General features: G+C 42.8%; 9 protein-coding genes and 1 pseudogene across 13 annotated transcripts; 5 read left to right on the top strand and 5 right to left on the bottom strand.

Moving 5' to 3' along the window:
- Positions 1-1,598: 1,598 nt before the first annotated feature.
- Positions 1,599-4,812, top strand: LOC139388328 (14-3-3 protein eta-like). Its single transcript, XM_071134936.1, has 2 exons — positions 1,599-1,994; positions 3,311-4,812. The coding sequence occupies exons 1-2, from the start codon at positions 1,908-1,910 to the stop codon at positions 3,962-3,964; spliced, it is 741 nt and encodes a 246-aa protein (XP_070991037.1). The 5' UTR covers positions 1,599-1,907; the 3' UTR covers positions 3,965-4,812.
- A 7,483-nt stretch (positions 4,813-12,295) lies between these two features.
- Positions 12,296-28,565, top strand: LOC139387920 (sodium/glucose cotransporter 1-like). The gene is made up of 14 exons (XM_071134300.1): positions 12,296-12,533; positions 15,468-15,539; positions 16,074-16,178; positions 16,466-16,525; positions 16,626-16,730; positions 16,892-16,997; positions 19,151-19,231; positions 19,432-19,643; positions 23,939-24,182; positions 24,660-24,810; positions 24,951-25,119; positions 25,381-25,596; positions 25,737-25,842; positions 27,498-28,565. The coding sequence occupies exons 1-14, from the start codon at positions 12,402-12,404 to the stop codon at positions 27,710-27,712; spliced, it is 1,974 nt and encodes a 657-aa protein (XP_070990401.1). The 5' UTR covers positions 12,296-12,401; the 3' UTR covers positions 27,713-28,565.
- A 9,098-nt stretch (positions 28,566-37,663) lies between these two features.
- LOC139388317 (RING finger protein 208-like) lies at positions 37,664-46,381 on the top strand. The gene is made up of 2 exons (XM_071134920.1): positions 37,664-38,496; positions 44,170-46,381. Exon 2 carries the CDS (start codon positions 45,285-45,287, stop codon positions 46,101-46,103), a length of 819 nt encoding a protein of 272 aa, XP_070991021.1. The 5' UTR covers positions 37,664-38,496; positions 44,170-45,284; the 3' UTR covers positions 46,104-46,381.
- A 14,663-nt stretch (positions 46,382-61,044) lies between these two features.
- On the top strand, positions 61,045-64,952 carry LOC139387809 (ciliary microtubule inner protein 2B-like). The gene is made up of 6 exons (XM_071134045.1): positions 61,045-61,393; positions 61,992-62,215; positions 62,310-62,455; positions 62,993-63,125; positions 63,256-63,468; positions 63,621-64,952. Exons 1-6 carry the CDS (start codon positions 61,320-61,322, stop codon positions 63,716-63,718), a joined length of 888 nt encoding a protein of 295 aa, XP_070990146.1. The 5' UTR covers positions 61,045-61,319; the 3' UTR covers positions 63,719-64,952.
- On the bottom strand, positions 64,923-74,003 carry LOC139387807 (AP-4 complex accessory subunit RUSC2-like). Its single transcript, XM_071134042.1, has 10 exons — positions 73,879-74,003; positions 70,535-71,881; positions 70,093-70,408; positions 68,959-69,966; positions 66,854-66,930; positions 66,522-66,681; positions 66,288-66,393; positions 66,118-66,164; positions 65,284-66,004; positions 64,923-65,194 (listed from the first exon to the last, which is right to left on the bottom strand). Exons 2-10 carry the CDS (start codon positions 71,819-71,821, stop codon positions 65,095-65,097), a joined length of 3,822 nt encoding a protein of 1,273 aa, XP_070990143.1. The 5' UTR covers positions 71,822-71,881; positions 73,879-74,003; the 3' UTR covers positions 64,923-65,094.
- Positions 74,004-74,184: 181 nt separating this feature from the next.
- LOC139387808 (phospholipid-transporting ATPase ID-like) lies at positions 74,185-94,849 on the bottom strand. Of its 2 annotated transcripts, XM_071134044.1 has the most exons (28): positions 94,501-94,849; positions 90,023-90,104; positions 89,760-89,818; positions 89,531-89,644; positions 87,854-87,952; positions 87,675-87,736; positions 87,399-87,471; positions 87,134-87,204; positions 86,920-87,002; positions 86,653-86,811; positions 86,471-86,559; positions 86,198-86,391; positions 84,061-84,269; positions 83,537-83,580; positions 83,236-83,401; positions 82,879-83,067; positions 82,578-82,693; positions 82,253-82,417; positions 82,039-82,150; positions 81,856-81,961; positions 81,612-81,762; positions 81,129-81,312; positions 80,688-80,911; positions 80,411-80,494; positions 79,045-79,290; positions 77,002-77,140; positions 76,705-76,835; positions 74,185-76,607 (listed from the first exon to the last, which is right to left on the bottom strand). In XM_071134044.1, the coding sequence occupies exons 2-28, from the start codon at positions 90,075-90,077 to the stop codon at positions 76,344-76,346; spliced, it is 3,588 nt and encodes a 1,195-aa protein (XP_070990145.1). In that variant the 5' UTR covers positions 90,078-90,104; positions 94,501-94,849; the 3' UTR covers positions 74,185-76,343. The 2 variants fall into 2 exon arrangements, with proteins under 2 accessions (XP_070990145.1, XP_070990144.1); XM_071134043.1 differs by having other exon boundaries at positions 86,653-87,002; positions 94,501-94,731.
- A 1,020-nt stretch (positions 94,850-95,869) lies between these two features.
- Positions 95,870-222,698, bottom strand: LOC139387818 (protein unc-13 homolog B-like). 3 transcript variants are annotated; one of them, XM_071134059.1, is made up of 39 exons: positions 222,470-222,693; positions 202,044-202,073; positions 191,130-191,229; positions 184,878-184,995; positions 184,524-184,647; positions 182,602-182,675; positions 182,000-182,045; positions 178,560-178,773; positions 165,682-165,981; positions 165,480-165,528; positions 147,032-147,078; positions 146,827-146,905; positions 145,741-145,815; positions 145,405-145,624; positions 144,686-144,913; positions 144,413-144,554; positions 143,298-143,467; positions 132,647-132,762; positions 132,345-132,508; positions 131,521-131,671; positions 131,252-131,320; positions 131,054-131,143; positions 130,491-130,628; positions 129,118-129,248; positions 128,931-129,016; positions 118,740-118,866; positions 118,557-118,653; positions 117,587-117,730; positions 114,943-115,020; positions 114,767-114,844; positions 110,577-110,665; positions 110,257-110,403; positions 109,978-110,101; positions 100,111-100,242; positions 99,790-99,937; positions 99,398-99,454; positions 99,038-99,130; positions 98,768-98,927; positions 95,870-98,647 (listed from the first exon to the last, which is right to left on the bottom strand). In XM_071134059.1, the coding sequence occupies exons 1-39, from the start codon at positions 222,489-222,491 to the stop codon at positions 98,362-98,364; spliced, it is 4,743 nt and encodes a 1,580-aa protein (XP_070990160.1). In that variant the 5' UTR covers positions 222,492-222,693; the 3' UTR covers positions 95,870-98,361. The 3 variants fall into 3 exon arrangements, with proteins under 3 accessions (XP_070990160.1, XP_070990162.1, XP_070990161.1); XM_071134061.1 differs by lacking the exon at positions 99,398-99,454 and having other exon boundaries at positions 181,591-182,045; positions 222,470-222,698; XM_071134060.1 differs by lacking the exon at positions 99,398-99,454.
- A 3,863-nt stretch (positions 222,699-226,561) lies between these two features.
- On the bottom strand, positions 226,562-236,832 carry LOC139388522 (stomatin-like protein 2, mitochondrial). The gene is made up of 10 exons (XM_071135225.1): positions 236,659-236,832; positions 233,613-233,774; positions 231,716-231,815; positions 231,560-231,618; positions 231,362-231,463; positions 231,144-231,278; positions 230,312-230,456; positions 228,045-228,124; positions 227,813-227,941; positions 226,562-227,669 (listed from the first exon to the last, which is right to left on the bottom strand). Exons 1-10 carry the CDS (start codon positions 236,698-236,700, stop codon positions 227,550-227,552), a joined length of 1,074 nt encoding a protein of 357 aa, XP_070991326.1. The 5' UTR covers positions 236,701-236,832; the 3' UTR covers positions 226,562-227,549.
- A 325-nt stretch (positions 236,833-237,157) lies between these two features.
- Positions 237,158-245,629, top strand: LOC139388180 (GPI ethanolamine phosphate transferase 3-like; annotated as a pseudogene).
- Positions 245,630-264,397: 18,768 nt separating this feature from the next.
- On the bottom strand, positions 264,398-285,938 carry LOC139388472 (PHD finger protein 24-like). 2 transcript variants are annotated; one of them, XM_071135153.1, is made up of 9 exons: positions 285,401-285,885; positions 280,313-280,755; positions 273,343-273,528; positions 270,567-270,645; positions 268,319-268,521; positions 267,999-268,165; positions 266,934-266,966; positions 265,993-266,070; positions 264,398-265,847 (listed from the first exon to the last, which is right to left on the bottom strand). In XM_071135153.1, the coding sequence occupies exons 2-9, from the start codon at positions 280,751-280,753 to the stop codon at positions 265,751-265,753; spliced, it is 1,284 nt and encodes a 427-aa protein (XP_070991254.1). In that variant the 5' UTR covers positions 280,754-280,755; positions 285,401-285,885; the 3' UTR covers positions 264,398-265,750. The 2 variants fall into 2 exon arrangements, with proteins under 2 accessions (XP_070991254.1, XP_070991255.1); XM_071135154.1 differs by lacking the exon at positions 266,934-266,966 and having other exon boundaries at positions 285,401-285,938.
- Positions 285,939-288,358: the final 2,420 nt, after the last annotated feature.

The raw sequence follows: 288,358 nt of genomic DNA, 5'->3' as shown, positions 1-288,358 counted from the left end.
ATTTGCTACCCATATGTATGTGACAAATAACATTTGATTTTATTTGAAGTTCTGGTGGACCCGCTTCCTGCTACTGCCGGCCGGGGGGGCAAGACGTGTGGTGGACGGGAAGGAGCACTGGGACATCTACAGGGAGGGAGCGGGCAGAGAGGGCACCAGGTTAAGGTGAAAGGTCAAGTGCTGTTGATATGAAGGCTATGGAAAGATTTAAATTGCATACTCCTCGTCTCGTTCATAACACACATTGGACACACGTCAGAGGGGAAGAACCTCTGGCTTTCTCATCCAATGAGTTTTGAGAAGGAAATGAGGAGAGAAGATGCGAGTAGTATGCAAGTCATGTCTTTCCCATGCCTGAAGAGCAGAGACCCTAATGAGCTGCTACTCTTTTTTCAAGTCAAGTGAATAATAAAGAATAACTTTAAAAAACAACAACTTATTTCACCAGGTAAGCTAGTTGAGAACAAGTTTTCATTTACAACTGCGACCTGGCCAAGATAAAGCAAAGCAGTGTGACACAAACAACAACACAGGAATAAACAGTGTGTGCAAATGAGGTAAGGCAACAAATAGGCCATAGTAGCTGGGGTTTGAACTTGCAACCTTCCGGTTACTAGTCCACCACTCTTACCACTAGGCTACCCTGCCACCCCAGTATTCATGCATTCTTTTGTTGCAGAAATGAATACAAAATAGATATCAATCAATTATTAGGTGGTCTGTTCAGGATGTCTAATTGCATGAGGATAAGGTAATGCCAGTTTCCCTTCTCTGTGACTGGTAGCTAGACCTTCTGCTACATAAAAAATATATATATATATATATATATAACAGACCTGATAATATACAGAAGTGTGTCATACACCTCTTGTCCAGTATCCTTCTACTCATCTGCTTGCCATAGGGCCCAGTTACAGCGTCATGTCTCTGGCATACAGCTTTTGTCTAATTGACGTCAAAAGTTGATTAATTAACTGTAGCTAACCCTAGGCTTAGCAGAGTTGCCAACAACCGGAAGTATCTGTTTTTTAGGGATAAGGCTAATTCAACCTAGCTTCATAAATTATCCTAACCAGCTACGTCAATTTAGACAAAAGCTGTATCCCTTCTAGACTAAACCAAGTAACAGGGAAGAGAGGATGGAATGTGAAGTGTTTTCCTTTTAGGGATGGATGAAGGAGGGAACGCTTCTGAGCACCATGGAGGTCTTTTGCACCTTTCAATTACGTTTATACATTACAATGGTTGGCATAAGTGCCATCATAGCTACCATTATTCCCCTATCATGGCTTTGGGACTGGGCAGATGTGAGTGAAGGCACTGCTTTTGTCCTCCATGTTCTCCTCGCCATCCTATTTTTGTAAGCTTTCCTTCCATGTCCATACTACATGTAAGGACTGGATAAGTTACTCTACCTAGCACCACCAATGATATACAGTATACACATAATTGGCGCCAACCCTACACGCACGCGCCCTCAGTTGCTGCAACAGCTCGAGGATGCAGTACGTCGCACTGCGCATGCACGCTTGCAGCGCACGTTTCTATTTTTAGAAAGTGACGTCATCATGAAATATCAGCGGCAGCCTTCGGCCCCCACACCGGATAGACTGGACGCTTGCAGTAGCACCACAGGCCGCAGTAGCCATCAGTTAGAGATAGAGAGGGTTTGGAGCTGTTTACTGATTGTCTCCCTTCTAATTTGCGCCTCAGACATTAGCATTAACAGAATTGCTTCACCATTGTTTTAGCTAGGTCTTATGTAAGCGGGTATTTCAGAGAAAATCCGCAGTTACGTTTGATATCAGCAGGAAAATACACATCCGTCTATTCGAAAGCAATTGTCGATAGCCTGCTTCCTGTATCGTGGAACTGACTGCCCGACCTTCGGCACATCAACAGCGACAATGGCAGATAGAGAGCAACTGATCCAGAGAGCCCGTATGGCTGAGCAGGCGGAACGGTACGATGACATGGCCTCGGCGATGAAACAGGTACTAGAGACGTCATCGTTCTGCACAATGCATCTCACATTAAATAATTACATAATGTGACAATCATTGATATCAGTTTGTAACAAAGGTCATCAGATGACATCATTCAATGGTCATACAATGTAGTATCTTGCTAACTACGGTAGCTAGTTAGCTGGGTTTGTCTTTCATTATGGAAATTATTTATAAAGTATCTGCATAATCAAATCAATGTGAAACCTGGTGCACACAACATCAAGGTTATTTTGCTTCTGTTACTGTTATTTTGTCATATCGTTTTGAGAAGTGAATGTAGTAACTAACGACCTAGTTATCTATATCTAGTTAAGAATGAAACTGGTGGTGGTCTGGCTTCGTGGCTAGCAACGGTTGGTCGTTGCAGTAGCACCAGTTAAAATGAACATAGGCAAATATTGGGTGCGTTCGTTCACAAGTTACAGCACTTCGGGCTAGTGAATAAAACTAGCTAGCTAGTCCAAGCTTGAAAGCTGGTTTTACATGACCTGTAATAGCTTAACGAAGATAGTCATGGTGAACTTTATGCCAGACAGAGAAAAATGTTCTTAAATAACTAGAAAATATGATGGTGGAAATGTATGAAGGACCAGATTTCGCGCCTTTGCGAATGCACCCACACATATCCTGTCTGCAAGAGGGTCGTCACTTGTTACCACAGCCACAAATGGCTAAACCCTGTCTAGTTCTACAATTGATCTTCTTAAAATCTGATTTTAAACCTTAAGTACACTGCCCACCCTATGCCTAATCCTAACCTTAAATTAAGACAAAAAGCACATTTTTGTTTTCATCAATGTATGATATAGCCCATTTTGACTGGTAACCAGTGACAACCCTGCAAGGTCCGCTGTATTGATGCTGGTGGATACATTTTCAGCTATTGACTTAAATGCTTCCGGTTGCTCAAAAGGCATAGAAGTATCTTTATATAATAAAACAAAAAGTCTGGTTCAATCAAGCACAGCTTCATTCCCAAACACAGCATACTGTACATCTCCACCTAGATATGGATGCACCCTGCAACTTCACACCTTTGTCATGGTGAATGTGTAGGTCCTACCAATTTTAGGCCAATTTCTTAGATTTATAAAAAGTATATGATATGGTAGCATTTTCACATCCTGTCAACAATTTAAAAATATATGCCATTTAGCAAACACTTTTATCCAAAGTGACTTCCATACATGTGTGGATACATTTTAAGTATGGGTGGTCCCTGGAATGGAACCCATTATCCTGGTGTTGCAAGAGCCATGCTTTACCAGCTGAGCTATTTAACACTTCTATGTCCTCACCAGGTGACTGAGCTGAGCGAGCCTCTGAGTAACGACGACCGCAACCTACTCTCTGTGGCCTACAAGAACGTGGTGGGGGCCCGGCGGTCCTCCTGGCGCGTCACCTCCAGCATCGAGCAGAGGGCCATGGCCGACGGCAACGACAAGAAGCTGGAGCTGGTAAAGGCCTACCGGGAGACCATCGAGAAGGAGCTGGAGACGGTGTGCCAGGACGTGCTCAACCTGCTCGACCAGTTCCTCATCAAGAGCTGCGGAGAAGACCAGCTGGAGAGCAAGGTGTTCTACCTGAAGATGAAGGGCGACTACTACCGCTATTTGGCCGAGGTGGCCACAGCCGAGAAGAAGACCTCCGCTGTGGAGTCCTCAGAGGGAGCCTACAAGGAAGCCTATGAGATCAGCAAGAGCATGGCGGCCACCCACCCCATCCGGCTAGGCCTGGCCCTCAACTTCTCTGTGTTCTACTACGAGATCCAGAATGCTCCAGAGGAGGCTTGCAGGCTGGCCAAGGAGGCCTTTGACGAGGCCATTGGACACCTGGACAATCTGAACGAGGACTCCTATAAGGACTCCACCCTCATCATGCAGCTGCTGCGGGACAACCTGACCCTGTGGACCAGTGACCAGCAGGACAGCGAGGGGGGAGAGGCCCAACCCTGAGACCTCCTCCTACCCCCAGATAGTCTTTAGCTAGAGTTAGACACTCCCCTTCCCCTTGTTCTCTACTATTTTCTGACCTTTTCTTCTCTATTCCCTCTATTTTCTTCTCTTCCTAATCGCTCACCTCTTTCTCTTTGTGCCATTATAATGCTCAATTAAGGCCTCATCAGGAAGAATCTGTTCTCTAGTGGCCTGTCGTTTTGTCCTACATTCTCACCTCTTCCCCTGCTGCTGCATTCACCTTCTCATACTGTCCTGCTCAACTCTCTCCTTCTTCTGTCCTCCCAAGGCTTTCTGTCTCTGGCCCACTTTCTGTGCACTAGTGCTATTTTGTTTTTTATTATAGTCATTCCATCCCATTTTTGATAGTTGCTGATGATGAACTGAATGGTTGGTATTCAAGTGGCATTTCCACAGGATGTTCTTGTGAGGACAATCTATCATCATGATGATGTCTGTAATGCTAATTAGGGAAATGTTTCATTATTTTGCACAGCATAGTGCAAATGTCACTATTTACCAGAATGTTGTTGTGCTCTCCTCCTTGACTTGTACCGCTTCTATGCCCCCCCCCCCCCTGTCACTGTAAGATGTCTGTCTGTTGTTTCTCTCTATTTCTTGCCCTTTCCACTTTGCCCTCTGACCTCTGTGTGCACTGTTAGCCCCTGTGAACGTATTCCAGCCATCTTCCGTCTTGAAATGTCCGTCTATGAATGTTGATGGGACAGTGTCTGGAGTTTTCAGTTGTGCAAGTACATTTGTTTATTATTATGAATCATGCGTGGTCATTAAAGAATTCCATTAAAACATAACCTACCATGGGAACTTGTGTGGGTTCATGCCCTGTGCTTCAGAGTAATTTATCATTTCAACAAATGGCCTTGATTTCTGTCTTTGGTGTGCTGTTTTATAGTGTGTTTGTGTGGGCATGTGTACATGCTTTGTGGGCAGACATGCGTGTGTAGCCTATTCTGTGGGAATTCTTGGATGAACAGCATGATTGTGCGCGTTAGTCGCTGAGTGAATCTGGCCCTGCAGTCATGAGCAATTTGGTCATGTGTGTTTCTTTTCTCATTCAGGTATTACACACAGACACACACTGATTTTGTTCACTGTGTAGGATTTTGTGTTTTTGGTGAGGATGTTGCTCTCATGGTATTCCTCCCCCTGATGGACAAAGTCAGAATGGGTATCTTGGTGCAGTATACATTTCCAATTAATTATCGACACACCTTTTATATTTAACTAACTTAACCATTTGTTTTAAAAAAGGGCTAGTAATAAGTCTAATACTACCCATTTTTGTTTTATGTTGCAAATGCTTTGCTTTCATGTGCCCAACTGAACAGAACCCTGGCTGGTTTCACCACCCTTTTTTGAGCCTTGCGGGCTCTTTTTTTGTCCTCTGCATTTAACCATCTTCAGCTCAACTCAATAGCAGCACCTATTGATGGTTTTTGGTACTTGTACTCAACTACAGGGTTTATAGTGTAACAGCTCAAGTAAAGTAATATGCCCTACCGTTCAAATGTTTGGGGTCACTTGTTTTTGAAAGAAAAACATTTTTTTTTGTCCATTAAAATAATATCAAATTGATTGGAAATACAGTGAAGACAATGTTGTAAATGACTATTGTAGCTGGAAATGGCTGATATTTAATGGAATATCTACATAGGTGTATAGAGGCCCATTGTCAGCAACCATCACTCCTGTGTTCCAATGGCATGTTGTGTTAGCTAATCCAAGTTGATCATTAGAAAACCCTTTTGCAATTATGTTAGCACAGCTGAAAACTGTTGTCCTGATTAAAGAAGCAGTAAAACTGGCCTTCTTTACACTAGTTGAGTATCTGGAGCACCAGCATTTGTGGGTTTGATTACAGGCTCAAAATGGCCAGAAACAATGAACCTTCTTCTGAAACTCGTCAAGTCTATTCTTGTTCTGAGAAATGAATGCAATTCCATGCGAGAAATTGCCAAGAAACTAATGATTTCGTACAACGCTGTGTACTACTCCCTTCACAGAACAGCGTAAACTGTCTCTAAACAGAATAGAAAGAGGAGTGGGAGGCCCCGGTGCACAACTGAGCAAGAGGTCAAGTACGTTAGTGTCTAGTTTGAGAAACAGACGCCTCACAAGTTCTCAACTGGAAGCTTCATTAAATAGTACCTGCAAAACACCAGTCTCCAAGTCAACAGAGAAGAGGCGACTCTGGGAAGCTGGCCTTCTAGGAGATAGTTCAGGCTTTGAAATAGCTGAGATAAAAGCACAGTGTCGGGATTGAAGCATCATGCGATACCAAGATAGGAGCAATACAAGGGTATTGTAAGATCATACTGTGATATTACAAATGTTATATATTGTAGACACTGATGCAACTTTGTGAACAAGATTGTTTGTAGCTGTGATTGAGATGTGACAGATAATTGTTTATGAAAGAGAAATACATATTTTTTGGATAACAGCACCTCACACACACTCAAGTCTTCACCAGCAACCTGATGAGGAATGACGGAAATACATATAATTCTATGGATAGCAGAACCTCATCACACACAGTCAAGGAGGAATGACGGAAGGACAGAGTAATAATTAACCCACTATCTGTGTGTGTGTTTACTCTGTGGGTGAGGTAGCGTTGTGGAGAAAGTACCTTTTTGGTTGACTGAACTTAGAATTAGTTAACTTGTTGAAATAAACCATCATATCGACAGAGGTCATGGACTAGGCTTTCAGTCAAACATACTATACTATAGCGATGTCCATTAACATACATCTAATGCTATTGTTATTATACTGAACAAAAATATCAACGAAACATGCAACAATTTCAAAGATTTTACTGAGTTACAATTCATAAACTCAGCAAAAAAAGAAACTGTCAACTGCGTTTATTTTCAGCAAACTTAACGTGTAAATATTTGTATGAACATAAGATTCAACAACTGAGACATAAACTGAACAAGTTCCACAGACATGTGACTAACAGAAATGGAATAATGTGTCCCTGAACAAAGGGGGGGTCAAAATCAAAAGTAAGTCAGTATCTGGTGTGGCCACCAGCTGTGTTAAGTACTGCAGTGCATCTCCTCATGGACTGCACCAGATTAGCCAGTTCTTTCTGTGAGATGTTACCCCACTCTTCCACCAAGACACCTGCAAGTTCCCAGACATTTCTGGGAGGGAATGGCCCTAGCCCTCACCCTCCAATCCAACAAGTCCCAGACGTGCTCAATGGGATTGAGATCCGGGCTCTTCGCTGGCCATGGCAGAACACTGACATTCCTGTCTTGCAGGAAATCACTCACAGAATGAGCAGTATGGCTGGTGGCATTGTCATGCTGGAGGGTCATGTCAGGATGAGCCTACAGGAAGGGTAGCACATGAGGGAGGAGGATTTATTCCCTGTAACGCACAGCGTTGAGATTGCCTGCAATGACAACAAGCTCAGTTAGATGATGCTGTGACACACCGGCCCAGACCATGACGGACCCTCCACCTCCAAATCGATCCCTCTCCAGAGTACAGGCCTCAGTGTAACGCTCATTCCTTCAACGATAAATGCGAATCAGACCATCACCCCTGGTGAGACAAAACCGCGACTCGTCAGTGAAGAGCACCTTTTGCCAGTCCTGTCTGGTCCAGCGACGGTGGGTTTGTGCCCATAGGCGACGTTGTTACCGGTGATGTCTGGTGAGGACCTGCCTTACAACAGGCCTACAAGCCCTCAGTCCAGCCTCTCTCAGCTTATTGCGGAAAGTCTGAGCACTGATGGAGGGATTGTGTGTTCCTGGTCAAAATGGCGCCGGAGGAAAGATTTTTTCTTCAACAAGCAAGACGCACAGGACATTCTCCAAACACCTGACAGGGCCAACATCCCCTTTATTTGCAAGAGGAAGTGACGCAGGTACAGAGGACAAAGAGCCGGATGCCTGGTCAGGACCCGGAAAGGCGCCAACGTGTAATCATTGGACAATAAACTAGACGAGGTACGGTCACGAATATCCTACCAATGGGACATCAAAAACTGTAATACCCTATGTTTCACGGAATCTTTGCTGAATGACGACATGGATATATTTTCGTGGCTGTTTATTTACCACCACAGACAGATGCTGGCACTAAGACCGCACTCAGTTAGCTGTATAAGGAAATAAGAAAACAGGAAACCACTCACCCAGAGGTGGCGCTCCTATTGGCCGGAGACTTTAATGCAGGGAAACTTAAATCAGTTCTACCAAATTTCCATCAACATGTTAAATGTGCAACCAGAGGGAAAACAATTCTAGATCACCTGTGCTCCACACACAGAGATGCGTACAAAGCTCTCCCTCGCCGTCCATTTGGTAAATCCGACCACAACTCTATCCTCCTGATTCCTGCTAACAAGCAAAAATTAAAGCAGGAAGCACCAGTGACTCGGTCTATAAAAAAGTGGTCAGATGAAGCAGATGCTAAACTACAGGACTGTTTTGCTATCACAGACTGGAACATGTTCCGGGATTCTTCCAATGGCATTGAGGAGTACACCACATCAGTCACTGGCTTTATCAATAAGTGCATCGAGGACGTCGTCCCCACAGTGACTGTACGTATATACCCCAACCAGAAGCCATGGATTACAGGCAACATTTGCACTGAGCTAAAGGGTAGAGCTGCCGCTTTCAAGGTGCAAGACAATTACCCGGAAGCTTACAAGAAATCCAGCTAAGCCCTGCGAAGAACCATCAAACAGGCAAAGCATCAATACAGAGCTAAGATTGAATCATACTACACCGGCTCTGATGCTCGTCTTATGTGGCAGGGCTTGCAAACTATTACAGTCTACAAAGGGAAGCACAGCTGCAAGCTGCCTAAATCACTTCTATGCTCGCTTCGAGGCAAGCAACACTGAGGCATGCATGAGAGCATCAGCTGTTTCAGACGACTGTGTGATCACGCTCTCCATAGCCGACGTCAGAACTTTTAACAGGGCAACATACACAAGGTTGCGGGGCCAGACGGATTACCAGGACTTATGCTCTGGGCATGTGTTGACCAACTGGCAGGTGTCTTCACTGACATTTTCAACATGTCCATGATTGAGTCTGTAATACCAACATGTTTCAAGCAGACCACCATAGTCCCTGTAACCAAGAACACAAAGACAACCTGCCTAAATGACTACAGACCCGTAGCACTCACATCCATAGCCATGAAGTGCTTTGAAAGGTTGGTAATGGCTCACATCAATACCATTATCCCAGAAACCCTAGACCCACTTCAATTTGCATACCGCCCCAACAGATCCACAGATGTTGAAATCTCTATTGCACTCCACACTGCCCTTTCCCACCTGGACAAAAGGAACACTTATGTGAGAATGCTTTTCATTGACTACAGCTCAGCGTTCAACACCATAGTACCCTCAAAGCTCATCACTAAGCTAAGGATCCTGGGACTAAACACCTCCCTCTGCAACTGGATCGTGGACTTCCTGATGGGCTGCCCCCAGGTGGTGAGGGTAGGTAGCAACACATCTGCCATGCTGATCCTCAACACTGGAGCTCCACAGGGGTGCGTGCTCAGTCCCCTCCTGTACTCCCTGTTCACCCACGACTGCATGGCCAGGCACGACTCCAACACCATCATTAAGTTTGCAGACGACACAACAGTGGTAGGCCTGATCACCGACAATGACGAGACAGCCTACAGGGAGGAAGTCAGAGACCTGGCCGGGTGGTGCCAGAATAACAACCTATCCCTCAACATAACCAAGACTAAGGAGATGATTGTGGACTACAGGAAAAGGAGGACCGAGCACGCCCCCATTCTCATCGACAGGGCTGTGGTGGAGCAAGTTGAGAGCTTCAAGTGCGTTGGTGTCCACATCAACAACAAACTTGAATGGTCCAAACACACCAAGACAGTCGTGAAGAGGGTACGACTAAGCCTATTCCCCCTCAGGAAACTAAAAAGATTTGGCATGGGTCCTGAGATCCTCAAAAGGTTCTACAGCTGCAACATAGAGAGCATCCTGACTGGTACGGCAATTCCTCGGCCTCTGACCGCAAGGCACAACAGAGTGTATTGCGTACGGCCCAGTACATCACTGGGGCTAAGCTGCCTGCCATCCAGGACCTCTCCACCAGGCGGTGTCAGAGGAAAGCCCTAAAAATTGTCAAAGACCCCAGCCACCCCAGTCATAGACTGTTCTCTCTACTACCGCATGGCAAGTGGTACCGGAGTGCCAAGTCTAGGACAAAAAGGCTTCTCAACAGTTTTTACCCTCAAGCCATAAGACTCCTGAACAGGTAATCAAATGGCTACCCGGACTATTTGCATTGTGTGCCACCCCCAACCCCTCTTTTTACACTGCTGCTACTCTCTGTTTATCATATATGCATAGTCACTTTAACTATACATTCATGCACATACTACCTCAATTGGGCTGACCAACCAGTGCTCCCGCACTTTGGCTAACTGGGCTATCTGCATTTTGTCCCACCCACCACCCGCCAACCCCTCTTTTACGCTACTGCTACTCTCTGTTCATCATATATGCATAGTCACTTTAACCATATCTACATGTACATACTACCTCAATCAGCCTGACTAACCAGTGTCTGTATGTAGCCTAGCTACTTTTATAGCCTCGCTACTGTATATAGCCTGTCTTTCACAGTTGTTTTATTTCTTTACTTACCCATTGTTCATTTCACTGTAAGGTCTACACCGGTTGTATTCGGTGCAGGTGACAATATACTTTGATTTGATTTGATCCTGTGCAGGTGTTGTTACACGTGGTCTGCCACCTCGAGGACGATCAGCTGTCCGTCCTGTCTCCCTGTAGCACTGTCTTAGGTCTCACAGTACAGACATTGCAATTTATTGCCCAGGCCCACATCTGCAGGCCTCATGCCTCCTTGCGGCATGCCTAAGGCACATTCACATAGATGAGCAGGGACCCTGGGCATCTTTCTTTTGTGGGTTTTCAGAGTCAGTAGAAAGGCCTCTTTAGTGTCCTACGTTTTCATAACTCTGACCTTAACTGCCTACCGTCTGTAAGCTGTTAGTGTCTTAACGACCGTTCCACTAGTGCATGTTCATTAATTGTTTATGGTTAATTGAACAAGCATGGGATGGAGATCTGTGGATTTTGGGATTTTTACGAATTATCTTTGAAAGACAGGGTCCTGAAAAAGGGACGTACATTTTTTTGCTGAGTTTGTAAGGAAAATCAGTCAATTTAAATGAATAAAGTAGGCCCTAATCTATGGATTTCACATGATAGGCCCACCAACTGGAGAGCTAGGCCAAGCAGAATTAGTTTTTCCCTACGAAAGGGCTTTATTACACACAGAAATACTCCTCAGTTTCATCAGCTGTCCAAGAGGCTGGTCTCAGACCATCCCGCAGATAAAAAAAAGCCGATGTGGATGTCCTGGGCTGACGTGGTTACACGTGGTCTGCGGTTGTGAGGCCACTTGGACGTACTGCCATTCAAATATCTGGCAATTGTTCTGGTGGACATTCCTGCAGTCAGCATGCCAATTGTACTCTCCCTCAAAACTTGAGAAATCTGTGGCATTGTGTTGTGTGACAAAACTGCACATTTTAGAGTGGCCTTTTATTGTCCCCAGCACAAGGTGCACTTGTGTAATGATACTGTTTAATCCATGTATTGATATGCCACACCTGTCAGGTGGATGGATTGTCTTGGCAAAGGAGAAATACTCACTAACATGGATGTCAACAAATTTGTGCACAAAATTTCATCAAAATAGTCTCTTTGTGCTTATGGAACATTTCTGGGATCTTTTATTTCAGCCCATGAAACATTGGGATCAACACTTTACATGTGGCGTTTTTATTTTGGTTCACTATATTATTATTACTACTACTATAGTTTCATATTAAACATATCCTACTAAAACAAATAAATCCTTCATAATTGTTTTTCTATCAGAAACCCACCATATGCTCTTTCTCCCAGGAGTCCTCAATTCAGCCGGTGCCACAGCACTGTCATAGTTTACTTATCTACCAAGAGTTTGATCAAACAGCCCTTTCCATTACGACTAGGGTTAGTGTAATTCTGATAGTGGAGTGATATGCTTCCCAAATTGTTTCTTTCCTCCAAGTATTTCCTGTTCAGTTGATCATTAGTTACCCTTTGTTTGCCATTAAACACATTCTTTGATTTCTGACACGTTTGTGAACAATTCAAACATTTATTAATTTACTGCAATGCACACACGCATTGGCAGGCAAGCTGACACACCTTTTCATGGCCTCTAACACAATATTAACCAGCAACACACACACACGCACGCACGCACACACACAAACACTTATACCTACCTTTGGGGTCAGTGGTACAGAAGCAACAGTAAAGGACAGAATCTTCATCAACACACCTGTCCTCTGGTCACCTCTGCAGCTCGAAGCAGACAAAATGACAAAGGATTATTCTGGGTTCCCCTTAGTTAGGAATGTGTTTAACAATGGCACGGTGGCACTCAACAACCCGGCCGATATCTCCGTCATTGTAATCTACTTTTTGGTTGTCTTGGCAGTCGGAGTATGGGTGAGTTTCTTAGTCTTTCCATTGACCAGTCTGCAAACTCTTAAACAAATCTGTGTCTATGAATAGTTAACCCCTCAGCAATGATAAAGAGATGCATGGCATGGTTTTCGTCTAATCTGAAGAAAAATTGGTTGTTTTCTCTATTCTGAATACGTTAAAGTCCAAGAAACCTTATTAAAAACCAGTGGAGGCATCTGGATAGTGTTTCCTTCTGAATGATAATATGACAAAGTCTTTTAGATGTACAAAAGTAAAATATGAATTATTATATATCATTGTTATATTGTTTCAGCTATGTGTGGAGAGTAGATGTGCACACATACATACAGTACTAACTACTAGGGCTGTCAAACGATTAACACATTTAATCGAGTTAAACGCAGCATTTGCTAGGATTAATCACGATTGATCAGAAATTCAGAATTTGCTCAATTTGAGCTGTAATTTAAGATTCTTTTATACAAAAAAACATTGCAAGAATACTGACGTCTTGATCTTGTCCAAAGTACCAGTTATTAAAATCAGGTAAATTGATAATACACACTTTCTTTCACTTCAATAGCAGTTTGTTTTGAATTGGCATTGTTGTTTTTAGCTGTAGGACTATATACACTACCATTCAAAAGTTTGGGGTCATTAAAATAACATCAAATTGATCAGAAATACAGTGTAGACATTGTTAATGTTGTAAATGACTATTGTAGCTGGAAACTGAAGATTGTTAATGGAATATCTACATAGGCGTACAGAGGCCCTTTATCAGCAACCGTCACTCCTGTGTTAATCCAAGTTGATCATTTTAAAAGGCTAATTGATCATTTAAAAATACTTTTGCAATTATGTTAGCACAGCCGAAAACTGTTGTGCTAATTAAAGAAGCAGTAAAAATGTCCTTCCTTAGACTAGTTGAGTATCTGGAGCATCAGCATTTGTGTGTTTGATTACAGTCTCAAAATGGCCAGAAACAAAGAACTGTCTTTTGAAACTTGTCAGTCTATTCTTGCTCTGAGAAATGAAGGCTATTAATTTCCGAAAATCTCGTACAATGCTGTATACTACTCCCTTCACAGAACAGCGCAAACCGTTTCCAACCAGAATAGAAAGAGGAGTGGGAGGCCCCGGTGCACAACTGAGCAAGAGGACAAGTACATTAGAGTGTCTAGTTTGAGAAACAGACGCCTCACAAGTTCTCAACTGGCAACTTCATTAAATAGTACCCGCAAAACACCCGTCTCAACATCAAAGGTGAAGAAGCAACTCCGGGATGCCTGCCTTCTAGGAAGAGTTCCTCTGTCCAGTGTCTGTGTTCTTTTGACAATCTTAATCTTTTCTTTTTATTGGCCAGTCTGAGATATGGCATTTTCTTTGCAACTCTAGAAGGCCAGCATCCCGGAGTCGCCTCTTCGCTGTTGACTGGTGTTTTGCGGTACTATTTAAAGAAACTGCCTGTTGGGGACTTGTGAGACGTCTTTAACTAGACACTCTAATGTACTTGTCCTCTTGCTCAGTTGTGCACCGGGGCCTCCCACTCCTCTTTTTATTCTGGTTCAGCTGTGCTAACATAATTCTGGTTCAGATATGCTAACATAATTGCAAAATAGTTTTCTAATGATCAATTAGCCTTTTAAATTTTTTTACTTGGATTATCTAACACAATGTGACATTGGAACATAGGGGTGCTGATAATGGGCCTCTGTACGCCTATGTAGATATTCCATAAACAATCTTCAGGTTCCAGCTACAATAGTCATTTACAACATTAACAATGTCTACACTGTATTTCTGATCAATTTGATGTGATTTTCTTTCAAAAGAAGGACATTTCTAAGTGACCCAAAACTTTAACAGTAGTGTATTATGTATTTTGGATGTTTGCAGTGTATTTGGAACACTTCCAGACAATGTGATTAATTAAAATGCCCACAAACCTCCCTGGTCTCTGTGGTTGAATCTGTGTTTGTAATTCACTCCTCGACTAAGGGACATTACAGATAAATGTATGTGTGGGGTACAGAGATTGTATCTGTGGTGTACAGAGTAGTCATTCCAAAATCATGTTAAACACTATTATTGCACACAGAGTGAGTCCATGCAACTTATTATGTGAGTTGTTAAGAAATGTTGTACTCCTGAACTTAGTTAGGCTTGCCATAATGAAGTGGTTGAATATTTATTGACTGAAGATATTTCAGCATTTAATTTCTATTAATTAGTAAACATTTCTAAAAACATAATTCATAAACATCTAAATTTAATACATTTTAAATTCAGGCTGTAACAATTATTTTAGGGAAAAGTCAAGGGGTGAGAATACTTTCAAGGGGTGTGAATGCTAATCTCCACTGTTGGAGGTTAGCATTGGTAATGGTGAGACATTGGCATGCTTTGGGTACATTATCTTTGTGCCTCTAACGTTCTCACTCATTATTTACGATTATCTGTAATCATGGTAGCATCCACATCAATGTAGAAGTGGTCACAAACATATTATATTATTTGTTTACAATAGAAGTGATGCAGTCATTGCGTGCTAGGAAAATGGGACCAAATACTAAACGTTTGACTACTTTACTACACTAATTTGTCCAAATACACGACACCTTCAAATGGAGGGACTCGATACATACTGTGCTTTCATTTCTAAACGGTAGAACAGATATGTATGAAAATACCCTCAAATAAAAAGTTATATTCTGTACTGTCCCCTCATATGAAACATTTCATCTCAAATCCAAAATGCTGTAGTATAGAGCCAAATTAAGTGTTTTAGCTCCATTGTCCAAATAAATAGAGGAGGGGGGGGTGTACCTCTCCAGTTATATATAACTGAAAGAGGTGCTAACTACTGTATTCATGTAACCACAAGGTTATTGATCCCTGGCACATGGATATAGTATCTCAAAACAACTCAATGATCCCGTCTAACCTTTGCAGGCTATGGTGAGCACAAACCGAGCCACAGTAGGGGGATTCTTCCTGGCAGGAAGAAGCATGGTGTGGTGGCCTGTGAGTAAAAGTCTTCTCTCAGGACAGTTTATTACATATTATCTCAATAATACATTATGACATTCGAATGCATCCGTCTCTCTCTACTTTGCTGGCCACTGTTTGTGACCCTGGCCCATATTTGGAAAGACACACCATGTTCTCCTGAACTATCCCAATACTTGCCTGCATTGGAAATGTCCAGCTCATATTTAAATCAGAAAAAAACATGTTTTTATGTTTTATCTTGTTGCATTGGAGGTCCACAAATACCATACCTTTCATTTTAGACTGATCGGTTCCCAACCACCCAATAATTTTACCATGACACATAGTGCCTAACTTAATTTCCTTCTATGGAACTATGGACTATGGACTTGGCAACCCTTATCCCTGTTATCCTACATGGCATGCCCTTTGCTGTTGTAAATGTTCTCTTATGAATGAAGTGCTCCTCAATGACCTTCCATATCCAAATACTGTGAAATAATATAACTACTTTCTGTATAAATTGATCATGAACATTCCTCTGTCCTTCTTCTATCCCCTTTCCAGATTGGGGCATCTCTCTTTGCCAGCAACATTGGCAGTGGGCATTTTGTCGGCATTGCAGGGACTGCGGCTGCAGCTGGAATTGCCATTGGTGGATTTGAATGGAATGTGAGTGGCAACGTCTAAAGTAAATACCATGATAACCTCTTATGCAAACATCATCATAAAGTCTGACATCTGATATTATCACTCATCTCCATCTTTATTGCACTTTAATTGTATAAAAGGTGATAAATAAATGATCTATACATTCTGGGTCCGATACGCCTGTAGGTTATTGTGTCGATCGATACTTGAGCACAGCAGTGGATAAAAGCAGTAGCACGTCTAGTAAAAAGGTTAATCTGTCATTTCATGAATTCCCCATCTGAGCCCTTAGAATATGTGTTTTTCAGGCCCTTGTGGTGGTGATCCTTCTTGGATGGCTCTTTGTGCCCATTTACATCAAAGCTGGGGTGAGGACAACCTTTTGTGTTATTAGAGGTGAATTACCATTTTACCAAGCCATTTCAAGTGCTATTCTAACGTGTAATCACGTATACTGGATGTGTTTAGGTCGTGACCATGCCAGAGTACTTGAAGAAGAGGTTCGGAGGGCAGCGCATCCGCATCTATCTCTCAGTGCTCTCACTCTTCCTCTATGTCTTCACTAAGATCTCAGTAAGTTCCTCATATCTCTGTTCATTGTATATCACTGATGTTCAGTCCGTAAAAAATGACTAGGCATGTACAATACCCCCATTTAGTCCATATAAACCCTTCCGTTGTCCCATTGATAAAAACTCTCTCCTCTTTCTTTTCATTCTCTCTCTCTCTGTCAGGCGGATATGTTCTCTGGAGCCATCTTTATTAACCAGGCTCTGGGGCTGAATATCTACCTAGCTGTGGTTCTCCTACTAAGTATCACTGCTCTATACACAGTCACAGGTATACAGTACTTATGTATATGCTCCACTTAGTGGTGGCTAGTGGCACTTTAAATGGGGAGGATGGGCTCATAGTAGCTGGAGTGGTACTCCCTCACCAGCCTCCTTTGTCACTTACTGTATATACTATATAACTGCATATATAACAGCAATATATAACTAATTCACTGAGAGGAGCCCTAGATCAACTGTGTCCCTGTAAACCAATATGGAGCTCATACCTGTAACGCTAACTGACCATGGCGTCCTATATGGCTGTATTTGAGTCTTTATAACAAGCCATGTCTGATGACACATATGGCCTCCTCCAAGGCTGTTTATCTCCTGTGCATCATGGGTAATTAGCCATACTCCCTGACATAACTTTTTGTTCTACACTGTAATGATGCATTAATGCCTGGAGTTCACTGGTAGGCCATCCCAGACTGTCTCTGTATAGCAGGGTTTCCCAAACTCGGTCCTGGGGCCTCCCATGGGTGTATGATTTGGTTTTTGCCCTAGCACGACACAGCTGATTCAAATAACCAACTCACCGGTACCTGAGTGGAGCAGCGGTCTAAGGCACTTCATCGCGATCTTGCGGCATCACTACAGCCTGAGGTTTGATCCCATCAGCCGTGACCGGGAGTCCTATAGGGCGGGGCACAATTGGCCCAGTGTCGTCCGGGTTAGGGGAGGGTTTGGCCGGGGGGGGGGGGGGGGGGGGGGGGCTTTTCTTGGCTCATCGCGCTCTAGTGACTCTTTTTAAAAATGATTTTAGCCCTTTTTTCCCCCAATTTCGTGGTATCCAATTGGTAGTAGTTACAGTCTTGTGTCATCGCTGCAACTCCAGTACGGACTCGGAAGAGGCGAAGGTCGAAAGCCATGCGTCCTCTGAAACACAACCCAACCAAGCCGCACTGCTTCTTGACACAATTCACATCCAGCCCGGAAGCTAGCCACACCAATGTGTCGGAGGAAACACCGTACACCTGGCGACCTGGTCAGCGTGCACTGTGCCTGGCCTGACACAGGAGTCGCTAGTGCGCGACGAGACAAGGATATCCCTGCCGGCCAAACGCTCCCCAACCAGGACAAATCTGGGCCAATTGTGCGCCGCCCCATGGGCCTCCCGGTCGCAGCCGGCTGCGACAGAGCCTGGGCTCTGCGATGCAGTGCCTTAGACCACTGCGCCACCCGGGTGGCCTTCTAGCGACTCCTTGTGGTGGGCCGGTGCCTGCAAGCTGACTTGGTTGTCAGTTGAACGGTGTTTACTCCAACACATTGGAGTGGGTGCTAAGAAGTGCGGCTTGGCGGGGCATGTTTCAGAGGATGCATGACTCGACCTTTGCCTCTCCCGAGCCCGTTGGGAAGTTGCAGCGATGAGAAAAGATCACAATTGGATGTCACGAAATTGGGGGTAAAATAAATAAATAAATAACCAACTCATCATCAAGCTTTGATTATTTGAATCAGCTGTATAGTGCTCGGGCAAAAACCAAAACGAGAACTGAGAGGGGGTCTGGGAAGTTTGGGAAACCCTGCTCTATAGGATTGGGTTTAGTAAACCCAATAGAGTGACTCACAACATCAAGTACTGTGATGCACACGTGACAAAGCAATCGTTTCGCACTAGAGTCAACAGTAAATGATGTGTGTACTATTATTCATTTTTAAGGGCCTCACTTTCAGTTTGCAAGGCAGCCCTAGCAAATGTATCTACTCTGTTATCATTGTGCTCATATGAATATCCTACTGTGTATTCATGTACAGCACTACTGAGGGGGAGTTATTACATTTTAGTCATCTAGAAAATTGCTCTGGATAAGAGCGTTAGTGTTAAGTGCCTTACCCAAGGGCCCATCGACCGATTTTTCACCTCAGTTCAGAGATTTGAACCAGCAAACTTTTCGTTACTGGCCCAACACTCTTAACTGCTAGGCTACCTGCCACCCATTGATTCTTTATGATACATAAACATCAAACAAGCAACTGGACCATTAAAATACGATCCCTTTTGACCATGGGCAATCATTACAGTTAAAAATAAAATATCACATTTATAGTGTAAACGAGTACTACAGGAGCTTTCCACAGCTTAATCATGTACAACCCTATATGAATAATGATTGGAATTGTATTGTGCTGTATCTCACTAAGTGTACTGTACCGCAGGTGGACTGGCTGCAGTGATCTACACAGACACTTTGCAGACCATCATCATGGTCGTGGGATCTTTCATCCTCATGGGTTATGGTAATGTCTCTTTATGCATCTATGTCCCTCATGCTGCCCGGTCCCTCTTTTCCAGTTCCAATAACGCCATCTCTCTTCCTCATTGTCGTCCCCCTGCTAATTATCTGGCCTCTCTCATTCCTCTTTCTACTTTTAGTTCATTGCTACTGCTAGTCCATCTGTGATCCCAGTTTCTAACCCTCTCCTGTTTGTCTCCTCAGCCTTCAATCAGGTGGGAGGTTATGAGAACTTCCAGGAGCGCTACATGATGGCCATGCCTACTCGGGCTGGGGTCAACATCAGTAAGAGATGCTACACCCCTAGGCCTGACTCCTTCCACATCTTCAGGGACGCGGTGACAGGGGACCTGCCTTGGCCAGGCCTGGTGCTTGGTCTCACTGTCCAGGCCACCTGGTATTGGTGCACTGATCAGGTAGCCTACTGCTCTGTAGGGAATTAATAAGTCTAACACCCTCTCTCCCTCCTTCATTCACAGGACAAGCACACACTCACGTTATGTATACACACACTATCTACCCCCACACACTAATTTGTGCATCATTATCATGGCCACTCTTTCCAAACAGCTCTAAGCTTGTCTTAACTTAAGTGACTACCTTATGAGGAGAGGAACACTTTTAGTTAGACACAAATGCGCTCCCACAGACTAAGATAAGATTAAAAGCCAGGCACACAGGTGACTATGAACAAAGAACAGGATGTTGATTCACTCAACCACTCACAAATGAGCACTCACTCACACACAGTAAATACACGAGTTGAAACAGCCTATTACATCAGCAGAACTCAAAGCTTCTCTTTTTTATTTTTTATTTTATTAAAACATACAATCTACCTGCAGTAAAGCTGCTCAACATTTACATAACATTCAGTCATCTAACACAGGTATTCCCAAACTGGGGTACGCGCAATGCTGTCGGGGGTACGCCAAATAAAAATGTGATTAACATACACACATATATGTATGTATATATATGTATATATATGTATATATATATATATATATATATATATATATACATGTATATATATGTATATATATGTATATATATATATATATATATATATATATATATATATATATATATATATATATATATATACACGTATATATATGTACATATATATATATATATATATATATATGTACATATATATATATATATATATATATATATATATATATATATATACACATATATATATATATATATATATATATATATATATGTGTGTATGTTATTATTATTTGGCGTACCCCCGACAGCATTGCGCGTACCCCATGCGCGTACATACATACATACATACATACATACATACATACATACATATACATTGGAAAATATAAATGTTATGACTGTTTGAAAAAGTGAAAAAAAAGACGTGTGTGTATGTATATGTATATACATATATATATATATATATATATATACATATATATACATATACATACACACACGTCTTTTTTTTCTTCACTTTCTTCACAACAGTCCATTTATATTTTCCAATGGGGCTATACATTTGGGTGAGGTTTTTTCTCTCGCCTAAGTAGACTCATTTCACTGCCAAAAATAAAATTAAACAATCTAGTGTTCAGCGAAATAACAACAAAATGTCAAATACAGGTAGCCGAGTCAAATAATTAATATCCAATCACATTAACCGTTACTCTCTCGCGGGAAACCTTCACTCTTGCGCAGACATTTAGAAATGAAACATGACCATTTGAAAGGAGTTTTTTGAGCAAGAATAAAGATGTGTTTCGAGTAGTAAGACGTGTATAAAAGCAACAGATACCATTAATAAGAAGGGTCTAGAAGCATTTTATATGGTGAGCTACCGAGTGGCTAGGACAGGCATACTATTGTGGAGGACTTAGTTCTTCCTGCTGTCGCGGATATGGCTGGGACAATGCTGGGGGAAAAGGCCCCCAAAAATATACAGACAATGTTTTCATCAAACAACACTGTTTCACAATGCATCAGTGACATGGCAAGAGATTTAACAATTACTGCTTCGCATACAAGCCAGTGAATTCTATGCGTTTCAGCTGGATAAGTCAACAGACGTGGCGGGCCTGGCACAGATCCTGGTATATGTTCATTACGTTTATGCGGGGTCAATTAAGGAAGACATCTTCTTCTGCAAACCAGTAGAAAAAGTACTGGACAGCTTTGTGACATCAAATGGACTTTGGTGGTCAATATGTGTTGGTGTCTGTACTGATGGTGCAAAAGCCATGACGGAGACATAGTGGAGTGTTAACACGCGTGCAAGCAGTTGCTCTCGACGCCACTTGGGTACACTGCAGCATCCACCGAGAGGCTCTTGCTGCCAAGGAGATGCCTGTCAGCTTGAAAGACGTTTTGGACACTACAGTGAAAAGCAAGACCCCTGAACTCTCGGGTATTTTCTGCACTATGCAATGACATGGGCAGTGACCATGTAACTCTTTTGCAACATACAGAAGTGCGTTGGTTATCAAGGGGCAAAGTACTGACATGTTTTTTTGAATTGAGAGACGAGCTTAAAGTTTTCTTTACCGACCATAATTTTCACTTGTCTGACAGCTTGCATGATGACGAGTTTCTCACACGACTGGCCTATCTGAGTGATGTTTTTTCTCACCTAGGATTACAGGGACTCTCCACAACTATATTCAATGTGCGGGACAAAATTGAGGCTATGATTAAGAAGTCTGAGCTCTTCTCTGTCTGCATTAACAAGGACAACACACAGATCTTTCCATCATTGTATGATTCTTTGTGTGCAAATGAACTCAAGCTTACGGACAATGTCAAATGTGGTATAGCGAAGAACCTGAGAGATTACTCAGTTACTTTCCCGAAACGGACAACACAAACAACTAGATTCGTCATCCCTTTCAATGTCCTGCCTCCAGTCCACTTTCTGATATCTGAACAAGAGAGCCTCATCGAAATTGCAAGAATTGGTTCTGTGAAAATTGAATTTAAATCAGAAGCCACTGCCAGATTTCTGGATAGGGCTGCGCTCAGAGTTTCTTGCCTTGGCAAATCACTCTGTTAAGACACTGATGCCCTTTGCAACCACATACCTATATAAGAGTGGATTCTCGGCCCTCACTAGCATGGAAACTAAGTACAGGCACAGACTGTGTGGGGAAAATGATTTAAGACAGACTCTCTCCAATACAACCCAACATTGCAGTTATGTGCATCCTTTTAAGCACACCCTTCTCATTTACCTGTGGTGAGTTATTCACAATTTTTGATTTACAAATAAGGTTTTAATACGTAAGATGGTTAAAATGATTGATTATTATTATATTATTTGTGCTCTAGTCCTATAAGAGCTCTTTGTCACTTCCCACGAGCCGGGTTGTGACAAAAACTCACACTCATTCTTATGTTTAATAAATGTATTGTACAGTGTGTGTGTGGCAGGCTTACAATGATGGCAAAAAACAGAATTTGAGAGTGCGCCAGGGTCAGTGACAAAGAGCTCTTATAGAGGGGGTACACAGCTGGAGGTTGAATTATTGAAGGGGTACGGGACTATAAAAAGTTGGGGAACCACTGATCTAACAGACTCCCATCCATAGCGACCCACAGAGGCAACCAGGGTCATCGTCCTGCCCAAGTCAAAACGGGGACCCAAACCAGCGACCTAAAGGCCACCGGCCCAAGCTCCCAACCGCCAGGCCACCAACATCCCTCCAGTTTCCAGAGAGGTGCCCATCAACCATCCGAGAGACCGTCCTTGTCAATCAAACATATGTTTTTGTTTTGTTTATTTTTACTTTTATCTTTGACCTTCATTCTATCCCCTGCACAGCAACTCCACTCCCACTTGTCCCAAGTTCCATATCCCAACCCTCAGCTTTCCTCAGCCCATCCCACCTATCTTTCAAATCTTATCTTAGTTTATGTTTGTCTAATTCCTATCTGATTCCCCCACTTGGCTGAGGCTCACATGCATTCTACTGTGCTCAGCAATTTTGGTCATGTTTGGAAAGGAAAACATTTAATTTGATGAATATTTCAACTAGAAAAGCTGCATAGTGGGCCTCTCGAGTGGCGCAGTGGTCTAAGGCACTTCACTGCAGTAGTAGAAGCGTTATTACAGACCAGAGTTCAATCCCAGGCTGTGTCGCAGCCGGCCGTGACTGGGAGACCCATGAGGCAGCGCACAATTGGCCCAGTGTTGTCTGGTCTAGGGAGGGTTTGGCCGGCCGGGATGTCCTTGTCCATTAGGCTCTAGCATCTTTAGTGGCAGGCTGGGCGCATGCACTCTGACTTTGGTCGGCAGTTGTATGATGTTTCCTCTGACACATTGGTGCAGCTGGCTTCTGGGTTAAGTGAGCAGTGCGGCTTGGCATGGCCGTGTTTTGGAGGACGCATGGCTCTTGACCTTTGTCTCTCCTGAGTCCATACGGGAGTTGCAGCGAAGGGACAAGACTAACTACCAATTGTGGAGAAAAAGGGGTAAAAAGTACAATAAAGAAGTTGCATAGTGCATACACATTTGTGCCTGTCAGTAGATCTGTGTTTGTATGGAAGTAAACCCGTTTTTTCCCTCTCTTGATATGGATTCTTGGCATATTCAAGCAATACAGCGGCACCATACTTACAGAGTTCTGTATGCTTTGACCATGAAAACTGAGCCTTGAAGATTCAATCCATCACCTCTAGTCACTGGAGGCCTTTTTTCTCCCCTGTCCTCTAGGTGATTGTCCAGCGCTGTCTATCTGCCAAAAGTCTGTCTCATGTCAAGGCTGGCTGCATCCTGTGTGGCTACCTGAAGCTGTTGCCTATGTTCGTCATGGTCTTCCCTGGCATGATCAGCCGAATCCTCTACCCAGACGAGGTGGCGTGTGTGGACCCAGATGAGTGCCAGACATACTGTGGTGCCAGCGTGGGCTGCACCAACATCGCCTATCCCAAACTAGTGGTAGACCTCATGCCAAATGGTGGATAACAGAAGACGCATGTACAGATGTAGAATCTTGATTTGAGTCAGTTTGCTACAGCAGGAAAAAAATGCTGCAGCAACAGGAAAATGTGAATTATTATGTAGGTTATAATTTGACATTTTTGTATGGGTTGATACATTTTTCAAAAGTCGAAATTACAAACTTCTGAAGCCTTTTTAAACCGCAAATACACTACAAATGTATAATATCCTATGTCTGTAGTAATAATGACAGTCCTGGCACCACTACCAACACCAATACTACTGCTACAAATAGTGTACTATTGTACTAAATACAGTACTAGTCCTTATACCAGGACAATAGTTGTCTTCTACAACCTACCATCACATTTGTTTGTCTCTTATTCTTTATCTTTTCTCTTTTCCACACCTATCCACCTTCCCTCCCACCCTGTTCAACTTCTCATTACCTCCTCCCTGCTCTCTCTTCTTGTCCTCCCCCTCTCACCTGCAGGTCTGCGAGGCCTGATGCTGTCGGTGATGATGGCGTCTCTGATGAGCTCCCTGACCTCCATCTTCAACAGTGCCAGCACCCTGTTCACCATGGACATCTACACCAAGATACGCAGCTCTGCCTCCGAGAAGGAAAACATGATCGCTGGGAGGTACAGTAACACACACCTCTGCGTGCTCAAGTTCTTTGGAGTTAAATTGCTTTAATGCATACGGCACTATGCTAGTGTTTGTGTATGTTCATATTTTAGATAGATGGGTAAGATTGATTGTATTATCGTTGTCTGTAAAGGGTATTTATCCTGGTTCTGATCGGGGTGAGTATAGCGTGGATCCCTGTGGTCCAGTCTGCTCAGAGCGGCCAGCTCTTTGACTACATCCAGTCCATCACCAGCTACCTGACCCCGCCCATCGCAGCCACCTTCATGCTCGCCATCTTCTGTAAGCGTGTCAACGAGCCGGTGAGTCTCCATCTAAACCAAACTCCCTGTGATATAAACTAGTTTACTTTAGCTACTTGTTGTTTGAACTGGTTAACTTAACCTGTGGTCTAATGTAGTGTAGTTTATCTGTACTCTGCCAGTTTGGCTCAAAGATCCCTGGTTACCACGTTCACCATTTACTGTCTTGTTCCTGATGAAGTTTTTTTGTGTAATAGGAAGTTAACCATGAGAAAGTGTTGAGTAACAGACTTCTCTTCACTCTCCTTTCCCCCCCTTCAGGGTGTGTTCTATGGGCTTATGATAGGCCTGGCCATTGGCCTATCCAGGATGATCGCTGAGTTTGCCTATGGGACGGGCAGCTGTGTGGCCCCTACTAACTGTCCTGAGATCATCTGTGGAGTCCACTACCTCTACTTCTCCATCATTCTGTTTTGCATTTCGTGCTTGGTGATACTCACCATCTCCCTCATGACCAAACCCATTGAAGACAAACATGTAAGTTACAAATACCATACTGATTTTGTTATTCTTCCATCCGTGAATGCTAATTGTATAAAAACTCAGTCATTCTGCTATTTCTAAATGAACTTCTCCCCATTTGTTTGTCCCATGCCTCTACCTCCCTCCAACTCCAGTTGTACCGGTTGTGCTGGAAGCTGAGGAACCACACAGAGGAGAGGTTGGATCTGGAGATAGATGATTGGACAGAAAACCAAGAATCAGACTATATGGATATTGAAGGTAAGAGAGGTCTCTCTCCCATCTTCATCTGTTATTCCGTGACATGCAGTGCCTTCGGAAAGAATTCAGACCCCTTGACTTTTTCCACATTTTGTTACGTTACATCCTTATTTTAAAATGAATTTTAAAAAATCCTCAGAAATCTACACACAATACCCCATAATGACAAAGCGAAAAAAGGTTTTTAGATTGTTTTCAAATGTATTAAAAATAAAAAACAGAAATACCTTATTGGCATAAGTATTCAGACCCTTTGCTATGAGACTCAAAAAATTGAGCTCAGGTGCATCCTGTTTCCATTGATCATTCTTGAGATGTTTCTACAACTTCGATTGAAGTCCACCTGTGGTAAATTAAATTGATAGGACATGATTTTGAAAGGCACACACCTGTATAAGATCCCACAGTTGACAGTGCATGTCAGAGCAAAAACCAAGAAATGAGGTCAAAGGAATTGTCTGTAGAGCTCTGAGACAGGATTGTGATGAGGCACAGATCTGGGGAAGGGTACGAAGAAATTTCTGCAGCATTGAATGTCCCCGTCATTCTTAAATGGAAGAAGTTTAGAACCACCAAGACTCTTCCTAGAGCTGGCCGCCCGGCCAATCTGAGCAATTGGGGGAAAAGGGCCTTGGTCAGGGAGGTGACCAAGAACCCGATGGTCACTCTGACAGAGGTCTAGAGTTCCCATGTGGAGATGGGAGAACCTTCCAGAAGGTCAACCATCTCTGCAGCACTCCACCAATCAGGCCTTTATGGTATAATGGCCAGAAGGAAGCCACTCCTCAGTAAAAGGCACATGACAGCCCACTTGGAGTTGGCCAAAAGGCATCTAAAGACTCTCAGACCATGAGAAACAAGATTCTCTGGTCTGATGAAACCAAGATTGAACTCTTTGGCCTGAATGCAAAGCATCATGTCTGGGGGAAACCTGGCACCATCCCTACAGTGAAGCATGGTCGTGGCAGCATCATGCTGTGGGGATGTTTTTCAGTGGCAGGGACAGGGAGACTAGTCAAGATTGAGGCAAAGATGAACAGAGCAAAGTACATAGCGATCATTGATGAAAACCTGCTCCAGAGCACTCAGGACCTCAGACTGGGGTGAAGGTTCACCCTAAGTACACAGCCAAGACAATGCAGGAGTGGCTTCAGGACAAGTCTGAGTGGCCCAGCCAGAGCCCGGATTTGAACCTGATCAAACATCACAAGAGAGACCTGAAAATAGCTGTGCAGTGGTGCTCTCCATCCAACCTGACTGCTTAAGAGGATCTGCAAGGAGAATGGGAGAAACTTCCCAAATACAGGTGTGCCAAGCTTGTCGCTCCATACCCAAGAAGACTTGCTGTAATTGCTGCCAAAGGTTCTTCAACAAAGTACTGAGTAAATGGTCTGAATACTTATGTAAATGTGATTTAAGTTTTATATTTGTAATAAATTTGCAAAAATGTCTAATAACCTGTTTTGCGTTGTCATTATGGGGTATTGTGCGTAGACAATTTAATCAATTTAAGAATAAGTCTGTAACATAACAAAATGTGGAATATGTCAAAGAGTCTGAAGACTCTCCAAAGGCACTGTACATAGAAATGTTTTTATCACATCTACACACACGCACACATCCCTACTCATCCCTGTGTTTGTGTGTCTCTGCAGATCCCACAGAGGAGCCAGGCTGTTGTAAGAAGGCAGTGTTGAACTTCTGTGGTTTGGAAAAGTCGAATGCTCCCGCGTTGAGTGCTGAGGAGCAGGCTGAGCTGCAGAGGAAACTCACAGACACATCAGAGAAACCCCTGTGGAGGAATGTGGTCAATGCCAATGGCATTATCCTCCTGTGTGTCTGTGTCTTCTTCCACGGTTTCTACGGTTAAACATCTCCTCATCCTGGACCTCCACTGCCCTAGAGTCTGGACTGCCTAACCATAAATTTGAGCAGTCTCGTCTTTCAACCCTGAAATCCCCCCCAGACTCACAGGCCCACGATGCACTGTACATGGCAACCTCTCTTACACACCCTCCCTCTATCCATCATCTGGGGGCCTGAACTGTTTTATCCAAAACCCCTGTAACGTGGTCAATGCTACGACCGCCTTGGCTTCAAGATACCCTGCTCCATACCTGTATGACTGTCCTAGACCCTATCTGGGAGTCACAAAACTCCTTTGTTAGGTGTTCTTTGCTTTGTGGACTTTTACATTTTGTGTATGTACGATGAATGTGTAATGATGATAGTAATGAGGATGATGATGTTGATGGAGGATTTGAATAGGACTTAGTGTCCAATGGTATCCAATGTTTCTTTCTGCCCTTCATGAAGTTACTGTAGTTTGGTATATTGCAACCACTAGGTGGAGCTGCAGTATGAATAAACTTAAGATTGAACAGTATCATTACCAAGGTAACACTGTACGGCCAGTGGATTTAATGGCAATGAGACATAAAATGTAATGTAATGAGAGGACACATACCATATGCATGAGCATGCATGACATGTACTAACTTTGTAATCTAATTAATAATGTATTCCATCTTAGTTAGAAAAAAGTTGAACACTAACATATTTTTCAGAGAGGAAGGTACGCACAAACTCACACATTCGATCTCCTACCTTGAATCAAGCCTGGTTTTTGTGACGTTCTATCAAAGACAACATTTTTTTGCCATATTTAATCTTTTCTCTAGCTGTCATTTTGTTTTGCTACGTGCTAATGAATGATATCTCAAGGATGGAAGGAGCAGGGAATCTTCTAATTATTACTGGAGTAATAATTCACTCAACACACACACACACACACACACACACACACACACACACACACACACACACACACGAGCCATGACCCCCTGCTTGTCACAACACTAAGTGCACCTGAAGGACCAACAATGTAAAATGCCACGGCCAAGGTTGGTTTACACTCTGTTAGTGTAAGTATACCTGTTGCAAGAAGTATACCCTAACCCTAGACTGGTATTAGAGTTGTTCCATGTAATTTCAGCAAACCATGACACCCACCATCTCTGTTTCTAACTAAAGAAATTGTTAATTTAGTTAGAAACAGATAAAAGCATTCCTGCAACTTTAAGTTGTTGAAAATGATTTGAACTCTAAAATTAAGTCTTGATTGCACAAAACTTGGGCATTTTAATTTATAGAATTCATGTAATATTAAATAAATACAGTACCCAACATCTGATTTGGACCAAACCTCTTCCTAACAATGATACAGACGCCAAATAAATGGTCAAAACCCAACCAGAGACAACCCAAACCCCACATCAAGCCAACCCCAACGGCCAGTGGGGTTCTACTAAGCTAATACAATGGAAGTCGGAAGTTTACATACACTTAGGTTGGAGTCATAAAAAAATCACTTTTCAACCACTCCACAAATTTCTTGTTAAGATAGGGGGCAGCATTTTCATGTTCGGATGAAAAGCGTGCCCAGAGTAAACTTCCTGCTACTCAAGCCCAGAAACTAATATATGCATATTATTAGTAGTATTGGATAGAAAACACTCTGAAGTTTCTAAAACTGTTTGAATTATGTATGTGAGTATAACAGAACTCACATGGTAGGCGAAAACCTGAGAAAAATCCAACAGGAAGTGGGAAATCTGATGTTTGTAGTTTTTCAACTCATTGCCAATCGAATGTACAGTGTCTATGGGGTCATATTGCACTTCCTAATGCTTCCACTAGATGTCAACAGTCTTTAGAACGTTGTTTGAGGCTTCTACTGTGAAATGGGGGCGAAGGAGAGCTGATTCAACCAGAGGCCTGCCAGAGTGCCATGAGCTGATCACACGTGAGAGCGACCTGCGTTCCATTGCTATTCTAAAGACAAAGGAATTCTCCGGTTGGAACATGATTGAAGATTCATGTTAAAAACATCCTAAAGATTGATTCTATACATCGTTTGACATGTTTCTACGAACTGTAATATCACTTTTTGAACTTTTCGTCTGAACTTTCACCTGGACTTGACACGCCTTGTGAGTTTGGATTTGTTTACCAAAAGCGCTAACAAAAGGAAGTATTTGGACTTTATCGAACAAAATAAACATTTATTGTGGAACTGGGATTCCTGGAAGTGCATTCTGTGAAGATCATCAAAGGTAAGTGAATATTTATAACGCTATTTCTGACTTTTACTGACCCCACAACATGGTGGGTATCTGCATGGCTTGTTTTTGTGTCTGAGCGCCGTACTCAGATTATTGCATAGTTCATAATAGTTGTATGTTTTATCAAAGTTTATTATGAGTATTGTCATGTCTTTGGCTATGCCGGATTAAGTGATATGACATGCTAGTCTATAAAATAATTTATCCGTAATTAATATTACCTGATTGAGATAATCATGTAAATGTAATTAACTAGAGAGTCGGGCACCACAAAATAATATTTATAGAGCTGTTATCTTCCGAATAAACTCTTAAAGACCTAGTAATATTTTACATCAATAGCAGTCAATATTAATCGTCATCTTAATTCAGTCTCATCTGAAAGTTGTAAATTCTTAGTTATCTGCACAAACCCTGGCTAACAAGTTGAATCAGCAATACAAAATTGGGTTTAATTATTTATTTACTAAATACCTAACTAATCACACAGAATTACACATACACATAATTAAATCATAACTTGATTACAAATGACGTCATAAAGGAAAACGTCCCTAGCGGACGGAACAGATATGACAGCTTGTTACACAAAAGAAAAGGGGCTGGGTTTGAGTGAAAGAGCGGGAAGACTGAGGAACAAAGGGAAGAAGCTGTGCTATCCTAAATACAGTATCTTATGCATTCTAAATTACTGCCCATTTGGAAAATATTTACTCTGAGTTGCGCTTCGGTAGGTTGGTAGTAGATGGGAGGCCGTGTTGCCCAACCGAGTACTGTGTCCTTTGAAGAATGTCTCTGCTGGTAAATTGAATACGTTGTAGTAACGTCGTTGTGTGATAGACGGGATACTCTGTCTATTCCTTCCTAACCCTTGTTTGCATCTGCTGTTGCTAACTCAACGGCTAGGAGGTATCACTTCTGTAGTGAATAAGAGTTCAAAGTTCATAGCATTCGCAACCAAAGCTCACACTTATGTTGGCTTCGTTCTGTAGTTATTATCTGAACCATTCTGACATAGGACCGTCGTCCTCACGTCCTCGGAACAGGAGGTTACATTGTCGTCAAGGGCTTAAATAGGAAGGGAGAGGAGGGCGTGTTTGAAAAGTTTTATAGCCCATGTCCCTTCACAGGGGCGGGTCACTGATTGAGCAGAGCCCTATCTTATGAAAACCCAAATCTCACATTTTAGAAGCTAAAATCACATTTCATCCCATCACAAATAATTTAATATTCAAACATTTAAATTGAACAACAATTCCATGTGAATCCGATAACTCTGATGTGTAGACTTCCACTGTAGAGTTCATGTCATCTTATCATAGATGAGAATGTCTCAGATGACAACCGAACTGACATAATATTCATTAAGTACCACCGCATATGTTCCATTGGTCAGATTACCAGAATATAGTTCATTTCCCCACACCTTCTGATGTTCCCAGAATCTCTATGTTAACCAAGGGTTTTGCAAATGTAACCTCAGTAGTGTAGAGAGAGGAAAAAGGGGGGAAGAGGTATTTATGACTGTCATAAACCTACCCCCCAGGCCAACGTCAAGACAGTATTTCTCTAAATTGATGTGGCTCTCTGAAAATTCGCTGGATGTTTTCCAGGCACAACATTACTGACCATAAAGCGCCAATGAAAACTGAGATTTTGGGATATAAATATCAACTGTATAGAACAAAACATACATGTATTATGTAACATGAAGTCCTATGAGTACCATCTGATGAAGATCATCAAAGGTTAGTGATTCATTTTATCTCTATTTCTGCTTTTTGTGACTCCTCTCTTTGGCTGGAAAATGGCTGTGTTTTTGTGACTAGGCTCTGACCTAACATAATCATTTGGTGTGGTTTCACTGTAAAGCCTTTTTGAAATCGGACATGATAAACAAGAAGTTTAAAAATATTTTTGAATTTTGCGCTCCGCCTTTTGAGCGGAATGTTGTCGAGGGGTTCCGCTAGCCGTATAGTTTTGGCAAGTCAGTTAGGACATCTACTTTTTGCATGACACAAGTAATTTTTCCAACAATTGTTTACAGACAGATTATTTCACTTATAATTCACTGCATCACAATTCCAATGGGTCAGAAGTTTACATACACTAAGTTGACTGTGCCTTTAAACAGCTTGGAAAATTCCAGAAAATGATGTCATGACTTTAGAAGCTTCCGATAGGCTAATTGACATAATTTGAGTCAATTGGAGGTGTACCTGTGGATGTATTTCAAGGCCTACCATCAAACTCAGTGCCTCTTTGCTTGACATCATGGGAAATTCAAAAGAAATCTGCCAAGACTTCAGAAAAAAATTATGAACCTCCACAAGTCTGGTTCATCCTTGGGAACAATTTCCAAATGCCTGAAGGTACCACGTTTATCTGTACAAACAATAGTACGCAAGTATTAACACCATGGGACCACGCAGCTGTCATACCACTCAGGAAGGAGAGGCGTTGTCTCCTAGAGATGTACTTTGGTACGAAAAGTGCAAATCCTTCCCAGAACAACAGCAAAGGACCCTGTGAAGATGCTGGAGGAAACAGGCACAAAATTATCTATATAAGGAAGAAGCCACTGCTCAAAAACCGCCATAAAAAAGCCAGACTACGGTTTGCAACTGCACATGGAGACAAAGATCGTACTTTTTGGAGAAATGTCCTCTGGTCTGCTGAAACAAAAAAATAACTGTTTGGCTCAATGACTATCATTATGTTTGGAGGTAAAAGGGGGATGCTTGCAAGCCGAAGAACACCATCCCAACCGTGAAGCACTGGGGTGGCAGCATCATGTTGTGGGGGTTCTTTGCTACAGGAGGGACTGGTGCACTTCACAAAATAGATGGCATTATGGGAGGGAAAATTACATGGATATATTGAAGCAATATCACAAGACATCAGTCAGGAACTTAAAGCTTGGTCGCAAATGGGTCTTCCAAATGGACAATGACCCCAAGCATACTTCTAAAGTTGTGGCAAAATGGCTTAAGGACAACAAAGTCAAGGTATTGGAGTGGCCATCACAAAGCCCTGACCTCATGTCTATAGAAAATGTGTTGGCAGAACTGAAAGAGTGTGTGCGATCAAGGAGGCCTACAAACCTGACTCAGTTACACCAGCTCTGTCAGGAGGAATGGGCCAAAATTCACCCAACTTATAGTGGGAAGCTTGTGGAAGCCTACCTGAAACATTTAACCTAAGTTAAACCATTTAAAGGCAATGCTACCAAGTACTAACTGAGTATGTATGTAAACTTCTGACCCACTGGGAATGTGATAAAAGACATAAAGCTGAAATAAATCATTCTCTCTACTATTATTCTGACAGTTCACATTCTTAAAATAAAGTGGTGATCCTAACTGACCTAAGACAGGGAATGTTAACTAGGATTAAATGTCAGGAATTGTGAAAAACTGAGTTTAAATGTATTTGGCTTAGGTGTATGTAAACTTCTGACTTCATCTGTATATAGAATTGTTTTAAGATGGTCATACCATGGATCATTTAGCTATTTGATTTAGAAATGTAGGACCTCTGTAGGTATTCCAATTTTCAGGATGTCTCCTGGTCTGACAAACAGTGCTGGAACTCTGCCACTTTTAAATACAGATGCAGACATAGGCGGATGTTGTGGATTGAGACGGAGCCATGCAAAGAAACAGATATCTCCAGCTGATGAATTTTGATGAGGATTTTTAAGGCCCACAACATCAAAGATCCACCACAATATTTTACAGTTGGTATGAGGTTATTTTCTGTATATGCATCCTTTTTTTGACACCAATCCCACTGCTGGTGTGTGTACCCAAATAGATATATTTTAATGTCATCCAACAAATGTAAATGCCTGGCGTTTGCTAAACAGTACTGGTAATTGGATTGGAACCGGTGCGATGGTCAGATGAAAATAGGGCTCTTTGGCCACGCACACCAGTGGTGGGTTTAGTGTCGTTACTCTAAAATATGATGGTGGATCTTTGATGTTTTGGGTTTATTTTGCTTCCTCTGAACCTGGGGCCATTGACAAGGTCAATGGCATCATACACTGACACAAATCACTGATGATTGGCTGAAATAAATTAATAATAATTAGATTGTGGGAGCTGTTTTGTAAGACTTCAGTGTAGCTTTCGACGTTGTCGATAATAGTCTGCTACTGTTATGGCTTTACATCCTCTGCCATATTTTGGGTTGGGAGTTACCTATCTAACAGAACACAGAGGGTCTTCTTTAATGGATGCCTCTCTAACGTAAACCAGGTCAAGTTTCACATACCTCAAGGTCTTGGCCCCTTGTTTTTTATATTTTTTACTAACAACCTAGCCTTGAGTAAAACCTGTATGCCAATGTACGCTGATGACTCAACATTACATACATACCCCACAAGACATGCCACCAGGGGTCTCTTCACAGTGGGAAACACACAGTACTTCATAGAGCCATGACTACATGGATCTCTCTATCACATCAAGTAACTCAAGTGAGCAGTAAAATCAGATTTTAAAAAACAGATAAAACACCACCTCACAACGCGGACTGTGAAGAGACATACACACATAACAAACACACACTCTATACACACATTATAATGTTGTATTTTTGTAATATTGTACATTTTATACTGTACATTTGTAGTAATGGAGAAATGTACATATGTATATTGCATTATGTCTAGTTGATGGACTGTTTTGTTTACGATGTAGGCTATTTTTTTACTATGATGTGTTTGTAACATTCTTGTTTGGATTCCAGGAATAGTAGCTGCTGCCTTGTCAGCAGCTAATGGCAATTCTCATAAATACTCAACTTTACCAAGTACCAGGACATTTTAACCCATAACCTGGTTGCCTCTGCTAGGAGGCTGAAACTTGGCCGCAAGACATTAACCCCAAGCACACATCAAAATCCACAAAGAAATTGTTAATGGACCTGTATGCTCTCGTTAGCTGATCCTTGTTTCATATTCGTCGCCAAACCCACTGGCTCCAGGTCACCTATAAGTCTTTGCTAGGTGAAGCCCCGCCTTATCTCAACTCACTGGTCACCATAGCAACACCCACCGTAGCACTCGCTCCAGCAGATATATTTCACTGGTCATCCCCAAAGCTAACACCTCCTTTGGCCGCCTTTCCTTCCAGTTCTCTGCTGCCAATGACTAACGAATTGCAAAAATCACTGAAGCTGAAGACTTATATCTCCCTCACTAACTTCAAGCATCAGCTGTCAGAGCAGCTTACCGATCACTGTACCTGTACACAGCCCATCACACCGAACTACCTCATCCACATATTGTATTTTTTTTCTTCTCTTTTGCACCTCAGTATCTCTACTTGCACATCATCATCTGCACATCTATCACTCCAGTGTTAATGCTAAATTGTAATTGTTTCGCCTCTATGGCCTATTTATTGCCTTACCTCCCTAATCGTACTACATTTGCACACACTGTACATAGATTTTTCTATTGTGTTATTGACTGTACGTTTGTTTATCCCATGTGTAACTCTGTGTTTTTGTCGCACTGCTTTGCTTAATCTTGGACTGGTCGCAGTTGTAAATGAGAACTTGTTCTCAACTGGCCTACCTGGTTAAATAAAGGTTAAATATAATTTTTTATTTGGCCACAACTTCAAGGGGGTGCTGGAGAACTAAAGACAAGGGTGCCAGTAATTTTGGCTCCTATCCTCTTGAGTACAAAAAAATATTACTTGTTAATAATGTAGGGGGCAGGATTTTGATGTTTGGATGAAAAATGTACCCAAATGAAACGGCCTATTTCTCAGGCCCAGAATCTAGAATATGCATGTATTTGTCAGATTATGATAGAAAACACTCTAAAGTTTCCAAAACTGTCAAAATATTGTCTGTGCGTATAACAGAACTGATATTGCAGGCGAAAACCTGAGGAAAATCCTACCCGGAGGTGCTGTTTTTCCTGAAAGCTCTCTGTTCCATTGCCTGCCTTCGCTCCATTTAAAGGGAAATAAACCAGATTACTTTTCCTATGGCTTCCCCATGGTGTGAACAGTCTTTAGACATAGTTTCAGGCTTTTATTTTGAAAAATGAGCGAGAAAGATCACATCGCGTCATTGTATGGCTGGGTGCCAGCAGCGTTTTGCATGCGCAACAGCTTGGAGTAGACATTTCTCTCTCTCTCCTATTGAAGAAGCTTTGGTTGAAATATTATCAATTATATATTGTAAAAACAACCTGAGGATTGATTATAATTTTTTTTTTTACATGTTTCTACAAACTTTACGGATACTATTTGGAATTTTCGTCTGCGATGTCGTGACCGCTCGAGCTTGTAGATTTCTGAACATAACGCGCCAACCAAATGGAGGTATTTTTGATATAAAAATAATCTTTATGGAACAAAAATAACATTTATTGTGTAACTGGGAGTCGCGTGAGTGCAAACATCCGAAGATCCTCAAAGGTAAGCGATTCATTTTATTGCTTTTCTGACTTTCGTGGCCAATCTACTTGGCTAGATAACATAAACGCTTGGATGCTTTCGCCGAAAAGCTTTTTTGAAATATGACACGCCAGGTGGATTACCAACAAGCTTAGCTGTGTTTTGCTATATTGCACTTGTGATTTCATGAAAATGAAATATTTTTAGTAATTTAATTTGGCGCTCTGCAATTCAGCAGATGTTGACGAAAATGATCCCGCTAACGGGATGGGTGCATCAAGAGGCTTTAAACAAAATATTATTCTTTAAGCAATTATATTAGTATAAAATAATAATGAATAAAAAATGAGCAGACAACAGAGATCAGTATGTGTTATTTATTTAATATAGTCTTCTTTGCTCCTCTTTATCAAGGTTGCCAATCAGTTTGACTACGTCATACATTATTATCTCAATTTCTCTACAGCTTATGTTGTGTCATAACTCTTTAGTTTTTTTTCATCATAACAACAAAATTATGGTATCTTAATGTTTGTGTAGAAAGACACATATAATCCTCTTTCACAGTATAAAGAATCAAGCAACTTTAATGACATGTTCTCTCAATGTGTACCTTATATGAAAGCACAATTATTCTTTATACTTCATGTGTGTTGTGTTAAATATGAGGGATTTGTTTTGTGCGATAGCTTACATAAGATATTCTACATTTGAATGAATTTGTTTTTCAATTTCAGATGTGCTGTACTCTGCAGATTAAATCTGTTTGTTAGCAGCTTCCTGTATTTCCTGTGTGCCTGTCCTGTGCCGGGGGATGTGTGGTGTGTGTGTGTGTGTTTGATGGATTAATATTGTATATGGAGTATGATTCATATGATATCTGCACATAGCCTTTGTCTTTCAGTAGGTTGTGTGGGTGAGTGAATGAGTGTGAGTGTGTGTGTGTGTGCAGGGGAGAAGGGGGTGGGTTTTGTCAGGGCCCACATTGGCTAAAATATTTTCACTGGCGACTAGAAAACGTGATCCGGCTTGCAGAGGCACTGCAGCGGAGACTGCAGAGAGAAAGGCAGAGAGGGAGGGGGAGAGAGAGAGAGAGAGAGAGAGAGAGAGAGAGAGAGAGAGAGAGAGAGAGAGAGAGAGAGAGAGAGAGAGAGAGCAAGAGCAAGAGCAAGAGCAAGAGGGGGAGGAGAAAGCATCAAGACATTTTCAGGTTGAGAGAGAGACATATAAGTTACATACGGTGAGAGAGACGTAAACAGAGTATCCGTGAGCCCGTGTGTGTGAGTGTATGCACAGAGGCACATTGACAGAAGCTGAGAAGGAGAACGGGAGCACAGACGGCACTGAGGGAAAGACAACAACAGAGGAGAATAAAAGAAGAAAGGAAGGAAGAAAGACAGCAGTAAATACCTGAAGACCCGAGGCTCCTATTGAGACCAAATAGGAAGATAGAAAGAGAGAAACAGAGAAGAGAGGAGGAGAGGAAGATACTCAGAGAGACATCACAGGAGCTCAAGTAATTACACAACCTCTTTGGCTGACTGACAGACCGAGAGAAAGGAGGAGGGATGAAGAGAGAGCCGTTAGCAACCGCTGGGCCACACCACAGAGGAAAGGGAGAGAGGGAGGGAGTGTGAAGGACGAAGGGAACAGAGGAGGAGAAGAAGAGGGCTCCACCACCAGCCTCTGTCCTCCATCATTGTTGCTGAAGGAAGGAGTGACGCACCCACCCTCTGACAGCTCAGGCTCCATCTTACCTTCCCTTCTTTCATCTTTACCTTCCTCCCTCCACCTCTATCATCTATCCTCTCAGGGTCTCAGACAGGAATGAGCACCTTGTCTCCTTTGCTCCTCTCCTCCTCCTCCTCTTTTTCTTCCTCCTCCTCCCTTATGGCAAAACATCCTCTGTTCTGCTTTCAGATGCATGGGCCATTACATGCACAGTGAAGCTCTACCCTGTAACAAGACTACTGTCATTTCACAACACAGGACAGACAGTATATCCAGGACAGTAATCTCCAAAATCAGCAACACACAGCAAGAAGCAGGCTTGGCAAGGTGGTTGGAGAACTGGGAGGACCATATGACACGACTGACCAGCAACACAGGTAAAAGGATTGATCTAGGATCCATCAATGTGTGAGTGTACACTGAGGGAGGTCTGTGCATGTGCGTTTTTATTGCGGTTTGTGCATTTCAGGTTGGTTGAGAGAGTCGTTGCATCACAAGGACACATGCACGGACTTAGACATACAAATACACACCCGCTATGCACACGCACACAACTGGTGTGTGTTGTGTGTTGACTGCAGGGGAAAGGGTATCTTTGGGGTATCTCAGATCTCTCTGGAGAGGGATGGGAGAGAGAGGGGAGTAAGGGGACCTGTCTGGAACTTCCTGTTGTGTAGCAGTCAGCAGCACTGAGGGATCTCCATATTGACCATGCACTGGGCTGGCGCTGCTGACTGCAGTCAGAGTGCTGAGCTGCGTACTGCTGCCATGCTGCGATTGCATAACTGCTGCTGGTGCACCACTCCCACACGCTGCTGCCGCGCCAAACCTGCTCCTTCCTTACTTACTAACTGAGCCACCAAACCAAGCTCCCCAGATACACAATGTAGCCTCCATCACTCAGCTCATACTCATCTCTGTTACTTGTCTCCCTCTCCATCCTTATCACAGCAACAGTGTCGGTCTGCATCTCCCTGAGCTGAGACAGAGCTGCCGCAAAACTCTATTTGCCCAATCAATATGGCCACTGGAATATTGATTGACCATATGTTGCTCTACACGTACCTCACAAATCCTTCATGCGGCTGTGTGTCAGGAGGGCATAGCCGCAGGAAGTTGGAGTGCTGCACCTGATAAATCAATATTTATACAGTGCCAGTCAAAAGTTTGGACACACCTACTCATTCAAGGGCTTTTCTTAATTTTTTACGATTTTCTTCATTGTAAAAAAAATAGTAAAGACATCAAAACAATGAAACAACACATGGAATCATGTAATAACCAAAAAAGTGTTAAACAAATCAAAATATATTTTATATTTGAGTTTCTTCAAAGTAGCCACCCATTGCCTTGATGACAACTTTGCACATTCTTGGCATTCTCTCAACCAGCTTTACCTGGAATGATTTTCCAACAGTCTTGAAGGAGTTCCCACATATGCTGAGCATTTGTTATCTGCTTTTCCTTCACTCTGCGGTCCAACTCATCCCAAATCATCTCAATTGGGATGAGGTCGGGTGATTGTGGAGGCCAGGTCATCTGATGCAGCACACTATCACTCTCCTTCTTGGTCAAATAGCCCTTACACAGCCTGGAGGTGGGTTTTGGGTCATTGTCCTGTTGAAAACCAATTGATAGTCCCACTCAGCGCTATTTCAGATGGGATGGCTCATCGCTGCAGAATGCTGTGGTAGCGATGCTGGTTAAGTGTACCTTGGATTCTAAATAAATCACGGACAGTGTCACCAGCAAAACACCCCACACCATCATACCTACTCCTCCATTCTTAACGGTGGGAACCACACATGCGGAGATCATCCGTTCACCTACTCTGCATCTCACAAAGACACAGCGGTTGGAACCAAAAATCTCAAATTTGGACTCTGGATTTCCACAGGTCTGATGTCCATTGCTCGTGTTTCTTGGTCCAAGCAAGTCTCTACTTCTTATTGGTGTCGCAGTTTCCTCTGAAAAGTTGATGTTGTAAAGCATTTTTTTTGGCCTGCAATTTCAAATTCAAATTAACTTATCCTCTGCAGCAGAGGTAACTCTGGGTCTTCCTTTCCTGTGGTGAATGACAGTTCCATCATAGCGCTTGATGGGTTTTGTGACTGCACTTGAAGAAACTTTCAAAGCTCCAGACTGACTGACCTTCATGTCTTAAAGTAATGATGGAATGTTGTTTCTCTTTGCTTATTTGAGCTGTTCTTGCAATAATATGGACTTGGTCTTTTACCAAATAGGAGTATCTTCTGTATACCACCCCTACCTTGTCACAACACAACTGATTGGCTCAAACACATTAAGATGGAAATAAATTCCAAAAATTAACAAGGCACACCTGTTAATTGAAATGCATTCCAGGTGACTACCTTGAAGCTGGTTGAGAGAATGCCAAGTGTGTGCAAAGCTGTCATCAAGGCAAAGGGTGGCTACTTTGAAGAATCTAAAATATATTTAGATTTTTCGGTTACGACATGATTCCATATGTGTTATTTTATAGTTTTGATGTCTTCACTATTATTCTACAATGTAGAAAATAGTAAAAATAAAGAAAAACCCTTGAAAGAACTAGCGTCCATCTTTTGAGTAGTATTATATATAATAATGTATATGTAATAATAGTAATGACCACCCCCCCTCCGTCGACAGCTCAAAACATCTTCCCGCGGCCATGCAGGAGGATCTATTATTGTTCTGCTGGAGTTGACACTGTCGAGCTCTGACAGACAGAGACAGAGACAGAGAGAGAGAGAGAGAGAGAGAGAGAGAGAGAGAGAGAGAGAGAGAGAGGTAGGGAGAGAGTTAGAGAGAGCAAATAGTTATCATCAACATGATATAGGCTTATACTAATCAACAACGGCATATGCAATAAAGCAGTGCTTTATGGAATTCACAGTCAATTTAAATGCAATATTTTACTCAGATGTGCATCAGTCAACAGGGATAAATCTGGGGATTTGTCCACAGCGAGCTCTAAGGTCATCATACCATTTACATAATCATAATACATCATAACCCCCACAGGGTAGAGCAGAGATATGCTGATGCCTTTATCAACAAGACAGACCTGTGGACACTAAACAGAACATAGCCAGCATTATCTGTGTAGTAGTGCTGTGTGTGTTATAGGGGAACAGGCACCGTTCAACCAGTTATTTGGCCCAGTCCAGTTCAGGTCACCTGGCTGAGGGTGAGGCGTGTGTTATGGAGATGCAGAGGTACAGTAGAGGATAGAGGCAGGGACAGCCAGCTGATAGTGTCTGACTCATTCTGAACATGGTACCCTTCTCCTGCTCTCTTCACCAGTGGAATACATCAAGGAGGTCGTGTGAGGGAGACAGCTGGACTGGGCAGTGCGTGTTTGTGTGTGGAGGCAAATGGAGGGAGGAGGAACGGGGGAGTGGAAGATGGTAGTAATGTTCAGGCTGTTTTGTTGTTGTTGTGGTAACGTGCGCATTAGATGTGAATAACACAGTGTATTTATAGTCCTGCATCTTTAATGCGTCCATGAAATATGAGACTAGAAGTAGTCTGGCTTATTAGCGTTTAATAGCATTTTTGCACGCATGTTTGTCTGTCAATTCAATGTGTGTATCCTGGAATATCATGGGTGGTGTTTGTGATGGGGGTGTACAGAATAAAGGTGAAAATGTTATTGGTGTTCTGTGTGTGTGTGGGTATGTGTACTTATGTAGGAATGTATGTGTTGTGCGTGTTGGTTGAAAGAGATGTGTGTTGTTTGCTGAGATGACCTGTCAGATCTCTCCTCTAGCTTGAGCTCTGCTATCTCCTTCTCTCCCTTGTTTGTTTTTGCTGACAGGAACAAATATGCAGCACATGATTTCATTAGTTTAATTCTTGGGTGGGCGGACTGACTAGCTGACTGTACTGGGCTGGGCTGGGCTGGCCCGGCCTGAGACAGCCAGCCAGCCAGACAGAGGGCCTTGGTATCTTAACAACATAGGCCTGACTGACTGATGTAGGGCTGGTACAGTTATAACCCTCCTCTATGCGTGTTAATACTGAGTCTGGTTCTGAGATGAGCCTCTTACATAATTCTATCCCAAGGTACTAACGTCGCACCTCAGCACAAGGGCCTCCTTCCTCATCAGCTTTCATTTATATATCACTGTCGCCAAATGAGATGTTAATTTTAGATTATTAATTTTCAAGGCTGTGATGCTGTGAGGATCCTTGGCCTGAATGTTTCTGGTCCATTACCTCAATCATAAGACAGCTCCCTCTGACTGACCTGTTATGAATAATATCAAAGTGACTTACAGTCATGCATACATTTTACATATGGACTCCCGAGTGGCGCAGGGGTCTAAAGCACTGCATCTCAGTGCTAGAGGCGTCACTACAGACCCTGGTTTGATTCCAGGACGTGTCACAACCGGCCGTGATTGGGAGCCCATAGGGCGGCACACAATTGGCAAAAAAAAAATATATATATATGGATGGTCTTAGGAGTTGAACCCACTACCATGGTGTTTCAATTACCAGGCTCTACCACCTGAGCTACAAAGGACCATAAGATTATACATACATACATCAGGTGTGTTGTTTGTGTCTGTAACCATGCGAGCAGGCTGGTGTGTGGGGGTATGGCTGGATGAATGGACACTGAAGGGAATTATTGAATACTATTCTACCTCAATTATAAAACATATGCCCTGAACACAAATTTACTTGAATTAGCTACATATCATAAAGTGATAATACGTGGTCGGGAAATGTGTTGTGTGGCACATATTGGCCTTGCCCTGGCAGATGCTAGTGTGAAATGGAGTGAGAGCATGCATGGCTGTGTACAGTGTGTGGGTTTGTGAACGAATGTGTGTGAGAGAGAAAGGGCGAGAAAGCTGTTATTTAAGAAGAAGAAGCATTGCGGCACTGCAGTGTCGGTGGAACGCATTGAGAGAAATTGTGAGTGACACTGGCTAACGGCCCTCTCTGTCACTGAATGGGGTCAGATACAAGAGCACAATCAGAGACAACATAATGTTTTCATCAGCGAGATACAGGAGAATTTACACATGCCTGCTCAGCATAGATGCTCTATTGGAACACAGTGGGGTAGTGTAGGTGATGTTTTAAGTGTCTGTATGGGAATGTGAATATAGGGAGAGAGAAAAGAGAGAGTGTGTTTGTGTGTTGGGGTTTGAGGGTTAATTCGCTAGGGTATTTCCGCCTGTAAAGGTATAGCTCTTTCACTCTGTGTGAACCTTCAGAGGAGGTTGGGGGCAGGAAACCACAGTGAAAGATAAAGACGCCATAAATAGAAACCTGGACCAATGTTGCACTCCCTTTTATTCTCTCTCACTCTCTCTCTCCTTCTCGCTCTTTCGCAGCATGTAGGTCAACTCCCTCGCTCTCCTTCCATCTTCATGCATCACGTCTACTGAGAGCCTTGTGTGGAAGAGAAAATATGTGTAATTTTCCTCCATTGTGGTGTTGACTTGGAAACAGACATAGTACTACAAACAATCGTACATTTACGCCACCTACATAATGCACATTACCACTCGAAATGAAACCTACTCACACACTGATGATTGCCAATTGTTTTGCTCATTTGCCTCTGACCAAACATGAATCTTTTTCATGTGTCATATAGTAGGATGATAATAAGGGTAGACAGGATGCTAGAGGCATGAGGAGACCAGAAACACAGACTCATAATTCTTTCAGAAAACTAGCGTTCTATAACCCCAGTATACTTTGACAAATAGAGCACCTTCCCTACAGTTAAGGATTTCAAAGGAGGGTGTTCTATTCTTAATAGTTCTTAAAATAGAGAGAGTATCCACATCTGTCCACATCCATCATACAGTATTGCAATAACGTACGTTAACAATTATAAATAGTCATAAGGTTTTGTCATATATTTAAAATGTATAATAGAATTCATTTTGCTGGACCCGAGGAAGAGTAGCTGCTACCTTGGCAGCAGCTAATGGGGATCCATAATAAACACAAATAGCAGATTAATGTGTGATTTACTTTGATGGATGGTGTTTAATAACTCTCCTCTCCTTCCTCAGGTAACTGAGCCAAAGAGGATAACAGTCACACCATCTGACAGTCTGAGGTCACTGCTGTCACTCTGAACCTCTGAGGGACAGACATACAGACCGTGACGAAGAAAGGACCTCCCTGGAGACCTTCATCTGCCGACTAGTGGGAGCACCCCTTCACTCCCTCCTTAGAGAAATTCAGGAGGGGTGTGTTTAAGGGCAGGGGAGTCATTCCAAGAGCCTTCCATTGTCTCTGATACACCTCCCAAAAAATAACTCTGCCTTATGAGACCCCAACCAAGGGGGCTAAAGGTCACAAAACCATATTCAACCAAAAGCACAGGCAGAGAGAGGAAGAGTGGAGGTTCTAGTCTGAGTGTATACAGGTCGTTCACACACACATTCACACACTAGGCTGTTCCACAGCCTCAGCTAGAAACAGGAACAAAGTGCTGGTTTCAGCAGCAACCACCTAGAAACAAGCCAGCCCCAAGCCCTGTTTGCGTCAGTTTCCCCTGACAAGCCACAGGATGCTGTGAGACAGTAGACTGAACTACTACTGAACAGCCCCTGCTGCTTGAGCTCTCCATTTTGAGAGAGTAGAATTCTTCACAACCCTGTAGTGTTATGTGAGCATCTATATATATGTACATATAAGATTATTTATTGGTGTTATCACTGAAAACATATCATTTGTGCTGATGTGTTGAGACCTGTCTGTTGTTCAGCTGCTATTGTGGTTGAATATTCAGTACATATCTTTATTGTATATCTAAGACTGCACAGAGTAGTTTTAAGCGGACTAACTACCAGGCACGGACTGTTATCCCTGTCTATCAGTAGTGTTATTAGAGGACAGTATTTCTGTCTAATAGGGACGTCTTCTTCACTGCTCCAGGTTTGAAGGCTCTGGCTTTAGTCCTCAGTCCTTCTGTCCCACATAAAGACTCAGGGTAACAGCACAACAGACGTGGGAAAAATGGACAGAATCATACGCCCCCACGTCCCCTCTAATGGCTGACTTTGACACACCCAGGTCACTTCAGAGCGCCGACCTACTCCCAGCCCAAGCCAGGGGCATCGCCCGCTAAACCAGCCATAGCACCCTCTCTTAAAAAAAGACAGACACCCAAATACGCTTAATGTCCATGTCCTGCCTCAGGCGACAGCCTGTGACCATCCCCATGGATACCGTCAAGATCATCCAGTCAGAGAAGTTCCCCCGAGAATGCCCGGTGCCTGTCACCCAACCCCGCTTTGCCCCTCCCCCACGGGTGGCATGGGACGGAGGGGGAGAGGGAGAGATCATAGTCAATCAGGCATGCAGTGACCTAGCCCTGGACATGACCTGCAGGGATCTTGCAATGGAGGTGACCTGCACTGACCTGGCCCCCACCAGACCCATGGTCTCATCTCCCCCAGCCCCCATGGGCCGCAAGGAGAGCTACCTGGCCCAGCGCAAAGCCAGCTCCGCAGAGATCTGCTACCACCAGTTTCACTACAAGATGGAGGATGTCATAGTCAACCAGTACGTGCTGCGTTCTTCTTCAACGTCCTCCTCCACCTCCTCTTCCTCCTCGGGTCCCGTGATGCCCTGTGAACCCCTAGACTGCCCCACCTGCGGCCACACCTACAACTTTACTGGCAAGCGTCCTCGCATCCTCTCCTGCCTACACTCGGTGTGTGAGGAGTGCCTGCAGATCCTCTACGAGTCCTGCCCCAAGTACAAGTTCATCTCGTGCCCCACATGCAGGCGTGAGACAGTGCTGTTCACAGACTATGGGTTGGCTGCCCTGGCCATTAACACCAGCATCCTGAGCCGGCTGCCCTCTGACCCCAACGGCCCGGTGCAGTGGGGAGGGGAGGCCGACCGGAGTTGCTACCAGACGGTGCGCCAGTACTGCCAGTCAGCCTGTACCTGCCAGATCGCCAACCCCCTGTCCTCCTGTGGCATCATGTAGAGACCTAGGCAGGGGCCAAACTGGCATGACTTAACCCTGCCTCTTCTCTTCCACCTACCCTCCTCCTCTCTATCTCACATACATACAACCCCACACAGATGTATCTCTAGATTTAATATTACAGATGGATGCTGTCTGGGTCAAATGGATCGTGAAGGACACCGCTTGCAGACGAAAGCAGGGAAATGGCAAATAAATGTATTTTATGTATGAACTGTGAATCTTATTCCCCCTCTCTTGTTCGGATGTGTTTGTGTTGACATCTCTTTACATGGGAATGCTATAGGGGAGGCCTATCCCCTCAACCTAGGTAAATAAAAAAATTAATTATAAAAATAAAAAAACACATTGCTGTTTGGTCTGAACTGGCTATGGATGTTCAGTCATTTATAGACAGGATGATAAAAAGTCAATGGTTGATGATTTAATATGTTTCTACATTTCTTTAAAGTCACACCATCTCTCTGCCTTGTGGTGCAGGGAGTAAAATCCCTATAGCTCAGTTCATCTGACTAACTCCTTTACATGGGATTAACAATGTACTGTTTACTGTCAACAATAAGCGGTACATTGTTAATCATCTGTATTTCTATTTGTATTTATTATGGATCCCCATTAGCTGCTGCCAAGACAGCAGATACTTTTCCTGTGTTCCAGCAAAATTAAGGCAGTTATACAGTTTTAAAAACATTACAATACATTCATTACAGAATTCACAACACACTAAGTGTGTGCCCTCAAGCCCATACTCCACTACCGCATATCTACAACACAAAATCCATGTGTTTGTGTGTCTAGTGCGTATGTATGCATGTGTCTGTGCCTATGTCTGTGTTGCTTCACAGTCCCTGCTGTTCCATAAGGTGTATTTTTATCTGTTATTTAAATCTGATTCTACTGCTGCATCAGTTACCTGATGTGGAATAGAGTTCCATGTAGTCGTGGCTCTATGTAGTAATGTGCACCTCCCATAGTCTGTTCTGGACTTTGGGACTGTGAAGAAACCTCTGGTGGCATGTCTTGTGAGGTATGCATGGGTGTCTGAGCTGTGTGCTAGTTGTTTAAACAAACACCTCGGTGCTTTCAACATGTCAAGTAGTGATATAGTCAATCTCTCCTCTACTATGATATTGTTATGCATATTATTGTTTGCTCTCGGTGTACATCCAAGGGCCAGCCGTGCAGCCCTGTTCTGAGCCAATTGCAATTTTCCTAAGCCCCTCTGAGGCACCTGACCACAGGTGCGACACAACTAGAGCCTGTAGGACCTGCCTTGTTGATAGTGCTGTTAAGAAGGTAGGGCAGCACTTTATTATGGACAGACTTCTCCCCATTTTAGCTACTGTTGAATCAATATGTTTGGACCATGACAGTTTACAATCCAGGGTTACTTCAAGCAGTTTAGTTACCTCAACTTGCTCAATTTCCACATTATTTATTACAATATTTAGTTGAGATTTAGCGTTTAGTGAATGATTTGTCCCAAATACAATACTTTTAGTTTTTGAATATTTAGGACTAACTTATTTCTTGCCACCCATTCTGAAACTAACTGCAGCCAGTGACATGTCTTTAGTAAAGATTGAAAAAAGTAAGGGTCCTAGACAGCTGCCCTGGGGAAAGGGAAAGAGGGATACCTAGTCAGTTGTACAACTGAATTCCTTCAACAAAAAACTCCTGATTCTACCTGTATTATGTTGGAGAGGCTTCCATTAAATAACACCCTCTGTGTTCTGTTAGACAGGTAACTATTTATCCACAATATAGCAGGGGGCGTAAAGCCATAACACATGCATTTTTCCAGCAGAAGATTATGATCGAAAAATGTCAAAAGCCGCACTGAAGTCTAACAAAACAGCTCCAACAGTCTTTTTATCATCAATTTCTCAGCCAATCATCAGTCATTTGTGAACTGTAAGTGCCGTGCATGTTGAATGCTCTTCCCTATAAGCGTGCTGAACATCTGTTGTCACTTTGTTTACTGTAAAAAAAGCATTTTATCTGGTCAAACACCATTTTTAACAAAACTTTACTAAGGGTTAGTAACAGGCTGATTGGGGGCTTTACTATTCTTAGGTAGCGGAATGACTTTCACTTCCCTCCAGGGCACACACGTTCTAGTAGGGTTAAATTGAAGACATGGCAAATAGGAATGTCAATATCGTCCGCTATTATCCTCAGTAATTTTCCATCAAAGTTGTCAGACCCCAGTGGCTTGTCATTGTTGATAGACAATATTTATTTCAACTCTTCCACACACTTTACGGATTTCAAAACTACAATTATTGTCTTTCATCATTTGGTCAGATATACTTGGATGTGTAGTGTCAACGTTTGTTGCTGTTATGTCATGCCTAAGTTTGCTAATCTTGCCAATGAAAAAAATCTAAGTAGTTTGCAATATCAGTCGGTTTTGTAATGAATGAGCCATCTGATTCAATGAATGATGGAGCCGAGTTTGCCTTTTTCACCACAACTTCATTGAAGGTGAACCAAAGCTTTTTACTATCATTCTTTGTCCTTTGTCTTTGTTTCATAGTGTAGTTTCATCTCTTTATTCAGTTTAGTCAAATTATCTCTCAATTTTCAGTACGTTCGCCAATCGGTTATGCAGCCAGACTTAATTACCGATCCATTGCCTTCATCCCTCTCAAACATACACATTTTCAACTCCTCATCAATCCATCAGCCTTGGGAACTTTGGTTTTCCTAGATATGACTACTATATCACCATATCAGATGGATCTGGATACTGCTTTCAAGCAGATTTCTGCAGCATTAGTAAAGATGTGATCAATACATGTGGATGATTTCATTCCTGTGCTGTTTGTAACTACCCTGGTAGGTTGACTGATAACCTGAACCAGGTTGCAGGCACTGGTTACAGTTTGAAGCTTTTTCTTGAGTGGGCAGCTTGATTAAAGCCAGACCATTTTTCATTCACCCAGAACATGTATGTCTATCTTGATATCACATACATTATCAGGCATTCCACACGTTATTCAGAAACTGACTGTTCACTCTTGGTTGTCTATAGCAGCTTCCCACAAGAATGGGCTTTAGGTGAGGCAGATGAACCTGTAGCCATATTCCTAAAAGCAGTATTTAACATGAGATCCTCTCTAATCTTAACAGGAATGGGGTTCTGAATATTAACAGAAACACCTCCACCACTGGCAGTTGTCTTTTCTGTAAATGTTATAACCTTGTATTGCTACCACTGTATCATCAAAGGTACTGTCTAAGTGAGTTTTAGAGATAGTCAGAATATGATTGTCATCTGTTACTAGCAAGTCATTAACTTCATGAACCTTATTTCTTAAGCTATATACAGTACCAGTCAAAAGTTTGGACACAGTCACTCATTCAATGGTTTTACTTTATTTTTACTATTTTCTACATTGTAGAATATTAATGAAGACATGAAAACTATTAAATAACACATATGGAATCATGTAGTAACCACAAAAGTGTAAACAAATCCAAAAATATTTTAGATTCTTCAAAGAAGCCACCCATTGCCTAGACAGCTTTGCACACTCTTGACAATCTCTTAACCAGCTTCCCCTGGCATGCTTTTCCAACAGTCTTGAAGGGTTCTCTCATATGCTGAGCACTTATACTGCTTTTCCTTCACTCTGCGGTCCAACTCATCCCAAACCATCTCAATTGGGTTGAGGTCGGGTGATTGTGGAGGCCAGGTCATCTGATGCAGCACTTCATCTTCTTGGTCAAATAGCCCTTACACAGCCTGGAGGTGTGTTGGGTCATTGTCCTGTTGAAAAACAAGTGATAGTCCCACTAAGTGCATACCAGATGGAGTGGCGTATCGCTGCAGAATGCTGTGGTAGCGATGCTGTTTAATTGTGCCTTGAATTCTAAATAAATCACTGACAGTGTCATCAGCAAAGCACCCCCACACTATCACATCTCCTCTATGCTTCACGGTGGGAACCACACATGGAGAGGTCATCCGTTCACCTACTCTGCATCTCACAAAGACACACGGTCGGAACCCAAAATCTCACATTTGGACTCATCAGACCAAAATACAGTTTTTCACCAGTCTAATGTCCATTGTTCATGTATCTGGGCGAAGCAAGTCTCTTCTTATTATTGGTGTCCTTTAGTTGTGGTTTCTTTGCAGAAATTCAACCATGAAGGCCTGATTCACACAGTCTCCTCTGAACAGTTGATGTTGAGAGGTGTTTGTTACTTGAACTCTGAAGCATTTATTTGGGCTGCAAATTCTGAGACTGGTAACTCTAATTAACTTATCCTCTGCAGGAGAGGTAACTCTGGGTCTTCCTTTTCTGTGGCTGTCCTCTTGAGAGCCAGTTTCATCATAGCGCTAAATTATTTTTGCGACTGCACTTGAAGAAACTTTCAAAGTTCCAGACTGACCTTCATGTCTTAAAGTAATGATGGACTATACTATTTCTTTGCTTATTTGAGCTGTTCTTGTCATAATATGGGCTTGGTCTTTTACCAAACAGGGCTATCTTCTGTATACCACCTCCACCTTGTCACAACACAACTGATTGGTTCAAATGCATGAAGGAAAGAAATTCCACAAATGAACTTTTAACAAGGCACACCTGTTAATTGAAATCAAATCAAATCAAATTTATTTATATAGCCCTTCAGCTGATATTTCAAAGTGCTGTACAGAAACCCAGCCTAAAACCCCAAACAGCAAGCAATGCAGGTGTAGAAGCACGGTGGCTAGGAAAAACTCCCTAGAAAGGCCAAAACCTAGGAAGAAACCTAGAGAGGAACCAGGCTATGTGGGGTGGCCAGTCCTCTTCTGGCTGTGCCGGGTGGAGATTATAACAAAACATGGTCAAGATGTTCAAATGTTCATAAATGACCAGCATGGTCGAATAATAATAAAGGCAGAACAGTTGAAACTGGAGCAGCAGCACAGTCAGGCGGACTGGGGACAGCAAGGAGTCATCATGTCAGGTATTCCTGGGGCATGGTCCTAGGGCTCAGGTCCTCCGAGAGAGAGAAAGAAAGAGAGAATTAGAGAGAGCATATGTGGGATGGCCAGTCCTCTTCTGGCTGTGCCGGGTGGAGATTATAACAGAACATGGCCAAGATGTTCAAATGTTCATAAATGACCAGCATGGTCGAATAATATTAAGGCAGAACAGTTGAAACTGGAGCAGCAGCACAGCCAGGTGGACTGGGGACAGCAAGGAGTCATCATGTCAGGTAGTCCTGGGGCATGGTCCTAGGGCTCAGGTCCTCCGAGAGAGAGAGAGAAGGAGAGAATTAGAGAACGCACACTTAGATTCACACAGGACACGAAATAGGACAGGAGAAGTACTCCAGATATAACAAACTGACCCTAGCCCCCCGACACATAAACTACTACTGCAGCATAAATACTGGAGGCTGAGACAGGAGGGGTCAATACATTCCAGGTGACTACCTCATGAAGCTGGTTGAGAGAATGCCAAGACTGTACTACATGATTTCATGTGTCATTTCATAGTTTTGAAAAAATTTAAAATAAAGAAAAACCCTTTAATGAGGAGGTGTGTCCAAACTATTGATTGGTACTGTATGTTCACATTAGGTGTTTTGAGCACTTTTCTGGGATGCTTGACTGTTTTCATTGCTCTACTGGGAAGCTTAGTAGAAGTAAATATTCTCATGTTAGTTATGTTAGATCAGGGTGAGCTGGACACAATGGACTTCCTACTAGGGCACACCACCTCGGTGCTAACAGCATAAATCTGGTTCATCAACATGATTGCTGCATACAATAGCTGTAGGATCAGCCGAGGCATTCAGGGCAGTTAGAGGGACACAAATTAGGTTACTTACATTGTGTCTTCCAACGCCCCTGGTATAATACATTTGCTAAAGCATTATGATAACTCAGCAACACATTGGTGTGGATTAACTGAGCTGGGTTTGGGTCATTGATAAGTCATTGTCTCAACGCAGCCTTATAGTGCTGTGAAAGGATCCAGGAACCCAAATTATTTGGGTGGATCCCATCCTCCTTATAAAATGTGTTTTGCTTCCAAAAGGTAACGAAATTGTCAACCAAATTTGTAGGAGTAATTGTTATGAACTGGTTATACATTTTCCCACACAGTTGTTTGGAGTGCAGATGACCTGTCTCAGTTACTGTAAATAAATTGGTCCTTTTCTTGTGGAAGAAAACCAGCTTTTCCTGGAAGACGGATAAAGTGCACAACAATTGGGGTAGTTATGGAGTGGAAATCCAATAAGAGGAGCGCAAATTCAATCATGGCTTCAATCAAGATTCTGTAAGGATGAAGAAATCTCTGTTATGGTTACATTCATAAATGGCTCATGAATCTAAAAAAAAATGGGTCTAGATATTGGTTGTTGCAGGGGCATAGGCATGGGTGGGCCTGGGTGGAAACAGGCCCACCCACTGGGGAGCCAGGCCCTGCTAGGCTCACCCAATCAGATTGAGCAAAAACAAATACATTTTTATTACAAAAATACTCCTCAGCAGGTAACTTTTAGATGACTTTCCCCTTGAAAGATAGGTGCAGGTTTAGTTGGCACAGTCACAAAATCAGATTTAAACCTAACCCCACTGCTAACTCTGATGCCTAACCTAACACATATTAAAAGTAAATGTTTTATTTTATACATTTAAACAAAATAGCACATTTGACTTTGATGCTGGCCCATCCAGAGGAAATCACTCAGTTCTGCCTAAATGACAAGACTCATCCCATTATATGTCAACCTGCAAATTAAGAGGCATTATAATAATACAAGAATGTACATTAACAATTTAATATCTATTGCAGGATAAATCATAGCTGGCCATAAATGGATGTTGCATTTTACTTTATGGGTTGGTTATGTGGGCTTCTTCTAACCCATTGCTTTCTACTACAGATAATAGTAATGATAATGAATAGCATAAGGCTATAATTTACTTGTTTTTATTGTACAGAGTCTGCCAAATTTCCAGTCATTCCAATTAATTGTACACCCCTTGATCTTCAAAAATAGGAATTGAAAATATGGAAATATATACTGAACAAAAACATGAACGTAACATGGAGATTTATGAACCATAAGATGAAATAAAAGATCCCAGAAATGTTCCATACACAGAAAAATTTTCATTTTCTAAAATGTTGTACACAAATTTCATTACATCCCTGTTGGTGAGTATTTATCCTTTGCCAAGATAATAAATCCATTTGACAGGTGTGACATATCAAGAAGCTGATTAAACAGCATGATCATTAGACAGGTGCACCTTGTGCAGTGGACCATTAAATGCCATAAAAAAATGGGCAGTTTTGTCACCAAACAAAATGGCACAGATGTCAAGTTTTGAAGAAGCGTGCAATTGGCATGCTGACAGCAGGAATGTCCACCAGAGCTGTTGCCAGAGAATTGAATGTTCATTTCTCTACCATCCCTCCAACATCATTTTAGAGAATTTGGCAGTACATCCAACTGGCCTCACAACCGCAGACCACGTGTAACCACACCAGCCCAGGACCTACATATCTGGCTTTTTCACTTGCAGGATCATCTGAGACCAGCCACCCAGACAGGTGATAAAACTGAGGACAGAATTTCTGTCTGTAATAAAGTCCTTTTGTGGGGAAAAACTCATGATTGGCTGGGCCTGGCTCCGAAGTAGGTGGGCTTATGCCCTCCCAGGCCCACCTATGACTGCACCCCTGCCCAGTCATGTGAAATCCATACATTAGGGTCTCATTAATTTATTTCAATTGACTGATTACCTTATATTAACTGTAACTCAGTAAAATAGTTGAAATTGTTGCATGTTGTGTTTATATTTTTGTTAAAATTGTTTTACCTGAGCATACACCAAGCACTAATTAACCTACTCTGTTGTTTATGATTTTGTTGTCATGGAGGACTGATTGGGCTCATTACTTCGAGTTGAAAAATAAATGCTGCTCTCAGAATGGCGTGCTTTGAGTTATTTGCATATAGTGCTGTACTTATATACACACACATACGTACATATACATACATACATACATACACATATACACATACACACACATATATATACACATATATATACATATACATATGTGTATATGTATGTGTATATATATATATATATATACACATATACAGTGCCTTGCGAAAGTATTCGGCCCCCTTGAACTTTGCGACCTTTTGCCACATTTCAGGCTTCAAACATAAAGATATAAAACTGTATTTTTTTGTGAAGAATCAACAACAAGTGGGACACAATCATGAAGTGGAACGACATTTATTGGATATTTCAAACTTTTTTAACAAATCAAAAACTGAAAAATTGGGCGTGCAAAATTATTCAGCCCCTTTACTTTCAGTGCAGCAAACTCTCTCCAGAAGTTCAGTGAGGATCTCTGAATGATCCAATGTTGACCTAAATGACTAATGATGATAAATACAATCCACCTGTGTGTAATCAAGTCTCCGTATAAATGCACCTGCACTGTGATAGTCTCAGAGGTCCGTTAAAAGCGCAGAGAGCATCATGAAGAACAAGGAACACACCAGGCAGGTCCGACATACTGTTGTGAAGAAGTTTAAAGCCGGATTTGGATACAAAAAGATTTCCCAAGCTTTAAACATCCCAAGGAGCACTGTGCAAGCGATAATATTGAAATGGAAGGAGTATCAGACCACTGCAAATCTACAAAGACCTGTCCCTCCCTCTAAACTTTCAGCTCATACAAGGAGAAGACTGATCAGAGATGCAGCCAAGAGGCCCATGATCACTCTGTATGAACTGCAGAGATCTACAGCTGAGGTGGGAGACTCTGTCCATAGGACAACAATCAGTCGTATATTGCACAAATCTGGCCTTTATGGAAGAGTGGCAAGAAGAAAGCCATTTCTTAAAGATATCCATAAAAAGTGGCGTTTAAAGTTTGCCACAAGCCACCTGGGAGACACACCAAACATGTGGAAGAAGGTGCTCTGGTCAGATGAAACCAAAATTGAACTTTTTGGCAACAATGCAAAACGTTATGCTTGGCGTAAAAGCAACACAGCTCATCACCCTGAACACACCATCCCCACTGTCAAATATGGTGGTGGCAGCATCATGGTTTGGGCCTGCTTTTCTTCAGCAGGGACAGGGAAGATGGTTAAAATTGATGGGAAGATGGATGGAGCCAAATACAGGACCATTCTGGAAGAAAACCTGATGGAGTCTGCAAAAGACCTGAGACTGGGACAGAGATTTGTCTTCCAACAAGACAATGATCCAAAACATTAAGCAAAATCTACAATGGAATGGTTCAAAAATAAACATATCCAGGTGTTAGAATGGCCAAGTCAAAGTCCAGACCTGAATCCAATTGAGAATCTGTGGAAAGAACTGAAAACTGCTGTTCACAAATGCTCTCCATCCAACCTCACTGAGCTCGAGCTGTTTTGCAAGGAGGAATGGGAAAAAATGTCAGTCTCTCGATGTGCAAAACTGATAGAGACATACCCCAAGCGACTTACAGCTGTAATCGCAGCAAAAGGTGGCGCTACAAAGTATTAACTTAAGGGGGGGCTGAATAATTTTGCACGCCCAATTTTTCAGTTTTTGATTTGTTAAACAAGTTTGAAATATCCAATAAATGTTGTTCCACTTCATGATTGTGTCCCACTTGTTGATTCTTCACAAAAAAAGACAGTTTTATATCTTTATGTTTGAAGCCTGAAATGTGGCAAAAGGTCGCAAAGTTCAAGGGGGCCGAATACTTTCGCAAGGCACTGTATATATATACACACACACATATACACACACATATATATATTTTCCTGAAAAGACTGTATAAACCAAAAGTGAAAAATAAATATCCTGTTGCAGACGTGGGGATACAGACAGACATGGACAAGTGATGAAATATATATACATTGCACTGGCTTTACTTATTTTAAAACATGATATGATCATATCCTATAGCTAATGTACTTGGACATCAACAAAACATAAAAACACATTGGTTATTGGCTGTATAAACTTGCAGTATAAAAATATATATGCTACCTGAGTATAAATAACTATACATGTAGCAGCAGACAAACACCAATATCCATACATTGAGATGACTAAATAGATTGGCGTCCTGTGAATCCACAGCTTTGTGGAAAAAGTGTTACAGTATGTGTCCTCATTCTCCAAGTCTTAACAGAGGAATGTTACTTAGAACCAATGACTGTAATGTTGGAATATTCTGCTCTTCTCATTCTGGCACAGTTTTCCTTCTCTTGAAAAGCTGTCTCAACCGACGCCCGCTCACCTTCTCCACGGATGAATGAATCGGTTTGCTTTATGTGGAAGAAAAATCATCCACCAGAACTATTAAAGATTGCATAGGATGGAATATGTAGCTCTTAAAACATAATTCCTCAATGCACAGTGAGTGATTGTAAACAGAGGCCATATGGGATGGTTCCAAGTGAATTTTCATGAACAGATGCCTAGGCTAAGTATGTGCACTTCCCAGCTCCTCTGAGCACACTGTGCATTATTTATGCAACAGTGAATCATTCCCATTTGGCTGCCACGTTAGAGCAGCCATGGATATTTTTTCATAAGAGCATCACATAGCATGACACCACACACACTTTCGTCCATGTGTCGCTGTCGTCTCACCTGGTTTTCTCTGTGGTCTCCTCCCTCCTCAGAGAGCCAATCTTCAGCTTCCAGGTCTTAATTTTACTTCCCTTCTCTTTCTTTCCTACCTCTTCTTTCTCCTGGAGAGACACATAGATAGTTGTCAATAGAGACATATATCCAGACTCATGCAAAAAACATTTACAGATAGGCACAAGCATACATTCACACAGACATACACTACACACACAAATACGAAAATACAGCTTAAATATTTGTGTCTATTTGAGTGTGTGTACAATTTGAGCTAGTGTGTGTGCAAGTGTGTCCATGCATACCTGCATGCTTGTGTGCGTGCACGCATGTGTGTGTGAGTTTAGTTTACATAATTTTACCTGCTTTTTGTCATCCTTGGGCTGTTCAAGCAGGTCCTCTATACTCAGGTACCGCCGTCCAGACTCTTCCTTCACCTTCCCTAAAACACACACAATTCACAACCCTCAGCTTCAACCCAAATAACCAGTGATGACTCCGTATTTCCCAGTTTACACTGTGGGAAGTAAAATTGGAGGATCACTCACTCAGATATCCCATCATGAGTCTTGTGTCCGATGCTGACCTCCGTCGAAAATGCTGATGCACGTTACTATTATTTTTAAATGATTGGCAGGGTAAGTCCTCAACATAATCTTTAGCATTAAGTCGTCTTTCATTGGCAGAGCGGCCACCATCCTCAGCAGCCTTGCAATCACACTGACTCTGTGTTGTGAATTCTATACGGATTGAAACAGCAGGTCAAATGTTGGTGAATTATTTCCTGTTATGCTGACTGTGTTAATTCTCACAGCAAATCAACTCAAATACTGACTTATTAGAAGCTTTATCCACATGATTCTCTATTTAGACGTGACCCAGAGATCAAATGTCAACATATCCCCTTACCCTGCTCTCCTGCTGCTCCCGGAGAGCCTCCATCTCCACCTGTAACCTCTGGTTATGCATCTGTAGCCTAGCAATCTCCTCCAGCATCCGGCACACATGCTCCAGGTACCCCAGCCCTGGGGTGAGCCCCTCATACGCTCTCTCACACACATCATTCTCCCAGATCTGTAAAGAAAGGTAACAGTGCACATGGGAAAGTACAGTAAATTAACTCTGGCGTATTACTTCACAAAACATGTATTGTTCTGAATGGAATAGAAATCTAACGTTATGACTTCTGGGGCAGCATACTTTATATTTTCATTGCTGATTAGTGACTAAATAAAATGCAGTCACTAGGAGCATGAAATACTGTATATTTCTTCCTCAAAGAGAGCTGAGCTAATGAGGTGGCCTTTAACTGGCTTTTGCCTGCCTGATGAACACACAGCACCCTGTCTGAGTCCTACAGAGAGCAAAGACCTCCAAGTACATTGACTAATATCCCCATTTGAGACATAATGTTCCTGTATTACCTAATTCATTTCACCAACCAGTGTCAACACTTTACATGACCTTTGGATAATAACATTACAAAAGAGGAATCCTTGGGGCGGAAGACTAACAATTTGTATAAGGATTCAAAATGATCTTGGCCAAAATCTTTAAAGGATTTATTGAAATAAAGGACCCAATGGGACTGCCCTCACTTCGCCATCTGACACAGAACTGTGACGGACAACACAGCAGACTGCTCAACACAACACCCTCATAATCCATCTGCCTAGGCAGCACTGCACCAGGTTGGCTCCATTCCACTCATGCTAGTGGCTGACTGCTCACCTGGACAGACTGGTTCACAGTATGACACACTACAATATGAACAATAACAACCCACAGGCATCAAAGGGATTCAGACAATGTAATTAAGTGTTTGTCTTCCTGTCTAGCTTTGTGTCTGTTTGTGTGTGTGTTGCAACTGTTAACTGTGATAAAGGGTAAAGGCTAATTTACACCTTCCTGACTTTCCTTCAGTCCACTGTAAAAACAGACATGGAACATGACAATTTATGGACGAAACACTGCTTGAAAATGACAATGGACTTCCGTCCGGCATAGTGCGTAATATTTTTTGCCGTACTAACATGTCGGAACAATCCGATTTGGATGTTTGTTCAATACATTTGGGAATAATATTTCAAATGAATACTGAAGATGTCCCATGTACAAAACATGAAGATGACAAAATTGCCAAACAATCAGCTGGTTGAGATTTGGGGGAAAAACTTGGCACTATAGATCACTCTGTCTCAAACTAGATTGATTTGAAGGAAAACAGTCAGAGAATCATAAGATTGAAGTAAACAACTCCTTTCAATATACACCCACCTCTGCCTCTGTCTGAGGAGGCAGAGTGTTGTGCTGTGAGGAGAGGCCTCCTCTGTGCTGCAGCAGCTCTGTTGAGGCCTGTTCATCCACAACTGACAGACTGACTGTCCTCCTCAGACCAGCACTCCCTGACCTGTGACCTGCCCTCTGGTTATGGGTCACTGAGTGCGTTGAGGGTAGTGAAGCCATGTGACACTGCCGTCGTGACATGGCGTCTCTGCCTCCATGCCTCAGGACCTGCCGCCTGCCACTTGTGTCTGTCCTCCGCAGTGCCTGCTCCACTTTTCGGTGCATGACCACAGCAAGCTCCCTGAGCCCTGGTCCTGAGGCAGAACGACAGGGAGGAAGAGGAGCAGAAGGATGGTGGAGAGAGGACAGGAGAGCATGGAGGAGAGGTAGAGGGGAGTCCATCCTCGTCCCTGATTGAAGTTGAGACAGGATCAATAGCTGTATTACACATGGACACAGACTGAGAGGAGGAAGGGAGAAAAGCCTCAGAGCTGGTTATCTCCACCCCAGAATCCTCTGTACCCACGTCAGATTTAGACATGGAAGTAGTCCCTGAAAGGGTGAGGGAATTTCCAGAATCACCCCATTCCCACTGGCCCTCCAAAGCTACCCCTTCCTGGGGGTCTGAGATGATGTTGGGGGGTCCACCCTCAGTCACCCAGATCTCCAGAAGATTGCTAAAGCTCATGTACAAATTCATCACAAAAACCCAAAACTTGTCCTCTCCTTTTCACTCTTCTTCTCCCCAAAATGGTAGCAGCACGAGGAGGACAAAGAAAAGTATCTGGCTTAGAGAAGCCCACACAGTCTGAAGTGAGTTTGTGAGATAGAATTTAAAACATCCCTGAAGTTTCGCCTATATCCTCATGACATGCCTCGTCATCTATCATCCATCCTGTCACAGCGGTGATGCTGCATGCAGTCTGAGTTTGGGAACTATGACTCCCTCTCACCTGAGACCACAACTCCTCCCACCAAACACCATCGAACTCAGGTATGACAGAAACAAGTCATGACAAAGCCAAAGTGACAGCAACACCATGTGTCAGTTAGCTGCTGATGAAACATCCATGTTTTTCCTGAAAAATAAGATGATACTTGTTATGACATTTACAATAATACCTTACACAAGAGGTTTGGCATGTACTGTTGGTGAGTGGGTAGGTGTGACATACTGTACACTGTAAAAAATAAAAAATCTAAAAACTTTTCAGTGTTACCTGAACTTTGCTCCAACATGAGAAAACGTAGACAAATTCAAAATTCAACTTAAAATAATGTTTTTGTCTCAAATGTTCATTCAACTAGAAATTATTATTTGGGCAACTTACCTAAGAAAATGCTGTGGAACTAGTTAAACACACAGTGCTTTTAACATTGAGTTTGTACATAGATTACAACTCCAGAGGCTGTGACCTATCTGAGCTTAAGCATGGTTTAAGCATAGCCTCTTTACTTATTTTAAATTAGGATTTTCACTATTTGTTTTGTGTCAGTGTACAGGCAGAATCAGTACCCGTAAACCATGATGTGAAATGGAATTTTCACTTTGGAATATGATGTTAAAAAAGAGGAGTACAAATGAGAAGTTTGACCTTTTAGCTATTACTATTTTATTATACACAAGGAAATATCCCAGCCAATGCTGCAATACTGCTGTAATTCACCAGGTGTCGCTATAGACCAGTATACTTTCATGCCACAAACTTGATAACCTTTCAGATATCTAATTTTATTTCAAAATGAATAACTAATTCATAATTTCATGTATTTATCTATTTTCCCATAGGCAAATTTAAGATCTGATAATTAAGTGGGTGAAACATGTGAGAAAAAACAAAACAAGGAGGGTTTGTGTAAGAAACAACAACACCTGGCTATAGTATCGAATAAGAGAAAAATAATAAAATAAGCCTATTGAATATGTGAAATAACATTTAGAAAGGATAGACTGGGTTGTTTATTCAAATGACACGTGACACCTGTTTGACCATAAGGTGCATGGGAATGTGTGAGGACGGTGCGTATTTGCCACTGCGGAATGAAGCAACAAGCTGTAGCCTACAGTACAGTACACAACAACAACAAGCTTTAAAATGTTGAGGGCAAAAGGCGAGCAGATAACCTTCACAATGGCAACAATGAAATGACGGAATAATGGATCCTTGACCTGGTCTGGACGTTGTCGACATATCTCTGCGCGCAGTCCACATCCTGACAACCATCCGCAAACACTACAAAGTGCGTTACTGTCAGCCCCCCGGCCCCAGATCTCGAGTCCGGTTCTGAGGTACAGAATGGTCAACATGGAGGAATTCCCCCCAAAATTCAGTAAGGTGCTGGTGACACCTGATCCGCACTACATACCGGGGTAGGTAATTCACACTGCTGCTTTGCTTTTGTATTTTAGCAAATCAATTAAATACTCTAATTAGATGTGTGCAATATTAAGCTTTATTTCTATTACATACATGGTGTGCTATGTATAGGGAAATTACTGCATTCTAGCCTTTTCAATTATGCATTAATGAGTAGGCTATTCGTGCGTAATTCCATAGATTTTATGCTTGCGCATACATTTTTACTTGATTATTTCGCCCTTTCTCTCATTACACATAACATACATTCGGCCTACTATAGGCCTAAGGAATTAACATACACATTTTCACAAACCTACACGAAATTTCCTTGAGGAAGAAAGAGCAAGTCAGTGCTCTAGGCCATCACCCATGGCAACGGTACCCAGGAAGGTTCAACTCAGAGGCTGAACTTGCTGACATGAAGGAACACAACACAGCTCAAACTAACTACCTGAGATCCATAGTCACCTTTCATTTCAATAAAGCCTGACTTTGATATGGACATGGTAATAGGTTTCAATTATTTATACTACTGTCAACATGACAGAGAATAAATCCAGAAAGCCTTGTTTAAAATCTAGTCAGAATCCTCACCACCTCTGTCCACAGGTATGCAGGGTACTGCCCCCAGCTGAAGTACCACCTGGGGAAGACCTACGGCCAGCTGACCGCCAAGTTGCTGTCCTCTCCAGAGGTGTCACGCTCGCGTCGCCTGGTCCTCCACACGGGCCGCTTCCCCTCCACAGAGACAGACACGGGCCCACGGGATGAGATCTGGAGGAGCCACCATGGAGAACGCAGGAATCTGGAGAGGATGATACCGGGCTACACTGGTAAACACACTGTTGCTCAGCTTTCATATATTAAGCAGAACTCCTCTTCTGTAAAGTATGTTTTGCATTGTGTTGAATCTGGTGTCTTTTACAGGCTTTGTTCCCAAAAGCCAGAACTACTTCTCCCGTACGTATGCAGAGACGTGTCGCGAGGCCCTGTTTGAGTTTGACCGGGACCAGCAGAGGGTTCGCCTGGCATCAGCAATACCGCTTGTCAGCAACACCATCTCAGAGTTTAAAGTAACAAGCTCTAATCTTTCGCTCACTTATGCATGCATGCATGCATGCTCGCCCCACCCACACACACAGGGTCATCCCTGTTTAATAATCCATGCTGAGATCCTGTGTCAGTGTCATGTATAACTTGTCTAAACGAGGCCAGGTGCACAACCTGGAGAGCACTCCAATCATAGACCACCCACAGATTCAGATCAGTCATGGGCTAGATTCAATCAGATTGACAATCATATAACGTTGTTTTGGTGGTGTCGGAGGTGGAACTGCGTTAGAGCTGTCAAATCCACAAGGGGCTCATTGCATTACTGTATCGCAGACACTGCCATTGGATGCAACGAAACCACACCAACTATAATCCAACATATCCCATGCACCCGCATTAGAAGTTGATTGAATGATAAAAAAATTCACAATACCATGGGAGAAAATCTCCTTTTATAATCAAAGGTCTATAGTCTGGGATAGGGCCTTGGGTAGGAGCCAGAAGCTCGAATAACTTCTCTGTCTCAACCATAGTGTCTGTCATTCTATCCCCTCCAGCCTCGGAGACTGAGCACCCCTCTGACGGCCATCTCTAAAGAGCCAGCCCCCTACAAGACCATGGACCCCTGGAAGCCCAAAGGCTCTCCGTACTTCATGGCAGACAGCAGTCCACACAAGTACTTCATCTCAGGTAGGTACAGTATGCCAGAGGTACCATTTGAAATACCTCATGTGATAGTGTTTGCTTTAGTGTGCAGCACAATCAACTGTATAGGAGTCCCTTTGTATTGACTAGATCTTCCATTTGGGCATGTATTCAGGTTTCACAGGGTACGTGCCCAAATCTCGCTTCTTGATTGGGACGGGCTACCCCATCACCACCAACAAGGCTCTGGTTCAGTTTGGGAAGGAGATGAGGAGGGACCCTACCTCCCTGCAACTCCCTGGGGAGGAATCAGGAGCCCTGCCCCCCATTACCACTGTCTACCCCTCCCACCGGGGACTTCTGCCCTCCTACACCGGCCATGTTCCAGGTGGGCCTTAACTTCTTCAAAACACTAGAGTACCAAGCCTCACACGCATCTCTGAAATCTCCATATCTACCATATTGATTATTATAATTGATCATATTATATTATCACATCAAGATCAAGTTTTAATCAAGTCACCTTCAATCTGCCCACAGGATACAAGTTCAGGTACGGCCAGACCTTTGAGAAGCTTACCCACAATGCCCTGGGCCTGAGCGGCACTCAGAGGAAGATTGAGGCCAGAGCCCAGTAATGGAGGAACAATTCACCAGACAATCACAAGGACCAGGGTTGAGAACTGAGTGAAGGAATCCTCGGACTTTGAAATAACAGCGTCTGTGAAACAGCAAAACTTTGGTCTGTGGACTATGTACATCCCAGGGTGATAAATAATAATGGCCCAATTTTTTTTGTATGAGCAGAACAACAAGTGAATGTGAAGTACAAGTCACAAGATAACTTATTATGTATCTTTATTTGCAAAGGTTGATTGTCACAGGGAACTTCCACTCAGAGGGTGCATTCTTCTAAGGTTGTAGGGTTAAGTACAGTTAGGTTGGGGAGGAGAAATGAGAGGGGTTTGATAAACTCATTTTCACATTATTGCAGAGGTTACAATAACCAAGTCATTCCTGTCACGCAATTTCAAACTTTATTTTACTCCTTAGCTTAGTACTACTGGCCTATCAAAACAGTGTACACCTGAAACACACCATGATAGCTTAATATTGTGAAAACAACACACTCGATTTGGAGACTAACGGTTCCACAATTCTAGAATTTGATTACCTAAATATTTACAAAACTCTACTTCTCTCTCATAAAAAAACAATATATTAGGATATTGATGTAGGTAGAAGAACCACACAAAGTAGTAGGATTAAATTAGCACCTAATGACTCCTTGAACGTACATATATAATTTTTTATACACATGCACAGAAATCTTACCTTGCTAGTCTGGATTACCTCACAAACATATATTGACTTTGTCTAGTTGAATATGAAGGCAACCTCATTTTGGAAGATAAGCCACTGTACAAGGCTGCTGAGTGGCATAATATTTGGCACTAGTTAACATGGCTAGTAAAGATTGCCTTTCTGCATTTTTTTTTGTTGACATTCCATTCGCACATAGAATAGACAGGGCATAGGGGTTGGAAGGTAGAGGACAGATGGATACTATTAGGAGAATAGGATGCTACTGTATGGTATGCATGCAGCTCCATTAAATACTAATTGGTTTCTTATGGAGAGTCTGGAATGGTCCACAAGGCTTTCAGATCCTAAGGCAAGACTGTAGCATAGGTGGAGCCTCTCATTGACCACAGTTTGATTGACAGGTGCACAGGGAGAATCTATTGCATGAATCCCAATTCATGACAGATGAACAGAAGCACTTGTAAATATAACTAAACATCGTAGAGTTGTTATTGCCTTAAAATGACATTTGGGTAAATGTATCACCCATGCTCAGACAGCAACAAATGGTCTACTGTGCTTTTCTGACCAGTGTGCGTGTGTTCTAGCTGAGGCGTCTGTGTGTAACACTTTGCACTATAAGACTGACTCAGGATCATGCAGTTGACATTTTTGGTAGTGTATCTTTTCTTCTCCTGGGGCACTAGGTCTATGTTTGGTGTTTCCGGTCAGGCTGTTTCCCTGACCATACTGTATGGGCCAATAGGCCCAGCTGAGAACTGTCCAACTGAAGCCACTGTGAAGGTCTCCTGTAAGACAAGAGAAATACAGTTATTAAGGAGCAACTGTAATAACAACATAGGAACAGGTTAGCCATAGTTCAGTCATAAATGTTGACCTTTTCTGGGTCTGTGTCCCATTGGGGTTTTGGGGTGCCCTCTGTGTCCTGGCAGGGTGGTCCCTTCCTGATCCAAAGAGCTTGGCCCAGCGTAGCCCCCCCTGGGAAGGGTTATCATCCTGGGGGTCTGCCGCCATCCTGGGGGTCTCTGGACCCCTTCCCTCCCTCCTGCCCTCCTGTGAAGTCACCTCTTCTCTCCTCCCCTCCATCCTCTGCTGAGGCTCAGGGTGGATGACATGCTTGTAAATCTGTCCACATTCCCCCCTCTCTGCGTGGGAAGGTTGTCTCTGCCAACACCCTGGAATAGCGGCTGACCACAGGCTCCTACTAGACTCACCTACAGGCCTCACCCTCTTCTCCTGACCCATGGCCTTTGAAACCTGCGAGGACCCCTGAAGATGCTGTACCAGCTGGTGTGGTTCACCTGTTGGCCTACTGTTTTCCCTGGGTCCATCCATAGAGCTATACGCCCCCTGTCTGTCTTCTCTGTCTCCTTTCAACAGGGGACAACTGGTCATGAGAAAAGTGGAGCATGGTGGAGATTGTTCCTCAGAGCAGAGCTGTCTGTTGTGTAGCAGGCGGGGCTCCAGCAGCAGGTTGAGATCAAAGGGTAACATGGAGAGAGGCTGCAGCAGGAGGAGGAGCTCCTGGAACAGAGGCTGACACTGCCCCTGCGACATGGCGAGGAAACCCCATGGATGGTAGTGATCTTTCACCACCTCTGGGGAGAGGAGAGTTTGAAAGCGTATGAGAGAGGTAAGTTTCAAGAACATCATTTTTTCTAATAACAATTTGGAGAAAATGAAAAAATAACCTGTCCTTTAATCTAAACACCTTTTTGGTTGTAGAGGTGATTCAGCCAGAATTCCAAGGTCCTCAGGCTAAAAGAGAGAATATAAGTTCTTCATTTTACAATCATAACATTTCAAAAATCAATACCCAACATTAGTACACAATGTGATATTCTACTAAAATAGACCGTCGGAGACTTGACAGGGACTCACTTGAGCAGGCCCATGATGAAGGCCCGTAGTTTCATACAGTGGCTGGTCAGCAGGGAGCACTGCCTCACCTTGGACAGCAAGCTGTGGAGCACCCGGGTGGTAGGGCCTGAGACAGGAATAGAGACCATCAAACTACAACCCCCATGTGCAACTATAGCCATACCATCATCAGCATCAAACCTACCATAACCCCCCACATAATCATTATCATCATCACCACCATGCAATTCTGACCTGTGTGAGTGGAGGCCTCCACCACGTTCCAGGCATGGTTGCGTCGCTGACCGATGATCAGGTCCAGTTTGTGGTCCCTGAGACCATCCTGCAGAATGTTCTGGATGGTGGGACACAGATGCTCCAGAACAAGACCACCAATGGTGGTACCTAGCCACATCTGGAGAGAGTGGTACATTATCATATCATGATCAATATTTACACCGTAATTCTAAAATAATAACATATCTTTGTGGGGGTTGATTCATCCTATCAGGACTACTGTCAGCTTTTGTGATTTGTCCGGTTATTCTAGTTCCTTTCAGATTGCTTTTAGCTCAGATGCACTGCACCTTTTCCCCAGGATCTCGACTGGTCCCAAAATGAGCCATGATCAAATCCACTGCCAAGCTCACAGATTTCAGCAGACCTGGAGAAACATGAAAAGGGAAGAAGCCCATCAAGAGTCTCATTTCCTATTCTGCACCATGCAGGCGGTTATCAACATACCTGAGGGGACTGACATAAAAGACTATCACATTTTGATTCATTAACCAGAAACATCACACTGAATAAAAAGGTGTGTGGCTATATGGAGAACCACCAGGAACTATATCAATGTGTTCAGGTTTTATTTGTCACACGCACAAGTACAGTTTAATGCTTAACTTACAAGACCTACCCAACAGTAGGGCTTGCAATTCAATATATTAAGAAAGTACAACTAATTTAAAAAAAACTGAAATACAAGAGGAAGTGTTTCCCAACCCTGGTCCTCCAGTACCCCAACCCTGGTCCTCCATTACCCTAACCCTGGTCCTCCAGTACCCCAACCCTGGTCCTCCAGTACCCCAACCCTGGTCCTCCAGTACCCCAACCCTGGTCCTCCAGTACCCCAACCCTGGTCCTCCAGTACCCCAACCCTGGTCCTCCAGTACCCCAACCCTGGTCCTCCAGTACCCCAACCCTGGTCCTCCAGTACCCCAACCCTGGTCCTCCAGTACCCCAACCCTGGTCCTCCATTACCCCAACCCTGGTCCTCCAGTACCCCAACCCTGGTCCTCCAGTACCCCAACCCTGGTCCTCCAGTACCCCAACCCTGGTCCTCCAGTACCCCAACCCTGGTCCTCCAGTACCCCAACCCTGGTCCTCCATTACCCCAACCCTGGTCCTCCAGTACCCCAACCCTGGTCCTCCAGTACCCCAACCCTGGTCCTCCAGTACCCCAACCCTGGTCCTCCATTACCCCAACCCTGGTCCTCCAGTACCCCAATCCTGGTCCTCCAGTACCCCAACCCTGGTCCTCCAGTACCCCCAACAGCACACATTTTCATTGTAGCCCTGATCAAACACACCTCATTCAACTCATTGAGGGCTTGATGATTAGTTGACAAGTTGAATCAGGTGTGCTTGTCCAGGGTTACAAAACAATGTGTAATGTTGGGGGTACTGGAGGACCGGAGTTGGGAAACACTGGTATACATGGTACAATTACAATGTGCAGGGATACTGGACATGATTCATGATTGTGAGGCAGTAAGGGTGGGTCTGGAGAGGACACCAGCAGGTCTGGATGATGGGTGTGACTACATGATTCATGATTGTGAGGCAGTAAGGGTGGGTCTGGAGAGGACACCAGCAGGTCTGGATGATGGGTGTGACTACAGGATTCATCCACCATGGTGAAAAAGGAGGAAGGGAGAGTAAGAGATAGAATGCTCAATTGCTATTCTCACCCATTCTCTCCTTTCCTCTCCCTTCCTCTCTCATTTTCTCTCCCTTCCTCCATCTTGTCTGGCTCTCTCTAAAATGTCAGGGTACAAATCTTCATGCATATTAAATCTGCCTACAGTGCTCTCCCCTGCCAAGCGGACAGTGCATCACTGTGCAAGCTTTGCTTTCACAAGACAATGTGCATACAAGCATGTGATTAACATTTACATTGTTTGGTTATAAAAATGTGTGTTTATTGTGGCACAAAAAATTAAACATAATTCTGTGAATCATATATCCAGGGTATCAACAACACTGCACCCACTGTAACACACTCACTGGAGCTTGCACACTCTCACACACTAGATGTCTCAGCCAATCCTGTGCAGGGAAAGATAAAAATAGGTCATGTTTGAAAGAAACCCCCTTCAGGGTATTGAAGGCACTGCTACAGCAAGCTCTGCAGAGTAACAGACAATGTAGGATTCCAGTTTCCCATAATGACTGTTCAGAAGAGTCTAACTACTCTTCATCTTCAGATTACTGACACTGGTCTGCCTACCACACACATCCTCTTCATACGTTGACATCACATCCCTCAATCCACATGAGATACTCTCAGCTCAAAACACCCTCAACCCCATACATGCTCACCTACATATACTACCTCACCAATCTACAGTATATATGAGATCTTCCATGCTCTATCCCCTATACACAGATCAGGCCCCTTCCTCCCCCTCACCTCTCCTCTGCAGATGGCTGATGGACAGAGACTCGTAGGAGGCTTCAGGTGACAGGCAGAACTCCACAGGTGGCCAACTGTCACTCAGGCTGAAGGAGTCGCAGTGCTGTTGTTGATGCTGCTTCACACTGGGCCCTGCTAACACCAGGGGCTGCAGGAGGGTGCTCAGAGAGGACATATGGGCCACTGAGGAGAGAGCAGCTGTCAGGCTATAGTGAGAAGCTGCAGACCCAGCCTTAGGTATTGAGGTTAGTGGGGTTCTCTTCTGGGGCGGTAAGGGTGTGTCTGGAGAGAAGGACACCAGCAGGTCTGGATGAGGGGTGTGACTGGCAGAGGGGGACATGGTTGCTACATGGGAGTCAATGGGGCAGTCAGGGCTGTGGGTCAGGAGGACTGGTCTGGGGCTCTGCTGCTCTGGAAACCGGCAAATGAGATCTTGGCAGATCTGAGCCATACCTTGGCTACGTTTGGTTGAATCTTTACATTGAGACTGGTTTGGGCTACTGTGGGCCTGACCTGGGCTGGGATAGCTTTGGTCTAGGTCTGCAAAGAGCTGGTCCTGGCATGAATGAACCTGGGTTAGTTCGGTATTAGATTGTATTGTGCTTATGTGAGCTTGTTTTGGACTGGTAAAAGTACAGCCATGGCTACTGTAGGGCCTGTAAGGACTGGAGTGTGTCCAGTTGCGTTTGGACTGGAAGTGTTCTGGACTGGGGGTGCAGGTGGAGCAGGTATCAGAGCTAGAGGGGCCCTCCAGGAGGATGGCTCCATAGCTGCCCAGCGGTGAAGGACGCTGGTGGGTCAGGAGTCTGTTGCCTTTGCACTTGAACCCTGGCTGGGAGCTGGGCTTGGTGTTCTTGTGGCTGATGTACTGGTCCAGCAGGGAGCCCAGGGGCTGGCTCTGAGGTTTACCTGCTGGGGGAAGCAGGTCAAAGGGCAGGATGGGCAGGGAGCTGGGCCTCTGAGCCTTACTGTACCGCACCACAGGAGTTGCCCATGAACACGCCCCTAAGAGTAGGAGGGGAAAGAGGGAAGACAGGGGATTGAACGTTTACATAATAGGAAAACACAAGGGTTAGCTTCAGCTTAATCACAATTACTCATGTAAAAATACAGACGGGCTTGTTTTCATACCCTCCTCCTCCGCCTCATGGTCTGGTGACACAGAAGAGTGGTTGGATACAGTGCTACTGCCTTGGTTGGGACTCAGGAGTAGGGTGGAGTGGCTGCTATTCTGGCCCAGGGAAACTGCCTCCTGGATGGGACACAGGTCCTGAGAGGTGTGGGAGTGGCTGGAGCTCTGACAGCTGTCTGTATGTCTCTTACAGTGTGCAATCTCAGCGAAGGAGGTGACATGTTGGGAGTCCCAGCTCATACAGCGAGGACGGTGCAATGGGGCAGCTCTCCCCCCTTCTTTGTCTGATCCTTCTTCCTCCTGGCCATGGAGAAACTGAGAAAACTTTGTTTAGGAAAGTCAACCGTTATGAAAGTAATTCTGCTCATCATACATCTTACAAATTAGTTAAAACACAAAGGACATTTTTAAACATACTGTACGTTATTGTGGTAAGCCTACCTGTTTGTTCCCCCGGCCCTGATCTCCCCGGGCCTTATTGAAGAGGACGTAGTGGCCCTCTGAAGTGACACTGGTGGTGCTGGACAAGGCCGGGCTAGGCGAGGCTGACTGGGATGAGAGGTCACAAGTCACCAGCTTGTAGTACTTCTGGGTGGTCCCTGTGGGCAGCAGCCTGGCCTGGCTCTGGAAACAGGAAGTGAGGTCAGAGACCTCCAGAGAGGACAGGAGGCTCTGGGCATCGGGAAGGTAGATGTTACAGTTGGAGTCCAGCGCCTGCGGTGACCAGCAGGGGGCAGAAGTCCCCCTGTCATGAGGAGAGGAGGTTGTTCGGCTCCCCTGACTGGGTCCAGCAGCCTGAGGCCCCTGGGACTCCTGGGAGAATGGGTGCAGGTTTAGGAAGACAGAGCCCTCTACTGGCTGGGAGGACTGCACTGCAGGGCAGCTGAGGTCATTTGGGGTGGCAGGGTTGTTACTCTTGTTGTAGATGGCGCTGAAGTTGACGAGAACCCCATCAGAGCTGTTGCAGGAGGAGTCTGTGACATACTCTAAATGACCCTCAGAGAAAGACTCAGGGAAACATTTTGGTTGGCCATTGCTGAAGCAGTAGCCCTCATTACCACATGAGAACATATTATCTTCAATATCCACTACTCTATTCCGCTCCCCACAGTCCAACAACACAGTACTACCCTTGTTGTCATTGTTCTGCTGACTGGCTGATTGGCTAGAAGGTTTGGAGAACCGCCTCCCAGCATTACTCAGGGCCCAGTTAGAGTTCCCATGCAGCTGCAGCACAAAAAAAGGGTCCTCGTGGTATCTGTGCAGGTTATCTCCATCACTATCCTCATCATCTTCTTCCACCCCTTCATTCGGGAGGAAGGAGTTGTGTGACCGTAAAGAACCTTTAACTATAGGGTGTTCTTTATGTCTTTGGGAGATGGTCATCTGTGACGCGTCCTCTGGTGAGGATCCAGAGTCACACCTCCCACTGCTATCGCTGCCCCCCTCCCCATCCCCCTCCTCCTCGCTCCGGTCCTCCTTGAGGCTCCAGTAGCTGGAGGAGATGTGCCTGAGGCTGCTGTGGAAGGGCTCTCTGTGGAGGTTGTCCTGCTCGGGGAGGGAGGCGGCACGGGTCAGACCTACGGAGCTGGAGCACAGCCGACCAGGCTGCTTGGTAGAGCCACTGCACAGAGCTGCCTGCACAGGAAGCTGCCAGGGGGGAAGCTGCACCAGGGGGAAGTGACACTCAATCAGGGTATCCCTTGATAGGCTAGCCGTCCTGTTCATTCTCTCAGCTCATGAGGTGATGTTATTACTGCAAGAGTCTCCATTCTCTGAAGAAAACACCTGAAACAGGAGGTGAGCATTAAATGGGCTATGATACTATGAAGCCTCGTGATAATTCTGGAGCCTATAGTCAGTCAAACTACAACTACATCCTCTGCCTCTGGGCTAGAGCTCCATGATTCACTCAGTCAGCTGTGGAGGAGAAAGCACACAGCAGACTATCACATACTGTTCACACATGAGCCCAACTCTCATCCCCTAAACCCTCAGCTAGCGCTTCCTCCCTGAAAAAGACAGAAGGCTGAGGCTCAGAACTATGACAACAGTGTCATGGATTACAGTGAGCAGGCTCACAGAGTCATTTTAAGAGATTTGAAGAGGGTGGGCTCTACTCTACTCCTGGCTCTTTTGGAGAATTTAAAACCCCTGTCATTTTCTGAATTATGTTAAATCATCCAAATAGTCTCATCTTGAGCTTTGAAGCTTATTTTCGTATTGAGGTCAAGTCACTATAAAAACTTTAAAGCGATTTTAAATGCAAAATGTTTGTTTGCTACATTTTGTTGGGGTACAGAGTGTTGTTTATGAGAGGTGTTATCCTACGCAGCCTACCGTTCACACCCCATCTGGGTGTAATCTGTAAATCCCAGCAACATCTGGTACCAGGGACCAGGGAAAGGCTGAAAAAAACATCCTCTTTATCCTCAAAAGGTTTTCGAACAAAAACATGTCAACAAATATCTCCACCATCAAAATCTATCCATTACCGAACTAATATCCATTACAGACACATTCATAAAAACCTCATATTTTAACTAGGCCTAAGTGTCTCTGTGTTTCAGTTCATCTGTTTACTATGGAAATACACATCACTTGTCAACAAGCTGTTCCTGATTTGGCATAGAAGAATAGTTGGAAGTTCCTCTCTAATCCCATACAGTAGGCATCGTATCCATGGGAACTGGCATTCATGCACTGACATTTCCTTGGAGCCTCTCATCTTTAAATAAGATCATTAAGTTTAATACCAGGAGAGAATTTCATGTGGAAAGTGGGCCATGCAGGCTGACAGGGTGTTGTTGCAGATGACTAACCACGGCACTGCATATTTGATATGCCCCCCCGCGTCCCAGTCAGCACCCTGCCTGCCTGGATGGCTACTTATCTGTGGTAGAGTGGAACACAGATCAAGACAACAAAATTGATGTTGTTTGTTTCTGTACTGTTTGTTTTCCTGTACTGAACAGTTAAAGGGTTGTACAAAAGACATCCTTATGCTGCTCAGATTAGTTTATCCTATATTCTGTGGAAATGATTGTTGTAAGCACGGGTAATACAGAATTGGCAAGGTCATTTTAAACAAACTACATTCAGTCATTTCAGCAGAAGATTTATCCCAACACAGTACATCAGACAGAGCTTGGTCTCCTTGGTCACCGCCTCCTCTGCTTAAAGGTTAAGGGTTAACAAACAGTGGAAGGAAAACTGTGGATGTGTGTGTCCAGTGCACTAGACTGAATAGTGAGTTAGTTACAATGTCTCAGAATGCCTTTGAGGTTGTCATTCTAGGTCGCACAGCACACCTGAAAGACATCACATGAGTTACAATGTGACATAGGGTCTGCATGAAAGATGGGGAGGGCGTGTGAAATGGGGCGAGTGTAAACAGCGCATCATGAGAGTATGCTACCAAAACACACACATGACCAACATTTGACAGTAGCACTACGATGTCCTGAAGACGTTTACATTAAACAAAATTCTAAACATACACACAATTCATCTGAGCATCATGGAATAGGCTATGCAGGCATCTCTTAACCTACATTTCTTTCTAACAGGGTCAAAACTTGCACTGTAATCCTCTCCCAATTTTACAATTGAAAGTTACAATAGATGCATAATATTCATATTATATAATTGAGAAGAGTAGGCCTAACGAAATATTTTTCCTTCAAAATCTTCAACATAATGCAGTTGAATGATTAATAAGACATGCGCCACTCGAATACTGATGTATTCAATTACGTAAAACAAACAACATTAAACATACATACGGTCGGTGTTGAGGGTAGTTTGAAGGCTTCGGTCGGTTATTATATTGTAAATTGTGACTGCCAATAGTCCCAACTGCTGCAGGTCGGTTCCTTCTTTCCAACTGTCCGTGCGTCGCGCTTCCAGTGCCGGTGAAACAGAGGCCAGACCAGGTCAGCGGTATATTTGCGTCACAACGTCTCTAGCCAATGCGCAGAGCGCAGGACATGTCACTCAAGCCGTTTCCAACAAAAGCGAATAGAAATGTAGGCCATGTACTTATAAAAAATGACCAACGATTACAAACAACTAAAACAACAAAAGGAATACAAAAATATCAAACATTTATTATGGCAGTACAATGCTCAAAAAGTAGGGTACATAATTAAAATCACATTAGAGAGTCTATGATTAGTGTTTCAATGATTGAGAGAAAAAAATATAACATCTTTATGTAGGTCCAACAAATATTACACAAATATGTCTACTAAGGTATACTAACATAAATCAGGCAAAGACATAACAGGCTATGACTGACATAATGCACTCAAATAATAATATATCATAACTCAATGCAACACCCTGAGTACAGACACTACAATGTATGTGGAACAATATGTAAAGAAGGTTTGTATAAAAGTTTCAAATTATGTTATTTAAGGCCCTTTTAGTCTCACTAAATTGTATAATAACACAGTAATAACTCAATAATAACTACAATTCATTAAAGCTATAATAAAACAGGGGATGACCATCCTCCTCAGTGAATTTCATTTAATTTTTTTGGGGTGAAACATTCAAAAAGTGATCATTTTTTTAGATAAAACTATACTAAATATACTAAATTAAAATGCACTGTTTTGCAACGAGGGTCTACAGTAGCCTCAACAACACACTCTGGGGTAGCACCATGTTGTAACCGGAGGACAGCTATTTTCCATCCTCGTCTGTTTACAATGACTTCAATACAAAACCTAGGAGGTTCATGGTTCTCACCCCCTACCAAAGACCTGCACAGTAATTATGATGACTTACGGAGGACGTCCTCCAACCAATCAGAGCTCTTGCAACATGAACTGACATGTTGCCCATCCAATCAATGGATCAGAGAATGAATCTAGTAGTGAAAACATAAGCTAGCCCTGTAGTGCATAAAATGTGGTGAGTAGTTGACTCAAAGAGAAAGACAATAGTTGCACAATTTTAAAAAAAAAAATCTTTAAAAAATAAGGAGAAGTAGCAGAGAGAGAGAGAGAGCTGCATTTTGTTCACTTTCTTAGCTAGATAATGCAGCTATTTAATTTAGCCTACTTAAACACCTGGCTCAAACAGAGAGGAATGTTACTTATGTTAGCTAGCTGGCTAAGGCTATCCAACACTGAAACTCTTCCAAGTCTAGGTAAGCTTTCGTTTTTTTTTATATTGTCACCGGGGCCCACCGGTGTAACTGCTAAACTGCTTGCTGTACACTGTACTGAGTGAGTGTAGCGGGTTTACTAACACGTTATTTCTAGTAGCTATGTTGACTATGATGTAAGCTAATATGGTGACAACGATGTAGGCTATGTGAAGCGGTTTAGTGGTTATGGTATGAAGCTTTGGCTTGGAAAGTTTGTTTTGACTGGTCACTGACAACTTGTGTTGTGCACTAAAGTCCACAAGCGAAGGGAAAAGGTGAGAGGAGGAGAGCGCATAGAAGCGAGAAAGATTTATACAACGAGCAAAGTGATGATGCTGTTTGTATGTGGCTGCTATGAAAGTGATCTGTGTGTGCGGGTGATCAGGGGTGTATTAATTCTGCTAATTATGTTGAAAAACTTATCTTAAAACAGAAGCAAACGGAACGGGAATAAACCTACCTGAATTTGTCCAATAGAAATTCTCGTTTGCAACGGTTTGAACTAATGATTACACCCTAGATCAGCTAGATGCAGGCACTGTCTGTCACCTTGATTACTCCCATTTGTATTTTGACATGTGCACCTAGGCTAGGTTGTAGCAGCCTCATGATGGGTATAGGGAAAATTAGAGTATGATGTAGCAGCCTAAACCTATAGATGTTACATTGAGCTGGGTTAATGGAATATGAATGACAGTCATCCAATATTATGCTGTAATAGAAATAAGGCCCCCCAAAAAATGATTCTCCCTAATCATAAACGGCACCAACCGCCACTGACCATTGTACCATAATGATCATTTTGGACTTATGCCGAGCATGATTTTGTTGCTGTACCACCAATACTTTTTCTTTACAGTTACGAGTACAGTACTTCCACATACATACATCTTGAAACTAAGCCTGGCTGAATTTAGGCTTGGGGTTGTCCTTGTACTTTTCATCCAGAAGAATATTACACATCCTCGCATCAGTGGAAGTGTTTCACAGAAACATGGCTGATTGACATTTGATATTTCTTTTAGGAATAGATTGAGGATTTTCAGACTGAATGGCCAGAACACTGTGTGCTCTGTTAGGTCATCACTCCTAGGGACTCAGTGGTGGCTCCCCCCCCTCATTGATGGTGCGGTAGAACTGAGGCTGGGTCTGGGCCAATGGGGAGTCTGTCTGGGAGAAAAGGGCTGGCCGGCTCTTCGGGGTCCACCGCAGGAATCTGCCTGAGGTCACAAGGTCACCGTAGCCCTGGGCGTGGGAGAAGGCGTAGCCTGACCGGCGGGTACTGGCGCGGCGGGCTTGGACACGGCGAGGGGCAGGGGGTAACACCTTGTCCTGTCTCACCTTGTACCTCACCTAGAGGGGGGAGGAGGAATGAGAGAGAGTGAGGGAGAAGTAATAATTTGTGAATCTTCAATGCCAATTACAAAGGAGTTAATCCTCGAAATCTGACCTTGTCGTTGACAGTGGGCCACAGCAGGATGCGGAGGAAGCGATATGCCACCACGGGAAGCACACAGAGGATGGAGGTGAGTAGCATAGTCAGCCACACATTGGGCTGGTTCAGGGAGTTCCTGGCTGTGCCTGTTACATAGAGTATAGCATCACAACATGTATTCAGATGATGATTGTTGTGAGACACTCACCTACATAGTCACAGATAGTGTCACTGACCAAATGTTCAGATAGAAAGACATGAATGATGAAGGGAGAGGAGGTGGATGGATGGGTGCTGAGTGGTACTACTCACCAATGAAGGGGAAGGAGGAGGTGAAGATGAGAAACATGCCATTGCTGTACATGGTGAATATGACAGCAAAGTACACACACAGACTGCCCCACAGGAAGAACTGGTTCACTGATGTCCAATAGTGGGTGTCCAGACCCAGCTTTAACAAAGACACATGCAGCTACCTCAGACTCTGTTACTGTGTGTGTGTGTTTAGAGAGATGCCTTCTACATTAGTCCAGAGTATGTATGTACAGTTAAAGTCGGAAGTTTACATACACCTTAGCCAGATACACTTAAAATCAGTTTTTCACATTCCTGACATTTAATCCTAGTAAGAATTAGGTCAGTTAGGATCACCACTTTATTTTAAGAAAGTAAAATGTCAGAATAATAGAAGTGAGAATTATTTATTTCAGCTTTTACAACTTTCATCACATTCCCAGTGGGTCAACATTTTACATACACTCAATTAGTATTTGGTAGCATTGCTTTTAAATAGTTTAACTTGGGTCAAATGTTTCTGACTTCAAAGAAAACAGATGTCAACACAACAAATTAGGACAGTAAAATTGATTTCTGGACATCACTCATTCTTAAAATACTTCCACAAACCTCCCACAATAAGTTGGATGAATTTTGGCCCATTCCTCCTTACAAAGCTGGTGTAACTGAGTCAGGTTTGTAGGCCTCCTTGCTCACACACGCGTTTTCAGTTCTGCCCACACATTTTCTATAGGATTGATGTCAGGGATTTGTGATGGCCACTCCAATACCTCGACTTTGTTGTCCTTATGCCATTTTTCCACAACTTTGGAAGTATGCTTGGGGACATTGTCCATTTGGAAGACCCATTTGCGACCAAGCTTTAACTTTTTGACTGATGTCTTGAGATGCTGCTTCAATATATCCACATAATTTTCTTTCCCATTGGTGCCATTTATTTTGTGAAGTGCACCAGTCCCTCCTGCAGTAAAGCACCCCCACAACATGATGCTGCCACTCCCGTGCTTCACGGTTGGGATGGTGTACTTCGGCTTGCAAGCCTCCCACTTTTTCCTTCAAACATAATGATGGTCATCATGGCCAAGCAGTTGGATTTTTGTTTCATCAGACCAGAGGTCAATTCTCCAAAAAGTATGATCTTTGTCCCCATGTGCAGTTGCAAACCGTAGTCTGGATTTTCTTTGGCGGTTTTGGAGCAGTGGTTTCTTTTTTGCTGAGTGGCCTTTCAGGTTATGTCGATATAGGACTCGTTTTACTGTCGATATAGATACTTTTGTACCCGTTTCCTCCAGCATCTTCACAAGGTCCTTTGCTGTTGTTCTGGGATAGATTTGCATTTCTCGCACCAAAGTTTGTTCATCTCTAGGAGACAGAACGCGTCTCCTTCCAGAGCGGTATGACGACTGCGTGGTCCCATGGTGTTTATACTTGCTTACTATTGTTTGTACATATGAACATGGTACCTTCAGGCATTTGGAAATTGCTCCCAAGGATGAACCAGACTTGTGGAGGTCTACATTTTTCTTTATGAGGTCTTGGCTGAGTTCTTTTGATTTTCCCATGATCTCATGCAAAGAGGCACTGAGTTTGATGGTAGGCCTTGAAATACATACACAGGTACACCTCCAATTGACTCAAATGACGTCAATTAGCCATCAGTAGCTTCTAAAGCCATCATTTTCTGGAATTTTCCAAGCTGTTTAAAGGCACAGTCAACTTAGTGTATGTAAACTTCTGACCCACTGGAATTGTGATACAGTGAATTATAAGTGAAATAATCTGTCTGTAAACAATTGTTGGAAAAATTACTTGTGTCATGCACAAAGTAGATGTCCTAACTGACTTGCCAAAACTATAGTTTGTTAACAAGAAATTTGTGGAGTGGTTGAAAAACAAGGTTTAATGACTCCAACCTAAGTGTATGTAAACTCCCGACTTCAACTGTATGTTTGAAAATATGGTTTAAGCCTCAGTTGAAACATTCATATACCACCACACATGCCCCAATTTGATAACTAAAGTACACATGTTATTTCCCTTCTTCTCCCTTCTCCTTACCTGTATACTGACGGCGATGAGCAGGCAGGTCTGGGCCAGCAGGGCGAAGGACTGATAGTCCACAATGTCTTTGCCGTCGTCTCGGACCGTGTCGTACATGGCTGCCCAGGGAATGAAGAAGAGGACCAGGGAGCTGTAGCCACTGTGTAACACTGTGTAGACAAAGGCCCTCTTACTGAAGTACTGGTTGAGCTGGCCTGGGGCGTAGAGCTTGGGGTACTGGAAACTCCACCGATCATTTACATCCTAAACACACAGATATACACTGAACAGTGGTGTAAAGTACTTAAGCAAAAATACTTTAAAGTACTATTTAAGTAGTTTGGTGTATCTGTACTTTACTATTTATATTTTTGCCAACTTTTACTTCACTACATTCCTGAAGAAAATAATATAATATTACTCCATACACTTTCCTTGATACCCAAAAGTACTTTTTACATTTTGACAGGAAAATTGTCAAATTCACACACATATCAAGAGAACATCCCAGGTCATCCCTACTGCCTCTGATCTGGCTGACTCACTAAACACAAATGTTTAGTTTGTAAATTATGTCTGGAATGTGCTCCTGGCTATCCATCAATAAAAAAAAAATACATTTGTGCCATCTGATTTGTTTAATATAAGGAATTTTAAATGGTTTATTCTTTCACTTTTGATACTTAAGTACATTTGAGCAATTCCATTTATTTTTGATACTTAAGTACTGTATTTTTAAAACCAAATACTTTTAGACTTTTACTGAAGTAGAAATTTACTAGAGTAGAATTTTACTAGGTGACTTTCAATTGAGTAATTTTCTATTAAGGTATCTTTACTTTTACTCAAGTATGACAATTTAGTAATTTTTCCACCACGGACACTGAATATACCAAACGTTAGGAACATCTTCCTAATATTGAGTTGCACTCCCCTCCCTTTGCCCTCAGAACAGACTCAATTCGTCAGGGTATGGATTATACAATGGTCGAAAGCGTTCCACAGGGATGCTGGCCCATGTTGACTCCAATGCTTCCCACAGTTGTGTGAAGTTGGCTGGACCATTCTTGATACACACAGGAAACTGTTCAGCATGAACAACCCAGTAGTGTTGCAGTTCTTGACACAAAATGCCAGGTTCACCTGAGAGATGCATCTTCTTTAACCAGTCTCCTCCCCTTCATCTACACTGATTGAAGTGGATTTAACAAGTGACATCAATAAGGGATCATAGCTTTCACCTGGATTCACCTGGTCAGTCTATGTCATGGAAAGAGAGTTCTTAATGTTTTGTATACTCAGTGTGTGATTACATACATACTACTTACTTGCATCAGCATACATAATTACATTACTGACATACTAACATAAGAGACCTGATTACCTGGTCAAAGAGACTCAACGCCAGCACAGGTAGAGCTGTGTAAACCAGGTTATACAGGGTGATGAACCACTCGTCATACACAGTCTGTTAGGGGGAACAACAAATAATACACATTAGATACATGACTGTTGCTTAGTCCATTAGAGCCCAGTATGTTTCCTGGTCAGGAACTACTTCTGCCACTAGTTATAAAGGGAATTAACATGTCATACACGAAACAAACTAAAGCATGACTTTTCTGCTCGTCTCTGTGCATGCACCTCTGTCTGTGTCTCACCTGTGCTGAGAAACCGCAGAAGAAGCCGTACCAGAAGTGGACGAAGGTGAAGGTGAAATTCTTGTAGAAGAAGTAACGCAGGAATTTGCACATCCTCAGGTAGGACCAGCGGCCGTGCACCAGCAGGAGGCGCTGCAGGTAGCGGAACTGAGCGAAGGAGAAGTCACTGGAGAGCACCGCCTGCATTCCCTCCTGACCTGATATACCTACTCCTATATGAGCAGCTAGAGGGGGGAGAGAGGAAGGGAGGGCAAGAGAGAGGGAGAGGTGGTGGGAGAGAGAGGGAGAGGGGTGGTGGGAGAGAGATGGATGTGTGTGTGTATGAGTTGATTAGAGGAATCATAACAGCAGTCAAACATTTAGCATCAAGAATCAGGATCCTTCAACACCTTCACAGTGATCAAGCAGCTCATAATCGGACCCTTGATCAAGCAGCCCTACCCTTGATCATGCTGACGTCGTTGGCGCCGTCACCGATGGCCAGAGTGATAGCCTGCTTGTACTTCTTCACCAGCTCCACCACCTGGGCTTTCTGCAGTGGAGTCACCCTGCAGCAGATCACCGTCTGACACATACACGCTGTCCGCAGCAGCTCCATCTCCATGTCCTTCTCCAGGGCAAAGGCCTGGGTGGAGAGGGAGGGAAGGGGAGATGGAGGGAGGGAGGGAGGAGAGGAGGAGGTAGGGGTGAGGGGAGGGAGAGGGAGGGAGGAGGGGGGGAGGTAGGGGTGAGTGGAGAGAGAGGGAGGGAGGAGAGGGGGAGTTAGGGGTGAGGGGAGAGGGAGTAGTGGAAAGAGAGATAAATGAATGAAACAGAGATTGGAACAGAGATTCTGAAAAGTGATTACAACATATGTCAAATCAGAATATAAGTTTTATGTTTCCAGTAACTTGGCCTGTGACCCACCAGAGTCCTTGTTCTTACCAGACTGTGTCCGTTAATCACCATAGCGTACTCTCCATCCACTGGTTCATCTGCCACCGTCTCTGTCTTTAAAAGACAAAACAGGCCACTTCTACTCTTCGTGACTGTAGGCTCCTCTGGTCCATCAGGTCTCATCTTCCTCCTTGCGGTCCTGGTCAGGGAGAGAGAGATACGTTTACATGTCCCCTTACTGTGGTGCGTCAAGCTACGAAAGTGATTGACAATAGTCTGTCTGTGGACTCACTGGAGCTCCTTTCTGACTTCCTCTGCTGTGTTTGCCGACACGATGAACACTTCGGTCATCTCCTCTCGCAACATGTTGCAGGAGTAGCCAATGTTCTCTGCCGTTTCTGTTCCGACAGAGAGAAAAGAGAATCAAGGTGTGCCAGAGAAAACTAGATAGTATATTCTAAGGAAGATAACCCACCTTGCTTGTCTCCAGTGAGCACCCAGATCTTGATGTCGGCTTTGGAGAGCTGCTCAATGGTCTGAGGCACTCCATCCTGTAGCTTATCCTCTACTGCAGTGGATCCTAACAGCTACACACACATACCGGTACAAACATGAAAGATTCAGTTGATATTGTGCTAGTGGATTGTCTTGTAGGACATTGTAATGATACTTTTGTCTGTAGTACCCACCAGCAGGCCTTTCTCGATCTCCTCATACAGCGCATCCAACTTCTCCTCCCTCTCGTCCATGGCAGTGCTGGCCTCATGGTGGCGCAGTTTCCACTCCTCCATATACTTTGGGTCTATGTCCTTGTAGGCCAGAGCCAGCGTACGCAGACCATCCCCAGCATACTCCTGTCAATGGAACAGTTACTTTAGAGTTAGGATCTAACACACGGGTACAGAGTTGGACATACAGGATGTAGTTCATCTTGTGTAAGATTTTACATATATTCGCACGCTCCACAAAAAATACAGAATTCTAAACACGGACACACAGAAGCTGGTTACTCACGTTGAGGTGTTCGGTGGTAACCTCCTTTAGTTTGCTGCAAGAAGGGTTCAGTCTCTCAAAGATGATGGTGTCTGCTCCCTTACAGTAAAGAGTCAGCTTGCCCTCCGGACTGCGGACTAGGGGCCACACAACACATAATCAGGTTTTGTTAACTTAAATCTCAATGTCAATCGGTTACAATAAAGCCATCAATGTTTGAACAAACTTCACATATCATTCAGATAATTCTAAATAGCTACAGTTCCAGAACATATTCCCCTATAATTCTAAAGGCGTAACGGTTTGTGTTTGTTGGACTCACCGATGACCGACATCCTCTTGCGGACGTTGTTGAAGTCCAGTACAGCCAGCAGCTCGTAGGTGACCAGCTCTCCCATCTCCACTACAGTGATGCTCTCTGGCGTACGAGAGCGGAACACAAAGCCAAAGTTTCTGGCTGCTGTGACCAGAGCTCCCTCGTCTGGTGACTGGGCCTGGTAGTACAATTCACCTAGAAGATCACAATAATTGGAAGATATTTACTAGTCGCCTTGTCTAGTTTATGGAGTAGGTAGAAGTTGTCCTCCCAACCACTGTGCAACTTCTACCTCAAGCCGCAGTCCAGAGTCACCCACATCAATGCAATAACATATGAATCCAGCAGGAGTCGCTTTCTCACCCTCCTTCTTCTCCTCGGGCATGACGGTGTGGCACAACGCAAGCAGGCGGAAGAAGGCCTGCACCTCGGGGTTGCCCTCCCTCACCACCTCCACTAGGCTGTGGTCATGGAAACAGAACTTTGGGTCGGCCAGGTTGTTCCAAGAGAAGTCCACCTTCTCGGTTTTCTACCAGAGAGTGAGTGAGGGTTAGGAATGTTAGTGCCACGGAATGTAAGGATTTATTGCCAAAGAAAGGGCCTTAGAGATTTTCTTTCATACATTTAAATCCATAAACCCAACACACCCTTTTCCTCCTCTCACCTCATTAATCTCCACTCTTTGTCCAGAAAAGTCCAACAACTCCCCTGGAGAACAGAAACACATTTAGTCAGTTATATGGTACAGTGAATGATTGCCACCTATGTGTATTAATGTATGCCTTACCGTGTGTGTAAACACATGATACGTGCTTATAGTGCTAGACTTGACCTTTTTCTTCATCTACCGCTATTACCATCCATCCCTGCACATTGATATGGCAATGGTACTCATGGTATATAGGTTCATTCTTGTGTGTTTTATTTCTCATGTGTTTATATATACAGTACCAGTCAAAAGTTTGGACATACCTGCTCATTGAAGGGTTTTTCTTTATTTCAATTTTTTTTTACATTGTAGAATAATAGTGACGACATTAAAACTATGAATATATATGAATAAATGTAAAAAAATATATACAGTATTTTTAACTTTTCACGGTAAGGTCTACACCGGTTTTATTCGGCACATGTTACAAATACAGTTTGATTTGATATAAGTGTGTGTATTTCAGCGCCAGGCCTCACCATAGGACTTCCCGTTGATGGAACACTTGTTGAAGGTCATGATGTTCTGTGTGAGTGTTCCAGTCTTGTCAGAGAAGATGTATTTGATCTGGCCCAGCTCCTCGTTGAGCGTGGTGGTCCTGGCCTCGGCAGGCGTGTCACTCTTGGGATAGTACATCTTCCTGTCCCAGTCTATGTAGAAACTGTTCCCCAGGCGAATGATCTCCACACTGCACCCAAAACACAGGAGAAATAGAAAGAGAGAGAGGGAGAGAGAAATGCAATTGTAGTGAAACGCAACATGGATCTCCCTCCTGCCCCCCCTCCCACTGCCACTACCCTATGTACCACCAGTACAGTTAGACATGAGCAGGTCTGATGAGCTACCAGAGTGGTCACAGTCACCAGGAGAGGGCGTCAGTCAACCACCCACCTCAACAACATGGTACCAGGAAGAATGGCCTCCACCATCTGACGCAGCTGCAGAATGGGAGAAACTGCTTGAAGCACTGCTAATAGAGTAAACGGCACCGCCTTAAGGGGAAGACCATATATGTACTGTCTTGCTGCGGTTAGAGGATGCCTATGAGGCACAGTAGTGCAGAAACCACAAGTGGGACTTGAGCGGTGATCAAAAGGTATATAAAGAGACATTTGCCATTACTTTGGCGTCTGACTTCTTGAATTCTGAATTCATTTAGACAACCATTTGACTTCGGGTAATTGCCACCTGACTCAAATTACTTAAAGATTCTAACTTGCTGGATACCAGGGTAAGAGTCCGTTTACCTATCGACCAGTTGACCCTGTGTGCAGCATACGTTTGGACCGAGTGTACCGTTGTGACAAAGTCTTAATTGACCGAGGAACACTGTAGCACCGGCCGGGTTGCTTGCCCCAGACACTGCGGTAGATCAACGGCAGAATTACCACCTGCTGAGAACGGTTGGAAAATTGGTCGAATCGACTCTGTCTCCGACTGACCCAGTGACACGTGTACTGTTGTAACACAGTGCCTTGCCCTGGAATCGGGGTTTCAGGTTATTTGACAATACTATCCAACCTGAGGGCAGGTTAGAGAACTCAGTCTAACTTGAATCTCGAAATTTAGTTGAACCAACGATTCCTCATAGGAGAGATCGATACATAAACTAAATTCTCAGCACTCTGACCAATTGAAACACCGCTCCTGATCTCATGGGTCTCCCTGTCATCTTTTAAAGGTAATTAAGTTGAAGTATTATATTTGATTAGAGATAAGTGTTATCATTGCACCAGGCATTTAGAGCATTAAGGCATTTGCATGTGTTTGATTAACGCTGTGTGTGACCAAGGAACAATTTGTGTATTTTGAAATGTGTTTGATTGTAAAAGACAAAAAACAGAGTGTTTCCAAAAATAAACGGTAGTCTTGCTTTGTCGTGAGTACACGCCCAAGACAGTTAACGGCAAGGGAGATAACAACTTTGACACTCCCCTCTACCGTGACACTGGAAACGGAGACCAATACTCTGTGATTGAGCGAGTTACCATGAAAAGACAAAGAGGAAGGTGTGTCCAGTAGTGATTCATTAATTGTCTTATCGATCGATCTAAGTTTTATTTTCCAAGCGATACATAGCCGACGGGCAGAGTAGTGAGACTAAGTTGACTAAAGGTCTTCACACTTTAAACTAGATACATCACAGAAGGGAAATACTCAACCACAGGGAAATCATATAGAGACTGGTACGACTAGTGCTTAATAACAACTCAAGGATCAATTAGTGGTGAAACAAAGAGTCTAGAGGATAAACGTGGGGTTCACACCTCCCAGCTAGAGCTAGACCGTTGAGAGTGACAAGGCAAAAGACCTCTCTACGCGGACAACGTATCGATATAGAAAGAGAGGCAGGGCTACGCGAGCGGTCCTGGTTATACCGAGATAACCTGAAGTATCTATAGTGCCCTGTCCAATCCAGGGAACGGGACGCTAACCACCTCTAGCACCCCGCTGCCGGCCAAGGGGCGGGGCTGAAGGTTTCGTATCGCGACACAATCAATTCACATTGATGATTCATGGTGATGTAGTCCTGTCAAAGGCACAGTAGAAGTAACACATTTGGACACAGAGATGCAATTGCAGTGAATGACTGGATAATATGTGAAGTGCACTGACCTGACATAGAGGGATATAGGCACCACAGTGTTGAGGATGATGACGTAGGACCAGAAGGTGAGGAAGGCTGAAAAGGGAGCGTTAACCCCCTCTTGCTTGGGTAGGAATGCAGCAAACTTAGAGCCCTCCTGGTACTCCCAGATTCCATTCCCAACAGCCAGGATTAAACACATAACCGCCAGGAAACCAAAGATCTGGAAGACCAAACACGACAGTTAAGAAGTGTGTGTGTGTGTGTGTGATGACTGTGTGTGTATGTATAGTCATACTCACACTCAGCACCAGAACATTCATGAGGCGATCAATGCTGGTCCGTTTCAATGTAGTCTTTCCACAGTTCTGCATCAGCTTGGTGTCTGGACCTGGAAGAGGAAATAGATTGATCATCAGTTGTGGATATATTTTTTTAAGTCTTAGGTAATTTCTCTGACATTATGTGGACCGGTGAGACTCACCTCCAAAGACGACCAGGCCGAAGCACCACTGGGTGTTCCTCAGAGTACAGCCTCTCAGCAGGACCTTCTCGTTGTCCAGGGAGTACATCTCTTCCTTCAGAGTCAGGGTGCCAGTGAACTTATCTAGGCGGTTGTTGGGTGGCTCACAGCGCACCTCGCCTACACAAGGACAGAGAGGTTCAGGGACTGTACAACAGTTAAGAATATTCTGATTCATAAGATCTAGACTTTTAAGCCATGATAATCTAAACGTTTTTCCAGTTTTACCGTTGAAGTTGGCCAGTTTCTCTATGCAATCCTCCAGTTCCCCTGTTACAGTCAGGGCCTGCTTCACCTTCAAGTTAGTTTCTCTAAAGGAGGAGGAGGGCAGGATGAGAAACACAGAGAAAGAGGAAGAGCTCATACAATTAAGAAAGGCAGTGAAATATCTTTGGTGTCAAAGGTAAACACAAACACATGCATGAACGCAACAGAGACACACCCATCTAGTTCAGCTGTTTCTATGTAGACGAGGTTGAGAGGCTCACTGCTGGACAGCAACAGGAGATCGGCCTGGAGAAAGAGAGTGATAAAGACAAGAGAGAGAGCTATAGAATGTTAATGTGAAACCCCATAAATTATTACTTACTTGAAATATAAATTAGTCCGATTTTCTATTCTGTAGAATGACTGGTGACCTACACTGGCTGATTGTATTTCTGTGGTACATCTGCCCTTTGACCCTCAGCAGACACCTCCAACCTTACCGTGACAAACTGATTATTCTCCAGCTTGATGATGTCCCCAACTTGAACATCCATCCACTTTTCACTCCTTAGTCTGAAAAGAGCAAGATCGTAATGATACTGCGCTAAAGCAAGCCTAGAGTGACATCTGGTGTTTGAGAATGCTAACACTGACTAACAAATCACCACCTGATGCATACACAACAAATATACAGACCTCTTGAGATCTAATCTGTGACATTCAAGCACTTTCCAAGCACTGAGAAACAAGCTAAGACAAAGGGAAGAGAGACTCACTCTCCATCGATGAGGACCTCCACCTTCCGGTTGTTCACCTGTCTGTCACATCTGTGTCTGTTCTACACAGGCGAAGGAGAGGGAATATTAGGATCTGGAGACCAGAAAAAAACAGGTCTATGTAGAAACCATGTTCTGTATCTGGTCTTAATACTGTAATTAGTAGACGTTGAGCTCACTATGTCGTCGCTGCCGTCCTTAGCCATGGTCATGGAGAGCACCAGGACCAGGGGGACCACGGTGGTGAACCAGGACAGGGATGATATCTCTGGGATGAGCTGAGAGTAGCCAGGAGAGACAAAACATCACCAGCAGGGACTCAACTTTCTGCTTTCAATTAGTACTGCTACTACCTACAATATAGTATAAGCCTACAGCCAGCTCCAGGCCATGAGGGAGCTTAAGTAGATACTATGAAGAAATATACATTTGCACTCAGATTCTACATTTTGGTATATTTACAGCTTCAAATCTTCTTGGGTATGAAGCTACAAGCTTGGTACACCAGTATTTGGGGGGTTTCTCCCATTATTCTCTGTGGATCCTCTCAAGCTCTGTCAGGTTTGGTGGGGAGTGTCGTTGCACAGCTATTTTCAGGTCGCTCCAGAGATGTTTGATCGGTTCAATCTGGGCTCTGGCTGGGAAACTCAAGAATATTCAGAGACTTGTCCCGAAGCCACTCCTGCGTTGTCTTGTCTGTGTGCTTAGTGTCGTTGTCCTGGTGGAAGGTAAACCCCAGTCTGAGATCCTGAGTGCTCTGGAGCAGCTTTTCATCAAGGATCTATCTGTACTTTACTCCATTCATCTTCCCTTGATCCCGACTAGTCTCCAAGTCCCTGCTGCTGAAAAACAACCCCACAGCATGATGCTGCCACCCCCATGCTTCAGCATAGGGACGGTGCCAGGTTTCTTCCAGACATGACACTTGGCATTCAGGCCAAAGAGTTCAATCTTGGTTTCGTCAGACCAGAGAATCATGTTCCTTTAGGTGCCTTTTGGCAAACTCCAAGCAGGAGTTTGTGCCTTTTACTGAGGAGTGGTTTCCGTCTGGCTACTGAGGAGTGGTTTCCGTCTCTACTATAAACACCTGATTGGTGGAATGCTGCAGAGATGGTTGTCCTTCTGGAAGGTTCTCCAATCTCCACCTAGGAAGTCTGGGGTTCTGTCTGAGTGACCATATGGTCCTTGGTAACCTCCCTGACCAAGGCCCTTCTCCCCTGATTGCTCAGTTTGGCTGGGAGGCCAGCTCTAGGAAGAGACTTAGTGGTTCCAAAGTTGTTCCATTTAAGAATGATGGAGGCCACTGTGTTCTTGGGGACCTTCAATGCTGCAGGCATTTTTTGTGCCTCGACACAATCCTGTCTCACTCTACGGACAATTTCTTCGACCTCATGGCTTGGTTTTTGCTCTGACATGCACTGTCAAATGTAGGACCTTATATAGACAGGTGTGCCTTTCCAAATCATGTCCAATCAATTGAATTTACCACAGGTGGACAATCAAGTCGTAGAAACATCTCAAGGATGATCAATGGAAACAGGATGCACCTGAGCTCAATTTCGAGTCTCATAGCAAAAGGTCTGAATATTTACGGTATCTGTTTTAAAATTTTAATACATTTGCAAATATTTCAAATCTGTTTTCGCTGTCATTATGGGGTAGTGTGTGTAGATTGATGAGGACCTTTATTTATTTATTTAATACATTTTAGAATAAGGCTGTAATGTAACAAAATGTGGAAAAAGTCAAGGGGTCTGAGTACTTTCCGAATACACTATATCTACAGGCATCAGCCCTGTGCAGCATTGACAGAATAAGGCTTAGAGTGGCTGCATTAAAGGCTGTGTAAAGGTTACCTGGAGACAGAGGAGGAAGAGGAAGTAGGCATTGGCCAGCCTTTGGAACTGCTCAAACAGATTGAGCGGGAGAAAGGTGAAGATATTGTATTTGGAGGTTTTAATGGCATTGTCCTGCATGGGAAGCAAGAGGGGAATGTGTTACTGTGACAAATACACATTAAAACATAACATGCAGACACATAATGTAAACAATGGCTTGGAATGAGTAATCGACAGCAGTACTTACAGCATACTCGTAAGACAAGTTGAATTCTCTGTCATTTGCTCGCAGGTGTCTTTCTTCCTCTGTAGGGGGAAACACAACATCAATTATATATCACAGGTGTGGCAATAAACTGCTCAACTCTTCCACAAGTAAATGTTGGCTTTAGCCCCTTAAGGGCTGGGACACAGATAGCCAGATCACAGGCGTGGCAGTAAAATAATAAACTCTGGGGATGCTCTCCACATCAGAGCTGGGGCTAGACTACAGCAGGTCAGTTAACTCACCTTTTACTTCCTTCCTCCCACACTCCAGACCCAATTGTGACAGTAGCGACCCCATGTTCAGCTCATCACTCCCATATCACACCTGGGAGAAGAAACAGATGGCTGATGTTGAATAATAGCTTGAATCATAATGGAATCACAAAGTGAAACTCATTATATAAAATGATGAGAAGCAAGGTTGGGAAACTTCCTGACCATGATGATTTCTCCATACTTGTGGTACAGCTACAGTATATTGTAACCGTGTTATGACAGAGCGAAGGGAGCGGAACGGTCTCATTTACAGCAGGTCTATACACTCTAACCAGTGTGTGGAACAGCAAGTGTGGAACAGCTATAATCATTTTATGACAAGTTCATGGTGAGCCTTGCAGGGTTGTACTAACGTAGGCCTATGTGTATTATCCTTGGCAACGACCACTTATCAGTTTTACACTGAGAGTGAGAATTCTTTAATCACTGGACCCGCCTCCACACATATCCGCATGCACACACAGACACACAAGCCTGTTCCCTACGCAAATGAGCTTCCTGATATCTAAATGAACACCAAGAATCATTAACTTTCAAGTGAACATTTTGTGAAAATGGCATTGATGTGATCTAATGAGCTTTATACAGAAATGATCGAATTGACTTTATAGGGATAATCTGTTGAGTTATGGACGTTGCACTGGTTTTTATGAACAGGTTTCGCAGACACAGGTTAAATTAGTCATGGAGTAGGCCTGATTTTAAAAAAAAATGAAATTTGAATTTCATAAATATAATTTATGTTTGGGTTTTATTCTTCTGGATTACTGTGGCTGGAGCTTTTTAAATGAAGATCAACCATAATCTGGGAATATTTTAGGCCATGTCCATGAAGATAAACTATGAATCCTCTTTATTACAGTGTAAATTGTTCCATGAGGAGGCTTTGAATTTAGTTTGAAATATAAAAAATACAGATCTGATCAAGGCAAGTCTGGGGTGGCAGGTAGCCTAGTGGTTAGAGTGTAGGGCCAGTAACCAAAAGGTGGATCAAATCCCCAACCGGATAAGGTAAAAATCTGTCGTTCTGCCCCTGAACAAGGCACTGTTCCTCGGTACAAATAATTTGTTCTTAACTGACTTACTTAGTTAAATAAAGATGATTTTAAAAATATATATTTTTTTACATTTATTTTAAGTCCAGTATAAAGAGGAGTCAAATGTATAGTTTCTGATATTAAGGATGAAGCTCTTGTAAAAGCTCATGTACATTAACCTGCTATGTCGTACATTTCCCCTCTATGCTCACTGGTAGAGTAAATGCCATGTTGAGATGTAGTAGAGCAACTCCTTATCAACCATTTGTACCAGAGCAAAATACACTTGATAATCCATACTCAGTCACTACACTTGAGATCGCTAATAACCCTGAACATTAGACCTGGTATTCCCCACATTATGTTTGCCTGCCTGAAGTCACAAAGTTCTCTTATCAGTCTCCTTATCAGTCTCCTTATCAGTCTTCTAGCTCCTCTGTGATGGCCGCCACCAGCTCAAAAACCTCATACACAGCTCACACACCTTATACATTCAAGTAAATATAAAGTCTTAGAAGTACAGAAACTATTATATATAAACTTGTCAGAGGAAGATACTATAAAGAATATACTATAAATATATATATTAATATTATCTTCCTCTGACAAGTTTTTCACCATGAAATTGTACAGTTCAATGACCATCTGTTTTGGCAGAAACTCACAAATAAACAGCCGAAATTCACTCCAAACCACAGGTCAAAAAATAATCTCACCCTCTCACGCCCACCACAACACCAAAAGCCAAAACTTCTCCCCAATTCCATGCTTTCCCACACCCATATTTCTTTCATTTTAGTTTAAACTTTCACATTGGGAATATTTACTCCCTGCATTGTACCAGAACACACACACTTTGATACAAAGTACCCACTGGGCACACACACTGGTTGAATCAACGTTGTTTCCACGTAGGGCTGTGGTGGTCACGAAATTTCATCAGCCAGTGATTGCCAAGCAAATAACTGTCGGTCTCACGGTAATTGACTGTTAATTAACATAAACACATTTAACATTTCCTGGCTTCCACACACAGCCTACAAGCAGACCTAAAAAGTCTAATAAATCCATGTAATACAGCCTACACCTTTACAATAAATCCCTTATTGTAAAGACAGGTCTATGATATGCAGAACATGTAGTCTATTTCAGAAGAACAGAATAGCATAATGAGTTGTCCTAATGTTAGGTCCTGATCTGGTTATGCCAAGTGGCTGTGGGCTACACTAGTTCTTTTAGCAGACAAGATTTGCATAGACTTCAGTGGCATTATTTTATAGTATGAAAAATATAATTGAACAAAGCTAAATAAAATAGAAAGAATATTATCTCCAAACGATTGGTGTGCGCACATGCAGCTATTCTGTGTTGAGCGGTTAACAAAGAAATATGAATATCTATATTTTTTATTTAGAGTTATTAATGTAACTTTAGTTGTTCTACAAACCTTGGGCTATATGTTTTGATTTTTAATACATTGTAAGGCTGCATGATGAGACTAATGATGATTTGAAAAAAAGTTGCTGGAAAGTTGCTTGAAAGGCATGAGCTCGGCTGTACACACTACATCAGTCTCTCATTCACAATTTGACAAGCACTTGATAATCAATTCCTAGAATTTCACCCCTTTGTGTGGCCGTATACACCCTAAAAAAATCCATGCCTTTTTTTGGGCCAGTAGCCGCTGTGCCCTTCTCCCTAGGTGCTGTGCACTCCATCACATGATCGGGTTTTTCTTACTGGCTACAAGTGAAGACAGTCACATCGGGGATGCAACTGCGTGGTTCCTTATCCAATTCCAAGCTGCATATTGAAGATATTGGAAGAACTGTCCACATTTACTTTTCATCAGCCAACAAGGTGAGTAGGCCTTATGAACAGCAAAATCACTAGCCTCTGTCAATCTATTCCAAACCTTGCCTGGGACAGTTGTGGGATGCGATAGATCCAAAATGAATACAACCACTACCATTAAAAGAAACCGTTTTACACAATGTGGCTGACACAGCAGATCAGAACGTTTAGCTTAAAATGTTAAACTATTAGGCTATTTCTTTACATTATAAGCGCAAAAATGTGCACATGGTAGTAAGCTGTAAGCGCAAATGTGCCATTAGCGTAAAATACCATTATCAAATTAAGCAATTATGCATGTAATGCTTCAATTTAAGAAGTTATTTGGCCACTTCAGTTGTGATACAAACTTAACAAAACATATAGGCCTATGGTTAGGCTACATGAGGTGTTAATTTTAATTCAACCTTCATTTAACTAAGCAAGTCAGTTAAGAACAAATTCTTATTTTCAATGACAGCCTAGGAACAGTGGGTTAACTGTCTTGTTCAGGGGCAGAACGACAGATTTTTACCTTGTCAGCCCAGCGATTCGATCTTGCAACCTTTTGGTTACTAGTCCAACTCTCTAACCACTAGGCTACCTGCTGCCCCAGTGTGCGACTGATTAGAAAAAGTTGCAAAAAATGCATTGTTTCTTGGGCTGGGCATGATTCACAAATGATAATATATAATTCACAAGTGATAGGCTAATATTGTCACCCATCAGACTTAATCTTGTCTTTACATATACTAAATAACATATGTGTGAAAGGTGATTTGATTTAGAATGGACCATTATCATGCACCTGTCTCGAAACAGGGACAGCTGGAAAAAATACATGTCATCTATGTACTTAAAAAGCGAATGAAGGACTCTTTTCCTGTGGTTCATTCATTTGCTATACTCCTGTTTTAAATATAAGCAATGTGCGTAACATTAGGAAAGTTGAAAAATAAATATAGTAGGCCTAGCCTATAGAAAGCTGATTCTCTTCTTTTTAGTAGAGGCCATCACTCTGTTTTCTCGCACAATTGCATAGCCGATTGAAATGTTGCACAACATGAGCTCCTGGGCTCTCATGAACTGTTTGATTAGATTTTCTAATACATTTGCATTGATGTCAGAGTGACTAGAAGGGCAATAGAGTGCCGAGTACCAGGCAGTTAGCAAGTTTGGTAGGCTACTAATGACCACCAGCAGCATCAGAGCTTGGAGCAGCCTAATTACCGTGACTAAACGGTCACGTGGAATTTGAATGTTTTCATGACCTGTGACCGCCGGTGTGGTGGTAATACGGTCACTGCAACAGGTCATTTAAATTAAATTATGTTAAACCAACGTTGATCAGACGTTGAATTGACATCTGTGCCCAGTGGTTTTATGTTCAAATTCATTAGGATGCTGTATGTCAGTTTGATTAACTGATCAGCTTTTCCTTATTAGCCAAATACTGTATCTCTGAAGTCTCTGAACTTGTCGACAGACCCGTTCTAGACAGACCCCAGGCACAGGTTCACTTAATTGTTAGCAGCAGTATCATTGGAGAAAAGCAAATAATGTCCAGTCACATACCTGTGAGAAGAATGATATCGGAGTCCCTCAGGAAAGTCAAGGTCCTTCAACAGAACACAGACAGGTACAACAAAGACGGGCAGGAAGTAGGCCTAAGGATGTCTCCAACGACACCCGCTTCTCTCACTCAACACACCCTTTCAGTTGAACTAGAGTAAATCCAGGAGACGGAACTGCGCTTCAGTCTGGGCAAACACACTTACACCAAGACGCAGACCCAGAGGGGCTCCTGAGACTCCTAGGTAGAAGGCAGGAGTGGAGCAGAGCAGGTGGAGTCCCAGAGGTGGGGTGTGAGGAGGTGGGGGAGGCAAAGTCATGGGCAGCTACAGGAAACAGAACGGGATCCCCCTAAGGGTAATGGCACAGAGCTAGAGTAAACACTGCAGCCAGCGATCTTTGGACCTGGATGTTGAGACACAAGCAGAGGCAGGTGCTGAGCAGCAGTAAAACTGAGGTGAGGGACAGACACTGGCCAATCAGAACAAACAATGGGGCAATGACCTGGAAGATCAGAGGATACCAGGCATGTCACACACACCCTGAGGTGGGGACGCATGCGCAGACACACTATTTTCCACTTCCTATATATGAATTCATATCAAAACAGTCATACTGCACGTTACAATATATTCTATATTTTGATTAAAGTCTACGAGTGTTACCCTTTAGAATGTGGCATTGCTCGTATGTGGACTAGAATTGTTAATACCATCGGAATTGTGATGATTGTTATGAAAGTGGGGGGAGGATGTTGAACAGAATCTCAGAGCTTCAGAGCCACAGGTGAAATCCAAAACCTGGACACGAGTACAAAAGGGTCCTCTGTAGTCCCCAGGACTTCATTATGAGCCAATGGGCAAATGGATGCACAGCCACAGAAGCACGGTCACACACACGAATACACACACGCACATGATACCAAGGAATGTTGAAGAGACACTGTCATTATTACTGAGTGCATGTCTTACCTTGTGGTGATAGACATCTTCATGACCCTTCTTCAAGGGCACAGTGGTCTTTTCAGGGCACGTGTTTATTATAAAACAAGGCTCTACCAAGCTCAACACCGGCAGCTTGGAGAGAAATGGCAAGGTACTCTCCAGACATTCACGAAATACCAAATGGAAAAGGATATTTGTGAACATCTAACATTCTTTAGTTTTATGCAATGGTTTGTATTTTACCACTTACAAATAACATAGCTGCAACATGAAATAATGCGGATTATCAAACAAAATATTAATGGCAAAAAACAGCAGGAAAAAAACACGTCATGTAAAAATTCATGAATAACTATCACATCTGGAGATGAGAATCATGTTTTTTGTAAAGGAAAACACACTAAATTTGCCAGACACATCAACAGATATTTCTTAAATACTTTATACAAAATTCATAAATTGGAATGTACACATTGTAAATGATCAATACCAAATGTTATCCAGTAGCAATAATACAAATACAACTTCACAATAGTACTTTGACTGATATACTATACGTGCTAACTATTGTAGTGATTTAATAGTAGTGCAAAAGTTCAAAGTTCACAAGTAAAAAAAAACAATGTATTAAAAACAGAATTAAATTATAAAAAGTGAACACTTGGGGACAGCTTGGCACAAGGAACATGTAATGTTAAGAGTGGCAGTGCCTTCCTTAAATGTAGACATTTTTCCCTAAATCAACAGCCCAAAAGATGTAGGACTTCACGTTGGTACAGTAGATACTGTATATAAAGCCCAGATATAACTTCTGCAGTGTGTGATTTTGCAGTGGTTTCCTATTCAACAAACAGACTATAATTGTATGGACAATGGCAGTGTTACTTGACAAATACAAATATATTTTCAGTATGAGTGTGATTTTTTTCTCCCCTCATTTCTATGAGGAAGTTGACTGGCATGCATCACACCTTAAGCGAATTGATACAGTACTGAACAGCTCCACCATCATTCCATGTTTCCAAAAAAGGTTTACACACATTTTCAATGTCAACTTTAAAAAAGACTAAAATAATAACTACAACTCAACAAATATTAAACAAATATAAATCCTTCAAAATGATTAAATACAGTTGATTTCGGGCAAATTGACCAATCCTCTATTGTTGTTCAACAAAATAAATACACAGAAAATAAGGGGTAAAACAGGTATTAAATAGACAGCTTCTATTATCATCACAGTAGCAAGGCCACTCAGAGATACAAGGAAACATAGCTGGAAAATAATTGTTTTTCCTCAACGGAGACAAAAAACTGTTTAAACTCCTCTGGTCCCAAAATATCCTCTAGGTCCAGGTAGTATCTGTAGGGTACTGCAGCACAAAGCCATTCAAAACAACCACTGCAAACAATACTCAAATGCTATCTAGTAGCCCTCTTTGTTTGCAATAGTAGACCCCATTCGTCATCTGGAATAAATACATTTAAAAAAACGATAAATAAAATGTGTGTCAGAGGGTTGGCAAGATTAGCCAAATGTTTGTAAAGCATGTTTTAAATGTCTTCGCCAGGGTTATTTCCTAGTGAATACAAAGTTTAAGAGAGGGCCCTCCATACACCACTGCACTTTGATGTACTGTAATAAGCGATTAAAAATGCTCACATCTCGATCTATCCTTAATGGAAGTTTCTCTCTCTATTGAAGGCAGCCCTTGGGTTGACAATGTTGATGTCAATTTATCTCCACCCAGCACAGCCAGAAGAGGACTGGCCACCCCTCATAGCTTCGTTCCTCTAGGTTTCTTCCTAGGTTCTGGCCTTTCTATGGAGTTTTTCCAAGCTACCGTGCTCCTACACCTGCATTGCTTGCTGTTTGGGGTTTTAGGCCGGGTTTCTGTACAGCACTTTGTGACATCAGCTGATGTAAGAAGGGCTTTATAAATCAATTTGATTGAATTTAGACTCAAAAGCATTTTAGAAAATACTAATTCAAAGTGCATTGTCAACACTGTACACTTACGGGATTAATGGGCCAGGAATGAGAGCCCAATTCCTGGCAGGGCACACATAACTTACAACCCCTTTACATTGAGTGCTGTTGGCATTACAGTACCTCAAGTCAGAAAACAGGTGGATGACTCAAATGTAAAATCACTTAAGAAACACCACAAGGCACCACTTTCAATACAAAAAAAAAAAAACACTTTCCTTTTCTACAGCAGAAACCAATGTATTTGTACACTATATTTAGGAGCAGGGTACTTGACATGTGGTAGAAGTCAAAAGGATAGAAACCAGGTGAATCTACCTTGACCGATGCACCAACATTAACAAGACATCCCGTGTTTGGACCCTTAAAGTAGCATCGATGAGACTTTAACACGGATCCTGAAGAACACTAAAGTGAGATTGAGGAAGATAAACAAACAGTTTTGTACTATAGGTTACAGTCTAAACTTCACACATTCACAGCTTCCAAAGTGTAAGGCATCAATCGTACGGCCACAGTTGGGGGGGTATTGCACATAACAAACATTTGTGGGATGAGGGGGAGACCCTGTACTGAAGTAAATACAGGCTGGCAGGGAGGTGACTGGCACATAATGCCCATGGCATGTCCATAGTGCAAGACTGGCAGACCCACAGGAAGTACAGTATTGTGTGAGTGTGTGTAATAACCACTTAGTGAGAGAGAAACTATGTGTGTGAATGATATAGTGAGTGAGAGATTCATAAGGTGAGTGTGATAAATAGTGACCGTATGTTGGTGAACCAGTGTCCATCAAACAGCCAGTAGCAGCCAGGAAACATTATTAGTTCAAAGTCGAGCGGCTTTCCTTCTGTGACAAAGGTTCTCCCATCCCTCTCCACTTGTCTTTACTAGAGGCCCTTCACACTCCTCCCCTCCTTTAGGGAGACCTCATCTGCCCTCCTCCGCAGAACGTATCTCAGACTTGAGTTTGACAAACTCCTTGGCCACCTCGTCGTTTGAACGCTGGGAGAGGATGCGCATGGCGGTGAGGCCTGTCTCATCCATGGTGACACTCTGGCCCAGAGGGCACCAGCACGCCACGCTGCCTTTCTCTGCCACGTCCCTCAGCTGCATCACAGCCATGCCCACCACCCGGTCAGCACGACCAAAGCAGTAGTCCTTCACACACATCTGAAGTTCGTAGCACTCAAAGCCATCCTCGTTGCCCAGGACACTGAGGAGACATTGAGGGGAGGGAGAGTTTTCTTTTTTACGATGAGCATTGGCTATTTCAAGGGGCTACTATTGGTTATTGTAGGTAACAGGCTGTACTATTGCTTGGCTCTGCACTCACAAGTGGAAGGTCTCGTTGAACTTGGGCGCCCAGCTGTTGTTCTTGGACTTGGTTTGGAACTTGCGCTTCTTGTCACTGAGGTGGGGTCCGATCATGGTGATCTCCACGAAGGGCCGGAACATCCCAGACGTCTGCCACTTCAGATCATTGGCTCCCACCACTGATACACAATGAGGAAGGAGATTGTTAGTTTGTTGGGACCGGGAGAGACAGAGATAATGGTTCATTATAGTCATGTTCCCTTAAACCTTTAGAAATCCCTATAAGAACCTTTGACAGTGACTTTGTGCTCCCCAGTCCCAGGATGGGTGAATAGATCAATCTGTATGGATATCTCTCCAACTGGCTTCTCCACTCCTGAGCCTAGCATACACACAGATAGAAACACAAGACATGATCTTCCAGTGGTGGTCAGTGGTTATAGATACCAGGAGTAGTATCCGTTAGGGAGGAGGAGGAGGAGAGGGCATGGGTAGTGTCATACAACCAGGAGGAGGAGCAGTCAGGGTTGATGTTTAGGGCAAACTCACCCACAGGGGCAGGGGCAGATGGGAAGGGGTTTATGTACAGTCACAGAGTAAAGGGGGGAGGGGTTGTTGGCACATGCTATCCATTGTTGGCACAACCTACCCCTGGAGGGTTGTATTTTTTCATTGGGAGTTAACCTAATACCCTTCCCATTGTGCACTGGTGAGGAGGCAGCAGAGGAGATAACAAGAGAGAAGACAAACAGCAAAAAAAACACGTAAAATGGCAGCAGAGTCATGTTAGACTTCAACTCACAGAACAGTCACACAGCCAGATAAAGTTAGTTAATAGGTAAGTAATAGAGACACACAATATTTAGCTGATAGATCAACTTCAAGCTCTTTACTGGACTATAACAGTACTCAAGACCCCTGGTGACCCCTGGTGGCAAGGCAGGGGAGAAACAAAAGTTATTTCAGGACTGTGTTGTGTACAGTATTTATTTAGAAACAATGGAACGCAGACTGATGCTATTGTGTGTGCGCGCGTCTTACCTTGTGCGTGTTGTGTTGTGACAAAGGTCTTGATGAGTGCGTCTGTGGTCTGTGTGTAGAGGGACAGAGCGTGGCGTAGTGAGGTCAACTCAGAACTCTTCTCCAGGAAAGCCTTCTTCAGACCGTTTCCTCCAGCATGGAAGTATTGCTGCAGAAGAAAGGGAAAAGATGGGAAAAGAGAGGGAGACTGAAGGATTGTTTTCCTCCTACGCAATGAATGAGGACGGTAATTAAATGCTCAGCAACCAAGTCATCTTCAGCAACTACTGTAAGTAGTAACTTTATCACAGGTGTCACTATGAACTTAAACATAACACAAACCTTGATCGTGTCCAGTGCTATATCGATGACAGCACACTGTTTAGGTGTCAGGCTTTTGGCCTCTCCTGCCATGTGATCCTTGAGCTTGGAGAGCTGTCCCAGTTCCTTGGCTGCAGACAGGATCTGAGCCCCCTGACCCACACAAAAAAATAGATATCTTTTTTATGTATTTGTAGAATTTTTCTTTTAGGATACATGTGAAATAGGTAGAAAAGGCCAAATAAAAAATATAATAATAATAATAATAATATATATTTAATGCAATTGAAATGCATTCCAACATATATCAAGGAATGTATTTCAAATGTCTATCACAATGAGCGCAGAAAACATTATAAACAACTGCTCTTTCCATGACAGACTGACCAGGTGAACCCAGGTGAAAAAACACTTGAAATAAGAGATGTGTTTCATGTAGGCTTACCCTGGTGTGACACTTTGAGAACCACGTAAATCTCTAGGACAGTGGTTCCCAAACTTTTTATAGTCCCGTACCCCTTCAAACATTCAACCTCCAGCTGCGTACCTCCTCTGGCGCCAGGGTCATCGCACTCTCAAATGTTGTTTCATTGTAAGCCACCAATCATTGTACCCCCCCACCCACCCACACACACACACTATACAATACATTTATTAAACATAAGAATGAGTGTGAGTTTTGTCACAACCCAGCTCATGGGAAGTGACAAATAACTCCTATAGGATCAGGGCACAAATAATAATATTATAATAATAAATCATTTTGCTCTTTATTTAACCATCTTACATATAAAACCTTATTAGGTTATCGAAAATTGTGAATAACTCACCACAGGTTACTGAGAAGGGTGTGCTTGAAAGGATGCACATATAGTTGAAGTCGGAAGTTTACATACACTGAGGTTGGAGTCATTTAAACTCATTTTTCAACCACTCCACACATATCTTGTTAACAAACTATAGTTTTGGCAAGTCTGTTAGGACATCTACTTTGTGCATGACAGGTAATTTTTCCAACAATTGTTTACAGACAGATTATTTCACTTATAATTCACTGTATCACAATTCCAGTGGGTCAGAAGTTTACATACACTAAGTTGACTGTGCCTTTAAACAGCTTGGAAAATTCCAGAAAATGATGTCATGGCTTTAGAAGCTTTTGATGGGCTAATTGACATCATTTGAGTCAATTGGAGGTGTACCTGTGGATTTATTTCAAGGCCTACATTCAAACTTAGTGCCTCTTTGCTTGACGATATGGGAAAAATCAAAAGAAATCAGCCAAGACTTCAGGTTAAAGAATTGGAGACCTCCACAAGTCTGGTTCATCCTTGGGAGAAATTTCCAAACACCTGAAGGTACCATGTTCATCTGTACAAACAATAGTACACAAGTATAAACACCATTGGACCACACAGCAGTCATACCACTCAGGAAGGAGACGCGTTCTGTCTCCTAGAGATGAACGTACTTTGGTGTGAAAAGTGCAAATAAATCACAGAACAGCAGCAAATGACCTTGTGAAGATGCTGGAGGAAACAGGTACAAAAGTATCTATATCCACAGTAAAATGAGTCCTATATCAACATATCCTGAAAGGCCGCTCAGCAAGGAAGAAGCCACTGCTCCAAAACTGCCATAAAAAAGCCAGATTACAGTTTGCAACTGCACATGGGGACAAAGATTGTTCTTTTTGGAGAAATGTCCTCTGGTCTGATGAAACAAAAAAAGAACTGTTTGGCCATATTGACCATCGTTATTTTTGGAGGAAAGAAGAACACCATCCCAACCGTGAAGCACGTGGGTGGCAGCATCATGTTGTGGGGGTGCTTTTCTGCAGGAGGGACTGGTGCACTTCACAAAATAGATGGCATCATCATGAAAGAAAATGTGGATATATTGAAGCAAAATCTCAAGACATCAGTCAGGAAGTTAAAGCTTGGTCACAAATGGGTCTTCCAAATGGACAATGGCCCCAAGCATACCTCCAAAGTTGTGGCAAAATGGATTAAGGACAACAAACTCAAGGAATTGGAGTGGCCATCACAAAGCCCTGACCTCAATCCTATTGAAATTTTGTGGGCAGAACTGAAAAAGCGTGTGCGAGCAAGGTCTACAAACCTGACTCAGTTACACCTGCTCTGTCAGGAGGAATGGGCCAAAATTCACCCAATTTATTGTTGGAAGCTTGTGAAAGGCTACCCGAAACGTTTGACCCAAGTTAAACAATTTAAAGGCAATGCTACCAAATACTAATTGAGTTTACGTAAACTTCTGACCCATTGGGAATGTGATGAAAGAAAGAAATGCTGAAATAAATCATTCTCTACTATTATTCTGACATTTCACCTTCTTAAAATAAAGTGGTGATCCTAACTGACCTAAGACAGGGAATTTTTACTAGGATTAAATGTCAGGAATTGTGAAAACTGAGTTTAAATGTATTTGGCTAAGGTGTATGTAAACTTCCGACTTCAACTGTAACTCTGCCATCTTGGGTTGTATTGGAGTGAGTCTCAGTCTTAAATTATTTTCCGCACACATTCTGAGCCTGTATTTAGTGCCCGAGAATCAACTCTCACATAGGTATGTGGTTGCAAAGGGCATCAGGGTCTTAAAAGTTAGATTTGCCAAGGCTGAGAGCAGCCAATCCAGATATCTGGCAGTGGCTTCTGATTTAAATTCAATTTTAACAGAAGCGCTTGCGGCAATTTCGATGAGGCTCTCTTGTTCAGATATCAGTAACTGGACTGGAGGCAGGGCATGAAAGGGATAACGAATCCAGTAGTTTGTGTCATCCATTTCAGGAAAGTACCTGTGTAATTGCTCACCCAACTCACTCAGGTGCTTTGCTATACCACATTTGACATTGTCCGTAAGCTTTAGCTCATTTTCAAACTAAAAAAATCATACAATGATGGAAAGATCTGTTTGTTGTCCTTGTTAATGCAGAAAGAGAAGAGCTCCAACTGCTTAGTCATAGCCTCAATTTTGACCCGCACATTGAATATAGTCGCAGAGTCCCTGTAATCCTAGATTCAGACCATTCAGACGAGAAAAAACTTCACCCAGACAGGCCGTGTGAGAAACTCATCATGCAAGCGGACAGACAAGTGAAAATGAAGGTCTGTAACGAAAACTTTAAGCACGTCTCTCAATTTAAAAAAACATGTCAATACTTTGCTCCCTGATAACCAGCGCATTTCTGTATTTTGTAAAAGCGTTACATGGTGGCTGCCATCATTGCATAGTGCAGATTATACACGAGAGTTCAGGGGCCTTCCTTAAACAAAGTTAATAGTTTTCACTGTAGTGTCCAAAACATCTTTCAAGCTGTCAGGCATTCCCTTGGCAGCAAGAGCCTCTCGGTGGATGCTGCAGTGTACCCAAGTGGCGTCGGGAGCAACTGCTTGCACGCGTGTTACCACTCCACTATGTCTCCGTCATGGCTTTTGCGCCATCAGTACAGACACCAACACATATTGACCACCAAAGTCCATTTGATGTCACAAAGCTTTCCAGTACTTAATATATGCATATTATTATTAGTATTGGATAGTAAACACTCTGAAGTTTCTAAAACTGTTTGAATGATGTCTGTGAGTATAACACAACTCACATGGCAGGCAACAACCTGAGAAAAAATCCAAACAGGAAGTGGGAAATCTGAGATTTGTAGTTTTTAAACTCAGCCCCTATTAAAGTTACAGTGGGATATTGGTTATGTTGCACTTCCTAAGTCTTCCACTAGATGTCAACCGTCTTTAGAAACTTGTTTGATGCTTCTACTATGAAGGGGGGCTGAATGAGAGGGGAATGAGTCAGAGGTCTGCCAGTAGTCACGAGCTCAGTCACGCGCATTCACGAGAGGTAGCTCTCGTTCCATTGCTTTTCTACAGACAATGGAATTCTCAATTTGGAACATTATTGAACATTTATGATAGTAAAAAAAACAGTAATATAACTTTTTGGAATTTTCGTCCGACCATTCCGCTGGAAGTTGCACGCGCGTTTCAATTTGTTTACCAAACGCCCTAACAAAAGGAGGTATATGGACATAAATGATGAACTTTATCGAACAAATCAAACATTTATTGTGGAACTGGGATTCCTGGGAGTGCATTCTGATGAAGATCATCAAAGGTAAGTGAATATTTAAAATGCTATTTCTGACTAATATTGACTGCGCAACATGGCGGATATTTATTTTGGCTGGTTTGGGCTCTGAGCTCCGTACTCAGATTATTGCATGGTATGCTTTTTCCGTGAAGTTTTTTGGAAATCTGATACAGAGGTAAAGGAGAAGATTATCTAAAGTTCCATGCATAACACTTGAATTTTCAAGTGATGTGGCTCTCTGCAAAATCACCGCATGTTTTGGAAGCAAAACATTACTGAACGTAACGTGCCAATGTAAAATTTGATTTTTGGATATGAATATGCACTTTATCGATCAAAACATACATGTATTGTGTAACATGAATTCCTATGAGTGTCCTGATGAAGATCATCAAAGGTTATTGATTAAATTTCTCTATTTGTGCTTTTTGTGATTCCTCTCTTTGGCTGAAAAAATGGCTGGGTTTTTCTGTGACTTGGTGGTGACCTAACATAATTGTTTGTGGAGCTTTCGCTGTTAAGCATTTTTTAAATAAGACACTGTGGCTGGATTAATGAGAATTGTATCTTTAAAATGGTGCCTAATACTTGTATGTTTGAGATTTGATTTATGAGATTTCTAGCTGAACCCCGTTCCCAGACAGGTTAATTGACCCCCCATAAACATAACAGACATTTACCAGGAGCTGTGCCAGGCCCGCCACGTCTGTTGACTCATCCAGCTGTAACACACATAATTCACTGGCTTGTACGCAAAGAAGTAATTGTTTCAAAACATCTTTTGCCATGTCACTGATGCGTTATGAAACAGTGCTGTTTGATGAAGCCATTGTCTGTAGTTATTTTGGCCTTTTCCTCCAGCATTGTCCCAGCCATATCCACGGCAGCAGGAATAATTAAGTCCTCCACAATAGTATGGGGCTTGCCTGTCCTAGCCACTCGGTAGCTCACCATATAAGACACTTCTAGACCCTTCTTATTAATGGTATCTCTTGCTTTTATACATGTCTTACTACTTGAAAGTTGTCTTAATTCTCGCTCAAAAAACTACCCTGGCTTCTTTTTCAAAATGCCCACTGGCTCCAGGTCATCTACAAGTCCATGCTAGGTAAAGCTCCGCCTTATCTCAGTTCACTGGTCACGATGGCAACACCCAAGTAGCACGCGCTCCAGCAGGTGTATCTCACTGATCATCCCTAAAGCCAACACCTCATTTGGCCGCCTTTCATTCCAGTTCTCTGCTGCCTGTGACTGGAATGAATTGCAAAAATCGCTGAAGTTGGAGACTTTTATCTCCCTCACCAACTTTAAACATCTGCTATCTGAGCAGCTAACCGATCGCTGCAGCTGTACATAGTCTATCGGTAAATAGCCCACCTAATTTTACCTACCTCATCCCCATACTGTTTATATTTATTTACTTTTCTGCTCTTTTGCACACCAATATCTCTACCTGTACATGACCATCTGATCATTTATCACTCCAGTGTTAATCTGCAAAATTGTAATTATTCGCCTACCTCCTCATGCCTTTTGCACACAATGTATATAGACTCTCTTTTTTTCCTCACCCAAACATATAGCCCAGTTGGAAAATAGAAATGGACTATTTAAACATGTGTTCGAAAATATCTGCTCTAGGACAAGGTAACTTTTATCAACATATTCGCCTGTATTTAGCCCCCCAAAAACGAAATGCTAATGATCTGCTAACGTGGCTATCATAAATAACTACAAATGCCATGATGATCTGGACGAGACTGACAAATTGAGGCAAAGGTAAGAATCTCTGGATTAATTATTGAATGTTAGCTAAATGTAGTAATTCTGTGAACTTTCTGGTGCAAGTTTAAAATGGACAATACCTTTTCAGCAAAGGTGTCAGCTAGAGATGACGTGTAGAAGCTTGCAGGGATTTGTAGTTTTGTAGTTTTGATGCTAATTAAATTAAATCAAAGTTGTCGTCACGTGCGCTGAATACCTTACAGTGAAATGCTTACTTACAGGCTCTAACCAACAGTGCAATTTTAAAAAAAGGTATTAGGTGAACAATAGGTAAGTAAAGAAATAAAACAACAGTAAAACGACAGTGAAAAAAATAACAGTAGCGAGGCAATATACAGTAGCGAGGCTATAAAAGTAGCGAGGCAATATACAGTTGCAAGGCTATATACAGGCACCAGTTAGTCAGGCTGATTGAGGTAGTATGTACATGTCGATAATGTTAAAGTGAATATGCATATACGATTAACAGAGAGTAGCAGTAGCATAAAAGAGGGGTTGGCGGGTGGTGGGACACAAGACAGATAGCCTGGTTAGCCAATGTGCACTGGTTGGTCGGGTTCATTGAGGTAGTATGTACATGAATGTATAGTTAAAGTGACTATGCATATATGATAAACAGAGTAGCAGCAGCGTAAAAGAGGGGTTAGGGGGGTACACAATGCAAATAGTCCGGGTAGCCATTTGATTACATGTTCAGGAGTCTTATGGCTTGGGGGTATAAATGAATTAAGAATTTTCGAATCTGAGAGTGAATAGAGACAAATATATTGATAAAAGTCACCTTGTCCGAAAGAGACTTACATGGTTTTCAAAATGTCATGCCAAGGTAAGTCTACTTGAAACACAGCACTTATTTTAAGTGTTTCATCAATACCAATGGGAAAAACTAACGGTGAGAAAACTATTGGAACCAAAACATTGTAGAATATAATGCCTCTCATTGGAGGACCTAGACCTACACTTTGACACATTGTGGAGCATTGTACGATGTATAGTTTTTTTTGTTCAATCGATAAAAGTCCCTTAACCTGTTACGGATGATGCGAATTCTCGCAGCTTTTTGCAACTTTTTGTTAAAAATCGCGCAACATTTCAACGTTCTGCTACTCATGCCAGGAATATAGTATATGCATATGATAAGTATGTGTGTATAGAAAACACTCTGAAGTTTCTAAAACGGGTTAAATCATGTCTGTGGCTATAACAGAACGTGTTCAGGAGTAAAAATCCCAGGGAAAACTGTTCACCAAAAACACAAAAAAAAAAATTCATCCGCCAGTCTTTGAATTGTCTAAGGCGATAGAAAATAGATGAGGTTCCGTTTACAATGCCTACAGCTTCCACACGATGTCGCCAATACTGGCATTTCATTGCAAGTTTATCCTTGGTGGGATGACGTATAGGCACTTCCTGTCTTGGGGTGCACCCAGGAAATTATGAAAGTGAAAAAAATGGACGATGATTTCAAGACTTGCTGCTATCAAATACAGATCGCCCCGTGATCAATTTGATCGATTATTAACGTTTATTAATACCTAAAGTTGGTTTACAAAAGTAGTTTGAAGTGATTTGTAAAAGTTTATAGGCAACTTTTTTAATTTTAAAAAGTGACGTTGCGTCTTGTAAAGTTGAATTTTCCTTGGATCAGACGGCCTTCATAAATGGACATTTTGGGCATACTTTGACGGATTTCATCGGGAAAAAGACCCAATTGTGATGTTTATGGGACATATAGGAGTGCCAACAAAGAAGCTCGTCAAAGGTAATGAATGTTTTATATTTTATTTCTGCGTTTTGTGTAGCGCCGGCTACCGCAAAATCTTTTGTTTAGGTCTCGTTCAGGTATTTTGGGGGGTGCATGCTATCAGATAATAGCTTCTCATGCTTTCGCCGAAAAGCATTTTACAAATCTGACATGTTGGCTAGATTCACAACGAGTGTAGCTTTAATTGAGTACCTTGCATGTGTGTTTTAATGAAAGTTTGAGTTTTATCGAGTACTACGAGTGGCGCTCTGAAATTTCCGTTGACTTTGGTTCCTGTACATGAACCACAAATATAGTAAAAAAAAAATAGATGGGATTTTATTTTATTACAAAGTTGAACATGTGCTCTTTATGACAGAACGAACAATTAAAATGATATCACTGCCAGTTTTGGCTTTGTGGCCAAAAAAAGTATCTCCATTAACCAATACGTAAAGAGTAATATTAGAAGATGAATTTGGAAGCACTTTGGCCACCCTGAAGACTAGATGTCATACCCAAGCATTTCTGGAATATTGTCAGGCATTACATTCATTTGAGCAAATACGCAAATGTATGCACAGTACCAGTCAGACGTTTGGACACACCTACCCTTTCCAGGGTTTTTCTTAATTTTACTATTTTACATTGTAGAATAATAGTGTAGACATCAAAACTATGAAATAACACATGGAATCATATTTCACATTTGAGATTCTTCAAAGTAGCCACCTTTTGCCTTGATGACAGCTTTGCACACTCTTGGCATTCTCTTAACCAGCTTCATGAGGAATGCATCACCTGGAATACATTTCAATTAACAGGTGTGCCTTGTTAAAAGTTACATTTGTGGAATTTATTTCCTTCTTAATGTATTTGAGCCAATCAATCAGTTGTGTTGTGACAAGGTAGGGGTGGTATACAGAAGATAGCCCTATTTGGTAAAAGACCAAGTACATATTATTGTAAGAACAGCTCAAATAAGCAGAGAAACGATAGTCCATCATTACTTTAAGACATGAAGGTCTATCAATCCACAAAATGTCAAGAACTTTGAAAGTTTATTCAAGTGCAGTCGCAAAAACCATCAAGTGCTATGATGAAACTGGCTCTCATGAGGACTGCCACAGGAAAGGAAGACCCAGAGTTAACTCTGCGGCAGAGGATTTCATTAGAGTTCATTAGAGTTACTAGCCTCAGATATTGCAGCCCAAATAAATGCATCACAGAGTTCAAGTAACAGACATCTCAACATCAACTGTTCGGAGGAGACTGCGTGAATCAGGTCTTCATGATCGATTTTCTGAAAAGAAACCACTACTAAAGGACACCAATAATAATAAGAGACTTGCTTGGGCCAAGAAACACAAGCAATGGACATGAGACCAGTGGAAATCTGTCCTTTGGTCTGATGAGTCCAAATTTGAGATATTTGGTTCCAACCGCTGTGTCTTTGTGAGACGCAGAGTAGGTGAACGGATGATCTCCGCACGTGTGATTCCCACCGTGAAGCATGAAGGAGGAGGTGTGGGGGTGCTTTTCTGGTGACATGGTCTGTGATTTATTTAGAATTCCAGGCACACTTAACCAGCATGGCTACCACAACGATATGCCATCCCTTCTGGTTTGTGTTTAGTGGGACTATCATTTGTTTTTTAACAAGAATGACCCAACACACCTCCAGGCTGTGTAAGGGCTATTTGACCAAGAAGGAGAGTGATGGAGTGCTGCATCAGATGACCTGGCCTCCACAATCACCCGACCTCAACCCAACTGAGATGGTTTGGGATGAATTGGACCGCAGATTGAAGGAAAAGAAGCCAACAAGTGCTCAGCATATGTGGAAACTGCTTCAAGACTGTTGGAAAAGCATTCCAGGTGAAGCTGGTTAAGAGAATGCCAAGAGTGTACAAAGCTGTCATAATAAGTATAAGTATTCACTATTAGAAAATAGTAAAAAATAAAGAAAAACCCTTGAATGAGTAGGTGTGTCCAAACGTCTGACTGATACTGCACATGCATCTCTGGAGTACATTTTAAGGCATTACATGCATTTTAGCAAAGGTGCAAATGTATCTACATGTATTTGACATAAATATTTAACCTCCACGTAAAATGTGTTTTTTTTTCCAAATGGGGAGGAAAAGAACATGCATAACATTAGGAGAGTGTTTGGAGTAGAGAGCCATGAGAAAAAGGCCACATTTTAAAAGGTGAATGTTGAGGGTGTTAGGTCTTACAAAGGTGCCATTTCCTTGCGGAAGGACAATGGTCTTCTCCAAGCTGCTCATCACAATCCTCCACAGCTCCTTCAGAACCCGCTTCAGAACCGTCTTCTCACACGCCGAGGCAAACAGCGTCAACCTGCATACATACACACACTCAATGTATGTTGTGCCATGCAACATGGCACAACATACTGACAATAACACCTTTGACTTCATAGAGAAGGCCCTAAAATGTACGCCACCAAAACAGTGACCATAGCAAAGCAGGAGAGAATCAAGGGATCCACTCACTTTGAATCCAAGAAGTCCATGAGTGGCCGCAGCATGTTGTCGGAGTCGGCCTCCACCACGTTGTGGCTGTTGGCGTTGACTGGGCCCTTGATCTGATAGAGCAGAGAGGCCATCTGTCTCATACAGTCATCAATATGGACCTGGAAACTATAGGAGAGAAAGGAGCCACAGAGGTTATGGGTCAGAGCAAAGAATTTACTACAGAGTCTGTGTGCAAGAGACTACAGTACAAACATTAGGAATGAGTGAGTTGTAGAGTATGGGGAGAGTGTACATGTTTGAATCTTGGGACTGCGTTGTGTGTGTGTGGGTGTGTGTACCTGTTTCCAAATGTGGTACTCAGCTCATCCAGCACATTGTTCAGCTTGACCTGAAGCTCGTTCAGGAGGTCACTAGCGTCTGTGTCCAGCTGCAGATGGACAGACAGGCAGAAAGAGAAAGGCATAAAGATAGACATTAAGGCAGACAGACGCAGAGAAGACAGTCTGATAAGTATGAGTACGGCACGTTTTACTTTACCATGTAACATGTTATATCAGCATGATTCTCACAAACCAGAGAACACACATACTGTAAAGTGTGCATATTGCAAGCCAAAGTAGAGCACATGATAATCCATCATCAATGGAGGAAAAGTTATTTTCGCCAGTAAATTAACAAGCACTGCAAGAAAAGGCATCAAACATTTTCATAGAAAGTGAAAATAGGACATGTTTGACTGAAGTAGTGAGATTCCCTATAATTGCAATGCACAACACGTCACTGCTACTTCTTTTCTATTTAATTACAGTCACTCTGTTTTATTAGACACACACTCCTGCAGAATAATCCACCTTTTTGCATGTAATAAAATCACCACCTTCAAAGAAATATGATTAAAGAAAATGAAGTTTTATCATGACAGCAGATTCATGATATTGACTCAGAAGTATACACTATTAGAGGAGCCACCAGGTGTCACGTGTCCCAGATCTACAACCACAGCATTGGTCTGACAGAAACCATCTCACAGAGGCCTAAAGCAACCCCAGCCAGACAGATGACAACATGTGGCCCATTAAGCTAATACTCCAATAAGCCAGCTGATAAATGGACTGCCAGGGACTAGACTACATGTCTAGGGTGTAGACCAGGGTACAGTATAGGACAGCTGTGGGGGAGACTACTTAATGAGTTCTGCACCAGTGGATACAAGGAAGGCTTACAGGGGCTATAGGTAGAGACAGAGTATGTTTTTCATGAGCATCATGTGCGTGTGTATACTGCTGAGTAAGTGAATGTTAGTGACTGTGATGCACGAGTGTGTTAGTGTGGATCGCCACTCACTGAGGATGTCACATCCTCACTACACTCACCTTTACCTCCTCTTTCTTTTCAGGCTATCCGAGAGCGGTAGGGAAGAAAATATACGGCAACATGTACTGCCATCTCTTATGAAGAGATAGCATTGAGTAAAAACAACCCACACTGCTAGCAATATATGGCAAATACCTGAAGACAAAGTAAATCTTTTGACCAATGAACCAGTGTCATTTTTGTGAGCAGCATAGCTACCCCTCAACTACACAACGCAGGGAGAAAGACACACACTAACCCACATTTTCTTCTTCTATGGTTTCACGATGGGGATTCCTAAAGGCTCTATAGAGGGTGAACCATACAATTAGGAATTAGAGTCATTTAATAGGATCTCTGTGGGGTTAACTATATTCCACGGACTCCATGTGCAGTCTTCTAATGATAACATAAACCAACCAGAGTCTTTCTATCCACATAATCAGTTACGACCTGCTGGTCATGTGGAAGGTGAGTTACATACTCTATCTACAACACCACTTTGGTAACTATCAAACTGCCCCCAATCAAAAGGGAATGCACAACCACCTTATCTTCCTTATTATCCTCCTGCTTGTCAATATTTAGCAGTGAAGGAAATATCTATTTACACTCAAGTTATCAAACTTTTGTGCTACAATTCAATCATGGGTGTGTAAACCAAAAACTAAGGGATTACTAAACCAAACTACTTTACTCAACATCAAATAACTCAGTTACAACTCAGTAAGAATGGGACAATAATTCAGAATGAAGCCGGTCCTCTTCATACCTAACATACCGTACAGTCCCAAAAAATTGACACACCTACTCATTCAAGGGCTTTTCTTTACTTTCAATATGTTCTACATTGTAGAATAATAGTGAAGACATCAAAACTATGAAATAACACATTTAGAATCATGTAGTTACCAAAAAAAAGTGTTAAACAAATCAAAATATACTTTATATTTGAGATTCTTCAAAGTAGCCACCCTTTGCCTTGATGACAGCTTTGCACATTCTTGGCATTCTCTCATCCAGCTTCATGAGGTAGTCACCTGGAATGCATTTCAATTAACAGGTGTGCCTTGCTAAAAGTTACATTTGTGGAATTTCTTTCCTTCCTAATGCGTTTGAGCGAGTCAGTTGCGATGTGACAAGGTAGGGATGGTATACAGAAGATAGCCCTATTTGGTAAAAGACCACGTCCATATTATGGCAAGAACAGCTCAAATAAGCAAAGAAAAACGACAGGCCATCATTACTTTCAGTCAATGTGGGAAATCTCAAAAACCATCAAGCGCTATGATGAGGACCGCCACAGGAAAGGAAGACCCAGAGTTAACTCTGCTGCAGAGGATAAGTTCATTAGAGTTACCAGCCTTAGATATTGCAGCCCAAATAAATGCATCACAGAGTTCAAATAACAGACACATATCAACATCAACTGTTCAGAGGAGACTGCGTGAATCAGGCCTTCATGGTCGATTTGCTGCAAAGCAACCACTACTAAAGGACACCAATAAGAAGAAGAGACTTGCTTGGGCCAAAAAACACAAGCAATGGACATTAGACAGGTGGAAATCTGTCCTTTGGTCTGATGAGTCCAAATTTGAGATTTTTGCTTCCAACCGCTGTGTCTTTGTGAGACGCAGAGTAGGTAAACTGATGATCTCCGTATGTGTGGCTCCCATCGTGAAGCATGGAGGAGGAGGGGTGATGGTGTGCTTTGCTGGTGACACTGTCTGTGATTGATTTAGAATTCAAGGCACACCTAACCAGCATGGCTACCACACCATTCTGTGGGACTATAATTCGTTTTTCAACAGGAGAATGATCCAGCACACCTCCAGGCTGTGTAAGACTATTTGACCAAGAAGGAGAGTGATGAGTTCTGCATCAGATGACCTGTTCTCCACAATCACCCAATCTCAACCCAATTGACATGGTTTGGGATGAGTTGGACCGCAGAGTGAAGGAAAAGGAGCCAACAAGTGCTCAGCATATGTGGGAACTGCTTCAAGACTGTTGTAAAAGCATTACAGGTGAAGCTGGTTGAGAGAATGCCATAGTTTATTTAATAGTTTTGATGTCTTCACTATTATTCTACAATGTAGAAAATCATAAAAATAAAGAAAAACCCTTGAATGAGTAGGTGTGTCCAAACTTTTGACTGGCACTGTACATATAACTAACTACATTGTGCTCTTAAAGTAGGGATGCTAAACATAGGGAAGGTCAGACCATACATAGCTTTTTGCCCTCTAGGAAGTTGATGTAGGGAAATAATATAAATCACCAAGGGCATATGTTAATGTAACAGTCTAGTCTACACAATAAGAAGTGGCTTATACAGTACAGTATGCTATTTATCTAATGCTCTATTCTTCATGACAGGATGACATCAACGATACTCTAAATCAGCGATTCTCAACTGCTGAGTCACAGTTGAGAAAAGTTTGTTGAAATGAACTTACATTTTTAAATGAACTTGATCTCTAAAATGAAATCTTCAATCTTAACAATATTTTCAATATAGAGCTATTTAGCTGATTTGGTTGATTTTCTGGTCTCAAATCAGTGAGCTTAACATTCTTCATGAAGAATATGGGAAAAATTGACTTATTGACAATGAAAAAGGTGGGACTGCTGTTCCCTTGTCATATTACTGCTACATTTACTATCAAATTTGCCTTGCAAATATTGGGTTGCGACAGACAACCTGGTTCAATTTAGGTCCTGAGGCAAAATCAGTTGAGAACCGCTGCTCTAAATCATGTGGACCATCTCCATACCATTGCTTCCTTGTTTGCTAACTGGTACAGATACCAGATACAAATACCATGTTCATGACCTTGTCTATGAAGAGCAGTTTCAACATCATTGAACCATATGTTCACAACTTCACACATAACAAATAATTGAGATTCTTTATTTCTCTAGGTGTGATGCCAGAGTAGCACATCATTCACTCCTTTAAATCCAAACCTGCTAACACCAAAGTCTGCTCAACTAGCTGCATGAGCCCAGACACACACTGAGCCTGTAGACTTCTCCAGCAGGTTCCTGGTGGTCTGTTGCACAGTGAGGAAGAACACTGTTCACCCCCACCCGCCACCCCAGCTCCATCTTACCCATCTGTGGAAAAAGCCATTTGTTATTATCTCTTCCTATACATAGTGTCGCTGCTTACCCGTTTGGCACCCATGGACTCAAACATCTTCTCCAGCTGGATCCGCAACTGCTGCACATTATTCATCAGTACGCACGTCTACACAGGGGGGGGGAGAGAGGTACAGAGACCCGTTTAAAACTCTGCAAAAACCCCCACCAATGATATGTTGTGTAAGGCAGGATATAAAGACTTACAATCTTCTCTTTGTCAGAGTAGGAAGGGAAGCTCTTGGTCAGAATGGCACTGTACTGCAGAAGAACTTTGGCAATAGTCTGTGGGGAGGAAAACAAGTCATTAAACTGTCCAACTAAATATGGGTGTCATGTCCTTGGAAATATATTTCATCAAACCACTAAATGACCGTCATCCTTTTCTGTGAATGCGAAGTGGTCTTTTTACACAGGCTAGAGGCTAGTGTGGTTATTCTGTAAAGTTAAAGTAAGGGTATGTATGTGAGGTTACTGCCAAAAGGCCTCTGAAAGTATGAATGTATTCCCTGGATGTATTATTTGTGATGCAGAACCACAGTCTCTCTATAAGCTGTGCCAGGCCAGGCTAGCCCCAGGGATCTAGCCCCAGGGAGAAGGAGAGAGGGTATATTAAAGGATGTTGTCCCATTAGTCATTTTGATTTAATGAGAACATATCATATCCAATTCCTTTTAGACAAATGCGAATGTCCCTCAGTCCCTCAAAAGTCCCTCCGGCTACTTTTATTGAAATGTGATTTACTGGGGCTCATATCTGTAATAAGCGTACACTACTCTCAAATAAGAAAAGCAATGGTAAGGATTTCTCTGAAGGGCAGAGTTGGCTGTTTTCAGGCCTAGAAAATGCTCTGGGCGGTCATGAATAACTTTAATAAGATTTGGGGATGTTTCAAAGGTTTGAGCCAGTGTTGTCGTACTTGAGACCGGTCTCAGTCCCAAGACCACATATTGAGTGTCTGGGTGTGGAACACATTTTTATTCAGTCTTGACTTGGCCTCGGACAGTGAGTACTCATCATTTCTTCCTGAGACCAGCAGAGTAAAAAACTCCATATATCAGCTTCCATTCAGCCAGGCAAAATATATACACTAATTTCATGAAACATACAGTGCATTTTGAAAGTATTCAGACCCCATGACTTTTTCCACATTATGTTACAGCCTCATTCTAAAATGTATTAATTATTTTTCAATCTACACACAACACCCCATAATGACAAAGCAAAAGCAAGTTTAGACATTTTTGCAAGTTTATAAAACATGTAAAAACAGAAATACCTTATTTCCGTAAGTATTCAGACCCTTTACTCAGTACTTTGTTAAAGCACCAACACTCCCTACCGAGTTCCAAACTGCCTCTGGAAACAATGTCAGCACAATAACTGTTTCGGTAGCTTCATGAAATGGGATTCCATGGCCAAGCAGCCGCACACAAGCCTAAGATCACCATGCGCAATGCCAAGCGTCAGGTGGAGTGGAGTAAAGCTTGCCACCGTTGGACTCTGGAGCAGTGGAAACACATTCTCTGGAGTGATGAATCACGTTTCACCATCTGACAGTCCAACGGACTAAACTTGGTTTGGTGGATGCCAGGAAAACACTACCTGACCCAATGTATAGTGCCGACTGTAAAGTTTGGTGGAGGAAGAACAATGGTCTGAGGCTGTTTTTCGTGGTTCGGCCTTAGTTCCAGTGAAGAGAAAACTTAATGCTACAGCATACAATGGGAAGGCAGCGTAGCCTAGTGGTTAGAGCGTTGGCCTAGTAACCGAAAGGTTGCAAGATCAAATCCCTGAGCTGACAAGGTACAAATCTGTCGTTCTGCCCCTGAACAAGGCAGTTACCCACTGTTCCTAGGCCGTCATTGAAAATAAGAATTTGTTCTTAACCGACTTGCCTAGTAAAATAAAGGTAAAATATAAAATAAAAAAAGACATTCTAGACGATTCTGTGCTTCCAACTTTGTGGCAACAGTTTGGGGAAGGCCCTTTCCTGCTTCAGCATGACAATATACCCTGTGCATAAAGCGAGGTCCATACAGAAATACTTTTTTGAGATCGGTGTGGAAGCCCTGACCTTTACCCCTTTGGGATAAATTGGAACGCTGACTGAGAGCCAGGCCTAATCGCCAAACATCAGTGCCCGACCTCACTAATGGAAAATTACTGCTCCCTATTGCACAGTGACCCGTTGGCCTTCAAAAAGTCCCAATGGCTGACTTAGCTAGCTAGATTTATCTACCCAGAGACCACCAAAGACAAATCCTGATTATAACTTTTTTCCTCTTTAGTTTTAACCCTTTCCTTTCTAACAAACACTGAAGAGCTTAAATTAGAACATCATTGAAAAGATTAATATAATAATAATTATTGTTGTAATTTTATAAATCCTTAGCATTTCACTGAAAGCGTAGAAGGCCACACTATATTTGGGTTAGTAATCATTTGTAGAGTGGCTCTATCTTCCTTCAGCATGCATTTATTCTGAATGTCTAAAGAATCTACATGTTATTCTGAAACATGAACACAGAAATACTGGACATTTTGTCATGGTGACAATTTGACAGAATTGCAGTCATGGTCTTGAAATGGATTCAAATTTCTCGACCCCCCCCCCCCCCCCCCCCCCCGAACACAACACTAGTTTGAGCAAATGCCAAACTCTGCCTCCCATTGTTTGAAAAACATTTCAAGCCAAAACTACAAATAAAGCATGACCCAGGACGAGGCTCCCTAACATAAATCTCACAGAGGGTGGAGATATGAGAGAGCAATCTATCCCTCCAGGCATTGATCTACAGTACACACAGTTCTGACAGGTAGGTAGGTACGATGCGGAGGATAAGGTTACCTTGGCGAATCGTCGGCTGTAGTGAGCCATGACCTTGGGGTCAGGACAGTCCAGTTTCTTGATGATCTCAAAGCTCTGGTTGAGCTGGGTGAAGACGTCCACCACCGAGCAGGAGAAAAGAGCATGCTCAGATGTCTGCTGGAACTGGGAGGAGAAGGGGATGAAGACAAAGGTAACTATATAGTTTATAGTGAATAACTGACAAAGATGTAAGGGACAATCAACGAGGGGCTATGCATATTATCGAAAATAATGAACAATGTGGAAGGTGCGTTCCATGACACCTTCCACAGTGGAAGGAGTGGAACTGACCTTCCTTGCACGGAGTTGCATTATTTTCCAGAGAACGCATAGAGCCCCGAGTTGATTATCCATTTTATAATTCAACACATTTGCCACTAGAAATGTGTTCATTTGTTGGTAGAAACGAGTTCAACATCCACTGAAGTAGTTAAAGTTTACTAGATAGCTACAGTAGTTGCATTGGTAACTAAACAGTTAAAATAGTTTAGCTAACCAAACCATCAGTCCTAGCTTGCAATTATGAAAATCGAAATCAACTATGCCAATAAATGTTTTTAATTCCACTTTTGCTTTCAAAAGCAGCACAAACAGAGCATGTAAGACTGAACTAAGAGCCATTGAATTCTACCATGCGAATATACCATGCGCTATAGGGAATTATAAACTGGGTGGTTCGAGCACTGAATGCTGATTGTCTGAAAGCCGTGGTATATCAGACCATATACCATGGGTATGACAAAACATGTATTTTTACTGTTCTATTTACATTGGTAACTAGTCTATAATAGCAATAAGGCACCTCAGGGTTTGTAGTGTATGGCTAAGGGCTGTTTCCAGGCACTTCGTGTTGCGTTGTGCCTGAGAACAGCCCTGGGTCGTGGTATATAGGCAATATACCACATCCCCTTGTGCCTTATTGCTTAAATAACTACTACCAGTTACTCACTCCATCTTTCTTGTCTCTCTCCAGAGCTCCATGCAGGAACTCCATGGAAACGTACTCATTCTCATCCAGCCACTGCAGCACAAACTGTAAGAACCACCTGAAATAATGAAGTAAGGGGTAAAAAAAGGGTGAACCTATTTTTATACATTTCTGTTAAGTTTAGAAAACTCATGGTTAACTCACGATGGGTAGTCGGGGACAACGCTATTGAAGTTTGGCAGGTCTTTCACATACTCGTTGTACAGCCACTTGACCTTGAAGTGCAGGTTCATGTAGTCGGCACTCTTACACAGCCGGTGTTTCTCATGCTCTGTGGCGACAAACACACCAGTGGGAGTTTGTGTCTCTCTAAGTGTGTGTTTGTGTGTGTGCGCATGTCTGAGTGTGTACAGTCGTGGCCAAAAGTTTTGAGAATAACACAAATATTAATTTCCACGAAGTTTGCTGCTTCAGTGTCGTTAGATTGTTCTTCTGGCGCCGACAGAGATGGACGCGTTGCGTTCCTAGGAAACTATGAAGTATTTTGTTTTTTTACGTGTTATTTCTTACATTGGTACCCCAGGTAATCTTAGGTTTCGCCCACCACCCAGGACAATGGATCAGATCCCAACCTGCAAACCAAAACAACAAAGCCGTAAAAGGGGCAGACGAAGCAGTCTTCTGGTCAGGCTCCGGAGACAGGCACATTGCGCACCACTCCCGAGCATACTACTCGCCAATGTCCAGTCTCTTGACAACAAGGTTGATGAAATCCGAGCAAGGGTAGCATTCTAGAGAGACAGAGACTGTAACGTTCTTTGTTTCACGGAAACATGGTTCACTCGAGACACGCTATCGGAGTCGGTACAGCAAGGTGGTTTCTTCACGCATCGAGCCGACAGAAACAAGCATCTTTCTGGTAAGAAGAGGGGAGGGCGGGGGGGGGGGGGGGGGGGGTGGGGGGGGGGGGGGGGTATGCCTTATGATTAACGAGACTTGGTGTGATCACAACAACATACAGGTCCTCAAGTCCTTCTGTTCACCTGACTTAGAATTCCTCACAATCAAATGTTGACCGCATTATCTAGCAAGAGAATTCTCTTCGATTATAATCACAGCTGCTATATTCCCCCGCAAGCAGACACATCGATGGCCCTGAACGAACTTTGATTGACTCTATGTAAACTGGAAACCACATATCTTGAGGCTGCATTCATTGTAGCTGGGGATTTTAACAAGGCTAATCTGAAAACAAGACTCCCTAAATTCTATCAGCATATCGATCGTGCTACCAGGGCTGGTAAAACCCTGGATCATTGTTATTCTAACTTCCGCGACACACATAAGGCCCTCCCCCACCCTGACCACGCCTCCATTTTGTTGCTTCCTGCCTATAGACAGAGACTAAAACAGGAAGCTCCCATGATCAGGTCTGTTCAACACTGGTCAGACCAATCTGATTCCACGCTGCAAGATTGCTTCGATCATGTGGATTGGGATATGTTCCGCATTGCTTCAAACAACAACATTGACGAATACGCTGATTCGGTGAGCGAGTTCATTAGCAAGTGCATCGGCGATTTCGTACCCACAGCAACTATTAAAACATTCCCAAACCAGAAACCGTGGATTGATGGCAGCATTCGCGCGAAACTGAAAGTGCGAACCACTGCTTTTAACCAGGGCAAGGTGACCGGAAACATGATCGAATACAAACAGTGTAGCTATTAACCTCAGCAAGGCAATCAAACAAGCTAAGCGTCAGTGTAGAGACAAAGTAGTCTCAATTCAACGGCTCAGACACAAGAGGTATGTGGCAGGTTCTACAGTCAATCACGGATTACAAAAAGAAAACCAGCCCCGTCCCGGACCAGGATGTCTTGTTCTTAGACACAGACTAAATCAAATCAAATTTATTTATATAGCCCTTCGTACATCAGCTGATATCTCAAAGTGCTGTACAGAAACCCAGCCTAAAACCCCAAACAGCAAGCAATGCAGGTGTAGAAGCACGGTGGCTAGGAAAAACTCCCTAGAAAGGCCAAAACTTAGGAAGAAACCTAGAGAGGAACCAGGCTATGTGGGGTGGCCAGTCCTCTTCTGGCTGTGCCGGGTGGAGATTATAACAGAACATGGCCAAGATGTTCAAATGTTCATAAATGACCAGCATGGTCGAATAATAATAAGGCAGAACAGTTGAAACTGGAGCAGCAGCACGGTCAGGTGGACTGGGGACAGCAAGGAGTCATCATGTCAGGTAGTCCTGGGGCATGGTCCTAGGGCTCAGGTCAGTTGAAACTGGAGCAGCAGCACGGCCAGGTGGACAGCAAGGAGTCATCATGTCAGGTAGTCCTGGGGCATGGTCCTAGGGCTCAGGTCCTCCGAGAGAGAGAGAGAAGGAGAGAATTAGAGAACGCACACTTAGATTCACACAGGACACGAAATAGGACAGGAGAAGTACTCCAGATATAACAAACTGACCCTAGCCCCCCAGACACAAACTACTGCAGCATAAATACTGGAGGCTGAGACAGGAGGGGTCAGGAGACACTGTGGCCCCATCCGAGGACACCCCCGGACAGGGCCAAACAGGAAGGAAACAAAGAGATCTTCTGTTGAATCTGACAATTAATCTTAATGGTTGTACAGTCGTCTCAAATAAAACTGTGAAGGACCTCGGCGTTACTCTGGACCCTGATCTCTCTTTTGAAGAACATATCAAGACCATTTCAAGGACAGATTTTTCCATCTACGTAACATTGCAAAAATGTTCTTGCCAGCTTTGAGGACAATACAGTGCCACTGACACGGCCTGCTACCAAAACCTGCGGACTCTCCTTCACTGCAGCCGATGTGAGTAAAACATTTAAACGTGTTAACTCTCACAAGGCTGCAGGCCCAGACGGCATCCCCAGCCGCGTCCTCAGAGCATGCGCAGACCAGCTGGCTGGTGTGTTTACGGACATATTCAATCAACCCTTATCCCAGTGTGCTGTTCCCACATGCTTCAAGAGGGCGACCATTGTTCCTGTTCCCAAGAAAGCTAAGGTAACTGAGCTAAGAGACTGAAAAACAGCTTCTATCTCAAGGCCATCAGACTGTTAAACCGCCACCACTAACACTGTGAGCTGATCTGACAGCTGGTGCTTCCAGTGTTTAATTGCTATATTGTAATTACTTCGCCACCATGGCCTATTTATTGCCTTAACTCCGTTATCTTACCTTATTTGCACTCACTGTATATAGACTTTTTGTTTTCTTTTGTTCTACTGTATTATTGACTATGTTTTGTTTATTCCATGTGTAACTCTGTGTTGTTGTATGTCAAATTGCTATGCTTTATATTGGCCAGGTCGCAGTTGCAAATGAGAACTTGTTCTCAACTAGCCTACCTGGTTAATTAAAAGGTGAAAAAATCTCATATGTATATTTTGTACTCGATACCATCTACTGCATCTTGCCTTTGCCGTTCTGTACCATCACTCATTAATACATCTTTATGTACATATTATTCATCCCTTTACACTTGTGTGTATAAGGTAGTTGTTGTGAAATTGTTAGGTTACTCGTTGGTTATTACTGCATTGTCGGGACTAGAAGCACAAGCATTTCGCTACACTCGCATTAACATCTGCTAACCATGTGTATGTGACAAATAAAATTTGATTTGATTAGATTTTTTTTGTCAGATGTTACTATGGAATACTGAAGTATAATTACAAGCATTTCATAAGTGTCAAAGGCTTTTATTGACAATTACATGAAGGTGATGCAAAGAATCAATATTTGTTGTGTTGACCCTTCTTTTTCAAGAACTCTGCAATCCGCCCTGGCATGCTGTCAATTAATTTCTGGGCCACATCCTGACTGAAGGCAGCCCATTCTTGCATAATCAATGCTTGGAGTTTAAGAATTTGTGGGTTTTTATTTGTCCACCCACCTCTTGAGGATTGACCACAAGTTCTCAATGGGATTAAGGTCTGGGGAGTTTCCTGGCCATGGACCCAAAATATAGATGTTTTGTTCCCCGAGCCACTTCGTTATCACTTTTGCCTTATGGCAAGGTGCTCCATCATGCTGGAAAAGGCATTGTTCGTCAGCAAACTGTTCCTGGATGGATGGGAGAAGTTGCTCTCAGAGGATGTGTTGGTACCATTCTTTATTCATGACTGTGTTCTTAGGCAAAATTGTGAGTGAGCCCACTCCCTTGGCTGAGAAGCAACCCCACACATGAATGGTCTCAGGATTCTTTACTGTTGGCATGACACAGGACTGATGGTAGCGCTCACCTGGTCTTCTCCAGACAAGCTTTTTTCCAGATGCCCCAAACAATCGGAAAGGGGATTCATGAGAGAAAATGACTTGACCCTAGTCCTCAGCAGTACAATCCCTGTACCTTCTGCAGAATATCAGTCTGTCCCTGATGTTTTTCCTGGAGAGAAGAGGCTTCTTTGCTGCCCTTCGTGACACCAGGCCATCCTCCAAAAGTATTCACCTCACTGTGCATGCAGATGCACTCACACCTGCCTGCTGCCATTCCTGAGCAAGCTCTGTACTGGTGGTGCCCCGATCCCGCAGCTGAATCAACATTAGGAGACGGTCCTGGCGCTTGCTGGACTTTCTTGGGTGCTCTGAAGCCTTCTTCACAACAATTGAACCGCTCTCCTTGAAGTTCTTGATGATCTGATAAATGGTTGATTTAGGTGCAATCTTACTGGCAGCAATATCCTTGCCTGTGAAGACCTTTTTGTGCAAAGCAATGAGGACGGCACGTGTTTCCTTGCAGGTAACCATGCTTGTCAGAGGAAGAACAATGACTCCAAGCACCACCCTCCTTAACCTCTTGGATCTCTAGGGGCGCTATTTCATTTTTGGATAAAAAACGTTCCCGTTTTATGCGCGATATTTTGTCACGAAAAGATGCTCGACTATGCATATAGTTTTTGAAAGAAAACACTCTGAAGTTTCAGAATCTGCAAAGATATTGTCTGTAAGTGCCCCAGAACTCATTCTACAGGCGAAACCAAGATGATGCGTCAAGCAGGAAATGAGCAGAATCTCTGAAGCTCTGTTTTCCATTGTCTCCTTATATGGCTGTGATTGCGCAAGGAATGAGCCTACACTTTCTGTCGTTCCCCCAAGGTGTTAGCAGCATTGTGACGTATTTGTAGGCACATCATTGGAAGATTGACCATAAGAGACTACATTTTCCAAGTGTCCGCCTGGTGTCCTGCGTGGAATTCGGTGCGCAAACGCCAGCTGCTTGTACTTTTCCATTTGATTGAGGGGAGAAACCATGCTTCCACGAACGATATATCATTGAAGAGATATGTGAAAAACACCTTGAGGATTGATTCTAAACAACGTTTGCCATGTTTTCAGTCGATATTATGGAGTTAACCTCTTGGATCTCTGGGGGCGCTATTTCATTTTTGGATAAAAAACGTTCCCGTTTTAAGCGCGATATTTTGTCACGAAAAGATGCTCGACTATGCATATTCTTGACCGTTTTGGAAAGAAAACACTCTGAAGTTTCAGAATCTGCAAAGATTTTGTCTGTAAGTACCCCAGAACTCATTCTACAGGCGAAACCAAGATGATGCATCACCCAGGAATTAGCAGAATTTCTGAAGCTCTGTTTTCCATTGTCTCCTTATATGGCTGTGATTGCGCAAGGAATGAGCCTACACTTTCTGTCGTTCGCCCAAGGTCTTAGCAGCATTGTGACGTATTTGTAGGCATATCATTGGAAGATTGACCATAAGAGACTACATTTTCCAAGTGTCCGCCTGGTGTCCTGCGTCGAATTCGGTGCGCAATTGCCAGCTGCTTCCACTTTACCATTTGATTCAGGGGAGAAAGCATGTGTCCAAGAACGATGTATCAATGAAGAGATATGTGAAAAACACCTTGATGATTGATTCTAAACAACGTTTGCCATGTTTTCAGTCGATATTATGGAGTTAATTTGGAAAAAAGTTCGCGTTTTGAGGACTGAATTTTCGGTTTTTTTTTGGTAGCCAAATGTGATGTATAAAACGGAGCTATTTCTAATACACAAAGAATCTTTTTGGAAAAACTGAGCATCTGCTATCCAACTGAGAGTATCCTCATTGAAAACATCAGAAGTTCTTCAAAGGTAAATGATTTTATTTGAAGGCTTTTATGTTTTTGTTGAAATGTTGCGTGCTGGATGCTAACGCTAATGCTAACGCTAAATCCTTTGTTTGCTAGCTACTGTTACACAAATTATTGTTTTCCTATGGTTGAGAAGCATATTTTGAAAATCTGAGATGACAGTTTTGTTTACAAAAGGCTAAGCTTGCGAGATGGCATATTTATTTCATTTCATTTGCGATTTTCATGAATAGTTAACGTTGCGTTATGGTAATGAGCTTGAGTCTGTATTCCTGATACCGGATCCGGTATGGGGAGTTCCAAGAGGTTAATTTGGAAAAAAGTTCGCGTTTTGAGGACTGAATTTTCTTTTTTTTTTTGGTAGCCAAATGTGATGTAGAAAACGGAGCTATTTCGAATTCACAAAGAATCTTTTTTGGAAAAACTGAGCATCTGCTATCTAACTGAGAGTCTCCTCATTGAAAACATCCGAAGTTCTTCAAAGGTAAATTATTTTATTTGAAGGCTTTTATGTTTTTGTTGAAATCTTGCGTGCTGGATGCTAACGCTAATGCTAACGCTAAATGCTACGCTAGCTAGCCACTTTTACACAAATGATTGTTTTCCTATGGTTGAGAAGCATATTTTGAAAATCTGAGATGACAGTGTTGTTTACAAAAGGCTAAGCTTGAGAGATGGCATATTTATTTCATTTCATTTGCGATTTTCATGAATAGTTAACGTTGCGTTATGGTAATGAGCTTAGGTCTGTAAATAGAATCCCGGATCCGGGTTTGGTAGACGCAACAGGTTAAGAAGCTTCCAGGCTGTTATTTGAAATCAATCAGCATGACAGAATGATCTCCAGCCTTGTCCTCGTCAACACTCACACCTGTGTTAACGAGAGAATCACTGACATGACGTCAGCTGGTCCTTTTGTGGCAGGGCTGAAATGCAGTGGAAATGTTTTTGGGGGATTCAGTTCATTTGCATGGCAAATATGGACTTTGCAATTAATTGCAATTCAACTGATCACTCTTCATAACATTCTGGAGTATATGTAAATTGCCATCATACAACCTGAGGCAGAAGAATTTGTGAAAATTAATATTTGTGTCATTCTCAAAACTTTTGGCCACGACTGTACAAGTATGCATAAATATGCACCCATGTACAGTGCCATCAGAAAGTATTCACACTCCTTGAGTTTTTCAAAATGTTGTGTTATACCCTCAATTTAAAATGGATGAAATTGAGATTTAGTTTCACTGGCCTACACACAATATCCCATAATGTCAATGTGGAATTATGCTAATTACACATTTTTACAAATGAATAAAAAATTAAAGGCTGACATGTCTTGAGTCAAAAGTACTCAACCCCTTTGTTATGGCAAGCATAAATAAGTTCAGGAGAAAAATATGCTTAACAAATCACATAAAAAGTTGCATGGACTCACTGTGTGCAATAATAGTGTTTAACATGATTTTTGAATGACTACCCGAGTATGGAGAGAGGAAGGAGGGCGTGAGGAATAAAGAGAGCTGTATCCCAGGGGATGCACCCCACACATACAATTATCTGTATGAAATTCACTGCTCAACTGAGGAACCAAACACAGATTCAACCACAAAGACCAGGGAAGCTTTCCAATGCCTTGCAAATGGCACCTATTGGTAGATGGGTAAAAAAAGCAGACACTGAATATCCCTTTGAGCATGGTGATGTTATTAATTACACTTTAGATGGTGTATCAATACACCCAGTCACTACAAAGATACAGGTATCCTTCCTAACTAAGCTGCTGGAGAGGAAGAAAATCACTCAGGGATTTCACCATGAGGCCATTGGTGACTTTAAAACAGTAACAGAGTTTAATGGCTTTGATAGGAGAAAATTGAGGATGGATCAACAACATTGTAGTTACTCCACAACACTAACCTAAACGACAGAGTGAAAAAGATGCATCCTGTTTGCAATCAGGCACTAAAGTAAAACTGCAAAACAATTGGCAAAGACATTTACTTTATGTATACAAATACAAAGTGTTATGTTTGGAGCAAATCCAATACTACACATTACAGAGTACAACTTCATACTTTCAAGCATGGTGGTGGCTGCATCATGTAATGGGTATGCTTGTTATCTGCAAGGACTAGGTAGTTTTCTTTTATAAGAAGAAACAGAATAGAGCTAAGCACATTCAAAATCCTAGAGGAAAACCTCTTCTTTGCAACAGACACTGGGAGACAAATTCTCATTTCAGCGGGACAATAACCTAAAACACAAGGTCTAATATACACAGGAGCTGCTTACCAAGACGACCATTAATGTTCCTGAGTGGTCTAGTTACAGTTTTCACTTAACATAAATCTACTTGAAAATCGATGGGAAGACCTGAAAATGGCTGTCTAGCAATGATCAACAACCAACTTGACAGAGCTTGAAGAATTTTTAAAAGAATAATGTGCAGATGTTGTACAGTCCAGGTGAGCAAAGTTCTTAGAGACTTACCCAGAAAGACACAGCTGTAATCGCTGAGAGATCTGTCATTGGGAGAGTGTGAACATTTTCATGTGGACAGGGGGAAGTGGAGATACTACTTAGAGATATACAGAGAGGAGTTATAGAGAGGTCCTGGAAGACATAAGCAGCTTTCACACCCAGCACATAGCGCTCTCTCGCTCTGCACCGCATGGGGCTCTACTGTATCACACATCCCCAGAACTCCTCCATCCTCCCCTGGGATACCCTCTTTATTCCTCACGCCCTCCTTCCTCTCTCCATACTCGGCTTCACTCTAACCTCAGCAATGAAATGAGAGAACAGGCGGAATATGTAAAACATAGTCAGGAACTCTGACCACAGTGAAAGAAGTGGAGGAGATTCAGCAACACCGAGGACAATTTAATTAATTAAAAATGTGTCTTTATCACTAAAAGTAGAACCTATGTAGGTTTTTAAAATTTGTTTTATTGAATTGTCCTCCAAGTGTGGCTGAATTTTATCTCTTCAGTTTGCTCCTCAATTCATGCACCTTGGTTGGAAAGCGAGGTAGTGGCAGTGATCCCTCCTTTTACCACAGTGAAAGAAACAAACAATGGCCTTCCCTAGATAATTAACTCGCCATCTCCATTGGAAATGGCAGTTTTCCCTGGAAACACAGATCTAACTGTCGGGGATTGTGGGGTTCTGGGAGGAGAACAGGACTAGGGGAGTGATGGGGGGGTTGAAGCTCTTACCAGCATAAAACATCTGCCTAAAGACAGTGGAATTCAGATGTGAATAGAATACAGAGAAATGAGCAAGGACGAAGGAAGGAAATGAAAGAGAAGAACAAGTAGAAAGAAATATAGCAAGATAGAAGTGAAAAGATGGAGATGAGCCATGCAGAACTGATGAATACAAATGGCTTGCCAGACTATGAATAAAGCCAATAGAATTAACGATCAATGGAAATAGTGTTTTTTCTGTAATAGGGAATTATTTATCAATGGGTCAGAGACATGGGAGGAATTTGTCTATACGGTGAGCCTGAAATAGGATACTCGATATTTGGCCATTGGCCCAGTTGTACTGCAAGGACTTCTAATTGGTCACCACAGGCTAGGGCTGCGTTATAAAACTAGATCCTGTCTCTTTGTTCTGGGGAGATAATCACAGGAAAGAACCACAGGAGAGAGTCTCAGGAGAGCTTCACTGAGGACAGGGGAGAATGATCATCTACTTCAAAGCATAATTTGTCCTATTTGAATAAACCTATTTTCCGCACCTGATTTGCTTTGGAGTCGGTGTGGTAAAAGTCAAATTATATTCAACACTAAAATACATGATTGCTAATGGCTAAGAGAAAACTGTCACCTACTGTAGCATAGCATAATAAGAGGGTCTACTTTATCGTCTCACTTGTCAGTCTTACCCTGAAGCCACTGGTAATGATCAACATTATCCATTACTGAAAGACAGACAAAGGAGAAAAGACAGACAAGGCTGAGACAGAGAAAGAGTCACAGACAGCGAGTGGAGCCGGCATAGACTGGGGAGATGTATTTTCCTTTTACTGTTGCTTAGGGTCTACAGTACAATCCACAGGTATCCTCTTGGGCTCATTCTTTCACCATATAGCTACAACATATGCAAACATACCCAGAAAAAGGGCCCAAGTAGGGCCAACAAAGTCTAGGATATAGTAGCAGTGGTTTAGGACCTTGACCCCAAAATGACCCAGATAGGGGACATGTCTGCATGGCTCCTGAGAGGGAATCTGTGGAGACTCACCCTCCATGGCATACTTCATGTCCTGGGAGAACAGCATCCACATTACCTCAGCACACACCTTCCCCACATTCAGCTCCTGAGGGAACCTGGAGGAGAAATTGCACAGAGCAGCATTAGATACTGGAAATAGAACATTAAAACAGAAATCATTAGTACATTAGTTAGGTAATAGTAATTTAATACTAACTGGCTGAGGACGGGTGTGTAGGAGTTCCTGTCCTCCTCTACGATGGAGACGATGAGGGTGATCAGTTTGGGCCAGAAGTCCAGGTTCTTGATGCTGGGGCCCTGCTCCTCCAGGGGAAGATCCTCTTTGTGCTGGACAAGAACACAACCACACAGTCAAACTAACACAGCTTGTTCTGGGCCAGAACACAACCATAACCACACTCCAAGTCAGACAAAACACTGCATGAAACACAACACTGCTGGATTAAAGTAATATCCATTGTCATATGAATAACCTGCATTTAGTCCGTTTGTGTAAATAAAAATTAAGGGGCCTAGACAGCTGCCCTGGGGAATTCCTGATTCTCCCTGGATTATGTTGGAGAGATTTCCATTTTATTTATTTTATTTTTATTTCACCTTTATTTAACCAGGAAGGCAAGTTGAGAACAAGTTCTCATTTACAATTGCGAACTGGCATTAAAGAACACCCTCTGTATTCTGTTAGACGGGTAACTCTTTATCCACAATATAGCAGGGGGTGTAAAGCCATAACACATATGTTTTTCCATCAGCAGACTATGATCGATAATGTCAAAAGCCACTGAAGTCCAACAAAACAGCATATTTTATCATACATTTCTCTCAGCCAATCATAAGCAATTTGTGTAAGTGCTGTGCTTGTTGAATGTCTTTCAATTCCTCAACAATCCACAGGGATTTAACAGTGTTTACAGTCACTTTCTTAATGGGTGCATGCTTATTAGTAACTGGAATAAGCAATTGTAAATGTGTCAAGTGCAGCATCTGGCTGCTCCTCATTACACACCACAGACCAACAAATATCACAATATAGGAATCACTACAAAACTTATTGTATGACCCCTTATACACTATTTTCGGCCCAGGATTTGACATTTTTGTTTTCCTAGATATGGCTACTATTATGATCACTACATCCGATGGATTTGGATACTGCTTTAAACAATTCCTGTGCCGTTTGTAACTACCCTGGTAGGTTGACTGATAACCTGTACCAGATTGCAGACACTGAAGCTTTTTCTTGAGTGGGCAGCTTGAAAGCCAGTCAATACTTACATCTCGCAGAAAAAATACCTGTCTGTTGATATCACATACATTATCAAGCATTTCACACGTTATTGAGATACTGACTATTAGCACTTGGTGGTCTATAGCAGCTTCCCACCAGAATGGGCTTTAGGTGAGGCAGATGAACCTGTAGCCATATTACTTCAACATTATTTAACAAGAGATCCTCTCTAAGCTTTACATGAATGTGGTTCTCACCCAGAAAATATACTTCTGTCAATATCACATACATGGCACTGCAGTAGAAAGTGAGTAGAACCTGGGTGGGTCTGAGTGACTCACTGTGTCCAGCAGCTGGTACTGGCGGCTGTACAGCTCCTGGCAGTTGTTGAAGATGTAGTCGTAGGTGGAGTTGAGACAGGCCTTGACACAGTCCCTCACCACCTGGCTGGCTCTGGGGGGACTCTGCAGTTCCTGGACCTGGACGCCAGAGGGAAATGGTGAGCATTTCAGGGAGAGGAGAGGAGAGAGAGAGACAGAGACAAAGAGACACAGAGAGAGACACAGAGACACAGAGAGAGACAGAGACAGAGACAGAGAGAGACAGAGAGAGACAGAGAGAGACAGAGAAACAGAGAGACAGAGAGAGACAGAGAGAGACAGAGAGACAGAGAGACAGAGAGAGAGAGAGAGAGAGAGAGAGGGCTTGCATAGCACTATCAACAGTCATTATTTTAGCTGGGGAGTTACTGTCATAACACACTGATTACAGATATCTGTACTAAGGAAGATAACAGAGCTATCTGTTCTACCAGAGATAGGAGTACATCTGGATTGTTTTATACTGAGAACCGAACCCTGAGTCTGTGTGTTTCATTTCCTTCTGAACCCTGGTGTAAGACTACCTTCATCCTGAAGAAGGTGATGCTAGTCAGGAGGTCTACAGTGGACTTGAGGTCTTGGAGACGGTCCTTACTGCTCGCAGGAAAGTTGTTCTGGATGAGAAGAAAAGGGGACCATTAGGAACACAGAGATAAAAGGGGGAAGATGTAGTTCAACCAACAAGTGCATTTTGAGGTTCAGGTGAAATATGTGTAACTCACCCTGTATGTGGAGAGGTCAATGCGTAAGGAGTTGTGGAGTTGATCCAAGAGCTTGACAAAGCGCTCTTTCTGTTGGAGAGAAAGTAAGAAAAATAGAAGTAAAAACAGAGCCTGTAATCTGGACCTATAGAGGATAGAGACATTTGTACATGATAGAGAGATGGGGAAACAAAAACATACATTCAGAAAAAGGCATCCTGTGTTATAAAACAGGGTAGAAGCCAAGATGGTGTAATTGTGGAGAGGGATGTCAGTCAGGCAATACTCACTCCAAAGTTGGAGGCGGAAAAGCGGTCAGAGGCAGAGACGTTGGTGGAAGCGGTAGTGTGGGCGTAGAAGGCATTGATGTTGGCGAGCAGGGTGCTCATCACAGCGGGAACACCAGGACACATGTACTTAGAGGAGAGGCAGGCAAAGTTTCTAAACACACCAGCAGAGGGCACTACTGTCAGGGAGGCTCAGAGACAGCAGCTCAATGGGACATGATGCTGTTTGTTGATGGATTCTATTCATTCATGTATTTATTATGTCTCTTGTACACAAATCATAATGACTGATGTAATGTTCAGGTCAAAATGTTAATGGAATCAATTTGTTTATGTAATTTGAACCAATTTACACAAGATGGACATGTTCTTTCATTGTGGGACAAAATAATCTACAGTATAGAATATTATGGGACGTTATGCATGTTATAACAACATAACAATCTATGTTTAGCAACCTAGCACCCTCACTGGGATCAGGCTTACACCGAATGAATCCTCCCTATGCGGGACGGCTGTTTCATTTCTCCCATCAAGCCCCTGCCCCATTCTAGCTGAGGGATGGCCACCTGAGTGTGCTTTATGTGAATGATGGACCCAGTTAACAGGCATCTGTATGGAGAATGGCACCTCATGGAGACAGATCCATTCTAAGACCATTTATAATTGACTTTCCTTAATTTGGAGGCAGCCAGGGAATGACAACAGCACCAAATGGTTATTTCATAGTAGAGAGAGGGGGGAGAAGGGGAGACAGACAGAGAGCAAGATGGAGAGTGTGCGAGAGAGACAGTGCACGAGAGAGTGGTCTGCTCCCTCTGACTCACGTCATGGCCTGGTAGATGGACTCGATCCCGTAGCGCATGGCAAACTCATCCACTATCTCCTGTGACACCTCGTCAAAGTACACCTTCCAGGCATCGTCTCCTTTAGCATCGGGGATCCTTACTATCCCCTGGCCCAGAATGTCTGTTGAGTGGTGGAACAGGTTCTAGAAGGCAGACAGACATAATGTCAGTGTGATAGAGACCCACAAGTAGCTGTGCTTTTAGGGCTGGTTTAGGACTAGTTTTAATGTGATGTCTGCAGTAATCATACTGTATGAACAGATATGTACTGAGTGTTGTACCTCGTGTAGACAGGTGTATTGGACGTGGTAGGGAGCTACTTTCTCCTCTCCCTTGATCTCCACGCTGATCTGGAGACGGATGGCCCCAGACACGGCTGACTTGTCTGTCCTCTTCTCTGTAACAATAGGCACACACGTCAGTGACTCAATTACTTCAATCTAGATCTGCTAAGACAGACCAGACCAGACAGACAGAGTATTTAGTCAGCCACCAATTGTGCAAGTTCTCCCACTTAAAAAGATGAGAGGCCTGTAATTTTCATCATAGGTACACTTCAACTATGACAGACAAAATTAGAAGAAAAAAAAATCCAGAAAATCACATTGTAGTATTTTTAATTAATTAATTTGCAAATTATGGTGGAAAATAAGTATTTGGTCAATAACAAAAGTTTCTCAATAGTTTGTTATATACCCTTTGTTGGCAATGACAGAGGTCAAATGTTTTCTGTAAGTTTTCACACACTGTTGCTGGTATTTTGGCCCATTCCTCCATGCAGATCTCATCTAGAGCAGTGATGTTTTGGGGCTGTTGCTGGGCAACACAGACTTTCAACTCCCTCCAAAGATTTTCTATGGGGTTGAGATCTGGAGACTGGCTAGGCCACTACAGGACCTTGAAATGCTTCTTACGAAGCCACTCCTTCGTTGCCCGGGCGGTGTGTTTGGGATCATTGTCATGCTGAAAGACCCAGCCACGTTTCATCTTCAATGCCCTTGCTGATGGAAGGAGGTTTTCACTGAAAATCTCACGATACATGGCCCCATTCATTCTTTCCTTTACACGGATCAGTCGTCCTGGTCCCTTTGCAGAAAAACAGCCCCAAAGCATGATGCTTCCACCCCCATGATTCACAGTAGGTATGGTGTTCTTTGGATGCAACTCAGCATTCTTTGTCCTCCAAACATGACGAGTTGAGTTTTTACCAAAAAGTTATATTTTGGTTTCATCTGACCATATGACATTCTCCCAATCTTCTTCTGGATCATCCAAATGCTCTCTAGCAAACATCAGACGGGCCTGGACATGCACTGGCTTAAGCAGGGGGACAAGTCTGGCACTGCAGGATATGAGTCCCTGGCGGCTTTGTTACTTTGGTCCCAGCTCTCTGCAGGTCATTCACTAGGTCCCCCTGTGTGGTTCTGGGATTTTTGGACCCCGCGGGGTGAGATCTTGGGTGGAGCCCCAGATCGAGGGAGATTATCAGTGGTCTTGTATGTCTTCCATTTCCTAATATTTGCTCCCACAGTTGATTTCTTCAAACCAAGCTGCTTACCTATTGCAGATTCAGTCTTCCCAGCCTGGTGCAGGTCTACAATTTTGTTTCTGGTGTCCTTTGACAGCGCTTTGGTCTTGGCCATAGTGGAGTTTGGAGTGTGACTGTTTGAGGTTGTGGACAGGTGTCTTTTATACTGATAACAAGTTCAAACAGGTGCCCTTAATACAGGTAATGAGTTGAGGACAGAGGAGCCTCTTAAAGAAGAAGTTACAGGTCTGTGAGAGCCAGACATCTTGCTTGTTTGTAGCATAACAAAAATCCTACAATGTGATTTTCTGGATTTTTTTTCTCAGTCATAGTTGAAGTGTACCTATGATGAAAATTACAGGCCTCTCTCATCTTTTTAAGTGGGAGAACTTGCACAATTGTTGGCTGACTAAATACTTTTTTGCCCCACTGTACACACACACACACACACACACACACACATTCAATGTTTTTTCTTTATTTGTACTATTTTCTACATTGTATATTAATAGTGAAGACATCAAAACTATGAAATAATACATATGGAATCATGTGGAATCTACTACTTCCGGCGCCGACAGAGATGGCCGCCTCGCTTCGCGTTCCTAGGAAACTATGCAGTTTTTTTTTTTTTTACGTGTTATTTCTTACATTAGTACCCCAGGTCATCTTAGGTTTCATTACATACTGTCGAGAAGAACTACTGAATATAAGAGCAGCGTCAACTCACCATCAGTACGACCAAGAATATGACTTTCGCGAAGCGGATCCTGTGTTCTGCCTTTCACCCAGGACAACGGAATGGATCCCAGCCGGCGACCCAAAAAAACGACTTTGTAAAAGAGGGAAACGTAGCGGTCTTCTGGTCAGACTCCGGAGACGGGCACATCGTGCACCACTCCCCAGTATACTTCTCGCCAATGTCCAGTCTCTTGACAACAAGGTTGATGAAATCCGAGCAAGGGTAGCATTCCAGAGGGACATCAGAGACTGTAACGTTCTTTGCTTCACGGAAACATGGCTCACTGGAGAGACGCTATCGGAGTCGGTGCAGCCAGCTGGTTTCTCCACGCATCGCGCCGACAGAAACAAACATCTTTCTGGTAAGAAGAGGGGCGGGGGCGTATGCCTTATGGCTAACGAGACGTGGTGTGGTCACAAAAGCATACAGGAACTCAAGTCCTTCTGTTCACCTGATTTAGAATTCCTCACAATCAAATGTCGACCGCATTATCTACCAAGGGAATTCTCTTCGATTATAATCACAGCCGCATATATTCCCCCCCAAGCAGACACATCGATGGCTCTGAACAAACTTTATTTGACTCTTTGCAAACTGGAATCCATACATCCTGAGGCTGCATTCATTGTAGCTGGGGATTTTAACAAGGCTAATCTGAAAACAAGACTCCCTAAATTGTATCAGCATATCGATTGCGCAACCAGGGCTGGCAAAACCTTGGATCACTGCTATTCTAACTTCCGCGACGCATATAAGGCCCTGCCCCGCCCTCCTTTCGGAAAAGCTGAACACGACTCCATTTTGTTGATCCCTGCCTACAGACATAAACTAAAACAAGAAGCTCACACGCTGAGGTCTGTTCAACGCTGGTCCGACCAATCTGATTCCACACTCCAAGACTGCTTCCATCACGTGGACTGGGATATGTTTCGTATTGCGTCAGACAACAACATTGACGAATACGCTGATTCGGTGTGCGAGTTCATTAGAACATGCGTTGAAGATATTGTTCCCATAGCAACGATTAAAACATTCCCAAACCAGAAACCGTGGATTGATGACAGCATTTGCGTGAAACTGAAAGCGCAAACCACTGCTGTTAATCAGGGCAAGGTGACCGGAAACATGACCGAATACAAACAGTGCAGCTATTCCCTCCGCAAGGCAATCAAACAAGCTAAGCGTCAGTATAGAGACAAAGTAGAATCTCAATTCAACGGCTCAGACACAAGAGGTATGTGGCAGGGTCTACAGTCAATCACGGATTACAAAAAGAAAACCAGCCCCGTCACGGACCAGGATGTCTTGCTCCCAGGCAGACTAAATCACTTTTTTTCCCGCTTTGAGGACAATACAGTGCCACTGACACGGCCTGCAACCAAAACATGCAGCCTCTCCTTCACTGCAGCCGAGGTGAGTAAAACATTTAAACGTGTTAACCCTCGCAAGGCTGCAGGCCCAGACAGCATCCCCAGCCGCGCCCTCAGAGCATGCGCAGACCAGCTGGCTGGTGTGTTTACGGACATATTCAATCAATCCCTATCCCAGTCTGCTGTTCCCACATGCTTCAAGAGGGCCACCACTGTTCCTGTTCCCAAGAAAGCTAAGGTAACTGAGCTAAACGACTACCGCCACGTAGCACTCACTTCCGTCATCATGAAGTGCTTTGAGAGACTAGTCATGGACCATATCACCTCCACCCTACCTGACACCCTAGACCCACTCCAATTTGCTTACCGCCCCAATAGGTCCACAGACGACGCAATCGCAACCACACTGCATACTGCCCTAACCCATCTGGACAAGAGGAATACCTATGTGAGAATGCTGTTCATCGACTACAGCTCAGCATTTAACACCATAGTACCCTCCAAACTCGTCATCAAGCTCGAGACCCTGAGTCTCGACCCCGTCCTGTTCCTGTTCCCAAGAAAGCTAAGGTTACTGAGCTAAACGACTTCCGTCATCATGAAGTGCTTTGAGAGACTAGTCAAGGACCATATCACCTCCACCCTACCTGACACCCTAGACCCACTCCAATTTGCTTACCGCCCAAATAGGTCCACAGACGATGCAATCTCAACCACACTGCACACTGCCCTAACCCATCTGGACAAGAGGAATACCCATGTGAGAATGCTGTTCATCGACTACAGCTCGGCATTTAACTTCTTCGAGATAGGGGGCGCTCTTTTAATTTTTGGATAAAAAACGTTCCCGTTTTAAACAAGATATTTTGTCACGAAAAGATGCTAGACTATGCATGTAATTGACAGCTTTGGAAAGAAAAAACTCTGACGTTTCCAGAACTGCAAAGATATTATATGTGAGTGCCCCAGAACTAATGCTACAGGCGAAACCAAGATGAAGTTTCATACAGGAAATGCCCCAGATTCTGAAGGCGCTGTGTTCCAATGTCTCCTTATATGGCTGTGAATGCGCCAGGAATGAGCCTGCCCTTTCTGTCGTTTCTCCAAGGTGTCTGCAGCATTGTGACGTATTTGTAGGCCTAACATTGGAAGATTGACCATAAGAGACTACATTTACCAGGTGTTCGCCCGGTGTCCTGTGTCGAAATTATTGCGTAATCTCTAGGTCCATGCGCGTTCCATTTCTTCAGAAGAGAAAGTCAACTGCCACGAAGGATTTATCATCGATAGATATGTGAAAAACACCTTGAGGATTGATTCTAAACATCGTTTGCCATGTTTCTGTCGATATTATGGAGTTAATTTGGAAAAAAGTGTTTTTTTTCTTACCCAAACGTGATGAAGAAAACGGAGCGATTTGTCAACACAAATAATCTTTTTGTAAAAACTGAACATTGCTATCTAACAGAGTCTCCTCCTTGAAAACATCTGAAGTTCTTCAAAGGTAAATGATTTTATTTGAATGCCTTTCTGGTTTTTGTGAAAATGTTGCATGCTGAATGCCAGGGATAATCCTATGCTAGGCTATCAATACTGTTACACAAATGCTTGTTTAGCTATGGTTCAAAAGCATATTTTGAAAATCTGAGATGACAGTGTTGTTAACAAAAGGCTAAGCTTGAAAGCAAATAGATTTATTTCATTTCATTTGCGATTTTCATGAATAGTTAACGTTGCGTTATGCGAATGAGCTTGCGGATAGATTTACACAATCCTGGATGCAGGTTTTTTTCGTAGCTAAACGTGACGCAGAAAACGGAGCGATTTGTCCTAAACAAATAATCTTTCAGGAAAAACTGAACATTTGCTATCTAACTGAGAGTCTCCTCATTGAAAACATCTGAAGTTCTTCAAAGGTAAATTATTTTATTTGAATGCTTTTCTGGTTTTTGTGAAAATGTTGCCTGCTGAATGCTAATGCTAAATGCTACGCTAAATGCTACGCTAGCTATCAATACTGTTACACAAATGCTTGTTTTGCTATGGTTGAGAAGCATATTTTGAAAATCTGAGATGACAGTGTTGTTAACAAAAGGCTAAGCTTGAGAGCTTGCATATTGATTTCATTTCATTTGCGATTTTCATGAATAGTTAACGTTGCGTTATGGTAATGGGCTTGAGGCTGTAGTCACGATCCCGGATCCGGATCGTGACTACAGCAAGAAGTTAACACCATAGTACCCTCCAAGCTCGTCATCAAGCACGAGACCCTGGGTCTCGACCCCGCCCTGTGCAACTGGGTACTGGACTTCCTGACGGGCCGCCCCCAGGTGGTGAGGGTAAGCAACAACATCTCCACCCCGCTGATCCTCAACACTGGGGCCCCACAAGGGTGCGTTCTGAGCCCTCTCCTGTACTCCCTGTTCACCCACGACTGCGTGGCCACGCACGCCTCCAACTCAATCATCAAGTTTGCGGACGACACAACAGTGGTAGGCTTGATTACCAACAACGACGAGACGGCCTACAGGGAGGAGGTGAGGGCCCTCGGAGTGTGGTGTCAGGAAAATAACCTCACACTCAACGTCAACGAAACTAAGGAGATGATTGTAGACTTCAGGAAACAGCAGAAGGAACACCCCCCTATCCACATTGATGGGACAGTAGTGGAGAGGGTAGCAAGTTTTAAGTTCCTCGGCATACACATCACAGACAAACTGAATTGGTCCGCCCACACAGACAGCATCGTGAAGAAGGCGCAGCAGCGCCTCGTCAACCTCAGGAGGCTGAAGAAATTCGGCTTGTCACCAAAAGCACTCACAAACTTCTACAGATGCACAATCGAGAGCATCCTGTCGGGCTGTATCACCGCCTGGTACGGCAACTGCTCCGCCCACAACCGTAAGGCTCTCCAGAGGGTAGTGAGGTCTGCCCAACGCATCACCGGGGGCAAACTACCTGCCCTCCAGGACACCTACACCACCCGATGTTACAGGAAGGCCATAAAGATCATCAAGGACAACAACCACCCGAGCCACTGCCTGTTCACCCCGCTATCATCCAGAAGGCGAGGTCAGTACAGGTGCATCAAAGCTGGGACCGAGAGACTGAAAAACAGCTTCTATCTCAAGGCCATCAGACTGTTAAACAGCCACCACTAACATTGAGTGGCTGCTGCCAACACACTGACTCAACTCCAGTCACTTTAATAATGGGAATTGATGGGAAATTATGTAAAATATATCACTAGCCACTTTAAACAATGCCACCTAATATAATGTTTACATACCCTACATTATTCATCTCATATGTATACGTATATACTGTACTCTATATCATCTACTGCATCATTATGTAATACATGTATCACTAGCCACTTTAACTATGCCACTTTGTTTACATGTTCATCTCATATGTATATACTGTACTCGATACCATCTACTGTATCTTGCCTATGCCGCTCTGTACCATCACTCATTCATATATCTTTATGTACATATTCTTTATGCCCTTACACTTGTGTGTATAAGACAGTAGTTTTGGAATTGTTAGTTAGATTACTTGTTGGTTATTACTGCATTGTCGGAACTAGAAGCACAAGCATTTCGCTACACTCGCATTAACATCTGCTAACCATGTGCATGCGACAAATAAAAAATTCAATTTGATTTGATGTAGTAAAAAATATATATATTTTAGATACTTCAAAGTAGCCACCCTTTGCCTTGATGACAGCTTGGCATTCTCTCAACCAGCTTCATGAGGAATGCTTTTCCAACCGTCTTGAAGGAGTTCCCACATATGCTAAGCACTTGTTGGCTGCTTTTCCTTCTCTCTGCCATTCGACTCATCCCAAACCATCTCAATTGGACTCTGTGAAGCATTTATTTGGGCTGCAGTTTCTGAGGCTGGTAACTCTGATGAACTTATCCTCTGCAGCAGAGTTAACTCTGGGTCTTCCTTTCCTGTGGCGGTCCTCATGAGAGCCAGTTTCATCACAGCACTTGAGGGTTTTTGTGACTACACTTGAAGAAACTTTCAGCATTCTTGAAGTTTTCCGGATTGGTTGACCTTCAAGTCTCAAATTAATGATGGGCTGTCATTTCCCTTTGCTAATTTGTGCTGTTCTTGCCATAATATGGATTTTAACGAATAGGGCTATCTTCTGTACACCACCCCTACAGCACCTTGCCACAAAACAACTGATTGGCTCTAACGCATTAGGAAGGAAAGAAATTCCACACATTTAACTTAACAAAGCACACCTGTTAATTGAAATGCATTCCCGGTGACTACCCTCATGATGCTGGGTGAAAGAATGCCAAGAGTGTACAAAGCTGTCATCAAGGCAAAGGGTGGCTACTTTGAAGAATCTCAAATATAAAATATATTTTGACTTTTTTGTTACTACATGATTCCATATGTGTTATGTCATTGTTTTGATGTCTTCACTATTATTCTACAATGTAGAAAATAGTACAATAAATAAAAATACTTGAATGAGGTGGTGTTATTTATATATATAAATAAAGGGATGTGGACACCCCTTTCAGTCACACCGGTTGCTGATAGGTATAGAAAAATCGGGCACACAGCCATGCAATCTCCAAAGACAAACACCGGCAGTAAAATGGCTTTACTGAAGAGCTCAGTGACTTTCAACTTGGCACTGTCATAGGATGCCACCTTTCCAACAAGTCAGTTTGTCAAATTTCTGCCCTGATAAAGCCTTCCCAGAAGAGTGGAGGCTGTTATAGCAGCAAAGGGGGGGACCAACTCCATATTAATGCCCAAATAAATGCTTCACAGCCGGTCTTATTCTGGAAGTGCCGTGTTCGGCAGCTCAACCCGGCTATTTCCCTTGACAGCCACATTATTAGGCTAATTTGTACGTGTCGTCGGAGCGGTCGACTTCCTGGAGTGTGCTACATAATAATCAAGAAGGATCTCTCCCCTGAGAGGATGGAGGGGAGAGAGAGGGGGACAGTGGGGTATTTAAATCTCTTCTTTTACTGTGTGGTATCGAACACATTCAATGAGAAACCTTAGCTAAAATGTATGTTTCAGATAATCTAGGGAAATGTACATACATTTTCCCTTTTCATAGGGCTAACACACTTCACAACCACTCCACAACCACTAACATTCAAGACCTTTGAAGGCTTGTTTCAGTATCATGGTGGAGTCCTTTTTAAAAAGTCAAGTAGGCAAATGAGGCCTGCAGCTTCAGAATGGCACAGTTAATCACACACACACCAACACCATGAGTTACTGGTGTGGTGAATCTCATCTGCAGAGATACGAAGTCCATGACAGACTGTGATGCATCCCTAAAAGGTTGACTATCATTATGAGGAGAAAGAAAAGAAACGCACCAAGGGCAATGAAACAATTAACTTTTGGAAAGTGTTTGGAGCTAGACCTTGGAGTCTTCTCTATTAAAGAGCTTTTTAAACATGCCACCCTCCTCCTGAGTCACTAACCATCCCATTCCGAAAAGGGATAGAAAAGCAAGAAAAAACAGATGAAGAAAGTAGCCATGTGGACAAAGGAAGAAAGAGAGGGCATATTCTACAGAGATGCAGAGGAAGCACAAGTGAGGGTAAGCCCAGGGGAAAGTAAAGACCATTGTGGGGACAGACAATATTTTCATCCAGTGCAAGTAGGAGCCTTTGGGCCAGTCCTCGCCTGGGTAATTTGTCGAGAAAAATGCTGCTGGCCAAGGGAGAAGTGGGTAATGAGGTACAAGCACAACACAGACTGGACTAGAGAAGAGGGCTGGGATTTAGAACAGAGCTGGTGACATGAGAGGTAGATTGTGTCCCACCACCCGTCCCACCACCCGCCCCTCTATTTACGCTTCTGCTACTCTCTGTTCATCATATATGCATAGTCACTTTAACGATACCTACATGTACATACTACCTCCATAAGCCTGACTAACAGGTGTCTGTATGTAGCCTTGCTACTCTTTTTTCAAATGTATTTTTACTGTTGTTTTATTTCTTTACTTACCCACACACCTTTGTTTTTCCCGCACTATTGGTTAGAGCCTGTAAGTAAGCATTTCACTGTAAGGTCTACCTACACCTGTTGTATTCGGCACACGTGACAAATAAACTTTGATTTGATTTGAGATGCGCTATGATGCTAGCTAACCCACTTTGTTACTGTAAGATGTCCTAGACTTTCTACCCATCATTAACTAGCCCTCTGACAGATAGTCCATTAAGACAAAACACTGTGCAGCAACTAACAATCTGTTAGTTTAAAGGGTTGATTTCAGCCCTCCTATAGAGAAAACTAATGATAGAGTATGACTAAAAAAACAAACATTTGAGGGGGGTTGGCAGATGCAAGGAGGAAGCTAACAGAATATGCATTCGGCGAAACTTCGAAGAGTGGATTTATGTCCAGCATGAAAAAAAGCACCAAAAAAGAAAACATAACCTGCCTCCTTTTGATAATCTCAAACGTTTGAGTCTCACACCAGGCCCATCAGATGAGTAGAAGGGAATATTCCTTCAAAGTGACTGCTGAATCAAAGCACTTACACGTGGATCCCAACAAAGACCCACACACACAAAAAAATTGCCTCTCGGACACAATGAGGAGGCATGTGAGGACTGAGGAGAGGCTCTGAAAGGGAGAGGGATGCTATGTCAAGTTATATAGAGGGGAGACCGGAACTGCCCTGGCTATAAAGAACAGAGACTTCCCTGTTCCACAGCCTCATGCTGGGTTTCTGTATAGCACTTTGTGACATCTGCTGATGTAAAAAGGGATTTATAAATACATTTGATTGATTGATTGATTGGCTTCAGAGATTAAGCAATAAGGACTGAGGAGGTGTGGTATATGGCCAATATTCCACAGCTAAGGGCTGTTCTTATGTACGATGCAAAACGGAGTGCCTGGATATAATGGCCATATACAACAACACCAGAGGTGCCTTATTGCTTATATAAAATGGTTACCAACATAATTAAAGTAGCAAAAATAAATATTTTGTCATACCCGTGGTATATGGTCTGATATACCACGGCAGTCAGCCAATCAGCATTCAGGGCTTGAAAAGAATGGATGTTTCCTTTGAATCAACAGTTCTAAATAAAAACATGTTCATTGTGTCCCGACTACTGTGTCTCAGGGCTGTGATGTAGTGATGTGGTGTAGTGACTCATCTTTACCTTTACTTAACATAATAATCATGGGTCTCCAACACAGGCAGGAACCTTCCTCTCACATACAGCACACAATATACTGTAGCAGAGAGAGGACTTGTGACGTACCCAGGTTGTACCAGACGTCCATCTCTCCGCTGAGTGTGCGGACCTCGATGATGCTCTGACCCAGGAAGTCATCTGACTCTCTCTTCAGACGCTGTTTCACCCGGGACTTGATGTCATCGTCCTCGTCCCACACACGCACCTTGATACGATCTGACGAGTTATGACACTCGCTGGGGGGAAAAAAATTGTAAGATCGTGTAAATGTGAAGATTTGATACCATGAAAATATATGCATGGTAATTACATTGCTTTTATGTACACATTGCAGTTCCTTCTTCCATAATTCAACTGAACTTGGTTTGGCCTAATGCCATTTAAGGCAAACGAGGATAGAGTTAATTACCCATGTGTGCCACTACCCTGAATAAATGAGTGTCTGACAATGTCAGAAGGCTCCAGACAGCGTGTGACAATTAGGACGTGGGTTCTTAAGACCACACACGCATTTGGGTGAGGAAACCTAGACAGCCTGAGGCTTACTCATGCCATGGCCTGCTTACACATAGAAACCCACTTTACAACGCACAGGGACCCACTTTACAACGCACAGGGACCCACTTTACAACGCACAGGGACCCACTTTACAACGCACAGGGACCCACTTTACAACGCACAGGGACCCACTTAACAACGCACAGGGACCCACTTAACAACGCACAGGGACCCACTTTACAACGCACAGGGACCCACTTTACTACGCACAGGGACCCACTTTACTACGCACAGGGACCCACTTTACTACGCACAGGGACCCACTTTACTACGCACAGGGACCCACTTTACTACCCACAGGGACCCACTTTACAACGCACAGGGACCCACTTTACAACGCACAGGGACCCACTTTACAACGCACAGGGACCCACTTTACAACGCACAGGGACCCACTTTACAACGCACAGGGACCCACTTTACTACCCACAGGGACCCACTTTACTACCCACAGGGACCCACTTTACAACGCACAGGGACCCACTTTACTACCCACAGGGACCCACTTTACAACGCACAGGGACCCACTTTACTACCCACAGGGACCCACAGTTTTACAAGTGAATACTACAGACTACACACAAGATCCCAGACATTAACAGGGCCAGGTTAAATAGACTCACAAGTGGAAGTTCTCCTCCCAGACAGGGTTGAGGTTACCGTAGATGGTCTTGGTCCTCTTCTTGGTCTTGCCCACCTGGACCGTGACATAGGGGTCGCTGGAACCTGTCTTATCTTTGGCCTGCAGTCCCTGGGCACACAGCACTGCAGACAGGCAGATGACGTGGGACAGGAGGCAGGTTGATATCAATAGAGAGACATAGACAAAGTCAGATTGGAAGAGAAAGATACTATTTACAGTAGAACAGAACAGTTTGTGGAACATGTCTGTGCACCTGTGATGGTGATCTTGGCCGACCACTTGGAGGTTCCGTCCAGTACACTCTGTTTGATGGTCTTCATCTGCTGAGCGTGGATCGCCTTGCTGACGACAAACACATCCCGGATCACGTCAAAGATCTCCGGCTTGTTCCTCTCCCTGATCTTCATGCGGTCCTTCATGGCCATGATGATGTTCTGGGTACGATCCTCAGCCCCATGCTTTGAACTCTTCTCCGCAGCACCTAGAAAATCAGAAACCACACACTTAAAGTAAATGGACTGTCTTTTTGGCACCGTGTGTGAATATTGTAATGTAAATTGGCAAATCTGTTTATATGTATCCAGTTGTTTAAAGCTATTTATTTTCCGGTCCAAAATCAGGTGGATGTATAATTACGTCTTCACTGAAACATCAATCATAACCAATGATGGTACACCATAATTACACAGTACTTTACATATCACTGACAGCTGTATTCTGGGATGGAGATGAAGCAAAAGTAATTTAACAGGAAAGTTTGAGCCAGAAACTCTGTAGACAAATTCTGGAAAAAAGTGTCAACCTTGTCAATCAGAAGAAAAATTGTAAAGTACAAACCCATTACAAATGGACATTTACGTTTCATACACTGTCAATTATGTGATTGCCTGCATTAGGCAACTAATGTCAGTCATCGCGAAAGGACCTTAAACAAACCTCCTCTTAGTCCAACTTCCACTGTGCTGTACTTACGCTGCAGGCAGTCAGCATTCAGTAGCTCCTGGCACTTCTCGTGACACTTGACCCCGCACTCGGAGCACCTCATGCCCTGGCGGGCGATGCCCCACAGCAGCCCCTCACACTCATAGCAGTAGGTGGGTGTCGTGGCCGTCCACACCTCAAAGTTATGGGGCGTGGTGCAGGAGATGGGGTAAATCAGAGCCTGTAAGGTCTTCTTATAAACGTGGTTCTTCTACAGAGGGGAGAGGAGAGAGCAGAGAGTGAGGATACTGAGATATGACATTGGTGAGTTTTGAAAAGAGTCTTGATTATCTCAGTAGAGTAATATGTATCCCATGATGTACTCACCAGCTCCTCGTCTTTGACGGAGGAGCGTGCGGCCATGGAAGAGGTGATTCCAGCCTTCCTGGCCTGGACCAGTGACTTGGATGACAGGGGAAAATAGTGTTAGTTGCCATGGTAACACACCAACAACCCTTCAACTAACCCCAAACGGTTGGTGTAGTATTGTAAGTGTTCGAATACATTTTAAATGAGTTGTTAGGCCCTTTACCCAGGGAGTGTACTACCCAGGTGAGTAATCCAAGGCCCATAGAGCTTTAACACCCCAACCAAACCAAAGCGGATGAAGGAAAAAACTCATGTAAGGATTGTTACAACACAGGTCATATAAGAGGTGACAACATGGGCAGAACTGAACCATCACTGACTGACCAGTCGAAGAAACAGACACTTAACCCAGGTGCGTGTGTTACCAATGGTGACTTGGGTTAAAACCCTGGTAGTGATGGTATGTTCATGGTTCAGCATGTAAGGGTGGAGAATAAAACCCCCACAGAAAAAAAATCAATCATATGAATGAAGGGGAGAGGTAGAATAAGAGGAAGGGAATATTGTTTTAAGTTATTATATCAAGTAGGAACACCACAGTGCAGTTGCACGGTGACATATGGTTACTTATTTGCACCATAAAACCCTTGTTGCACATTAGTACACATTTTTTGCAGGACAGCTGCATACTGTACAATTTCTTTGCACAAGCAGTGCAATTTGTCCTACTTGATATACAGTTTTGCCTTTACATTTCTGACTACACATGGGAGGGGCAATTGGGTTATTTCCACTTACCATAGCCTGATCAAGGAAAATGATTGCATTCAAGCAAGTTGATAATTAAAGGTTTAAGAGAGGGGGAGAGAGAGATTATAAGACTGGTTTCACATGTGCCTCATTGGGTGATATCTTGGTGATTCCTCATGCGATCACTTTTTTTTTTTAACAGATCGACTTAAGCAAACACTGAAATTATAAATGTAATCCTTAATTATCAAGATGCTTCTCTTGTGCTGGTATTACAGGATAGAAAAACATGTACTGACAGATAGAACAGCACTGAGATTTTAAGCAGTGACAATGATGGGAGGCAACACTTACCACATCGCTGACCAGGGGTATAGGCTTCCTCTTACGAAGGTCTGGCATGCTGTCAATCCCAAACAAACCACTTCCACCGCTGTGGACATGGAACAGAATGATATGCTGGTCCTCATACAGAAACAGATGCATGACTTTTTTCCAACACATTAAAAAAGCATGGCAAATCTAAATCAACAGAAATTATTTGGGTGTCATCATATACCCTGGCTTGATCCAAGCTTGTCTGGAGTTGGGTTCATCATCTTGTCCCTGCAAGATTTAAAACACATTAGGTTTTCAGATTCAGCTATTAGACCACAGCAAAAGACTTAATCTTATAGGTTAAAAAAGGTACACAGTGGATAGAGAATGGAATGGAGAATGGAAAGACACACAGATGGTTGAGTTTCACCTCTTCGATGGTACATGCAGAACAGAACACATTCAGAACATCATTTTACACATTTGATCCATACATGGCATCTAATGATTGTTGGCAAACTGAAAAGCCGAAAATAGAAGAAAAATATATAAATCAATAGCAAAAGGGAGGTACTTGCAAAATGAGCGCGGGAAAGAGATGAACACATTAAAATGACCAGTTTTCTGTTCGATATGACTAACAATGTACAGATGCAAATAAAACAAGGAACAACTTGTTTTGTTGCGCAGATGTTCAAAGTACAACTGGGAGAACTTTTGGGGGGGGGGGTACTTCAGAGAACCTTTTTGGAGTTGTGCAATAACATGGGAAAAAAACGACAGACGTATTTCATCTCTCTTCCTCTGAGGTAAAGTGTTTCATCAGCTCCTGAGCACCTCCTCCTCTCAGATGTATGTGGCTAGAGTTGGGTAGCTGGGCTCTCTAGGGTTCCTCTCCCTCTGCCTCTCCTAGTACTAGGAGGTTCTGACAGCGTTTGAAACAATTCTGAGCTGGTGCTCAGAATATGGCATCTACAAAACAACTTCACAACAGTGTTTCTACTGATCTGATGCTGCCAAGAACATACTTATTTTACCTTATTCAGATTTTGAATTACAGAAATAATAGGATATTTTATTTCAATCAAAACATAATCGTAAAGCCATTTGAAAATGCATTCATTAGGAGCAAACCTCAACAATAAATTACAAGCTGTTAAACACCTCTGCTAAAGGTATGCCAAAAGGAAAACATGGGGACCGTGCATAGGACATGAAAACACCCAACGGCAAATGTCACATCAAAACTCAAAGTATATCTGTGTGAATGAAAACAACAAAACATAACTAAAAAGGGAGCTCATTTAAAAAGCATGACGAGTAACCTGGTCATCTTCCCTGCTGCCGTCTGGAAGGAAGAAAAATCCACGAAAAAAGAAAACATTAGGGTTCATGGATATAAATAGCTAAGAGAAGAACATTAAATAACCAGATCAACTACACTAGCAATCAATAGTGGCACGTTTTAACCCAAGGTGGCAGGATCAATCATAATCGTGTAATGCTACATTCATTAGTATAAATCATGGGCTAATGCAGTCAGAGAAAATCTGTCAAAGTTTAGGTCCATAAGGAATACGAGTGTTAGATTACTTATTTTTTGCTGGGCTTGCAAATACCGTAGTGCACAGCTACCTGGATTGAGCTCCTCCTCAGAGAAAGTGGACTGGGATCCTTGGGAAGATTTGGAGAGTTTGCGTCTCTGTCTCTTTTCTTTTAGGATGCGCTGCAGATTAGCAAGGCGTTCCTTAGGGCTGACAACATCCTGTTCACTAAACTCATCCTGATCAGCTCCATCATGGTCCTCTCCTATTGGACTTAACCCTATCCCCCTTGGGCTGAGGTTAGACTCTCCTGGGCTATGCCCAGCCCCTCCAGGAGGACTGTGGTCTGGTGTCAGCTCTGGGTTGGACAGTTCTCCATCAGTCTGATACGCTTCTCGGCTCTCTAAATGCTCCATGGAGTGATATTCAGTAGGGGTGCAGGGGGAGTGAGTACTTTCCTTTGTGGATGCTGCTTGTAGGGAGCACAGCAGGTTCTCTTGGGCTGGGCTGCAGTCCACATACATTGAGGCCTCACTGTATTCTTCCAGTGGAGACCCAGAATGGACGTGATCAGTTGGCAGAGTGATCTCTCCCTCATGAGGTTCAGGGGAGCAGGGTCTGACAGGAGAGGGAGCTGCTTCAGACTCACTGTCATCTCTACCATGCTCCAGGCTGGACCCCTCCAGCTTCCTCAGAGCCCCTTTCAGAGCTGACCTGAAATTGAGCACAGCCTTCTCAATGCTCTTCACATCAAATCCCACATTGAGGGGCTGGGTGTTCTCAGGCTCAGGGCTAGGCAGGTCCCCCGACTCCCACTCTCCTGCATCATCTCCTGGGACAGACTGTTCAGTCCACTCCATGTCAAGGCTCCTAGCAGATCCCATGTCCAGGGCATCAAATGAGGATGGACGGTGGTCACAGGAAGAGTGCGGCTCCAGGTAGCCATCATCACAGTCTGTGAGCAGCACAGTAGAGTGACTTATGCTCCTGGACGGCCCACAGCTCCCCACATCATCAGCGTAGGCGTCTACAGTGTGGTAGCCGGAGCTCCGGGAGTATGGGCAGTTGGCTGAACAGTCACACTCCAAGTGTCCATTGCTGCCCTGCTGTCTGGGGGGCCGCCAGTCCACTACACTGGACGAGGTGGAGGGGGAGTTTTTGTGGCAGCTGAACAGCAGGGACAGGTGCTCTGAGCTGCTGTGGGAGGACTGGCCTGGGGTGCTGCTGGTCTCTCCCGTGGTGTACCTGGCCCAGCCACCGGGCCCTCCACAGTGGTCCTCCACCTCCTCTCCACTGTTCAGACAGGAGCAGACGTCCTCTTCGCTCCATCCGTTCTCCCCACTCCACCCCCCATCACCACTCACACTATGCTGCATGTCCGCCGATGCCCAACCACTCTGCCACACCCCGACCTTACCAGAGCGGTACCTGGTGTCCCGGTCCAGAGTGTTGGAGCTTTGGCCAGAGGACAGGGAGCTGGTGCTGGGGCAATCATGGGCATACCCCCTCTCCAGGTTGGAGAGGCTGGACCCTGAACAGGGCACATCTGAGCTATGGTCTGAGTTCTCCTGGTCGGGTAGTTCAGGTTGGAAAGGAGGTAACCTTTCTCTCCATCTCTTAGGTGACCCCTGGGGTGGCATCATCATCACTGGGTCTATGTCCCAAGACTTGTGCCGGCGCTCCAGTAAAGGACTGGTGTCCCTCCTGTGGAAAGCTGTGACAGCATTTTGCCTGCCAAGGCTGCCGCGTCTGACGCTGAGCCTCTGAGGTGTCTGGGGATAGAGCTGGGTCTGGGGTCCTGGTGCTGAGGCTCCATAGGAGCAGAGCTCCCCTATCTCATTCAGCACTGCATCCACACAGCAGGAGACCTCATCCACAGAGCCCCTCACAGAGGTCAGGTAATGCCGCAGGTCTGATATTTCCTCCTGGATCTTGTTGATCCCTCGCAGTTCTTTCAATATGTGCTCGACGATGTCACTGGTGCCTTTTTCTCCCTCCTCATCTTTCTCCTCTTCTTCTTCTTTGCCTTCACTAGAAGGCCTGTGTGTGTCCTCCACAACCCCAATCCCATCCTGACATTCAGAGCTGCTGTTCTCTCCAGAGGGAGAGGTGGGGAGACTAGTGGTGGGGCCGTTAGTGCGTACAGTACAGGGGGCGTTGATGAAGCCCTCCCTGTTCAGCTCCATCTCCCCAGCCACAGGTGGGTTTAGTGTCACTGTGTGACTGCGACAGTTGTGCAGGCAGGAGTGGAGTCCAGGGAATTCCCCACTGGAGGAGTTTCTCTGCAGGCCACAGATGAACATGTCCTGCTGCATCTCCACAGGGATGTGCTGGTCCTGGGGCTGGTGGATGGAGGGTTCCACAGGACCCTCCGATCCCTGCAGGTACTTCTGGAGCTTCCTCTGCACGCTGAGACTCACCTTGGGGCTCTGAGTCCTCTCCCGCCCTCCCGGCTCCCTCCTCTTGGACCACTTGTGTGGACTCTGAGGTGGCTCTGTCCCTTTTGGTTCATCTCCTCCACTGACACCCCTCTCGTGACCCCTAGAGAACATCCCTGAGGACTGTATGGGGACCTGGCTTCACTGGTCTCTGTCCTCAGAGGCCGACCAGCACCCTGGGGATTGAATCTCTGTGTGACCACACAACATCCTGACGATATAGAAGACACTGATCTGCTTACAGAGCCTTGTTCATGACTGGCGAGACAGAGAAGACAAAGACAAATAATGTGCAAAAAAACATTTTGGGGGGGAAATGCTTGTTTTCTATCATGAACCTTCCCTTATGCATTCTTCTAAGCCATTTCATCCTTTACATTTCAGTCATTGGCATACAGCACACAAACCCCTCAGAGAATCAATACAATTTATACAAATTCGCATAATTCCACATCTTCATTTTGAGAGCTTGCCAGTATTCTAATTTTTCAGTCCAACAGACCAGAAAGCAGAGAGAGAGAAAAACAAGAACATATTCCTGCTGCTATAATGGCTCGTGAGATCATGATGAAAAAACAAAGTAAATAAGTGGCTCTATAGCCAAGATAAGTTTAATTGCAATGGATGACTGATTTGGTTTGCAAACAACCTACATAACCATCTTACTAGCTCATGCCAATGCATTCCTATGTACATTGCAGGCAGAATTCTATAAAAATACACAGACAACACACACAGACACTCAGGCATGGGAGAGTGGGAGTAGACGGCTTTAATCTCTGCAACGCCAGAGAGATAGACTATGGAGGCAAAGCAGAGTGTGGAATTGTGATTAAAAAAACACATTGATATTGGGGGTCATTGTGAGTCAGGCCAGTGTTCTGTATATCAGTGGGTTGGCCACTCACCCGCTCTCTTCACTCACAGAGAAGGAAGGATCAGGGAAATGATCGGACCATACAGCTGGCCTAAACTCTATAATTAGGACGTGATCAGAAGACAGCCTTGTACTTAACTGACGGCTCAATTCTATCCTCCGAGTCAGTGTCATTATTGTGCACACACCAGCTGCAATAGAGGAGGTAGATAACTGTGACCCCCCCCCCCCCTGCTAGACACAGTGTGTGGGCTGGTTGAGTGACACAGGGAAAACTAGGGAATCTGTTGGGTGACATGACCATACTATCGGACTTGAGTGACTAGTACTTCAATATATGCAAGGTATTGTAGAAAGATGCATGTAATTTAAAATCAAGGCATATACCTGTACATGGAAATCCATGATTTTACCTACACTGTAGTGAGACAATAGGTTAGTAAGCACTTATGCAACAGCCAACTAACACTCAAGGATTATTTGCTGGTCTTAACCTATTAATCTGCCTCTTATCCCCACTGATCCTGGGTGTTGGAAGACGGCTCAGGCAGGAGCAGCCCAACCCTATGCACTTGCTATGTAGCATTATGCTGTTAAGCAACAACCCGCTGAGGGGAATCAGTGCTGCACAATTTTCCTCCCTGTGCTGTTGTCTCTGCGTCAGACAGAGTGACAGACAGACTGGTCAGTTTAACCACCATCTTTCTGTGTGCTTCTGTGGCCATTTGCCCAGACCGAGAAGTCTGTTTCAGACAGAGCACAGCGTTAGCTGAACTTTTTCCCCATCAGCTTTTCAGGCAGTTTTCACCAAGTTCTAACTGGACTGGCGTTTCTGATGCATATAACTAGATACAGTGGGGCAAAAAGTATTTAGTCAGCCAACAATTGTGCAAGTTCTCCCACTTAAAAAGATGAGAGAGGCCTATAATTTTCATCATAGGTACACTTCAACTATGACAGACAAAATTAGAAAAAAAATCCAGAAAAATCACATTGTTTTTTATGAATTTATTTGCAAATTATAGTGGAAAACAAGTATTTCGTCACCTACAAACAAGCAAGATTTCTGGCTCTCACAGACCTGTAACTTCTTCTTTAAGAGGCTCCTCTGTCCTCCACTCGTTACCTGTATTAAGGGCACCTGTTTGAACTTGTTATCAGTATAAAAGACACCTGTCCACAACCTCAAACAGTCACACTCCAAACTCCACTATGGCCAAGACCAAAGAGCTGTCAAAGGACACCAGAAACAAAATTGTAGACCTGCACCAGACTGGGAAGACTGAATCTGCAATAGGTAAGCAAGCAGCTTGGTTTGAAGAAATCAACTGTGGGAGCAATTATTAGGAATTGGAAGACAAACAAGACCACTGATAATCTCCCTCGATCTGGGGCTCCACACAAGATCTCAACCCGTGGGGTCAAAATGATCACAAGAACGATGAGCAAAAATCCCAGAACCACACGGGGGGACCTAGTGAATGACCTGCAGAGAGCTGGGACCAAAGTAACAAAGCCTACCATCAGTAACATACTACGCCGCCAGGGACTCAAATCCTGCAGTGCCAGACGTGTCCCCCTGCTTAAGCCAGTACATGTCCAGGCCGGTCTGAAGTTTGCTAGAGAGTATTTGGATGATCCAGAAGAAGATTGCGAGAATGTCATATGGTCAGATGAAACCAAAATATAACTTTTTGGTAAAAACTCAACTCGTCGTGTTTGGAGGACAAAGAATGCTGAGTTGCATCCAAAGAACACCATACCTACTGTGAAGCATGGGGGTGGAAACATCATGCTTTGGGGCTGTTTTTCTGCAAAGGGACCAGGACGACTGATCCGTGTAAAGGAAAGAATGAATGGGGCCATGTATCGTGAGAATTTGAGTGAAAACCTCCTTCCATCAGCAAGGGCAATGAAGATGAAACGTGGCTGGGTCTTTCAGCATGACAATGATCCCAAACACACCGCCCGGGGCTTCGTAAGAAGCATTTCAGGGTCCTGGAGTGGCCTAGCCAGTCTCCAGATCTCAACCCCATAGAAAATCTTTGGAGGGAGTTGAAAGTTTGTGTTGCCCAGCAACAGCCCCAAAACATCACTGCTCTAGAGGAGATCTGCATGGAGGAATGGGCCAAAATACCAGCAACAGTGTGTGAAAACCTTGTGAAGACTTACAGAAAACGTTTGACCTCTGTCATTGCTAACAAAGGGCATATAACAAAGTATTGAGATAAACTTTTGTTTTTGACCAAATACTTATTTTCCAGCATAATTTGCAAATAAATTCATAAAAAATCCTACAATGTGATTTTCTGGATTTTTCCCCCGCATTTTGTCTGTCATAGTTGAAGTGTACCTATGATGAAAATTACAGGCCTCTCTCATCTTTTTAAGTGGGAGATCTTGCACAATTGGTGGCTGACTAAATACTTTTTTGCCCCACTGTACATACCAAACATGAAAATGACCAATAAGAAGGGCAAGTGCAGTCAAAAACATGATTTTTCGGTGTTTTATAGATATTTCCACACTATGAGGTTGGAATAATGCTGTGAAATTGTAAAGATTATGATAATGCCCTTTTAGTCTATGAGCTGTTTGAAAAGACCACCTGAAAACTCTGTCCGTTTTGGTGGGATGGAGCTTTAGGCCTTTCCATGGTAACATTACCATGCAGTAAATTAGTTAGACTGATAAGAGAGTTCCAAACCTCTCTGCCAATAACAGCTAGTTTTCAGTTTTCCCCTCCCCACTCAGACCTTTCCCAGACAATGCTAGCAAAATTCTTGATTGAGAAATTGCTCTTTGCTAAGAAGCAATTTTTGTTTATTGTTGGCCATTTAATTGAAAACAATCACAGTAAGGTAGTGAATCGTTAGCCAGACATGATTTGATATTGAGATAATAATGGTTGCATTGGACCTTTAATACATTCAGTCACTAACAAAGTGATTGACTCTATCAGTCTATTTTATGTTAGTTGAAGAGATCTGTGGTGAGTCGTGACATTTGCGTTACAGCACCCTTGTGGAGCAGCAGCATGTTAAAAGTAATCGACCGTACCAAGGGGAATATATTTACTCGTAATGTAGAGAGGGTCTTGTGTTGAGCGCAGCTAATGTTGATTACTCTACAACAAGAGATGCCAGCCATCATTGGAATTCATTGAAATTCCACGACTGCCTCTGTCTGTTGTTACTCACTCAAATGGATTCAGGGAGACATTGGCTCCACTGTGACTGTGAAACAGCGGATAGATAGAGCATTGGCATTTGTTATGGCAGATGGCCTAAAGTTTGTAATAAACAGTGATGGATGTGGATAGAATTTCTATATCACGTTATGTTTCGAACTTAATAGAAATGTATAGTCAGAGTAGAAACCATCCCAAATGATCAGACAAATTCACCTTGGCTGGGGCAAACAAGGTCAATGTTTCCTTGCCAACCTTGAAAGCAAATGTATTTATTCTATAGCCCTAGTACTATAATAGACATAAAAGTTTCAAATGTAACACATTATAACATAAAAGTACTGCAATAATGACTTTACTCCCATCTGAATTGATAGGGGAGTAATTCTATAGCTGTTAAGACGGAACAACTAAGAAAATGTAAAAGCATGAGAGGTGTTAAAGTCCATCTCCAGCTTGCGCACAGGACTCCCTGGTGGGAAACATTCGTAACCCTCTCCTCCACCAGAAGTTTAACCTCTGTCCAATACCACTCAAGTACTGGAGGTGTGCATTAGCATGATAAGAGCACAGTTGACGGGAAGGCATAATCATGAATAGCACTAAGACAGCTAGCTGCCAGACCAACGGTGCTGTTGTTAGTGATGCACATTTATAAAAGCTGCCCAGGACTGTCAGGAATCACATATCAAGCCAATAATGTTATTAGCAATATAAGTACAGGATAGGTTTAAAAGACTGTTAGGAATCAGATATCCTCATGGTGGACAGTTTGTCTCTGTGAATGGTTTGTCCTCTGACAAATCAACTGTAAATTTCGGTGTTCCTCAAGGTTCCGTTTTAGGACCACTATTGTTTTCACTATATATTTTACCTCTTGGGGATGTCATTCGAAAACATAATGTTAACTTTCACTGCTATGCGGATGACACACAGCTGTACATTTCAATTAAACATGGTGAAGCCCCAAAATTGCCCTTGCTAGAAGAATGTGTTTCAGACATAAGGAAGTGGATGGCTGCAAACTTTCTACTTTTAAACTCGGACAAAACAGAGATGCTTGTTCTAGGTCCCAAGAAACAAAGAGATCTTCTGTTGAATCTGACAATTAATCTTAATGGTTGTACAGTCGTCTCAAATAAAACTGTGAAGGACCTCGGCGTTACTCTGGACCCTGATCTCTCTTTTGAAGAACATATCAAGACCATTTCAAGGACAGCTTTTTTCCATCTACGTAACATTGCAAAAATCAGAAACTTTCTGTCCAAAAATGATGCAGAAAAATTAATCCATGCTTTTGTCACTTCCAGGTTAGACTACTGCAATGCTCTACTTTCCGGCTACCCGGATAAAGCACTAAATAAACTTCAGTTAGTGCTAAATACGGCTGCTAGAATCCTGACTAGAACCAAAAAATTTGATCATATTACTCCAGTGCTAGCCTCTCTACACTGGCTTCCTGTCAAAGCAAGGGCTGATTTCAAGGTTTTACTGCTAACCTACAAAGCATTACATGGGCTTGCTCCTACCTATCTCTCTGATTTGGTCCTGCCGTACATACCTACACGTACGCTACGGTCACAAGACGCAGGCCTCCTAATTGTCCCTAGAATTTTTAAGCAAACAGCTGGAGGCAGGGCTTTCTCCTATAGAGCTCCATTTTTATGGAACGGTCTGCCTACCCATGTCAGAGACGCAAACTCGGTCTCAACCTTTAAGTCTCTACTGAAGACTCATCTCTTCAGTGGGTCATATGATTGAGTGTAGTCTGGCCCAGGAGTGGGAGGGTGAACGGAAAGGCTCTGGAGCAACGAACCGCCCTTGCTGTCTCTGCCTGGCCGGTTCCCCTCTTTCCACTGGGATTCTCTGCCTCTAACCCTATTACAGGGGCTGAGTCACTGGCTTTACTGGGGCTCTCTCATGCCGTCCCTGGAGGGGGTGCGTCACCTGAGTGGGTTGAGTCACTGATGTGGTCATCCTGTCTGGGTTGGCGCCCCCCCCCTTGGGTTGTGCCGTGGCGGAGGTCTTTGTGGGCTATACTCAGCCTTGTCTCAGGATGGTAAGTTGGTGGTTGAAGATATCCCTCTAGTGTTGTGGGGGCTGTGCTTTGGCAAAGTGGGTGGGGTTATATCCTTCCTGTTTGGCCCTGTCCGGGGGTGTCCTCGGATGGGGCCACAGTGTCTCCTGACCCCTCCTGTCTCAGCCTCCAGTATTTATGCTGCAGTAGTTTATGTGTCGGGGGGCTAGGGTCAGTTTGTTATATCTGGAGTACTTCTCCTGTCCTATTCGGTGTCCTGTGTGAATCTAAGTGTGCGTTCTCTAATTCTCTCCTTCTCTCTCTCGGAGGACCTGAGCCCTAGGACCATGCCCCAGGACTACCTGACATGATGACTCCTTGCTGTCCCCAGTCCACCTGGCTGTGCTGCTGCTCCAGTTTCAACTGACCTGAGCCATAGGACCATGCCCCAGGAATACCTGACATGATGACTCCTTGCTGTCCCCAGTCCACCTGACTGTGCTGCTGCTCCAGTTTCAACTATTCTGCCTTATTATAATTCGACCATGCTGGTCATTTATGAACATTTGAACATCTTGACCATGTTTTGTTATAATCTCCACCCGGCACAGCCAGAAGAGGACTGGCCACCCCACATAGCCTGGTTCCTCTCTAGGTTTCTTCCTAGGTTTTGGCCTTTCTAGGGAGTTTTTCCTAGCCACCGTGCTTCTACACCTGCATTGCTTGCTGTTTGGGGTTTTAGGCTGGGTTTCTGTACAGCACTTTGAGATATCAGCTGATGTACGAAGGGCTATATAAATAAATTTGATTTGATTTTGATTTGATTTGACATGGACTTTCCATTTAAATTGCATTTTTTTTAAATAATCCATTAACTATCTTTTTATTTGTACCTTTATTTAACTAGGCAAGTCAGTTAAGAACAAATTCTTCTTTTCAATGACGGCCTAGGAACAGTGGGTTAACTGCCTTGTTCAGAGGCAGAACGACAGATTTGTGCCTTGTCAGCTCGGAGATTTGAACTTGCAACCTTTTGGTTACTAGTCCAATGCTCTAACCACTAGGCTACCTGCTGCCCCAACTATGACAATCTGGAAATAAACAGGGACAAAATGAACAGACATTCCCAGGTAAAATATACATTGTTTATCTAAAATCACTTTCACAGCAGTTCTTAGCTGGGCTCCTGAAGACAACTCCTGGCCCATTTAATGTATGCAGCCAGTAGCCCATATAATCTGAATGGCCAGCGGCTCAGCCTCAGCAGTAAGCTGTCCAGACCATGGAGAGGGGGAGCCGGCTGGTATGTCTGGGTAACTCTGACTGAGTCACTGGAGTGCCCCAGAGCAATGTCTTTTCTCTCTTTCCTTCATGTTCTGTGGCCTAGAAAAAAAGTCTGGCTTGGTTTGCTCGTTTTCAACTGATCAATTGGCCGCTCATTCTATTCCTATTCATGCAACAGGAGCAACGTTGACATTTTCAGAATTATATTGGACTATATCACAATATCAAACCTGGGTTCAAATACTTGTTCAAATATCTACATTACTTTCACATATACTGAACACAAATATAAATGCAACATGTAAAGTGTTGGTCTCATTTTTCATGAGCTGAAATAAAAGATCCCAGAAATCTTCTATAAGCACAAAAAGCGTATTTATCTTATTTCTGTAATTAAAGCCCTTCAGTGGGGAAAACTCATTCTAATTGGCTGGGCCTGGCTCCCCAGTGGGTGGACCTATGACCTCCCAGGCCCACCCATGGCTGCACCCCTGCCCAGTCATGGGAAATCCATAGATTAAGGCCTAATTAATTAATTTAAATTGACTGATTTCCTTCTATGAAGTGTCAATCTACGAAATTGTTGCATGTTGCGTTAATATTTTTTTCAGTATAAATTCGAAGAAAGTACAGATATATTTCATTTGAAAAGACAAGTAGTTTAATTATTTTATGAATTTGGAAAAACACTTGTAAAGTATTTTAAAATATTCAGATACACTCTCATGCATTTAACCCAGTTATTTGAAAATATAATTATCAATAAGTATTTGACAATTCAATTTTAAATAATTATTTGAAAATACTCTCAAATGCAATTTGGTAGACTATTTGGTTTTTACAAATAACCATTCTATACTAAAATAAAAGTACTTGTTTTGGACTGTGTATTTGAAAATACTCAAATACAAAGAAAAAAGTATTTTAAAAACCAGATAATTTAATACACATAAATCCGCACAATATTACTCATTGTTATGGAAACATTTTTCTATTAGCCATACATTTCATGAATAAAAGTCAGAATAGTCGAGAGCAAACATTCTCTTAAGTTTATGTAGCGCAATTTTAAATGCAAACTTTATGCAATAATACCATTTCTAATGATGCATAAAATTCAATAAACCTTACCTCATGAAGGCAGAAAAAGGTAATAGTATACTGTAAGAATCTTTGAAGGCGAGAGAAGTCACTTAGTGGGGACCGTTGACTCCATGTGGAAAACCACTCAATAGAAGACAAGCGCCAAATCTTAAAAGTCATTTTTCCCCCTTTTGTTAAATATCCCCAGGTGCTTATAATTCCATGAGCTACATTCAAAGCACATTGGACTGCTCGTCTTCACCCAGATTGACAGACGCAGGAGAAGTGTTGACTCTCTCATTCCAGATGTACAAACCCAGGAAGGGCAAGCGCAAGGAATCTAGGCTCACATGACAGTTCAGTCCCAGTTAAGTACCCCTCCCTCCCGCTCTTCGTGCATTCCCTCTCTTGTTCCGTCCCCTTTCTCTCTGTACTCTGGCAATGTATTCCAGTACAAAGCTAATCTGAAGCTGTGAAAATGCCAGCTCTGTCTCCCTCTCTCCATATCCCCCCTCTCTCTCCACCTCTATCTGTACCATCCTGCTGTCCTCACTCTCTTTCCATTTGACCCTTATACCGGCCCTATAGCAATCAGAATAATGGATCACAGCACCATGCCAACCCCTTCCTCATAATCTAGAAGAAAAATAAACGCACACCTACTTAGGCGAGGTGCTGGCTAGCGGAGCAGAAAACTTGAAAATAAAAGAGAGCCGCACACTCTAGGAGCTCAGATGCAAAAATGGAATTACCAATGTTTCGACAGCCAAGCTGTCTTCATCAGGGTATAATCATAAACACTGCGGAATGACTCGTCAATATAGTGTCAAAAGACACAGGTAATCATGGCCAAGAGTGGCCTAATATCATTGGTTAATTCTCAAATATTAAAATGGCATACAAAGAACAGCATACAAACAACAAATGGATAGCATACGATAGTAGATTAATTTTAGACTACACAAGCTTACAAACAATTACAATGGCAAAGTAACAAAAATCACAAGAATGGCTTCAGATCAAAGTCTATGTTGAGACCGAAGGGAGCAAGGGTCTTTAAGTTAAAGATCCAGGCAGCCTCTCGTTTTAACAATAAATGATCAAGGTCACCCCCTCTCCTAGGGAGGGTGACATGTTCGATGCCAATATAACTCAGAGACGAAATCGAGTGGCCTGCCTCCAAAAAGTGGGCCGCAATTGGGTAAGCCAAGTTTTTACACCTAATGGTGCTACGATGCTCTGAGATACGTACTTTTAATTTGCGCTTTGTTTTACCCATATCATTTTTACCACAAGGACAAGTTATAAGATAAATAACTGCCTTAGTGGAGCACGTAATAACACCTTTGATTGGGATCAATTTCCCTGTTTGTGGGTGTTTGAAGGATCTACATTTATAAGTGCCATTGCATTGAGCACAGCCATTACACTTGTAATTTCCATCCAGTAGGGGCACAAATAGACGTTGTTCAGGAATATCTTGGGGTGGTAAATCAGAGTGTACCAACTGATCTCTGAGATTTCTGCCCTGCGAGAATACGACCAAGGGAAGGTTCGAAAACACATTACCGAGACTATCATCGGATTTTAGAATGTGCCAATGTTAGTGAACGATTCCCTTAATTTGTTCAGAACGCTTTGAATAGCGGGTAGTTAGAACACAAGAATGCGTCTTTTTGCGAGACTGACCTTGAAAAAGGTAATGTCTCGGTTTGTGTTGAATTTTCTCAATGGCAATAATAATCTGATCATTTTTGTAGCCCCTCTCCTTGAACTTTCTTTGCGTCTCAGCCAACTTTCTTTGCGTCTCAACCCCTTCCTCATAACCAGGCTGTATGGCTTAATTAATGGAATGCATCGCAAGACACCGCACTACTATAACTGTAACCTGTTCATTACGACCAGCACTGGTTTCTAACCGCGGATCAATTGGTTTAATGGAGTGCATGACTACAAACAACATTCTGTGCTACAGCTGAAACCAGTCCTTCTAGTCTTCTACACATTCCTCATACTGTATATGAACCAGACCTGGGTTCAAATACATGTGTATTTTAGTATTTTAAAAAATTATAATAATGTGTATTTGAGTATTTCCAAATACACAGCCCAAAACAAGTACTTTTATTTCAAGACATGCTCCAGAACTTTGGCGACTACAAAATATTTCTTAAACCTCCTGTTGTGGGCAGAATGTGTCAATGTGTAGTTCATACATGCATAATCTATGAACATAATTACTGTGTTACCTCAGTTAGCTACAAAATCCCTAGTTTGAAAGCAACCGTTTTTCTGGAAGCTGTGCTGCGCCATGTTCCCTACATTTCCCTCCATGTGGGCCAGCCCCCTAGCAATTAGAGTTCTAGCCAACGATCTTCAGCCCCTTGCCATTTGAGTGACAGCTAGCAAGATGCACACACTTCAGAGCGAGAGAGTGCACTGACGTGGTGCACATATTTGACATAGTACGCTATTTTCTGGGGGTTGTGAGCACTACTTGCAGAACTACTGCCTAAAAGATATACAGAAGTACAGGAGAATCTAAGTATTTGAATTGTTATTAAATCAAGCAAATTGCATTTGAAAGTACTTATTTCAAATTCCTGGGTTAAATGCATGCATTTCCAAATACATTCTCATATTATATATATACATATATATTCTCACCTATATTCCTGCATCTTTCCCTCACTCTCCCATTTAGTTGTTCAGTCTCTCTCCTAGGCGCAATTCACCACTCCATTAGTGAAGTGGCTACAGAGGGAGAATGAGTCAGAGATGGGAAGTATTTCTGAATTTAAAATACGCATTTCAATAACCTTTTAGTATTTTGTATTTCACTGGTCTGCTCTACAATCCAATGTATTTTGTAAGAAGATACTTTCGAAACCTGAAATTTGTATTATCAAAATACAAAATCATTGTATACACAATTTTTTTTATAGCAGTTCACAATTTTGTGACCAACTTTCACCCTGCATTGGTATCAGAAGTCTGATGGCACTATGGTGAGATAAGAGTGTCTGCTAAATGACCAAAATGTTAAATGTAAAATAAAAACATAATGCATGATGGGTATTATTCTAATGAGCTCTGCCCCCGAAACATGGCCAATAAAAATACCATGTGTGCTTTGCAATTGTTTATTTTTACATTTACAGTGCCTTGCGAAAGTATTCGGCCCCCTTGAACTTTGCGACCTTTTGCCACATTTCAGGCTTCAAACATAAAGATATAAAACTGTATTTTTTTGTGAAGAATCAACAACAAGTGGGACACAATCATGAAGTGGAACGACATTTATTGGATATTTCAAACTTTTTTACCAAATCAAAAACTGAAAAATTGGGTGTGCAAAATTATTCAGCCCCTTTACTTTCAGTGCAGCAAACTCTCTCCAGAAGTTCAGTGAGGATCTCTGAATGATCCAATGTTGACCTAAATGACTAATGATGATAAATACAATCCACCTGTGTGTAATCAAGTCTCCGTATAAATGCACCTGCACTGTGATAGTCTCAGAGGTCCGTTAAAAGCGCAGAGAGCATCATGAAGAACAAGGAACACACCAGGCAGGCCCGAGATACTGTTGTGAAGAAGTTTAAAGCCGGATTTGGATACAAAAAGATTTCCCAAGCTTTAAACATCCCAAAGAGCACTGTGCAAGCGATAATATTGAAATGGAAGGAGTATCAGACCACTACAAATCTACAAAGACCTGGCCCTCCCTCTAAACTTTCAGCTCATACAAGGAGAAGACTGATCAGAGATGCAGCCAAGAGGCCCATGATCACTCTGGATGAACTGCAGAGATCTACAGCTGAGGTGGGAGACTCTGTCCATAGGACAACAATCAGTCGTATATTGCACAAATCTGGCCTTTATGGAAGAGTGGCAAGAAGAAAGCCATTTCTTAAAGATATCCATAACAAGTGTTGTTTAAAGTTTGCCACAAGCCACCTGGGAGACACACCAAACATGTGGAAGAAGGTGCTCTGGTCAGATGAAACCAAAATTGAACTTTTTGGCAACAATGCAAAACGTTATGTTGGGCGTAAAAGCAACACAGCTGAACACACCATCCCCACTGTCAAACATGGTGGTGGCAGCATCATGGTTTGGGCCTGCTTTTCTTCAGCAGGGACAGGGAAGATGGTTAAAATTGATGGGAAGATGGATGGAGCCAAATACAGGACCATTCTGGAAGAAAACCTGATAGAGTCTGCAAAGACCTGAGACTGGGACTGAGATTTGTCTTCCAACAAGACAATGATCCAAAACATAAAGCAAAATCTACAATGGAATGGTTCAAAAATAAACATATCCAGGTGTTAGAATGGCCAAGTCAAAGTCCAGACCTGAATCCAATCGAGAATCTGTGGAAAGAACTGAAAACTGCTGTTCACAAATGCTCTCCATCCAACCTCACTGAGCTTGAGATGTTTTGCAAGGAGGAATGGGAAAAAATGTCAGTCTCTCGATGTGCAAAACTGATAGAGACATACCCCAAGCGACTTACAGCTGTAATCGCAGCAAAAGGTGGCGCTACAAAGTATTAACTTAAGGGGGCTGAATAATTTTGCACGTCCAATTTTTCAGTTTTTGATTTGTTAAAAAAGTTTGAAATATCCAATAAATGTCGTTCCACTTCATGATTGTGTCCCACTTGTTGTTGATTCTTCACAGAAAAATACAGTTTTATATCTTTATGTTTGAAGCCTGAAATGTGGCAAAAGGTCGCAAAATTCAAGGGGGCCGAATACTTTCGCAAGGCACTGTAGGTAATTTAGCAGACAAGGTAGATAAACAACTAGTACTGCACCTCAGTCACTGGCTTCATCAATAAGTGCATCGACGACGTCGTCCCAACAGTGACCATACATACAGGTCCCAACCGGAAACCATGGATTACAGCCAACATCCACACCGAGCTAAAGGAGCTAGACACCAAGCCGGATGCTTATAAGAAATCCCGCTATGACCTCAGACAAACAATCAAACAGGCAAAGCGTAAATATGGGACTAAGATTGAATCATACTACACCGGCTCTGACGCTCGTCTGATGGAAGGCTTGAACAATATTAGACTACAAAGGGAAACCCAGCCGCAAGCTGCCCAGTGACGTGAGCCTAAAAGACGAGCTAAATGCCCGTTATGCTCGTTTTGAGGAAAGCAACACTGAAGCATGCATGAGAGCACCAGCTGTTCCGAACAACTGTATGATCACGCTCTCCGTAGCCGATGTAAGCAAGACCTTTAAACAGGTGAACATTCACAAAGCCGCGGGCGGGCCAGACGGATTAACAGGACGTGTACTCAAAGCATGCACAGACAAACTGGCAAGCGTCTTCACTGACATTTTCCATCTCTCCCTAACCGAGTCTGTAATACCTATATATGTTTCAAACAGACCACCATAGTCCCTGTGACAAAGAAAACTAAGGTAACCTGCCTAAATGATTACCGCCGCATAGCACTCACGTCGGTAGCCATGAAGTGCTTTGAAAGGCTGGTCATGGCTCACATCAAGACCAACATACTGGAAACCCTGGACCCACTCCATTTCGCATACCGCCCCAACAGATGACGTAATATCAATCACGCTACACACTGTCCTTTCCCACCTGGACAAAAGGAACACCTATGTGAGAATGCTGTTCATTGACTAGAGCTCAGCGTTCAAAACCATAATGCCCACAAACCTCATCACTAAGCTAAGGACCCTGGGACTAAACACCTCCCTCTGCAACTGGATCCTGGACGTCCTGACGGGCCACCCCCAGGTGGTAAGGGTAAGCAACAACACATCTGCCACGCTGATCCTCAACACTCAGATCTGAGGTAGCACGAGAAGAGGAGAGGCTGCAATTGAGAGGTCCTTTGTGGTGTATGTGAGAGTGATTCATTTCTGAGTTAACAATCCATCAATGATAATTTTCCACCTCTGAAGCGCAGAGCCACTAGGGTCACATCTAACTCAAAGAACAAGAACAGTGAACCGCTGTTTGATATTCACACTCAACCAGCAAACATACACATAAGTAAACGCATCTTGATGAATACTTGGAATAAGCAATTTAGATTGCCGATTTCGAACTACCAGAGGTGAAACTCAACCAAGCAGATGGGGAAAAATACAAATGGGGAGCAGGATAATAAACGTGTGGTTGTGAATGTGTAGAGTGGGCAAGATGATTAGAAGGTAATGATATGAGAGGAAAGGGGACATAAGATTAACATGGGAAAAAAACCTACCTCCTGAAGCTGATCCCTGACTTTGTTGATGGCCTTCAACCAGTGTATTCTGTATGGAGAGAAGGGAAAGGGAGACTCATTGTCGTGTAAACTGAGATGTGTGGATTGAGAGATAAAGTGAGAGAATCACCAAGAATGTACTTGTACTATTCAGTGGAGGTTCAAAATTCACAACTCTTTCTTTCTCTTATAAATGACTCACCTTTGCAAATGTTTGTTGGATCTTTTCTCTACTGAGTGGTCTAATTTCTTCAACGAGCCATTTAAGCTTTTCCCCACATCCAGGCAGGGTCTGCCCAACTTCTTCCCCAAAACATTGCTGGGGATGTGTCCATTGGTAGGTTGCTGGACATTGATGGAGGGGTGGAAGCCGGTACTGTGATAGGAGTGTAAGGACTCTTCCAGCCCTGAGCCTGGAGCACTCTCCTGGCCTGTCTCACTAATCTGGGAGCTGGTCTGGCTCAGGTTCCCAGAGGACCCAAAGCGACTACTTTCTACCGGACTGGAGTGGTGAGGGAAGAGACTTAATATTAGAATAATCATTGTTGTGATGAAGAAAAACTAGGTTAATTAATTGGATATAGACATTATTCTATAGTTTCTACTGAATTGTACAACATTTTAAAAAGACATCCAACCTCACAGAGAAAATAACTACCTGTTGGCAAATTAGAATGAATACACCAATTGCCTGAAATGAATTTTAATGTACCAGATTATCCCAATAAATGTTTGTCTGTACTGGTTTTCTTGTATTACTATTTCTGGGAGACCATGAGTGATTGAAATCTCTAACTTGATCAAACTGAATGGCAACAGGGAATTCTGTATGTACAACTTGAATTAATCTTACACTAGGAGTTTAAGAGTAAGAAATATTTAGCTTATTGTCAATATCACAACAGGTATAATACACTTCCCAATCAACCACCAACACAGTAGCACAACTGCTTAAAACAAACACGGTTAAAAGGAAAGAGACAGAACACAGTACTCAGTGGGTTGGATTGCGGAGCTGGACCCTGGTTACGCTCCCCAAAATATCAATGCATTATAAAGGGTGTATGCCTCTACTGGCCTTTTAGCACTCAATAGGTCCTTCTTGAACTGGTCATCCAGATGCATTCCAGAGGTGGGATCTGCAGAGAGGGGTGGTTCTACAAGGCTTTCCTTTTCCTTTTGGGAAAGGGATGCTGAAGGATCTACCTCAAGTGTGGAGATGAAAATCTGGGGTTTGGCTAAGTCACCAGGGGGACCTACCGAACTTTGATCGCTTGTCTCCTTGATTGGCTTATCATTAGTTTTAGGGTGAGTGGTAACAACTGGGGGAGCTTGTAGTTTGGGAGGTTTGGCAGCCCCCCAGAAACCTCAGAGGGAGTGGATGGTTCTTGCTTTGCTACACTTATCTTGTCCTCCTGAAACAGGCCTGCAGATATTGTTTTGAATCCTGAGAACACACCACCACCTGCTTCTGCATGAGGAATTATGGGAAGGGCTTGGGGAATTGTTGGTGTAGATCAAAACATGGATCCAAAAGACTTTCCAGCGTCATCAGTTCCTGAAATAAAACCACCAAACAGGGACATGAGGGCTGGCTCTTTAGTCTTAGGCAACTGGTCGGCTGGGGTAATCTTCTGGCCACTTACCACTGGTGGGCCTGATTTAGTCAATTTCCTTACTTTCAGGCTCTCCCACAAAATTACCCTGTGCTTCTCATGTATTACTGCTCCTTTCACAGCCTTTTGTTTTCCAGACGAACTGGACTGATCCTTCGTTGGAGGTAGTTCTGCTTTTGAGGGCTGTTCTGTTTTAGCAGGTTGCCCTGATGCTGTCGGGATATCAGCTTCTTTTGATTGACAGTTGACAACTGAAGCAGGAGGTTTCTCAATGCCTTGGCCTTGGGCTACTTTAACAGCCTTAGGATCAGGTTTGAGGGAATTTGACTCGAGGTTGAGTTTTGGCGTCAGGTTGTCCAGGTGACTCAATTGTGAATCTTTGTGCAACGTAACTGTCTGCCTCCCGGGTCTTTTATTTTGGCACTGCTATCAGCTGGGGTGGTGTCAGGTATAACTGTTGTTATTTTCTTCTCTGCGGGCATTGTTGGTGCCGTTTGAGGAGTAGTTGTAGCTGGTAGGGGACTAGACCCTCCCAACAAACCCCCAAACCTAGAACCTGCAGTTTGAGGGGGAGCTGTGCCAGGCTGGGGAGTAGACCCTACAAACATGGAAAGAAATCCAGTAGCTTGTGTCTGTTTGAGGAGTAGTTGCAGTGGCCTGGGGACTAGATCCTACAAACAACCCTCCCAGCATAGAACCTGCAGTTTGAGGAGAGTCTGTAGGTGGTGGCTCTTTAAGGGCTTCTGGTTCTTTAGTTGTGGCAGGTTCCTGAGGTGCACACTCTGGGATGGATTCCTTTTGGGTAGTGGCACACTCAGGAGTAGGTACTGTGGTTGCCGATTCATCAAAGCTAGCTTGTGGGGGTGACAAAGGGCCACTTAACATGGAAAATACACTTCCGTGTGTGGTTCTTTAGGCACTGTAGATCCTGGAACGGAGGACCCTGAAACTGACAGAGCTGCTGCTGAAGGATGTGGGGCACTGGGGCCACCAAACATGGAAAACAATAATTTTGCTGGGCTTTCATTGGCAGTTGAACCAGAAAGGAGTCTTCCAAGAATCGAGTTAGCCTCTGGTTGAGGCACCTGAGAGGTGGACCCAGATTGAGATGTTGCCTGTAGTGGACTTGGTCCACTGAACATTGAGAATAAACTTTTACCAGGTGGTTTTGGGGGAGGTGCTTGTGATGAGGACCCAGTTTGGGTTGAGGCCTGCTGTGGACTAGACCCACCAAACACGGACAATAATCCAATACCAGGAGTTTCCTCTTTAATAGTCAAATCAAATCAAATGTTATTTGTCACATACACATGGTTAGCAGATGTTAATGCGAGTGTAGCGAAATGCTCGTGGTGACAGTTGTTGGTGGTTGTGGTGTTCCAGAGACCATGTCTCCAATTTCTCCCATAAAGCCAAACAGTCTGCCTGATGGTTTTGGGGGTGGTTCCTATTTGGTTTGTCCGGTTGGTGGAATAGTCTGTGATCGGCCTGGGGTGGGGCCAGTGATTGTATTAGGAGGAAATACTTGTGACATGCTTTTACCTGATTGCTGACCAAGAGCTGGCTGTTGGACCCCACTTTGCCCAGAACCATCCATTGTTTGTTGTTTCTGAAGTGAAGGTATGCATGGTGTCAACAGAGAACCTTGTTTTGTGAGTCTGTTTGGCTAATTTCTAACTACAGGTTTTTAGTTGCAGTTGCTGTGATGGAGGAGGCTCTGCACTAAAGAAACTGCCTATTGACCCAAATGGACACAGAATATTCTAGTCTTCCTGTTTATGTGGGTCTGTGATCCCAGGTAAGCTAGCAGTGCAACCAGTCCCATCTTGTTATGACAAAGCCTCTGAGGGTTTAATGGGCTCTGGCATCAGCTCCTCAATCAGTAAGGCAGACTTGAAAAAGCTCATAAATCCCCCCTGTGGTGGTTCAGCTTGTTTTTCAGCAGTTTTTTCCAGCTGGTCTATCTGTGGTGTGCTGTGCTGAGCTTGTGGCTGTAGGGAAGAGGCAGGTTTATTGAGTGAGCTCATGGAAATGGTTAGGACTGTGGGCTGCGTTGGTGGAGCAGCTTGCTGAGACATGATGGCTTGTCGTGAAAGTCTAGGTATCTGAGTAACAGTCTGATCACTATATTGCCAATTAGCTGAATAAGATAGATTCTCCTCATAGTATCCCCATGATATGAAATGCTATTAAGACTATAACAGCTGCTATTGTCAAAGGAGTTCCATTTGCCAAACTTAGCTTTATTCCTTTTGGTGGTCAAGTTCAATGCACCCTCTTCTTCAGTCCAGTACTGTTTCTGTTCAATCATTTGATTAGAATGCGTGAGGTGAGGTTACATGTGGTGGTGAGGTTACACGTGGTGGTGAGGTTACACGTGGTGGTGAGGTTATACGTGGTGGTGAGGTTACACGTGGTGGTGAGGTTACACGTGGTGGTGAGGTTACACGTGGTGGTGAGGTTACACGTGGTGGTGAGGTTACACGTGGTGGTGAGGTTACATGTTGCTGCCTTTCTTGGCTGAGGCACATTGTTTGTGAAATATTTTTTTAAATAGCCCAGAGAGCAGAACTCTGGATTGACAAGGCTGCTAGTTAGTTGATTTTGACTTTGCACCTGTTGACTAGGCTGTTGAGTTGGTTGATTTTGTCTTTGCAACTGCACATCCTGCATGTTTGGGTACTGCTGGCTAGTGGGATTGAGAGGAGTTGCAGAAAGTGTCTGAGGGATTAGGGACTGATTGGTACGGTACAGTCGTGGCAAAATGTTTTGAGAATGACACAAAATAATAATTTTCAAAGTCTGCTGCCTCAGTGCCTTTAGATATTTTTGTCAGATGTTACTATGGAATACTGAAGTATAATTACAAGCATTTTGTAAGTGTCAAAGGCTTTTATTGACAATTACATGAAGTTGATGCAGAGTGTCAATATTTGCAGTGTTGACCCTTCTTTTTCAAGACCTCTGCAATCCGCCCTGGCATGCTGTCAATTAATTTCTGGGCCACATGCTGACTGATGGCAGCCCATTCTTGCATAATCAATACTTGGAGTTTGTCAGAATTTGTGGATTTTTGTTTGTCCACCCGCCTCTTGAGGATTGACCACAAGTTCTCATTGGGATTAAGGTCTGGGGAGTTTCCTGGCCATGGACCCAAAATATCAATGTTTTGTTCCCCGAGCCAATTAGTTATCACTTTTGCCTTATGGCAAGGTGCTCCATCATGCTGTAAAAGGCATTGTTCATCACCAAACTGTTCCTGGATGGTTGAGAGAAGTTGCTCTCAGAGGATGTGTTGGTACCATTCTTTATTTCATGGCTGTGTTCTTAGGCAAAATTGGGAGTGAGCCCACTCCCTTGGCTGAGAAGCAACCCCACACATGAATGGTCTCAGGATGCTTCACTGTTGGCATGAAACAGGACTGATGGTTGCGCTCACTTTGTCTTCTCCAGACAAGCTTTTTTCCGGATGCCCCAAACAATCGGAAAGGGGATTCATCAGAGAAAATGACTTGACCCCAGTCCTCAGCAGTCCAATCCCTGTACCTTTTGCAGAATATCAGTCAGTCCCTGATGTTTTTCCTGGAGAGAAGTGGCTTCTTTGCTGCTCTTCTTGACACCAGACCATCCTCCAAAAGTCTTTGCCTCACTGTGCGTGCAGATGCACTCACACCTGCCTGCTGCCATTCCTGAGCAAGCTCTGTACTGGTGGTGCCCCGATCCCGCAGCTGAATCAACATTAGGAGACGGTCCTGGCACTTGCTGGACTTTCTTGGATGCCCTGAAGCCTTCTTCACAACAATTGAACCACTCTCCTTGAAGTTCTTGATATTCCGATAAATGGTTGATTTAGGTGTAATCTTACTGGCAGCAATATCCTTGCCTGTGAAGCCCTTTTTGTGCAAAGCAATGATGATGGCACGTGTTTATTGCAGGTAACCATGGCTGACAGAGGAAGAACAATGATTCCAAGCACCACCCTCCTTTTGAAGCTTCCAGTCTGTTATTCGAACTCAATTAGCACGACAGAGTGATCTCCAGCCTTGTCCTTGTCAACACTCACACCTGTGTTAACGAGAGAATCCCTGACATGTCCACTGGTCCTTTTGTGGCAGGGCTGAAATGCAGTGGAATGTTTTGGGGGGGGGGGGATTCAGTTCATTTGCATGGCAAAGAGGGACTTTGCAATTAATTGCAATTCATCTGATCACTCTTCATAACATTCTGGAGTTTATGCAAATTGCCATCATACAAACTGAGGCAGCAGACTTTGTGAAAATTAATTTGTGTCATTCTTAACTTTTGGCCACGACTGTAGATACTTTGCTTGCAGAAGCAAATTGAAAAATTCCAGAAAGGAGACCACCTTGTTGAGCAGGTTCTGGAACTGTATGTTATCTAGAAAAGCCTGGATGTTGTCTAGAAAAGGCTGGTTTCTCAGTGGACCACGGTTTGTTCCTGGCATATTCTGTTGGTTGAAGTTCTGCTGATTACGAGTTGTTTGGTTGCTCAAAACATTAGCAGAACACAATTTAAACAACCCAGAGAAAATGCCTCCTTGTTGAGGGGGTGCTTGATGAGATGGGTTTGGTGCTTGTTGCTGACTTGGATGATTGCTTGGAAAAGCACCTTGCTGTTGGGCCTGGGGAGGTTGTACATCTAAGTGATAGGCTTTCTGCAGATGAAAACCTCAGAAACCCTGAGAGAATACCCCCCGGGGGGCTGAGAATGAGGACTTGCACTTGTGTGGGAGGTTGCAAGGGAACTGTTGAGGATTACTGGATCAGGGGGTTGACTGTTTGGGGGAACTTGCTATGGTGGTGGGTTCCCAGATAAGTCACCCGCAGAGCCAAATCTAAGAAGTCCTGTTAAAAAATCTTGAAGTTCAGGTTGAGGAGGAGCATGCCCAAGAGGCATTGGAGGTGGTCTCTGATGTTGCTGCATATGCTACTGATGTGGATCTGGGGTCAATTGGTGATGCTGGGCCTGTTGTTGACTGGGATTTTCTGGGGGTTTGGAGGCATGGACATCCTCACCAGAACCAAATTTCATGATTCCAAAGAACATTCCTCTTTCTGGGTATGAAGGCTGTTGGGAAGAGACAGCATCAGAGGAAAGAAACATACATTTTAGCTTACTGCCTAAAGATGGCTCCTCCATAGGGTTATCTAAGCTAATATCTGGTTCTGGATCAAAAATACAGGATACACTGCAACAGGGAGGGCCCTGCGAGAAAACAGGGTTAACTGGTGCAATTAATGAGCTGAAATATTTATTGAAAGGACCCTGAACTCACTGGTTCTAGTTGGCTAATGGGCTTCCCACCCACTGTAGGCACATATTGCTGAGAGGCAGTCAGTCATGTCTCCCATGCACAACTTTTCCTTGTGCATTAACACATCGTTTATTCTGGGGTGTATTTCTTGAATTATCAAGGCTTCTGTCTCCTATCACAGCCCTTGACTGTTCACCTAGTTGGATACATTTCTCATCCCAGTTTGCAAGATTTTGAGAGTCCTCTCTTGAGCCACTTCTCCCTCTGTGGAGTTCACTACCTCTTCACCTGAAAAAAGTTTACCAAATGTTTTTTCTCAAAAGCGAAAGTGACTGCTGGTGTTTGTGGCATCGTTGCAGAGTCCTGAACTTTATCACTTGTACTATTTAGAATCTCTGTTCTAATGACTGGTGTATCTTGATTGTGGACGTGTGTCTTGGCATCAGACTGGGAAGGTAAATTGAAGGAAATGTTCTGCTGGGGTGAACTGTAGGAGATACAACAGATACAGGAGCAGGGCTGGTGGATTTTGGAATTAAAGAAAACAGTGTGGATATACCAGATTGAGAAGATGGTGCAGGTGATACTTCTTTAGTTTCTGCAGAACCTGATCTGGGCTGCTTGGGTCTGAGCTAACCTTGTCAGTGAAGGAACTGAGTAATGAACTCATTGCATTTTTCACTCCAGATATTCCTGGTTTAGGTGAAGCCTCTGTCTGGGTCTCCTCTTTGACATCTCTAGGGGTCCTTGGGTCCTCTCCAGTAGGGAAAATAACCTTGAAAATAACCTTGATATGGATGACTTGGGAAGGGACCCATACCTGCTTATTTCCTAATCTTTTTCAGCCAGGTAATCTGATATTGTTTCAACTAGGCACTGGAGCTCATCCATGGGATCCATATACTTGTCACGTGGTTCCTCCACTGGAGACATCATTGCTTCAGGAGCCCATCCTCCCATTTCCACCTTTCCCCTCTTCTTAACCAGATAACTCTGATGCTTGTCTATGCAACTTCCATGGGATGAAGCATGTCTGCCTTGGCCATGGCCCCTCCCATTCTCAGAATGAATGGTCTCTGCTAAGGAGGCAATTTCCTCTAGCTCCTCCTCCGATCGCTTGGAGTAGTGCAGCTCCTCCTCTGAATCGTACCCTAAACCTGTCCTCATTCTGGCAGCTTCGTCCTCCTGATACACTATGTAGTTCTCCAAGGTGTCCCTCAGCATGTTTTTGGCGCACATCCTAGCACCCATACTATAATCTACAGGGATGATCCTGACCCTCACTTTATGGTTTATGGCTCTAGTTTAGGTTAATTTATTAAGGTAGAGGTACAATGGGACGTGAGAGGAAACAATAGCAGAAAATAAAACAATACCAATATTGCATATTATAACAGGACAAAAAAAGTAAGATAAAGACAATGTGACAGAGACAATAAGCATTAAATACATACATATGATAAAAATGTGGTGAATTTGTGTTTATGTGTATGTGAGTATATTGGTGACAGTGTTATTAAGATTGTTTGATATAAGTGCGTTGTGTGTGAGGACCGAAATTCACCTCCTCATTCTGGGGGATTATCAACAACAACATAAAATCCAAGCTGAATCATCTCTGTCCAAAGTAGTATTCCAGACCACATAGAGACATGGTCGAGGAGGGCAATCTCTATTACTAAACCAACACCAGGGTCCCAAAGACCCATATGTGACCACAGCAGGCTAAACTAAGCTCAGTTTCATTAAAACTACCAAAATAAGTTTTGTAAAAGAATACGTCTGAAGGAAAAAAAATTCCTGGCTGTAATCCCACTTTTCTTTTCAGATGTCATGGAATTATCCGGATCAGCTTTCTATCTGTCCACACAGACTGACATTTACCACAATCTCATTGAGCCACATGTTTTACAAAGCAAGTCACACATGTAAGAGTGCAAATAACCATTCTACACTGGATACATGACTGGAGTTAGCAAATTATTTGTGTTTCATCCTGGAAAACTTCCAAGCAGTTGGACAATTTTGACAATTTGACCATTTTGTGTTCCTTCTTAACTACAGCCTTCAGAAAGTATTCACACCCCACAACTTTATCCACATTTTGTTATTTTACAGCCTGAATTTATAATGGATGAAATTGAGATTTCTTGTCACTGGCCTACACACAACATAGGGAAAGAGGGATACCTAGTCAGTTAACCAACAATGTATTCAACTGAAATTTTTATTCCACAATTAACCCAACTGAATCAGAGAGGTGTGGGGGGCTGCCTTAATCAACACCTATCAACACCTCTTCGGCGCCTGGGGAACAGGGGGTTAACTACCTTGCTCAGGGGCAGAACGACAGATTTTGTACCTTTTTCCTTAATACAAAGTGTTACAGTGCATTCATAAAGTACTCAGACCCCTTCTCTTTGTCCACATTTTGTTACGTTACAGAATTTTCCTAAAATGTATTAAAACAATTAATACATTTTGCAAATTTATATAAAAAAAACTAATATCATATTTACGTAAGTATTCAGACTCTTTGCTATGGGACTCGAAATTGAGCTCAGGTGCATCCTATTTCCATCACGTTTGGTTAGAAAGGTAATCCAACTTTGGCAAAAACCAAGCTTTGAGGTTGAAGGAATTGTCCGTAGAGCCCCGAGATAGGATTGTGTTGAGGCACAGATCTGGGGAAGGGTACCAAAAACGTTCTGCAGCATTAAAGGTCCAAAAGAACACAGGGGCTGCCATCACTCTTAAATGAAAGAAGTTTGGAACTACCAAGACTCTTCCGATAGCTGGCCGCCCAGCCAAACTGAACAATCAGGGGATAAGGGCCTTGGTCAGGGAGGTGACCAAGAACCCGATGGTCACTCTGACAGAGCTCCTCTGTAGAGATGGGAGAACCTTCCAGAAGGACAGCCATCTCTGCAGCACTCTACCAAAATCAGGCCTTTATGGTAGTGGCCAGACAAAATCCACTCCTCAGTAAAAGGCACATGACAGCCTGCTTGGAGTTAGCCAAAAGGCACCCAAAGGACTCTCAGACCATGAGAAACAAGATTCTCTAGTCTGCCGAAACCAAGATTGAACTCTTTGGCCTAAATGCCAAGCGTCACGTCTGGAAGGAACCTGGCACCATCCCTACGGTGAAGCATGGTGGTGGCAGCATCATGCTATGGGGATGTTTTTCAGCGGCAGGGACTGAGAGACTAGTCAGGATCGAGGGAAAGATGAACAGAGCAAAGTACAGATAGATCCTTGATCAAATCTGCTCAAGAGCGCTCAGGACCTCAGACTGGGGCGAAGGTTCACCTTTCAGCAGCACAACAACCTTAAGCACACAGCCAAGATAACGCAGGAGTGGCTTCGGGACAAGTCTCAATGTCCTTGAGTGGCCCAGCCAGAGCCCGTACATGAACCCAATCGAACATTTCTGGAGAGACGTGAAAATAGCTGTGCAGCTATTGCTTCAACAGGTTGCTTCAACAGGTTGCTTGTCATTATGTCGTATTGTCTGTAGATTGATGAGGGAAAAAAACTATTTAATCCATTTTAGAATAAGGCTGTAATGTAACAAATGGGGAAAAAGTCAAGGGGTCTGAATACTGAATAGTATGTTTGGGGCAAATCCAATAAAACACATTACTGAGTATCACTCTCCATATTTTCAAGCATAGTCGTGGCTGCATCATGTTATGGGCATGCTTGTAATTGTTAAGGACTGGGGAGTTTTTCAGGACAAAAAAGAAGTGTAATGGAGCAAAGCACAGTCAAAATCCTAGAGGAAAATCAGTCTTCTGTCTAACAGACACTAGGAGATAAATTCACCTTTCAGCAAGACAACCTAAAACACATGGCCAAATCTACACTGGAGCTGCTTACCAAGAAGACAGTGAATGTTTCTGAGTGGCCAAGTTAGAGTTTGGACTTAAATCTGCTTGAAAATCTATGGCAATACTTGAAAATGGCTGTCTAGCAATGATCAACAACCAATTCAACAGAGCTTGAAGAATTTTGAAAATAATAATGTGCAAATATTGTACAATCCAGGTGTGCAAAGCACTTAGAGACCCAAAAAGCCTCACAGCTATAATCGCTGCCATAGGTGATTCCAGCATGTATTAACACAGGGTTGTGTATACTTATGTAAATGAGATATATACCTCTACTTAATTTTCAATAAATTTGCAAACATTTCCAAAAACTTTTTCACTTTGTCATTATGTATTATTGGTGTAGATGGATGAGAAAAAAATCAATGTAATCCATTTTGAATTGAGGCTGAAACAACACATTGTGGAATAAGTCAAGGGGTATACTTTCTGAAGGCACTGCATGTTAACAACAAATATATATTCTATTAACTAGATAAAAATTCTATACAAATTCTATACTAGATCCAATTATATACACAATTCAATATCTATTGGGTTAACTTGCACTGTTGCCCACAACATTATTAGATTGAAGAATCACTCCTTCGGGGGAACTATTTATATTATTCAAGCAGGTGACATTGTTAACCTCAAATCAAATCAAATTTTATTTGTCACATACACATGGTTAGCAGATGTTAATGCGAGTGTAGCGAAATGCTTGTGCTTCTAGTTCCGACAATGCAGTAATAACCAACAAGTAATCTAACTAACAATTCCAAAACTACTGTCTTGTACACAGTGTAAGGGGATAAAGAATATGTACATAAGGATATATGAATGAGTGATGGTACAGAGCAGCATAGGCAAGATACAGTAGATGGTATCGAGTACAGTATATACATATGAGATGAGTATGTAAACAAAGTGGCATAGTTAAAGTGGCTAGTGATACATGTATTACATAAGGATACAGTCGATGATATAGAGTACAGTATATACGTATGCATATGAGATGAATAATGTAGGGTAAGTAACATTATATAAGGTAGCATTGTTTAAAGTGGCTAGTGATATATTTACATCATTTCCCATAAATTCCCATTATTAAAGTGGCTGGAGTTGAGTCAGTGTCAGTGTGTTGGCAGCTCAATGTTAGTGGTGGCTGTTTAACAGTCTGATGGCCTTGAGATAGAAGCTGTTTTTCAGTCTCTCGGTCCCAGCTTTGATGCACCTGTACTGACCTCGCCTTCTGGATGATAGCGGGGTGAACAGGCAGTGGCTCGGGTGGTTGATGTCCTTGATGATCTTTATGGCCTTCCTGTGACATCGGGTGGTGTAGGTGACCTGGAGGGCAGGTAGTTTGCCCCCGGTGATGCGTTGTGCAGACCTCACTACCCTCTGGAGAGCCTTACGGTTGAGGGCGGAGCAGTTGCCGTACCAGGCGGTGATACAGCCCGCCAGGATGCTCTCGATTGTGCATCTGTAGAAGTTTGTGAGTGCTTTTGGTGACAAGCCAAATTTCTTCAGCCTCCTGAGGTTGAAGAGGCGCTGCTGCGCCTTCTTCACAATGCTGTCTGTGTGAGTGGACCAATTCAGTTTGTCTGTGATGTGTATGCCGAGGAACTTAAAACTTGCTACCCTCTCCACTACTGTTCCATCGATGTGGATAGGGGGGTGTTCCCTCTGCTGTTTCCTGAATTATGTACTTCCGGCGCCGACAGAGATGGCCGCCTCGCTTCGCGTTCCTAGGAAACTATGCAGTTTTGTGTTTTTTTACGTGTTATTTCTTACATTAGTACCCCAGGTCATCTTAGGTTTCATTACATACAGTCGAGAAGAACCTCCTTCTTATGCTGTGTTAAAGGATGTGTCAGCGACAAATAAACATAACCTGACTAGATTTAAAGCTGCCAACCTTACTTGAGAAATGTGCTTGTATTCTGATGCTTGATTCTGTCATTCTGTACCAGGAGGGTGGATGTCCCCAAATCATCTGAAAGAGGGACACCCTCCAAGAAACAAAAGAGCTAAGCCTCAGGCCCTCAGTTAACTGGGTTTATTTGCAATATAATAATTTAATAGTTTTCTATGTGAAAATCAAGCCATCAGAACAAACCAACAGAAAATAAATGACTGCACTTCAAAAACTCTATTCATGTCTTAACTCTTCTTCACTGTGTGTCAATATGTAGGACTGTAGTATACGTGAGGTGTGCCATCTTTAATGGCTGAATTTGTATTGTGCATGTGTCTTTGTTTTCTGTGTAGGGGCATGTCCTGTATGTTTGTGTGTGTTATTCAGAACCTCTACCTGCTCCCGTGGTGGTCTCTGTAGTCCATGTCAAAGCTGTGCATGGAGTCTGTGCAGGAGTCCAGGTGGTTCTGGAGCTGGGGGCCCATGGGGTACTGGTGCATGGAGGAGTTGGGCTGGGCCGTAGTATGGTAGCGCGGGGGCAAGCTGTTGCTGGTCTCACTGCGGTAGTCACTGTCCCGGTCGTCCACTGCACTGTCATGGTCATCCAGGGCTGTAGAGGGACAACAGGACAAGCTCCACAACACAGAACATCTAGAGACCTCTACATCCTCAAACTGCTAAAATGACTACTGAATCTCCATTCTATACACTGAGGTCAGGAATGATCAGGTAAGAGGGAGGTAAGGAGGGCAAGGGTCATGCACTTTTGAATGCAAAAAAACTTCAGTGAGAAGGGGAAAGTGATGCATGTGAATATATAGGCCATTAAAGATAGAACCCTTAGTTGCTACATCCATTTTTAATTTTATGGAAAGTATTCTGAACCCTTGACTTTTTCCACATTTTGTTACATTACAGCCTTATTCTAAAAATTATTACATTGATGAGGGGGGGGGGGGGGGGACTAAGTACAAACAGTTTTAAAAAAAAGTTTGCTAATTTATTTTGCTAAACACTGAAATATTACATTTACATGAGTATTCAGACCTTGTACTTTGTTGAAGCACCTTTGGCAGCGATTACAGCCTCGAATCTTCTTGGGTATGACGATACAAGCTTGGCACACCTGTATTTGGGGAGTTTCTCCCATTCTTCTCTGCAGATCCTCTCAAGCTCTGTCAGGTTGGATGGGGAGCGTTGCTGCACAGCTATTTTCAGGTCTCTCCAGAGATGTTCGATCACGTTCAACTCCGGGCTCTGACTGGGCCACTCAAGGACATTCAGACTTGTCCAGAAGCCACTCCTGTGGTGTATTGGCAGTGTGCTTAGGGTCGTTGTCTTGTTGGAAGGTGAACCTTCGACCCCAGTCTGAGGTCCTAAGAACAAATTTTCATCAAGGATCTCTCTGTACTTTGCTCTGTTCATCTTTCCCTCAATCCTGACTAGACTCCCAGTCCCTGCCGCTGAAAAACATCCCCACAAAATGATGCTGCCACCACCATGCTTCACCGTAGGGATGGTGCCAAGTTTCCTCCGGATGTGACGCTTGGCATTCAGGCCAAAGAGTTCATTCTTGGTTTCATCAGACCAGAGAATCTCTTTTCTCATGGTCTGAGAGTCCTTTAGCTGCCTTTTGGCAAACTCCAAGCAGGCTGTCATGTGCCTTTTACTGAGGAGTGGCTTCCTTCTGGCCACTCTACCATAAATTCATGATTGGTGGAGTGCTGCAGAGATGGTTTTCCTTCTGGAAGGTTCTCCAATCTCCACAGAGGAACTCCAGAGCTCTGTCAGAGTGACCATCGGGATCTTGGTCACCTCCCTGACCAAGGCCCTTCTCCCCTGATTGCTCAGTTTGCCTGGGTTGCCAGATCTAGGAAGACTCTTGATGGTTCCAAACTTCTTCCATTTAAGAATGATGGAGGCTACCGGGTGGGGGGGGGGGGCATGAAATGCTGCAAACATTTTTTGGTACCCTTCCCCAGATCTGTGCCTCGACACAATCCAGTCTCGGCGCTCTACGGACAACTCCTTCGACTTCATGGTTTGTTTTTGCCCTGACATGCACTGTCAACTGTGGGACATTATATAGTCAGGTGTGCCTTTCCAAATCATGTCCAATCAATTGAATTCACCACAGATGGCCTCTAATCGAGATGTAGAAACATCAAGGATGATCAATGGAAACAGAATACACTTGAGCTCAATTTTGAGTCTTATAGCAAAGGGCCTGAATATTTATGTTGTTGATAAATTTGCAAAAATTCCAAAAACCTGTTTTCGCTTTGTCATTATGGGGTATTGTGTGTCGATTGCTGAGGATTATTTTCTATTTTTTCTAATTTAAAACAAGGCTGTAACAAAATGTGGAAAAAGTCAAGAGGTCTGAATACTTTCTGAAGGCACAGTAATTTATAAATGCCACCTGAGCTTAGATTAACTGTCATACCACATCAAAACCCAAAATATAAGCTTGTTATACTCAAATGTTTGTAAACAAACAAAGCATATCCTCAAAACATGGTTAAAACTATCAATTTGACATCATGGACTGTCAGTCCTTGCATATGTCATTGTAAATAAGATTTTGTTCCTGACTTGGCTAGTTAAATAAAGGTTACCGTTTTCATTTTTTTTTTTTTTTTTTTTTTAAATACATAACTCTGTCTATGAATTTGAGTGGTTACATTTCTCTAGCCCCATTCCTCAGCTTTTTACCAAAAACACAGGCGGGTGACAGCTTTGTTTCAATTAAGGATTCCTGCTTTAAATACAGCCAAAAATGGACACTCCAGCCAAAATGACTGCGTTAAGTAACTCAATTGCAATGTTGACATAAGGGAATTCTCTCTCCTTAGTGACCCAGACTCAATTTTGGCATCAGACAGGTCCTGACAGGTCCTGAGACAGTTCCTGAGTGGCCTGCTTAAGGGGACATAGGCCTTATCGCTCCAGACGTATATGTGAGATAAATAGATAGCTCAGGACAAACTGATGTATTGTTAGCATCTCTATAAATCAGAGGGGAAAACAAGTTGTCAAGGTGACACCTGAACACAGGCTGGCAAACCGTGCGGTTGCATCTCACAGACATCTGTTCAGGAAGTCAACTGCCACTATGCTTTATCAAGGTCACCCGCTGACGACAAAAACATAGATCTAGGCCTAACTGCTATTGTCCAGTTATGTTTCCATAGAGGTAGTAATAATAACCAGATTTGTGTTTCCATGTCCTGTGGGGAAATTGATATAGATGATGAAACTCAGATGGCATGAGGTGTAGTGCGATGAGGTGGGGCTGGGGGATATTTCCCCTGGCTGTAGCGACTATTGTTGGTGCTGGAAAACATGCACAAAGCATTGAGGATTGGCCAAGGTGAAGCTTTGGGAAGGTTTAGAATTCATCAGAAAAAGACTGTGTATTACATACTCAGTGTGTCAGTCCATCCAAAATAGTTGCCTGGTGAGGGTGTTGGCGGAGAAGTGAGAGGTAGTGGAGAGTATGCAAAAACAGTGCCTGACTTGGGAGGGGGAATTATGACCATAACATACACAGTGGACAAACAGAGACACCACTAGCAGACATGCATGAACGTGGCATCCCTGTGTTGACATTCTTCATAACTTTGGATAAGTAGTGACTGTTCTGGAAAATTAAGATTGGATAAAAGGCTTACTTGATGTCAACTCTGAGCTAGGAGATTTACACATAACTCAGGAATAGGACAAGGAAATAAATAACATAAAAAGGCCAAACTAATGGAAGACAGAGGGAGCCAAGGCTGATGAGAGAGCTCCATCTAGTGGGATATTATGGAGTGGAAGTCAGTCCCACTCACAGCATTGGGAGGCAGCGGGAGGCATGAGGCGTCTCTGGACCTCATCCTGCAGAGGGTACCAGAGAGAGGAAAGGAGACAACAAGAATTGTGACCTCTGACCATCATAATACACAAAAACAAAATCATCATCCTCAACACCAAACTCAAACTCCTGCATTTGTCATAATATTGTCATCACCACCATGACTTCAATGCCACTGCATGCAATAGTTCGACCTACCATCTACGTTATCACTTCAGAGCACACAGTGATAAACACACGCTCATGTCAATACAGTACCTAACCAGAGTTTTCTGTGACATGCAAAAGCGAGGTGTGGAAAATGTCAAATGACAACAGGGTTAGTCCCATCTTCCATTTCCATGTATTTTACCGTGTGCTAGTGAATGCAGAGAGCCAAGTGTAATCTGGAGATAAGGTTACAAAATATTCAACCGCATTGTACTGGGAACTTTACAATTTGTAAACATAGAGAGGGTATTTTCGAAAATACTTCACCTCTGTAACTGCTTGAAATATAAATAGGTAGAATTTGTTACTACATTTTTGACATACATGTTCCTGGTGAAATAGCGCCTTAGCATGTAGGGTAGGCCTTACCTCATCATAGATCCTCATAGTGTTGATGCGATCCAGCTTGCCGGTCCAGTACTGCGCCTCGTCATCTGGGATGTCTGATAGAGAGGGGTGTACACACACAGAGTGGGATGACTGGTGAGCTGCATCCTTCCCTACCCCATACCATCCTAAACCATCCACTCTCCAACATGCTGCTATTATATATTCATGGTCCTTTTAAATATATGATGAGCCACTTAGGAAAGAGACATTAAAAATAGTTGGCTATGCCCTGAAACTGTACTGTTGGGGGACAGGGACCATGAATGACAGGGCTCCACTGTAGTAATGTTTGTCATGACAGATGCAAATGATTGCACAGAAGAGCACAAGACAATGACGTTAGTACTGACAGGGATAGAACTTCACAGTGACATAAGCGCAGAGAAATAGACTTCTAGAGACTGCAAAACTGTGCAAACCTTAACTTGATGACATTACCAGCCTAACAACTGACAAAAATGTGCAGACAGGTAAATTATACATTGATGCCTCCTACCAAACCACTGGTCTGTTAGAGCAGACCCCCTCTCCCTCCCTGTGACCTGATGTCCCATGATCCTTTACAGAGAGACACTGGACATTAAAGTGTTTCCCCTATATTAATTCAACATTTAGCCTATATTAATTTATCATTCCCCTATATTCATTTACAGCAATACATTTTTTTTAAACAATTCTAGGGGAAATCCTGGACTTTAAAGAGAGCTGAACACAAATATGCCAGAGGTTCAAAGGCAGATGAAACCAAACCCCTGTCCTGGTGAATGAATGGGATCAGTGGTACACAGAACTTAGACAAACACACAGCCTCCCTTCCCTACCGCTACCTTCAAAGGCCTGCCCTTAAATACCTGAAAGCTGCTCTAGTCCCTCTCACAGACAAACACTTTTAACTTATTGATCTTAGGGGCATGTGTTTAGTCCCCTCCTGTACTCCCTGTTCACCCATGACTGTGTGGCCAAGCACAGTTTTTGATTGATTGATTTATTTGACATAAAAAGTAACAATTTTTCTCCCCAATTGGTAGTTACAGTCTTGTTCCATCGCTACAACTCCCGTACTGACTCGGGAGAGGCGAAGGTCGAGAGCCGTGCATCCTCCAAAACACAACCCTGCCAAGCCGCAGTGCTTCTTTAAAAAATGCACGCTTAACCTGGAAGCCAGTGTGTCGGAGAAAACCCAGTACACCTGGCACCCTGGTGTCAGCATGCATGCGACCCGGCCCACCACAGGAGTTGCTAGTGCATGATGGGACAAGGCTGGCACACAGCTGGAATCGAACCAGGATCTGTAGTAACGCAGCTAGCACTGAGATGCAGTGCCTTAGACCACAGCACCACTCAGGAGGCCTTTTTTTATGTTTTACTTTCGTTTATTTAGTAAATATTTTCTTAAACTGCATTTTTGGTTAAGGGCATGTAAGTAAGCATTTCACGGTAAGGTCTACACCTGCTGTATTCAGCGCATGTGACAAAAAACATGTGATTTGATGCACACCGACACCAATACTGGCAAAGTTAAGGGACAGCGATGTAGAAAGTGATCCGTAAATTACATAACTGTTCGCTACGCAACCTGCTGGGATTTCAACCAATCACTATCAGGTGTGGTGGCATATGTTAAAGCACAGGTCACTGGAGAAGGCTACTACTGTATAATCATTACTGTATTGTGCCCTATACATGTTCCATCTACAAAAACAGACCTATAACATTTCAGCATCATACATCATACCAACTGTAGCTACTGTAACTGTAGACACAGTTTGATGGACAATGGACCCTGGTACACAGTACAGAATCAACAAAAACATTTAAAGAGATAACATATGATATAAAATAGATATCCTATGGGAAGCTAAGTGCCCAACAGAAACATTGTGATCAAAATAACATTTTACCAAAGGGCAGCTCAAAGTGGGAGTCCAGAAGAACCTGGTGGTGTGTTGGGTTCTTGGTGCCGTAGATCTCATCAGCCTTCATCAAAACCTCAGCATCCAGGAAGGTCCAGTCCCCTGAGCCCTCCTGAGGGAAGAGAAAGGGCTAGGTCCGAGGTCATAGACAGAGAGACCAGAAACTAACTGGGAGGTGAACCAGTGCCCAAACTACTCTGTACATGTTTTATATAAAATTTGAACTGTGTGTTGTAAATGTTGGTTTTCAACATCGGAGCTGGATGTGTGTTCTCTAAATGTTTTGGCCAGTTGTGTTGGTGGTGTGTAACGTTGTATGAGTGCATCATCTGCCCCTCTCACCTCCTCTGACTGGCGGATGCTCTTGAGGGGGATCCAGGCAGTCCCCAGCATGGTGTCCCAGATAAGGCCTTTGTTCCACACCTCCACAATGAGGCCCAGGTCCAAACAGTTGATCTCACTGGAAAAACAGGAGAGAGAGGCAATAAAGGAGAGGGGGTCATAATCAACTCTCATTCAATACAGACACACAGTTTAATAGAGCGACAGATCAGTAGAAAGAAAGCGACACAGTGATTGTCTAACAAATGTATAATGGTTTCATTCACTATGTGTTGAGTCACCTCCATGACATTGAAATAATTATTACAGAAACTATGGCTAAGCGCCGTCTGGCTGTTCACTGATCCCTTGGTCTTTGATTAGGCCTATGCATCATGTCAGATGTCGTGATGCCTTCCATCCTTAATTTGCCATTGAAAAGGATGCAAATACAGCTTGCTGACAACAAAAGAGCATCTCACTTGAAAGCGACCACTGCTCATAATTCCTTCATCTCATTTGCGGCACTTCAAAAGGAAGATGAGAGAAGAGATACTTATCAAAAGTGCACTGCCCTCAGTAAAGGTGGCAGTAAGAGCGAGCCCAGGTGCAAACAAAAATATTCTAAACAACTAACACTAAAGGCGATGTACCAAATGAAGACAACACTATTACTGTAATGAGCAGACCAATCACCTTCACATCTCTTTGGCTCTTATGTGGCCACAGTGAATGTAAACATGTACTTGTATAAACTGCTTACAGTCATATAGTACTTTAATAAAACAAATATAAAAATAATGAGTAAACCATTTTTAACATTTCCTAAAAAATATTAAACCAAGACTCTTTTTGATCAATCACACACACCGACTTCACTTTGAACTCTCTCTATCGTTCCGCATCATGGAAACACAAATTAAAGAACCCATAGACCAACTCCACCATGAAAACAGCATTCAAAAATCCATTAATAGAGAGATAGAGATCAGTAGAAAGACAGCGACACAGTGATTGTCTAATAAATGTATAATGGTTTCATTCACTATGTATTGAGCTACCTTATCCCAGACCTGCTTTTTTGGACTCACTCTCTACCGCACCTGCTGTCTATAACTCTGAATGATCGGCTATGAAAAGCCAACTGACATTTTCTCCTGAGGTACTGACTGACCTGTTGCACCCTCTACAACCACAGTGATTATTATTATCTGACCCTGCTGGTCATCTATGAACGTTTGAACATCTCCACACGGCACAGCCAGAAGAGGACTGCCCACCCCTCAGAGCCTGGTTCCTCTCTATGTTTCTTCCTAGGTTCCAGCCTTTCTAGGGAGTTTTTCCTAGCCACCATGCTTCTACATCTGCATTGCTTGCTGTTTGGGTTTTAGGCTGGGTTTCTGTATAGCACTTTGTGACATTGGCTGATGTAAAAAGGGTTTTATAAATACATTTGATTGATTTATTAAATAATGTTCCATTTGAGCTCCCCATTGTTTGTGGAGTGAGATGGGAATGAACAGGCTCCTGCAGCACAGGGACACAAAGGCTTTGGAAAACGCTTAAAAATAAGCACTACACAGAACACCTTGTATTCTACTGCATTTATTATTTGTCCCATTACTTTCTAAAAGACACTCAAAAAGCAGAGGTAGGATGGAGTAATGCCTAACTGATTGTCTCCATGGCAACCAGATTAGTGTTTTGAGGCTTCATTCAACCATTTTTCTATGGCTGGCCATGCTTTCCACCTGGCTACCCCTACCCCGGTCAACAGCTCTGCAACCCCACAGCATCTTGCCCAAGCCTCCTCCATTTCTCCTTCACCCAAATACAGATAGCTGATGTTCTGAAAGAGCTGCAAAATCTGGACCCCTACAAATCAGCTGGGTTAGACAATCTGGACCCTCTAAAATTATCCGCCGCAATTGTTGCAACCCCTATTACTAGTCTGTTCAACCTCTCTTTCGTATCGTCCGAGATCCCTAAAGACTGGAAAGCTGCCGCAGTCATCCCCCTCTTCAAAGGGGGAGACACTCTAGACCCAAACTGTTACAGACCTATATCTATCCTACCCTGCCTTTCTAATGTCTTCGAAAGACAAGTTAAACAGATCACCGACCATTTCGAAACCAACTGTACCTTCTCCGCTATGCAATCTGGTTTCCGAGCGGGTCATGGGTGTACCTCAGCCACGCTCAAGGTCCTAAACGATATCATAACCGCCATCGATAAAAGACAATACTGTGCAGCCGTCTTCAACGACCTGGCCAAGGCTTTCGACTCTGTCAATCACCGCATTCTTATCGACAAGACTCAACAGCCTTAGTTTCACAAATTACTGCCTCGCCTGGTTCACCAACTACTTATCAGATAGAGTTCAGTGTGTCAAATCGGAGGGCCTGTTGTCCGGACCTCTGGCAGTCTCTATGGGGGTGCTACAGGGTTCAATTCTCGGGCCGACTCTTTTCTCTGTATACATCCATGATGTCGCTCTTGCTGCTGGTGATTCTCTGATCCATCTCTATGCAGACGACACCATTCTGTATTCTTCTGGCCCTTCTTTGGACACTGTGTTAACAACCCTCCAGACAAGCTTCAATGCCATACAATACTCCTTCAGTGGCCTCCAACTGCTCTTAAATGCAAGTAAAACTAAATGTATGCTCTTCAACCAATCGCTGCCCGCACCCGCCCGCCCGTCTAGCATCACTACTCTGGACAGTTTCTGACTTAGAATATGTGGACAACTACAAATACTTAGGTGTCTGGTTAGACTGTAAACTCTCCTTCCAGACTTACATTAAGCATCTCCAATACAAAATTAAATATAGAAACAAAGCATAATTTCACAACAAAGCATCCTTCACTCATGCTGCCTAGCATACCCTCGTAAAACTGACTATCCTCCCGATCCTTGACTTCGGCGATGTAATTTACAAAATAGCCTCCAACACGCTACTCAGCAAATTGGATGTAGTCTATCACAGTGCCATCCATTTTGTCACCAAAACCACATGTACTACCCACCACTGCGACCTGTATGCTCTCGTTGGCTGGCCCTCGCTTCATATTCATCGCCAAACCCACTGGCTACAGGTCATCTATAAGTCTTTGCTAGGTAAAACTCCACCTTATCTCAGCTCACTGGTCACCATAGCAGCACCCACCCGTAGCATGCGCTCCAGCAGGTATATTTCACTTGTCATCCCCAAAGCCAACTCCTCCTTTGGCTGCCTTTCATTCCAGTTCTCTGCTGCCAATGACTGGAACGAATTGCAAAAATCACTGAAGCTGGAGTCATATCTCCCACACTAACTTTAAGCGTCAGCTGTCAGAGCAGCTTAGCGATCATTACACCTTTACACAGCCCATTCGTACATAGCCCACCCAACTACCTCATCCCCATGTTGTCATTTATTTTTTTGCTCCTTTGCACCCCAGTATCCCTACTTGCACATTCATCTTCTGCACATCTATCACTCCAGTGTTTAATTGCTAAATTGTAATTATTTCGCCACCATGGCCTTACCTCCCTAATCTTACCACATTTGCACAGACTGTATATAGATTTTTCTATTGTGTTTTTGACTGTACGGTTGTTTATACCATGTATAACTCTGTGTTGTTGTTTGTGTCGCACTGCTTTGCTTTATCTTGGCCAGGTCGCTGTTGTAAATGAGAACTTGTTCTCAACTGGCCTACCTGGTTAAATAAAGGTGAAATATATATATCTATTTTTAAATTCAAGCACAGAAACATTAAGGCTCTCCTCTATGTCACTTCCTGGAGCACCCTGTTGCGGAAACAGTGAGAGACAACACAATCAAAGACAACACCATCACATTCAGTGTAAACATAAGCCAATGAGCCAATTGTCAATGAGCCAATCTCATGAAGGCTCTTAAACATTACATAGGCTAAGCTCTAGCAGTGAACACAAAACACCCCCAGCGTTGTATTTGTATCCCTAAAGAACTATATCCTGTCTCTAATGACTGAGCAGCATAGCACAGGAGCTATGGAAACAGCTCTAGAAATAAGGTGAGCTGGGGTGTACGGTGTATATATTGATCCATAGCTTTCGCTACATTCCCGTTTTCTGTCAGCCCTGGTGGCCTGAGCCGGTCTCTTGATGGGGATGGCCATTATCTCACAAGGAAATTGTAGTCTGGACTGGACTCTAGTCTCCAAGGCCCTCTGGCTAGCATAGAAACAGAAGCCTGGCCTGACAAACCAAAATACCATTTGGCAATCTGCTATCTCATTAAGAGGAGAAAGGTGCATCCATCCACTTAAGTACTCTGTGAGTCAATTACATAGTATGCAATCAAAATCAATTATGTGAATCTGTTACATAAAAGGTTGACCCACAGAACCAACAGGCTACAGCTTTCTGGCAAGGAAACACGTCATTGGAGAAGAAAGAAATCCAGCAGAACTTCAGACTCGCTGACAAGTGCTAATGCATTGTGTTTCATGAACAGTACTACAGAACCAAGCATTTACACTCAGAAACATCCTTGAAACAGATGTGGAAAAATATCATAAAAATTGCATACACAGATGCGCACACACAGGAGTAAGCCTACAGCTAAAAACTGCCCAGCCTACATACGGAACACTGAAAAGAGGAAATTAGATGAGTAACCACGAGGAAGTGAATAGTTGTGAGAAAAGGTAAGCTAATTTTCCCGAAACAACAACCCACCTGGCAGGCAACAACGGGGACAAAACATTCCTGGAAATCCCCGACTGTGGCCTGCTCTCACATATTACTGTCTGAAAATCATAAACCTGAACTGTAGCTACATAGCATTAGCACCAGAGGCAGACTAGCTGCCCTGCTCTCACCTGTCTGAGTGGAAGAGTACTCAGGTGGTTGCGTCTGCTGCATAATTCCAAAAGACAGTCAGCCTTAATCAAATAAAGGTGTTAGTGGCTGAGCATGGAGGATATACTGTACTGTTACAATAAGTCTGTTGAGCTCAGAGCCATAGACCCTCCCTTCATCGTTCCTCTCTGATCATCATTTAAACAAAACAAACCTGATGTTACCTGATTCTATGTTGACACTGTATGAAAATGTGACACTTGACACTTACAGAGCCTCCAGACAGACTACTGGTATTCTATCCGCCACACACAGCAAGTATGTTGTGGCTTATACGACATACACTACATGACCAAAAGTATGTGGACACCTGCTTGTTGAACATCTCATTCCAAAATTATGGGCATAATATGGAGTTGGTCCCCACTTTGCTGCTATAACAGCAGGGAAGGCTCTCCACTAGATGTTGGAACATTGCTGAGGGGACTTGCTTCAATTCAGCCGCAAGAGCATTAGTGAGGTCGGGTACTGATGTTGGGCGATTAGGCCTGGTTCGCAGTCTGCGTTCCAATTCATCCCAAAGGTGTTTGATGGGATTGAGGTCAGGGCTCTGTACAGCCCAGTCAAGTTCTTCCACACCGATCTCGAAAAAAACATTTGTGTGGACTTCGCCTTATGCACGGGGGCTTTGTCATGCTGAAATAGGAAAGGGCCTTCCCCAAACTGTCGCCGCAAAGTTTGAAGCACAGAATCGTCTAGAATGTCATTGTATGCTGTTGCGTTAAGATTTCCATTCACTGGAACTAAGGGGCCTAGCCCGAAACATGAAAAACAGCCCCAGACCATTATTCCTCCTCTACTAAACATTAAAGTTGGCACTATGCATTGGGGCAGGAAGCATTCTCACAGGATCCGCCAAACCCAGATTCATCCATCGGACTGCCAGATGGTTAAGCATGATTCATCACTCCAGAGTACACATTTCCACCGATCCATAGTCCTATGGTGGCGACCTTTACACCACCCCAGCCGACGCTTGGCATTGCGCATGGTAATCATAGGCTTGTGTGTGGCTGCTCGGCCATGGAAACACATTTCAGGAAGCTCCCGATGAACAGTTATTGTGCTGATGTTGCTTCCAGCGGCAGTTTGGAACTCAGTAGTGAGTGTTGCAACTGAGGACAGACGATTTTTACGCATTATACGCTTCAGCACTCAGCAATCCTGTTCTGTGAGCTTGTGGGGCCTATCACTTCATATTAAAAATGTGTGTGACTGTCCTGTGTATCAGTGTATCAGTGTTCCGTTACTTGTCGTGTTTTGTGGATGTCTGGAAGAGAAGCTACTGCAAAATTATTTGGGGATCCAAATAAACAAAGACTGAGTGCATAGGACAGGAATAGAGAGGTCTAAGAAGTGTGTGGTTACTGGTCACTTACAACATGAAGTCCTGCTCCCAGCATGGCTGGTCCCCTCTCACGGTAATGGAGGTGCTCTTGACATTCTGCACCTTCAGCGTCACATAGCTATTGAACTTACCTGCAACACAGAAAGGAGGGGAAAAGAGGTGAAAAGCATGCATATAATGAAATGAAGTAATGGTGGGAAGAGGTACTGATATTTAATATTCGTACTAACAGTACTTATGCTCACCACATTACAAAGATAGATTGTCATGTTGAAAGGAAAAAAAAAGAGTAGATTACTGTGTACACGTAGGAGACCAAGTCTCCATACTACTTTGTCTTTATAGGACATGAGCAGTAATCTGCATGACGTCAAATGATTTGCCAGGTGGAGAGCTTCTGTGTACAGGTAAGAAAGACAATTGTGGTGGCAGACGTAGCAATGATGGGATAGTAACAGTAATGCTAGATTGGCCAACTGCTTCACTTTGACTTTGTGTGACTGAAGGACAGTCGGCGACGTAGGTGAGAGTGAAAGCAGATAAGTCAGTTTCCCCATCCCTTCCCCCCACCGCCCTGCACCCAGACCAATTCACTGACCCTGGTAATCTCACTACAGAGGAGTGCCACACAGCCAGGCAGGCAGCAGATATAGCCTAGCCATCCATCCTCTCTCCTGGCTGATGTGATTCACTCACTGCAGAGCAGCCACCCTAATATAGCTCTGGGCATGATCACCATTTCACCTCTGACACTGAGACATAGGCCAATACTGTAGGACTACGTGATGCAGAGACAGGCGAGACCAGCTTCTACAGCAGAAAAGGTCTCTGTCATCTCTCATACCATCAATTTAAAGACCAAGGTTAAAAGACCTTGTTTGATTTATAAACATATTTAAAAGTCATCACTGTGAAGCAGGTAGTGGCAAATCATTTCATATTTATTGTAGGGGCAGATGTGGTGGCACCACAGGTCACAAAGAGATGGGGCCAACTTCTTTCTCATGATCATGACCAGTTAAAACTGCTCTCGTTGTCCCATTAGGTCTTCTTTTTTTGCCTTTCCAGTAGCCCAACATAGCTACACTGGGGTGTTGCAAAATCTATTGGTTTTTTTTCTGCTACAATGAAAGCGTACATTTTGGTCAGGGTGAGCAGAGCGCAAGTCACTTTATCCTATTGCTCTCATAGCAGAAGTCCATCTAGCACGCTGGGGGTGATGAAACAACAGAACTCAAAAATAAGGGGAAGCGAAGTGGGCGGGGGACCGTTGGTTGATGCGAGCATGGGTGAGGGAACATGAACAGGTTGGGACCAAAGTTGGGGAAAGCTGAACTTTTGTTGCATGCGCTGTGGTGCTATTGACCAATCGAAGCTCACAGGATTGGCTGTAGATACCTAGCACTACCCATCTTGTTAGAACCGACATGAGGGTGAAGCTTGCGTGGCTATCCATGTAGTGGATCATTGGCTGTCAGGCCTGCTGTCAAGCGCGAGTTGCACGTCGAAAAAACTTGAAAACAGAACTAGAATGGAATTTTAAGCTTGAAGAGCGCAAGCCTCTGCTCCATGCCCAGGTTTCTGATTATTCTGGCATGAGACCAAGTCCATATTATGGCAAGAACAACTCAAATAAGCAAAGAGAAACGACAGTCCATCAATATTTTAAGACATGAAGATCAGTCAATCCGGAACATTTCAAGAACATTGAAAGTTTCCTCAATTGCATTCGCAAAAGTGCTACGATGAAACTGTCTTTCATGAGGACCGCCACAGGAAAGGAAGACCCAAAGTTACCTCTGCTGCAGAGGATAAGTTCATTGGAATTATCAGCCTCAGAAATTGCAGCCAAAATAAATGCTTCACAGAGTTAAAGTAACAGACCAATCTGAACATCAACTGTTCAGAGGAGACTGGGTGAGTCAGGCCTTCATGGTCGAATTGCTGCAACAACAAAAAACACAACTAAAGGACACCAATAAGCAGACACTTGCTTATGCCAAGAAACACGAGCAATGGACATTAGACCAGTGGAAATAAGTCCATATTTGAGATTTTTGGTTCCAACCGCCGTATCTTTGTGAGACGCAGAGTAGGTGAACGGAAGATCTTCACATGTGTGGTTCCCAACGTGAAGCATGGAGTAGGTATGATGGTGCCTTGCTTGTGACAGTGTCAGTGATTCATTTTGAATTCAAGGCACACTTAACCAGCATGGCTACCACAGCATTCTGCAGCGATACGCCATCCCAGCTGGTTTGTACTTAGTGGGACTATCATTTGTTTTTCAACAGGGCAATGACCCAACACACCTCCAGGCTGTGTAAGGACTATTTGACTAAGGAGAGTGATGGAGTGCTGCATCAGATGACCCGGCCTCCACAATCACCCGACCTCATCCCAATTGAGATGATTTGGAATAAGTTGGATGCAGAGTGAAGGAAAATGCTTAGCATATGTGGGAACTCTTTCAAGACTGTTGGAAAAGCATTCCAGGTGAAGCTGGTTGAGAGAATTCCAAGAGTGTGCAAAGCTGTCATCAAGGCAAAGGGTGGGTACTTTGAAGAGTCTAAAATATATTTTGATTTTTTTTAACACATTTTTGGTTACTACATTATTCTGTGTGTGTTATTTCATAGTTGATGTCTTCACTATTCTACAATGTGTAAAAATAAAGAAAAACCCTTGAATGAGTAGGTGTGTCCAAACTTTTGACTGGTACTGTATATTATTTAGTATATGTAAAGTCAAGATTAAATCAATAAATAGTCTGATGGGTGACAATATTAGCCTATCATTTGTGAATGATATATTATCACATGTGAATTATGACCCGCATAAGAAACAATGCCTTTTTTTGTGACTTTTTCAAATCATAGTTGCACACCTCATGTAGCCTAGCCCATAGGCATATGTGTTTTAATAAGGTTTGTATCACAACTGAAGTGGCCAAATAACTAATTAAAATTAAGCACATTAATCCGCTTTACAAGTGGTGTAGAGCCTAACTGGCATACATTAGCAGCGTGAGTTTCTAGTTTTGGGAAGATAATTTTCACCATAAAAAAGCACCTTTATAATAAAAGCATTACATGCATAATTGCATTTGTGGTCACTTTTGATAATGGTGTTTTCCGTTAAAGGAACATTTGCGCTTATAGCCTACTACCACGTGTGCATTGCTGCACTTATAATGTGAAGAAATAGCCTAAGAGTTTAACATTTTAAGCTAAACGTTCTGATCTGTTGCGTCAGCCACATTGCATAAAAAGTATTTTTTGATGGTAGTCGTTGTATTAACTTGGGATCAATCACATCCCACAACTGTCCCAGACTATGTTTGGAATATTTATTTCTTGCACAGAATAGGTTGACTGTTGTACTATGAGGGATAGGTTGACATAGGTTAGTGCTTTTGATGTTCGTTAGGCCTACTCATCTTGTTGGCTGACGAAAAGTAAAACGTGGACAGTTCTTCAATATGCACACAGTGGCGTCCCCGATGTGTGTCTTCACTTGTAGTCGGTTAGAAAGACCCTATCAACTGACTGAGAGCCATGTGAGTGGGAGGTGGTTCGAATTGCGCAGCACACTCAGGGAGAAGGGCACAATGCTGCACTCCAGGCCGCAAAAGGCCTGGATTTTTTTAGGGTGCATTACAGCCACAATGAGGATGCTGCCATGATATTTGAGGCATTATCAAGTGCTTGTCAAATTGTGAATAAGTGACTGATGTAGTGTGTACAGCCTGCGCAAAAAACAAAGCAGAGCTCATGCCTTTCAAGTAACTTTTTTTCAAATCATCATTAGTCTCATCATTCCGCTTTACAATGTATTAAAAATCAAAACATAAAGTTACTAAACTAAAGTTGCATTAATAACTATAAATTAAGCATATAGGAGTACATATTTCTTTGTTAACCGGTCAACACTGAATCGCCGCATGTGAGCATTCCCTCAAATCATTTGGAGAAAATATTTGGTAAATCCGACCACAACTATATCCTCTTGATTCCTGTTTGCAAGCAAAAATTAAAGCAGGAAAGACCAGTGACTCGGTCTACAAAAAAGTGGTCAGATGAAGCATGTGCTAAACTACAGGACTGTTTTGCTATCACAGACTGGAATATGTTCCGGGATTCTTCCGATGGCATTGAGGAGTACACCACATCAGTCACTGGCTTTATCAATAAGTGCATCGAGGATGTCGTCCCCACAGTGACTGTACGTACATACCCCAAACAGAAGCCATGGATTACAGGCAAAACTCGCACTGAGCTAAAGGGTAGAGCTGCTGCTTTCAAAGTGCGGGACTCTAACCCGGAAGCTTACAAGAAATCCTGCTATGCCCTGCGACGAACCATCAAACAGGAAAAGCATCAATATAGGGCTAAGATTGAATCATACTACACAGGCTCCGACGCTCGTCTTATCTGGCAGGGCTTGCAAACTATTACAGAATACAAAGTAGTCTACAAATCACTTCTATGCTCGCTTCGAGGTCAAGCAACACTGAGGCAGGCATGAGAGCATCAGCTGTTCCGGATGAGTGTGTTGATCACGCTCTCCGTAGCCAACGTGAGTAAGACCTTAAACAGGTCAACATACACAAGGCTGCGGGACCAAACAGATTACCAGGACGTGCGCTCCAAGCATGTGCTGACCAACTGGCAGGTGTCTTCACTGACATTTTCAACATGTCCCTATAATACCGACATGTTTCAAGCAGACCACCATAGTCCCTGTGCCCAAGAACACAAAGGCAACCTGCCTAAATGACTACAGACCCGTAGCACTCACATCCGTAGCCATGAAGTGCTTTGAAAGGCTGGTAATGGCTCACATCAACACCATTATCCCAGAAACCCTAGACCCACTCCAAGTTGCATACCGCCCAAACAGATCCACAAATGATGTAATCTCTATTGCACTCCACACTGCCCTTTCCCACCTGGCCAAAAGGAACACTTATGTGAGAATGCTATTCATTGACTACAGCTCAGCATTAAACACCATAGTACACTCAAAGCTCATCACTAAGCTAAGGATCCTGGGACGAAACACCTCCCCCTGCAACTGGATCCTGGACTTCCTGACGGGCCGCCCCCAGGTGGTGAGGGAAGGTAGCAACACATCTGCCCCCCAGGGGTGCGTGCTCAGTCCCCTCCTGTACTCCCTGTTCACCCACGATTGCATGGCAAGACTCCAACACCATCATTAAGTTTGCAGACTACAACAGTGGTAGGCCTGATCACCGGCAACAACGAGACAGCCTACAGTGAGGAGGTCAGAGACCTGGCCGGGTGGTGCCAGAATAACAGCCTGTCCCTCAACGTAACCAAGACTAAGTAGATGATTGTGGACTACAAGAAAAGGTGGACCGAGCACGCCCCCATTCTCATCGATGGGGCTGTAGTGGAGCAAGTTGAGAGCTTCAAGTTCCTTGGAGTCCACATCACCAACAAACTAGAATGGTCCAACCACACCAAGACATTTGTGAAAAGGGCACGACAAAGCCTATCGTGCCCAGGAAACTAAAAAGATTTGGCATAGGTCCTGAGATCCTCAAAAGGTTCTACAGCTGCAACATCGAGAGCATTCTGACTAGTTGCATTACTCCCTTTTATGCAATTGCTCGGCCTTCGACTGCAAGGCACTAGAGGGTAGTGCGCACGGCCCAGTACATCACTGGGTCTAAGCTGCCTGCCATCCAGGACCTCTACACCAGGCAATATCAGAGGAACCCTAACAATTGTCAAAGGCCCCAGCCACCCCAGTCATAGACTATTCTCTCTACTACCGCATGACAAGCTGTACCGGAGTGCCAGGTCTAGGACAAAAAGGCTTCAACAGTTTTTACCCCTAAGCCATAAGACTCCTGAACAGGTAATCAAATGGCTACCCAGACTATTTGCTTTGTGTGCCACCCCCCCAAACTCTCTTTTACATTATTGCTACTCTCTGTTTACCATATATGCATAATCACTTTAACTATACATTCATGTACATATGTACATACTACCTCAATTGGCCCGACCAATCAGTGCTCCCGCACATTGGCTAATCTGGCTATCTGCATTGTGTCCCGCCACCCCCCAACCCCTCTTTCACGCTACTGCTACTCTCTGTTCATCATATATGCATAGTCACTTTAACCATATCTACATGTACATACTACCTCAAATCAGCCTGACTAACCGGTGTCTGTATGTAGCCTCGCTACTTTTATAGCCTCGCTACTGTTTTTCACTGTCTTTTTACTGTTGTTTTATTTCTTTACTTACCTATTGTTCATCTAATACTTTTTTTCCACTATTGGTTAGAGCCTGTAAGTAAGCATTTCCTTGTAAGGTCTACACCTGTTGTATTCGGCGCACATGACGAATAAACTTTGATTTGATAGCTAATACTTACAAGGATTCCTAAATCATTGTTTACCTGTTTGGGGTAGGGGGCAGCATTTTCACTTTTGGATAAATAGCATGCCCAAACTGAACTGCCTCCTACTATGTCCCAGATCCTAATATATGCATATTATTATTAGTATTGGATAGAAAACATTCTGAAGTTTCAAAAACTTTTTGAATCATGTCTGTGAGTATATCAGAACTTATTTAGCAGGCGAAACCCCGAGGACAAACTATTCAAATTAGTGTTTTTAAAGTCACTGTCTTTTCAATATGTTTTCATGGGGAATCCAGAATTCTAATCGACTTTCCTGCAGTTCCTACCGCTTCCACTGGATGTCACCAGTTTGTAGAAATTGGTTGAGGTTTTTCCTTTGTGTAATGAAGAAGTACCATAGCTCAGAACGAACGTCACTTCATGTGTACCTTTTGATAGAGGCGCGTAACCAGAAAAGTAGCGTCAGTTTGTTTTGCTCCTGTATTGAACACAGATCATCCCGTCTTCAATTTGATCGATTATATACATTTAGAAATGTGTAAAGTTGTATTACAAAAGTAGTTTGAAATATTTTGGCAAAGTTTACAGGTAACGTTTGAGATATTTTGTAGCGACGTTGCGTAAGTTGGAACCAGTGTTTTTCTGGATCAAACGCGCCAAATAAATTGACATTTTGGATATATATCGACTGAATTAATCGAACAAAAAGGACCATTTGTGATGTTTATGGGACATATTGGAGTGCCAAAAAAAGAAGCTTGTCAAAGGTAAGGCATGATTTACATTTTATTTCTGCGTTTTGTGTCGCGCCTGCAGAGTTGAAATATGCTACTCTTGTTATTTACGGTTGTGCTATCATCAGATAATAGCATCTTATGCTTTCGCTGAAAAGCCTTTTTGAAATCTGACACGTTGGCTGGATTCACAACGAGTGTAGCTTTAATTTACTATCTTGCATGTGTAATTTAATGAAAGTTGGATTTTTATAGAAATCTATTTGAATTTGGCGCTCTGCATTTTCCCTGGCTATTGGCCATATGGGACGCAAGCGTCCCGCCTACCCCAGAGAGGCTAAGAATAATGAAAATGACGGCAGGTTCTACTGGTCATTGTTTTCAGGCTCGTTGTATTGGTGCTAGCTAGGTACCAACGATATATCGTACATCCCTGATACACACCACATTTCACAGAGACAGAAACAATTCATTGATTGACACTAAATGAGGTAATGCAGTATGTTGTTAGTCCCAGAGGTCTAGTTATATTGAAACCTGCTGTAAGCTATACACCGAGTGTACAAAACATTAGGAACACCTGCACTTTCCATGACAGACTGACCAGGTGAAAGCTGTGATCCCTTATTTATGTCACTCATCTACACTTTCTATTAGTGTAGATGAAGGGGACGAGACAGGTTAATGAATGATTTTTAAGCCTTATGACAATTGAGAAATTGATTGTGTATGTGTGTCATTCAGAGGGTGAATGGGCAAGATAAAATATTTAAGCGTCTTTGAACAGGGTATGGTAGTAGGTGCCAGGAGCACCGGTTTGAGTGTGTCAAGAACGGTAACGCTGCAGGGTTTTGTGTATCAAGAATGGTCCACCACCCAAAGGACATCCAGCCAACTTGACACAACTGTGGGAAGCATTGGAGTAAACATGGGCCAGTATCCCTGTGCAATGCTTTCGACACCTTGTAGAGTCCATGCACCTAGGGCACAAGGGTGTGAAACGCAATATTAGGAAGGTGTTCTTAATGTTTTGTACACTCAGTACAGGTCTCCAGTGGGGACATCAGGTAAACAGCCAGGCCTAGGGCTCTGGGTTGAGAAGAAACAGGTCTAATTAGAGTATCAGGAGGCCAGTCAGCAATACAGACATTACGACCATGATCTGGAGACACTCCCCATCTCCCCCTTACTAATTAGATGCCCCATGCCTCGTCTTGGACCACACTTGCTGCTTCTCATGAATACAAGTTCAAAGATAAGAGGAGGCGGCCTGGATTAGATTAGAGCTACTTAGTGATTGTGGTCTCTATCTGAAAGAGCTCTTTCACCTTACACAAAGGACTGATAGCATCTTACCAGAAAGAAACGGCCACCCTCTGTCATAACACACACCCGCACATGCACGCACACAGAGAGCACACTTGGATTGTCGTGTGGACCGACCATCAAACAGCAGACTTTGATAAGTACCCACACTCTGAAAGTAGACAGAAGATCTGTCCAGGTTACTGAGTCATACGAGCGACAGAACCCCTCGGTCTTTCGCTCCAACTCACCACACATGCCTTAGTCAAGTGTCTTCATTCATTATTGACACATCATCAGTTTTCCAATAAATTAGTCAGAAAAACACGGATGGTTGGAAGGCTGACATTTACTATTTGGACCTCTCATCAATGTTGTATGTCATAGAATACATATTCCTCTGTCACAGGGCACACCTGGGTAGTTGTGTGTTATGAATAGTGGTAAGTAAGTATTTGCAAATAGCACTAGCAATCAAATGTATGTGTATATTTGTATTCTGGGTCAATTCATGTCAAGCCCAACCAGTCAGTTTTTCCACTGCAAATGAATCTATCCAAGTCAAAATATTTAGCTGTAGTTGGGTTAAAATCGGATTCCATAATCATGTGTATCCAAATGCAATACGGCCTGTGCGTCTCTGATGGCTCTTCCAGGTCACTAACCGTGGCATCACCAAAGTAAGGCTATTGTACATGTGTCTATCTTGCACCGTCATGCAATTATTAAGAGACTAGAGACAATGAGCTAATCCTAAACAACTAGTGTTCTCGTATTAACTAATTGAGTCAAGTAAAAGCAAGGATGTAAAGGTGGAACACAAAAGCATATGATGTGTGTGCAAATTTAAATGAGGATTTACCAATACAAAATTATGAATGTAAAGTCAAATCAAAGAGTTACTCTAAGTTAGGACTGCATTTACTCAAACAACTAATTGGTTTATTAGTCCCGAATGAATTAACACTCAAACAATAGCAGTTAACATGGAATATATAATACAAAATAAAACAGAGTAAATGTCTATCACAATAACACAGTCATAGGGTTTATGAGATAGGTAAATCCCTATACTGTTTGCCCTCACTTTTAAGTGGAGTGCGTGGGGATTTGGATTTTGCCAGCACTGATCTGACCAGTAGTGGCATGTAGCCACATGAAGCCAGGCTTCCCCAAAATATTGGCAAAAAAAATAAATAGTATGCGTTTCCAAATTTTAATTCAATTTGCAAGAGGCTGAATGTACGGTCTCCCCCCCGGAGAAAGGATCAGAGCAAGCGAAACAGCACCCGAAATAGCACCCCTTTGTCTCTGTATGTGTAGCCCATCTATCTATCGATAGATCTATCTGATGCTGTCTGGTCAAAAAGTGTATGACATTGTTGCCGCCCGTAGCATTGAATGCAAGGGAAGCCAGCGGTCATTTGGCCTACCCTGATGAAAAGGTATAAAATAATATTCAAATCAGCAGTGAGCTAAACTGAGTGAGCTCATATATGAATGGTTCAGTTGCACCCTAAAAAAATAAGCGCCATACCAATCACATCAATTGAAAAATGTCATTGACAGAAAAAACTTGTATTGTTGCATCTCCCTGTGTTGTTGTCCTCCGGTGGCTAGCTAGTTAGCTAGCATTTAAAAAAAAAACATGTTTAACCTTTATTTTGATAGGGGAGACATTGAGACCTAGGTCCTTTTTCCAATTGTGATTACACACACACACACACAGAGATAAATCAGAACCATGGCGAGCCAAATCATATTTAGCTTACTAAGGACTAAATTGTTATTGGTATCTTTTAGTTGTCACTGTATTAGATTAAGCAGAGGTGATTTGATAAAGTTGAAATGGTGCTGGTATAGTGGAGGCAACTCCTGTTTGTTTGAGACTTGCAGTAACTCTCCGTGGTTCTAAATCAATAGTTGTTTAGTGGTCCGAAAATGTCAGAAACATGAACTTGCTTGACTGTGCTGTAGGTTATGTAACTGTTTGTTACATGCAATATGCTTTGTGGACTTCACCAGACAGAGGTTGCTCTCCGGTTTTGTGATGAAAGAAAGGTGTGGTTGAATTTATTCTGCCACTTCTTATTGTCTCAGCCTTAGGCATATATACCAGTGTCAAGGCATATGAACTAACAGGTTATAGAGCAAACAACGCAATTATCAAAACACATAGGTTGCAATATGCCAGTAGCTTCCCCAGTGATTTTAAGCACACACGACTACTGCTGAGCAGCTCACCTGCAGCACATGGGATAGAGCTAGGAGGGAAGCAGGGACAGAAAGCCCCATTGGATTACGCTAATACAAAAGTCAACCAACCACTGCCATACAGGAGAAGTAGGTGCAAATTACTTCCTGCTATGAAGGCTTTTTAAAAAGGTTCACAAACAGTCCTAGTTTCAGTCAACATAACTCCTAAATAAAAAGGTAGTTCACAAACAGTCCTAGTTTCGGTCAACATAACTCCTAAATAAAAAGGTAGTTTAAGGACTTACCTGGAGATCCTTGGAGTTTGGCTTTCTTTACTGAAATAGAAAGAGAAAAAACAACTGTTAGAAACAAAGACATAAAACTGTGTTTTTAATAAAACCTAGACAGCAAGTCGTTATGCCTGCTCATGATTTACTTCAAGGATATCATACGGACTCTGATAAGGCTGATTGCTGTAGGCTAGCCCTACATTGTGTACAATTAATGTGATCGGGTGTTCACTTCACGTCACTTCGGTGTCCCCCTAAGAGGCCACAGTCAGAGCCAGGATATCCGTCATGCTGAGAGTGTAACCGGATCAGTGAATCACGAACCAGAAAGAAGTCACACGGACACCAATCAGCCACGTGTTATCAACCACAACGACAGAAAAACAAGGGCACATGACATTTGTCGGTGAGTTCTGACATTCATTGATATGCAGACCGACAGATGGGGCACATGTTGATGAGGCATGGAGTAGGATTGTGTTAGACGTGGCCAGACGTGTCTGAGTGAGCATCACAACATTCTCTCAACCTATCAGCAGAAAACACCAGCCTATCACATTTTTGAGAAGCAAAAAAAAGTGGCATGGGGGAATAGAATCCACCACTGTTAATAATTGACCACGTTTACATGCGCACAGTATACCAGATAAGGTCTTAAGCTGTTTACATGCAACTTTTAAATCCCGCTAACGAATAGCCCTGTATCCATGAATACACCAAATACACCTAATTGAAGTTCATATGGGTTAAATGGAATAGTAACTGAAGTCAGTACACTGACTGCAGACCTATAACCTCTCATATGTAGCATAATATTAACTCCTGCTGAATTAGGCATTTCTTGCAGAAAAATGATACAACAAGTGTGCGTGTAATGTGTCATCTTTGAAACTTATGCAAGAAGACAGTATTTCAACCACATAAAATATGCACCGAAGACAAACTGTAGTCTATTCATAAACATTCATTCTAAAACATTCATTCAGAAGTTATGACAGAAGAGAAGCTGCATGTACAGCACATTCGGAAAGTATTCAGACCCCTTGACTTTATCCACATTGTTACGTTACAGCCTCATTATAATTATATTCTAATCAATCGACACACAATGGCCCATAATGAAAAAGCGAACAGGTTTTAAGAAATGTTTGCACATTTATTAAAAATAAAGTATTCAGACCCTTTGCTATGAGACTCAAAATTGAGCTCAGGTGCATCCTGTTTCCAACTTGATATAAGTCCATCTGTCATAAATTAAATTGATTGGACATGATTTGGAAAGGCACACACCGGTCTATATAAAGGTCCCACAGTTGACAGTGCATGTCAGAGGAAAAACCAAGCCATGAGGTTGAAGGAATTGTCCTTAGAGCAGCAAGACAGGATTGAGTCGAGGCACAGATCTGGGGAAGGGTACCAAAACATATCTGCAGCATTGAAGGTCGCCAAGAACACAGTGGCCTCCATCATTCTAAAATGGAAGAAGTTTGGAACCATTGAGACTCTTCGTAGAACTGGCTGGCCGCCCGGCTAAACTGGGCAATAGGGGGAGAAAGTTCTTGGTCAGGGAGGTGACCAAGAACCTGATGGTCACTGACAGAGCTCCAGAGTTCCTCTGTGGAAATGGGAGAACCTTCCAGAAGGACAACACTCTCTGCATCACTCTAGCAATCAGGTATTTTTTATTTTATTTAACTAGGCAAGTAAGGCCTTTATTGGTGGAGTGGCCAGGCGGAAGCCACTCCTCAGTAAAGGGTACATGACAGTGTCGTGGCAGAATCAGAATTAGTTGGGTAACATAGATAAGATTTTTTATTTTCATAATATGCTTGTGAGATACTTGTCATTTAGAATGTATTTTGTTGTACTATATTGTTGGCCGGTTGCAGTTATCGGTTCTCTGTCAGGGTTCAGTTACTTGGGCCACAGAAAGGGGAGAGGTCAAGCTTGTCTTCATATGTAAAGGTATCTTTTAAACCATGTGAAGGGATGATTGAGGGGGAACCAATTATCTCTTGGCTCCACAATGTCTGTGTGCCAGTCACTGTCTCTCTGCGATCTTGTCCAGGAGGGGGTGTATTTGATATATGCCATTGGGTGAGGTAATGGTGTTGGTTCTGAGTGGTACCAAGAGCGAGATAAGAACATAGTTTAGGAGACCAAAGCTGAACGATAATTTATAGCCAATGCTGTCTGGCTATGTGTGTCTTTGCTATAAAGGATCTCAGTTGCAATGTGTAAGCACTCTCAGAAAATTAATTTATAGACACTGAATTGATCTGAGAGTCACAGGGTTGTGATGGAGCTCATAATAATTAAAGATGGACTTTATGATAACTCTGACTTGTGTGGTGGTTTGCTCTCATGATTTGGTAAATACAGGAAATTTCCACTACGACAGCCCGCTTGGAGTTTGCCAAAAGGTAGCCTAAATGACTCTTAGACCATGTAAAACAAGATTCTCTGGTCTGATGAAACCAAGATTGAACTATCTGGCCTGAATGCCAAGCATCCCCCATCTGGAGGAAACCTACAGCAAAGTACAGAGAGATCCTTGATGAAAACCTGCTCCAAAGCGCTGAGGATCTCAGACTGGGGTGAAGGTTTGTATTTGCTATGGATCCCCATCAGCTGCTGCCAATCGGGATCTTCCTTAGGTCCGACAAAATTAATGTAGTTACAAATATATTGTAAAGATATATATATATATTTTTTTACAACAGATTTCACAACACACCAAGTGTGTGCCCTCAGGCCCCTACACCACATATCTACAACACAAAATCCATGTGTATGTTATCATGTGTGTCGTGTCTTTGGCTTTACCGGATTAAGTGATATGAGGTGTAAACCCATAACACACACATTTTTCCAGCAGCAGACTATGATCGATAATGTCAGAAGCTGCACTGAAGTCCAACAAAAAAGCTCCCAATCTTTTTATCATCAATTTCTCTCAGCCAATCATCATTTGTGTAAGTGCTGTGCTTGTTGAATGTCCTTCCCTAGAAGCTTGCTGAACGTCTGTCAATTTGTTTATTGTAAAATAGCATTGTATCTGGGCAAACACAATTTTTTCACAAAGGTTGGTAACAGGCTGATTGGTCGGCTATTTGAGCCAGTAAAGTGGGCTTTACTATTCTTAGGTAGCGGAATTACTTTTGCTTCCCTCCAGGCCTGGGGGAACACACTTTCTAGTAGGTTCAAATTGAAGATATAGCAAATAAGAGTGGCAATAACGTTCGCTATTATCCTCAGTAATTTTCTATACAAGATGTCAGACCCCGGTGGCTTGTCATTGTTGATAGACAATTTTTTAACCTCTTCCACACTAAATTTACGGAATTCAAAACTACAATTGTCTTTTATAATTTGGTCAGATATAATTGGATGTGTAGTGACAGTGTTTGTAGTTGGCATGTCATGCCTAAATTTGCTTATCTGGCCAATTAAAAAAATAATTAAAAGTAGTTTGCAATATCAGGCGGTTTTCTGATGAATGAGCCATCGGTTTCAAAAGATTATGGGTTGAGTTTACCTTTTTTCCAATAATGTAATTGAAGGTGCTCCAAAGCTATTTACTATATTTCTTTATGTAATTTATCTTTGTTTCATAGTGTAGTTTCTTCTTCTTTTTATTCAGTTTAGTCACATGATTTCTCAATTTGCAGTACGTTTGCCAATCGGCTGTGCAGCCAGACTTATTTGCCATTCCTTTTGCGTCATCCCTCTCAACCACACAATTTTTCAAATCCCCGTCAATCCACAGGATTTAACAGTTTTTACATTCATTTTCTTAAAATGGTTGCATGCTTATTAGTAACTGGGATAAGCAATTTCATTAACCTCTTGAAGCTGTGTTTTGCAATATTGCTCCTGTGATTTCATGAATATGAATATTTTTAGTAATATTATTTGACTGTTGCGCTATGCTATTCACTGGTTGCTGACGAAAATAATCCCATGACAGGGATGGGTAGCGTCAAAAAGTTAAAGTGTCAAGTGCAACGTTTTTTTGCTCCTCATTACACACCACCGACCAACAAATATTCTTCACATCAACAACATAGGAATCACTCCAAAACGTATTTTATGTGTTAAGGCCCGTCCTTTGGTTTTCCTAGATATGGCTAGTATATTGTGATCACTACCTCCGATGGATCTGGAAACTACTTTCAAGCAATTTTCTGCAGCATCAGTAGAAATGTGATAAATATATGTTGATGATTTCATTCCTGTGCTGTTTGTAACTACCCTGGTAGGTTGACTGATAACCTGAACCAGGTTGCAGGCACTGGTTACAGTTTGAAGCTTTTTCTTGAGTGGGCAGCTTGATGAAAACCAGTCAATATTTATATCATCCAGAAAATATACATCTCTGTTGATATCACATACATTATCAAGCATTTCACACATATTATCCAGATACTGACTGTTAAGCTACATACAGTGCCTTGCGAAAGTATTCGGCCCCCTTGAACTTTGCGACCTTTTGCCACATTTCAGGCTTCAAACATAAAGATATAAAACTGTATTTTTTTGTGAAGAATCAACAACAAGTGGGACACAATCATGAAGTGGAACGACATTTATTGGATATTTCAAACTTTTTTAACAAATCAAAAACTGAAATATTGGCCGTGCAAAATTATTCAGCCCCTTTACTTTCAGTGCAGCAAACTCTCTCCAGAAGTTCATTGAGGATCTCTGAATGATCCAATGTTGACCTAAATGACTAATGATGATAAATACAATCCACCTGTGTGTAATCAAGTCTCCGTATAAATGCACCTGCACTGTGATAGTCTCAGAGGTCCGTTAAAAGCGCAGAGAGCATCATGAAGAACAAGGAACACACCAGGCAGGTCCGAGATACTGTTGTGAAGAAGTTTAAAGCCGGATTTGGATACAAAAAGATTTCCCAAGCTTTAAACATCCCAAGGAGCACTGTGCAAGCGATACTATTGAAATGGAAGGAGTATCAGACCACTGCAAATCTACCAAGACCTGGCCGTCCCTCTAAACTTTCAGCTCATACAAGGAGAAGACTGATCAGAGATGCAGCCAAGAGGCCCATGATCACTCTGGATGAACTGCAGAGATCTACAGCTGAGGTGGGAGACTCTGTCCATAGGACAACAATCAGTCGTATATTGCACAAATCTGGCCTTTATGGAAGAGTGGCAAGAAGAAAGCCATTTCTTAAAGAAATCCATAAAAAGTGTTGTTTAAAGTTTGCCACAAGCCACCTGGGAGACACACCAAACATGTGGAAGAAGGTGCTCTGGTCAGATGAAACCAAAATTGAACTTTTTGGCAACAATGCAAAACGTTATGTTTGGCGTAAAAGCAACACAGCTGAACACACCATCCCCACTGTCAAACATGGTGGTGGCAGCATCATGGTTTGGGCCTGCTTTTCTTCAGCAGGGACAGGGAAGATGGTTAAAATTGATGGGAAGATGGATGGAGCCAAATACAGGACCATTCTGGAAGAAAACCTGATGGAGTCTGCAAAAGACCTGAGACTGGGACGGAGATTTGTCTTCCAACAAGACAATGATCCAAAACATAAAGCAAAATCTACAATGGAATGGTTCAAAAATAAACATATCCAGGTGTTAGAATGGCAAAGTCAAAGTCCAGACCTGAATCCAATCGAGAATCTGTGGAAAGAACTGAAAACTGCTGTTCACAAATGCTCTCCATCCAACCTCACTGAGCTCGAGCTGTTTTGCAAGGAGGAATGGGAAAACATTTCAGTCTCTCGATGTGCAAAACTGATAGAGACATACCCCAAGCGACTTACAGCTGTAATCGCAGCAAAAGGTGGCGCTACAAAGTATTAACTTAAGGGGGCTGAATAATTTTGCACGCCCAATTTTTCAGTTTTTGATTTGTTAAAAAAGTTTGAAATATCCAATAAATGTCGTTCCACTTCATGATTGTGTCCCACTTGTTGTTGATTCTTCACAAAAAAAGACAGTTTTATATCTTTATGTTTGAAGCCTGAAATGTGGCAAAAGGTCGCAAAGTTCAAGGGGGGCGAATACTTTCGCAAGGCACTGTATGTTAACCTTTCTAGCGCAGGTGTTCCGCTAGCGGAATATTCCTCTGAAAAGGCAGCGCACGAAATTCAAAAATATTTTTTAGAAATATGTAACTTTCACACATTAACAAGTCCAACACAGGAAATGAAAGAAACTTCTTGTTAATCTACCCATCGTGTCCGATTTCAAAAACGCTTTACAGCGAAAGCACAACATATTATGTTAGATCACCGCCAAGTCAAAAAAAAAACACAGCCATTTTTCCAGCCAAAGATAGGATTCACAAAAAGCAGAAATATAGATAAAATGAATCACTAACCTTTGATGATCTTCATCAGATGACACTCATAGGGCATCATGTTACACAATACATGTATGTTTTGTTCGATAATGTGCATATTTATATCCAAATATCTCAGTTTACATTGGCGCGTTACGTGCAGTAATGTTTTGATTCCAAACATCCGGTGATTTTGCAGAAATACTCATAATAAATGATACAAGTGTTATTCACGGAATTAAAGATAGATTTCTCCTTAATGCAACCCCTGTGTCAGATTTTTTTTTAATCTTTACGGAAAAAGCAGAATCTGAGAACGGCGCACAGAGCCCAATCCAGCCAGAGAAATATCCGCCATATTGGAGTCAACAGAAGTTAGAAATAACACTATAAATATTCACTTACCTTTGATGATCTTCATCAGAAGGCACTCCCAGGAATCCCAGTTGGACAATAAATGACTGATTTGTTCCATAAAGTCCATAATTTATGTCCAAATAGTCACTTGTTGTTAGCGTGTTCAGCCCAGTAATCCATCTTCATGAGGCGCGAGCTCTTCGTCCAGACAAAAACTCGAAAAGTTCCGTTACAGGTCGTAGAAACATGTCAAACGATGTATGGAATCAATCTTTAGGATGTTAACATAAAAATTCAATAATGTTCCAACCGGAGAATTCCTATGTCTGAAGAAAAGCACTGGAACGAGAGCTAACTGTATCGGGAGCGCGCGCCATGAGCCTGAGACACTCTGCCAGACCACTGACTCAAACAGGTCTCATGAGCCCCTCCTTTATAGTAGAATCCTCATTCAAGTTCCTAAAGACGGTTGACATCTAATGGAAGCCGTAGGAAGTGCAACTTGACTCCATAGACACTGTGTATTCGGTAGGTCAAGCTTTGAAAAACTACAAACCTCAGATTTCCCACTTCCTGGTTGGATTTTTCTCAGGTTTTCAACTACAATATGAGTTCTGTTATACTCACAGACATCATTCAAACAGTTTTAGAAACTTCAGAGTGTTTTCTATCCAATACTAATAATATGCATATATTAGCATATGGGACAGAGTAGGAGGTAGTTCACTCTGGGCACGCTATTCATCCAAAAGTGAAAGTGCTGCCCCCTATCCCAAAAAGGTTAACGTGGGCTATTTTGAGCACTTTTCTGGGATGCTTGCTTGTTTTCATTGCTTTACTGGGAAGCTTAGCAGAAGTAGATATTCTCATGTTCTTTGTTGGTGCAGGGTGAGCTGCACACAGTGGACTTCCTACTAGGGCACACCGCCCCAGTGCTAACAGCATAAATCTGGTTCATAGGCACATGATAGCTGCATACAATAGCAGAGGCATTCAGGGCAGTTAGAGGGACATCAGTTAGGTTACTTACATTGTCTCTAACAATGCCCCTGGTATAATGTACATTTGCTAAATCCCGATGACTCAGCGACACAATGGTAGGGATTAACCTTTTATAACTAGGGGGCAGTATTTTCATTTTTGGATAAAAAACATTCCCGTTTTAAACTGGATATTTTGTCACGACAAGATGCTCAACTATGCATATAATTGACAACTTTGGATAGAAAACACTGACGTTTCCAAAACTGCAAAGATATTGTCTGTGAGTGCAACAGAACTGATGTTACAGGCGAAACCCAGATAAAAATCCAATCAGGAAGTGCCGCCTTTTTTGAAACCGCCTCATGCCAATGACTGCTTATATGGCTGTGAATGAGCTACGAATGAGCCTACATTTTCTACGTATTCCCCAAGGTGTCTACAGCATTGTGACGTTGTTTTACGCATTTATGTTGAAGAATAGCCGTAACGGACCACATTTAGCAAGTGGTCACATGATGGCTCCCGCAGAAAATGTTGCGTAAAGTACACAAGTAGCCATTTTTCCAATCGCTTCTTATGAGAAACCAATTGATCCGACGGATATATTATCGAATTGTTATGTGAAAAACACCTTGAGGATTGATTCTACGTTTGCCATGTTTCTGTCGATATTATGGAGCTAATTTGGAAAAAAGTTTGGCGTTGTAGTGACTGCATTTTCCTGTCGATTTCTCAGCCAAACGTTAAGAACAAACGGAGCTATTTCACCTTAAAAAATTATCTTTTTGGAAAAAAGGAACATTTGCTATCTAACTGGGAGTCTCCTGAGTGAAAACATTTGAAGTTCTTCAAAGGTAAATGATTTAATTTGATTGCTTTTCTTATTTTCGTGAAAATGTTGCCTGCTGGTAGCAGAGCCTAGCCATAGCATTATGCCATGATAAACTTACACAAATGCTTGTCTAGCATTGGCTGTAAAGCATATTTTGACAATCTGAGATGACAGTGTGATTAACAAAAGGCTAAGCTGTGTCTCAATATATTTAATTTGTGATTTTCATGAATAGGAAGATTTTCTAGGAAGATTTATGTACGCTGCGTTATGCTAATTAGTTTGAGGCTATGGTTACGCTCCCGCATGCGGGTTTGAGAGTCATGAGAAGTTAACTGAGCTGGGCTTGGGTCATTGTTCACCTTCCAACAGGACAATGACCCTAAGCACACAGCCAAGATAACGCAGGAGTGGCTTCGGGACTTCGGGACAAGTCTCAATGCCCTTGATTGGCCCAGCCAGAGCCCGGACTTGAACCCGATCGAACATTTCACGAGACCTGAAAATAGCTGTGCAGCGATGCTCCCCATCCAACCTAACAGAGCTTGAGAGGATCTGCAGAGAAGAATGTGAGAAACTCCCCAAATACAAGTGTGTCGCGTTTGTAGCGTCATACCGAAGAAGACTCGAGGCTGTAATCGCTGCCAAAGGGGCTTCAACAAATTACCAAGTAAAGGGTTTGAATACGAATACCTGTACTCGAGGCTGTAATCGCTGCCAAAGGGGCTTCAACAAATTACCAAGTAAAGGGTTTGAATACGAATACCATGTAATTTGATTTAAGTTTTTAATAAATTAGCAAACATTTCCAAAAACCTGTTTTTGCTTTGTCATTGTGGGATAGTGTGTAGATTGATGAGGGGGGAAAACTATTTAATCCATTTTAGAATAAGGTTGTAACTTAATAATTAACAAAATGTGGAAAAATTTAAGGGGTACGAATAATTTCCGAATGGACTGTCTGTAAGTATAGTTGACAAACGGCCTACCAAATGTCCAAAATTATAAGCAGAAACTTGTTTAAATTCAGGGTAAAAGTAGCCAGTAGACTATACGGTCCAGTACAAAGTATCAGCTAAATAAATGATGGAATTACAGTGGATCGAACTGCGTAGGTACTTTTTGAAGTGATTTGTTTGACAATCAGATTAAATCATCACACAACATTCATGATACGCAAAACTAAGCCAGCCCAGACTGCGAAAAACAACAGTAAAGGGCATGAAATAGTTACATGCCTCAGTATACTGTCTGATCAGCATAGCCCAGGCATCTTATCCAGGTTTCTCATAAATAAAAATGTATTAGTTCTTCTGATTGAGAAGGGCATTGCCAAAAACATTGATGTGTCTAAACTTAAGAAACATTGTTTCAGGTTTTTGATGGAAATGTTCAGATGTTTCAAAACAATTCACCACTAGTCTGTGACAGACCACACTTTCATATTGACCAATGTGTTGTAATCTTTGAGAGTCAAATCTCTTAATACACAACCCACATCCATACCGACCCAGCCCACCCAGATAAGCTATATGCTTATCCCATAGGGCGGCACACAATTGCCCCAGCGTCGTCCGGGTTAGGGGTGGGTTTGGCCGGGGTAGGCCGTCATTGTAAATAAGAATTTGTTCTTAACCGTCTTGCAGGTTAGCCTACCAGATCTAAAAAAATTATTAAAAAATGCTTCCTATAACGATACATTCTCCTTTTATCTACACTGTCGAAAACAAGAGCAGAAAAACAACCTCTAGAGCCCTCTGATCTATTTTTAGACTTGGCAGACCTTTCCTGTATGGATATAGGGACAATTTGAGTAACATGTAGTAGCCCAAACCTATCGATGTTACATTGAACTGGGTGAGTGGAATATGAATGACAGTCATCCAACATGCTGTAATAGAAATAAGGCCATAAACGGCACTGACCGCCACTGGTATGTAGTGAATGTGTGTGAGTTTTGTCCTTAGAGATGTGGACATCAAATAACTTGAAGCTCTTGACGCACTCCACTACAGCCCTGTCGATGTGGGCGTGCTCTCCCCTTTTTCTCCTGTATTCAACGATCAACTTCTTTGTCTTACTGACGTCGAGGGAGAGATTTGTTGTCCTGGCACCACACTACTAAGTCTCTGACCACCACACTCATCGCAGTCTGTGATCACGCCTACCACCGTTGTGCCGTCAGCAAACTTGGTGTTGGAGTCGTGCGTGGCCACAGTCACAGGAAGGGACTAAGCACAAACCACTGATGGGCCTCTGTGTAGAGGGTTAGTGTGGAGGAGGTGTTATTGCCTACCCTCACCACCTGGGGCCGGCCTGTTAGGAAGGCCAGGACACAGTTGCAGAAGGAGGTGTTCAGTCCCAGGGTCCCCAGCTTTGTGATGAGATATGGAGGGGACTATAGTGTTGAATGCTGAGCTGTAGTCTATGAACAGCATTCTCACATACTGTAGTTATTTTTCTTGTCCAAGTGGGAGAGGGCAGTGTGAAGTGCATTTGAAATTATGTCATCTGTGGATCTGTTTGGGAAGTATGCAAATTGGAGTGGTCCAGGGTGTCTTGGATGATGGTGTGTATGTGTGTCATGACAAGCCTTTCAAAAGCACTTTGTATTTACAGATGTGAGTGCTATACGTCGATAGTCACAGCTGAATCTGTGCCAAAGTCAACATGGCCCATTTCATGAGTGGTAGCTATAGCCTTCAGCCCAGAGCCGATATTGCCTGTAATCCATGGTTTGGATACGTTTGCATAGTCACTGTGGGTGCTACGTCATCTATGCACTTATTGATGAAGCCCGTGACTGTTCTGGTAAACTCCTCAATGGTATCGGATGAATCCCGGCACATATTGCAGGAAATTAGCTTCAAAACAACATTTTCCTCGGTCGCTCAAATTAAATAAAATCAAGCTGGTGGTGTATTTAATACAGTGCCTTGCGAAAGTATTCGGCCCCCTTGAACTTTGCGACCTTTTGCCACATTTCAGGCTTCAAACATAAAGATATAAAACTGTATTTTTTTGTGAAGAATCAACAACAAGTGGGACACAATCATGAAGTGGAACGACATTTATTGGATATTTCAAACTTTTTTAACAAATCAAAAACTGAAAAATTGGCAGTGCAAAATTATTCAGCCCCCTTAAGTTAATACTTTGTAGCGCCACCTTTTGCTGCGATTACAGCTGTAAGTCGCTTGGGGTATGTCTCTATCAGTTTTGCACATCGAGAGACTGAATTTTTTTCCCATTCCTCCTTGCAAAACAGCTCGAGCCCAGTGAGGTTGGATGGAGAGCATTTGTGAACAGCAGTTTTCAGTTCTTTCCACAGATTCTCGATTGGATTCAGGTCTGGACTTTGACTTGGCCATTCTAACACCTGGATATGTTTATTTTTGAACCATTCCATTGTAGATTTTGCTTTATGTTTTGGATCATTGTCTTGTTGGAAGACAAATCTCCGTCCCAGTCTCAGGTCTTTTGCAGACTCCATCAGGTTTTCTTCCAGAATGGTCCTGTATTTGGCTCCATCCATCTTCCCATCAATTTTAACCATCTTCCCTGTCCCTGCTGAAGAAAAGCAGGCCCAAACCATGATGCTGCCACCACCATGTTTGACAGTGGGGATGGTGTGTTCAGGGTGTTGCTTTTACGCCAAACATAACGTTTTGCATTGTTGCCAAAAAGTTCAATTTTGGTTTCATCTGACGAGAGCACCTTCTTCCACATGTTTGGTGTGTCTCCGAGGTGGCTTGTGGCAAACTTTAAACGACACTTTTTATGGATATCTTTAAGAAATGGCTTTCTTCTTGCCACTCTTCCATAAAGGCCAGATTTGTGCAATATACGACTGATTGTTGTCCTATGGACAGAGTCTCCCACCTCACCTTCCCTCTAAACTTTCAGCTCATACAAGGAGAAGACTGATCAGAGATGCAGTTCATCCAGAGTGATCATGGGCCTCTTGGCTGCATCTCTGATCAGTCTTCTCCTTGTATGAGCTGAAAGTTTAGAGGGAAGGCCAGGTCTTGGTAGATTTGCAGTGGTCTGATACTCCTTCCATTTCAATATTATCGCTTGCACAGTGCTCCTTGGGATGTTTAAAGCTTGGGAAATCTTTTTGTATCCAAATCCGGCTTTAAACTTCTTCACAACAGTATCTCGGACCTGCCTGGTGTGTTCCTTGTTCTTCATGATGCTCTCTGCGCTTTTAACGGACCTCTGAGACTATCACAGTGCAGGTGCATTTATACGGAGACTTGATTACACACAGGTGGATTGTATTTATCATCATTAGTCATTTAGGTCAACATTGGATCATTCAGAGATCCTCACTGAACTTCTGGAGAGAGTTTGCTGCACTGAAAGTAAAGGGGCTGAATAATTTTGCACGCCCAATTTTTCAGTTTTTGATTTGTTAAAAGAGTTTGAAATATCCAATAAATGCCGTTCCACTTCATGATTGTGTCCCACTTGTTGTTGATTCTTCACAAAAAAATACAGTTTTATATCTTTATGTTTGAAGCCTGAAATGTGGCAAAAGGTCGCAAAGTTCAAGGGGGCCGAATACTTTCGCAAGGCACTGTATAGGCTCAGTAAACAATAAAAAAAGGTGAAAAGGGGGGGCCCTAGGGGGAAAAAGGTTGGGAACCCCTGCTCTGCACAGACACTAATTTCCTCTCCCTCACACTGGGAAATTCTCAATTGGGCAAAGATCTGTACACTCCTCGACTCCTCCATCCCCCACTCCTTCGTGAAACCAATAAGTGGTCGCAATATGTAGGAGACAGTGGAGGCTCCTGAAGGGGAATAGGTTTGTCGTGCCCTCTTCACGACTGTCTTGGTGTGCTTGGATCATTCTAGTTTGTTGGTGATGTGGCACCACATGGCCAGGTCTCTGATCTCCTCCCTATAGGCTGTCTCACCATTGTTGGTGATCAGGCCTACCACTGCTGTGTCATCAGCAAACTTAATGATGGTGGAGGATGTTCAGGATCATCCTACCATGGAAGAGGTTTGAAATCCCTTACACTCCCATTGAAACAACTGTTTTCTCAGATGAGAAAAGCATGCACACATTTAAAAATGATAAGCTACTTATCCTTGTAACTATACTGAACATTTATTTAATTTTTTCATCCCAGCCCCCGTCCCCGCAGGAGGTCTTTTGCCTTTTGGTAGGCCGCCATTGTAAATAAGAATGTTCTTAATTAACTGACTTGCCTAGTTAAATAAAGGTTCAATAAAAATGAATTTAAAAAAATTAACACAACATGCAACAATTTGAAAGATTTTACTGAGTTACATTTCAAAAGGAAATCAGTGAATTTAAATAAATAAATAAGGCCCTAATCTATGGATTTCACATGACTGGGCAGGGGTGCTGCCATGGGTAGGCCTGGGAGGGGGGGGGGGGCATAGGCCCACCCACTTGGCAGCAAGGCTCACTCACTCGGGCGCAAGGCCCAGCCAATCAGAATGAGTTTTTCCCCACAAAAGGGCATTGTTACAGAGAGAAATACTCATCAGCACCAGAAATAAGCTTTGTGTGCACATGGAACATTTCTGCCAAGAGTGTGCAAAGCTGTCATCAAGGCAAAGCATGGCTACTTTGAAGAATCTAAAGTATATTTTGATTTATTTAACCATTTTTGGTTACTACATGATTCCATATGTGTTATTTCATAGTTTGGATGTCTTCACTATTATTCTACAATGTAGAAAATAGTAAAAAAAAGAAAAACCCTTGAATGAGTAAGTGTGTCCAAACTTTTGACTGGTACTGTAAGTGTTTCCAGACAGGCTCTTCTAGGCCACCAGGCTGTGACTCTGGCCTGTGAGTTGGCACGATGGCATGATGTCCCAATCAAGCTGATGCCTTGTTAGCAGAGGAAAACAGAGCAGAGAGCCATAAAGCGAGGGGCCATTATGATGGAAACTGATGCTCCTCTCTCCTCTGCTCAGCCCTCCATCTTTGTGGAAGCGGCTGTGTGAAGCCATCAGCGTTTGGCCAGGGGCAGTTACTCAGTTACCCCATCAACATACTGTTTTCTAATCTGCTCTACGGTGTGCTCAACTGATGTCTAGCCATATTGGTTTCTTTACTAAATAAGCTGACAAGAGGGACATATTTGATATTGGCAACCACAAAATATCACTAAGCAGTAAAAGTTATAATAATTTGAGCCAGGGTGTATTAGTTTTAGTAGATTAAAAACACAGCATAGCAAAGAAAATATGGGATAGAAAAAAGCTAACAGCAGTTCCACTAACAATACTACATACCAACATAATTTATTACATCCACTCAAACTTTAACTGCCAGCAGCCCAACACGAGGCGCATTTTAATATTGACTCGCTTGCGACTGTTACTTAACTCAGAGGATTAGTACTGGTAACACTTAAATTGGCACTCCAGTCTCCTTTTCACCTCATTGTTAAATATTACTGAACTGTCAGAGCTAGAAGCACAAGCATTTCACTACACCTGCAATAACATCAGTTAAACACGCGTATGTGACCAATACATTTGATTTGATAACACCTGGTTTACTTAACAAAAGTCACATCTCAATAGGAGGTCCAGGTAAGTCATGACATAGCACAAGTGTGCTCATCTATTATCCCTCAAGCAAGGGGGGAGGCCGATGACATCACAGATTCCCATCAGACCATCTCCTTTAATGCCCTACTCGCTGAAGTTTGCAGTTATGTCTAAAAATATTTTTCTCAAAACATAGTTTTCTTACCTTTTAGTACTGTGTTCTTTACTGTATTTATAAGTGAGATAAAGGTAAAACAGTAAAAGTTTTTTTTTAAATAGCTGGAGGACATCTTTAAGTTGGGGACAGAGGAGGCACATCATGTGAAAACATGGTGGATGGGAGGGACAGAAACTCCTGACTCTGGCCCTGCATGCCTGGAGTGCTGTGGCTAGAGAGCGTCGTCAGGCGGGCCCAGGGAGACAGGAAGCAGGAAGATAAATTCAGCAAGTTGGGTCAAAGGCTCTGCTGCGGCTGGTATTGTTCTGTATTTACACATTGCACTGAGAATATGAAGTGGAGGCTATGGGCGGGTGGGCGAGCAGGCGAGAGAGAGAAACAGATGTCTATAGGATTACTTTTGCAATCTCTCAGCGCTCTCCCCCTCTCTGCTCTCACAATTTTGCTACTGTACTCACAATCTCTGTCTGTTCTATTGGACTTGTTCTTGTTTCTCCCTTTCAACATGACATCTTTCCCATGTCATTCCCCTCTCACACGATCTTCATGATTTAAAGGCCTAGTCCATACACCTCGAGCTGTCTGTCTGTCGCTTTATCTATATATCAGATTATTGACACAGCTGAATCTGTGCCAAAGTCAACATGGCCCATTTCACGACATTGTTTGCTTTCATTTCATGAAGACTGTCACGAACACTGTTTTTCTATAGCACTAAGAGACACACATCACTGTTTTTTCAGAGGAGCCACAGACTAAATCCCAGTCCATGTCAATGGCACACTTAGCATATGAAAAGGCTTGGTGGTACTCCTAAATATTCTGTCTGCAAAAATGATCTACCAAATCAGGATGTCTATCCAGGATCCACACATTACAATCCCTAGGTTTTCTGGAGAATATTATTAATGGTCCCTGTGTACTGTCCACCTAGCCACGCTCCACACACAGCAGGGGTCTCTGTGACTGTCCCTTGTCCACCCTATCCTGTTTCACACGCAGCAGGGGTCTCATGACTGTCCCTGTCACACGTGGGCACTTGGAGGGGAGACCACTTATCTGTTGTGTAGACATCACCATGGAGAGGGGCCTTTCTAAAGGTAATAAATAAACCAAAAACCATGGCGCTGCTGTACGGGGGAATGGGTGAGTCACAGCAGCCAATCACATACAGGCCGACCAGCCGGTTTAGTGGGGACTCAATGGAGTGGCAGGTAGCCTAGCATTTAAAATCTGTAATTTTGAGTGTTCATTAGGCTACTTGTCTCTGGATATGCTGTGTCAACCCATCCAGACTCCTTATGACCCATTCACTGCCACACGCTCTCATCTCTTCTGGCCTGTGACAGGCCCAGATAGAGACTTGGCTATAAGAGGTGTCAAACAAGATTGCTCTGGATGAGGAGAATTAAGGTTAGCCCATGGACAGATGCCAAGAGAAGACAGATACCATTTATACTGTTTTGTTACCTGACCAAGTCTGGACGTGACAACAATAGCCGTGGACTGAATTAGGTAAACTGAAAAATTTTAAGACTCACTTGCATGGTGTGATGAGCCTGACAACTGAATTTGTAGTTGGTTAGAACTGTGATCACAGACAGACCTAGGTGGCAAGACACACGAGCTCCTATAATAAGTACCTCTGCCAACTGGTCACAATCACACATCTGTGCCATAATGTACCTGCCAAAATATAATGATTGTAGAGATATGAAAATAATACCTCAGAGCGTGGTTGACACTGGCATGTCTGCTATGTACACTTGCATGAAATGGACAAAAACATGTTTTGAACATTATTAGTCTTGATGGAGATAGGCCTGAAGGACTAGACTAGACACTCAACACCTGCCTGTTTTATTTTCTCTCAGTGTCAAAAAGAGAAAGAGTGACCGTACCAGCCACAGAGGTATTGACGACAGGGGGAGATAATAAAACTAATCAGATACTAGTAATCATTTTTCTATTTGGGTATTATTTTGTTACATTTTAGTATTTTTCCCAAAATGGCCGATTAATTAGGGCCAATTTCAAGTTTTCATAACAATGGTAATCTGCATTTTTGGACACTGAAAATGGCCAATTACATTGCACTCCATGAGGAGACTGCGTGGCAGGCTGACAACCTGTTATGCAGTGCAGCAAGGAGCCAAGGTAAGGTGCTAACTAGCATTTAACGTATCTTATAAAAAAACAATCAATCTTAACATAATCACTAGTTAACTACACATGGTTGATGATAGAGGTCGATCGATTCATCGGAATGGCCGATTAATTAGGACCGATTTCAAGTTTTCATAAGAATCGGAAATCGCTATTTTTGGACACCGATTTTGCCATCTTTTTTTTTTACACCTTTATTTAATCTTTATTTAACTAGGCAAGTCAGTTAAGAACACATTCTTATTTTCAATGACGGCCTAGGAACGGTGGGTTATCTGCCTTGTTCAGGGGCAGAACGACAGATTTTTACCTTGTCAGCTCAGGGATTCAATCTTGCAACCTTACGGTTAACTAGTCCAGTGCTCTAACCACCTGCCTCACGAGGAGCCCGCCTGTTACGTGAATGCAGTAAGAAGCTAGGGTGAGTTGCTAGCTAACATTAAACTTAATCAATCATAATCACTAGTTATTACTACACATGGTTGATGATATTACTAGTCTATCTAGCATGCCCTGCGTTGCATATAATCGATGCAGTGCGCATTCACGAAAAAAGACTGTCATTGCTCCATTGTGTACCTAACCATAAACACCAATGCCTTTCTTAAAATCAATACACAGAAGTATATATTTTAAACCTGCATATTTAGCTAAAAGAAATCCAGGTTAGCAGGCCATATTAACCAGGTGAAATTGTGTCACTTCTCTTGTGTTCATTGCACGCAGAGTCAGGGTATATGCAACAGTTTGGGCCGCCTGGCTCATTGTGAACTAATTTGCCAGAATTTTACGTAATTATGACATAACATTGAAGGTTGTGCAATGTAACAGGAATATTTAGACTGATGGATGCCACACGTTAGAGAAAATACGGAACGGTTCCGTATTTCACTGAAAGAATAAAAGTCTCGTTTTCGAGATGATAGTTTCCGGATTCGACCATATTAATGACCTAAGGCTCGCATTTCTGTGCATTATTATGTTATAATTAAGTCTATGATTTGATAGAGCAGTCTGACTGAGCGATGGTAGGCACCAGCAGGCTCATAAGCATTCATTCAAACAGCACTTTTGTGGGTTTTGCCAGCAGCTCTGCTGTTTATGACTTCAAGCCTATCAACTCCCGAGATTAGTCTGGTGTAATGATGTGATGTGAAATGGCTAGCTAGTTAGCGGGGTGCGCGCTAAGATCGTTTCAAACGTCACTCGCTCTGAGACTTGGAGTAGTTGTTCCCCTTGCTCTATGGGTAACGCTGCTTCGAGGGTGGCTGTTGTCGTTGTGTTCCTGGTTCGAGCCCAGGTAGGAGCGAGGAGAGGTACGGAAGCTATACTGTTACACTGGCAATACTAAAGTGCCTATAAGAACATCCAATAGTCAAAGGTATATGAAATACAAATGGTATAGAGAGAAATAGTCCTATAATAACTACAACCTAAAACTTCTTACCTGGGAATATTGAAGACTCGGTAAAAGGAACCACCAGCTTTCATATGTTCTCATGTTCTGAGCAAGGAACTGAAACGGTAGCCTTTTTACATGGCACATATTGCACTTTTACTTTCTTCTCCAACACTTTGTTTTTGCATTTTTTAAACCAAATTGAACAAGTTTCATTATTTATTTGAGGCTAAATTGATTTTATTGATGTATTATATTAAGTTAAAATAAGTGTTCATTTAGTATTGTTGTAATTGTTATTATTACAAATAAATTAATAAATAAATAATAATAAAAAATAATATAAAAGAGAAATAAAATACATCAATAAATGTAAAAAAAATAATTAAAATAAAATAAAAATCGTCTGATTAAGCGGTATCGGCTTTTTTTGGTCCTCCAATAAATCGGTATCGGCGTTGAAAAATCATAATCGGTCCACCTCTACTCCAGACAGCATTATAAAAAAAATTATAACATGTGCTTTACCTGATATGTAATAGGACTATACTATCTTAAAGTAAGTGTCCAGTGTTTCCAGATATCTATGAAATATGACCTATAATGAATATGAGTGAAATTGTTTAATCATGTTAAAAAGCAGCTTTTCTATGTTGAAATGGGGTGGGCGTACCTCAATAACAGAATTGTGAGGGCGTATACTGGTCATTAAAAATATTAATGTGATAGACCAATGATTGGCAAGCTCATCCTCCTCAAAAAGATGACATCATCCTCTCCGAGGCAATAGCAAGCATTTCTGAAACATCTTTTTAAGATACAAGTTTGAGGTGAGGATTTTGATTTTCCTCCAATTTACACTTTGGACACAAATACGGGTACAGGATGAGTCAACAACATTATATGGGTATGAGTTAACAGAATATGAACAGAACAGTTAGATTTAATGGACAGTTACTTCAAGACAGTTTAGGATGTTAAACAGAGACACTGCCAAACATGTCTAGTAAATTAGATATTTAGAGGAAATGGACATGGTGATCTAAGACATCCACAATCTAAAGATAAAAGGCTGTCTAGTATCTAGAATCACACACACCTCGTTTAGATGGCATTGGTTTACATGATATTAAAATCAAACAAGTTATACATATACTTTGATATCCAATTACACTATTACACCTGCTAAAAATATTTATCTAGTGAAACTGCTTTTTACTACATATTCCAATGTAGTAATTTGGAAAACTATTGACAAATGTCAAAACATTGACAAATGTTGAGTCACAGCTGACAGAGAAGAAAACACTGGGAAACAGTTGGTGAATAATTACGTAATGTAGACATGCAGTCTCCAAATCCAAATAAAATAAACTATTTTATTATAATATCTGAGCTTCATGAGTTTCTCCTCCCTATCTGTATAAGGGAGACAAAAACGAAAATAACTCGGCTTCAACAAGGGAAAAAAACGTAAACAATCACGGTCGCATAAGTTCAATTCGTTCAGTTTGGTCCATCCTGCTGTCAAAACCGTTACATATAATGTTTGCGAATCACACTCTGCTTTACTTGATACAATTGTATTTCTTTCGCTTTAAGAAGTCAACATCAATGAAAATGTATTAAAGAAAAATGTAATAACTCACCTCTTACACAAAGTAGAGACATGGCAAAAGTTTATCTGACAATTCCTCTAGTTCAAAAATGCGCTCGGCACGGCAACATTACAAACAATGCCTCCAATCACTTTTTAAATTCTTCGCAGAATTTCCAGAGTTAGAGGTGGGCTTGAGATGCTGGAAATGGAAACATAAATGTTCGGCAGTGAGCAATAGGTGCCTGCCAAAGGCACGCCATGAAAAAAATCATTAGACTAACCTGACAGCACCGCGATAAGAGGGCGGTGCCGAAGTACTCTGTAATGACATCTAGCCCATCCATTGAGGGAGCATAATCTCTGAAAAGGGCGGACCATACAGAAGGTTCTGACCAATCGATGAAGAGAGACTGAAAACCACAGTTGAGGGAACAGGTGGTGACGCAGACTCCTAGATAGTGTCCTGCGCTGTAGTTTTTTTGTTTGTAATTTTTGCAGACTCTCTTATCTAGAGAGCAATTAGGGTTAAGTGCCTTGCTCAAAGCCTGGAGTTGTTTTGTCCGCTACATTGCCAGTTGGTCTTCTTTGGTTATCATCCTTTACAATCAGATTCAGATCCCTTGTAGTTTTATATTGTTTCCTTGGAATTCTAACATGTTGCCATGACATAGAAAGCTTTTGCATGTAGACCTATATTAAAACATTATTGAATAGCCTATCACTGAAAAATGTCATTTAATTGCAAATTCAATCAATACTATTACTATTTATGTCTACACAAGCAGCCCAATTCTGATATTTTTTTACACTTGTTGGTCTTTTGACCAATCACATCAGATCTTTCACATCAGATATTTTTCAGACTTGGGCTGCCTGTGTAAATGCAGCCTTAGAGTCGAACTGGTACCCCCTGTATATATTCTCGCTATTGTTATTTTACTGCTGGTCTTTAATTATTTGTTACTTTTATTTATTTTTGAGGTATTTTGCACAAAACTACATTGTTGGTTAAGGGCTTGTAAGTAAGCAATTCACTGTAAGGTCTACACCTGGTGTATTCGGCATGTGTGATAAATAACATTTGATTTGAAATAGTACTGGTAATTGAAAAAAGTAATTTATGCTCGACTTTTTTTTCCAGACATTTGATTTTCTACATAGATATACAGTGCCTTGCGAAAGTATTCGGCCCCATTGAACTTTGCGACCTTTTGCCACATTTCAGGCTTCAAACATAAAGATATAAAACTGTATTTTTTTGTGAAGAATCAACAACAAGTGGGACACAATCATGAAGTGGAACGACATTTATTGGATATTTCAAACTTTTTTAACAAATCAAAAACTGAAAAATTGGCAGTGCAAAATTATTCAGCCCCCTTAAGTTAATACTTTGTAGCGCCACCTTTTGCTGCGATTACAGCTGCGATTCAGCCCCTTTACTTTCAGTGCAGCAAACTCTCTCCAGAAGTTCAGTGAGGATCTCTAAATGATCCAATGTTGACCTAAATGACTAATGATGATAAATACAATCCACCTGTGTGTAATCAAGTCTCCGTATAAATGCACCAGCACTGTGATAGTCTCAGAGGTCCGTTAAAAGCGCAGAGAGCATCATGAAGAACAAGGAACACACCAGGCAGGTCCGAGATACTGTTGTGAAGAAGTTTAAAGCCGGATTTGGATACAAAAAGATTTCCCAAGCTTTAAACATCCCAAGGAGCACTGTGCAAGCGATAATATTGAAATGGAAGGAGTATCAGACCACTGCAAATCTACCAAGACCTGGCCATCCCTCTAAACTTTCAGCTCATACATAGAGAAGACTGATCAGAGATGCAGCCAAGAGGCCCATGATCACTCTGGATGAACTGCAGAGATCTACAGCTGAGGTGGGAGACTCTGTCCATAGGACAACAATCAGTCGTATATTGCACAAATCTGGCCTTTATGGAAGAGTGGCAAGAAGAAAGCCATTTCTTAAAGATATCCATAAAAAGTGTTGGTTAAAGTTTGCCACAAGCCACCTGGGAGACACACCAAACATGTGGAAGAAGGTGCTCTGGTCAGATGAAACCAAAATTGAACTTTTTGACAACAATGCAAAACGTTATGTTTGGCGTAAAAGGTTAAAATTGATGGGAAGATGGATGGAGCCAAATACAGGACCATTCTGGAAGAAAACCTGATGGAGTCTGCAAAAGACCTGAGACTGGGACGGAGATTTGTCTTCCAACAAGACAATGATCCAAAACACAAAGCAAAATCTACAATGGAATGGTTCAAAAATAAATATATCTAGGTGTTAGAATGGCCAAGTCAAAGTCCAGACCTGAATCCAATCAAGAATCTGTGGAAAGAACTGAAAACTGCTGTTCACAAATGCTCTCCATCCAACCTCACTGAGCTCGAGCTGTTTTGCAAGGAGGAATGGGAAAAAAATTCAGTCTCTCGATGTGCAAAACTGATAGAGACATACCCCAAGCGACTTACAGCTGTAATCGCAGCAAAAGGTGGCGCTACAAAGTATTAACTTAAGGGGGCTGAATAATTTTGCACGCCCAATTTTTCAGTTTTTGATTTGTTAAAAAAGTTTGAAATATCCAATAAATGTCGTTCCACTTCATGATTGTGTCCCACTTGTTGTTGATTCTTCACAAAAAAATACAGTTTTATATCTTTATGTTTGAAGCCTGAAATGTGGCAAAAGGTCGCAAAGTTCAAGGGCGCCGAATACTTTCGCAAGGCACTGTAAATGGATAGAATCAGCACCATTTCTGTTATTCGGTTAAATGTCTCGAGCAAGCATATGATAGACAACAACCCATGCTGAAAGAATAGTTAAATAACTATAAACTACTACGGATTGGAGTAATTTTGATTATGTCACAAGTAAATTCTACAATATCACTGATGCATATTGTTAGACCTTTATTGTCCATTGACATGGAAATGATGAACCATTGTATACCGAACAAAAATATAAATGCAACATGCAACAATTTTACTAAATTACAATTAATATAAGGAAATCAGTCAATTGAAATAATTTCATTAGGCTCTAATCTATGGATTTCACTGGGGAGCCAGGCCCAGTTCATCAGAATTAGTTTTTCCCCACAAAAGGGCTTTATTACAAACAGCTGTCCGGGTGGCTGGTCTGACGATCCCACAGATGAAGAAGCCGGATGTTCTGGGCTTGCGTGTTTACAGTTGGATGCCAAATTCTCTAAAACGACATTGGAGGCAGTTTATGCTAGAGAAATGGACATTAAATTATCTGGCAACAGCTCTGGTGGACATTCCTACAGTCAGCATGCTAATTGCACGCTCCCTCAAAACTTGAGACATGTGGCATTGTGTTGTGTGACAAAACTGCACATTTTAGAGTGGTGTTTAATTAGCTTACTGATATATCATACCTGTCAGGTGGATGGATTATCATGGCAAAGGAGAAATGCTCACTAATGGGAATGTAAACAAATTTGTGCTCAACATTTGAGACAAATAAGCTTTTTGTGTATGAAACATTTCTGGGATCTTTCATTTCAGCTCATGAAACATGGAACCAACACTTTACATGTTGCGTTTATATTTCTGTTCAGTATATTTTTCCCTTACATTAAAATACATACTTTACATCCCTAGGTGGCCAACACCTTTTCATTGTTGAGTCTGAATGATGTCATTATACCTAATGCAGCCATTAGGATCACCTACAGCTTTGGTTGGGGTGGTTCATATAATTGGTGATATTGTAGCAGCTGTGGTGGAACAGAAAGAGTAGGGGCTAGTGTGACATCGCTGGCAACAGGCGCCTGACTGATCCACAAATCACCTTGCCACATAAATAACTACTCATTATTTGTAGATCAGTCAGTCACCAGAAATGGTTTAGAAAAGCTGTAAGTGGCTTGGCTGGTACTAGTAGACAAAATATCCCTAAATAACTCAACAGCCCCTCCCTGTGTAACATGCATACTGTGGTGGAAATCATGATAAAGGATTTTTTTTTTACTGAGATTTAATTTTCAAACTTTCAGTGACTGACTTTTGTATGTATATTTACTACAATGAACAATATGGAAAAATAAAAAATATGAAATCCCTGCTGTGTACACTTCCAAATCATTCAAACCGATAATTTCCCCAAGATTTATTATGATGAGATGTTACAATCTTCCCTAAAGCCAGTCACAAATCCTTTAATAGTGACAGCATCATCATTAAATTGTACATGGAAGGCCATTTATTGGTCTTTTGGTTAGGATAGTGTATTGTCATTGAATATATACACATTTCCTATGTTATGTCAAACATTCCTCATTCACAGATGACCCTTTTGATCTGGTATTGATGTGAAATAAAACATTGCACTTCCATAATGTATTTTTGATTTGAGGTAATTTTTGAAACTTTTTTGGTTACTACATGATTCCATATGTGGTATTTCATAGTTTTGATGTCTTCACTGCTAATCTACAATGTAGAAAATAGTGAAAATAAAGAAAAACCCATGAATGAGTAGGTGTGTCCAAACTTTTGACCGACACTATATATTTAAATCTGACCTTTGTTCCCTTCTCTGCTTGCTCTGAACCAGGGAGGATCTTAATGTCAGGGCACAAGCTCTCACTTACATGAACTAAAACATTCATGAGACTATGAAATTAAAACATATGAAGGACAAATAATTGGACATGAAGAAGACAGGAGATTATCATTGCAACAGTACATCACATAAAATAGATCATATCCTATTCCCCGGGAGCTAATTCAGAACGCCCTAAACCAGTCTAGCAGTTTACTATCATACCTACCACTGCAGTCCTTTGATCTGTTGATGCAAGAGAAGAGTATCAATACGACAGCTCGTGGATTTGGAATTGGAACGTGTGTACGTACTGTGTACAATACCACTCATTCAAAATAAAACAATGTGTAAGTGACATGTATTGTCGCAAATGGGTTGATGTTTCCAGGCTGTTAAGCATTCCCAAAGTTTTTACGTTCTTATCCTGCCCTTCTGTTTCCATGTCCTGCAGCGTGTCCTTTGGGCCAGACAGAGGTGCTGAACAGGCACTCGTGGTTGTTCTGTGCCTGACTCTGAGTGGTCTTGACATCATTCACTACTGGGCTGGTGGTGCAGGGTCCTCACTCTTCTCCATCGCCCACTCTGGGGTCACTGGGGTCACACATTCTATATTTTTTGAGCTTTGCTTGGCCAGGCTGCCATAAATAGCCATAGCCTAAAGAGAAGGGAAAAATAGATACTGTTACTGTTCTGAAATAGGAAGAAGAGCGAGAGACAGGGGTGTGTTGAAAGGGAGGGACAGGGAAGATGGCCTGTGCAATCACACATAATTAAATAGCTTAAGAAACAGAGACAGACCTGTGTGACCATGCCACTGATGTCACCAGAGTTAGAGGGCAGCAGGATAGTGTTGGACTCTTTGGCTAGCTTGGAGAAAGCTGAGACGTACTGCTCAGCCACACTGAGGGAGGCTGCAGCGTTTCCATTCTGTCCAAAACACAATGACAGTTGGGTCAAGTGCCATTTAGACACAATACATCAACATGTACACACTTACATGAACACGATGAAGCCATCACAGCTACTTTACCTGCTCAGCTAGAGCCTCTGACAACAGCCGGATAGCCTTAGCCTTGGCCTCTGCTTTGGCTAAGACAGCATTGGCCTCACCTAGGTGAAGATAAAGATAAGAGTCATTCATCAGAAATGGTGACAGAGACTAGAGTCCTGTCCAGAGGGTGTACTTGTACATCAAGCTTCCTTACATTACAGAAACATTTGTCATTTACCCAGAGTGACTTACAGTCAGTGCGTTCAACTAAGTTTGATGAAGCAAACAGGAGCCGTTCGGGGCCTCCCGGGTGGTACAGTGGTCTAAGGGTTCGAGCCCAGGCTCTGTCGCAGCCGGCCGCGACCGGGAGGTCCATGGGGCGACGCACAATTGGCCTAGCGTCGTCCGGGTTGGGAAGGTTTGGCCAGTAGGGATATCCTTGTCTCATCGCGCACTAGCATCTCCTGTGGCGGGCCGGGCGCAGTGCGCGCTGACCAAGTCGCTAGGTGTACGGTGTTTCCTCCGACACATTGGTGCGGCTGGCTTCCGGGTTGGATGCGCGCTGTGTTAAGAAGCAGTGCGGCTTGGTTGGGTTGTGTTTCGCAGGACGCATGACTCTCGACCTTCGTCTCTCCCGAGCCCGTACGGGAGATGTAGCGATGAGGCAAGACAGTAACTACTAACAATTGTATTTTGAGAGTTTCTCCCATTCTTCTCTGCAGATCTTCTCAAGCTCTGTCAGGTTGGAAGGGGAGCGTGGCTGCACAGCTTTTTTCAGGTCTCTCCAGAGATGTTTGATCGGGTTCAAGTCTGGTCTCTGGCTGGGCCACTCAAGGAATTGTCAAGAAGCCACTCCCTGTGGTGTCTTGGCTGTGTGCTTAGGGTCGTTGTTCTGTTGGAAGGTGAACCTTCACCCCAGTCTGAGGTCCTGAGCACTCTGGAGCAGTTTTTCATCAAGGCTCTCTCTGTACTTTGCTCTGTTCAGCTTTCCCTTGATCCTGACTAGTCTCCCAGTCCCTGCCGCTGAAAAACATCCCCACAGCATGATGCTGCCACTACCATGCTTCAACGTAGGGATGGTGCCAGGTTTCCTCCAGATGTGACGCATGGCATTCAGGCTAAAGAGTTCAATATTAGTTTCATCAGACCAGAGAATCGTGTTTCTCATGGTCAGAGTCCTTTACGTGCCTTTTGACAAACTCCAAGCGAGCTGTCATGTGCCTTTTACTGAGGAGTGGCGTTCGTCTGGCCACTATCATAAAGGCCTGATTGGTGGAGTGCTGCTGAGAAGGGAGTACCTTCCAGAAAGACAACCATCTCCACCTAGGAACTCTGGAGCTCTGTCAGAGCGACCATCGGGTTCTTGGTCACCTCCCTAACCAAGGCCCTTTCCCCCCCAATTGCTCAGTTTGGCAAGTCCGCCGGGCTCTAGGAAGAGTCTTGGTGGTTTCAAACTTCTTCCATTTAAGAATGGAGGCCACTGTCTTCTTGGGGACCTTCTATACTGCAGACATTTTTTGGTACCTTTCCCCAGATCTGTGCTTTGACACAATTCTGTCTCAGAGCGCTACAGACAATTCCTTCAGCCTCATGGCTGGGTTTTTGTCAACTGTGGGAGCTTATATCAGCAGGTGTGTGCCTTTCCAAATCATGTCCAATCAATTGAATTTACCACAGGTGGACTCCAATGAAGTTGTAGAAACATCTCAAGGATGATCTATGGAAACAAGGATGACCCTGAGTTCAATATCGAGTCTCATAGCAAAGGGTCTGAATACTTGAGTAAATAAGGCTTCTGTTTTTTATTTGTTATAGGTTTTCAAAAATGACTTCAAACCTGTTTTCGCTTCGTCATTATGGGAAATTGTGTTGATGGGTTCTGACTACTAAACTTGAACAAAAAAAATTCAGAGAGAGAGGGGAATGTAGAACGCTTACATTCTGTCAATATGTTATTGTTGGACATCAGGGATCCTATGGGGAGGAGTAAGGAATTTGGGGCCGAGGTCAGGTCAGAGGAAGAACAGATATCCCTAAGGTTCTGGATAGCAACAGAGGTGTATTTGTGAATGTGAATATGTTTGTCATTTGCAGCTGTATGACACAGTGGGTGAATAAACTTGGTTTGAGCTTTACTAAGCGTCCATGAGTTTTCTTTACTCTGTTTATTTGGAACCTAACAGTGTATAGATTTACATGTTTTTATGTAATCTATTTTATAATAAGGCTGTAACGACGTATCAAAATGTGGAAAAAGTAAAGTGGTCTGAATACTTTCTGAATGCACTGTATGTGTATCAACCTACCAGCTGCATTATTGATCTGTTCTGCTTTCTGTCCTTCCGAGGCCAGGATCTGAGCTTGCTTGCGACCCTCAGCAACATTGATGGCTGCTTCCTTGTGCCCTTCCGACTCCAGCACAGTGGCTCTCTTCTTACGCTCTGCCTCCACCTACACAATGAAAGGCAGTCAGAAAGAGTGTATAGATGTTCTATTTTAATTTGACCAGTTTCTCACAGCAGGAAAACAATCCTGTAGCAACAGGAAATGCAAATTATTATGTGGATTATAATTAATGGACATTTTTGTGGGTTGATATTTTTTCGTAAGGGCAAATCAAGTCTGAAATTTGAAAGTTTAAAATTAAGATGTCCTTCAGCGATGTTTTTATACTTTTGCTGATGAAAAGCGATATCCCAAGCATAAATACAGTAAAGTACACACACTAAAATAGTAATAAAATAGGTTGAGCAAAATAGTGTTCTATATTGCTCCTCTATTGTCACTCAAGAAAGGAGAGGCCGATGACATCATGAATCCCTAGCTGACCAACCCCTTGTATGCCGTACTTCTTGAAGTTTGCAGTTGTCTAAAAAACAACCCCCCCCCATTGTGCTGTGTCATGATTTACCTGGACCACCTATTGAAATGTGATAAATGAGCTGAAAAGGAGACTCGAGTAGGACTTCAAAATACACTACAAGTTTGCATTTTCTGCAACAACAGAGTGATCAAATTAAGAGAGTACATCTGTACACTTACAAAACTGATAGGCTAAGATTAAGCTCATGTTCAGCGATAATTTCAGGTTGAAGCTCTGTCTCCCAGTTTGTTGGCAGCAGGGCCAGCCCCTCTCACCTGCATCTGCATGGACTCTTTGACACGAGGTGGAACATGTATATCCTTGATTTCATAACGAAGGCAACGGATTCCCCAGTCATCTGATGCCTGGTTTATGGAGTGGACTATGTTGGTATTTAGGGTCTCTCTTTCCTGAAGAAAGAAATATATAAAAACAATAAGGTAATGAGATAAATAAATACAAATTCACTCTGAAACACAATTTTGAGTCTCACCCTGAATACTTTGTCCAGGGTCAGTTTTCCTAACTCTGAGCGCATGGTGGTCTGAGCAAGTTGGGTGACAGCATACTCTGGGTCCTCAACTCCATAGCTGGCCTGGAAGGAAGTACATCTTGTTATCAACATCTAAAAACAAAGCAAAAACATTCAATGAACAATAACATCAAGACATCATGGTTTTCACCAACCTACCTTAAAAGGATCCAATATCCTAAGATAGAGGACTCCATCTATCTGTAGTGTCACATTATCTGTGGATGTAATCAGACATCGGTTAATCCAGAGCCGAGGACCAACTGACTACATTGCAGTGAAAATGACAGTGACAAACACAGTGATGTCACTCACCTAAAGAGACCGCAGACTGCTCTGGGACATCAATAACAATCTCTTTAAGACTTTGAACATAACGAATTTTGTCCAGGATTGGGATAAGGAAATTCAAGCCCTACAGAATATGCAAAAGAGGACAAGATGCATAAAAATGATCAATTTGAGATGTATATATATATATACAGTGCCTTGCGAAAGTATTCGGCCCCATTGAACTTTGCGACCTTTTGCCACATTTCAGGCTTCAAACATAAAGATATAAAACTGTATTTTTTTGTGAAGAATCAACAACAAGTGGGACACAATCATGAAGTGGAACGACATTTATTGGATATTTCAAACTTTTTTAACAAATCAAAAACTGAAAAATTGGGCGTGCAAATTTATTCAGCCCCCTTAAGTTAATACTTTGTAGCGCCACCTTTTGCTGCGATTACAGCTGTAAGTCGCTTGGGGTATGTCTCTATCAGTTTTGCACATCGAGAGACTGACATTTTTTCCCATTCCTCCTTGCAAAACAGCTCAAGCTCAGTGAGGTTGGATGGAGAGCATTTGTGAACAGCAGTTTTCAGTTCTTTCCACAGATTCTCGATTGGATTCAGGTCTGGACTTTGACTTGGCCATTCTAACACCTGGATATGTTTATTTTTGAACCATTCCATTGTAGATTTTGCTTTATGTTTTGGATCATTGTCTTGTTGGAAGACAAATCTCCGTCCCAGGCTCATGTCTTTTGCAGACTCCATCAGGTTTTCTTCCAGAACGGTCCTGTATTTGGCTCCATCCATCTTCCCATCAATTTTAACCATCTTCCCTGTCCCTGCTGAAGAAAAGCAGGCCCAAACCATGATGCTGCCACCACCATGTTTGACAGTGGGGATGGTGTGTTCAGCTGTGTTGCTTTTACGCCAAACATAACGTTTTGCATTGCTGCCAAAAAGTTCAATTTTGGTTTCATCTGACCAGAGCACCTTCTTCCACATGTTTGGTGTGTCTCCGAGGTGGCTTGTGGCAAACTTTAAACGACACTTTTTATGGATATCTTTAAGAAATGGCTTTCTTCTTGCCACTCTTCCATAAAGGCCAGATTTGTGCAATATACGACTGATTGTTGTCCTATGGACAGAGTCTCGCACCTCAGCTGTAGATCTCTGCAGTTCATCAGGAGTGATCATGGGCCTCTTGGCTGCATCTCTGATCAGTCTTCTCCTTGTATGAGCTGACATTTTAGAGGGACGGCCAGGTCTTGGTAGATTTGCAGTGGTCTGATACTCCTTCCATTTCAATATTATCGCTTGCACAGTGCTCCTTGGGATGTTTAAAGCTTGGGAAATTGTTTTGTATCCAAATCCGGCTTTAAACTTCTTCACAACAGTATCTCGGACCTGCCTGGTGTGTTCCTTGTTCTTCATGATGCTCTCTGCGCTTTTAACGGACCTCTGAGACTATCACAGTGCAGGTGCATTTATACGGAGACTTGATTACACACAGGTGGATTGTATTTATCATCATTAGTCATTTAGGTCGACATTGGATCATTCAGAGATCCTCACTGAACTTCTGGAGAGAGTTTGCTGCACTGAAAGTAAAGGGGCTGAATAATTTTGCACGCCCAATTTTTCAGTTTTTGAATTGTTAAAAAAGTTTGAAATATCCAATAAATGTCGTTCCACTTCATGATTGTGTCCCACTTGTTGTTGATTCTTCACAAAAAAAACTGTTTTATATCTTTATGTTTGAAGCCTGAAATGTGGCAAAAGGTCGCAAAGTTCAAGGGGGCCGAATACTTTCGCAAGGCACTGTATATATATATATATATATAAATATATTCAGGATTTATACTTTGATATAGTGTGATAATATAATTAAGGGTGCAGATCACTGGCTAATTGCAGATCAATGGGTAAGTTACCGGCTCCAAGATGCGATGGAAGCGGCCCATCCTTTCCACAACCCAGGATTCTTGTTGTGGTACAAACAGAACCACAGTGTTCATGGGTAGACTGGATGCCCATCGCTGCTGGGCTTGTGTCGCCCACAACACTGGCACTGTGGGCACTGTCCTCTGGGAATGCTGGAGGGAAACAATAACAAACACCATCAGAGTGACACATTGTTGCATCATGACCAGAAAATTACTCCATGAGCGTTGGAACTTGAAAAGCTACATAATGATGGAGCTTGAAACCTCAGTGATTAGCTATGACCCTAAACATGATAGAAATTAGATATCTAAATAGTTATTCATTCCTTGCTTGTTATTCACCGGTAGTTTCTACAATAGCCAGCTAGCTATCTACTGGTACTCTTTCTGGTTTCAATGCTAGTTAACATGATGGATATGAGTTGAATACCCAGGGTGCGTTCAGCAGGACACAACGTTTTGGAACATTCAGATACAAATATGCTATGTAGAACAAACATGCCTCTCTGACATGTTGAATAAGGAATAACGTCAGCTCTATTAATTCATGAAACGGAGGGCTGAGCACACCCCCATCCACATCAACTGGGCTGTAGTGCAGCAGGTCGAGAGCTTCAAGTTCATCGTTGCCCACATCACTAAGGAATTATCATGGTTCACACACACTAACAGTCGTGAAGAGGCCACGACAATGCTTCATCCCCATCAGGAGGCTGAAAAGATTTGGCATGTGCCCTCATATCCTCAAAAAAATACTAGAGCTGCATCATTGAGAGCATTTTGACTGACTGCATCACCGCTTGGTATGGCAAATGCTTGATTCCACCACAAGGCGCTACAGAGGGTAGTGCATATGGCCCAGTATATCTCAGAAAATGGTACCGATGCACCAAGTCTGGAACCAACAGGACCCTGAACAGCTTCTACCACCAAGCCATAAGATTGCTAAATAGTTAGTTTGGGTAGCTATTGGTTAACTATCTGCTTTGATCCTTTTTCCACAAAATGCCAATTTATGCTTAATACGAAAATGTGGTTGGAGGTTCCGTGTGGAAGGTGTGACGCAATTGCGAAGCTTCCAGAATCATGCAGAGGCCAAATTGAGCTCCTTACCCCATCGCCTCCCAAATTTTGTAACAATGTGGTGGGCTCCATAAAGCTCCGCAGTGACCTGATTGATTGGCGGGAGGTGCTATATAAACACAAACGCACATCCTTGACAACAGCACTGCTCAACAGCACTGCTCCGTGAAGCAGTATGAATGCCCAGACTTCTGCAGAGGCTGTGTCACCGTAAATGCTGCAGGCCAATACAGACGTCAGATTGCCCAACTGTGTAAACTGAAGATGGATGCCACAAACGTGTTTGTGTGTAAAATATTGTTGGCTGCAACTGTTAAAACCAGTTAAAACAGTGTACAGCAGTGACGGTGGGTGCCTTTTGAGGACAATTTTTATAGTTTATGATGAGGGAGGGCGATTTTCTTTTCATGAGCATGGACTTATTTCTATTACAGCATGTTGGATGAAAGATTTGAGGTGACACACAGTGACACATGGACAGACAATGACACATTCAATACCGCCTTGCACACTCTTGCCTGTATCTAGCTAATCTAAGGTGTAATCATTAGTACAAGAGTTGTAAACAAGTTTCTATTGGACAAATGCAGTTTTGTTTATCCCTGTTTCGTTCTGTTTAAAAAACATTTTAACAGAATCAGCTGAATAAATACTCCCCTAATCACACAAAAACAGTTAACTTTCCTAGCCATATACAAACAGCTTGTTGCATTCCATCATGCATCTACGCACTCTCATCCTCTGAACCTTTTCCCTTCCCTTGTGGACTTCAATGCACAACACATCAGCTGTCTGTGACCAGGTGAAAAAACCTTTCCAAGCCAAACCTTCATATCATAACTGCTACACACAGGATACATCCTTGTCACCATATAAGATAAGGTAACGTCATAGTCAACATAGCTACTAGAACTAAGGTGTTTGTAAACTCACTACAATCATGCAGTACAGTCAGTAAGCAGTTTCACCAGTGGGCCCTGGTGGCAATACATTAGTAAAACCAAAAGCTTACCTTGACTAGGAATTGTTCCACTGTTGGATAGTCATAGCCAGCTAGCTAACAAAGCCTCCCTATACTTGAGCTGTGTGTGAGTAAGCTAAACTAGAGCTATATTTCATTTAAAAAAGCAAATGCAGCTCTTTCCTCCTCCTTTATTTTTGGGGGTTCAAAATTGTTGTCTATCTTTTTGAGTCAACTACTCAACACATTTTATGCACAGCAGTGCTAGCTTGGTGTAGCTTATGCTTTCAGTACTAGATTAATTCTCTGATCCTTTGATAGGGTGGACAACATGTCAGTTCATGCTGCAATAACTCTGGAAGTTGTCATAATTACTGTGTAAGTCAATGGAAGGGGGTGAGAACCATGAGCATCAGTTGTGTATTGAAGTCAATGTACGGAAGCTAGCAGTCCTCTGGTTACACCATGGTGCTATCCTACAGAGGTCTGTTTTTTAAAATGGTTTTATTTCACCTTTATTTAACCAGGTAAGCTAGTTGAGAACAAGTTCTCATTTACAACTATGTTGAGGCTACTGTAGACCTTCTTTGCAAAACATTGTCATTTAATCAATTATTTGGTGACATGTGAATCGATTTTGTATAGTTGTATCTAAAAAGGATACATTTTTAAACTTTTAAATATTTGTATGAAATTCACTGATGTGGTTGGTCCTCCGCTTCCTCCTCTGGTGCACAGCAAGTGTGTATTTTGAATTTCTAAAATGATTTTGACATATGAAAGTTGATGGATTGATGTTTCTAGAACTGTACTGCAATTGAGAATCGATTCACATTTAAATAGAGTATTTGGCTGTTTTGGATTCCAGAGCCAATTTGCCCTTTAATCAGAACATGTAGTGGCTCCTTTGGTCTAATATCGGGCTAGTAGCTAGCTAACTGTTTTTTGCAAGCTAGCAAACTAACTGCATTGAAATACCCTGCATTTTACCTTTAAAACAGCACCACCGGTCCGGCAAAATGTTTGGAGCATTTTCTTAGCGTGGTTGTTGGCTGATATGTATGTGGCTTAGTTTAAAATAAAAATGAATATCCTCTCGTATATGACACTCGGCCGACCCAGGAAACGAAAGTTACAACTTGAGGTGGTGCGCTGGTTAAACACGTCCCCTTGTTGATATGGGAAACGGAACTCTGGCGATTATCTGTCCAGGTGATGCGTATCTTACTGCAAAAAATACATTATTCTACCTTTAAAACATATACATTGTGAATGTTTAATACGTTAAAAACTTTCTGATGTCTTTAAGCATGGTTGTGTAGGTTGACAACAACCTGAGTTCAAATTTCCCGCACTTTTCATATGTTGTAGTCATTGATTGATATAAACATTGGTTGCAGTGCGCATGCCGGCATAGATCGGATGTGGGGGTTACAGCGAGACCTGACCGTGTGGCGACATGCACTTCCCGCGTGGCAATGTAATCAATAGCTGGAGTCCCAATGAAAATAAGAGGGGAGGGAGTATTATCGGATTGTGTGTACCCGAGGGTCCTGTCTCGATGCTGGCTGGCCGGCCCTGGCAGAGAGAAGAAAAAACGGAACGCTAAAACAAGGTCAGAAGTTAGTATAGCCAGGTAGCTACAGTAGCTAGCACCTGCAACTGATCAGCGGTAGTTATGGTAGCACCGATGAGGCCAAGAGTTTTTACATTGTGCTGGGCTCTAAGTTACATCAGAACAAAAGCTGATGACCGAGGTAAAATTTGTTTATATTGGATATTCGGTTTTCTCACTTCAATATCTATTGAACCAAGCATGCCATGACTATGAAGATGTTACATTCTGAATCAGGGGTGGATAGTGGAAAATCTACTGCTTCTTTTGTTGTTGAAAATATTTATATATTTTCCACCGTTCAATCTTCAATAGCTCTTAGACAAAGTGTGCCATGACTATGAAAATGATATATTCTGAATCGGAGAGTGATGGACAAACATTATTATAATAACATTTTTTTAAATGTATCTGTCACATGTGCCGAATACAACTTTACTGTGAAATGCTTACTTACAAGCCGATAACCAACAATGAAGTTCAAGAAAGAGTTAAGAAAATATTTACTACATAAACTAAGGTGAGAAAAATGTAATTAAATCAAAAAGTAACACAAGAAAATGACATAACAACGAGGCTATATACAGGGGCGACCAGTACTGAGTCAATGTGCGCGTGGGTACAGGTTAGTTGAGTTGGTTTGTTAAGTGACTATGCATAGATAATAAACAGCGAGTAGCAGCAGTGTAAAAACAGGAACACCTATTTGACAATGCTTTTCATTGACTACAGTTCAGCGTTCAACACCATAGTGCCCACAAAGCTCTTCACTGAGCTAAGGACCCTGGGACTAAACACCTCCCTCTGCTACTGGATCCTGGAATTTATGACGGTCTGCCCCCAGGTGGTACAGCTGCACCATCGAGAGCATCCTGACTGTTTGCATCAACACCTGGTATGGCAACTGCTCGGCATCCGACCGTAAGGTGCTACAGAGGTTAGTGCGTATGGCCCAATACATCACTGGGGCCAAGCTTCCTGCCATCCAGGAGCTATATACTAGGCGGTGTCAGTGGAAGGCTAAAAAAACTTATCAAAGACCACAGTCACCCAAGTCATAGACTGTTCTCTCTGCTAACGGACGGCAAGGGGTACCGGAGCGCCAAGTCTAGGTCCTTGAGACTCCTTAACAGCTTCTACCCCCCAGGCCATAAGACTGCCGAACAATTAGTCAAATTGCCACCCGGACTATTTACATTGACACCCCCCTTAATTTTGTACACTGCAGCTATTCGCAGTTTATTATCTATGCATAGTCACTTTACCCCTTCCTACATGTACAATTACCTTGACTAACCTGTACCCCCGCACATTGACTCGGTACTAGTGCCCCCTTGTATGTAGCCTCGTTATTTTATTGTTTCATTTTATTTCATTTTTTACTTTAGTTTATTTAGTAAATATTTTCTTAACTATATTTCTTGAACTGCATTGTTGGTTAAGGGCTTGTAAGTAAGCATTTCACAGTAAGGTCTACTACACCTGTTGTATTAGGCACGTGACAAATAAAATTTGATTGATCTGATGCACTCTGGACGTGCTTTGGTAGTACTCAACCCGCTAACGACCATCAGTCCTAATGGCCTGGTACTTGGGGCTCAATTGTCTCTATAACCACTCTGGCATCAATGCAAATGGTGTGGAAATCACATCAAACACTTATCATCAAAACAGTATGTGCTTTTAAAATTCACATCACTATGATTGATCAATTTGAAGAAAGAAGTTCAACAAAAGGTTGAAACTGAGTGGAGAACATGGTCGTTGTGGATGTTGTTTCGAAGCCTAGCACAACGAAATGGACAGCTCTTTCTAAAGTGATGATGAATTCAAAACACCCATATACTTATTAGAGCTTATGCATAAGCATAGCCCTAATATAAAACTCACCAAAAAAAGAAACGTCCCTTTTTCAGGACCCTGTCTTTCAATGATAATTTGTAAAAATCCAAATAACTTCACAGATCTTCATTGTAAAGGGTTTAAACACTGTTTCCCATTCTTGTTCAATGAACCATAAACAATTAATGAACATGCAGTTGCAGACTGTAGGCAATTAAGGTCACAGTTATGAAAACTTAGGACAATAAAGAGGCCTTTCTACTGACTCTGAAAAACACCTAAAGATGGATGCTCCGGGTCCCTGCTCATCTGCGTGAACGTGCCTTAGGTATGCTGCAAGGAGGCATGAGGACTGCAGATGTGGCCAGGGCAATAAATTGTAATGTCCGTACTGTGAGACGCCTAAGACAGTGCTACAGGGAGACATGACGGACAGCTGATCGTCCTCGCAGTGGCAGACCACGTGTAACAACACCTGCACAGTGTGCAAATTAGGTGCAGTCCATGAGGAGGAGATGCACTGCAGTACTTAATGCAGCTGGTGGCCACACCAGATACTGACTGTTACTTTTGATTTTGACCCCCCTTTGTTCAGGGACACATTATTCAATTTCTGTTAGTCACATGTCTGTGGAACTTGTTCAGTTTATGTCTCAGTTGTTGAATCTCGCTTTGTTCATACAAATATTTTCACATTTAAAGTTTGCTGAAAATAAACGCAGTTGACAGTGAGAGGAAGTTTCTTTTTTTTGCTGAGTTTATAAGTCCAAGCCCTAAATAAAAAATAAAAAAATACCTGAATTTGACACATTCAAATTTAGCCTACATTTATATTGCATTAGTAATTGATTTTGAATAGTCGAGGAATAGGGAATTTTAAATGATAGGCTCACATATTACCTTTAGCTACAGAATATCTCCCACTGTGAGTTTCCATCTCCATTCCTTTTTCCACTGTGCAGAGAGAGGGTCTGTCAGCAGTTTAATTAAATATGTTTCTTTGTGAAAACATATTACTATCGATGTTCTTGAACCGATTTCACTTTGCTTCCCAAATTAAGCACTGGGTAGTTGCAGGAACAGTGTTGGAGAGCCCATGGCATACAGAGATTGGGCGGAATATCACCTGTCGGTGAGTAGCCTTACACGACATGAGTGAACAATGTAATGGCGGGAAAGTGATCTCCATTCGCTATTCCAGTGCATACGGATGACATGTCTTTTTTGTCTTGCCCCTTTACTTGCCCATTTGATAATGGCTCATTCTAGATCCCCAAAATATTAAATGGTGGAAAAAGTACTAAATTGTCATACTTGAGTAAAAGTAAATATACCTTTTTTAAATATACTACTTGAGTAAAAGTCTAAAAGTATTTGGTTTTAAATATACATAAGTATCAAAAATAAAAGTAGAAACCATTTCAAAGTCCTTAATAAGCAAACCAGACTGAAGAATTTGTATTTATTTTTTATTGCTCGACAGCCAGGGGCACACTCCAACACTCAGACATAATTTACAAAAGAAGCATTGGTGTTTACTGAGTCTGCCAGATCAGAGGCAGTAGGGATGGCCAGGGATGTTTTCTTGATAAGTGTGTGAATTGGACCATTTTCCTGTCAAAATGTAGCAAGTACTTTTGGGTGTCAAGTAGTAAAGTACAGATGCCCCAAAAACAACTTAACTAGTACTTTTGGCTTAAATACTTTACACCTTTGCTAATTTTAGATATTAGTAAAGACAGGATTCAATTGAGAATAGTCTGATGGGTGAAAATATGATCACTTGATGAGAGAACAGTGTGTGCAGCCTAAAGCAAGGTAGAGAGCAAGCTCTTTTCTTTTTTTATGACTTTCTAAATTCATCATTGGCCTATAGTCGCATCATGCAGACCATATATATATTTTCATTTCTAAAATGTGTGTCTTTCACAACTAAAATTGTTACATAACTCAATCTAGGATAAACAGTGGCAAGAAAAAGTATGTGAACCGTTTGGAATTATCTGAATTTCTGCATAAATTGATCATCAAATTTGATATGATCTTCATCTAAGTCACAACAATAGACAAACATTGGGTGCTTAAACTAATAAGACACAAATGATTGTATTTTCTTGTCTATATTGTATATATCATTTAAACATTCACAGTGTAGGTTGGGGAAAGTATGTGAACCCAAAGGCTAATTGGAGTCGGCTAACCAGGAGTCGAATCATTGAGACGAGATTAGAGATGTTGGTTAGAGCTGCCTTGCCCTATAAAAAACACTCACAAAATATCAGTTTGCTATTCACAAGAAGCATTGCCTGATGTGAACCACGCCTCGAACAAAAGAGATCTCAGAAGACCTAAGATTACGAATGGTTGACTTGCATAAAGCTAGAACGGGTTACAAAAGTATCTCTAAAAGCCTTGATGTTCATCATTCCGCGGTAAGACAAATGGTCTATAAATGGAGAAAGTTCAGCATTGTTGCTACTCTCCCTAGGAGTGGCCGTCCTGCAAAGATGACTGCAAGAGCACAGCGCAGAATGCTCAATGAGGTTAAGAAGAATCCTAGAGTGTCAGCTAAAGACTTACAGATATCTCTGGAAGATGCTAACATCTCTGACCAGTCTACGATACATAAAACACTAAACAAGAATGGTGTTCATGGGAGGACACCATGGAAGGAGCCACTGCTGTCCAAATAAACCCAGTGCTGCACGTCTGAAGTTTGTAAAAGTGCACCTGGATGTTCCAAAGCGCTACTGACAAAATATTCTGTGGACAAAGGAAACTAAAGTTGTGTTGTTTGGAAGGAACACAACACTGTGTGGAGAAAAAAAGGCACAGCACACCAACATCAAAACCTTGTCCCAACTGTAAAGTATGGTGGAGGGAGTCATAGTTTGGGGCTGCCTCATGAATTCCCAAGTTTATCAATACATTTTGCAGGAGAATGTTAGGCTATCTGTCCACCAATTGAAGCTCAACAGAAGTTGGTTGACACAACAGGACAACGACACAGAAGTAAATCAGCAGAAGAAAATACGCCTTCTGGAGTGGTCCAGTCAGAGTCCTGACCTCAACCTGATTTGAGATGCTGTGGCATGACCTCGAGAGCAGTTCACACCAGACATCCCAATAATATTACTGAACTGAAACAGTTTCGTAAAGAGGAATGGTCCAAAATTCCTCCTGAACGTTGTGCAGGTCTGATCTGCAACTACAGAAAATGTTTGGTTGAGGTTCTTGCTGCCAAAGGAGGGTCAAGCAGTTATTAAATCCAAGGGTTCACATACTTTTCCCACCCCGCAAGTGTAATGTTTGTTATTTGTTTGTTATTAGTTTAAGCAGACTGTCTATTGTTGTGACTTAAAATATGATCTGATCTTCATTTATGACCAATTTATGCAGAAATCCAGGTAATTCCAAAGGGTTCACATACTTTTTCTTGCCACTGTAGTACCTGTTTAAATTGATCACTTTTACACAGCCACTTTTATTTTATACAGCGAAGTTCAATTATAATATAAAATAATGTCATGGGACTTAAGCATATCTTGTCTAATAAATGAACAACTCTACAGCCTTATGGCAGGGTGCATAGCCAGATAACATACAGTACATTTGGCTAACTCATATTCTGTTCTTCTGAAATACATTTTCTTCAAATAAATAATGAATTTATTGTGATGGTGTATATTAAATAGATGTATTATACTTTTCCAAATGTAAATGTTCCAAAGGCACACATCAGCGGCATGGAGGCCTGGAGATGCTAAATGTGTTTGTTAATTAGTCTACCTGTCAATTACCTTGAGACCAGCAGTCTTTTGCATGACAATAACCAGCTGACAAAATGTAATGTCTGGCATTGATTTTTCCACGTTGAATGACCTTTGTCTTGTCTCTATCTCCCTGTAGAGTGATTCTAAGGTGGTGCCCCAGACAGATCTGGTACCTACCCTTGCCCTGCTCCTGGGCATACCCATCCCCTACAGCAGTGTGGGCAGGTCCTGCTGCCTCGGTTCCCTGCAGACAGCCAGATAGGGGGTGCACCAGCAGGTCTCAGCCAGGCGGAGGCGCTGTGGATCAATGCCAAACAGGTAATCACAGAGCTGTAATCATGCCAGATACATTCATGTGCTGTATATTGAATATTACAGTTTACTGCACGTCTCTGCACATATTTGAACCATGAATAGCCAAAGACATACAGAGTGTCTGTCTCTCCGCTGCATGCAGACTTCTCCCGCCGCCTCCTCTGAGTACCTCACCACTGTCAATGATGGCCACTCCCACCCCAGAGCTAGTGACCTCCCTGCAACTGTACCTGACCTCTGTTCGGGACACCTGCCGAGCCACATGGGCATGCTTCGACCCAGCCAAGATGGCTGCCGGCATAGCTTTCCTGGCATGTACCTGCGTGGTATGATGTCCTCTGTGCTGGTGAGGGAGAGTGGTCTGCTGAGGGTCCCTTTGGTGGCAGCCACTGGGGTAGGGGTGTGTATAGCTGCAGGTCAGCTTTACACAGGGCTATGCTGAGGGGTCCTGGTGCCTAGCGGCTGTAGCCCTCTCCTCTGAGGTACTGCTGCTCTGGAGAGCCTGACTGGGCCAGCAAGACTGCTGAGGGTGGAGAGGTGGCCCCAAGGAGTGACTGACTGACCCTGCCTCGCTTCTTATTTACCCCTTCACTTCCTGGTGCTCCTCCTGCGCTGTGACTCCCTGCTCTCTGACAGCTATGTAATAGCAGAGGGCTGTGTGGTCACCTTTCTGCTTTTCTCCTTGAGCCTCTGTCTCCTTCCATCTCACCTGGGACGGCCATGACACCCTGGCCTGCCTGGGGGTGTTTTTAGGCTCTCTCTCCCACTCCTTTCATGGCTGTCAGGAGGAGCAGGGCTCCTGCCATCCCTTCCTGTTCCCCTCCCGCCTGTCACAGGTGCAGGACAGCTGTCTGAAGAACCTGATCTACATCCTGTCTCTGGCCTCCTGGATCTACAGTAACTGCTGTGGCGCTGCAGCAACCTGAATAGTCCTGGTGGTACGGTGTTCACGGCCTGCTGGATCCTGCCCCGGCTGTCTGTCTGTTTTGGGCTTCGGTGGGCTATGGCTGAAACCCCAGAGGACAGCTTTAAGAACCTGGTTGAGCTGATCAGCCTGGTCCAGCGGGCCCTCCTCAGGGCTGCCTTCTCTCTGCTGGGCTTAGGGCTAGCCCTGCTCTGGCTGGACCCCCCTCCCACCCCGCTACAGGGCCAGCACAGGCATCAGCCCCCAGGCAGAGCTGCACCACCTCCTCTCCCCCGCTCTACCAGCACATGCACTGCTCTCTGGAGGAACCAGCCAGGCAGGCCAAATATATTTTATATTTGAGATTCTTGAAATAGCCACCCTTTGCCTTGATGACAGCTTTGCGCACTCCTGGCATTCTCGAAAGAGTTCCCACATATGCTGAGCACTTGTTGGCTGCTTTTCCTTCACTCTGGGGTCCGACTCATCCCAAACCATATCAATTGGGTTGAGGTCGGGGGATTGTGGAGGCCACGTCATCTGATGCAGCACTCCATCACTCTCTTTCTTAGTCAAATAGCCCCTAACAAGCCCAGAGGTGTGTTGGGTCATTGTCCTGTTGAAAACCAAATTAGACTCCCACTAAGCTGCAGAATGCTGTGGTAGCCATGCTGGTTAAGTGTAGATTGAATTCTAAATAAATCACAGACATATATTGATCATGAATATGAAGCTCAGTTTTTGCTGACGTGTCTGTATGTTTGCGCGTGTGCAGTGGCTTGGCCGCTGGTGTGTGCGGGGGACGAGGAGGAAGAGGAGGCAGTGGGGAGGAAGGCGAGGACAATGCTATCATGGAGATGAGACTGACAGAGAGTCCCCAGCAGTTCAGCTCTGCACTTCTTCAGCTAGCAACACGCTACCTATTAATTAATGGGGCACATATAAACAAACACAGACACACCCCTGCGATTGACTCAGGAGCTCCTCTCTTCTCTGATCTTTGCATCAGTCTGTGCAACTGGTATCCTCAGGAGACATCTAATGGTGTGGAAGAATTTTGCACTCAAGTGCCAATTCACATGAACCACAGTATATGTTTTTAGTGTCCTTCCTTCCTGCTCTGTGTGATAGATCATGCTCTCAAAAGGAGTTGTGCGTATTCTATACCATGTTATTAATCATCACGTCTTCTCTGCCATTTTATTAAGCATGATTTATTTTCTAAAAATCTCTAAATTTGCAGGTTGATGTTCGAGGCCTAAGGGTTCCCGGAGCAGTGTCTTTGTTCTGGTGGAGGTGACCCTCGTGATGAGAGTCAACATGGCAGTGGGCCGTTGGTTTAAGAGACTCTTCCTTGACACGTCTAGGTAGCGCTGCTCATGCTCCTGCTCTGTTGCAACTGACCAGGGCTCACTCTAAGGTTCTCTACTCTGTACATCCCTATCTGGTTCTAGGGGCGAGGCAAGGGGAGACACGAGGATGGACATAGGTGATCTGGGGAAGTCTCCATAAGGACAGCCATAAAGATCTGGAGAACGCGAGATGTTATGTTTGGGTGACTCCATCCTCAAAATGATGAACTCTAAAACTATTGAACTACATCTGTAAAGTTTGGACCTTTCCCAATTTTACTTGCCAATGTATTGCATATCGGGAGAACAGATATCGAGGATGTTTGCAGAGTGGATGGGAAAGGGACCTATGAGACCCACACTCTTGTACATACTCAGTTAGGTGAGATGTGTCAAAAGGAAATTAGTGGATAATGTGCAAAAGCAATGATTGAATCCATCCGTGCAACGTGCATGTCTGTCATCTCAATTGTCTGCTGAAGGAAATGATCAATTCTTATCTTGTGTTTCTATAATTGTCTAGTTTTTTTAAACAATCGATGTGCAGCACCAAAGATAATAGGACAATGTTTTACTGCAACAGCAATAACTTTCTTAATTCATCTCTAATAAACAGTTTAATTCATAACAATGTTTTCTAATCACAAATATACAGTAGTCTTACATGGGCCAGTAATACACCTTTCCCTGGGACAGGTGTCCAGCTTTAATGAATGCCTTGTGTGAGGTGTTGGATGAAAACATTTAAATAATAATGATCCAGGACATAAGCATTGAATGTTTATTTATTTCTCTGTGGTAGATGCAGTGTGCTCTAGGTTACTGGACAAAGACATGTTACATTTCTCAGCTGTATTCTAAAATGCATGAAATGAAAGCTGAGCTAAGGTTGAATTAGCCCTATGCAATAGAGCTGCCTTGCTCAAGTGAATGATTTATGTCTACTTCTCATGGTGGCAGGTAGTGGGTACTATATACAGTTGAAGTCGGAAGTTTACATACACCTTAGCCAAATATATTTAAATTCAGTTTTTCACAATTCCTGACATTTAATCCCAGTAAAAATTCCCTGTCTTAGGTCAGTTAGGATCACTATTTTAAAAATGTTAAATGTCAGAATAATAGTAGAGAATTATTTCCGCTTTTATTTCTTTCATCACATTCCCAGTCGGTCAGAAGTTTACATACACTCAATTAGTATTTGGTAGCATGGCCTTTAAATTGTTTATCTTGGGTCAAACATTTCGGGTAGCCTTCCAAAAGCCTCCCACAGTAAGTTGGGTGAATTTTGGCCCATTCCTCCTGACAGAGCTGGTGTAACTGAGTCAGGTTTCTAGGCCTCCTTGCTCGCACACTCGTTTTCAATAGGGTTGAGGTCACGGCTTTGTGATGGTCACACCAATACCTTGACTTTGCTGTCCTTAAACCATTTTGCCACAACTTTGGAAGTATACTTGGGGTCATTGTCCATTTGGAAGACCCATTTGTGACCAAGCTTTAACTTCCTGACTGATGTCTTGAGATGTTGCTTCAATATCTCCACATAATTTTCTTTCCTGATGATGCCATCTATTTTGTAATTTGCACCAGTCCCTCCTGCATCAAAGCACCCCCACAACATGATACTGCCACCCCTGTGCTTCATGGTTGGGGTGGTGTTCTTTGGCTTGCAAGACTCCCCCTTTTTCCTCCACAAACATAACGATGGTCATTATGGACAAACCATTCTATATTTGTTTCATCAGACCAGAGGACATTTCTCCAAAAAGTACAATATTTGTCCCCATGTGCAGTTGCAAACCGTAGTCTGGCTTTTTTTATGGCGGTTTTGGAGCAGTGGCTTCTTCCTTGCTGAGCGGCCTTTCAGGTTATGTCGATATAGGACTAATTTTACTGTGGATATAGATACTTTTCTACCTGTTTGCTCCAGCATCTTCACAAGGTCCTTTGTTGTTGTTCTGGGATTGATTTGTAGTTTTTGCACCGAAGTACGTTCATCTCTAGGAGACGGAACGCGTCTCCTTCCTGAGCGATATGACGGCTGCTTGGTCCCATGGTGTTTACACTTGCGTACTATTGTTTGTACAGATGAACGTGGTACCTTCAGGCGTTTGGAAATTTCTCTCAAGGATGAACCAGACTTGGGGGTCTAAAATTATTTTTCTGAGGTCTGGGCTGATTTCTTTTGATTTTCCCATAATGTCAAGCAAAGAGGCACTGAGTTTGAAGGTAGGCATTGAAATACATCCACAGGTACACCTCCAATTGACTCAAATTATGTCAATTATCAGAAGCTTCTAAAGCCATGTCATCATTTTCTGGAATTTGACAGCTGTTTAAAGGCACAGTCAACTTAGTGTATGTTAACTTCTGACCCACTGGAATTGTGACACTGAATTATAAGTGAAATAATTGTCTGTAAACAATTGTTGGAAAAATGACTTGTGTCATGCACACAGTAGATGTCCTAACCGACTTGCCAAAACTATAGTTTGTTAACAAGAAATTTGTGGAGTGGTTGAAAGACGAGTTTTAATGACTCCAACCTCGGTGTGTCAACTTCCGACTTCAACTTTGTGTGTATACTGCTCAAATCCTAGATCTGAATGAATGAAATTCTTATTAAATACTTTTTTCTTTACATAGTTGAATGTGCTGACAACAAAATCACACAAAAATGATCAATGGAAATCAAATTTATCAACCCATGGAGGTCTGGATTTGGAGTCACACTCAAAATTAAAGTGGAAAACCACACTATAGGCTGATCCAACTTTGATGTACCGTAATTGCTGGACTATTAAGCGCACCTGAATATAAACCGCACCCACTGAATTATTAAAAGCGAGGCAAATACCCCGCTGAGCGCATGCTGCCCCTTCAACACGCAGCAGTCCAGCCTTTCAAAACTCGTTGATGATAGTGGATTTTTTGACAATGTTCCACGCTGTCAGGACCCACTGGCAGACTTGACCATAAGATGCTTTTTTAGTGAAGGATTTCTCCCCACTTGTCATCCAAGCCTCCCACTGAACAAGGAGCGCCACCTTAAATGCACGATTTACACTGATGTCGAGTGGCTGCAAATACTTTGGGCCATCTGCTTTTCTTCCCTCTGAAAGCTTTTGTTGTCTTTTTGCACTGAGTCAGTTCCTCATGCTGCTGTTTCCAACGTCTTATTATCGACTCATTAAGGCCAAGTTCCCATGCAGCAGCTCTATTTCCTTTTCCAACAGCCAGATTTATCGCCTTCAACTTGAAAGCTGCATCATATGCATTTCTCCGTGTCTTTGCCATGATGAGGGTGACAAAATTACTACCGTAATCAGAATGATGGGAAGTTTGAGCGTGCTCGATTTACGTCACATTATGTGACGGTGCTCAGTTTTTTGGCGGCATGAATCTTGTGAAAGCGGGAAAAATCCATAAATTAGCCGCGTCATTGTATAAACCGCGAGGTTCAAAGTGTGGGAATAAAGTAGCGCCTTATAGTCCGGAAATTACGGTAATGTCCTTAAAACAAGTCAAAATGAGGCTCAGTAGTGTGTGTGTGGCCTCCACGTGCCTTTATGACCTCCCTACAACGCCTGGGCATGCTCCTGATAAGGTGGCGGATGGTATCCTGAGGGATCTCCTCCCAGACCTGGACTAAAGCATCCGCCAACTCCTGGACAGTCTGTGGTGCAACGTGGCGTTGGTGGATGGAGCGAGACATGATGTCCCAGATGTGCTCAATTGGATTCAGGTCTGGGGAACGGGCAGTCCATAGCAACAATGCCTTCCTCTTGCAGGAACTGCTGACACACTCCAGCCACATGAAGTCTAGGAATGTCTTGCATTAGGAGGAACCCAGGGCCAACCGCACCAGCATATGGTCTCACAAGGGGTCTGAGGATCTCATCTCGGTACCTAATGGCAGTCAAGCTACCTCTGGCGAGCACATGGAGGGCAGTGCGGCCCCCCAAAGAAATGCCACCCCACACCATGACTGACCTACCGCCAAACCGGTCATGCTGGAGGATGTTGCAGGTAGCAGAACGTTCTCCACGGCGTCTCCAGCCTCTGTCACGTCTGTTACATATGCTCAGTGTGAACCTGCTTTCATCTGTGAAGAGCACAGGGCGCCAGTGGCGAATTTGCCAATCTTGGTGTTCTCTGGCAAATGCCAAACGTCCTGCACGATGTTGGGCTGTAAGCACAACCCCTACCTGTGGACGTCGGGCCCTCATACCACCCTCATGGAGTCTGTTTCTGACCCGTTTGAGCAGACACATGCACATTTGTGGCCTGCTGGAGGTCATTTTGCAGGGCTCTGGCAGTGCTCCTCCTGCTCCTCCTTGCACAAAGGCGGAGGTAGCGGTCCTGCTGCTGGGTTGTTGCCCTCCTACGGCCTCCTCCACGTCTCCTGATGTACTGGCCTGTCTCCTGGTAGCGCCTCCATGCTCTGGACACTACGCTGACAGACACAGCAAACCTTCTTGCCACAGCTCGCATTGATGTGCCATCCTGGATGAGCTGCACTCTCTGAGCCACTTGTGTGGGTGGTAGACTCCGTCTCATGCTACCACTAGAGTGAAAGCACTGCCAGCATTCAAAAGTGACCAAACATCAGCCAGGAAGCATAGGAACTGAGAAGTGGTCTGTGGTCACCACCTGCAGAACCACTCCTTTATTGGGGGTGTCTTGCTAATTGCCTATAATTTCCACCTGTTGTCTATTCCATTTGCACAACAGCATGTGAAATTTAGTGTCAGTGTTGCTTCCTAAGTGGACAGTTTGATTTCACAGAAGTGTGATTGACTTGGAGTTACATTGTGTTGCGAAAGTATTCGGCCCCCTTGAACTTTGCGTCCTTTTGCCACATTTCAGGCTTCAAACATAAAGATATAAAACTGTATTTTTTGTGAAGAATCAACAACAAGTGGGACACAATCATGAAGTGGAATGACATTTATTGGATATTTCAAACTTTTTTAACAAATCAAAAACTGAAAAATTGGGCGTGCAAAATTATTCAGCCCCTTTACTTTCAGTGCAGCAAACTCTCTCCAGAAGTTCAGTGACGATCTCTGAATGATCCAATGTTGACCTAAATGACTAATGATGATAAATACAATCCACCTATGTGTAATCAAGTCTCCCTATAAATGCACCTGCACTGTGATAGTCTCAGAGGTCCGTTAAAAGCGCAGAGAGCATCATGAAGAACAAGGAACACACCAGGCAGGTCCGAGATACTGTTGTGAAGAAGTTTAAAGCCGGATTTGGATACAAAAAGATTTCCCAAGCTTTAAACATCCCAAGGAGCACTGTGCAAGCGATAATATTGAAATGGAGGAGTATCAGACCACTGCAAATCTACCAAGACCTGGCCGTTCCTCTAAACTTTCAGCTCATACAAGGAGAAGACTGATCAGAGATGCAGACAAGAGGCCCATGATCACTCTGGATGAACTGCAGAGATCTACAGCTGAGGTGGGAGACTCTGTCCATAGGACAACAATCAGTCGTATATTGCACAAATCTGGCCTTTATGGAAGAGTGGCAAGAAGAAAGCCATTTCTTAAAGATATCCATAAAAAGTGTTGTTTAAAGTTTGCCACAAGCCACCTGGGAGACACACCAAACATGTGGAAGAAGGTGCTCTGGTCAGATGAATCCAAAATTGAACTTTTTGGCAACAATGCAAAACGTTATGTTTGGCGTAAAAGCAACACAGCTGAACACACCATCCCCACTGTCAAACATGGTGGTGGCAGCATCATGGTTTGGGCCTGCCAAATACAGGACCATTCTGGAAGAAAACCTGATGTAGTCTGCAAAAGACCTGAGACTGGGACGGAGATTTGTCTTCCAACAAGACAATGATCCAAAACATAAAGCAAAATCTACAATGGAATGGTTCAAAAATAAACATATCCAGGTGTTAGAATGGCCAAGTCAAAGTCCAGACCTGAATCCAATCGAGAATCTGTGGAAAGAACTGAAAACTGCTGTTCACAAATGCTCTCCATCCAACCTCACTGAGCTCGAGCTGTTTTGCAAGGAGGAATGGGAAAAAAATTCAGTCTCTCGATGTGCAAAACTGATTGAGACATACCCCAAGCGACTTACAGCTGTAATCGCAGCAAAAGGTGGCGCTACAAAGTATTAACTTAAGGGGGCTGAATAATTTTGCACGCCCAATTTTTCAGTTTTTGATTTGTTAAAAAAGTTTGAAATATCCAATAAATGTCGTTCCACTTCATGATTGTGTCCCACTTGTTGTTGATTCTTCACAAAAAAATACAGTTTTATATCTTTATGTTTGAAGCCTGAAATGTGGCAAAAGGTCGCAAAGTTCAAGGGGGCCGAATACTTTCGCAAGGCACTGTACATATATATATATATATATATATATGTCACACACATACACACACACACACATACTGTTGTGGCCAAAAGTTTTGAGAATGACACAAATATTAATTTTCACAAAGTTTGCTGCTTCAGTGTCTTTAGATATTTTTGTCAGATGTTACTATGGAATACTGAAGTATAATTTCAAGCATGTCATAGTGTCAAAGGCTTTTATTGACAATTACATGAAGTTGATGCAAATAGTCAATATTTGCAGTGTTGACCCTTCTTTTTCAAGACCTCTACAATCCACCTTGGCATGCTGTCAATTACTTCTGGGCCCAATCTTGCATAATCAATGCTTGGAGTTTATGAATTTGTGTGTTTTTATTTGTCCACCTGCCTCTTGAGGATTGACCACAAGTTCTCAATGGGATTAAGGTCTGGGGAGTTTCCTGGCCATGGACCCAAAATATCGATGTTTTGTTCCCCGAGCCACTTAGTTATCACTTTTGCCTTATGGCAAGGTCCATCATGCTGGAAAAGGCATTGTTCGTCACCAAACTGTTCCTGGATCGTTGGGAGAAGTTGCTCTCAGAGGATGTGGCTTATTCATGGCTGTGTTCTTAGTCAAAATTGTGAGTGAGCCCACTCCCTTGGCTGATAAGCAACCCCACACATGAATGGCCTCAGGATTCTTTACTGTTGGCATGACACAGGATTGATGGTAGCGCTCACCTTGTCTTCTCCGGACAAGCTTTTTTCCGGATGCCCCAAACAATCAGAAAGGGGATTCATCAGAGAAAATGACTTTACCCAAGTCCTCAGCAGTCCAATCCCTGTACCTTTTGTAGAATATCATCCTGTCCCTGATGGTTTTCCTTGTTGAGAAGTGGCTTCTTTGCTGCCCTTCTTGATACTAGGCCTTCCTCCAAAAGTCTTTGCCTCACTGTGCGTGCAGATGCACTCACACCTACCTGCTGCCATTCCTGAGCAAGCTCTGTACTGGTGGTGCCCCGATTCCGCAGCTGAATCAACTTTAGGAGACGGTCCTGGTGCTTGCTGGTCTTTCTTGGGCGCCCTGAAGCCTTCTCACAACAATTGAACCTCTCTCCTTGAAGTTGTTGATGATCCAATAAATGGTTGATTTAGGTGCAATCTCACTGGCAGCAAATTCCAAATGCAGTGGAAATGTTATTTTGGGATTCAGTTCATTTGCATGACAAAGAGGGACTTTGCAATTCATCTGATCACTTCAGAATATTCTGGAGGATATGCAAATTTCCATCATACAAACTGAGGCAGCAGACTTTGTGAAAATTAATATTTGTGTCATTTTAAAAACTTTTGGCCACGTGTGTGTGTGTGTGTGTATAATATATAGAGTGATATTGGCACACCTTGTTATTAGTATTGATGAGTGAAAATAGGTTCAGTTGGCACAAATTTTGTTTGTTAAAAATATTTTTTTATATAACCTTTTGTTTAATATAACCAATTAAGTAAATTGATCTTATTGTGAAAATCAAATATTTTGTACATTTTGAAGTGTTAGTAGGTTTTCTGTCTTTTCTCCAGAGGTAGGTAATTCCCAGAATACCAAAGGAAGACTTCCTGTCAGTCAGGCTGATGCATGTAACATGTCAAGGTACTATACTATTCCTGCAATCACACAACTCCTGAACAGAATAGCTCTGCTCGAATGCTTGAAATGTGTCGCTGACTAACACATGAAACACTGTCCAGTTTTTCTTAAACAAATTGTAACTGAAAAGGCACAGTTACACTTAAAACAATTATAAAAATGGGGCAGTCTCCTGTCTCAATTCTATAGAAGGGGCCACATGCACTCCCAGCCAGAGAGAAGAATCCATGTGCAGCCCATTTTCACAGCTTGGTTGAGGCTGTGAGGCAGGTATTTATATGTTTTGTTGATTCAAGGTTAGATCAGCAGTTTCCATGGCTCTGAGAAAGTGGGAAACCTCCGCTGTGCCTGGGGAATTCTGGGAATTGTAGCCATTGACCACTAGCCAGGGTGACACTCCCCTCTGGTCAAACAGCCTTATCTTTGATTGTTGCAGAGTGAACTCAGGCTTTCCACAACTCCCTGATTCTTCATTATCACCCAGTTGAAGATTAACCTCAAAATCATGTACAAATATACAGTGCTACTACCACAGCCTTTCCTTGAACACAATGCGAATAACTAGAAATCACATGACTAACACTGTCAGAGTATGAAGGAATAGTTGTGCAAGACAAGTATACAGTACAGTACATTGTTAAACAATAATGCTTTTTGTGAGGCTTATTTCAGAAGCTAGGATTGTTTTCGTATGGCATTGCTTTCTTGTGAAATGAGGTGTACATAGCGTGTCATTGTTGTTCTTACGGTATCTGGCTGGGATACTGGCGAGATGACTTCCCAAAATCCAAGGATTCTTGAAACTGTTACAGGAATTTTCTGCTTGGACTGCTGGCCAAAAACAAGCCAGAGTCTGTAGTCTACTATCATACATACAGCCCTGTTAGTACTGGCTAATTGTTTATTGATTGGACAACTACATTACTCTGTAATGACAGTGACACGTGTGTATGACAATACACTGAGCACAGCATCAGCAGGCCTGCTTAAACATAGGTCTGACATGAGGTAAGCATGGGGTGAGCACCTATTATTGATAACCACCAAGGTCTATTAGGGTTTGACATGGGTTTGTTACTGGTTACGGTATTAAACATGCATGGCCTGTGAAACAGAAGAACATGAGAACAGACATTAGCACCGTCATCCTCCATTTGGCATCGTCATCCAGTCTCGGTAACTCCAGAGCCGTTGGTTATGCACGTCACTGTTGCAGTAGAACAAAGCACTGACTGACAGTCCCCTTACCTCCACTGGATGGCTGCCATCTACTGTGCAAAGCCTTACTTACCTGCATATCCTGTACCTCTGATGCTAATACAGTGGCAGGAGCTCTATTTCCCGTAATATATTTACACAACAACAATGCCAGCAGAGACCTGGCAGGCGTTGAATAGTTAGTTATAAGAAGCGGGTGAGAGTTGACAGACAATGGGGTGATTATGTACCATGTCACTTTTTAAAGAGCTGTCACAATGACGGATAATTCCTCGTAACCCATCTGAACAAATATTACGAGATACAAGTTTGAACAGGCAAGTTTATCAAAAATGTGGTGGGGTTAGTTAAGTTTGAGATAACAAAATGGGAAAACGGCTGTGCCAGTCGTTATAAGCCATGCAAATTTTGAGTGCAAAGATTTGTGAACCAACGGAGGAGATTTATTAATCAGTACTTTGTATTTATCTGCCATACTGTGTACCCCTTTGATAAAACACATTGTAAAAGGAGCTGCTGTAATCACTGCGTTTTGGAGTAATAGGCTACCTCTCTCTGGCTGGATCCATCATAAAGACCCCATTAATAGCAAAATGAGCTGGAAGGGAGACAGATTTGTCTTGATGCAGGACCAAAGTAAACACTAAGCCTTCGCCTCTCACGTCATGCCTCATCAGGCTTCATAAACCCACTTGGGATCACATTGCAGAAGGAAAAGGTTTGTATACCACTGTTGAGTTTCAGCCTAGACCTGACAGGTTTAGGTTAGTTAAACAACCACTGGAATGGACAGGTAACTGCCAAAATAATGGAAACACTTGAGGAAATGAGGGATACAAATTGTATTGAAAGGGTTAATTCAGCAATTAACATCACGCTTAGGGTCATGTATAAAAATGCTGGGTAGACCATTATTTTGACTACTGTGGCTATGCCTCCATAGGATGACAATGCCCCCATCCAATGAGCTTGATTGGTCACTAAATGGTTTGATGAGCATGAAAACAATGTAAACCATGCTATGACCGCCTCAGTTACCAGATCTCAACCCAAGTGAACACAGATTCTACCACCATCAACAAAACAGCAAATTATGAAATTTATTGCGGAAGAATCCCTCCAATAGAGTTCCAGACACCTGTGGAACGTATGCAAAGCTGCATTGAAGCTGTTCTGGCTCGTGGTGGCCCAACGCCCTATTAAGACGCTTTATGTTGGTGTTTTCTTTATTTTGGCAGTTACCTGTATAGTTCATGCTACAGTGCATTTGAGATGTTCTTTCATGATGATGTGATTGCAGGGTATGGTCGAAAGATACAACATAAAGGTACACTATATTACCAAAATGATGTGGACACCTGCTTGTCTAACATCTCATTCCAAAATCATGGGCATTAATATGGAGTTGGTCCCACCTTTGCTGCTATAACAGCCTCTACTCTTCTAGGAAGGATATCCACTAGATGTTGGAACATTGCTGCGGGGGCTTCCATTCAGCCACGAGCATTAGTGAGGTTGGGCAATGATGTTGGGGGATTAGGCCTGGCTTGCAGTCGGCGTTCCAATTCATCCCAAAGGTACTTGATGGGGTTGAGGTCAGGGCTCTGTGCAGGCCAATCAAGTTCTTCCACACTGATCTCAACAAACCATTTCCATATGAACCTCACTTTGTGCACGGGGGCATTGTCATGCTGAAACAGGAAAGGGCCTTCCCCAAACTGTTGCCACAAAGTTGGAAGCACAGTATTGCCAGGAATGTCATTGTATGCTGCAGCGTTAAGAATTCCCTTCAATGGAACTAAGGGGCCTGGCCCGAAACATGAAAAACATCCGCAGACCATTATTCCATCCTCCACCAAACTTTACAGTTGGCACTATGCATTGGAGCAGGTAGCATTCTCCTGGCATCCGCCAAACCAAGATTCATCCATCGGACTGCCAGATGGTGAAGAGTGATTCATCATTCCAGAGAACACGTTTCCGCTGCTCCAGAGTCCAATGGCGGAGAGCTTTTCACCACTCCAGCCGACGCTTGGCATTGTACATGGTGATCTTAGGTTTGTGTTTAGCTACTTGGACATGGAAACCCATTTCATAAAGCTTCCAACGAACAGTTATTGTGCTGACGTTGCTTCCAAAGGCAGGTTGGAACTCAGCACTCGGTGGTCCCGCTCTGTGCGCTTGTGTGGCCTACTATTTTGCGGCTGAGACGTTGTTGCTCCAAGACGTATCCACTTCACAATAACAGCACTTACAGTTGACTGGGGCAGCTCTAGCAGGGCAGAAATTTGACGAACTTACTTGTTGGGAAGGTGACATCTTATGTTGAAAGTCACTGAGCTCTTCAGTAAGGCCATTCCACTGCCAATGTTTGTCTATGGAGATTGCATGGCTGTGTGCTCAATTGGATACACCTGTCAGCAACAGGTGTGGCTGAAATAGCTAAATCTACTAATTTGAAGGGGTGTCCATGTTCTTTTGTATATACTGTATAGTGTACCTCAGACCTGTGTTCCGTCTGTCACACAGTAATAAACACATAAATAAAAGAAAGAGCACTGACTGACAATAACAGCCCCCCTCTTCCATACACACAAACACACACACACATCCAGATGCACACAGACACACAGGAATGTGGCCATCCTAATTCTGGAATATCAGTAATTATAGATGAGGTACAGCTGAAGCCGGAAGTTTACATACACTTAGGTTGGAGTCATTTAAACTCGTTTTTCAACCACTCCACAAATTTCTTGTTAACAAACTATAGTTTTGGCAAGTCGGTTAGGACATCTACTTTGTACACAAGTAATTTTTACAACAATTGTTTACAGACATATTATTTCACTTACATATCACTGTATCACAATTCCAGTGGGTCAGAAGTTTACATACACTAAGTTGACTGTGCCTTTAAACAGCTTGGAAAATTCCAGAAAATGATGTCATGGCTTTAGAAGCTTCTGATAGGCTAATTGACATAATTTGAGTCAATTGGAGGTGTACCTGTGGATGTATTTCAAGGCCTACCTTCACACCCAGTGCCTCCTCTTCTGTCTCCAAGAGATGAACGTACTTTGGTGTGAAAAGTACAAATCAATCCCAGAACAACAACAAAGGACCTTGTGAAGATGCTGGAGGAAACAGGTGCAAAATAATCTATATACACTGTAAAACTAGTCCTTTATCGACATAACCTGAAAGGCCAAGGAAGAAGCCACTGCTCCAAAACGTCCATTAAAAAGCCAGACTACGATTTGCAACTGCACATGTAGAAATGTCCTCTGGTCTGATGAAACAAATATAGAACTCTTTGGCCATAATGACCACCGTTATGTTCGGAGGAAAAAGGGGGAGGCTTCAAAGTCGAAGAACACCATCCCAACCATGAAGCACGGGGGTGGCAGCATCATGTTGTGGGGTTGCTTTTCTGCAGGAGGGACTAGCGCACTTTACAAAATAGATGGCATCATGAGGAAATAAAATTATGCGGATATATTGAAGCAACATCTCAAGACATCAGTTAAAGCTTGGTCACAAATGGGTCTTCCAAATGGACAATGACCCCAAGCATACTTCCAAAGTTGTGGCAAAATGGCTTAAGGACAACAAAGTCAAGGTATTGGAGTGGCCATCACAAAGCCCTGACCTCAAGCCTATAGAAAATGTTTGTGCAGAACTGAAAAGGTGTGTATGAGCAAGAAGGCCTACAAACCTGACTCAGATACACCAGCTCTGTCAGGAGGAATGGGCCAAAATTCACCCAACTTATTGTGGGAAGCTTGTGGAAGGCTACCTGAAACATTTGACCCAAGTTAAACAATTTAAAGGCAATGCTACCAAATACTAATTGAGTGGATGTGAACTTCTGACCCACTGGGAATGTGATGAAAGAAATCTCTACTTATTTGACTTATTCTGACATTTCACATTATTAAAATTAAGTGGTGATCCTAACTGACCTAAGACAGGGATTTTTTAAAACTGAGTTTAAATATATTTGGCTAAGGTGTATGTAAACTTCCGACTTCAACTGTAGGTATTCCTCTTGTCCAGATGGGATAGAGCACTGTAATGGTGATTGCATTGTCTGTGGACCTGTTGGGGCGGTATTCAAACTGAAGTGCGTCTAGGGTGGCAGGTAAGGCGGAGGTGATATGATCCTTGACTAGTCTCTCAAAGCACTTCATGATGACAGAAGTGGGTGCTACGGGTTGGTAGTCATTTATTTCAGTTATCTTTCCTTTCTTGGGTACAGGAACAATGGTGGCCAACTTGAATCATGTGGGGACAGCAGACTGGGATAGGGAGCGATTGAATATGTCCGTAACCACCAGCCAGCTGGTCTGCACATGCTCTTAGGACGCGGCAAGTGATGCCGTCTGGGCCAGCAGCCTTGCGAGGGTTAACACGTTTAAATGTTTTACTCATGTCGGCCACGGAGAAAGGAGGTTGGGGTGCAGGCCTCGTAAGCGGGGGGCCACGACAGTGGCACTGTATTATCCTCAAAGCAGGCAAAGAAGATTTTTAGTTTGTCTGGAAGCGCAATGTCGGTGTCCGTGACGTGGCTGGTTTTCTTATTGTAGTCAGTGATTTCCTGTACACCCTGCCACATATGTTTCGTGTCTGAGCCTTTGAATTGTGACTCCACTTTGTCCCTGGCATTTCGCTTGTTTGATTGCCTTACAGTAGGGAATACACTGTTTAAATTCAGCCATATTCCCAGACCTCTTTCTGTGGTTAAATGCGGTGGTTTGCGCATTCAGTTTTGCATGAATGCCGCCATTCATCCACGGTTTCAGATTAGGGTAGGTTTTAATAGTCACAGTGGGTGTCACGAACATCGTTGGAAGCATACTCGGACCAACGTGATCTGGGTTCCACATATTTTTTATTGAAGTGAACCGCACAACAAAACAATAAATAAACAACGAAACATGACTACGTGGTGCACAAGCACAAAACACAAAATATTATCCCACAAACACAGGTGGGAAAATGCTACTTAAATATGATCCCCAATTAGAGACAACGATTACCAGCTGCCTCTAATTGGGAATCATACAAATCACCAACATAGAAAAATTTAACTAGAACCCCACATAGAAATATTAAACTAGACTACCCCCTAATCACGCCCTGACCTACTCCACCATAGAGAAACAAGGGCTCTCTATGGTCAGGACGTCACAGTACCCCCCCCCCCCCCCCCCCCTCCAAAGGCGCGGACTCCGGCCGCAAAACCTTGAACCAAATGGGAGGGTTAGGGGGGATGACTAGTGTTGGTGGGGGCTCCGGTGCGGGTCGTAGCCCCCGCCCAGACTCCGGATCCGGCCACCGCGCCGGGCTGAACGCCGTGCCTGGACTGGGCATCGGTGCAAAAGATCCCTTCCCATCCAATATCTCCTCCCAAGTCCAGGATACCTTCTCCTCCTGGGTACGCTGCTTGGTCCTGTTGTGGTGGGATATTCTGTCACGAATGTCATTGAAAGCATACTCGAACTAACGTGCAGCGTGATCTGGGTTCCACATCTTTTTTATTGAAGTAAGTGAACCGCACAACAAAACAATAAAGAAACAACGAAATGTGACTAAATGGTGCACATGCACAAAACACAAAATATTATCCCACACAGATGGGAAAAATGCTACCTAAATATGATCCCCAATTAGAGACAACGATTACCAGCTGCCTCTAACTGGGAATCATACAAATCACCAACATAGAAAAATTAAACTAGAACCCCACATAGAAATATTAACCTCTAGCACCTCAAGCTCATTACCATAACGCAACGTTAACTATTCATGAAAATCGCAAATGAAATGAAATAAATATGCTAGCTCTCAAGCTTAGCCTTTTGTTAACAACACTGTCATCTCAGATTTTCAAAATATGCTTCTCAACCATAGGAAAACAATAATTTGTGTAACAGTAGCTAGCTAGCGTAGCATTTAGCGTTAGCGTTAGCATTCAGCAGGCAACATTTTCACAAAAACCAGAAAAGCATTCAAATAAAATCATTTACCTTTGAAGAACTTCAGATGTTTTCAATGAGGAGACTCTGTTAGATAGCAAATGTCCAGTTTTTCCTGAAAGATTATTTGTTTAGGAGAAATCGCTCCGTTTGGTGTGTCACGTTTGGCTACCAAAAAAAAACGAAAATCCAGTCATCAAAACGCCGAACTTTTTTCCAAATTAACTCCATAATATCGACTGAAACATGGCAAACGTTGTTAAGAACCAATCCTCAAGGTGTTTTTCACATATCTCTTCGATGATATATCATTTGTGGAAGTGTGCTTTCTCTCCTGAATCCCAGGAGAAAATGCTCGCACCTGAAGATTACGCACCAATTTAGACAAAGGACACAGGGCGGACCCCTGGACAATGTAGTCTCTTATGGCCAATCTTCCAATGATATGCCTACAAATACGTCACAATGCTGCAGACATCTTGAAGAAACGACAGAAAGGGCAGGCTCGTTCGTGGTGCATTCACAGGCATATAAGGAGACAATGGAAAACAGAGCTTCAGAAATTCTGCTCATTTCCTGTTTGAAGTTTCATCTTGGTTTCGCCTGTAGCATGAGTTCTGTGGCACTCACAGATAATATCTTTGCAGTTTTGGAAACGTCAGACTGTTTTCTTTCAATTATTTATTTCAATTATATGCATAGCCGAGCATCTTATCGTGACAAAATATTGCGCTTAAAACGGGCACGTTTTTTTATCCAATAATGAAATAGCGCCCCTATAGACTCAACTAGACTACCCCCTAGTCACGGCCTGACCTACTCCACCATAGAGAAACAAGGGCTCTCTATGGTCAGGACGTGACAGTGGGTACAACATCTCCAATGCACTTCCTTATAAACTCACTCACTGAGTCAGCTCATAGATCGATGTTGTTCTCTGAGGCTGACCGGAACATATCCCAGTCTGCGTGATCAAAACAATCTTGAAACGTGGATTCCGATTGGTCAAACCAGCGTTGAATGGTTCTCGTCACTGGTACATCCTTGAGTTTCTGCCTATAAGACAGCAGGAGCAAGATGGCGTCGTGGTCGGATTTGCCGAAGGGAGGGTGGGGTAGGGCTTTGTATTCATCGCGGGAGTTAGAGTAGCAGTGATCGAGTGTATTACCCCCGTGAGTACTGCAATCAATATGCTGATAGAATTTAGGTAGCCTTGTTCTCAAATTTGCTTTGTTAAAATCCCCAGCTACAATAAATGCAGCCTCAGGATATATGGTTTCCAATTTATATAGAATCCAGTGAAGTTCCTTGATGTCCGTTGTGGTGTCTGCTTGGGGGGAATGTACTGTACATAGCTAATATGGCCAGCATTTGATTTGGTAAGAATTCTAGGTCGGGTGAGCAGAAGGACTTGTGTTCCTGTATGTTGTTTTGATTACACCATGAGTCGTTAATCATGAAGCATACACCCCCACCCTTCATCTTCCCAGAGAGGTGTTTATCTCTGTCGGCGCGATGCATGGAGAAGCCCGGTGGCATGTATGTATCCCGAGAGAGCCATGTTTCCGTGAAACAGAGAATGTTGCAATCTCTGATGTCTCTCTGGAAGGCAACCCTTGCTTGAACTTCGTCTACATTGTTGTCAAGAGACTGGAGTAGTATACTCGGGAGCGGTGGGCAATGTGCACGTCTACAGAGCCTGACCAGGAGACTGCTCCGTCTGCGCCTTCTGCGGCGCTGTTGTTTTGGGTCGGCTTGTGGGATTAGATCCATTGTCCTGGGTGGTGGTTCAAACAGAGGATCCTCTTTGGGAAAGTTGTATTCCTGGTCGTAATGTTGGTAAGTTGACATCTCTCTTATATCCAATAGTTTTTCCCGGCTGTATGTAATAAGACTTAAGATTTCCTGGGGTAACAATGTAAGAAATTATACATAAAAAAACAAAATACTGCATAGTTTCCTAAGGACTCGAAGCGAGGCGACCATGTCTGTCGGCGCCATTGACGATTTCATTAAAGTGTGTGTGTTTGTATGTGCTTGAGTGCCTGTTTGGTTGTTAAGGGTTAATGTAATCTGTCCTTAAATACTGCATCTGTGTGTGTGTATTGGGGAAATGTGGGTGGTGGTGGTGTTTTTATAACACCCCACCACCCACATGTATGGCTTTCCGAGGGGCACTTCAATATTTCATAAAATTAGCTCTTAAAAACGTAACCAGGTGCCCTGGAGCCAGACGACTTTATTGGGCTCAGTAGACTGACTGGAAGGAAGCTGAGTGAGGTGGGAGGTGTAGTGTTGTGTTTGTGTGGGCGGGTGTTAAAATGGATGGTTTGGGGAGATGGGCGGAATGCGTGGGATGTTTTAGTTATGGCCGATTTGTAGGAAAGTGGTTAGCTTGGGAACTGTGTAAATGTACAGAGCATGCTATCACTACAGGTTTATGGGAGAGTATAGAACTGAATACCAATCACACACACACACACAAATCACCTCTTGTTGTCTCGATGGAACTCCCAGGGTGGGTCTTCTTGATAAGTCTGCTGTGACGTAACTGATGCCTTGACCTTTCGGCATGGCTCCATTAGGGCGGGCGGACAGATGGCCAGGCCCGGCTGTTCTCTCCCCCCTCCTGCTCTGGTGATGACTGCACTGCTTCTGTTTACCACTGGGAGCAGGATGGTGGTGATTGTCCAGCATCCCTGTGGTTCCCAGTCTGTCAATAACACAGCACACCCCTAGAAGCTGGGTCAGTCAGCAATCCTCCCCCTGAGCTTAGTGGGATGCTGGCTAACCTTTACACTGAGATTCATTCAGTCACACAAGAGACTTTGCATAGACACACTCGGGCTTTAATGGGCCCTGAACCTGCTGTCACTCTAAGTGAATCATTGCTGTGGGAAATAATAGTATTGCTGTGAGCAAAATGTTATAAGGCTAAATCAAATGCGACTTTACACATTGATTGAGGTGCTACAGAGCTCTGTTTTGTGTTGACGTAGCCTTACCTGTTACTGTTTACAGAGTTGCCAGTTAACATGGGACTAGAATATTATCATCTAAGAAGGATGCTCCCTCCCTCTCTTTCTCCAAGCTTGAATCTCAATTTAGAGATGGCTACAGTATCCAATCTTTTATTTCTCAGAAGAACAATATTGACAAACCCTCAGGGATAGTGCTCAGTGGTGTTCGTGGCAGTAGCCATACACTGTTAATATTTTTCTCCCTCCACAAGGTAGGGCTCCTTTCAAAACCAGCCAGCCCGGAAGAATGCGGTTTTCTCTGTGCCTTTTACGCTCACTTGGAGCCAGCATCAAATCAAATCAAATGTCAAATGTTATTTAAGTGTTAATGTAATCCGTTATGAAATACTGTGTCTGTGTGTATTGGAGAAACTTAGAGGGTTTTCATTGAGCCGCTCCACTCCGCTCTGCCCTCAACACTCCCTGGGCATGCTCCTTTATTTGTCCAGTTAGCTGCTTAGGGTAAAATGGTTAGTCACTACTACCTACAGTGCTGTTGGCGTTTATTTATTTACTGTTTTGAACTGTTTTATTTATCTTGATAGAGCAGATGTCACCTAGTAAAAACACTAAAAACTCTCAACGACCATTTCAACTTTGGATGCTTTAGGAAAATGGTCAGATAATGGTTTTGATGGTGTGTTAAAATTAATTATTTATCTAAAGCCATTATTTTTGTTCCTTGGGAATTGGACACTTAGCATAGAAATACGTAGTACAGAGAGTGATTTAGGAGGGTTAATGCCATTCATTTATTTCAGCACTGTCACATAATTCCAAAGCCTTTACCCTCTTAGGATTCAAGTAATGACCTACTTCAGGCCAGGATACCAGACAAGTGGACCTTCATTACATAAGCATACACATGACATACTGCAGCACCTTGGAAAATGTATCAACATGTTCCCCTAACTAAGGCAAACTGTTATGTCCACAAAGCCAGGTCTGAAGCAATGCTTATGCAAGTATCATGAAGGCTTCAACCTTCATCCTAAGGAGATATTCCTTTCCAATGCATGATTTAAACTCCAACAAATAATCCTCAAAGCCGTACAAATCTAAATGGCAGTGTTCAAATACAAGATTGGAATGGCAGCAGCAGCAGATAATTCTACTTTGTCATAGCATACATACGCAGGGGTTGGACTACTACATTACAAGAGAAAATGTACTTATGGCTGAATGTACAGGCCAGATACTGGGTTAGTGTCCATTACAATAACAGAATCATCAAAAATATATGGATCTTGAACAAGTGAGTGGAAAAACTGAAAATAGCTTAGAGGGAACTGGAACAAATGCAGCTTTTTAATGCATAATAATATGTCATTATACTTGTATGTATGGCATGTCTTAATATATAATATTATGTATGCGGATAGCTGTTATTCCTGTTTGGTACATGTGCTGATCTGGAGCAGTTGCACGGTCAGTCCTATACACTCATTAACCAAGATTTGAAGGGGCTTCAAAATCTCCCTAAATGACAGATACTATTTTATGATCAACAAGTATGATGCCAAGTGATACAAAACAGTGTTACAATACAGAAGCTGATCCAAATATGATGCTTTACCCAATAGCAGGATATGTGATCGCATAAGACAGCCTATCATTGTCCTTCTAATCCAATTGAATTGATCATATAGAGGTTTGTAAGACTGTAGCATGACAAATTGACTGTATATAGTAGTTATCGTTTAGGGGAATGTGTCAGTGAATTGTTGGCTTGTGTTGAAAATGGGCTGTTGCTTTTTATCCTGTGTTTCAGGAGTATCTATAACCAGTGGATTGTCAGCTTGTGTTGTCAGGTTGTTTATCATTTTACCCTCAGTAAGTACTTGTAGGTCATTGATTGTTGTTGTCAGTGGGTCGTTGACTGTTGGTGTTAGTTGGTCATTGATCTATGGTGTGAAGCAGGAGATCTGTGGATGGCTTATTCTGTCCAGTCTCTGCGTGGTACAGTATTCCCCTACAGTGCAAAGGTACCGGCTCTCCACCTGTCCTACACAGGGGATTCCAGGGGTGGCCTTCTCTCTATGGTGGGGCCCGGCCCAGGCAAGGTGAGATCACTGGGGCTATAGGGGCAGGCGGATATGCATTGCCGAGCTGTTGGGCCGGGCAGCGAGGATGTAGATGGCACTCTCCCTCAGGAAGTCATCCCAGCTCACTGGTCTGGTGATGGGAACAGAGAAGCGGTTAGGGAGCCATATCCTCTAAACTGAGGTCAACTAAGGACAGACACACACACACACACACACACACACACACACTCAAGCACGCATAGGCCTGCAAACACACAATTATATTTATTACATACCTGTCATCTTTCTGAGTGCTTCTCTCACTGCTGGAGCTGGCTGGGCTGCTGTCAGATATTGGGCCAACATGGCTAATACTGCAGCAGGAAAATAACACACAAGACAGACAGATTCACTATACGCTACAACAGGTGGCATTGAGTTTCCACCATGTCTGCCAAGGACAAGACACCCTTTAGCTTTGAAAAGCAATTTGTTTAATCTGTGAAGAGGTCAGGTAGAAATCTAATGCAAAACCACATTGAAAATATCTCAGTGGGTTATTGAGACCAAATGGCTTTATTCCAGACCACAGCCCAACTCATGAATTATTAAAGATAGAGCAAGAGACAGGCTCACTGTTTGCTCTCTTCTATGAAAGATGAATACTTGAACACTTTCTGCTACATCCTCAGTCTTGTTGCACTCTCTGGCTTAATATTATGCATATATTATACACTGTGAGTAATCTCTATGAGCACCTTGTTGTCTTGTCTGACCTAAGAGGTGAATTAGAATGCATGCTCGGTCCTTGGCGTAGGGACCAGACCCTTTCACATTCACTTGGCCCCCCGTGTCTTCTTAAAGCTTACGAGGGAAGCCTTCTAGAGCTTCTCACAGGAGAACAAAAGTTTGCCTTTTGAACCCTCTAATGAGAGGACTGGATATGTCTTATCCACAGCTCAAACCAACAGGGAGTCATCATATGAAGGGCTCTTTGTGTATAAGCAAGACATCTCAATTGTTCTTGGACTTTTATAGATCCCACCTGTAGTGTTTTCTCTATGATTCCAGTATTCCTCAGATGGACTTTATCCTGGCCTTGGTGAGAGGGTGAGTGAAATTATGGGTGGAACTTCAAAAAGGAATAGGTCGTGTGAGATTACTTGTGGATTGAGGGCTTGGAGAAGCTAAAGAGAAGACAAAATACTGATAACCCATGCAGTGCTTTGTCACTTACCCACAATTCACAGGAGAACACAATCCAATGAGTCTGAAAGATGGGACATAAGGTGATAAGGCGGATAGAATGGTATGACATGACATATAACAATGAAGGAGGCCAGTACAGGGTAGTCCATTCACACAGTCACATGCACACACACACACACACTGACTCAATCAGTGAATGATTGTGAATGAATCAGTACCTGAGAGAAAGTCTCCAATCACAGACAGTGCAATTATCCACACTGAGATGAGGAGCGGTGAGGTGAAGAGAGGTGAGCGATAGAAATAAACCTAGCTAAAGTTAATTGTTCCATTCAGCTCAGAGCAGCCAAGAACTAATGGAGTCAATGGGACTCCAAGATCTGGGTCTGACACCAATGATAAACATAAGTATTCTACTCAAGGAGGGTTCACTGTTTAATGAATTAGAATCAACTTTGTGCAGGTTGGCATTTATTGTCATGAATCTTGAACTGAAGGCAGCTCTGCAGAGTGGTCACTAGCTAGCACAGCCACAAAGTCATACAAATCTGATTTTAAACGTAACCTTAACCCTGACATTAACCACACTGCTAACCCTAATGCCTAACCCTAACCTTAAACTAATACCAAACACTCAGTTCTGCCTCCAGGGCAATATTCTTGACAGTTCGGCGTATGCATGACTCTCTCCATCAGAATTGTCATCAAACCCTCTATTTCAATGATTTATTTTCCCTAACCGTGCACCTGCATGCAAAGCAGAAAAGTAAATTCATCGGCTGCAACAGGGGAAATGAAACTGATGAAACCCCAGTAGTAAGCTTTAGTTCACACCTCTCAGGCACAGTCAATGACGTTTCTGCATCTCATGCCACGTTAAATTGAACATCTCTTTGTTAAGTGTTATTAGTTCTAGAGTATGAAGCGGATTAAAGAGGCTTGAGGAATTTTTCACATTACCTTGTACTGATTGAGTTCTATTTTCCCCTTGAGTAGAAGCTCCTGACTGTGAGTCTGTGACAGACATTTAATTAACTTCTCAACCTCATCTCCTGTGGATGGATGTTTATGGGCTCAACAGTGTTGTGCTCACCTCACATTGCAGGACTGGGACTCCATGCTGAGCTTCTGAAACCAGGACTGCTGGGCCCAGCGGGTCTCTGCTCCTGTGACCACACTGTCTTTATCCAGGTCCAAACCCATGAACACTGACCGCACATGGTCCCGCTCCTTAGCACTCAACAGCCGCACCAAGGAGTTCTGGGAACAAAGGCATCCAGAGGATGAGAGTTTGTGTGTGTGTGTGTGTGTGTGTGTGTGTGTGTGTGTATGTGTCTATATGCACATGTGTCAATGTGTAACACACCACACTTGAATGCCACAGACTTAGTGGGTTCTGATGGATTCTGGTACCTCTGTGCGGAACTTCTTGAGCACTTCCAGGGACTCGTGGTAGAGGAAGTCAGACCACTCGATCTGGCCCCTCTTCTCCGGGTCCAGGGCAGCGAATTGGGCCAACACCTCCTCCTCCTGTTCATCAGAGAGGTCCTTCTCAAACAGTTGCTTGGACACAAAGTGTCGGTACTGCAGCAGCTCATCTGACACCAGGCACGACTCTATACAGCAAGAGCAGTTCATCACAACACCCACAAATTAATCTCCACAAGCAGTGATCCAGATGCAATTAGTTTATGATTATTATTAATTTCACAAATTCCGAGAACGCCTGTCATTTATATCACACATTGCGATGGAAACCAGGCTGAAGCACAATGTGCAGTTTTATAGAAACCTGTAACAGACAATCGCTAAGAAATACATACAGTAACGAGAAGCTACAGAGACATATTGATTAGTTACTATGAACCTGTTGTCATGACGTTTCCCTGTTGGGTGAGGCTTATGCCCCCCCCATAAATACCTTTCCCCCTATTCTCTCCACTCTACAGAATGGATTCTTGGAAAGGCCTTTGTAAACATAGAGATTGTATGGTAACATCTACAAGTTGGGGAATGGAACAATATTTCTGTAATCCAACCAGTTGAAAGTGTCCGTTCGTACTTAAAGCATATGATGTCAGAACAGTTGTTGTCTGGAACATTATTACCGATGACAGGACAACATAAATTGTATCTTAGAAAGTCTACACATTCTAGTTATCAGATTCACATGGAATTGTTGTGAAATTTAAATGTTTAAATATGAAACTATTTGTGAAAAGTTTAAATTTTAGCCCTCTAAATGAGAGAATTGTTTTCATAAGTAAACTATGCTCACACAGTGGCCACACCCAAGTGAACAGACATTGGTTGGATAGGGATGAAACACGGCCTTCTCTTCTCCAGTATAAAAGCCCCCGTGACCCAATTCACATCAGACTAAGAAAACCCCAGCGTGAGCTGTGGTTGCGAATGGTTGAATATCCACTCTACATAATGACATTTCTATAAGATTTACATCACGTGGAAGGGACAATCACCACGCTGGAAGGATGAATTTCTACTAGACCATCCAGAATACAGCGCAAGCTGATTATGGTAATATGGTATGAACTTTAAACTCTTATTTACTAAAGAAGTGATACATCCTACACGTCAAGTTATCAGCTGCAGCTGTAAATGTACGTGGCCTAGGAAAGGACAGACAATCTCCTGAGAACAACAGGGTACTTCAACGTATCCGCTCTACAACACTATGACCAGAAAGATTCTTCAAAGGACAATGGCAATCTCTACTGGGCAAACCAGTCTTCCATCTTCGACCCATCTATCGAAGCGCAGCTCAGAGTAAATATAATCATGCATTTTCATTTTCCGAAAAGGCAGTAATTAGAAAGCATAAGATTCTGTATTTACAGTAGCATAGCTTCTCAAGGTCTGATAGAGACCCAATCCCCTTTGTCCCTCAGTTTTCCCGCTCTTTCATTCAAACCCAACCCCCTTTCTTTGTGTAACCAGCTGTCATATCGGTTTTGTCCGCTCAGGACTTTTTCTTTTATGACATCATTAGTAATCGATGTATGATCTGTCCTGTGTATATGTAATTCTGTGTGATTATTTAGGTTTTTAGTAAATAAATAATTAAGCCAATTTTTGTATTGCTGATTCAACTTGTTAGCCAGGGTTCGTGCAGATAACCAAGAATTTTACGACGTTCAGATGAGACTGAATAAGGTGATGATTAATAATTAACTGCTATTGATCTAAAAGATCTTCAGATCTTTAAGAGTTTATTTGGGAAGACAGCTGCTCTATAAACACTGTTCCGTGGTGCCCCAGGTTATTAACAAGTTAACTGTTGCATAGTTTAATTCGATCATGTAATCAATCAAACATTTGGTAATCGATTTGATAAAATAGCCTGTCATATAATTTAATCAGTCAGAGACACGACATTGTGCATTACAAAAACAGAGAGCTTTTGGCACCATTCTGTTCTCAGCAACCTTTTGCTTATGTGCTTAGAGGGTTGGCTCAGAGATGCTTGAAGTGAATGAGAACAACCTGTATACACAATGTACTGGGGGTATTGATCTATTAATCACTGTCTACAGTGCTATACCCAATAAAGCCTACTTGTCCCAGATAATGCAGATCTGTCGGCTGTGTAATGTATTGTTTTCTAGAGGTGCAGCAGAAGCACCATGACATTATGACTGACCAGGGATGATCTTGCACTGCTTGAAGGTTTCCATCAGGCTGTACATCTCCTCTTCAGTCAGGAGCAGGTTCACGTTGTCCTATGGGAGAAAGGGGCGAAGGTCACTATTAATGGGGAGAGATCTGATACAAACTCATGTCTGAAGCTAATTAAGTATGGGTCAGCCCAAAGTGTGCCCCGCTGCCCTGATATGCTCTATAATGGAGCAAACCCTAATGGATTCATGTGCTGTGTGTCTAAATTCAGTTCAGGGTGCATCAGAAATGATCCAGAATGCCTTTGTTAGCTTATTATGCAGTTTCTCAGAAGCTATTTTTATAGACAAGTGTGTCAAGTGTGTACTAGATGGTTTGGAATAAACGACCATGGTAATAGGAAAATGTAAGCCCAGCAGCCATTTTACTACACTCCTTGGCAAGGGTGCAGTTCAGATCGAACACACAACCTTCTATTAAGTTAATTATCTGCAGCAGGTGTGTGGAGGTTGCTAAGTCTCTCTACGCTGTTTATCTCTGATGAGCAAGTTGAGGGGAGGGAGTTGGAGGATGAGAATGACAGACTGTAATACTTGGGGTGGATAATTGGCCATGGTATGTGAAATCTCTGGAAAGCCCAGGGTTATGGAAATCAGGCCGTTTGATTTCCAGTAGCATCACCTCCGAAAATGTATTTTGATTAAAGATTTTATGCACTAATATGGAGCTCAAAACAGGATATGAGTCCAAAACGAAGGCTTTGGGTGTGCTCTTTGCATTCTTGCTAACCCCTTAAAGGAATCAAATAAACAATAGTTCCAGGAAAGACAGGCGTATCCCTTAAATAATTTATTCCTCACATGTATGCTAAAGAGTCCAAACTCTGCCTGCCAGATATCATAAAATAAACTCTTCCTATGTGCCACTGATTTGGAACTGTGGTGCTGGGTTGTCAGAACAGGAGCACACCAGAAGAGGAGGGCGTGCAGGAGTGGTGAATCAAATCTGGGGGCTGCTGAAAATGGCCTGCTGGGTGACATTTTTACTTTTCCAGGATTTGCGTAAACACACTGCGTTCAATACAGGTCTGCAAATAAACCCATAAATGCGAGTGCATTGATCAGGTGTGTACCATAGTCTCTCACTCGATATCCACAGTGCTCAATCTCCTCAGCACGGGGATACTGCTGACTTCATGTTTAAAAGAGAGAAAGCTTTTCTGTATCTGTACGTAGTGGGATGTGTTGAGCTGGGTGTCTAGTTAAACACCACAACCCACTTTCTTGGTGTGTGTTTGTGTATTCTCTGGCAGGTTTGTTAAACTATTGCTCAAGATCAGTTCATGGTGAAAAAAAATCCCTTTTGAAATCCTCAGGGAGCATAACTAATCATAAGAATTGGATGACGCGCACTAGATGTTTCCGATTTATATTTTAATCTCCCGAGTAATGCTTCAAGTTTTTTTAAAATGTATTTGTTCATCCACAATCCAAACAAGTTTAAATACATTAGGTTACTCTATCCTGAGCACTAGGGGGAGTTATAAATGATTATAAATGATTACAAGCAATTAATTATTATGTTGCAAAGACCCTTAAGCAACCACAATAAAATAATAGGGACACGAGGGTGACTTTTTGGTCCCCTCGATAGTGGAAAAGTCTAGTCAGTGGTGACGGCAGCACCAGCTCTCACCACCTCAGGCAAATCCCCAAGCCCCATGACTGTGGATGAGAGGAGATGTGAGAATGACACAACACCAAAGCTGTGAAATTACATTTCAAAGGGGTCATTTTGGATGACTTTCCCAGGCGATAAAATAAATAGTGTTTGTTTCTGAAGCTTCGACGACAGTTCTTAGAGCTCAACTCTTCATAGATGAAAAGGTGTATTTTTCTTACTGTCACTTTCATCTTCTTCCACTATCACGCTTCTCTTCACTTTCTGCCTCACACTCATACTGATTATGGGCCAGCGAGGAAGAAGTCAATTGGCCCTATCGATGTCCCTTCTCAAACTGCCTTAAAAATTGCCTCTTTTGTACTCATCAAAGTCTCTCAATCAGCTTCAACTCTCACAGTCTGCAAAAATACAGATGTAGGATCCTAATTTGAGCCAGTTCGCACCAGCAGGAAAATAATCCGTCAGCAACAGGAAATGTTCATTATCATGTGGATTATAATTATTTGACATTTTTTGTAGGATTTTATTACATTTTGCGTAAGGGAAAATCAAGTCTGAAATTTCTAAGTGGAAATTACAAACTTCAGAAGGCTTTTTTAATTCTCAAATACACCATAAGTAAATTCTCCTGCAACAGACGGATCAAATTAATATCCTACATATGTAAGATAAGCCCTCTACTTTAGTCTGAAGAGCACTTTAGGAAATGCACCCTTATGCTGTCTACACTTTAATTGTACCATATTGCACATTGATTCTCCAAAGATTAGTGGAGTGTCCTTCATGTTGAAGACAAAGCTATTTAATTCATTATGAGATTAAAAATCTTGGCACGCATTCAACATTTCCTCCAAATGATGTATTACTGTCTTTTTATAAACATACACTTGGGAAAGAGGATCTGTCTGGAAGTATAATAAGAGAATACACTTATATACAGATGTGTGTGTGGGTGCAAGGTGTGTTCAGGTTCATAAAGTGTGTGTTGTTTAAAGTTGTGTCTGTTATAGTAACAGTAGTGGGTATGCATCATACAAAGGTGAAATAGCAGTCTTTGTGGAGTGTGGTTGGTCTTTGTGAATAGCCAATAGGAGGTGATTATTGACTGAGTGACTGACGCAGTAGTAACAGCTCCAGCCTGTCGCGGTGTGAGCTGTCTCCCTCATCTCCTGCAGGAGTTCGGGACGCAGGTAGCCCATTTCACTCAGACAGCCATCATGGAAGACCCGTGTGCAGGTCCTGCAGGGAAACAGGTCGTCGGCAGTCCACACCTCACACACCTCACACATCTCATCGTTCACCGGCTGGGGAAAAGGCAAATCAGGTCATTGGGTTAAAGACCATACTCCTAAAGCATGAGGTGGGGGTTGAATCCTAATTAGGAGACTTGTAAGTTCTGTTCCAAATCCACTTTCTGAAAGATCCATCTACTGTATATGTCTGAGAATCATATGAAGTCACCGACTTATCCAAATGACTAAGTAGTATGGGCTGAAAAGAGGATTTTGAACCTATAACGGTAAATTCATATCTACTTCACCATAGAAAGATGAACTCGTGAATACCATTTTTATGTCTCTGAGTGCAGTATGAAGGAAGTTGCTAACTAGCGCTAGCATGCTTGCAGATAAGACTTCCATAGACTTCCAGTCATTGCGCTAAAGCTAGTTAGCATTGGCTCGCAATGGATACCATACAAATGGTATCCATAAGTTCATCTAAGTAGGAAAGTATATAAAGGGTTTCATTGCCCAAGTCCCAAAGCATCCATTTAACATATTTTCATAATCAAACTTTCATACCCACTCCATTAAGCTTCTCCATTAGGGTTTTAAATATAGAAATAATCCCCTGTGACACACCTCTCTCTCACAAAGACTGTCAGAAAGACGAGCTTTGAATCACATGTCACCATGTTGAAGGCTAGCTGTTCTCTCCTGAATGTTACAGTCTAGACAGGTTATTGGATTGATCAAACAGTGAATGCAAAGAATGTTGTGTCAATACCGCCATACACTCAAACAAATATGATTCAAGTTTAGATTCAAAGCTTAGAGTGCACTGTTTTATTTCATAGTAACGTATCATTTTAGAGTCATCAGTTTAGTGTCTCTCTTTCAGGTGATTTCAGGTCCATCCCTCAGGACTCCATTCACAGGCAGAAGACTGTCTACACAGTCAATATTATTATAGTGGGAACTTATACCATAGCGCAGTCAGTCAGTCTCTTAGTATTAACCTCTAATACTGCTTTGACCTCAGGATGAAAAACATTACTATCGTCACAGTCTTATGGACTGACCTCATTAAACCTGGTCCCTTACAGGTGACTATAGCCAGGAGGAATCATACCTCCCCCATGCTCTATAATCAAACCTATTCCTAGAGACATAGTGGTCTATACTCTCATCACATTATGAAACAGATGTAACTCAACAACAGTTTCTAGCTATCTTGTCTCTGGTATCATCATGTGTGAGTCCTCCTGTGTGAGGATTCTAACTACAGTTATCTGTAGAGAGCCTGATAGGAAAGGAGAAGTTTCTCTATTGATTTTACCCAATCATGAAGGAGGCTGAAATTGCCTGCCAATATCATAATTATATCTGATTCCACCAAGACTTTGAGTACTTCCTTGATGACTAATCTACGAAAAACACAGCACTGCTCATTTTCCTCTCTTATGTGAAGTATCCTACAGCTCCAAACATGAACAATTGAATTCAAGGCTGATATCTGATATCTATTATCTTTTGTAACAAGTGTTATGTTCATCTTTATAACTACAGCGACTGAAAAGACTGCAACACTTAACAAAGAGCTGCAGTTAGTTTCAGAATGTGTGGCAAGGAATAAGATAGTCTTAAATCTTTCAAAAACTGAAAGCGTTGTATTTGGGACAAATCGTTCACTAAACCCTAAACCTCAACTAAATCTTGTAATGAATCATGTGGAAATTTAGCAAGTTGAGGTAACTAAACGCTGGATTGTAAACTGTTAAACATATATATTGGGCAAAATATATTGATACAAGAGTTACTAAGATGGGGAGAAGTCCATTATCAACAAGGCAGGTCCTACAGGTCCTAGTTTTGTCGCACCTGAACTACTGTTCAGTTGTGTGGTCAGGTGCCACAAAGAGGGGCTTAGGAAAATTACAATTGGCTCAGAACAGGGCAGCACGGCTGGCACTTAAATGTACAAGCAGAGCTAAAAATGAATGATATGTCAATCTCTATTGGCTCAAAGTGGAGGAGAGACTGACTTCATCACTACTTGTTTTTGTTAGAAGTGTTGACATGCTGAATGCACCGAGGTGTCTGTTTAAACTACTAGCACACAGCTCAGACAGCCATGCATACCCCACAAGACATGCCACCAGAGGTCTCTTCATAATCACCAAGTCCAGAACAGACTATGGGAGGCACACAGTACTACATAGAGCCATGACTACATGGAACTCTTTTCCACATCAGGTAACTGATTTAAGCAGTAGATAAAAATATAACTTATGGAACAGAATGGACTGTGAAGAGACACACACAAAGGTACAGACACATGCATACGCACACAAGCGCTAGCACACACACTACACACACGCACACTGTAATATTGTTGTAAGGTGGTATTATACATTTTGTATTGTAGATATGTAGTGGTGTAATAATGTTATATGATGTACTGTTTTATATTTTGTTTTATATGTACTGTAAGTGCCTTAATGTGTTTGGACCTCAGGAAGAGTAGCTGCTGCCTTGGCAACAGCTAATGGGGATCCTTAATAAATACAAATTCAAATAACAATATTCTGTTGCTTCTACACTTTGGCCATCCGTTTCAATAACGCGGTCTACTTCCGGCGCCGACAGAGATGGCCGCTTCGCGTTCCTAGGAAACTATGCAGTATTTTGTTTTTTTACGTGTTATTTCTTACATTGGTACCCCAGGTAATCTTAGGTTTCATTACATACGTTGGGAGGAACTACTGAATATAAGAGCAACTTCAACTCACCATCATTACGACCAGGAATATGACTTTCCTGAAGCGGATCCTGTGTTCTGCCTTCCACCCAGGACAATGGATCGGATCCCAGCCGGCGACCCAAAACAATGACGTTGTAAAAGGGGCAAACAAAGCGGTCTTCTGGTCAGGCTCCGGAGACGGGCACATCGCGCACCACTCCCTAGCATACTACTCGCCAATTTCCAGACTCTTGACAACAAGGTTGATGAAATCCGAGCAAGGGTAGCATTCCAGAGAGACATCAGAGACTGTAACATTCTTTGCTTCACGGAAACATGGCTCACTCGAGAGACTCTATCGGAGTCGGTGCAGACAGCTGGTTTCTTCACGCATTGCGCTGACAGAAACAAGCATCTTTCTGGTAAGAAGAGGGCGGGGGGGTATGCCTTATGATTAACGAGACGTGGTGTGATCATAACAACATACAGGAACTCAAGTCCTTCTGTTCACCTGACTTAGAATTCCTCACAATCAGTTGTTGACCGCATTATCTACCAAGGGAATTCTCTCCGATTATAATCACAGCCGTATATATTCCGCCCCAAACAGACACATCGATGGCCCTGAACGAACTTCATTTGACTCTATGTAAACTGGAAACCACATATCCTGAGGATGCATTAATTGTAGCTGGGGATTTTAACAAGGCTAATCTGAAAACAAGACTCCCTAAATTCTATCAGCATATCGATTGCGCAACCAGGGCTGGTAAAACTCTCGATCATTGTTATTCTAAGTTGCGCGACACATAGAAGGCCCTCCCCTGCCCTCCTTTCGGAAAAGCTGACCACGACTCCATTTTATTGCTTCCAGCCTACAGACAGAGACTAAAACAAGAAGCTCCCGCGCTCAGGTCTGTTCAACACGGGTCCGACCAATCTGATTCCACGCTTCAAGACTGCTTCGATCACGTGGATTGGGATATGTTCCGCATTGCATCCAACAACAACATTGACGAATACGCTGATTCGGTGAGCGTTCATTAGAAAGTGTATTGACGATGTTATACCCACAGCAACGATTAAAACATTCCCAAAACAGAAACCGTGGATTGATGGCAGCATTCGCGCGAAACAGAAAGCGCGAACCACTGCTTTTAACCAGGGCAAGGTGACCGGAAACATGACGGAATACAAACAGTGTAGCTATTCCCTCTGCAAGGCAATCAAACAAGCTAAGTGTCAGTATAGAGACAAAGTAGAGTCGCAATTCAACGGCTCAGACACAAGAGGTATGTGGCAGGGTCTACAGTCAATCACGGATTACAAAAAGAAAACCAGCCCCGTCGCGGACCAGGGTGTCTTGCTCCCAGACAGACTAAATCACTTTTTTGCTCGCTTTGAGGACAATACAGTGCCACTGACACGGCCCGCTACCAAAACCTGTGGACTCTCCTTCACTGCAGCCGACATGAGTAAAACATTTAAACGTGTTAACCCTCGCAGGGCTGCAGGCCCAGACGGCATCCCCAGCCACGTCCTCAGAGCATGCGCAAACCAGCTGGCTGGTGTGTTTACGGACATATTCAATCAATCCTTATCCCAGTCTGCTCTTCCCACATGCTTCAAGAGGGCCACCACTGTTCCTGTTCCCAAGAAAGCTAAGGTAACTGAGCTAAACGACTACCGCCACGTAGCACTCACTTCCGTCATCATGAAGTGCTTTGAGAGACTAGTCATGGACCATATCACCTCCACCCTACCTGACACCCTAGACCCACTCCAATTTGCTTACCGCCCCAATAGGTCCACAGACGACGCAATCACAACCACACTGCATACTGCCCTAACCCATCTGGACAAGAGGAATACCTATGTGAGAATGCTGTTCATCGACTACAGCTCAGCATTTAACACCATAGTACCCTCCAAACTCGTCATCAAGCTCGAGACCCTGAGTCTCGACCCCGTCCTGTGCAACTGGGTACTGGACTTCCTGACGGGCCGTCCCCAGGTGGTGAGGGTAGGTAACAACATCTCCACCCCGCTGATCCTCAACATTGGGGTCCCACAAGGGTGCGTTCTGAGCCCTCTCCTGTACTCCCTGTTCACCCACGACTGCGTGGCCATGCACGCCTCCAACTCAATCATCAAGTTTGCAGACGACACTACAGTGGTAGGCTTGATTACCAACAAAGACGAGACGGCCTACAGGGAGGAGGTCAGGGCCCTCGGTGTGTGGTGTCAGGAAAATAACCTCACACCCAATGTCAACAAAACAAAGGAGATGATTGTGGACTTCAGGAAACAGCAGAGGGAGCACCCCCCTATCCACATCGACGGGACAGTCGTGGAGAGGGTAGTAAGTTTTAAGTTCCTCGGCGTACACATCACGGACAAACTGAATTGGTCCACCCACACAGACAGCATTGTGAAGAAGGCGCAGCAGCGCCTCTTCAAACTCAGGAGGCTGAAGAAATTTGGCTTTTCACCAAAAGCACTCACAAACTTCTACAGATGCACAATCGAGAGTATCCTGTTGGGCTGTATCACCGCCTGGTACGGCAACTGCTCCGCCCACAACCGTAAGGCTCTCCAGAGGGTAGTGAGGTTTGCACAACGCATCACCGGGGGCAAACTACCTGCCCTCCAGGACACCTACACCACCCGATGTCACAGGAAGGCCATAAAGATCATCAAGGACAACAACCACCCGAGCCACTGCCTGTTCACCCCGCTATCATCCAGAAGGCGAGGTCAGTACAGGTGCATCAAAGCAGGGACCGAGAGACTGAAAAACAGCTTCTATCTCAAGGACATCAAACTGTTAAACAGCCACCACTAACATTGAGTGGCTGCTGCCAACATATTGACTCAACTCCAGCCACTTTAATAATGGAAATTGATGTAAAAATGTATCACTAGCACTTTAAACAATGCCACTTAATATAATGTTTACATACCCTACATTACTCTTCTCATATGTATATACTGTACTCGATACCACCCACTGCATCTTGCCTATGCCGTTCTGTACCATCACTCATTTATATATCTTTATGTACATATTCTTTATCCCCTTACACTTGTGTGTATAAGGTAGTCGTTGTGGAATTGTTAGGTTAGATTACTCGTTGGTTATTACTGCATTGTCGGAACTAGAAGCACAAGCATTTCGCTACATTCGCATTAACATCTGTTAACCATGTGAATGTGACAAATAAAATTTTATTTGATTTGATGTGATAACGTCTTAATCTTAAAGAAAGGAGGACCAAGGCACTCTTCATATAATTAATTAAAATGCCTTTATTAGTATGGCATGTTCAATAGAAACAAAGATTTTTTTTAAACCGACGCGTTTCGGCTGCATGGCCTTCGTCAGGGAGTCCCAATGAGCACCTTCTATCTACCAAAATGGACTATTGTGTACCTTCGTAGCGCTTCCCTTCCTCCTCTTTATACATCTCAATCTTAATGTTTTGTCTGCTCCTCTCTAGTCTGTCCCTGCAGCTGTAACATATTATTCCTCATTACTGAAAATAGTCCACTCTCTGTTCTACCTTTTGTTTCTGATGAGCACCATTAGAGTGATTTAAAGCATAAAAACAATCTCAATCCTCTCTGAGAGTCCTATTATAAAAGTCTGCTCTTCCTAATAGCCACAAGCGACTAATTGGTCATCTGGTCCAGTCCTGAACCCCGCCCCCGTCTCTGACCACTTCAGGACCCCTATTAGTCATGGTGACCCTGGGATGTGAAGCAGAGGCCAAGGCCTCCTCACAGAGACAGCTTGAGCACCTGCCCACACAACAGCATTCTCTCTATGAAGAGCACTTAGACGCCAACACAAAGGCTCTACCGTAGAGTAGAGGGAAAATAGCTGGTGTGACAAAAGCATACATCAAACACACATTATCTCACCTATGGGGGGAAATACTAAAGACTCAGCATACTTAACAGATGTTTAGGTCTCTTTTCAGTCTAAACATCCTAACTCAACTGGAGTTCATGGAGATAAGTCTGCTGTTGCCATGGTCATTCCTTCTCACACATATCTTAAAAATTCAGGGGTTTAAAGAACAAAGCAAACCCTTTATTGTACTGTATCCCACACTATCTTACCTGCTCTCTCTGTCCCAGTGCTATCTCCATAGGCTGGTCAACGTTGGCATCTCTCTTGGGACGTACAAAGGCAGTTGGGGTGAGCTGATGGCCGGTCTTGTCCAGATCCTCAGGCTCCACCCCCTTCCCGTCCCGTAACCTATTCCAGGCCTCCTGGTTGACCTTACACTCATCCCTGGTGGGGGCCGGAGTTGCAGCCTGCTGGGAGGTCCCTGAGGGCCCCGCTTTGCTGTCTGCCTCTCTGTGATCTGCCTCCTCCTTCTCCTCCAGGTTGGGTGGTGGCGAGGCTTCAGTCGGCCCCTCTCTTTCCTCTTTGGATCCTTCCTCCTGGTTTGTTGTGGATGGGGCGCGTTCCTTTACCCCTTCCTGAAAGGCGGAGACGACCGAGGTGCATTTCTGCACCTTCTCCACCTGATGCTTTTTAGACATGAGCACTCCCATGACTACATAGACAGAGAGAGAGAGAGAGAGAGAGAGAGAGAGAGAGAGAGAGAGAGAGAGAGAGAGAGAGAGAGAGAGAGAGCGAGAGAGATGGGCACTCATTACTGTGTGCATGGCATACCTTTTGTTTGAGAGATATGGCTAATTGGACTTGCCATTTTATCAAGCGTTACGATTAATGTGATATGTTGACCAACTTTGTGTGCGTGTGCATAATGGTTCCATTCTCAGGTACAGTTACACATCCCCCTGGACTGGTTGAACTAAAGTTGTTTCCATGTCATTTCAACATGGACTAGACGTTGAATTGACGTCTGTGCCTTGTGGGATCATGATCTATCACCAGACTGAGCTCAGCCATTCCTGGTCCTGGATTGCCACCATTAATGCTCATCAATCACATTAAATTACTTTAGATATGAGCATTAAACATAAATCAACAAATAAAATGAACGGGAAGAGTAGAACAAAACACAGTAATCTTCAGTGGCTCCTGTAACAAACAAAGAACTACTTTCACTTATTCCACTCGGCTCATTCGAGACCATGAATTCCGTTATTGAAAAGGGGGCTGTTGGGGATTCAAGTTGATTACATGGTACTTAGAGGACACGTGTCGCGATCTGAAATGCAATCTCATTCAGCCACGCTCCAGATAAGTGGTTGTGTGAAATCCAATCCCATTCATCTAGAGTACCATCGGAGTGCTTCCCTGCCTCTGTCCTGTCCTCTCTTTCTCAGTTAGCTCTAATATGACTACAGTTTTGAGACTTCTGTGCGTGGGCCTTCTTGGTATATTATTGAATCTTGCTCAATGACAGGATTTGGAGGATAGGACACTCTTCCCAAACACCCATCGGCCATTACTGCCTTTGCTGGTACAGCCTCTTTCTGTGGACCTCCTGAAACTAGCAGCTCAGACAGATGGACGGGTGGACAGTCAGACTGACAGACAGGGAGCAGGGGGACACAGTGTGAACACAAGCTCATCAAAGTCTTTTGAGTGCCAGGAGGAGATGATTATGCTGCTGTAATTAATCTCAGCCAGTGATGTGTCCATCCTCCTCCAGAGTGTTGAGGTGACGGGGGACGGGTGACACATCAGACAGACAGACACAGTAATGAGGCTCTATGATAGACTATCTAACAGGGCATCCGAGGAGAACCACAGGAAGGTCACAGTCAAGCTCCACTAGAGGCCATCCCTGGTTGACCAGACCTGGCACAAACACACTTCCATATCCTGACTAAAAGGGCCTGGAACCCCCTGATAGACATAAGACATTGTCCACCTTTCATTACGTAGCATCCTCCCATGGAGATGGAGCTGGAGCCTCCGCTGCTCACAGAGAGACTGAGCAGTGTAGGAGACCTCACCATTTTGAGGTTAACTTGTGAATTTTAAACGAGGGCCTTATTTATTGTTCTTCTGTGGGCAAGTCAAAGCTGACACACGTGGGTCAGTGCTTTGCACACTGATGTAATAAAGGGAATTTAGAAATCTGCCACTGGTTATCTAGCAGGTCTTCTAACCTAAATCCTTGGCCATGAAACTGTCAAAAATGCATAACATTTGAACATTATACTTCCCCTCACACTTGACTGGTGTTCTTATTAGAGTATCTTACACTAATCTTACCTCAGAAGACACTCAGAATGTGAGAATTCATAGATGTGAAAACTGTATTTATTTACAAACGGGACTAAAGACTGAAAATGTCTGGAGGGTGGCAAACAACTATCTTTTGGCCCACATACTACAACGCAGGCTAAATCCATAGAAATGAGGAGGAGTGCTGTGGTTCCCTCAGGCTGTGTGTTCACTAGCTTCCTACAGGAGCAGCTGCCTGTGCTGCTCTGCACAGAAGGTTGAACCACTCTGAATGATTTAAATGCCCCTGGATAAAAATAAGAAGTAGATGGGGAGGAAAACATGGCCACTTCTTGGGACAGGACTTGTATATACTGCACACTCAATACCATCTACTGTATCTTGCCTATGCCGCTCTGTACCATCACTCATTCATATATCTTTATGTACATATTTATCCCCTTACACTTGTGTCTATAAGGTAGTAGTTTTGGAATTGTTAGCTAGATTACTTGTTGGTTATTACTGCATTGTCGGAACTAGAAGCACAAGCATTTCGCTACACTCGCATTAACATCTGCTAACCATGTGTATGTGACAAATAAAATTTGATTTGATTTTGATTTGATGCATGGCAGGACTTGATGCAATCCCATTCTGAACAAGCTCCACCGCAACAGTCTGGATATTCTCCCACTAGGTCTCGAGATACTGTATGGGCGGATTTCTAGGCACTTTTATGGGCACTTGTATCTTTCATATTGTTGCATATAACAAGACTCGTAAAGCCTATGGTGAACTGGGTACATAGTGTAACACAGCAGGAATAATGATTGTGCAGTGTTTTTGGCAGAGCTACAGCAAATAGAATTTGCACAAGCTAAATAAGAGCACTTTCTCATAGAGTGTTAAAGTCTGAATATATTTGTGTTGCCTATAGAAACATTTGAATCAGTTTTATCAGCTTGTCAGCTTTAACAAAGACATCTGGGTTTGCTCTATGAAGCAAAGCACCCAATGGTGGAGAACAGGATGGCTGGAGCTCACAGCACTGTCTTGGTGTAATGAAATATTGATACTTTTGGAGGAAGATGGCGCCATGGTGCTCTTTAAATCCCTCTGATCTAGCTCTGATCTTGCTCCCAGTAATCCCTTTTGTAGGCTCTCTACACTCCACTGGTCAGACATGATTTATGAGAACGAGACCATGTCTGGCATTGCCAGCCCTGCTCAGAGCCCACTGAAGGGAAGTGATACAATGAACAGTACCATAATTCACCAACACAACACTGTGCACTGATGAAAGCCAGTCAATTTGATTTGACATTTATTTTGTACGTTTCATGGATAATACCCCCCCAAAATACTTGAAGTCCTTGGTGTAATAGAGAATCTATTTTTGTCCCGCGGAGACGACATTTTGGCAAAACAGGACATTAATCTTGGGTTGGAATTAGAATGGGTTGGCTCCTGTGAGCCTTGTAAAACAGTGTATTAGGACACCTTGGTTGTCCATTAGTATTCTGTCAGACACCTCGTCTGCACAGGTGTCCCTGAGGAATGTCATCCACGTTAAGCTCCTACAATAGCAATCTTTTATCCTAGATTATGCAAACTGGTGGATTTAAGATAATATGTTTGATATAGACTATTTGTACAGGCTTTTCCCAACAGACAGTTTATGATCATAAAGAACAGCTCTAGTTTCTGTATTGAACCCAGTTTGACAGTAGGGGTTAAGGTGCTGGGTCTGATTACAGAGTTGGTTGTCCATGTGACAGTAGTGACATGTTTTTCTTCACAGGTCCATTCTCGGTATGTGCAGATTAGAATCCCAACCAGTCCTCCATTTCATGCCAGGATTGTGGGGGGATATTAATTGAATGGAGGCGCCACATAGCATTCCTGTTCATGGGAATGAATCCCATTTAGCCAAGGATCTCATCCACGGACCAGCAAACCAAAGACCTGGAACTAATTACACTATCAAGTTCCACCAGGCCAGGCCTTCACCAGTGAGCAGAATTGTAAACACAAATACAAGCACACACAAAATAACCATACACACACAAAACAACCACACACACACAAAACAACCACACACACACACACACAAAACCACCCACACACATACAAGACAACCATACACACACAAAACAACCACACACACACAAAACAACCACACACACACACACACACACAAAAACCACCCATACACACACAAAACAACCATACACACACAAAATAACCACACACACACACTGGTAAACATACACAAAAATACCTGAGACAAAATCTCCCTGACCTGCTGGGATTCCATATCTCTGGTACACCGAACACAGAAGCGCCTGGAAGTGGAGGATGGAGGAATTTAATTCTAAATGCATCCTTAGAGAGGAGTCCCCATGTTGGCATTCACAGGCTGCCAGGCAAACTGAGAGGCTGTGCCAGTGCCAGCCAATACACTGAGGCTGAGAGAAGCTGACAATGGGCACTGTGCAAAAGGCAGGAGATATGTCACAGGCTGGGGAGCAGGACTCAGTCCAGGGCACTAGGATTCCCCAGGCACAGGGTCTGTGTTTACCAAAGGATTAGCCCAGGATGGGACACACAGGCTGTAGTAGTACTGAACCAAAGGTAGGTTGAACCACCCAACGAGAGGTTATAATGCATGACATAATCATGTGTGGCTAGCATCCGCACCCGTCTGAGAGCTGACCTTGATCGGCTGCAAAACGGTCTGATGCCAAGCCTACATTACACACCAGCAAATGTGCGTTTCACCCTGGTTGCACATAAAGAGATGCGAGGAACTTCATGACACTAGATCACTAAATCCCGCCTATGAATGTTCATTTTAAAACACAGCCATCAATCATTGTCTGGTAAAGAAAAATTCTATAGCTGCTGCAATAACCCCAGATTCGATTCGAGCCTTGTCATCCTTGACGCATCAATCAAAAAGTATTTGGGAATGCAACTGTGAAACGTTGTGTTATCTAACAATATTGCTGTTAATCTCTGTCATATTGAAAATATAAATAAACGGAATTTACCTGAGATAAAAATCGGACAACTCTCCACCGTGACTTGAGAATTCCTTTTTTCTTGTGCCTCACGCACGGCTACCCAGCATTTCCAGGCTTCGATTGAATGAAAAGTAGGCGATGTGCGGGTTTAGCTTACTCGTGTTTCTTTACCACAATGCATTGAATGGTATTTTATGCATGCGTGACACTCACTCAAATAGCCTCACTTACAAATCTATAGTGCAAATGTGATCGAAATAACCTATAGCATAGGTGATAAGAGTGATGCGAGTCCGTCAAAAAGATTGCTTGGACAGCTCCAGTGCTGAAATCTCTTCCTTGTCACTTCCTTGTCGCGCGTGGAGAGCTACAGGGCAACTCTGTCGAAAATGCAGCCGTATGTATGCACAGCACAGTTACACCGAGACCGAAGTTGAACCATGAAGCAATGCTATTCACTATTCGGACCCACACTAACAACGAGCCTTGCTAGTCAGTCAATCGAAAGTATTGGGGAACTAGATAACTTGCAGGCTACTCAATCTAAAATGTTACCTTCTTGATTGGCCGGGGACCAGATAAAAAAACCTGCTTGTGCCAGAATACACTAATAACCAATAACCTCCCAGAAAGGTTGAAACGTCATATATGGGAGTGTTGAGGCTTTTACAGCCCCACTCAAACCTCTCATGAATCAATATCATCATCTCAGACAGCATCATGATTCAATATAGAGATTTTAATGGGAGCCTATGGTAAGATTTAAGTTCAGGCATCTTGCAAATGCATTGAAAATTATACTTTGATATATTACATTACAGCCATGCACATTTAAACTGAGAGGTGAGAGAGGCGATTGAAAATAAATGGGAGTATGGCAAAATATCATATCTAATTTGATTTTGCCTGCATAACCTTACAAACATTGACTTTGTAAACATTGACTTTACAAACATTGCCCTTTCTATCTTTTCAAATATGTTTAATCTGTACTCTGTACTATAGAGGGGGATATAGTCTCTAGCACCTCCCAGGGTGTGGTTCCAGTGCATGGTGGGTTAAATGTAGGCAGAGCCATACATTATTGATGTAGAGGTGAATGCATAGTGACCCATAGGTGTCTGGGGGCTGGCCCTCTCCAGACAGAGCCAGGAGAAGGGAGGAATACTCCACTTTGTGTAACACACAAAACTTGACCCCTCAGCTAACTCCCCAGTGTCTCTTTGTCCCTTACGTCCATCTCGGGATTTGTCATGAATAAGATATATCTATTTATTGTATTTTGAATTCCTTACCTGTTTCCATTGTTGTTGCAGACTCTCCACCAGTAAAATAGTAAACACACTTTCTAAAATATCAAAAGGTAGAGTTCTCTTGAAGGTGGGACACAAAAATTGTGCAATGTTGAAGTTTTGCTTATAACAATAACAATGTTGTTTTCTGCATATCCGAGTTCCAGATTAGGTCTTGTTACACAGTAAACGTTATGTACTGATGTTCAATTCACTGTCTAAGACTGTCTGTAATATTCATGCCTGTGCACTTTGAGGTCAAAGTAAAATGACTCATCATCTTGCAGAGGAGAGACAGCGGAGGAGTTTGAAAGTTCATCAATTATTCTATTGGTCTCACATGAATGTGGTCTTTTAACGAAGATAAACTGAACAGGTCGCGCTAGGTTTGAAGACAGGTGAGAAATCAAAACCCTTGACATCGACTTTTCTACAAAGAGGCAGGGTGTGTCACAATATCCTCTCCGCTTCCCTTGGCACCCATACCCTCCATGTGAATGGTAATGGTTGCAGTGCCTTATGGTCAAGCCAGGATTGATCTCTCTCTCTCTGTGTGTGTGTGTGTGTGTGTGTGTGTGTGTGTGTGGTGTGTGTGTGTCTGTGCTTCCCTTTTCTTATACAGACCCTCAACTAAAGTATGAACCTTTAAAATACCTTACATTTTTTTCAGTGTCCTTGCCTTCTGTGATCCTTGTGACCTTGTCATTGTCCCAATGTAGACTACATTTCCTGAATGACTGACTGCTCAGGATTCGAACCAACAGAATGAAAAGCACATCAGCAGGCATTCTGTGCTTTGACATGAAACTCTCTCTCTCTCTCTGTCTCTCTCTCTCTTTCTCTCTGTCTCTCTCTCTCTGTCTCCCTTGCTCGCTCCCTCTCTCACACGCTCCCCCCCCCCCCTCTCAAAAGACATCAATATATAAAGCCTAGTCCAAAATATCTTACATATCAAACAACCAGAAAATAGTCTAGGGGATAAATACAGGGTATCTTAGTCTACAGATTAACCAAATGGAAATGTGAGAAGAAAAAGGTTGAGAGCTGCTTGAGGATATGAAGTAATTCAAGGCTTTTCTTCTGTAGTATACCATGTAATAAATAGCAAATAACTAGAGCGCAAAGACAGTCGGACATATTACACTGTAGCCTGAAGCCTCACACTAAATTCTTCAGCAGCTCAGTCATCCGTTACAGACCTTGCAGAGAAAAAACTAACATCTGTCGGTGTGGCATAGAGTTTGAACAGAGCAAGGAGTCTGGGTAGCCAGGCAAATTACACTGTCCCTAAGGTGATCATTTAGTATCCCTTTTTTGTTCAACCTAGGCTGTTGAATTAGTGTAACTGATATGCCCACAGTCTCTCCTCATTACAAGAGCAGTCTTACTGTATCTGTATTTTCTATTTAGTCACGCCCATAACAGATGACAGAACGCTATCTATCAGGTGAGCCGAGGTATTTCTTCTTTGTTTCATCATTCAGAAGTTTCACACAGTGTATTCTTAATCAATTCCGGTCACACTGCCAAACACAGTGCCTGTCATAAAATTCTATGGAATGTTTATTTAAATATTGATAAAAACGTTTTTTTTTTTTCAGAGAATATGGAAAAAAGGACTTTACACTTTATTGGTATTCAATGCAGCTCCCATCAGTGGCCTATCAAAACGCACTTATAGACTGAACAGTGA

This window comes from Oncorhynchus clarkii, chromosome 29 (genome assembly GCF_045791955.1).
Source record: "Oncorhynchus clarkii lewisi isolate Uvic-CL-2024 chromosome 29, UVic_Ocla_1.0, whole genome shotgun sequence".
Lineage (NCBI taxonomy): Eukaryota > Metazoa > Chordata > Actinopteri > Salmoniformes > Salmonidae > Oncorhynchus > Oncorhynchus clarkii.
The sequence above is the reverse complement of the archived record's forward strand: the minus strand, read 5'-3'. Positions and strand labels throughout refer to the sequence as shown.

Bases quoted from the DNA above. Each gene is read 5' to 3' on its own strand.
- LOC139388328 (XM_071134936.1), top strand. From the start codon at position 1,908: ATGGCAGATAGAGAGCAACTGATCCAGAGAGCCCGTATGGCTGAGCAG. The intron at 1,995-3,310 runs GTACTAGAGACG...TGTCCTCACCAG, and splicing joins TGGCCTCGGCGATGAAACAG to GTGACTGAGCTGAGCGAGCC.
- LOC139387920 (XM_071134300.1), top strand. From the start codon at position 12,402: ATGACAAAGGATTATTCTGGGTTCCCCTTAGTTAGGAATGTGTTTAAC. The intron at 15,540-16,073 runs GTGAGTAAAAGT...TCCCCTTTCCAG, and splicing joins GAAGCATGGTGTGGTGGCCT to ATTGGGGCATCTCTCTTTGC. The intron at 24,811-24,950 runs GTACAGTAACAC...TTGTCTGTAAAG, and splicing joins GAAAACATGATCGCTGGGAG to GGTATTTATCCTGGTTCTGA.
- LOC139388317 (XM_071134920.1), top strand. From the start codon at position 45,285: ATGTCCATGTCCTGCCTCAGGCGACAGCCTGTGACCATCCCCATGGAT.
- LOC139387809 (XM_071134045.1), top strand. From the start codon at position 61,320: ATGGTCAACATGGAGGAATTCCCCCCAAAATTCAGTAAGGTGCTGGTG. The intron at 62,216-62,309 runs GTAAACACACTG...TGTCTTTTACAG, and splicing joins GATGATACCGGGCTACACTG to GCTTTGTTCCCAAAAGCCAG. The intron at 63,126-63,255 runs GTAGGTACAGTA...GCATGTATTCAG, and splicing joins ACACAAGTACTTCATCTCAG to GTTTCACAGGGTACGTGCCC.
- LOC139387807 (XM_071134042.1), bottom strand. From the start codon at position 71,821: ATGAACAGGACGGCTAGCCTATCAAGGGATACCCTGATTGAGTGTCAC. The intron at 70,409-70,534 runs GTAGGCTTACCA...AAGTTTTCTCAG, and splicing joins AGGGCCGGGGGAACAAACAG to TTTCTCCATGGCCAGGAGGA. The intron at 69,967-70,092 runs GTATGAAAACAA...TCCTACTCTTAG, and splicing joins CCATGAGGCGGAGGAGGAGG to GGGCGTGTTCATGGGCAACT.
- LOC139387808 (XM_071134043.1), bottom strand. From the start codon at position 90,077: ATGGGGTCGCTACTGTCACAATTGGGTCTGGAGTGTGGGAGGAAGGAA. The intron at 81,962-82,038 runs GTGGGTTATCTT...CTGTCGGAACAG, and splicing joins GCTCACTGGAGACAAGCAAG to AAACGGCAGAGAACATTGGC. The intron at 77,141-79,044 runs GTAAGGAGAAGG...TCTTTGTTAAAG, and splicing joins TCATCGCCGTCAGTATACAG to CTGGGTCTGGACACCCACTA.
- LOC139387818 (XM_071134059.1), bottom strand. From the start codon at position 222,491: ATGTCTCTACTTTGTGTAAGAG. The intron at 182,046-182,601 runs GTAAGGCCTACC...TACCCTCTGCAG, and splicing joins CTATGAGGATCTATGATGAG to GATGAGGTCCAGAGACGCCT. The intron at 132,763-143,297 runs GTACGTCACAAG...CTATTGTTACAG, and splicing joins GGACGTCTGGTACAACCTGG to AGAAGAGGACAGACAAGTCA.
- LOC139388522 (XM_071135225.1), bottom strand. From the start codon at position 236,700: ATGCTCCAAACATTTTGCCGGACCGGTGGTGCTGTTTTAAAG. The intron at 230,457-231,143 runs GTGAGAGGGGCT...TTCATTGTGTAG, and splicing joins AAGAGTCCATGCAGATGCAG to GTGGAGGCAGAGCGTAAGAA. The intron at 228,125-230,311 runs GTAGGTTGATAC...ATCTTCACCTAG, and splicing joins ACAGATCAATAATGCAGCTG to GTGAGGCCAATGCTGTCTTA.
- LOC139388472 (XM_071135153.1), bottom strand. From the start codon at position 280,753: ATGGGAGTGCTCATGTCTAAAAAGCATCAGGTGGAGAAGGTGCAGAAA. The intron at 273,529-280,312 runs GTAAGATAGTGT...CCTTTTCCCCAG, and splicing joins CACTGGGACAGAGAGAGCAG to CCGGTGAACGATGAGATGTG. The intron at 266,071-266,933 runs GTAAGTGACAAA...TTCCTGCTGCAG, and splicing joins TGTTCTCCTGTGAATTGTGG to TATTAGCCATGTTGGCCCAA.